Source organism: Amphiura filiformis, chromosome 1 (genome assembly GCF_039555335.1).
Source record: "Amphiura filiformis chromosome 1, Afil_fr2py, whole genome shotgun sequence".
In the NCBI taxonomy this organism is placed as follows: Eukaryota; Metazoa; Echinodermata; class Ophiuroidea; order Amphilepidida; family Amphiuridae; genus Amphiura; species Amphiura filiformis.
The window spans coordinates 45,060,643-45,348,149 of record NC_092628.1 but is presented as its reverse complement, the minus strand read 5'-3'; the positions used below and the strand labels follow the sequence as shown (position 1 = coordinate 45,348,149).

The 287,507-nt window shown below is 36.0% G+C and overlaps 9 protein-coding genes and 1 long non-coding RNA gene across 12 annotated transcripts; 4 read left to right on the top strand and 6 right to left on the bottom strand.

The window, feature by feature from the left end:
* Nucleotides 1–3,115: 3,115 nt before the first annotated feature.
* LOC140147591 (uncharacterized) lies at nucleotides 3,116–5,460 on the bottom strand. Its single transcript, XM_072169373.1, has one exon. It carries the CDS (start codon nucleotides 5,323–5,325, stop codon nucleotides 3,934–3,936), a length of 1,392 nt encoding a protein of 463 aa, XP_072025474.1. The 5' UTR covers nucleotides 5,326–5,460; the 3' UTR covers nucleotides 3,116–3,933.
* A 3,237-nt stretch (nucleotides 5,461–8,697) lies between these two features.
* Nucleotides 8,698–24,338, bottom strand: LOC140160902 (cholesterol 24-hydroxylase-like). The gene is made up of 13 exons (XM_072184239.1): nucleotides 23,966–24,338; nucleotides 23,127–23,204; nucleotides 22,316–22,397; nucleotides 21,199–21,362; nucleotides 20,723–20,861; nucleotides 15,996–16,109; nucleotides 15,521–15,758; nucleotides 13,465–13,537; nucleotides 12,793–12,877; nucleotides 12,136–12,246; nucleotides 11,096–11,184; nucleotides 10,874–10,940; nucleotides 8,698–8,838 (listed from the first exon to the last, which is right to left on the bottom strand). The coding sequence occupies exons 1-13, from the start codon at nucleotides 24,109–24,111 to the stop codon at nucleotides 8,698–8,700; spliced, it is 1,527 nt and encodes a 508-aa protein (XP_072040340.1). The 5' UTR covers nucleotides 24,112–24,338.
* A 3,831-nt stretch (nucleotides 24,339–28,169) lies between these two features.
* LOC140147574 (cholesterol 24-hydroxylase-like) lies at nucleotides 28,170–46,827 on the bottom strand. 2 transcript variants are annotated; one of them, XM_072169357.1, is made up of 13 exons: nucleotides 46,484–46,827; nucleotides 41,302–41,379; nucleotides 37,751–37,832; nucleotides 36,319–36,482; nucleotides 35,881–36,019; nucleotides 35,328–35,441; nucleotides 34,797–35,034; nucleotides 32,773–32,845; nucleotides 32,098–32,182; nucleotides 31,509–31,619; nucleotides 30,626–30,714; nucleotides 29,780–29,846; nucleotides 28,170–29,329 (listed from the first exon to the last, which is right to left on the bottom strand). In XM_072169357.1, exons 1-13 carry the CDS (start codon nucleotides 46,654–46,656, stop codon nucleotides 29,144–29,146), a joined length of 1,599 nt encoding a protein of 532 aa, XP_072025458.1. In that variant the 5' UTR covers nucleotides 46,657–46,827; the 3' UTR covers nucleotides 28,170–29,143. The 2 variants fall into 2 exon arrangements, with proteins under 2 accessions (XP_072025458.1, XP_072025463.1); XM_072169362.1 differs by lacking the exon at nucleotides 46,484–46,827 and adding an exon at nucleotides 42,577–42,926.
* Nucleotides 46,828–53,889: 7,062 nt separating this feature from the next.
* Nucleotides 53,890–58,757, top strand: LOC140166353 (interleukin 17-like protein). Its single transcript, XM_072189800.1, has 3 exons — nucleotides 53,890–54,264; nucleotides 57,801–57,962; nucleotides 58,458–58,757. Exons 1-3 carry the CDS (start codon nucleotides 53,942–53,944, stop codon nucleotides 58,522–58,524), a joined length of 552 nt encoding a protein of 183 aa, XP_072045901.1. The 5' UTR covers nucleotides 53,890–53,941; the 3' UTR covers nucleotides 58,525–58,757.
* Nucleotides 58,758–63,176: 4,419 nt separating this feature from the next.
* On the bottom strand, nucleotides 63,177–64,410 carry LOC140160882 (lengsin-like). Its single transcript, XM_072184218.1, has 2 exons — nucleotides 64,088–64,410; nucleotides 63,177–63,510 (listed from the first exon to the last, which is right to left on the bottom strand). The coding sequence occupies exons 1-2, from the start codon at nucleotides 64,408–64,410 to the stop codon at nucleotides 63,177–63,179; spliced, it is 657 nt and encodes a 218-aa protein (XP_072040319.1).
* Nucleotides 64,411–81,202: 16,792 nt separating this feature from the next.
* LOC140160867 (rab3 GTPase-activating protein non-catalytic subunit-like) lies at nucleotides 81,203–92,884 on the top strand. The gene is made up of 13 exons (XM_072184193.1): nucleotides 81,203–81,302; nucleotides 83,055–83,110; nucleotides 83,850–83,976; nucleotides 84,795–84,873; nucleotides 85,968–86,091; nucleotides 86,631–86,832; nucleotides 87,587–87,685; nucleotides 88,594–88,742; nucleotides 89,790–89,869; nucleotides 90,555–90,647; nucleotides 91,109–91,248; nucleotides 91,591–91,801; nucleotides 92,860–92,884. Exons 1-13 carry the CDS (start codon nucleotides 81,203–81,205, stop codon nucleotides 92,882–92,884), a joined length of 1,485 nt encoding a protein of 494 aa, XP_072040294.1.
* Nucleotides 92,884–107,765, top strand: LOC140160855 (rab3 GTPase-activating protein non-catalytic subunit-like). Its single transcript, XM_072184182.1, has 15 exons — nucleotides 92,884–93,088; nucleotides 93,741–93,805; nucleotides 94,998–95,237; nucleotides 96,569–96,881; nucleotides 97,403–97,500; nucleotides 97,674–97,952; nucleotides 98,559–98,795; nucleotides 99,452–99,575; nucleotides 101,182–101,288; nucleotides 102,983–103,049; nucleotides 103,855–103,961; nucleotides 104,544–104,924; nucleotides 105,658–105,921; nucleotides 106,582–106,740; nucleotides 107,610–107,765. The coding sequence occupies exons 1-15, from the start codon at nucleotides 92,884–92,886 to the stop codon at nucleotides 107,763–107,765; spliced, it is 2,802 nt and encodes a 933-aa protein (XP_072040283.1).
* Nucleotides 107,766–123,250: 15,485 nt separating this feature from the next.
* LOC140160847 (uncharacterized) lies at nucleotides 123,251–123,826 on the top strand. Its single transcript, XM_072184171.1, has one exon. The coding sequence runs from the start codon at nucleotides 123,251–123,253 to the stop codon at nucleotides 123,824–123,826; it is 576 nt and encodes a 191-aa protein (XP_072040272.1).
* A 4,958-nt stretch (nucleotides 123,827–128,784) lies between these two features.
* LOC140166338 (uncharacterized) lies at nucleotides 128,785–283,939 on the bottom strand. 2 transcript variants are annotated; one of them, XM_072189781.1, is made up of 7 exons: nucleotides 283,577–283,939; nucleotides 239,517–239,745; nucleotides 183,300–183,468; nucleotides 178,897–179,055; nucleotides 136,887–137,087; nucleotides 134,993–135,105; nucleotides 128,785–129,873 (listed from the first exon to the last, which is right to left on the bottom strand). In XM_072189781.1, the coding sequence occupies exons 1-7, from the start codon at nucleotides 283,596–283,598 to the stop codon at nucleotides 128,925–128,927; spliced, it is 1,842 nt and encodes a 613-aa protein (XP_072045882.1). In that variant the 5' UTR covers nucleotides 283,599–283,939; the 3' UTR covers nucleotides 128,785–128,924. The 2 variants fall into 2 exon arrangements, with proteins under 2 accessions (XP_072045882.1, XP_072045890.1); XM_072189789.1 differs by lacking the exon at nucleotides 178,897–179,055.
* Nucleotides 157,856–161,751, bottom strand: LOC140166332 (uncharacterized). Its single transcript, XR_011860849.1, has 3 exons — nucleotides 161,553–161,751; nucleotides 160,258–160,381; nucleotides 157,856–157,933 (listed from the first exon to the last, which is right to left on the bottom strand). It is a non-coding gene; the product is annotated as an uncharacterized lncRNA (long non-coding RNA).
* Nucleotides 283,940–287,507: the final 3,568 nt, after the last annotated feature.

Genomic DNA, 287,507 nt, shown 5'->3' with positions numbered 1-287,507 from the left:
AATAATATTAGTAATAACTGTCAGGAAAAGTTTGTCCAATTAAAGCTGAAATAACAAGGTAAAGTGAAAGAAACCCCATTGGATATGTTGAATATGACATTATGTCAAAATTGCTGTGTTGACCTGACAAACACAACGCATTTGGCTGATTCTATGTAGGTTTAAGTTGGGACATGTGTAAACATTACAAATATGCCAAAAAATCAGGTTTGACAAATTGACCAATTTTATGTTATAAGATCGTACATTTAATATGGGTTTAATTTTGGACTCTTCTTGTGGTGTATTTGTTGAGAACATCCCAAAGCAGGTGATCCCAAGCTATGTACAAGAAATACATTTACTGAAAAAAGCTTTTTACACAAAAGTAGCAAGAATAAAGTCACCAATACATGTACACACATAAAGACAATATGCCGTACATATGTTCCTACAATGTTCCTACCTCTGCAAAAGTTACTCTGTAGCTTATGATTTGTTTTAAGTCTGTACTTTTCTTCGGTCTGCAGCTACTAGGTAACAAAATAACATTTAATTTAATGAATTGACATTTTAAATGAAAACCTACTCTACTAAAGAAATCCGAACATTTTCTTTTGTGATTAACATTTCACAGGGATTGTAATTGCAGAGGTCGTATGCGTTTTTGCATTCTGATTAACATTTTAAAACAACACCGTTAACTTGATATTAGTGGTGTGTATTTTAATCGGTAATTGAAGCTGTAGCTAATTAAAAAAATGACAAGTCAATTAAATGGATATTTTAAATAAAAAACCCACCCTTCTAAATAACGCTGAACATTTTCCTTTCTGATTAACATTTTAAAGACATTGTAACTTTATGAAATTGTAGACACCTGTGTGCATTTGATGCAACTTTGCAGTTTTTTATGCAATTTTACATTCTGATTAACATTTGTGAACATAATACCGTTAAATTGATATTCGTGAACCAGGTGTGTACTTTCATTGACAATCGACTTGACATTAGTGAACCTGGTGTGTACTTTCATGAAGCTGTAGCTAGTTTTAAAAAAATGACAACATAGATCGAGTCATTACTATGCACTTTCGAAGTGTACACATTTTATTATAGATATTTATGGCAGCGAAAAAGTCACGTCACAAAATAATGACAATGTTGGCCTATTAACGAGTCTGGTTAACATGATTACTATTAATATTGACCATAGATAGTGAAGGCAGTATTGTCCAGACGATGATATTTAATACGCGAACATTTGGAGAAATTGTAAATTATGATAATTGTTTTACTTTTGAAGTTGTGGTGTACAACAAGGGTAAATTCTTGGGCCCCTGTTATTTATACTAAACACAACCCAGAAAGTATCGAAACGATTAAAGATGGTCAGATATATCGGGAACTGAAATATATAGGAAAAACCTATTTAATGTATATAAAGCGCAGCTTTCTCCTGCGCATTTTGATACCTCTTTTGTTGCTCTACGATATCATTTGAGCTCATTTGGTTGAGTTGTGGGCGCTTGAGTGTCTTCAAGTCGGATTTTGAAAGTTGCACTTGGCTGCTATTCAAGCCAAATGCGTTCGTCGTGTACACACACACACACACACACACAAATCAAGACAAAGGACACCGATGTGCTCTGTTTACTTAACCATGAACTTTACTTTATTTAACTCCTTCGACTTCCAACTTCGATACTTGCTACCCTTTACTTATCTCTGACTTATCTCATGCACTCTTTCTGCTGACATCTCAATACTTTATGTGCCCACCACGGGGCCCACCATCACTGTCTATCACTGCCTGGATTCGTCGTCGCATGCTCTGAACAAGATGTCTTACAACGCATTTGGCTTGAATAGGAGCTATTAAAGTGCAACTTTCAAAATCCGACTTGAAGCCACTCAAGCGCCCATAACTCGATCAAATGATATCGTAGAGCAACAAAAGAGGTATCAAAATGCGCAGAAGAAAGCTGCGCTTTATGTACATTAAATAAGTTCTTGCTATATATTTCAGTTCCCGATATATCTGACCATCTATAATCGTTTCGATACTTTCTGGGTTGAGTTTATATATAAATGATAATGCATACATGTATGAAGGATGTTCCAAAACCAGAGCAAGCAAACACATTTGAGGATCAATTAAATACAAGATGAAACTGAAGAAAAGGGATAGTTTTCCAGGGAAGGGCTTAGACCCATTGATAAATACTGTATGAGCCTCCCCCACCACTTGGTTGATGAATTGTATAAAACGACCATCCCCATATCCCAGGCCGACCGCCATGTCAAAATGAAATCTACGCCACTGAAATCAAAAATGTATCACCAAATATTGTGTGATTAAACAAAAATATCAGAAACTGCCGGAGGAGGAACGTGCCCTCGAGCCCCCACCCATCCCCAAGTGCCCACTCGCAGCCGGGCGTGAGGCAAAAGTAACTAAAACAATCTTAAGCTTGCAATTATAATGGCGGGTATAATGGTTTGTTCACCGTGCAATATCTTTAGCCCCTAAAATAGCCCTGGGGGTGATGCCAATCTGAATAACAGATCCGCCTTTTCTGTAAATACGTTGAAGTCAGCAAGGTACCGTTTCGTCTCTTTCAGGAGGGCATCGTAGAAGAGACTTTTAAGGGAAACATTGGACAAAAATGGCCTAAAACCCGGAGCCTAAAAACGTAAAATACCACAGCGGTCACTACACCTCTGCCCCTTCCTCTCCCCCTCCCTCTCCGTCAAATGGAGACATGGGAAAATCAAATATTCCCATGTCTTCTTTTAATAGGGGTAAACGTCTTTAGTGATTAGCACCAACATACTATACACACACCCTCCCCCTACGCTTTTGAACATGAGAGTCGAAGTCCGTGATCACTATTTTTTACATTGGTCTTCTTTAGGGGGAGGGCCAAAATTTTTCTAGAAGCGCCCATTGTAGGGGTTTCAAAGTAGATTGGGTTTCAGAAAGTATACGGCAAAATAAACTGCATTTCACAAGCACCTCCATTATCTACATAGCGACTGCGAAAATGAAAAGTCGAAGGTAGTTTCAAAAGAAAACTTGTGCGCTTACTTAAACTCCCATGATCAGATAAGCATGATATAAGGTGGGGTCGTTTATATCAGTCAAGAAGTTTGCAAGCGACGTTCAGCGAGTTTTGCGTCTTTAATTCGTCGTCGTCGTCGTCGTCTCCTTTTTTCGTAAATAGGTGGAGACTGACGGTACTTGTTACCCAGGATGATCTTGCAAGTCCACGTTTGTTCACGCTCAATAGCGGATTGTTGTTTGACGGTTATACTTGAACCTGTTGAATGGCAACCTCGTGTAATGTATTCTGTAAGCGGTCTGACATAGCCAACGTGTACGTATTGTGACAAGATCTTCAGTTGGCAAGTCAAACGTTTTTAGTGCAAGCACGTGGGGCCTGCCGTTGGCTTTCTTCAACAGTTGGTCAGTTGGTCGATGTGAGTTGACCATGTCACTGAATCTGCTGAAATTTAGATGCCAAGGATTTTGTTGACATCCACCCGGTTAAGATCGGTGTCACAGAGTTTGAGCATGTGATTAAGCGGTCGCTTTAAGAAAGAGATTGGCATATTTGCGCACCTCTCAGGATTGAGCTTCAAGTTGTTCTCATTTGACCAATTTGCGAAAGCGTCCAACTGATCATGGATGGTAGTAGGCTCCTTTTCCTTGACTGATTCTATGATGGTCATGTCGTCAACATATTTGATAGCAGAAATGGGTGATAGGGTGTCAACAAGGGCCGAGTTAATCATGACAAGAAATCCATTGGGACCGAATATGGTGTCTTGGGGTAAGCGTTATCCATGATGAAATAGCGACTTTGTACCGGACACATTGTGCTCTTTCCGTAAAGAAGTTACAAAGCCACGTGCACGCAACCACAGGGTGTGGACTCCAAGATTGACGTTTTATAGCGAGTTTTGCGTCTTTTCGTCGTCGTCGTCTCCTTTTTTCGTCGTTGTAGATTTCTTAGTTTTCTTCTCTTCTGTTTTGTCTCTGTTTTCTTCATTTCGTTTTTCATATGATGTGGAGATCCCATCTACTGTACATGCATCAGATAATGAAGTTGACGAGGAAGAAGGAATGGACACTACGGGTATTGCTATACTACTCTCAACGTGTTCCAAAGTATTCCTACGCACTATGCTCTCCAAAAGTCTACATTCTTCATGGTCTTCAAACATATCTTGAGTTTGGAATGATCTGCTACAACAGGGTATTGTTTCTGGATTTAGTGGTGATCTCTGGCTTGATTTTCTCTCCGAAATATCAGTTTTCTCAGCTTCGGAGTGAGGGATATGATCTTCACGATTATACGCAGCCATCATAGGATCTCCTAAATGCATTTCAAGATCAATTTGACCGAAACGTTCATTTTGAGGTGCCACATATTGTCGGTGTTGGAGTTCCTGGTACACGTTGAAATTACCGAAAGGTACTGTCATTGGAGCATTCCGCAGCGGCTTCTGCATCAAATATACGGTAACACTGCACCTTCGCATTGGTTTATAGTCAAATAGTTTACTGTACTTCTCCATGTTTAGCGTTGTGCATAATGATAGGGGGAATTCAGAAGTTATATCGTATAGAACGTCTAAGCCCCAGCTTTGTGCAAACTCCTTAAATAGGCTATTGTATTCTTCAGCTCGAGCGTTATCAATGAACAGGATAAATGCTCCCGGTTTTAAGACTTTCATGATGTCTGATAACACTTCCCATACACGTGAATCGGTATTAACTGTTGAAAAAGATTTGACAAATGTAATCAAATCAGCAGATTCGATATTGCGCGAATTTGTACCTGATGGCTTTTGAAGTAAATCGAAGTGGACGTACTTGACGTCAACGGAGTTTAATCTAGAGAATGGCAGATTTGGCGCTATACAATCCCAGCTAGACTCCCACTCTGGAAAGAGATCTAATACTACACAACGCAAGTCCGAACCAATATCCACTCCTGGGTCTTCGAGAAAAGCTACTACACCAGCAATATCTGTTCCAGGTCCACCTCCAATGGAACAGACATTGATTTCGCTATGATATTTCCAGGTCGAGTTAAAATGGTGCGAGTTAAGATACATTATTTCATACACTAAATTACTGTGTCTCACGAAGTATAGAAATACATAAGCGCATTGGTAGACTGGATCGCTCCAACTGATACGAACATGACTGTCATGCAGGTTGTATTTGTAGATTGCGGATGTTTGTTTCAAAGCATCTCGAACTTCTTCTTCTTGAGTAATAGTTGGTATTCGTTCTAGAAGCTGTGGCAGAGAGTTGCCAATTACTTGGAACATTTTAGAATACGATCAGTCCCATCTTTCCATTCCTTTGCCTTCCATGATGTCAAAGTTTCTCGTGTTGCACAGCTTTGGGATCTGCAATTAATGACAAAATAGCATGACACATGTACATCAATAACCACATGTCTCACGCATAAATCAACGTAACAATTATCACTATAAAACCGAATAGACTAAGCACAATTTTGTCTATTTTACTAAATGAATTCCGATAATGTTTCCGATGAGGTTGTTTTCCCTCTCCCTACTTCTCCTTTTTTCTCCTTCCTTATTATTTTTTCTACTTAATCCTTCTTTTGCTTCTTCGCGTTTGGTCTTTCTCATTTGAACTTACTTTACGAAGCTACGTTGCTGCTTGGCTTTGCTGTATCAATTTCCTGCCGTAGCTATTAAGAGTAAATTACATCGATCAGTATATAAGTGAGGCCCACTGACTTTGCTTATGTGGTCAACCAGATATATATAATTATATCACCGACAATATGTTTCGTTTTGTTTTAAGATCAATTTATAACCATCTATTTTTAAACATGGATAATTTATGTTTATTGTGCTACACATGCATGATGGGTAATGGGTATGTATTTACATTCAAGGCCACGCTTACCAGTTTGGACAATTCCTTTTTGATATTTAAAAATTTTAAATCACAAGAACCATAATTCGTACTAAAAATTTTTTAAACCAATATAAAGTTGTTAGAGTTCCATGAAATCTTTTCAGTGTCAGAACTTGCGAAATAAATGAATGAAAATGATTAATTTCTACAAAATTGAAAACGTTACAACGCTAAAAGACACCTCGATCAGCGTTACCCTCTGAGCGTTACCTGAAAACGGTCCAAAGGTTTCTTTGCTCGGTGCTTTGATCATACATTTGTATGACGACGTTCGAATGACGACAGACACCGTTTATATCCGGGTCTCAGGCAAAGTTTAGTTTGTATTTGCGATATGAAAATTTTCTAGTGATGATTTGTACAGCTATTTTTGAACTATTGATTATTATGATTCAGTTCATGTAACATTTCACCCAAGTATGTTTCGTATCCGAGTAATGCTGTATTTCCCCGGGTATTTTGCTTTTCATTTTCTTTCAATGTTTTAATTTTGCTTGAATTATAAAGTTTTTTCTACAAAATGATATTGGATTCGTTCACGAACCATGTGCGCTTGAAGAAACTGCAAAGGTTCGCTAGAAGTCTCAATGGGGTTCTCGCAGTGAAAATAAGGTTCTTCACAGCTTTATGGTTCCACAAGGAACCCATATTTTACTTGAATAGGGTTCCTAGTGCAGGACAAACGCTATTTAACACCACAGATTATATATTTTCAAACAAATACATAGAATTTTATGCCCGTTCACCTCTAAGACCATACTTTTAAGGATAATATCTAGAGTACGTATCACCATGCTTCAGAGAACAATAATTGCAAAGTTTAGACTTTGAAGGACCATATAGGATTCCATATTATGGGGACAAACTCGAAGAATGTTCAACTAGGAACCTTTAAGGTCCGTATCCACAAAAGAGTTAGACCGGGTCTAAAGTTAGACCTGGTCTAAGCAGAATTTAGTTCCACCAGGAATGGACCTTTACTCTTATTTGCTTCCTAAAGTAGCTAGCAAATTTTAAAGATTTAAATGCAAAGTTCAAAAATAATACAAAAGAACTTAAGAAAATGTAAAGGAAAATGTCCTTTCTCTAGCTCTTGGTATTAAATTCCACTTAGACCAGGTCTAACTTTAGACCAGTCTAACTCTTTTGTGCATACGGACCCAAAGGTTCAACTATGAACCTTTTTGATTGGGTTCTTCAAAGAACATTTATCATGAAGGTTTTTTGAAGAACCGTAGGGGACAAAATTGAAGAACCTTTAGTGAGAACCCTATCACAAAGGTTCTTTGGAGACCCTTTAGAGGTTCCTGGAAGCACCTTCTTGATAGGGTTCTTCAAAGAACCCCAATGTAAAGGTTCCTTGGAAGAACCCTTGAGGGTTCCATATACGGGACAAGGTCAAGAACCCTTAGGGGTTCCAACTTGCACCCTTTTTTCCAACTAAGAATGTACAACATTAGGCAGTAAAGCATCAGGACCAAAGATGGTAAAGATTTGGAAGAGGCGGGTGGAAGAGGTGAAGAACTTCAAGTACCTATATAATACATGTAAGTGCCTGGATGGAGAGTCCAGAAAAGGACGTCAAGATAAAAAAAAATGCAGTAGCTTGGAGGGCTTGCAGCAAGCCTATAAAAATCTGGAGGTCAACTCTACTGAATTGCAACAGTCGAGTCGGTCCTTCTCTACGGATGTGAAGCATGGACCATCACCATGGTCACACCAAAGAATAAAAACGAGTTAGATGGTTGCTACTTCCGTATGCTGAGAACTATAGAGTTTATCCGTGTTCTATAAGCTGCATTATCATATCAGCGACTGCTATATACCTTGTTTAGGACTTTCAAAAGAAATACCTGCATGTGCAACCACGACTGTTTCAAAATAGCCCGCCAAAGTCAAGCCGGCAACTCCGAGGTCGTGCATTGAATTGGTTTGAATGAGGAATACTACGGGAACCAGCGCCATTTGTTAAAAGTCACACCACACATGAGTAAAGTGGATAACCTCTATTCTAAATGTTCACTGAAAGCAGCCCATTACAAAAATCAGTGGTAAGATTAGGGAGAGAAGAACAAGATAATAAGCAAGACATTGCTCTACGAGCATCCAAACTAGTCCGCTGGATACCGAAGCATGGTAGAAAGAAACTGGGAGAACAGCTCTTACCTACGTCGATGTACTCAAGAAAGACACAGGTCTGGAGGTAGACAGCGATACAGGAACCTATATAGAGCCAGTGTGATCCACCTGCCTTAAGCAGAGAAGTGCAACATCTTTAAAGTTTTGAAATAAATGTTTCCAAAAAATGGATTCAGATTTTATTTTTCCAGATCAATATCCCAGCAAGTTTCCACCCTCGAAAATCGAATCCGGGTCCTCATGCACCGGGAATCGAGAATTCTAACCTCTGATCCATGCTCTCCCTCTTTGAGCTACGCTCTCCCTTTTTCAAGATAACTCACACAAAGGCATAGTACCACCACATAGGCCTAATACGACTTAGATTTGAAATTTGGGGTTGCATACGCAGAGGGGAAATACATTTTTGGCACATCGAAGAAAGGGGCAAGACATTTTTGGCATGTCAAAATGGAGACCAATCAATTTTTATGGATCATGTTGGCAATTTCCCCTTACATATAATTACTGTACAGTCCTTATATCATTTAGAAAGTTAGCATAGTTGCTCTGTTTACTGCTCTTTCAAATTATCACAAAAGGCGTCTCCCAATTCTGCATCTCTGTGGTTAATGCCGGGGGTTAACGTAGACCATGCATCCATCCATTAATCGTAAGGTTCCTCCCTGTACCACTTGATATGACTGGCCTGGTACTAGCTTAAAGTCAAAAGTCTTCAAGAGCTTGGCAATCAGTATTTTCGCTTCAATCTGCAAAAGGTAATTTGTTTGTAATTCGTAAATTGTATTTATTCACTATAATATGCGAACAGCGACAACACCAGGTAAATAATTATATTGTACAATTGGGCAACTAAATTATTATTACACGTGTATCTGCTATCACCTCGCTATATCACAATTTACTAAATAGAGTTGACATTTCTATTCGTCTAATGTTAGTACAGTAACGACCAAACAGAATAAAAATCCTATATTGTTGAGGGGACAATAAAACATAACAGTAAGTTGCAAAAGACCGAGTGACATAATCTAATGAGCTGTGACATCATCACGTGATTTAATTGTTTATTTACTATACAAATAACCAATTTCCTTGCTCTACAGTGTATCGGGGACTAACCCTTTATAATGATAAATAGCCTTCTCAATTTTACGTGTTGAAGGCCACACTCTCCATACCTCAGTAAACATCAAAAGAAAAGCAGAGCTGTCTTCCGTGTCCAAAAATGACACCGAATTTCTAGCGCACTTGTGTATAATATTTGTGTAATGGTTTGCCAAATAAGGGCATTATACTGGTATATTTATGGATATTGCATGGTACCTGAAGGCAAAATACCCGGATGGTGTCCAAATTTGGCTCGAATATACATTATGGTCGATACTATTGAGTGAGTTTGATATTTTTATGCATAAACTGTAGTATGAATGGTAGCACACCGCGGTCAATGTTGCAGGTCATTTTGACGGCACAGGTGAAGATGTACAAGACGAGCTTGACCATGTAGAAGTAGAGGGATATAGTGATGATGAAGCAGTAGGAGACACGTTTCCTGATGAAGACTACCCAACAGATGAGACTGTACGGAATTAAGGAAAGTGCCAATGATAGATTTGCGCAAAGAGCCTGTCACTGAGCCACCTCTGACAAAGCACCTAACTGATGAGCAGGTTAAAGATATAGTAAATGTCCCACTAAATGTACCCAAATATCCATGCCACGCACAATCAGTGGAAAGAGCGATAAAGTTGGTGTCTGAAGCCAGTGAGAAGGTATATGGGCAGAAGGCAAGGGATGGTTACATTCGTCAAATCCGCTGATAACGTGCCTTAACATGCTTAATGCCAGTATTTGAATCAAAGAAAGACTTTCAAGTGTAGTGTCAATTTGCATCACCAGTCACATTAAACGTGTTGAAAGGTAAATATACAAGGATGATTTATAAGGTCCAATATAATATATATACACAAAAATGGTTGAAAAGACTTTTGATTTCCTGAAAGGTAAACAGTAAACCGCTAATATGAGTGGAATATCATTTGTCATATTTGCTAAATTTTTTGTCCATGAAAATATAAAATTTTCCCGTCAAAATTCCTTTTTTTAATGTAATGTTTATTGAGATGTATCTTCAAAAGTGGCGACGTATGACGGGTTTTGTCATGATGGGTCACATATAAACAGCTACAGATTCATTTAATTCCTTTAAAAGCAAGTCCGGTAATAATACATCAACCTGATTTTGTCATGGCTATGTTATTAGAAGTTACCCAATTTTGTATGTGTAATATTTATGCGATATTGGTGAATAATGGACATCTTAGCATACAAAGTGTTATGAAATCCAGAGAAAAGTATTGTATATCGAACATTTTCTATAGTAGATGATTAATTTGTGTTTGAAAAGTGCTTCTGGATGGATAAAATGTACGTTTTGAAGCAACATGTCCTCTCATTATGTATCTGTTCTTTGAATATCTGACAAAATGTGCATATTTCAATATAGGGGAATAAGGGTGGTGGTGGGGTCTGAAGACCCACTTCAATTTTTTTTTTTTAATTGCATATTTGTTCAAGTGGGGTCAAGTGGAACACCTTTTGGCTATGGCCGATTTGAAATAAACACCTTCCCTATTTATGACCCGCCCTAATGTGTACGGAACAATGGTACCACTGGGGTTCGAATCCAAACCTTCCAGTCATGAGTCGACGTCCTCTCAAGCTGTTACTGAAAAACCGTTTATTCGTGCATTTCTCGAACTTCAAAATATGGCAACTCACCATTGCGAACTGTTTTCCAATGCAGGATCGTGGTCCAACAGAAAACGGAAAGTATGTATTTGGCGGTCTGCAAATAGATTACCAAGAGGTATAAAAATGGTAAATGGAAAAATCTGGTTTATTGGCTCTCAACTTCAGATTTGGCCGTATTAGTAACATTCGAGATTTGAGCAGCGCTTATAACACTTTTAATGTTGTTAACATAAAACGATAACGACTTACATTTCTTGTTGGTGAAGGAATCTGTCTGGTTCGAATACTAACGGGTCTTTGAAGTTACTCTCTAGACGTCCTGTTACATACGGAAACAGCTGTAATGAAATACCGTAAATCAAAGACATTGTATTACAGGAAAAAGACACCTTTGAATCTTTGGAAGATCGTACTTGGTTCTGTAATCCATTATCTCTCAGTCAAGTAATTTAGATATGACCAAACAAACTCCTTTGTATGTAGTAGAGTCGTGTGTGACTGATGTTTTAGTCCTTTCAATGATAGTTTTTGGCATGTAGAAGAATATAATACAGGGTGCCCGATTGACACCCTTGGATAATTCGAGATTCCCAAGGCCAAAGTCTCGATCAACTGTCAACATTTATATGATTGCTAAACTTCGTCATCACCTATTCCACAAATTCTTCTGGTCAAAAGAATTCAGAAAAAACATAGTTTGTCCGGAGTTTGTTATGAATGATATTTACTAACTATCAGTTTTCAGTTAAGGTTAACATTTTTGGTCCACACGGGTCAAACGCAGACAATTTCTGCGTTTTTGATCAAAAAAGCGAATAACTTTCGAATACTCTCCGTACTCTAACACTAACCTCAATCCCCGGGCCTCAATCCTAAAGCAGGTTTCATATTGTCAGGCCGCTTGCCCCTGAGTGCTTTGACGCATGTGCATTGCAGACAAACGGGCACAATCAAGGCTTGTCGTTGGCTGATATGTCATGCCACTTACCGCCATCAGAATGTCTGAGAGGGGCATAACCCTAACCCTAACCCCAACATCTAACCTAAAGCACAGGGTGCTCGGGGTATTCTGTAGTTATGCGGAAAGAATAGTTTCAATAATCTTGATATTTCTGTAGTTATACGAAAATAGTAGTATGAATAATGTTTTAAATTTTGTTATCTAGGAAACACGGTAAAGAAATTCGCCATCTATTATAGGATGCAATGTGTATTTTGGCTAAATTACTTCTGTACGAAACCATCCTCACAGGGGTTTCGAATGGCTCAAATGCTTTGGCATAACTTACGCTGACATTAGCTCCCTTTGGAATAGTGATGCCATGTAGAGTTGTATCAAAGGCACAATCACGTACCGTACAAATTGTAGGAGGGTAGATACGTAAGGTTTCCTTGATTATCTGAAAAATGTACCAGTTTCATTTAATAGCATTTTTTAATGAAACACACTTGCACTAAAAGTACCGTATATCACACAGGATAAGCATATGTTATAATTATTAGTTAAATATGTAAAGCATTCCGACGAAACCATTATTTAAACCCAGTGCCATTTATAATTGTAAAAAATCGTATATAATTTTGACGTCCTTTTGTGAAAAATTAAGAAATCACTGTAACAGTTTGATGTTTATAAGCATTGGTAAACGATACATTCACAAAGTTCACACAGGTAGTCACGTCATGAACAGAGACGAGGGGACCCACTACCTAATTCACGTCTATGATCCTCTCCTGGCTGTAAATACACCCTCTACAGTCGGGATACGTCCAACCGGAAATAAGGATCACCCATCATCATTCTGATGATGCCTGTCGACCATGATAGGCGAAACCGTCAATAGCATGATAGTGAGTAAATTATTTGGTTTTGTTTCAATGAAAATTTTCCTTAATACATGATGTATGTTGTTAACTTGATGTGTTCAAGTATGTTTTATACTTACAGCCGAAGTGTAGGACAATTTTGACAAATCCTCAAACGTTATATCTGTATGGTCACCAACTACTGCGTCTATTTCAGTTCTTAATCTGGAGGGAAATTCGATAAGGAAAGAATACTAATTTGAATGAGATGAATGTAAAATGATATCTTATAAAAACACGGTACTTCAATGTTGTAAAAACGTCAAGAACAATAGCAACAAATGTGATGCGATCAAGCAAAATCAGTCGGAACTCGGAAATATTGCTTTTGAGATATAGCCAAACAAAGGAACTATTTCCTTTTGTTTCCTTTTGTTTTGGAAACTCTTTACTTGGTCATATCTTTGGAACTACTTGTTCAATTTCAATGGGGTTTTCTGCAAAATCCAGCTTTGTAAATGCTTTTTACTATCCTATAAGAAACTGAAAATTTAATATTTCCGAGTTCCGACTGATTTTGCTTGATCGCATCACAAATGTTTCCCTTTGGCTCAAAATAAAACGATTATTAAAATAAGAATTCTTAGACCTTTACCTTTAACATACATCAAATTTGAGGACATATTTTATCCAAAAAAACTGGCAGCTTTGCAGTCGCTCGTGCTGGTAATCTGTGGGACATCGCGTTCCGATAGAACCACGCCGGATCTAGAACCGCAACAAGATGAACCATGATGAAGAATTAAGCTTACCTATGCAATATTTCTGGATGTTGGAGTAGTTGCACGAAGGCAAATGTAAGAGTGTTGGCAGTAGATTCTTGTCCTGAAAAATTTAACACGGCAAACTTTGGAAGTGTAACTAGTTTATTTAGGCTTTAACGATGCAAACGTCTTGGAAGTAAATAGATGTGTGTGGAATTAACTTTATTTAACAATGTTTAACAGTGTACTTCGGTTATATATATAAATGCGCTTTTATAAATGTGCACGTGACCCATGGGCACGACACACCAAGACCACCAAGCGTGACCAAATCCTCATGCATTGACCACTATTATATTATATACAGAAAGGGATAGGAACTCTGTAGATAAATATCATCAAATTTAAGTATTAATTGAATTGCAAAATTATTAAACATTTTGCAATTCCGAATTTGTAATATGTTTTGAAAGTATTTGACGACGAAAAAAATATTCAACGACGGAAACGTTTACAATCATAATCATAAAGTTGAAATAGACAATTTTGCTGCACATCAGTCTCTTGTTGTTCCGCCTTTGCATTCAAATGTATAGAAAGACCACTCGCTATGTAGAAGGTCACTTCGAGACTTACTGTCTATAAGCTGTTATGGCAGCGCGGAGGTGGTCCGTGCGCATTTATAAAAGCGCATTTATATATATATAACCTAAATACACTGTTTAAGAAGGCATTGCAATAAGGTACGTCCAAAATGTTTGCCAACAAATACGTGAACTTGTCAAAACATTTTCAAAACACCAAATTTGATTCTTTTGTATATGCTCGAGTAAAAGTTATCTTTTGCAGTCTGTGCAACTTCGAGACCATGTCATCAACTTTTCAGTTGAAAGAACAAATCATTATTGCCTTTTGCTTGTTATGAGTGGTATTCTTAAAGGTGGGTGACCTGATTTACAGCCTCATCCCCAACTTTACTCTATCAAAATACAGATTTTGGTATCAGGTGAATATTTTCTCATTAACATATTGAAATTAGGCATTCCAAATCGGTATATTTTCGAAGAAATCGTCAAAAAACTGTCGAATTAGTCTCAAATATGGTATACCACATTTTTGACTAATTCAGCCGTTTTTTGATGATATCTTCGGAAATATACCGACTTGGAACTCCTTATTTTAGTATGTTAATGAGCAAAATAGGATCTTTCATTTGATATCAATTTTTTACATGATCATGATGATTATCATTAATAAAAAACACCGTAGACTACCAGTTTTACGCTGTATTAAATGTCAGTAATTCCATAAAGAATTAGTCACATTTACAATGAACATTTACATGATCTTTTTGCATGAATGCTTGAAAGGGACAATAGTTTATGTTATACATAAGTTTTAAAGAATTTGATTTTCCAAATATATCAGGTCACCTTCCTTTAAACCACAACAACACGACATTATACATAGTATTATGTCGTCAGCAGAGTCTAAATCACTTTAGAACCGATTCATTAACACTTCTCCAATTGGAATTCAAGCTGCTCTTCTCTGCCTTGGACTGCTTTTCTCAAAACGTAATCCATATCCAATACCACTACAAAGAGGTATGGGGAAAAGGTGTCTCCTTGTTGTATACCAGCATCAAACAGCTCTGTTTATCCATCTGGTGAAATTATTTTTGCTTAGGTATCTTCTCGCTGTAGCAGTCTTATAGCTTCCACATGTAGATTCGGAATTTAATTTTCTTTTCCTCTATGGCATTCCTGAAGTCTATGAAAAATATTATTGCAGACATGTCTTCGCCTTCACTCCTTAGAACCAGTATGTGGCTTAATGTTGTTCTTGTTCGACCAGTCCTGGAAACCATTCTGTTTTTTCGTAAGGACTTTGTCGACTGCAAGTCTGATCCTGTTGAGAATCATTTTGTTAAATATCTTGGCTACATCTAGAGGTTTTAAGCTTAAAAGCTTATCCCTCTATATTTCCCTGCTTGACTAAGATCTCCTGACTTAGGAACAACTTAAAATTTGTTGAGGATAATTACTGCACTGATGGAATACCATCAATTACGAAAGCAAATATATAGTGTAAGAAAACAAACCTGCAATAAAAAACGTAGCGAACTCATCCATAATATGCGTCCAATCAGCGTCACCGTCCGAGTCTTCAAATCTTTCCTCTGCTTCCATCATCAATGTCATGACGTCATCGGGTAGCGTCTCTCCATTAGACTTTGCCTGGAGTCGTTTTTGTACACATTCACGACCTGCTTCGCGCAGCAACTTGCTGGCATCGCGTGCTTTTTGACGATATTCTCTCATGGCGGAAGAAGGGTTGTACTGCGTGAATGAAATAATGTAAATTTTGTCACAAATAGCAAGTTTTATATAATTAAATAGTAACACCTTTGAGCCAAAAAGGTAATCTTGAAAACAAACATATGCCTTTGTTCCGCAAATAATTAGTATGTCTCAAAGTAAACAACATTTTTCATAATTTAAGGAAAATTAACCTGATAAAAATGAACTGCTGCTCGACATTGTTTTGTAAGAAGCCCTGGATCACTTTGGCCTTACCTTATCCAATGGATTTTTAGAATTATAAGCAATTGCTTCTAGCACAGTCACAACGGCTTCGTTGAATTTAGACTTTTCTTGAAAAAGAACATTAAGATCCAGTCCAAACCCAATCTGAAAATGTGAAAATATATCAAACAGGGTCAGTCTTCAAACAGTTTGCACCCCATCATAATGACATTTACGCAGTGGCGTAACTAGACATTTTCATTTAGGGGAGGGGGCAAGCGGGGGAAAACATAATAAATGAGGGGGCAGACATCGTTCACGCTGTTTGTAAGCACGTCAACAACCTCGTCACACAGGGGGTGGGGGTCTATATGCAGCAATTGATCATTATTAATTGGTAATTAATTACCTATGCTGCATGCTATTAAAGGTATAATTGATTCTTATTATATATGTTTCTTACCAAGATATAGCCGTTTGAATGACCAAATGTAGAATTTTGTAAGTGAACAATTTCCTAAATATAAAGGCTTCCACTTCCATGGATCTACATGTAGACGCAGTCGGATTGAAACGTTTGGAAAAAAAACCTGACATGCTCAGCGCACGGAAACAAAATGTCTTTAGATTTGTGGTGTACTGAAGGTATGTTGCTCGATTCCATTTATTCTTTCAGGGTTTTTAAATAGAAATTAAATGAAGCATAGGGCCAGCACTTTGTCTCGTTTTTTGCAGGTTTACATGGTCCAATAATCACAAGATGACTGACATGTGGTAACAAAGGAAGCAGTCACTGCAATTTGATTATGTCCCATATGATTGGCCATTCAAGACACCCCTGTGAATATACTATAGCGGCCTTTTCAAAATATAATACCTGTTTGCTTGACTGCATTGACAATCCCGGGAACAATACACACAGTATATGCATTGGACAACAATAAGCATGATAAGTGATGATGTGACCTCTAGATTTATACATCGTTCGTCTCGCACACTGCCAACATTTGATTGAATGGACTGTTGGCTACTGCGCCGTGATTACGGTGAAGGACACCGGTTCAAATCCTTCGTTTGGAGCCAATCGATAAAAGCATGCAGGGCCTCTATACCCATGTACAGTTTATCCCTTACATAACCTATGTCTTGAATAAGCTGGCAAAGTTATGTAATAATCGGATTAATACTATATAGCAGTAGGTAAAAACAAGTTTTGAATAATCCGCGCTACAAAGTCCCATGCAGTGATCCCAGCGAAAGTGAAAAAAAAATCAAATTGTTACGTTTATAAATTTTTTTAATGAAAAACAAATGGCAAAAAAACAAAACAGGAAAACGACAGTATTGACGAAGTTGAAGCCCCATTCAAATACATGTAGCTAATTTATATACTGTCAGTACCGGTATATAAATTACAGACTCACGTAAATGCATTATTTTTTGTCTTAGACAAACGGCTTTCGGCTGAACCACTGCACTGGCAAGCTATGTTAGCACATCTATGACAGACAATGACGAAAGGTACAAAATCAGCCATACGCCTTTAGATAGCAGAAGACACCAAATTGGTGTTTTATGACCTTTGACATTCTTTTGTGGCGAGTGACATGGTCTTTCAATTCACGCCGAGTGTCCTTGACAGGTTTGACTATGCTTGTGTGGTCATGAAAGAATTCAAAAGATAACCTCTGTCCCAATAATCACAAGCAATTGTCTGAAACTGCTCCTCGGATCATAAGAACTCAGTCCTCAAATGATAGTCATAATAATGTCCAAAATATAAAAATTACTGACTATCATTGAAGACTGAGTTCCGCAGTCTAATATCCAAAATCTGAATTTTGATGATTTTTACGATCGTCGGGATGAAAAAAAAATCAAAAAAATCACTGAATGGGCCTTTAGTTCCCTCTTCTCCTTCCCCTGGCAATATAAATCAAAGAAAAATAAATAAAACAAGAAAAGGAAAAAAAAAGACAAAGAAAATTAACCAAATTAAGGGATCTGGAATGAGCGTTTTGAGCGTTTCGATAGTATTTTTTCTGGGACACGAGAGCACATCAGACATATCGAATTGCATTATAAATACGAAGAATGTCTTTCTGATATCAAATAATTTCATTGTTTGAAATTCACGATATAATACAAATTTTATGACAAATAATTAAAATTTGATATTTTTCACATTTTTGATATATAACAGTCCTCGAAGTAAATGATATATTCTTAAACAGTCCCTGGCATACCATACATGTATAGGCTTATGTATAGTAAATTTGTCTGCTTTATCTGTTTTGTGCTGTTTAAGCAAATAGTTAAACATAATTTCCATAAAAATGCTTTTACTGTCAGATATTTCCCCTTTTAATTTTGAGCAGAACAAGTGAGGTAAAGCAAAGAAAATTGGAATTTACTACTACTAGCGCCAATGAATGTTATATGATTGTAAAACGGTACGATCCTCTGGGTGTGTGGGGGTGTGTGCGTATGTGTGTCCTGCACGCGTATTTTTTCTGCAACTATAACTGGGGACGCAATACGATACCGGTATGTTATAAGAATCAAACTTACAAGAAAGATGGCTCTTGTCAAATCCTACAATTCTGTCAGAGAAAATATGTATATTTGCATTAAATTTTTAATTAATTGACATAATTGATTAATTAATAAATATTTTATTTAATGATTTACCATAATTCCAAACATGTCAAACAATATGTCAAATTAAAGCTAATGAAATGCTTTATATATTGGTCAGAGCACATTTTGCAGAATGCATTTTAATAGTATTTTAGTTACATGATTCCAAACATTCTATTCCAATTTTTTGCTATACACGCATAGGAGCTGTACTTTTAATCAATAATTTCACTCCATTGTCAAAGTACTGTGCTCTCTGTTGGATCATGGAGTGACCAGGTCCTAGAGTGTGATGGTTTTGTAGCAGATGACAGTGCTCATTCAAGCCTGTCAAGGTCAGTTAGTAGCCACTTGCTGAATGGATGGCCATTATCAGCTATCAAAGAGATGCCTTGTGCAGCTGCCAATCACAGTAGAGGTTTGATAACATTTTGTTAAAAACCCAAATGTGATATAAGGACAAAGCTGTGCATGTTGGTACTTAATTGTTTGGATTCTTATGTTGAAATTCCCTTGTATTAGTATTTTTATGTGTAGTGTATATTGTTCATAAATTATATAGCTTTTAAATTTTGGGCATTTTTGCTCTGTTGCACTGTACCATTATGGAATTAGAGCAAATCAATTACCGACACAAGCAGGTATACAGTGTATTATTTTATTTTTATTTTATATCTCAGGAGCACAGCTCACTTGGTAAGGCATCAGAATTTGGTACACGAGCGCTTCGAATTTTAAATCGGAAGGTGGTGAGTTCGAGCCTCATCACGGTCACATTAATTTTATAAACCAAATATTGTTCGAACTTTTCATATTTGTTTTTCTTTTATTGTTTCTTTTCTTTGACTTTTTTTCTTGTTTTATTTAATTTTTTCTTTATTTTTCTTTGATTCATATTGCCAGGGTAAGGAGAGGAGGGTACTAACGGCCCATTCAGTGATCGTAAAAATCATCAAAATTCAGATTTTGTACTCAGTCTTCAATGATATAGTCAGTAATAATCTTTTGGTCATTATATGACTATCATCATTTGACGACTGAGTTCTTATGATACATCATCCGAAGAGCAGTTTCAGACAATTGCTTGGGATTGGTGGGGCAGAGGTTATCTTTTGAATTCTTTCATGACCACTGAAGCAGAGTCAAACCTGTCAAGGACACTCGGCGTGAATTGAACTGACCATGTCACTCGCAACAAAAGAATTTCAAAGGTCATAAAACATCAATTTGGTATCTTCTGCTAGTGGTTCAGCCGAAAGCCGAGTAGGCCTATTTAAGACAAAAATAATGCATTTACGTGAATCTGTAATTTATATACTGACAATAGGCCTATATATAAATTAGCTACATGTATTTCAATGGGGCTTCAACTTCGTCGATACTGCCGTTTTCTTGGGTTTTTTGCCCATTTTTTTCATTAAAAAAATTGATAAAAGTAACAATTTGATTTTTTTTTCACTTTCGCTGGGATCACTGAATGGGGCTTTGCAACGCGATATATTCAAACCTTGTATTCATCTTCTGTTATAGCATTAATCCGATTATTACACAACTTCGCCAGCGTATTCAAGACATCCAATGCAAATAATCACCTAGATTATGACGTATCATACTGTAAATATGGCGGAGTACTCAAATTCATTCAACAAAACCATGATTACAAGCTATTGCAATCTACCGCGACAGCTCGTCACACACACATAACAAATGCACTATACGATCAAATAGGTTGACGACAACGTTTGATTAAATGCACTGCATTGCGCCATGATTACGGTGAAGGACACCGGTTCAAATCCTTTGTATGGAGCCAATCAATAATTTCACGCACATCCTCTATTATTGCCCAATTATTGCCCGGGATGATTGCACACTGTAAAAGAGCTATTGTTATAATGTTTGATGAAATCGTGTTTAACTATTTGCTTAAGAACGTCACAATACAGATAAAGCAGATAGATTTACTACATGTGGTACATGTATATACATATAGGGAATGTGTGTGAGGATTACCTAATTATAATAGGGCGTATCCAAAAATGAATTCACGCCCCTTTCAAATGTGAAGCCAAAGTGCAGGCCCTATGAGAACTGCATATTTATGGGTAACATTTTTTTAAGTACGTGTAAACAGATACCTTGGCAATGATGTCTAAAGTAACTCTGTAAAGCTGATCAAGAAGCACAACTTCTGTTTTACCATCAGCCATCGTAGACAACTTCTGCACCAAAAGATCACCGCTACTATTGAATTGGTTCATAGAACTGCGAAGAGACCTGCGAAGAAATTTTGTTGATAGACTAAATCATATACCCGAAAAAAGTGCTCGAGACTGACTTGGGAATCGAAGTCATCAGGTACTAGGTACCTAAGTACTACTAGGGTAACCGAAGATGAGATATCGGAATCTTAAATTCTAATAAACCAAATTTCGGAATACTTTTCTTCCGTACCGTTACAATCTGTGACATTGGTGCAATGATCCCTGATATTTATACCATGGACCTATGTGGGGAACCTTAAAATGTTGCCGGCAGCTAAACGAGTGCGTCATATCTTTCGCTTTCTCCAATTAGTTAGTCTTCTACCTGAAAAATGAAATCGACAACTCACTTTCTGTGGAATGCCGGATCACATATTGCTCTTTTCCTCATCCATACTTCATGATCAATTTCTGTTACTAAGCTTCTCCCCATCAGTCGCTGTCCGTATATATATCCAGCAATAACCTGATATGTGTCCTTGGATTTAGGGTGTGCGCTAGAAATAACGAACTCCTATAAAAAAATAATAAAACAATGTCGAACATATTACAGACGATAATCAATTAGAACTTCGTTATAAAAAAGGTTTGATGCAATGCCAATACTAAAGTATTACAAAGTACACAAATAGCTTTCATTCGTGTTTTCACTTCATGCACTGCATAATGCTTACAGAGTATCTTCATCAATACGTTGGAACCGTACGCGTACTTCTCGACTACTGATTCCGTCTTTTTTGGGCACAATTTGCCTGTTGGTTTGTTTTTACCGGCTCGGTGGACTTGGTCAACGTCGTCAAAACAAAATCAGTCGCTTTACAGTCTTAATCTTAAACTTGGCAATGACGAAATGTAAACAACGATATCAGTCAATCAAGGAGAAGAGATTCATTTAAATATCTAAGACCTAAGAAGTATCTAGTTTTTATAGATAACTTTTGCTTCATTTTATTTTATTTTCGTATTTTTCAGTTGTAATTTATTGATTTTTTAAGTACCAGAAATGCTATTTTCTGTGTTTACTCTTTTCCCGTAAATTTTGTCCGTTTTCCGTGATTGGAGAAGATGAAACATTCCTTACCATTTGTAAGTTATTGGGTATATGGCTTTCAATACCAAAATAATATTGACTTGCTCTGCACCATGCAACACCTTAGCTTTGGTAAGGGGGCACCCGATCTACTTTCACCCCTCCCCCCGAGTACCCTGGCCCAAAGTTACGCCACTGGGGTCTATTGATAGGCACATGACGCATACAAATATAGCGTAGGGGAGGGGTCATCTCTATTTTTCTCACTATTTTGGCCACTTGATTGAGTGCACATGCATTTGGGGCCTCCAAATTTTGGCCTGACCAAGGGCCCCCAAAAGGCAAATCCGGCCAGTCCTAATCCAGCTTAATGCATGGAATCTTATCTTCTATTTCAATGGTTACCGGTAGTCTCAAGTACCATATACTCTATATACCTTGATTGCTTCCGGTGAGTTGGCTGCTATCATAACTTGATTCATCAGGTAAACGACGATGATTGGGCCATATTCGGCAGTCCTGGAAAAAAAAACCCGACGAGCTTGATAGTTCAGATTAAAAGAAGAAATACTAGCGTGATATATTTCCATTTAAATTTCAAAGAACCTGGCGGCTCAATCTTATACCACCGGCTACTTTGTACTATAACTGGGTTCACCTCAAGCATGTCAAGTTGAGTAGTTCGGTACCAAACTTGAGGTGACCCAAATTATATACCTTGATTTCATGAGCAATTCATTTAAGTAGCCTCCACCAATCATCAACGATATTTAGAATACAGTGTGTGCCATCAACTGTTTTCGTTGGTATTGTTTGTTTTTATCTAAGATTGCCATCGCTAATTCATTCATTGGGCCATTTCAGCCGGGTATTCCAGTTGGCATCTGCACCCGTGAGATTAAGGTCATATCTTCATGTCATAGTGGTTGTATGGATTTCAACTGGAATAGCTCATGCTCATTCAGGGTGGGTCGGTGATATAAGGATCTTTCTGTCTGATCCAAGTTGCAATTCCAGTTTTTGAAACTTTTTTATGACTGTCAAACTCAATAGTAACATTGGGTAGAACAATGAAGTAATTCGCATTTGACAACCTTCAACAACTATCGAAACAAAGGTTGCGTCCAGCAATCTCGGTTGTTTGGTTTCTGTCATTCATTTGCATAATTATTGTTATCTTATTCATATAAATACTAATCTAGTTCAATCAATCGATCTTATTTTTGAACTGTTAAAAATAACACTCACCAGTCTGTGATTGCGTCTGCAAACATTTTGCCATTTTCATAATACTCAAATATAGCGGGAAGATTGCCCAGGAAGAAGCTACGATAATTAAAAGAAAATTTTGGGAGTAGTTAGATAACGTCAGGGCTGTTTGAAGATATAAAACAAAATACAAGCTTATGGCGATTTTCTTAACACTTGTTATTACGCCAAATTCAATTCAAATTCAAATTACTATCAACTTTCTAATGAACACATTGTACGCATGTAAATAAATTTGTTTGTTTTTTGGTTCAAATATTGTCTCAAAGAAGCTCATCCGGGTTTTTTTTTCATCCAGCACTAATAATGGCATCCCGGCAGCTGAGATTTCTGGCGATTGCCCCAGGGTTAAAATTCTTTGAATCTGCCTAATTATTGTATTGTATAAAAGAATTGTAAATTATTTACATGTGATTGTGTGTTTATTGGGATTTTTTAAACACTTGAGAAAGTTCCTGCAATCTTATTGGTTCGTAGCCGTGTGATATGACACGATATAACATGTTTCAGCGCGTGCGCGTCGACGAGATACTCGTTAGTGTTATTTGAACCAATCGGAGGCGCACAGCAACAACGGGACTGATCGATTATAAGCCCTAGGGAATTCCTTGTAAAATGTAGGATAGGATTTAATTTGATTACAATTTGGTATACTTTATATTTTTATTTGAATTGAAGTGTTTGCAAATTAGAATGATTATAAGTAATTATTTTTGGCGTAAAATAGTGTCGCACGTGTTTTATGAGACGTTACATGCACGACAGAAGCTAAAACCAATGCCTTTATTCTCTAAATATTATTAATGTTGAAGACTTACCTATCCCTTGGTGGACCAGGTATATGCCTGTATTTCCGATGTACAAAGAAATGAAGATATATTGCAAAACACGCAACGGCCAATATCGCAACTAACACCACACAGGCTATGGCAATATACACTATTCCTAAGGTGGAAACAGTCATTCTTATATTAATCAACTAGCTCTACAGGTGTATGACTGTAATGAATACAATAGTTTACGTCTTTTGAAAACCAATGTTGACTTTATTTTGTAGCGTCTACTAAATAGGCATTATACCCTCGCCATTGCATTTCCAAGCTTTTCAGTTGAGTCTTGCGAAACACACTATTATCAACTACAAGTGTATATGAGAAGTTGTTCTTCTAAATTGTTGAACAAAATAATGGTTGAAAAATCGTCAGAAAAAGTGCGTTCCCATTTCACCGTGTAGTAAACTGCTCGGTGTAGGTTTTCGGAGTCTAAAGTTCATAATCATAGCACTCCATTTTGTTGAGTTATCGGCGCGCAACTAAAATTAGTTAAGCTTCGGTAAGTCCATGAACTGTGACCCCTTACACACAACCCGACACACTAAGATTGTACTTGATTTTCATTCAATTAATACTTTAAAAATATAATGAAGTAAGTAAGTAAGTATGGCAAGAAAATGTACTATCCATTGGGGTTCTACCCACAACCACGTAGTACCACCTAATGATTCATACTCCAGTGTCTCAACCGCTACAATATACGAAGCGATCTGCCAGAATCTGAACAATTTATTGTTTGTGATATTTAAGCAATTATACATACATTTGAGGCAAGTTCGGAATATTTTTATTTTTTGCATAGCCCTGTTTTTAAGTGCTGATTTCTTACCAGCAATGACCCGTCAGCCATGCAAAATGGATCACGGGTGTCTGGCAAAGTTTTAGGTACCATTCCCGGGACCATTCCATATCACACATTACGTAATGTAGCACAATGGCATCTTATGCCTGACCACTGATCCATCGGGCATTCTTTTCGCAGTTAATTCAGCGATATGATTCATAAGGTTACATTGGCTTTTGCATTATTGTGTGAAGAAACCAGCTTTACTTTGTTGCATCTGTCTGTTGTATACGATATTTCTGATCATTGGGTGCGAGTTGAGCGCAGATTTATACGCCCGTGTCATTCACTTACGTATTCGCGGCTACAAACAGAAGGATATTGATACTGCTTTAGGAATTACACAAGGTGCAGTTTCTAAAATTGTGAAGAGACGTCGAGAGACCGGAACTACTACACCTAAACCAAGGTCAGGTCGACCTCGAAAGACAACCGTCAGGGAAGACCGATCTCTCCTGAGACTTTGCCGCAATGGCCGCACGAAGCCTGCATCTCGGCTGCGAACAGAATGGCTGAGGTCCATAAACGCGCCTGTTACCAGGAAACTTGTGAACAATAGACTGGTTAGTGAGGGTTTGTAAAACAAAATGTAAACATGTTTTCGGGCCAGATTATGTGCAAGATGTTTATATGCAAGAATATTGTCCAATCATACCATGATACGTTTCATTAAATTTTGTTAACTTATACAAGCAGTTTGTTGTTGTTGTCCATTCGTCATTCGTGTGAGAGCTGGGAAAAGGTGTTTTGGCCCTGAGTCTTTCCGACTCGTAACAATATTGGCTAATAAAATACTAGTAACACCTTAAAAGATTCATTTTATTTGGAAACCTCAAATCACATGTCACGAAGCTATGTCAAACTATTAGAATCAAATAATGTATTGGTTCAGAAGTGTCTATGCAAATTTATTAGAATCATTTATCCAACATTCTCTTGAATGTACTCTGTATTTTTTTTAATAATTTACCTGTTGTAACCAAAGTTGTTAGCGCCATTGCGCCCTCTATTGTTGACTAACTATCTAAGGTCATAAGCATAAGTGGTTGTCCCTGTCCTCTTGTATTTTAGCATACCATTTGTCAGACTTGTACTCGAGTCCAGCTTGTCCGAGTCCGAGCCGAGCCGAGTCCATTTGTATCCGAGTCCGAGCCAAGTCCGAGTCCTTTTGTGTCTGAGTCCGGACTCGAGTCCAAGTCCGGGGGTGCCGAGTCCGAGCCAAGTCCGAGTCCAACAAAAATAAGTCCGGACTCGGTCAGAGTCCATGACCGGAGGTGGGGGCAGGGGGGGTCATTCAACTTGAATGTGACATGTATCTGCCTACTGGCATTGCTTAGTAGGAATTTGTATAAAAATGGGTCATTGGGTATAACAAAATGAAAAAGCTAGGGTAATTGGGTATAAAATTTTGAAAGAAGGGGGTCAATTTGTATAAAATTTTGAAAAAATGGGTCATTATTCCAAATAATGGAGCAAAATTTTATATTTTGTTTCTAATTTGAAAATTTACGATACAAATTTGCTGGAAAAAAAAGACAATTTCAAAGTTTCCGCATAATTTTAAGGCATTTTGATGATAAAATTGCAGAAAGAGAAGGTCATTTTTCAAAGGTCACTCACTACACCACACCACACACCGCTCTCCCTATACACACCCACCCTACCAAACCCCACCCCACCCACCCACCCCACACAGTTGACATTCCAAAGACTCAACCCAGGTCAACCAACCAACCAACCAACCGTACATATGGTACACACAATACTTCAAAGACCCATACCCATGAGCAACTACATGTAAATCCTGAAGGTAAAAACTACATGTATCAGACCACCTGTATCAGACAGCAGTCATGTGGGGGTATTTGTGTGTGTGTGGCACACTACATGTAAACTCAGGACTAGAGAAATGTCACTAGGCTGTGTGAAGCATAAAGATATGTAAATGAATTGCAATGTATAGTTAGAGGGAGGCTCCCTATTATTGTAGACACCCAAATTTGGCAACCTCCCTATTTCTGGCAAATTTTGTGCCCTTGAAGTTGCATGTAATTTTGAAAGTCTCCCTATTTTTTGTTTGAATCCTCTCTATTTTCTGGATGTTAATGTTGGCATCTCTGCATCATCATCATCATCATCTTTATCATCATCATCATAATAATAATCGTACTAACAGAAATTCACCTTTAATTCTAAACATCTTTTCAAAATTGTCCCACGCAAATGTGCTGTGAGTAGTGAGCACACACAAACTACAGACACCGAAGCCCTGTCATGGACCTACCAATTTACTGAGTGGGAGCTGAGATGTAGGGTCCAGTGCATGTGCATGTTTCTCTCTTAAATGTTTATGGATTGGAAAGTTCCTTGAAAAAACTCTTAGATATTTTTTTTAGTCCAAATATTCAAATTATGCATTTAATATTTAATTAATTATCAATTATTTCATTACCAAATTAATGATAACAATAATAATTATGATTCTGCTAAGTGACAGATAAATCTAAATAATTTGCTGGATATGTAGGATATATGACAGATCACTGATTTGACAGCTCCAATTAATTTGGAAAATGTTCAAATAAGTAAAGTCAACAGATTTGAGATCTATTTTGACATTTTTAGATTTATCATTTCACATTTTACATGGATTTAATTGGACTGGACTCGGACCGGACTCGGCTTCGAGTCCGAGTCCTTTTGTGTCGAGTCCGAGCCGAGCCGAGTCTTTTCGTGTCCGAGTCGAGCCAAGTCCGAGTCCAACAAAAGTGGACTCGAGTCCGGACTCGAACGATACATCTCTGCCATTTGTGTATGATGACATATTCTTGGTGGCGCTATTTAATAATTTTTATATTTATTTTTATTTTTATTTTTATTTTTATTTTTATTTTTATTTTTATTTTTATTTTTATTTTTATTTTTATTTTTATTTTTAATTTAACTCAACTCCATCGTTCGGCCCTGATTTGGTAAAATGATCTAACTTGAAAATCGCTGTTTTGAGAAAAAGAGCTTTTAAGTTTGAACACTTGACGTTTTTCTTTTTGAATAAGATAAATTATTAAACACATCAATATCTTAGAAAATATAAAAATCTTATTATTTGCAGAATTTTGCCTAATTTTTAGGAGAGTTAGATTCTTTTACATTGTTTTTCCTCGTAACAAAAATAAACATAACGAGACTCATTAATTTGGTACAATGATCTATCTTGAGATAGGTTGTTTTGCTATATGTTATCATTAATGTGTGAGGGTTTGTCTGGTGCTCTCTAGAGGATCTTGGCCAATGCGGTCAAATGATCTAACTTTGAGATAGCTCATTTTACCACATTAAATACACGGAAAGTGACAAAAAAGTATCAAGATAGGTTCTGCTATTTTCAAAATGAAGCATGGTGGTGATTTGAGGATGTCGCCAATGGAAAGAGCACCCTCACATTACCCAAGATATGGATTTATCTCAAAATGTCCAAATTTCAAGTTAGATCGTTTTACCAAATCAGGGCCGCGTTGTTCATGCGTAATTCATTGAACTCCCGGGACTCCCCAAGTTACTGCAATTATTGCAAAATGGATAGAGATGATTGCATTGAACAACATACTAATTCATAACAGTTACGTAATTCCATATAATTCCAATAGTCGATCATTCCTTCACTCGCAAACCACCGGAATTCATAGGTTTGGTCTCATGATAATACTATCGACAAAGTAGGAATATATTACTTTCTGTAGTGTCAAGTCCTGGTTGTGGTATTTTTCAGATGCAGAATGAGAGAATTACAAATAACAAGTTGTGTTCTATTTTGATATTGCTAATACAGATTAACCAATAACAGGGATAGCCATATTTCAAATTACAACAGGACATTACAAAGTACCAGGTTATCAACATAAATAAAATTATGACTAAAATACATTATAAACACACACAAGTGTATGGCAAAATGCCCCTTTATTGTGTTTGATCAATTGTGTATGACGAGGGATTCATGGGCGGTAGACTTAGAGACAGTATCTCTCAGGAAGAGTCAGACAAACACCAATTTTAAAAGTCTACGACGTAATTTCAGTATATTTATGATCTTTCACTTGATTTTCAAAAAAATCTCGTTACGTTTGAGGTAATTTGGGGTTATGAAATATCGATCGAATTACCTAACATTATAGGTAATCTTTGTGGCTGGTAATTATTCATGCTGTATGTCGTAGCATCCCAAAAGTATTCAGCTCTTGTAGGATCCTTATGGAAAGCTCCCCTTAAGTTACTGCACAGCCCTTCCGATAGTAAGAGCTAGTAAGGTCCTCCATTTACTACTTTTCTTCCAAATGATAATCAAAAACCGCATCTCCAATTTCTGCATCTCTGTGGTTAATGTAGACCATGCATCCATCCATTGGTCGTATGGTTCCTCCTTGAACGACTTGATACGACTGGCCTGGTACTAGCCTAAAGTCAAAATTCTTCAAGAGCTTGGCAATCAGTACTTTCGCTTCAATCTGCAAAAAGGATCATTCGCTAATTTTATGTAGTACAGTATAATACGCAATTCAGTGAGATAAACACAATGACATCTTCGGGACTAACCATATACATGTATTTCAGCTCATACATCATATAAATGCCTGATGTCTAAAAAACTAGCTTTGATGAAGGTTTAAATTCTCTTTCAAGTCAAATAGGTTAACAGGCCAAAGTGCCCATTTCGTTTTCCTTGGCGTTATGGACAGATTCTTCTGTATATATATATACCCATTTTGCACCTGTGTTATGAGAGACATCTAAACGTCCTTGTCTATGTGCACAACACAATGGTACCTGCCGGGGTTCGATCATGAGTCGAAGCAGAACCGTATCTTCGCCACCGTCCCCTCAAGTCAAATAAAGCTGAAATACATATTTATTCATGCGTTTTTCGAACTTCAAAATGTTGTAAACTTGTAACTTACCATTGCGAACTGTTTTCCAATGCATGATCGCGGTCCAACAGAAAATGGAAAGTATGTATTTGGAGGTCTGCAAGTAGATTAACAAGAGGTATAAAAATGGTAAATGGAAAAGACTGATTTATTGACTCTATCTCAAGTTTTTTGTTACAGATTCGGCCGTATTAGAAAACATGTAGAGAATTGAGATATTGTTTCTAGCAATGTCGTACATCTCAAGTCTCATAGCTATAACGCGCAAAGCGCAGTGATTTATAGTGCGCTACGCACAGGCACAACGCCTAGACGTTGATCCACAAGCCTCAGCACACTTTACAGGTTGTCGCTGACCACTACGGCCCACATCATTTCATAAACCATTAAATAACAAAACAGGGACTTTGCTGCTTCAAGAGCGCACACCCTAGACAACCCACAAATAACCTTCGCAACCAGGATCAGCTCCCCGAGTTTCGTACGGGTTACAACGAAACAAATTAGCAGTAAGTTCCTTGTCCAGGGGAATTTCAAGCTAATTCAATTTTTCCACGAGAGCGTACTAGGCACCGCCAGGGTTCGAACCCGCAACCTCTCGTACCATAGTCGAACGCTTTATCGATTGAGATAACTTGACTGCTATTATTGTTTTACTCAAATAACGTTATCTGTTTGTATTGGGCCTATATGAGACGATATATGAAGGGAAAAGGCTAAAACAGTACTTTTTTCCTCTTTTGTAAACACATTTCTTAAAAATATCAATTAATGAGTACAAAAATACCGGTAGATAGAATAAACCAAAATTTTGATGGAGATTTGAGCAGCGCTTGTAAGACTTTTAATGTTGTTAAAATGCAAATGACGGCTTACGTTTCTTGTTGGTGAAGGAATCTGTCTGGTACGAATACTAACGGGTCTTTGAAGTTACTCTCTAGACGCCCCGTTACATACGGAAACAGCTGTGATAAAAAAGACATCGCATTACAGGAAAAACAAAAACAAACACCTCTGAATCTTTGGAAGATCGGGCGTACTGTTATCGATTATCTTTCAATCAAGTCCCCTTGTCGTAGAGACGTGTGTGACTGGGGTTTAGTCCTTTGACATGTATATACAAGATGAAAAAATGAGACAAGATATAAAATGATAAAGGGGTGCCCGATTGGCACCCTTGGGCAATCCGAGAATTCCAAGGTCCGAGTATCAACTGTCAAAATATAAGATTGCTAAACTTTGTAAACACCTATTCCACAAATTCCTCTCGGTCAAAGGAATTAAAAAATGACATATTTTGATATATCAATAAATATTTATGTTAATTTATAGCCTAAGGGATTAGCAAAAAAAAAAAAGCATTTTGGTGTCCCGGTTTTGGGGTACACACGAGCCAAACGCAGAAAATGTCTGCGTTTTTGATCAACAATCCAGAAAAGGGAATTACTTTCAAATACCCTCCGTACCCTAACACTAACCTCAACCCTAACTCTAACCCTAAAATCTAATCCTTTGCACGGGATGCGCAGGATATTCTGTAGTTATGCGAAAAGAATAGTTTGAATAATCTTGGAATTTCGGTATTATGCGAACAAAATAATCTTAGAAATTTCGTTAACTAGAAACACAGTAAAGAAGGTCACCATCTGTCATGTCTGTAGGACGCAATGGATATTGTGGCTGAAATACTTTTGTGATAAAATTACGAAACCATCCTCAAAGAAGTATCCAATGGTTATGATACTTTGACATAACTTACGGTGACAGTAGCTCCCTTTGGAATAGTGATGCCATGTAGTGTTGTATCAAAGGCACAATCACGTACCGTACAAATTGCAGGAGGGTAGATACGTAAGGTTTCCTTGATTATCTGAAAAATGTACCAGTTTATTTTTATCGCAATTTACCGAAACATACTTGCATTAAAAGTCTCGTATATTATACGGGGTAAGCTTAATTATAAGTCAAATACGTAAGACATTGTGACGAAACCATTTCAATTTTTAGTTGTGAAAACTTCATAATTAGGTGATTCAAGCATTGGTGTCCTTTTGTGCAAAATCAAGAATATCACTTTAACAGTTTGATGTTTATACGTTTTAGTACAGCGATACATTGGAAATTTTGACGAAACAATTTATTTAAAGCAATAAAGCTCCTGGCAGATCCGAACTAAAACTGACTTAAACAAACCTGACGTTTCATTTGTCAGTTTAAGTGTTTCCTGAATACATAAAGGCTCAGTGACAACAATATGCCTAAGGTTCTGTCAAAATCAGTTCATCCTATTTGACATGATCTATGTATGTCATTAACTTTAATGTGTTTAACAAGTGTTTTATACTTACAGCCGATGTATAGCATAATTTGGACAAATCCTCAAACTTTATATCTGTATTGTCACCAATAACTGCGTCTATTTCAGTTCTTAATCTGGAGGGAAATTCGATAATGAAAAGAATAATAATTTGAAATGAGATTGTACGTAAAAGGATATCTTATTATTTTATATTTCCATTTAATCGGGGATAATATTTCTTCTTCAATTTTATCTACAGTTTTATTTTATTGATTTACAAATTTTATTCAAATATGTAATTTATTCAAGAAATACCACAATATAAAAATATCCCTGCTAGTTCCATGAACTGAAAGTGTGAACTCAGTATGTCATTCTCATTACCAAGTCGTTGCTTTTATTGGCGACCCTACGCCGGGACCCTACGTTGGCAATTGGCAAGATTGCTTTCGAGTTTAAGTTTAAGTTGGTAATTGGGTTTTGGTTTCAAAGGTCATCTTAGAAAGCAAACTATTTTAAACTTTCTTTGAAACAAAAACTCGCAATCTGCTTATTTCGCGCTTACTGGTCGTTTCGCAGCCGCTTGTTCTGGCAATCTGATGGCAATAAATTGCACCTGTTCAAACATTTTAATACACTTTAGGGTAATATACATACCATTGCCTCATATGACGGCAACTGTTATTTTCACAAGTTGAAGATGAACCGTCATGAAGAAGCTTACCTATGCATAATTTCTGGATGTTGGAGTAGTTCCACGAAGGCGAATGCGAGAGTGTTGGCAGTAGTTTCTTGTCCTGAAAATATAACACGGGAAACGTGTTAAAGCTTAAGAATATTTAGCCCTTCGCGATACAAACATCTTTGTTGTCAATCGATGTATGTGGAATTACCTTAATAACAATGTTTAAAGTGGAAACACCACATGAAGTCTTACAAGAAGGTCATGATTTTATTGATTTTTATTGGAATAACATCATTGAGGTATGCTGTCAAAGGCATCTCAATCCAGACACCAAGGTCCAGAGATGTGTACAAACACAGTGGAACAAATGGGTATGAGGTAACCTTGACTTATCAATTGGCGCAAATCCCACAAGAACAAAAACAAGTGTTACCAAGAGCTCTGCCGAGAGTTGACCAGGTCAACTTTGTTTCTCCTTTAAGAAGGCGTCCACATTGGTCAATAAGTTATGTCTAAAAAGTTTGCCAACAAATACGTGAACGTCAAAGAAATTCAAAACACTTAATATTTATTCTTTTGTGTATGTTCGAGTGAAATTTACCTTTTGTTAAGACCATGTCATTATCACGGAAAAAAATCATTGTTGCACAGAGTAAAGATGAAATTATGCTTGCTTGCTTTTTCCTTGTTATGAGTGGTGTTCTCGGACAACAACAGCACGCCATGTCCTTCTGTCCTGCATGGCCGTGTCCATAACATCCAGTCCAGTATCCTGTTTCAATACATCCACGTATGTTAGAGGGAGTCTACCAAGTTTTCTGTTTCCATGCTTTGGTGTCCAATGGATCAACTTGGCCACATTCTCATTTTCGCTTTTGTATGCATGCAGAGCGAAGCTGGTCCTCCTCTCTTTGATCTTCTGTGAAGGTCACCATACAGCTCTTTGTTTGTGATGCGCTGCTTCCAATAATTGATGTTGTATACTACTCTAAGCATTCTTGTGTAACAACTATCAAGGTATTTACATAGTCTGGGAGACATGGTTCATGCTCCACATCCATAGTTTAGTACTGATACGATGGTAGCAGCAAATATACGAAACTTTGAGGTTGTTCCTTCCCCTCCATGCAGCTGCTCTGCGAGTTTTTACATCTTTTTACGTAATAGTCATCCATGCAACTATATACTTGAAGTCGCTCACCTCTTCTAGTTTGGAACCATTGTTTGTTTGGATAGATATAGAACTTTGTTATTGAAGCATTCATTTTGAGGCCAACTTTTCCAACACCTGTGCTTGCTGGATTTCCTCTGACAGTATGGCTATGTCGTCTGCAAAGTCCAAATCTAGTAGCACTTCAGATCTGATTCGCCTACTCCTTCTCTTCTCCTGTTGGAATCCAAGCTGTTGTCCTCTGCTTTCGATTGCCTTTCTCAAAGCGTAATCCAATACCACTACAAAGAGGTATGGGGCAAGGGTGTCTCCTTGCATTATACCAGAATGTATATACATCAAACAGCTCAGGTTATTCATCTGGTGAAATTACTTTTGCTTTGGCATCTTAATACATTCTTGCTATAGCTTTCACAAGTAGATTGGAAATTCCATAGGCCTTTAGATTTCTTTCCTCTCTGAATGGTATTAATGGCTTTGCTGAAGTCTATAAAAGTTACTATTCAATGCAGATATGTTTTTAGGCTTCACTCATTAGGACCAGTATGTAGCCGTGGCTTACTAATCTTCTTGTTCGGCTAGCCCAGGAACCATTCTGGTTGTTTCTAAGAACTTTGTTAATTTCAGGCCTGATCCTGTTGAGAATCATTTTGTTTAATATCTTGGTTACAACAGAGCTTAAGTTTATCCCTCGATAGTTCCATGCTTGACTAAGATCTCCTTACTTAGGAATTGGTACTATGTTGAGGATAGACCACTGCTCAGGCCTGTTTCCTTTAATTAATGCATTGTTACAAAACTCCAACACTTTGCCATCCAGATCACACCTTTATGTACCTCGGGTGGAATTCCATTAATTATCAAAGTAAAGACATAGTGTAAGAAAACAAACCTGCAATAAAAAACGTAGCAAACTCATCCATAATATGCGTCCAATCAGCGTCACCGTCCAAGTCTTCAAATCTTTCCTCTGCTTCCATCATCAATGTCATGACGTCATCGGGTAGTGTCTCTCCATTAGACTTCGACTGCAGTCGTTTTTGTACACATTCACGGCCTGCTTCGCGCAGCAACCGGCAGGCATCGCGTGCTTTTTGACGATATTCTCTCATGGCGGAAGAAGGATTGTACTGCGTGAAGGCAAATAATGTAAATATTTATCACAAATGGCAAGAGGTTTTTATATAACCCAAAGTAGCAACACCTTTGAGCAGAGAAAGGTAACCTTGACAACAAACACATACCGTTGTTTCGAAAAATAATTTAGTATGTTTCAATCATAATTTAAGGCAAAGTTACCAGATGAAAAGGCAATTTCCGGACGTCAATTGCTTCATTCTCAATAATCAGGCTCATGAACCGCTGATGTTTTTTGTGCTGCTCGAGATTGTTTTGTAAGAACCCTGGGTCACTTTAGTCTTACCTTATCCCATGGGTTTTTAGAATTATAATCCATTGCTTCTAGCACAGTCACAACCGCTTCGTTGAATTTAGACTTTTCTTGAAAAAGAACATTAAGATCCAGTCCAAACCCAATCTGAAAACGTGAAAAAATATCAAACAAGACATAATACGTACGGTACACGTGCAGCAATTTATATACTCATGTAACTTTCGACCCTGGTGACCTAAACCAGGGTAAATGGAGAAAATTAATTTGTTTTGAATTTAATACCTTACAATACATTACACAACGGAATTCATTTGATTCTAATATACATACACTGTATATCTTACTAAGATATAGCGTTCGAATGACATAAGGATTCGGATAGCGACGTTTTCAAGTATTTTTTGTGGGACCTGGGAGCACATCAGATATATCGAATTGCATTTTGAATCTGAGGCAACCCAAAATGGGGTCGAATATTTTAAGTTCTAGTTTTCATTTATTCTTTCAGGTTTTCAAACAGAAATAAAAAAAAACTCCAAATTTATGGGTAACAATTCCTTTTATGTGCAGTGTAAACAGATACCTTGGCAATTATGTCTAAAGCAACTCTGTTAAGCTGATCAAGAAGCACAACTTCCGTTTTACCATCAGCCATCGTAGACAACTTCTGCACTAAAAGATCACCACAACTATTGAATTGATTCATAGAACTACGAAGAGACCTGTGGAGAAATTTCGTTGATATATCAAATATCCGAAGGTGTTTGAGACTGACTTGGGAATCAAACTCATTAGGAAAATGGATTCCAAAGCGAAGCACTAGGCTAACCGAAGAATGAGATATCGAAATCTTAAGCCCGATAAACCAAATTTAGTCAGAATAAAATACATTTCTTCCGTGTCGTGATATTGGCGCACTGGTCCCTGAAATTTAACGAGTATGTAATATTCCGCTCGCTTTCTCCAATTGGGTAGTCTTCTTATTATACCTAAAATATGAAAAATGAAATATACAACTCACTTTCTGTGGAATGCCGGATCACATATTGCTCTTTTCCTCATCCAAACTTCATGATCAATTTCTGTCACTAAGCTTTTTCCCATGAGTGGTGATCCGTATATATATCCAACATTATCCTGATAGGTGTGCTTGGATTTAGGGTGTCCATTAGAAATAACGAACTCCTATAAAAAATAAACAATTACCCCTAATATCAAACATATTACCGACAATTAATTAGTACTTCGTTAAAAAGACAGATGCAATACCAATACTATGATACCTTAAAGTATAATATAGTATCAAGTATTACATAGTGAAAGTATTGCAGAGCTAAGCAGTTCCTGGAAAGCTGGCTAGGGATTACAAAACATGGTGCTAATACAGCCTTGCTGCACATGTCGCGAGAGCATCCAACGTATTTCGTATGCATATCTCCAAGCTCACTACGCTTCTTACAGTCGATCAAGATGATCAAATAAGACAAAAGCAACAAAATTAAAAAGAATGAATATGCATATGCAGGGAGAGTGTATCAGGTCAGGTCTCTCGCGTTTTACTGCATGAGGTCCCGGGTAAATTTTCTCCCAAAATGAATGACTAATTCTACATGGTCTCAGCCCAACACAGGGGGATGCTTACCCAGCAAACACAAAAACGTTTTTAAAACGTTTTATATAAGTTATATTTTGGGTTTTGGTTCAGGTAAAACGTTTTAATAACATTAAAATGTCGGGTTATATAAAGGTCATGAAAACGTTTTAAAACGTTTTGTATGAAAACACACTACAACAATATTTTAAAAATGTTTTCAAAACTGTTATTGTAAACTATTTTTGCAAACATTTTTGGCCAAATATTTTGTCAACACTTAAATAACATTATGTTAAAATATTTGCACCCAGCAAACACAGAAATGTTCTTAAAATGTTTTTTACAAAACGTTTTAATAACATTTAAATGTCGGGTTATATTAAGGTCGGGAAAACATTTTAAAACGTTATTGTAAATATTTTGGGCAAACATTTTTGCAAAATATTTTTCAACCCCAAAATAACATTCTGTTTAGAATGATTTGTACCAAGTTTTCAAAAATGTTTTTGGAATGTTATTAAAACGTTTTTATACCCTTTATATAACCCGACATTTAAATGTTTTCTGTCAAACATTTGTGTTTGCTGTGCAGTAAATTACCAACAAATGTTATTTAATGTTATGAAAACGTTTTATACCATTAATGTACCCTTTATATAACCCGACATTTAAACGTTTTCTGACAACCTTTTATCCCGGCCTTTTATAACCTTTTGCGAATTATGTCGAAAACGTTTTGTGTTTGCTGGGTACATTGTCACCCCATGACCTCCCCCCCCCCCCGGGCCTCCCCCTTGTCATGCTTCAGGTGCTTGTCAACCATGTTAGCATGGTTAGTCCAATGTACCACAGACCATACCTTGATTGCTTCCGGTGAGTTGGCTGCTATCATAACTTGATTCATTAAGTAAACGACGATGATTGGGCCATATTCGGCAGTCCTGAAAAAAAAACCGACGAGCTTGATAGTTCAGATTAAAAGAAGAGATACTCAGCGTGATATACTTCCATTTAAGGCCCGTTCAGTGATTTGCTCATCCGGACGATCGTAAAAGTCATCAAAATTCAGTTTTGGTACCTTTGTCATTGTCACAGATGTGCTAACATAGCCTGTGAGTGGTTCAGCCGAAAGCCGTGTATTTAAGTCAAAATAAGACATTTTACATGAATCTGTAATTTAGATACTGACAGTATCTAAATTAGCTACATGTACAGTATTTGAATGGGGCTTCAACTTCTTCAGTACTGCTGTTTTCTTCATTTTTTGCCAAATTTGTCATTTCAAAAATACCAAATAACAATTTGAATGACTTATCCTTAACTTTTAAGCAATTTATAAACAATTCTATTTTTTTCACACTTGTGCTCGGATGGGTCTTTAATTTTCAAATGGCGGCTCAATCTTTTACTACCGGCTACTTTGTACTATAATTTGGTTCACCTCAAGTTTGTTAGTTCGGAAGCGAACCTGAGGTGACCTAAATTATATAAACGCCTACGAAAAAGTAATTACCCCCTTTATTACCAGATAAAACTCAAAATCTATACATCAAATTTAAAAACTGAAACATCATCAACAAACCCAGGTTAATCCTGCGAATTTTGATACCCCATTTGTATGGATAGCTTAAAGTGTGTAGCCATGGTGACTCCTTGAAAGAATAAAAATTCCTTTAAAAAAGGAATGGGCGCCCAACTGTTTGGATACTTTTTTTCTCTCTTTAAAACAATAATGTAATATTAGCATAGAAAGCAAAGAAAGATTTGGAAATGTAAAGCTATTTATTGCAGTGGGAGAGGTGTAAAATCGTTTGCATGGGATGTAAGAGGATTGGTTTCAAATAAAAGGAATAAAGCTCAGGTTACCATTTCGGTTACTATTGTTAGGAAATGGTAGATCATGTGGGGGAGTGATTGTTGGAGCAAAATTATTTCATTCAGAATAGGCCTATAGGTTTACATATTTTATCCTTATGGATTGTTGTAAAACAGCTTTTATTTCTTATGATTGACTGCATCAGGTTGCCATTTGGTAGGAAATGGTTTATGATGGGGGGGGGGGTAATTGTTGGAGCAGAATTATTTTATTCAGAATATAGGTTTACATATTTTATCCTTATGGATTGTTTTCCAAACAGGGGTATTTATAAATTTCTTATGATTGACTGCATCGGTAAAGAAGACAAGGACAAACAATCTGAAGAAGTGTTATTTAGTGATTTAAAAAACAAATCAATACCAAAAGATATATGAATATTAACATTTAGATAACAATGCTTTAGGCCTATACATACTAGTCCTAGATTAGACCACTTTCCGTGTAATAGAAATAGATAATAAGAATTATAGGTAAGTTGTTACTAAGGTGATTTATAAACATTTAATTTATTTTTCACAAAATATTTAATAGGCCTACTGAATACAAAATAGCCCATGTTCAGGGCCTACGTGATAGTATACATGCATACATAATAATCATTGCTATTAAGCCAGAATTTATTATTGAATAAAGCCAATACATATCTCAATATGTGCTAAACAACACTGAGAACTAAATGCCAAAAAAAAAAAAACTAGGCATACAATATCGATTTTGTTCAAGTTTCTCCCTCTCTAGCTCTTCAGGGCTTCCATCACCTTTAGTCAGGCATGATGCAGTCATGTCTACAGTAGAATTCATCTCGACCTTTGCAGGACTTAACCCCATTAAAAGCTATTAAACCAAGATAACACTCATTGAAACAGCTCAACTGATTAAATCGGATCTTCTCTGGTTGTGCACAAGTGTCTGTTTTCATGTGCGATATCGCAATAAAGCTGGTATTCATAGCTTCAGTTGGGTAACCGAATATAAAGGAAACGAAAGGAAACAATGGTATGTGTGGTTTTGTTCACGAAATGAGACAATGGCGTGCTTTTGTAAACCAGCATTCTTGAAAATGAGCAACATAATGATTGTTGACTTAACACGGTTTGGAAATAATTTCTTCATATTTTTGGTGTTATCTGTCGTTTACATATCCTTCCTAAAACACAAAAGTGCGACCTCTCCAAACATCTAAATTAGCTAAAAATTTAGGACATGTTACAAAACTATATTTTCTAGAACCTATTTAGAATAGTTAAAATGTAGCTTGTACCGTTTTTTTGTGGCATCCTTCAGAAGTGAGCGGTCGGATACCAATATTTTCGGTCAAATCTCCATTCAATTAACACGGGGAGTTGGCTAGCTATGCCTTGCCCTCACTCATATTTTACAAAAGTGCAACTATTTCTGAACATCTAACGTAGCTGTAATTTTAGGTCATGTTAGAGAATAGCTAAAATATTTGCTGGTTATTTTTCACACAGTGATGTTAACTAGACAAGTGCCCATTCTTACAACGTACATCATTTGGAAAGGTCACGCGTCAATGGTGAGAGCACTGTGTATTGTGTATAGGAAAACGGACAGTAACTGCAGTATGGTAGTTTGACAAATTATCTTTTGTCTCATCACCGATAATATTGCATTTCTCCATGTGGAAATACACCTAAAAATATTTTTATTGGACAAAATACGTGTCATATACGAGTGAGCGGTTTTGCCGTATCGCACATCACCTGGAACATACTCTGTGTTAGTATAGCGCCATCTCTTGATTGCTAAGATCTTGGCAATCAAGAGATTTCAAGAGATGGCGCTATTAAAGAGACTGTAAACGGGTTCAAAGGTCTCGGTTTATTTGATGTTTTTATAAGTCCATTAATTTTGTATTTTAAACAAAGAATATACGCACAACATTTTATCCCGTACATATCAGAAAACAATAATAAAATAAAATCCAAGCAAATTGTGGTTTTATTTCTAAGCTGGGCATACTTTTAAGCAAAACAGTTGCGAAGTAAATCTAGCAAGACTGAAATTAGAAGCTGTTTGCAAAGTCAAGCCAAATAATAGGCGGCCGCCGTAGCGGGCGCCAATAATAGGCGGCCGCCGTAGCGGGCGCCAAAAAGATGTATTTTCAAAAGTTGCACTAAAACTTACTCAAGTCAGTGTACCATTGCATTCTCTACATGACTCCGTTTGAAATCTACACCCCCTATGTGTGAGATGTATGGATTTCAACTGGAATATTCCGAATAGCTTATTCAGGATGGGCCGGTGGGAATGATATAAGGATCTTTCTTTCTGAACCAAGTTACAATTTCCAGTTTTTGACACTTTTTATGAATGCCAAACTCAATAAGACAATGAAGTAATTCGCATTTAAGTTCAAAAAATATCGAAACAATGGTTGCGTCCATGATTCTCGGTTGTTTGATTTCTGTCATTTATTTCCATAATTATTATTGTTATCTTATTCATATAGATACTTATCTAGTTCAATCAATCGATCATATTTTTGAACTGTTACAAATAACACTCACCAGTCTGTGATTGCGTCTGCAAACATTTTGCCATTTTCATAATACTCAAATATAGCGGGAAGATTGCCCAGGAAGAAGCTACGAGAATTAAAAGAAAATGTTGAGAGTAGTTAGATAACGGCAGGGCTGTTTGAAGTTATAAAACAAAATACAAGCTTTTGGCGCTTTTGTTAACACTTGTTACTAGGTAAATACTAGAACACGTGTCCGTGTCTGGGTCCGTGTTCTAGTAGGGTCCTTATTATTACGCCAAATTCAATTCAAATTCAAATTGCTACTTCTTAATGAACACATTACACTGGACACTTTGTATGCATGTATGAGTGGGCTAAGAACAATAAACTGAAGTTGAACCCTTCAAAATGTCAGGACATGCAAGTTTATTTTGGTAAGAAGCTACCCCACATGTAGATCTTTCCATTGATGATCACAAATTAGACAGGTTGCTGAGAAGGTTAAACTTCTGGGTGTTATGATCCAAAACAATTTATGTTGGGATGAACAAGTTGATTCCATCATAGATTATCTAAGTATAATGATTTCATGTATGCGAAGGCCAATCTTAAACTCTTCATACAATAAAAATACAATATATACAATATATGTAAATAAGTTGTTTTTTGTTGGTAGTCTTTGAAATATCTTTAAACAAAAGGGTAATTACTTCCGAACTTTTCCGGCCTGAGTCCTACCTCACCATTAGTGCAACCATTGGTTCAAATATAATATTTGTCTCCAAGAAGCTCGCTCGGGTTTTTTTTCATGCGGCTCTAATAATGGCATCCCGGCAGCTGGTTGCCCGAGGGTTGAAATTCCATTTAATTTTGTTGTCTTTAAATCTGCCTAATTACTGTATTGTATAAAAGAATTGTATATATAGTGACTTTGTGTGTGGTTATTGTATTTTTATACATTTGAGAGAGTTCCTGCAATCTTATTGGTTCTTAGCCGTGTGATATGACACGATATAACATGGTTCAGCGCGTTCGCGTCGACGAGATACTCATTCGTGTTCTTTGAACCAATCGGAGGCGCATAGCAACAACGGGACTGATCGATTCTAAGCCCTAGGTAATTCCTTGTAAAATTTAGGATTTAATTTGATTAAAATTTGGTATAGGCCTACTTATGGTTAATATTTTTATTTGAATTGAAGTGTTTAAAAAATTAGAATTAATTAATGATGTCACCCGTGTTATATGAGACAATAGATGCACGACGGCAGCTGAAAACAATACCTTTATTCTCTAAATATTTTTAATGTTGAAGACTTACCTATCCCTTGGTGGACCAGGTATATGCCTGTATTTCCGATGTACAAAGAAATGAAGATATAATGCAAAACACGCAACGGCTAATATCGCAACTAACACCACACAGGCGATGGCAATATACACTACTCCTAAGGTGGAAACAGCCATTCTTGTATTGAATCAGCCACTGAGCTCTACAGGTTTATGACTGTAATGAACACAATAGTTTTTTCTTTTGAAAACCAATGTAGACTTTATTTTGTAGCGTCTACTAAATAGGCCTTATACCCTCGCCATTGCATTTCCAAGCTTTTCAGTTGAGTCTTGCGAAATACACTACTATCAACTGCAAGAGTATATGAAAAGTTGTTCTACTAAATAGTTGAACAAAATAATGGTTGAAAAAATAAATCACAAAAGTGCGTCAGATCGACCAAGTTCCCATTTCAAACTGCTCGGTGTAGGTTTTTGGAGTCTAAAGTTCATAGCACTCTATTTTGTTGATTTATCAGCGCGCAACTAACATTAATGATGCTTCGGTAAATCCATGACCTGTGACCTCTTACACACAACCCGACACACTAAGATTGTACTTGATTTTCATTCAATTAAAGCCATATTATAACATTTGCTGAGGAGAACGCCCTCAAAAAATTTTATTTCTGGTTTTTACACGATTGTAATGTATTATAAATTAATGATTTCATTTGTACAAAACCAAAATGTAACTCACTGTTGACGGTTTCGCCTATCATGGTCGGTAGGCATCATCAGAATGATGGTTGTAGATCCTTGCTTCCGGTTGGACGAATCCCGGCCGACGAGGGTATTTCATCAGCCAGGATCTACAACCATCATTCTGGTGATGCCTACTGAATGTTATTAATGAGTACTTATATCAAAGAGCAATTAACAATTAACATTATTATTATTTATTCTTTCTTTATTGAGGGTAATACTGCTTCAGTGACAAGCACTGCTTTTCAAGCAGGCCCTCATAAATTGTTGCTGAATATGCGATACCTACAATTATACATTTCTGGGGAATCTATATCTTGGACCATTGTATTGCATTATGTTAAATGGAAAATCCCTGTTGCTATACAGTTGATTTTTGATAATTAATAAGTGAGCTGTGGTGATCTATGCATTTAGAGCAGCAATGTGTTCACAAAGTTGAACACATTATAAGTCAGTACCTCATTTTAATTATAAGTTTTGGTTTCTCTTTTGTTCAGAAACCAAAAATCAAGGGATTAAAACATAGAGCAGATCTGATCTGCAATCATAACACTATTATGCTGGGAGGACACAATATAGGGTATATATCCATAAGTATATAATGGCATATTGTGTTCACATAATTATTATCACTGCGGGCGGTAGTTGATGATCTTTAAAATCTGATTTAGTCTTATTTCAGATAAGTCTGTCGTAGGTGGCATACTTTCATGTCACCGTATAATTACACCCAGAGTTCTAGGCCGAAAGAATCATGCGTGTATATTGAGGGGGGAGGCTTTGTTTGTTTGTATGAAACATAAACGATTAGATGCATGATGAAGGAGATTATGAATTAGTTTATTATCCCCGGTAAGCACAACCCATACCTCTTACCTCCCATCTCCCCACTATATAACTTCCTCTTCCCAAAGTGTCTCCTCCCCCTCCTCGCCTCTCTCTTTCTCCCTCTCCTTACACCCCCCCTGCACACACACACACACACACACCCTCTCCCTCTCTCTCTCTCCCTTTTCTCATTTGTATGATATCTCGAGTAATAAATAAATATTTTACATTTTTAAACCAGCCTAGATATTGGAAGTCATATAGCTTTCTATATAGGCCTATCGATCGTATGCATGCGATATACATATAAAATAGAGAAGTGTATAATAGTGTATATATCACTCAAGTATCTATTCTCAGTGTGTTCTTTTGTTATATCGGTGGAAATATTTTGATGGTCTATATTTTTTCACAGTGAAATAAGCCATGGGGATTTCCAAAACTAAATACATGCTTTAAAATGTAGATTGACTTGTGCGACTTCTCTGCTCGTGAATATTGCACTGCGAAATTTGATCAAGGTAACTTCAAACCTGATTTCCGATTACATAACAAACTGAATTAAAAACCGAAACGGCTTGCTACAAATTTTTAAGTTTCTAACAAAGGGTACAGACAAAGATATCGATAGCTAACGATAACGACGTCACTCAAGAGCTTAGGCAGGATAATAGGAAACCCCCGGGGGGGGGCACTCCCTATCTGAAATGGCAGGGATGTGCCTCGGCCATGTTAAAAGTAGGGGGCATTCAGGTCAAATGTACAATTACAAAAATATGGGGTCATTCAGTACACAACCTGAAAAAAATGGGGTCATTCGGTATGAAACTTTGAAAAAAGGATGGTCATTGGGGTAACAAAAAGTAAAATGGGAGTCATTGAGTACAGGATTGCCAAAAGAGTATCATTAAGTACACATAAATAAGTGCCAAACTGCGTAAAAACAACTTGGCCACCTTGGAAATGTGAAAATCTCATTATTTCTGGAGGAAAACACAAATACCACCTAAATTTGGGAATTAAAAGGGGGGTCATTGGGTATAGCAGGAAATAGAAAAAGGGGGTCATTGAGTACATGGATTTTTTTTAAAGGGGGTCATTGGGTAATAGGTAGGACCATAACACAAAAAAGGGGGTCATTGGGTACAAGCCGGTTTGGGGGTCATTCCCGAGGCACATGATGCGTATCCACTATGGAAGTGCCCCCCGGGAGGAAACCACGTGACCAAAACTAAAACCAAAAATAAAACTCAATATTTGAAATGACCGAATGTATTTTATTGATTTTAATTGATTGTAGCAATCATGTTTATATGCAAGAATATTGTCCAATCATACTTTTCATTTATGATTTAAATTTTGTTAACTTAAACAAACAGTTTGTTGTTGTTGTCCATTCGTGTGAGAACTGGGAAAAGTTGTTCCGACTTTCCGACTCATAACAATATTGGCTAATAAAAACAGCACCTTAAAATATTCCGTTTTTGGAAAACTCAAATCACATATCACTAAGCTATGTCAAACAATTAGAGTTAAAATATTCTGCTCTTTATCCCTTTTTGAAATTTCAGATGACACTGCGACGGCGGAGTTTATGGATTCTTAATTTCAAAAATTATAATCCATTATGAAATCTGTGAGATGAATTAACAATGTCTCACGATGTACGTGTTTTGCATCAAAACAAAGTAATCATAATAATTTCTTATGAGAAAATGAAGCTCACATTAATTTCAGTGTCAAAAAACCATTTGTGACAGGTTGTTGACAAGTTAATTAGCATTTCTCATTCATTTTGATGAGAAAGTTTTATAAAAATGAGACAATTTTCAATTCTCATCGTTTTGTCCAATTCTCATCGCTTTGAAAGAATTCTCGTCCTAAATTTACACAAGTGTAATGTGTTGGTTCAGAAACGTCTATGCAAATTTATTAGAATCATTTATTCCACATTCCTAGTGTTTTCTGTAGTTCTTATGTTATTTCCTATAAACACTTGTAAATAATTATGTTCAGTAAATTCATACGTTTATTGTTTGTAATTTACCTGTTGTAACTAACTAACTAACTAACTAACTAACTAACTAACTAAGTAAAGATTTTTTGGAGGGCCGAGAGGGGGGCAAGAGATTTTTTGGCGGTTCGTTCGGACATTTTACCCTACCCCTGCTCATAATTATTGCACAACCTCTAAGAACACGTACTCGTTATTCGTGGCTCCTGAACCGGTGGGCGGAAATAATTTCGGTGGTCATGGACAATTACCATTAGGTTCCCACAGGGGCCACAGTAACTTGGACCAGGCCCATATTTAAATCTTCCTGGGCCTATGTGTATGTATAATAAAATTGCAGACTTACCTATCCCTTGGTGGACCAGGTATATGCCTGTATTTCCGATGTACAAAGAAATGAAGATATATCGCAAAACATAAAACCACTGATATCGCAGCTAATACTATGCACGCAATGGCAATATACACTACACCTAATGCTGAAACCGCCATCATTCTTGTATTGAACCAGCCAGTCATACATGTATTAAAGGCAAGGCCCTGCCAATCTTTAATATCCACGGGTTTCTTTTAACAACGCAAACCTATGACGAATTCCGGTGGTGAGAGTGAAGAAAATGTCTGCACTACCAACTGATTTATCCCTTATAGCATGTATAGTATAAATTATTTGTTAGGTTTTTTCAATGTAGGGCCTAAGGGAGCGATCGTTATTTATGGCAGGGGGAATGGGTAAATTTAGGGGAACACGAAATTTTTTGTGGTCTTGAGGGGGGAACCTGAAATTTTAGTTGAACCAGGAGGGGGTTTGTTAAATTTTAAATGGAGAAAATTGGGAAAACAAGGGGAACGCGAACATTTTGAGCGGACGCGAGGGGGGAACGCGAAATTTTTTGTCGATATTTTTGCCAAAACACCCATTCCCCCCCTGCCGTAAATAACGATCGGTCCCTAATCGCCTCGATCCATTTTGCAATAATATGTGACCCGGCAGCACAAATGAGCCGTAAATTCCCTAAATTGTATTCTGAGTTACGGTGTAAAATGTGTACGAAGGTCATATTCATCGGTAACTTAAGCTGGCCCGACATCCGTCTCATTTCGATAGTCAAAAACTAATCAATAATCCTATTGTTGAAGTGGATAATAAGCTTCTACCTTAGATGGCTATAGAACTTTTAATAGCTCTGGTCTTTGTATGCTTATATTGCTAAATCCTGTTCAAGTGGTGGATTACCAGGCATTGTATTTTGTACAGGTATGCATAACCCACAATTAACAATGAGAGAACTTTCTTAAACCTCGTTGACTTGGGGATGATTTGAAATGACCGCCAATTATGACTGTTTGATATTTATTGCCAACAATGTGGAAAAAGAGACACATGTAAAAACGTAAAAAACAATAATTTTGTTGAAGGAGCAAAGTTTAACAAACCATAACCCCGCTTCTGGATATCGTTTGAAGTCAAATGATATACCATTTTTAAGTTTATGATGTTTATTTTTTAAACACGAAATAAAACAATATTGACCGGGGAGGAATTTACGGCTCATTCGCCGTGGACGGTCACATATGAAAGCATTTGCAATACCCAACCGTTGAGTTCAAGGGAGTCATTGAACTACATGCCCCGGGCTACATGCAGCACTATGCCCGTGTACATGATGAGCAGGCATTCTTGCCAGTGAACATTTGGTATTTTAAAACGAAATAATTATGTGTTGGCCAGGCCAACTCTAGACGAAGGCCGTGGTAAGTTGTAACATACCTACTACATAGCAAGAAATCTCAATCCCAGATGATATCCCACCATGCAGTAAGACTTTTAAGTCTTACTGCATGGTGGGAATGTAGTTCAATGTAGTTCATGTAGTTCAATGACATTATGCAGAATAAGTTAACACTTATTCTGCATATAAATGTAAACACCACCTGCACCTAAGGGTCACATGAATCAATTTGCATTGTGGGATATGGTGTAATAAAATCCCTGTCTATAATAGACTTTTTCCCTATACCCCATCATACAATATTCCAGGGGGGTACTTCCGCCTGTCGGGTGTCGCAAAACACATCATCTCTCCTGGGGTATACAGAGTTCTGTTCATTACATTTTGGAATACGGACGGCGGGACGGGACATTTCGGCTGGTGCCGTCATCGGAAAAATGAATCACGAATAATGGCGCATGTTAGCTAATATCTTTCGGGGGCAAAAAACAACATTTCTATGAGTTATTGACATGGGGTCGTCGGGAAAAAAAGTTTCCTCTTATTGAAACCTAACCTTCAACACGTTTTAAAGACCTAGAGGTGAAAAACTATCGACGGTATATGATATGATTTTTATTCGCACAAAATCGCGGCCGAATTACATTATACACAAAGGGTCTTTTTATCTTTTCAGTTTTCGTACGTCTATTGTTAAGATACGAAAACGCAAGGGATTAAGTAAGTTTACTGTAATCTGACCTCATTGTAAAGTGAGTTGATCTGTAACTTGAATTCATTGTTAACCTTGGAGTACCAATCAGCTTATTCCAATAGAGGTGGATGATGTGTCAATAAAGGCTGGAGAGACAAGATTATGGAACACCGGTGTTTTTAATGGTCTAGCGCCCTCTCGTCTTTGATGTTGTTAAATTAATATGACAAAATGCCAATCCGAATTAAAAAGTCCACTTTTTGTAAAACGTTGAAAATAAGCCCTTAAATCACAAAGGTCCGCTTATGAGCCGGTCGCACCCCCAATAAATCCTGGCTACGGGCCTGTGCATGGCCGCAGTGTCACCCTTCCCTCGTATCAATGTCTATCTCCCTATTTTGCTTCCTCCTCCTCCCCCCCCCCCCTCCTCCGAATGATCAGTCTCCCCGCTCCCTTACCGCGAATTTAGGACCGTAAAATTTATACTCTTCTTTTGTCTAGATTAGCACCAACCCTCTCATCTCAGGTTTTCATGTCAGAAATTAACATAACTTACGGAAACGAATACGAATATTGACTTGCTTCAAATTATATTAAGTAAGTGACAAAAGGCTAGAATTAAAGATTGGTCACACCTGGGCTACCAACGGATACGGAAACAGAAACTGAAAAGATAAAACGACGGTTTCCGTACAAGCAAAAAACAACAAGAGAATAGCAATATATATAACAACAAAATAAATTAATATAAACAACAGATGAGGTCAGAACCCAAGGCAGCCAAAAAGAAACAGGATCCACAGCAAGGCAATGCAGTGGAGGAGGCAGAATTAGGATGGGTTATTGTTTAGCAACCTAACAAAGTATTAAATTAACTGGACTCCTAGCAAATCTATCTATAATTAGATATTTGAAGGTTTCTGTGAACAAATCCAAACATTTGGGTTGATGTTACGTACCTCAATGACAGTTTCGTGCTAAGACTTAGCACTTTCTCAAATTGACTGACCAATTTCTGCACATCGTCGGCTGCTTCCGGATGGAGCTAGCGTAGATGGCGCTGTTAGGACTCACGGTCGTAAATATGCGGAAGAAAGTAGTTCCCCTCGTATCTGTTGAGTGTCTTGCCCCCCCCCCCCCTCTTTCTTATCCAGATGGCTTCTTTAATGTGTCTCATCTTCCTATTCTGTGCTCTGTCTTTGATTTGTGACTCCCCCAACCGATTACATGGATTTATTCTTCTCCCCTGTAATGGAGGTATGTCTTTACGCTCTGGTGTAAGCTTTCTTCAAGTCGTGTACCAAAGAGTCTCTATGTTCCTCCAATATATGATTTATCACAGTTGAGGCAGGGAATTTCGTAAACACAGTCAGATGTTTACTTCACATCCCTGGCCTCTTGTCTTTGGACCAGTATATTACGAAGAGTCTGATGTGGCTTAAACGCGGTATTGATATCATGTTTCTTAACAACTTGCCTCACGCGTTGTGAGAGACCTTGTACGGAAGGACTACCCATCCCCTGGATTTTGCCTCCAATCGTTCTTTGCGTTGTGACCTGCTTTTGCTTTCCAACTTAGAGAACACAGAAGAGAAGCTGACAAAGCTTCAAAGAAAGCTTACACCAGATTTGTGACGGCGTCGATGGCCTTTACGAAAATCCACATAATATGGAATCAGTATGCCCATATTAATTGACAATATAATTGCCAAGACTATTGAATGCACACGATCTATGAGCTTGATGGTCTACGTCATACCCCCTGGTATAGTGCATGATGGGAAGAAGGAAAAGGTCTATTGAAGACAGAGATAAAAAGACTAGTTTGCGTCTGACGTCATCTGTCAATCAAACTCGAGTACGGGTTGTTTTCAAGTGTCTTGATGATGAGTTGCTGAACGCGGCTCTAAAAACGGGCTCCTTATTGTTAATTTTGCACCTTCAAACATACAAACCATCTCAAAAGTTATGTCTTAGGAAACTTTCTTTCCCGAAGGCATCATGTTGAAGGCAATCTGCGACTACAAAATCCAACATGGCGTGACTCTCAACTTTAGACGAGACACGGTATAGCTAGTGAATACTCATGAGTAATGCTACTGGATCAAATAGACATAAACATTGTTACATTTCCAGATGTGTTGGTTCCTTTTTAAATGCATTATTATTACTTTACCAAGTTTAAACCCAATCGACAAGCAGCATGATAGCGATACTATGACCTTTGACCCTGGATGACTTCTGTTTCATGACCTTTGACATCTACCTTATTTTTGACATGTTCCCCTCATTACCGATTTCAAAATGTAGCTGTTTATTGACGCATTTCGGTGGCTTGTAAGTGAAGAAATGTCCGCACTATCGACTGATTATGTAACTGTTATGAATTAGGGGTTTCATTAATGCAATTACCTGTATCCATTTTACAATAATATTAAAGTACTTGCAATTATTAGCAGTCCGATGAGTTCAATGAACTACGCCATATGCAAATGAACAAATACAATAGGAGAAGGTCAACTTAGTAACATGTTTTTTGAGTTGTACAAAAAGCTGAATATCATAAAGGACTGCACATTGAAGATATTATAATTTATTATAAGTATGACATACATTAGACACGTGGTATATAAAACGACTAGTAAATCCTGCTATCATGGCGTCAGGTCAATGGCTCATTTATATCCGTATGTTTCTCTGAATTCATTAATATTTGAAACCAGTTTCTCTACCCATTTATATGTACACAAGTGAGTCTGTTTTCTTTTGTATTTTTCATTTATTTCTATTCTTTTGTATTTTCATTTATTTCTAAATAACTGGTTTTCCAGTACAGTGCAAGGGGTGATACTAATTCCGGGACTAATTCTTTTGAAAGCCGGGATCTCTGGGTTCAGATCTTACCTGTCCTGTTGGTTGCTATCCGTAGTGATTCTCAATCTGGTCCTGTGCTTTCTGGAGTTCCTTAAGGCTCTGTCCTGGTACCTCTGTTTATGTTAGTGACATGTGTCTTTCATCCTTTTCTTTTAAACAGTTCTCTTGTTCTTTATGCTGATGATACTATTCTCTTCAAACTTATCTCTGCTCCTGAAGACTTGCTTGACTTACAATCCGACATTAATGCCATCTGGTGAAGTACGAAATAGTGTAGAAAGTAAAAATTCATTATCAAGCAAAATGGCAAAATACATAATGTAATAAAAAAATCTATTAAACAAAGAAGGAAACCTTTTTACCGGGCTTTTTACCCAGCAAAAGCTTGCGAGAGCGAGTATGGACCGGAAACCAAATGCACACAAAGCCACAAGGGAAGAGCCAGGGTTTGAACTCAAGACCTTGTTGGTGCAACCAAGGACAATACTACTCCCGGAATCACCATACTATTACTAGCTTACACTAATCCGCTCCCGTACGCAAAGCGCAGCACAGTTTTTAAGTCACCGAAGGTCATTTCACATTATGTCACGGAAGAAATCCCTTAGGCTTTAATCATATGTGATGCGATCAAGCAAAATCAGTCGGAACTCAGCAATATTGAATTTTCAGTTTCTTATAGGATAGTAACAAACATTTGCAAAGCTACATTTTGCAGAAAACCCCACTGCAATTAAACCACCGGTTCCAAAGATATATATGAGCAATTAAAAAGTTTCCATAACAATAGAAAACAAAAGGAAACAGTTCCTTTGTTAAGCTATATCTCAAAATTAATATTTCCGAGTTCCGACTGATTTTGCTTGATCGCATCACATATATATCTGCAACTGTGACATTTCCGCCACAGTATTTGCAATATGACTCGACATTTTACAAGGATTTTTTGTTTGTTTGCATATCTAAGTACTTTTTTCTTTGAAATGTGTTAACCGGACAGGACCCTCCATGACCAAAATGTTCCCACGATGGGCAGATTCTGCCAGATTTTGCTTCTCAAAACCATAATTCATTCTTTAATGTATAAATATTTGTCATTACTGACAAATAGATTCCGCCAGATGTAGCGAAATTTTAAAATGTTACTTGGTATTGCTACGTTTTGTTTTAAATGATTAAAAATAATATTATTACATAAACAAGCTCCCAAAAGTACGGCACAACGCGGATCATGAGGGAGTATGCCAATAGACCCACTCAACAAGTTTTGACCACAAAAGTGCGATAAGACGGATGTTAGGACGCGTCAAACAGGATTGGTTCAAATGCTATTATGTCCATTATGTCTTGCTTAATGGTAATTCGATCTCGTAAGTAGAAGGGGCTTGAATACTAAGAAAAATCACCAAAGTTCATTGCTATGTGATTGCGTTATGCATGCTCAGGTATTCGTACTATGTTTTTGAGAATATTAAATCATTCTCAAGGTGGTTATTATGATTTCCTCTAAAATCCTATATTACCTCATACTATTCTAAAATTACGTGTATGAAAACACACCGGTACAAACGTGTATATAAGCCCATAATATATGCCTATGTGTTGATCAATACCAAACATTAATTGAGAGAATTGGAAAAACGTAGCATACTACTGAAGCTTACTAAGCAATAAGCAAAACAGTCACAGTCCTCCTCATCTACAGCTTTAAACAGAACGATTCAAAATAATTATGGTAAGTTTTACGGCAATTTTTATTTTACTTTCGACTTTTATCATTCTCAACAAACCATGACAGGTGATATGAAGTTTTGCTTTTAAAATTAATTCAGTCTTTCAACGATGAGAAGTTTCACATGAGATATAATCGTTGTCAAAGAGTTTATCTTAGGCATTTAAAGTTTTTCATGAATCGATGAGGGAGTTTTTCTTCTTCTTTTTCTTTTTCTTCTTCTTCTTCTTCTTCTTCTTCTTCTTCTTCGTCTTGTTGTTGTTCTTCTTCTTCGTCTTTAAAGGAAGCCTTATATGTCAGGAAAATTATTATCGAACACGAAACGCGTGGTTTTATTTAAAACAAACTCATATTGACCATAAAAACGAATAAAAACATCCGTGTCTCAAGACGCGATATTCAAAATTCCCGGGCGACGAAATTGCCTAGTGCAATGACGTCCTGGTAATACAATGGAAGCTGGCGACATTTGAGCACAAATAACGATGACGTCATTGCACTAGACAATTTCGGCGCGGGAATTTTGAATATCGCGTGTTGAGAGACGACTTAAATTTCTTTTTCTTTTACAAATGTGAGATTCTGAGGGATAAACCCCCTAGAGAATCACAAAAGACTTGGGGGAATGATCCTTGTTTTATAATAAACTTATTTGTATGTAAAGAGTTTTCCTGCAGCATTCCAAACATTAACAATTTCAATTTCTTTCCCCAGGGTAACCAAATCCAAATCAACCAATGCGTATTCATAGCCATTGTCGCTATTGTAACAATGTCAAATGCATTTGTTATTATCAAGTCCGGGTCATCAGAAATGAACACGACTACAGATAGAATTGAAAGAAACAAACGAAACGCTAATTGCATTGACCTATCACAAGCATCTAATTCCGTTATTGGTCTCCCAGTTGGCCAAGTACTGAACAGTAGTGATATACAGGATATAATAGACTTGCAACAACCACATAATTCAGGAAATCCACGCTACCGGAATTCCACGTGCCCTACACATCTATTGGATACTTCGCACCACCTGAGTTTGAACAGAATGAATATCTGCCCATGGGTATATATAACAGATACTGATGATGACAGGTAAGGGGTAATCCGCTAAATCTGTATTTTAATGGTATCCTACAATCCAGGAAAGAAATAGTTGGCACACTTGCACTAAACAATGGAAATACGTGCCTTATCAAAATTGGAGAGGCGAGTGAAACATGCATGCAATATATGTGAAGTACAGACTCTCCTTATATATCTCACCCTTCCCCACTCCCCATCTTTCAATGTTGGAGGGTCTCACGGACCTGTTGACAACATGGCTTGGTCCAACATTGAACATTGATGAGCGGAGGCAGAGATATATCAAAAGACAGGCAAAGTGTGCCAACCTTTTTTTCTGGATTGTAGATATTGTTGGTCGAAGCAGAGAAAATCGATTTTCATTATCTAAATCAATATATTATTGAAAAATAACACTTTTGCAAAAGTTTATTCTTCAAATCATAATTATACTTTGAAAACTTGCTTGATTTATTGTTGTTTATAATGAGTTTTGTACGTTTTACAAAAGTGTTGTTGTTTCAGCCCTCATTATAACATTACTCAAGAACCACAGAACCTACAAAAATATATCTATGATATTTGAATTCTTCTACACACTCGCTATGAAATGGTCAATGCAATTTTTGCCACAGCTCACTACTATTCGCAAGATGCTGTGAACTACCAAATTGCAACAGTTTAAAATAGTTGCTAACCTTAAGGGTAGACTGTTACGATGACTTTTACAGATTTCACTGCCATGTGTATTTTAAAACATACTTGGCAATTTGCATTCAATCCCGGTGGGTTCTTTTTTGCATTAAAGTAATGGCAATCATATCACGATGGATGCTATGCTTAGGTATGCACTCGTCCATTTAAAGGACATTATTGGCGTACCAACCAGGAAAAAACTTTTCCCTCGGCTCGAAATAAAATTCAAAAGCTGCGGCGTGCATCTTTCTTTAGGTTTGTTTTAAACTAAGCTTCATTACGACCAAATAAGTGTAAAAACGCACATTTCACGAGTAATTGTTCTGGTAAAGTCATCTTGCGAGCGAGATAGCAAAGTGTAACTAGACGACCAAAATTTAAGACGATATCATTGTGTACCAAAGTGGTTAGAGCTTGAATATTGGAAATAATAAAAACAATTCCAAAACAAATATTGCTAACCCTCTACTCCTGAAAGACTTGCTTGACTTCCGACAGAACTTGTTGAATATTTACTTTGAACTAGCAAACAAGGAAAAGAAATTGTAATTTGCAAAATTGTTACTGTCTCAGCACCCTCATGATGTCATCGGGTGCAAAGGTAACTCAAATGTTAGCCCTAAAGTAAGAGAATTGAGAAACATTCACAATTTTCCCTGTTCTTCCCAGTTTTATATCTATTTCCTCTTACATACTCTCAATCTCTACCACAAATACCGTAAGCGTGACGGGATGATCAACCTCTCCACTCTCGGGGTCCACTCCCGGGTCCACTCACCCACCACATTTGCCTTTAATACGCTATCACCTTACTGAAGGAAGTGAAGTGCAGTGGCACTTTCCTGAGCTTTCCTGGGACGAAGGTTCGCTCAGATCGAAATAATTTAGAGATTGTTTTGTATCGTCCTATATGAGTGAGTAATGGTCCCTGACGTTGACCACATTATTCATATATTAAGGACATTGCATCACCATTATTCAAAAGAATATATATTAACCAGAAAAATGTGTACTAATGTTTTAATGTCATTATTTTTTACAACGGACACATAATTTTTATTCTTTATTTCTTAAGGGGCAGGCAGGATCACTCAAAGTGGGAAATTTTAGACATAAGCAATGTATTTTGTATCTTTAAAAGTAATGATGATAAGCACATAAAAGTATATATTTTCAGAAAGGAAATGATGCAAGGAATCCAACCAGTAAAGTATGACAGATTTCTTCAAAAATTGGCGGTTTTTGAGAATGTTACTCAAATTATGTTACTGCCCAAACTGCATCAAAACTGATCAAGCGATTTTCCATGCCAATTTTTCGGTCCGCCACAACAACTTACCTTAAATATCCAAATTGACGAAAATTATAAAAAAAATTAGACAGGGGTTTCTCACATTTTTTTTCTTCGTTTTATAAATATACCTTAAAATATCCAGTTTTGTCCAAATTGGAAAAAAAAGGCAAATTTTGATCTTTTTTGATCCATTATTTTTAAAACGAAGAAAAAATTCAAAAATTTGAGAAAAACTTTAGAACACAAAGTATGCAATTTTCGTGCTTTTCTCAAAAACTGCTCTCCGTGCTAGTTGGATTCCTTGCATCATTTCCTTTCTGAAAATGTATACTTTTATGTATTTATCATCATTACTTTTAAAGATACAATACAAAGCAATACACTTTGAGTGATCCTGCCTGCCTTTTAAGAAATAGAGAATAATGTGCCCGTTGTAATAAATAATGACATTAAAACATTATACCCTGATCAGCTCGTAATCGACGGAAAATATAAGGCTTTTAGCACTACGCCGAAATATAAACCCACATGAAGAGTGCACTCATAGAAATGACTTGTTCGCCTTGTTGGCGCAATTCAAAAGGACGGTAAGTTTGGACAACTCAAAAATAGTATAAAAGTTGCCAAAACAAAATTCATTTTAGTTATCCGAACTTAAAAAATGCTGAAAAAGTTCAAAAAGTTCCGTCAACTAATCAACTTTGTTGGCATTACTTAAAAAGTTGATGTAAGTCGTTGCGTCAACTTTTTAAGTAATGCCAACTTCTGAATTCAAGTACAGGGAACTTAGAAAAATAAACAAGGTTCAAAGAACCAATTAGTTGAGTTATTGTAACTCAACATGTAAGTTGATGTAACTCGTTCATATTAAGTTACTGGTACTTATTGTTTTGAGTTATTCCAAGTTGGTACTTTGTTACTTAATTCACGTAATTGGATCATTTTCTGCACAATTAGCAGTATTCAAATATTTATTTTTGTAATCAGTGCAAAATTTTGTATACTATAGCACACCTCTAGAAAATTATGCTAACCTAGTTTCATTTTCTGAGTTGTAACAACTCAATAAAGTAAGTGCAAATGAGTGCGACCAACATAATGATATCGAGTCAGCGTTACTCAAAATTGTACGCGTTGGCATTACTCGGAAAGTTGACGCAACGACTTACATCAACTTACTGAGTAATGCCAACGAACAATTTCTATGAGTGTGATATAATTGACCTGTCTGGTCTATATTGTGTGTGTTAAATAAAGTAGGTAAAGTATAGGGCTTTAATTAATAATTCGGGATACTTCTGACGAGTTGTCACAAGATAAATCTCGAAAGAAAATAAAATTTATTGATATTAATCCGCGATGTTATAAGGCCCGCCGTATACGTTTTCTGGCCAATGTGTATTCTTTTAAATAATGGTGATGTAATGTCCTATATGAATAATGCATGTGGTCAACGTCATGGACCATTACCTTGACTTTCTACTCTTTCTACTCTTACCCCAAACGAAACTGACATCATCAAGTAAATGTTAGGCCTACTTTCATTTTTTTCTCTTTGATTGTTTTTCCAAACCAGATACCCTCGCGATTTATCGGTTGCTCAATGTTACTGCCCAAACTGCATCAAAACTGATAACACGGGCTTCGATATAACCAGCGACAGTGTCTGCCGACCAGTGTTTCACAAGGTACATGTTCTTCGGAAATGTGCTGACACATGTGTTAATGGTGTTTGCAAGTAAGTATACATAAGTACCTTCGTCTAATCAAAATGCTTGTAACTTTGCTTCTTGAAGTCACATTGGGGCCAAAATGTGCTGGATTAGATAGTGCATTTATTTTATTTTTAAAGTTACCCCAATATAGTTTAGTTTTGAAATTGTGATTATTTTTCCAAGTGTAAGGATACTTTTTTGGAGCAGTATATGATGATAACTGGTTAACAATGTTCTTTGTATCTGATCCAGAATGTTCACTTACTTTTGTACGTTTCAACACCACCTGTTGTCTTTATCAACACTTGATTGGTAACCGACGCTAGAAGTAGTTCCAGCGTTGATTTTGGAGTGCCAGTTGGTTTTCCTAAAGACGACAGGTGTAGTTGAAACGTACACACGCAAGTGAACATTCTGGATCAGATACAAAGAACATTGTTAACCAGTTTACTATACCGATCCTGATTAATCTGTTCAATTATGATGATAACGATTCTTTTTATTTTGCTATTAATTAGGTACCAACCTGACTACGAGTTAATACCTGTCGCTTGCACTTGCGTTAGACCAATAACGGAGGAGTAAATGGTATCCACACACGTGCTAGCCACAAGACCAAAGAAAACTGATCTTATCGTACATCTGTAGAACTATATTCATCATAAAGTGTATTAATTTTGCAAAGTGCTTGCGTCCGGATCATTTATTCGACGCTGATCACATTCTTGAATATTGTATTCTTACTTTCATCAAAATATTTATTGTTATTTATTTTATACAACAACCAGGGAGAATACAGCTCATGGTCAATTCATGTTTCAGTATTAGTGGCAATATTATTTATTATATAACTCGTACAAAGAATATTACCATTTAATAATTCAATACTATTGATTATTTTTGCTATTATTAGTATAAGCTGAAAAAAAATATATTGCAGTCCGTACGAGTGCAATAGTCAATTTTCCACTGCACTCACGCGGGGCTACCATCCATGGCAACGCTGAAAACGCGAGCTGAATGTTTTTCATTCGGTGAAATATGCCTCGTTGAGTGGAACAGTCCATTTATCTAGTTGAATGGAACAGTCCATTTACCTCGTTGAATGGAACAGTCCATATATCTCGTTGAATGGAACAGTCCATTTATCTCGTTGAATGGAGCAGTCCATTTATCTCGTTGAATGGACCATTTATCACCGAATGAAAATATTTTTACTACATTTAATATTTAGATAATAAATATATTGTTTTTAGCTGCTGTCGTGCATTTATATTGTTTTTAGCTGCTGTCGTGCATCTATCGTCTCATATTACACAACGAGGCGAAGCCGAGTTGTTTTACGCCAAAGTCATATTTATTAATCGGAATAATGTAATTGTGTTCTGCAATAGACTTATTAGTTTGCCCATTATTCATGTGTATGGGATTTGATGTGCAAATAGACTTTATATGTGATATTATTTGACTAAAGATAAATTAATAAGAAACAAATACCTTGTGTGGAATATACAGTATATATTTATTATGATAATCACGTCTGCTTAAAATGTAGTTATTTATTCAACAGAATACTGTTTAAAAACATTGTGAATTTGTACCTGATACATGATATAGATGTTATTAAATTATTAGGAGATATAGAGATATAATATAATTTAGATGTTTCGTGATGTTATTGCAAATGCAAGTATGATAGCACCGGCGTGTTGAGAATCATATAGCAGGTCGGGTAAGATTTCAGATGAGAGTTAAGTGGTGTCAGTCAGGGGAAATGATTTGTCAAATAACATTTTAGGATCGTCTGTAAAACTGTTCAATGGTACACTATGGACCACAATGGCCTCATATAAAATGGCATAGTTCAATAACCTCAATTAAACAATCAGAGTGCAAAATTTGACCTCAAGTTTCAGAGTATGAGTTTTTGTACCCAAATTTTCAAAGGTCATTCAATGAATATGCAAATGTATTGGGGTTAAAGAACCATGCCTTGATAGATGAGCATGTTGTGGATCCTAGTGATGTAAGTAAGCACACATTGTGTATACAGGGTGTATCAAAATGACGGGTTTACCTATCAGTTTCATGAACAAGACTGTCGCATTAAAATCTAACAAACGATTCATCTAATTTGTAGATTCATGATAAATAAAGGTCATACAAATATTAATTCTGGGGATTCAAGCAGGCTTGTCAATAAACATTCAAACTGACTAGACTGTCGGGTGCCCATCATTTGGATACAGTCTGTATTGTAATGCCATATATTTGTAACACATATTGTGTGTATATTGTGTGTATTGTATGCAAATTGCATACTTTATAAATTGTATAAAATACCCTTTAAGATTTTATCAGAAATTAAGTAGCAAGTGTATATATATTTATTTTTTAAAAGTATTACCAAGAGATAATATGCACCGTTGGTCACAGAGTTCATTTTTGACTTTCCCGTTGGTCACAGATATTGTATCCAGGATCTGTGCGTTGGGTACAGATATTTATAGCAGTGGCACACTGTACTGACAATATTGCATGTACCAGTAGTCCATCCTATCCGGATCCGGAGATCTGGATTTAATAATTATGTATATTCAGATGTTGACATCATTCTGCACTTTTTTATGGTCAGGGTCATTAGCTACGTAAAACCTGTTCTTAGTGTATTTCTACAGACCTGGTTTCCCATTCCTGTGTATTGTATTGAATCATTCAATGTCATGTTTTAAATGTATTTCTTTGTATTTTAATTCAAGGGGATCTCTTTAAGATAGCTGGTCTGTTTGTTTGAAATCCCTTTCTACACGTGAGTTTGTGATTTGTATTTTTCATCATTTTGTGTGGTGCAGAGAATGATAGTAAATAAATTATTTATTTATTAAAGTATTTGGTACCGTCGCATTTTCTATCGTTTATCACTGAGGCTACTGTTTTCTTAAGGTGGATCCAGCGTGAAAATTCGAACATTTGCGCTTCTAATTTCATAATAATTATTAAGTGTATGTAGCTGGGATGAAAAGCCGACGATCAAGTGAAAATTTTAACCTTTCATATTGTAGATAAAGACCCAATTTTTTTCAGGATTTTTTTGGGGGAAAATGTATATCTTCAATATGAACGGTCAAAATTTTCAATTGATCGTCGGCTTTTCATCCCAGCTAAATACACTTTTAAGTGTACTTTAAAAAGTACATATCATTTGATTTATGCAATTTAATTCGAGGACTATTCAATTTCAAAAATATAATTTTTAGTCAGTTGTCATAAAAAATGAGTATTATATCGCGAATTTCAAAAAATCAAAATTATTTGATATCAGAAGGACACTGATGTGCTCTCAGGTCCCACAAATACGTGAAAAAGGCGCAATCCGAGCCCTTAAAGAGGCACTCCAATAGTAAAGTGACATTTGCATGTATAGGCCTACCCCCGCAAATCCTAAAATTGGGTCTTTTGTGGGCAATGCTAAAATATGGGGTCTGCCGGGGCAGATGGAAGTTGAAAATCCAATCATAAAGTACTTGTTATTCTGTGGGTGTTTTGATATATTATTTTAATAGTACGAATGTTGAAAATTAAGGTGGTCTTCCAGTCAGTTATGTCTTCTTTTTTTTTTTTGGGGGGTAACAGAACAGAGGTCTTTGGGTGCACATAATGCATATCATAGTATATGTGATCCCTCCTGGTCTCAGACAGCTTCAAATTATAATACACTCTTTAATTGTATGCAAAATAGTCTATTTCAAACTGAGCTTTGGGTAAAAAGCAGAAAAGACAAAAAAATCAATTTGGAGTAATGAACTAAAGAGTTGACAGGAGATTAGGAGTTAATATTTTCTGCTGTTACAGTGAACATGTTCTCATCTTTGATGGTTTGGTGGACTGTCATGTAACATGGATGTAAGTGTGATCCTAAAATGCCTTTCATATTGACCAAAACTAATTACAAGACCTCTTCTACATTGAGGCTGGCTTTCCCTTTTAAAGCGAATTTTTATTATAACTTAAACGATATCATTCATTTGTGAGTTTGGTTGGTGTCAAAGATGTTAGAATAATAAAAACACATGAAAAAGCTTGAAAAAGAAATTCAATCATCAGAAATAGCTCATTTTTATACAAAATCATTGTTTTGATTTATTCAAATTACAAAAACCAATGAAAACAAAGATCATGCAATGTTTTGTATGTTCAAAACAATATGGAGCCTAAAACACTGGGAACCACCGCTGGAAACCATCTAAAAATCTCATTTTTGTTCAAAAATAATACAAATCTATAAATCACCAAAAAATGATAATGCCAACCCCTGCCAGATTGACACTTGCCAACCTGGTACAATTGGCAGATGCCAATGATTTCTGACACTCTGGATATTGATTGCAAATGCCAATTTGGCCCGTGACTGCAAATGCCTCACGGTTGTGCGTACCCCTTGCACATTCTTCTTGGCCGAACCTGGCAAATGCCACATTGGTATCAGTTGGCAAGTGCCAACCTGGCACTAGGTGGCATATTTTCCCTGTGTACCAAAGCGATTAGAGCGTAATGATTGGAAATTAATAAAAACCAATTAAAAAGTAAAAAAGCATAGGTAATCCTCTGTAGTAAATGACAGATCGGTCATTTTTTTAACAAATAACTTGAATATTTACTTTGAACTAGCAAACAAGGAAGCTGTTATTGAAATTTTTTTTATTGTCTCAGCACCATCATGATGTCATCGATTACAAAGGTAACCCAACCCAATTGTTAGCCCTAAAGTAAAAGAATTGAGAAACATCCACAATTTTATCCGTTCTTCCCAGTTTTACATTTATATCCTCTACATAATTACAAGTATACCTCTTCCTCTCCCAGTTTCTACCACACAAATATCAAGGGTGACGGGATGAACATCCTGTCCACTCACCCACCTTATTTGCCTTATGTTATCACCGTCAATCAAGGAAGTGAACTTTCCTGATTCAATTCAGAAATAAAGAACAATGTGCCCGTTGTAAAAAATAATGACATTAGAACATAGTATACTTTTTTTGGACAATGTTGTACTAGAGTAAATAGAGTATCCCGATCATCTTCATTCAAAAATATGAGATCGTATAATCTTCCACAAGGGGTGTGTGGATTTTAAATAGATTATCCCCATCACCATCATCACCATTCAAAGATATGAGATAGAAGTATAATCTTCCACAGGGGGTGTGTGGATAGAATAGCCTAATCACCAGCATTCAAAGGTATTCAAAGAAGAGATTCCTTTCCCAGTCAGAGTCTCCTTTGGCTTTAGCCTCAGTTTCCTTACACAGTTCATGCAACTTGTGAGCTACAAAACACTTAACAAACTCATCACCTAAAGCTTCACAGATGATGTTATCATTACTCAAGTTCTCCATGGCTGTCTTCATATTAGATGGAAGTCTTTCAGTCCCTGGTGGAATGTTATCAGGGACATATGCATGTCCATTGACCTGAGGAGGGGGTTCCATCTGATTCTTAATGCCATCAATGCCCGCTGCTACAGTTGCAGCAAGAATAATGTATGGATTGGCTCCACCAGAGCAGATTCTGTTTTCAATGTACCCCCCAGTGTCACCTACTTTAATGCTCTACGTGCTAGCCATGCGCTCCAATAGAAAAATTTCAAGCTTTGAAATATTTTCTCAAAATATCAAGAGCTATCTTAAGAACTACTGAAACAATACTAGGCTTGTTTGTACTCATTTTAATGCATTTTTCATGCTGATTCCAAATATGGTCATGAAAATTTACATTTTTGAAATTTTTGAATTTTGAATTTTTTTTTAAACTTGTCGTCTGCAGTCGACACCCGCGTGAAGAGAGTTAACACGAAGCGCAGTTGTACGGTTATCATATCCCCAAGTAGCATTACAAGGATTGATACTAGTAGAGCTTGGTTCAAATGCTTTCACACAGTTTATAGTAGGAGCCATAAGGAGCTAATAGCAGGTGCATGAGCTAGGATACCAGCTAGCCAATGTCGCGCAACGTCTGATAAACTGTCTGGATTCTTGTTATCCATCATCAGATTATTTTCACCATTGATGTCCCACAGGGATGATTGAAATGGCATCCATTTCGAGTGGAATGGGCCCATGGTTTGGTCATGAAGCTTGCTATATACCCATGTTGTGAAGCAATTTCCTTTACAGATGTACGGAAGGTGTGTGCAGTATCTGGCGACTTGATTCCAAACGATGGTGTGTAGGTGATTTCAAGTTGTCCAGGATCATACTCACTCTCATATGTCTCAACATCGACATCAACTCGAGAAAGATCCATTAAAAGCTGATGTACCAATTCTGGATCTTTATAGTTACGAATAGTGGATCGTATGTTTCGTCCCATGAAAGGCTCCAATGTGTTCTGGTCAGCAACATAAAACTCATGCTCATGAGCAGATAATAAATCGAGTAAACCAGTGTCCTTGAACAGTTTAAGATCCATTGTTACTTTGACATATCTGGATGACACTGTGCATACTCAATTATGAAAGCGCCTACTGGAACGAAAAGTACCTTTTGTTCCCATACAACCCAAGGGTGTAATTGAGTAGCCGTAAGCACAAAGGGCACACATTGGCCGTCGCGACGATGTACCGTTCGTTATCACCCACTGACTTTAGGTGCTTCATTTAAATCAATTGAATGTGCTTGCTGATCGATTACACATCAGAATGTATTAAGGCTGCCATGTCCACAGTACTGTCTATGGTACTGTCTATGGTACTGTCTACAAAATGGTAATAGCTACATATACATGTAACATATAATAAGTACCGGTATAGGCCTATATTAAAGTTGTTTCACAAAATTTAATTTTATTTTAAAAAGGAGATTGACATAAACAGTGGAGAATGAGCATGGGACTGGAGGAGAGAGAAAGGGGAAGAAATGAAGAGAAATAAATAAATAGAAGTAAATAAATAGAAAGGTAAGGAAACATTATAGGAATGAGAGGGGATAAAAAGTAAGAGGGGATGGAGGACGGAAGGGAGAAAATGAGAGGGCGTGATACTTTAGCAAGGAAAGAATAAGTACAGAGAAAGGAAAAGAAAGGAATGATAAATAAATGTAGGCCTTATAATAATTATTATAGAAACTAAACACAGCCTAACACTAACAGCACTATAGGCAGCCATTCGATGATGTCAATGCCTTTATGCGTTACGTAACTAACATCATGCACACAATACAGGGGCACTCACAATAAGGCAATTGAACCCTACTGGTAGCGCTGTGTTGTAGATATAGGAGATGAACTAGTTAGCGTCATATATCACAAAGTATAAAAGCTATGATTTTAGTACTCGCTCTATATTTCAATTACTTATTCTTTTCAAAATATCTGAATTTTCAACCCGGTACAAGCTTTAATAACGGGGGACCATACATTTTTATGAGAAAGAAATCCTACCATCTATCCAAGCTCCCGTGTTATTCCAATGCACATTTTGCTTCACCGGGCGGCCCTGGCTTGGTCGTATTTGGAAGATTGGTGTCACGAAACCGTAATAGATACAAATTTAGTACTTTCTGTCAATCAAGTATGGTTTGTTCTCTACATGTCAATCTTTAAATAATTAGCATACTCTCTAAATTCTAAAGAGGGAAAAAGTCAATCCTCCTCGGAGTGACTCTTCGGGTCAATCGAAAAGATTGACATTTCAATCTACCAAGAGTGAAAATCACATATTTTTCTCCATCCGAGTAAAATTTTCACTCTGCAAAGAGTGAAATTTCAATCTTTTTAGAGTGAAATTTTCAATCTTTTCACAGAGTGTTCCCTCAGCACAATCTCTCTCGATTGAAGTTAATTTATGTTTATTAAATTTAAAAACATTTTTCGATGCCCCCCTCCCCCCGGGTCTACACCGGGTGTTATGATAGACCCTGTCTCTCACGGGAGAGGGTCCAGGTTCTATCCTCGGGAACTCCTCCGGGGAACTCCTACTTTTGCCCTTCCATCCCCACGACTTTCTGCCCGAAAAGCCCACTAGCCGGTGTGTGTGTATGAGGGGGGGGGGGTACTCGAATATCAAAGTGACGTTCTTGTGCCATACTGGAGTACGACATCCAGTACGGTGAAAAAAGAGGGTCATTCAGTGGCGGCACCACGAAAATGGGGGGTCATTAGGCCTATGTGTGGAAACGCTAAAAATTAGGTGTCATTGACCGGTCGACCGTGCAAAATACCTTTCTTGACAAAAATGTGCAAGATGTTACACAAATGTGCCATTTTGAAGCGAAAATTGCTACAAAAATGTACAAATTGTAAAAAACGCACGCGAAAAGAATTGCAGATTTGGCGTAAATTTCTATTAAAAAAATAGACAAAATAAATTAAAAAGGGGAGTCATCGTGGTTATGGGGGTAAGCTGATGAAAAAAAGGATCATTGTGTGGCACACTTGTTGAACCTTCATTTCATTCGTAGCGACCTATAATGAACCTTGTACATACCACAAAATAGCTTTCCATAGACTTTACGTGCAAAATAAGGGTGACGTTTTAGGCTATAAGTCGAGTTACGTCTTACTTTGAAATATATATTTGATATCATCTTAATCAGAACAAAATTCTGCATAACATATCTGAAAATGACACCAAATTTTAGGTCTACTTTTTGAGAAAAATATCGCTATATAAAAAGGCCCGATTTTCCCGTGTTTACGTCCGACTGCTAACCGCGTTTTGACCTCGTGTGTGCATGCGCTCATCATCGTAAACATCACTCCAATATTCGCGTTTTCTGTTCGAATTAGTAGAGATCACATTCACAAGTTCTAGCAAAACACCCCGGGCAAAACACGATTTGCAACACTAAAATTGTTAATATTGTACCGATTTTGCACAATTTTTATGCAAAGTTGGGACTATAGGCGTGATAAACTTTTGCCGGAAACCGCTTCATATGCGGATTTAGTGGTATGAACCCTTAACCGGGTTTGAGTGTTTGAGCCTGCTCCCATCACGACCCAAGCGTGCCTCCACACGGACTGATCGTGTAGACCTAATGTAGGCCTACATGGTTTACAAACAAACACCCCAATACCCCCTTCATACACGCCCACCCACCCCACCCCCAGACAATCCCTGTATTCAATTCAGGCTTTCAAGTTATAGGCCTAATGGTATGTCCCAGCCATTTGGACCCGCGCGCGGTCGCAACCAACACAACGCGTTTTCTGTAACGTCATAGTAATCGCGCGGGTAAGCGACGCGCACACCAAGGATACAGCTGTTGCGATGCGCAAAAAACTTAAACTTCATTTGAGCATTGAGTCTCAATTCATGTAAACGTATTTATACGATTAGCTAAAATTTCAACGATTTGTTTTAAATTTAATCAAATTTTGAAACAATTTCAAGTTGGACGCATATGTGAAGGTAAGACTTTTTGTTTCAACTTTAATGATCTTCTGACGAGAGTATTATAGAAAGTCATGAATAATGTTGTTTTGTTCAACTCTGTCTTGAATTTATCACATTTAAGGAGTAAGAGGCGTTTGAACATTCGTTGACTACCAAATTACAAACCGCTGTTCTTAAAACTTTAGGACCTAAACATGCTAAATGTGGCGATGGTCATGCTGGTAAAATGTAGGCCCATACTTTACAACCATATTATAACCATATTATATTCCTGCCAAACGAGTAGGCCTATTATTACAGGCCTAAACAGTAAAAATACTCAACGAAATATATATTTTCTTCCTTTCTTTCTTAATTTCTTTCTATTTTTATTTTACTTATTTTTTACCGTCCTGATATAGATGGCGTTAGTAAAGAAGTACTTTTCATCATCGGGTCAATCAAAAAAGGCGCCGACACGTGAAAGTTTACCAGGCATTGAAGTTTCTAAAACTGAAAAGTAAGTACAATCTTATAAGGAAATGTGGTGTCTTTATTGACCATCAAAAGGCTTTTTCTATTTTGATCTAAACGTAGCGAAACATAAACGAGAAGAAATCTTGGGTGGAGTAACCTAACACATGACATACCGTATTGGTTGAAATCCGTCAAGAATTGGCTACAAAAATTGCAAAAAAACCCCAAATTTTCGGGGCAAATAATACTAATAGTGGTTGCTATGTACGGCCGATATGTGTACAGGACGGCGGGCGAGATACGCATGACGCGCCCGGTGAACACGTCAGACAAGACACGCTATGAGCGGATATAGGCTAGTAAAAGGGTAAACAACATGAAGCGGAAGGGCCTACAATATTTATTTTTAAAAAAAAGAAAAAGAAAAGAAGGACAAAAATGTACGGGCACTACTTTATTAAATATGGTTACAGTAACAAAATGAAAACGGGAACAAAAATATGGGGAAAAGTATTCAAATGTTTGTTAAGGGATCTAAAATGAGCGTTTATTGGGTTTCGATAGTATTTTTTGTGGCACATGAGAGCACCTCAGACCTATCGAATTGTATTCTGAATAGCCTACGAAGCATGTCTTTCTGATATCAAATAATTTTCATTTTTTGAAAATCACAATATAGGCCCTAATACAAATTTTATGACAAATTATAAAAATGTGATATTTTTCGAATTTTTGATATATAACAGTCCTCGAAGTAAATTAAATAAATCTAATGATATATTCTTAAAGTGTATGTAGCAGGGAGGAAAAGCCGACGGTCAATTGAAAATTTTGACCTTTCATATTGAAGATATGGATTTTTTCCCAAAAAGACCTAATTTTTTTTGGTGTTTTGGGAAAAAATCCATATCTTCAATACGAAAGGTCAACAATTTCGATTGAGCGTCGGCTTTTCAACCCACCTATACATGCACTTTAAGTATAAATCATCAAATTTATAAAGTTTACTTCAAGTACTGTTAAATATCAAAAATATCAATTTTTAATGATTTGCCATAAAATGTGTACTAAATTGCGAATTTCAAAAATTCAAAATTATTTGATATCAGAATGACATTATTCGTATTCAGAATGCAATTCGATATGTCTGATGTGCTCTAATGTCCCAAAATAAATACTGTCCAAACGTTCATACCCCAGCCCTTAAGGCCGTATAAAATTAATGTTTTGGTTCTCGTCCAGAGGATTTTCATGAATTGATGAGGGAGGGAGGTGTTTTTTTTGTTGTTTTTTTTCCAATGTAAAATTAGCATTGTCAGTAGTTTTCGGTTTTCTCCAACAGTGCTTGAGGAAACGATGAGGCCTTTTTTTTTTTCAAATGTGAGATTCTGAGGATAAACCCCTAGAGTACCACAAAAAGACTTGGAAGTGATGCTTGTTCTCTAATAAACTTATTTAGGCCTATATGTAGGAAGATTTCATAAATCATTCCAAAGTCTAAAAAATTGAAAAATCTAAAAAAAAAAAAAAAAAATCTGACAAATCCCAGAAATTGAGGAGGGAGGGACGAGAACCAAAATATTAATTTTACATGGCCTAACAAGTAAAAACAACCGGTACTAGAAATTAAAAAAAGAAAAGAAAAGGGGACAAAAAAGGTAGGCCTACGGGGTTAAATAAATACGGGAAATAACATGGAACGGGAAATCACAAGATAAGCAGCAAATATAAGAGCAAAGGGAACAAAATGCGATGATTAAGATAGCGGTCGAGTCCTGGTTCGCTGGCTTTAATTCTGTGGTTTTTTATCTTGTGTGTGGGGGTGGGGTGGGGGTGAGATGAACAATAAAATATTAATTCGGTATGGCATAACTCCCGGGCATAAATCGCCAAGTATTATATGTCATCTGTTCAGTGATTACTCAGCTAGTGGGACCGGGCCCGTGCGGTGCCGGGTATTTCGAATAATATTTAAAAGATATGATCTGCAAACACCCAAATCAATGACCCTTTTATTTATATTTTAAAAATGGTGAAATCAAATTGTCGAAACAATTATCGTGGAAAAATAATTATGCCTTGATCTCTCTTTTATTCAATTTGAAATAGGAAATCATCGTTCATGACATTTCTTATAAACATCTGTTGCGTATGCTGCACTGCAGAAGAAGAACCATACCAATCTTCACAGAATTCACCGCAACCGACAAGAACGGACTTGCAAGATCCAGAAAATCCGTCAACAGAATTACTCGCTCCGAGTCCTCCAACAGAAGAGGAAAATAAACAGCAGTCAACCGAGTCAGAAGACCAACACCAGCGTTCACCCGAAATCAAACCCGAGGAACAACAGATGGTCGTCTCATGGAGCAGCCATGACTCGTTTGATGCAATATCCAATTATGATTATGCACGACTATCATTCGGTCCTGCAAGTCTTTATTCTAACGGCGATCCAACTGGGTATCACCTCAGTCCATATCACCAGGATGATTCCCGTGACTACAGAGCTGAGTTGCAGAATAATGGAGATGACGAGTGCAGCATCTTCTCTCTTGGCCTAGGTGACGTTCAGCCGTACTCTTTCACCTTTAGAAAGACTCAAGTAAGCAAACAAGTTATTTCTTAATTAAATAGTTCAACTTCAACACCACACTTTTTTTCGCTCACCTGGAACGTTTTTGCTAGGTCGACTATCGTGTTCAGAAGATGGTGATGCTGTGGTGATAATATCTTGTCTACAATGGGAATATTCCCTTTTCCAGTTGAACGAAAAATAGTGTAGTGTTGAAGTTCAACTCTTCAATTGAGTTGTTCTCCCTGAGTTGTTATCATAGGCGTAGATCCCGGGGGGGATGGGGGGGATTTATCCCCCCCAATATTTTTGCCAGGGGGGGTGTTCCATACAATCATCCCCCCCAATGTTGACGCCTGATAATGGGTTTCTGACCAAATTAACCTCATATTTGCCCATTTTAGCCCCAAAAACTAATTCTGTCGCCTAAGGGTGCTGGATTGACTATACTTCAAGATTTTTTTTCCAACTTCATCCCCCCCAATGTCAAAAAGAAATCTACGCCAGTGGTTGTTATGCCAGCTGATGCCAGACATTCATGTCCATGACCCCAGGTTGCGACGGTCTGTGAGATCCCATGGCCTAGCAGTGGAAGTCCCAAGATCAAACCTTGTCAGCCATGAAAGATCATTTCTACCATCTACAGCCCAATTATGGAATTCTCTACCTGCCCAAATTCCAGCCATTAGATCGAGGGCCAGCTTTAGCAGGGAGGTTAATCGCTTTCTGGGTGCATCCTCGTCAGCAGCTTCTAAATGATTTATTTGTCTCTGCTGTTAATGCCCAGTTATGCCATGTCGTAAAAAAAAAAAAAAAAAAAATTAATTTATATATTCCACTGCGTATGAATATCCACTGGCATAACCCAGCAAACACAAAACGTTTACGACATCATTCGCAAAAGGTTATAAAAGGTTGTCAGAAAACGTTTAAATGTCGGGTTATATAAAGGGTATATTAAGAGTATAAAACGTTTTCATAACCTTAAAAACATTTTTGATAATCTACTGCTCAGCAAACAAAAATATTTTACAGAAAACGTTTAAATGTCGGGTTATATAAAGGGTATAAAAACGTTTTAATAACATTCCAAAAACATTCTTGAAAACTTGATACAAAACATTCTAAACAGAATGTTATTTTGGGGTTGAAAAAATATTTTGCGAAAAATGTTTGCCCAAAATATTTTCAATAACGTTTTAAAAACGTTTTCATGACCTTTATATAACCCGACATTTAAATGTTATTAAAAGGTTTTGAAAAAAACATTTTAAGAACATTTCTGTGTTTCCTGGGTTCAAATATTTTAACATAATGTTATTTAAGTATTGACACAATATTTGGCAAAAATGTTTGCAAAAATAGTTTACAATAACATTTTTGAAAACATTTAAAAATATTGTTGTAGTGTGCTTTCATACAAAACGTTTTAAAACCTTATCATGACCTTTATATAACCCGACATTTTAATGTTATTAAAACGTTTTTTACCTAAACCAAAAGCCAAAATATAACTTATTTAAAACATTTTTAAAACGTTTTTGTGTTTGCTGGGAAGTTACTTTTTTGAAAATGTTTAAATAAAATAACCTATAATTGCCAGAGTAACAAATTTCAACCGTCAAACATCTCAAATCAAATGATTTATGGGAGTTGCTAGATCATGAGATCCCATTAGAACACTTCTATTTTACCTCTCTCGTAAAAACTGTATAGACCTGAACTGATCAGTGTTTGTCACTAGTGGCGTCACGTAAATAGGGGCACGTGCCCCCAATCGATTTGAAATTTTAGCATGTTTAGAAATTCCCATAGGATAATTGCCAAAAACGGATGGCCCCTCCCCCCGTCAACCCCGATGGCCCCCAATCAGGGTCGGTGCCCCCCCGACCCAATATGGTGGATGACTCACACATATTTTCGTTTATCGGGGTTCACACCAAAGTTTCATATTACCTTCTTACAGGACCAAACCCCGGACCAAACTTATGGCATTGACTGTAGCCCGTCAGTTTCCGCATATAAACACCAGTATGCATCAGAATCTTCGTCCAAGCTCAATGAAAATCCATCTGAAGATCTGACACAACTTCCTGTTAAAATTCTTCACGCAAAAAAAGACCTAAAACTTCAGCAGCCTTCATCTGAAATCAAACCTGAGGAACAACAAATGATCAACTTCTCATGGGGCAGCTACCAGTCGCATGACTCGATTTCCAATTTTGCACGACTATCATTCGGTGCTGCAACTGTTTGTTCTAACGGGGATCCTACGGGATATCATCTTAGTCCATATTATCAGGATTCTCACCAGGATTACATAGCTGACTTTCAGATTGGTGGAGACGATAAGGACGACTGCAGCGTCTTCTCGCTTGGCCTCGGTGATGTTCAACCGGGCTGTTTCACCCTTATGAATGCCCATGTAAGCAAACAATTTATTTCTTGAAAATGTTTAAAATTAATACCCCAATTGTCATATAGTAACATTTCAAACATCATATATCCCAAATCAAATGACGGGAGTTGCTATACCCATAAAGAACACTTTTATTTTCGTTAAAACTATATAAACTGTTCTCAGATGAACAGTGTTTGTTACTCTACCAGTTCATTCACCACACGTTTGTTAGTTTATTACTGTTATAGTTCACTCACCGCACTTTTATCTTTTTAACTTTTATCTTCTTGCAGGACCAAACCCCTGACCAAACATATGACATTGGCTGTGGCCATTCAGTGTCCGCATCACAGATCACAGAACGGGAGATCAAGAATCACCAGGATAACCACAGGTAAATAGCATCCAAAGTGCAGTAACAACATTAATTATGATGAAAAAACGTAGACTCGGATTCACAGCTCCAATAATTAGTCGTGAGACGTAAGTTGCAAACGTTTCTTCTATATCTAATTATGATTTGTCATTATCTAAACTTTTACAGCATCCAAGTGCCACTTCGAATATCATTCGCCAGCATGGGAATCAATGATCACAACGTACAACGATACCTAGCATTTCGGCGTTTGAAACCGATACCTCGTTACCATCCAGACCGTCGGCAAATCGTGTCCAACACCAAGAAAACTTGGGGAAAGAAACGGCAAGCTGCATTCCAGCGCAGACGACTTCAACGTCAAGAGCGTCTAGAAAAGAAGACACGCCTGAGAGAGATTCAACTTGCTGGACCAAACGTAATCCCTAGCTGTGGCAAGCACGTTCTTGGTTGCAATTTGATCGACGGATGGTCACTTCGCCCTGTTATGAACCCACAAAATGGTGCACCGATTACATTAGGAAAAGGGTGTACTGGATCTGTGGACTTGGCTCGACATGAGGCATCTGGGTACTTGTTGGCGGCCAAAATGGTCTTTATGGATTCTCCAGAAAGGTAATGAACCTATGTACCAAACACTGTTTCGAAACTAACTGGTTTATTTGGTAAAGTTATACGCATTTTTTGCCATTTTATACCTAAAACTTAACTGCATTCATAATCCTATTTCTTATTTCTTATTTCTTTGATGTTCTGCAGTGGTTACCGGGCATTGAAAAAGGAGATTCGTGCACTGCAAGCGGTTGACGGGGAAGAAGAATTTCCCAAATTAATTGGAATCATTCAACAACAGCATTTACTGGCATTTGCCATGGAATTTGTCGGTTGCTGGGAAACGTACAAAACAACTACACTCTATCAACAAGTGTACTACGATAGCGGATCCATAAGTCGAAACAACTGGTTGATGATCATCAAGGACATCGGAAAGGGTGTGCAAACCCTCCATGGCAGAGGATATATCCATGCAGATCTTCACATGAACAATGTGCTCATATTCCATCCCCCAAACAGCGATCGGCCTAAAGCTAAGATCATTGATCTTGGCTTTGCTGTTACGAGGGATTGTGCTGTAGGTCTAGGATACATGGATTCATGTCAAAAGCAGGACACTTACAGGCGATGTCCACAATTTGCACCAGAACTTGTAGAAGGAGAAAGCTTCTTTTCCGTGCAGACAGATATCTTCTCCTATGGGCGGATGATCAAAAACATAGGAACTGCCTTGTCCATAGACGGACTTTCGTCTTTGTCTCACGAATGCACGTGTCGAAACCCAATGGTCAGGTGTACCATTGAGCACGTGCTTCGTGAGATCGACAAGCTGTTGTAAAAGGGAGGGAGGGATAGAGGGAGGGTTAAGGGGTCGGGGTAGAAGGGAGGGACAAAACGAGGGAGAAACTAGATCCATGCAGGGTTCTTTCTAATAAACGAAATGCATATATGTGTCTGCATTTTGAGGTAGCGATAAGCTACTATAAAGAAGGGGTGGGAGGGGAAGGAGGCGCTAGTATATAGAGGGGTGGGAGGGAAAGGAGCCGGGCAGATCGGGGAAGGAAACAGGGAGAGAAGGGTGGAAGGGAGGGCGGGCAGGTAGGAAAGAAAGCATTCATCAACAAATGGGTAGAGAGGGAGGGAAGAAGGAAGTAACGGAGGCTGTGATCAGAAAAATGCTTACTGATTGGTATTATAAGCAGGGTGGGAGGGAAGGAGGCGCTACTATTAAAAAAAAAAAAGGAGGGGGGGAAGGAAGCGGACAGGAATCGGGGAAGGAAACAGTGAGAGAAGAGTGGAAAGCTAGGAAGGCGGGCAGGTAGGAAAGCAAACAGTCATCAACAAAATGGGTAGAGAGGGAGGAAAGGAGTCACGGAGATCAGGCTGTGATCAGAAAAAAATGATTACTGATTGGTATTATAAACAGGGAGTGGGAAGGGAAGGAGGCGCTACTTACTATAAAGAAGGGGTGGGAGGAGGGAAGGAGGTCGACAGGAATCAGGGAAGGAAACAGGGAGAGAAGGCTGCTAGGGAGGGCAGGCAGGTAGGGAGGTAAACAGCCAGGCAATCAAACAAATGGGTAAAGAGGGAGGATGAGAATCCTTGGTATTACGTTGGTAATTTAATATTATTATTTGAATATTTAAAAGAACCGTATTATATTAATGCGGATTTCTATATTGCCCTGCACATTGCAGGTTAATTGTAAATAATTGTAAATAAAAGTTTAATGAAATTATGATTTATAGTGTATAGTAAATATATATATTATGGTTCTTTGTCCACTTCCCAAGCCCCACCACAAAGACACTTGGCATTTGGACAACAATCTGATAATGAAACAAAATCAAGCAACAATACCGTAAAACCTCGTCTACAAGCATATAGAGTGTTTTTGATGACAGCTTAATTAATCCAGGCACTCTTCAAAACCACATCAAAACATTATGGAGTTTGAGCAAATAAACTACCGAAACACTGAAGCGTATACAAACAAGTATTATTGTATTGTTGCATTGGCATAGTTACTGCCGTTTCGTATTAATTTAGCTTTCATCAAAAACACTCTATAATTATGCTTGTAGATGAGGTTTTACGGTATGTGACTACTTTCCACTAGCCTTACATAATTTTTCAAGAATGTGAGAACATGAACAGAAGGATATCTGATGAATATGGACCAGGGATAAAGAAGAAACGCACAAACGAAACGAGTTTGGTATGATGGTTGTGTCGATAGAATTCCAAGTTATCAAGCCGTCAGCGGTGATCGGATATCAATTTAAGGAAATGATGTATACTTGTAATGCTTACATTAATCGTAATTATAAGCATTCCAGCGTTTTGACATTATCTTCAAGCAGATGAAGAAATTAAGCCGATCGGGTGACAACTTTTTTAAATGCTGAGCTCGTGAAATGACAAGCCATTTTGGGATAGAACACCCTTCCCTTGTAAATGTCAGTATTCCCTAATCTTCTTGAACTCACCTCAACTTTCACGAGAGGTTGCATACGGTATGTGGTATGCTTTGTCCGACTTGTGAAGCCTTCTGATAGCTTCTGATCCCCAATCTTCTTCACTACGATCTTCAGATGAAATTTTCCCATTATTTACTGTTATTTTTAAATTTATTTTATTACATGGATCGCATATAAGGAGTCTGCGCGTCCAGAGACCACTTATTTTTTGATTTTGGCCATTTTGGACTCCTTAAATCACAAGATGAGAGTAACCAAAGGGTCAGGTAAAAACTGTATGGACTGCTTAATTTTACGATGCACAGAGGCATAAATCAGTATAAGAATCGTCGATTAAAAATTTAAAAAATAAAAAGATCAGTAAATCTTCCGAATCGCCATAGGCCAACGACACTAATAATTTCACTGGAATATTTGACAAGTTCCAAAGTTTAGAATTTCGGACAGATGGATTCCTTAAATTCTCATCACTGGACCCCTTAAATGTTGGTTTTGCAGGTACCAAAGGGTCCAGATAAATTAATTTGGACCCCTTGATTTGTTGTGCTCGCGCTACCCCCCAACATTGGATGAATCTGTTGGCAAGTGGTGATCTTCGTCTGTGTGCAGATCCTCATCTGTCATTGGTCAGGGACACCTGCAACTACGACAGAATACAACAGAATGATAACATTATGATTCGGTTTACAGGCTTTTGTACTCGCTTTTGTTTTGTCATATTGTTGGTTCTGACGTTTACAATGACATAATTACATAGATAGAAAACAAAATTAAACTTTTACAATAAGTTTACAGGGATGTAAGTTTGTAGGATTAATCCTGAAGTCAAGATTTTTTGTGTCTAAATTTCCGCACTTTTGTTTATTATCAGCCCGTTTTGGGGCTTTTTTGCCCAAATTCACACGCTTTTTCCATTTTTTTTTCCAGATTTTCAGGATTTTTTCTTCAGGCCTACTTATATCCCTGAAATTTAATTTGGTACATTATATAAATTTGACAAAACAAAGACGAGTTATTCGAGTTAAATTACCAAAATCAATGCCAGGAAACAAGACCATCACTCTTTATTTCATTCCTTTTCATTTACCTTCTTCGTGCTCGGGTCCCTGAAGTCTTCTACTAGACTAATAAGCTTACCCTAAAAGGGAGTTGCATGTCAATTATGCATCATTAGCCTCTCCCCGACACCCTTGATCTTCAGTCTCATTCTATATAATCTTGCTCGCACAATCGTATCTTCTGACACTACTGCTTCGTTCTGTTCCTCGCGAACTGAGTATAGTGAGTAATGTATTTTCTAAAATAGCAAGATAATCTGTCCAATCTTTATAATAAACTGAAATACAGCAATAGTATTAGTCTAGTATTAAACATCCCAAATAGCTGGGTAGAATGAGCAAAACGAACACAAAAGTGAACAGAATGCAGAATGAAACAACAAAATAAATGAGCACTAAATAAGCAACAAAATGAGCGAGATGAGCAACAAAATGAGCTGGATGAGCACTGAAATGAGCAAAAGGAGCACAAAGTAGAATGAGCGCAAAATGAGCATCAGAATGAGCACCAAAATGAGCACAAAATGAAAAGAAAAGGCACAAAATGAGCAGAATGGTCAGGGTGAGCAACAAAATGAGTAGCATGCAGGGGTCATAAAGAAGCTATAAATATCTGATTTTCTTGTGTTTCTAATCATTCAGTTTCGAGCCGCAAAGAGTTAACATGAATGTTTTATCTGCTGCAGGTATAAACCACTAGATTTCGCGGTTCTCGGGTTGGGCGGTTCTCGTGATAGGCCTATCTCTAATTACCCAACGCCCGTTACCTATAATACTTGTCCTGACCTATACGATATATGTCTCTCAATGATTAAGACACAACTATCAACTCTGTTTTGTAGCTGTGACGCTTACTTCGGAACCTATAATCTGAAAACCCATCGTTCGCCTCTTCCAAACCCTGTCCTGCAACCACATCGGAGGACCCAAAAAATACCCCGAAATTTTAGTAGTGTCTGGATGTAGGCCGTCAATTCAATCGGGAGAAATGTGAACGCAAACGGGTATGTTAATCATGTCTTTAAAATAGGCCTATTGGTCCGATGAGATGCACCTGTTAGTCACTGTAATACTTTCCGATGCTCGCACTGCGCCCGTCGGTACTCCGCAGCACTACGCGATAGCGCACCGCGCACACGCGATACGCACCGCGCGCTCGCGATACGCACCGCGCGCTCGCGTTATACGCACCGCGAGCACGCGTTAGCGAGCCACTCGCACGTGATAGCGCGCGGACAGAGGACAGACACGCCATAATTAGTATTAAGATATGTTTGTTCCTTATGCAGCAAAATGTTTGCTCGCCAGTTCAATCTGACGCGACACAAAGAAACTATACTGACGAAGATGAAGATTCCGGAGTAGATGATCTAGAAATTGATTATTCAGGAGGTTATCCTGAGTTGGGCCTTTCTGAACCAGAAATGGGCTATTCCATTTAAAATCCACATTACCCCTGTGGAAGATTTAGCTAAAGTCTTCGACTGAGGGAGTATGAGTTTTGAATAGAATAGACAATTGGGTAACTTCCATTTGAAATACTCACTCCAGGTGTGGAAGATATAGGTAACGCCATAATACAGGGGGATAATAGGTCTCAAAATGATTAACCCGGACCAATTACATTTGAAAACATACTCCCCCCCCCCCCTATGGAACATACTTCCAAAATCTTCCACAGGGGGAGTGTGGATTTTAACTGGAATATCCCAATATGGAGAATCATTGTCTCATTGCAGGAATCTAACGAGGATGTAGCTTCTGAATCAACTAAAAAGGTGTGGGAAAATATTAAGGAACAGCATGCAAAATATTGATTTTGAGATATATATGGGCCTAGACATACACAAGAGATTTGTTTCCTCCTGTTTTGGAAACTCAAGTTGCTCATATCTTCTTTTTTTTTTTAATTCCTTGTACTTGAGACTGGTGGGGGGAGACACATTACAAAGATATAAGCCACGAAAGACTCCTGTGAAAAGCATGAAAATGCCCGAGATATGAGATAGAACCAAGCCAAAACAAACCCAGGAGATTTCCCGAAAACTTATTACGTCTCTGGTACAAAGATAATAACCACCAGCCCCCTGCTCTTAATCAACTACTGTTCATACAATCAAATCACACATCATGGAAGTTATTTAAAAATTAAAATACATGGAGATGATCTGTGTCCAGTAGAAAGAAAATGCACAAGGCAAGAAGCACGGGCAGCCAAAGAGCTGTGAAATGACAGAGATCAGTCCAATAGTTGCAGTTGCTCATATCTTTGGAACTGGTTGTTCAATTTCAATGGTGGGTCTGCAAAATCCAGATTTGTATAAAATTAGGCTTAGGCCTATGCTTTTACTATATTAAACTGAAAATTTAATATTTCCGAGTTCCGACTGATTTTGCTTGATCGCATCACAATTAGGGCCTAAAGGTTTTAAATTTGGGTTCACCAAAATCTTGAATGTGTAAGGGGTTGGGGCCAGGGGGGCACTCAACACAAATGACCATACGGGTATGCTCCCCGGAAAGACCCCTTTTGGGGTTTCACAGCTCGAAAGACCCCTAGGCCCTATATTTGACCAAAATAAAGCTCTGAAAGACCCTTGATTTTGATAATTTCAGCTCTAAAAGACCCAAAAATTGCTCATTCCTCATATTTCTTGTTTTTTCAGGCGATTTTCAACCAAACAGCCAAGAAAGACCCCTGATTTTGACTTTTCGCAGCTCCAAAAGACCCCATTTTACTTGTTCACAGCCCGGTTCGCAGCTCCGAAAGACCCCCTTTTACCGGTACGCCGTCAGCTCCCAAAGTCCCACCACCTCAGAATTCTGGGAGAGGAAACCCACCAAAATTTTTTGATGTGACCCCCCCCCCCCCGGGGGGTTGGGGGCAAAGTTTTCATGTCCCTCATGGTACACCGTACGTTTTCTTGTCAAATAAATAAATTTTCACTCCAAAGAAATAACAAAAAATGATAAAAATCATGAAAAAACTGTTTTAACCCAAATTTCGCCTAATGATGGTATGATGTAATCATGTAATAATTAGGCCTAAGTTTGTTCACAGATATAAAATATCATCATAATTAGGGGGCTGGCATTTTCTTCGGAAGTGGGGGGGTCACAAAAATACTGGGGGGGGTCATAGAATTTTCAGACCAAAAATAGGGGGGGTTATAATTTTTTTAGCACCCAAAATAGGGGGGGTTATAGAATTATTAAGGGCTGGTGACTTAAAATTTTCGCGCGCTGCGCGCGCATTATGTAACTTCGAAGTCGAAATGTGCGTACAATCTATGCAAAATTTTTACACTCTCCACGCGCCTTCTTTACACTTACAATAAAAATTTTACCGCGCTCCACACACTTTCTTCACTTTTAAGTTTTGACGCGCTCCGCGCCTTAGTTCCGGCAATGAATCATTTTTCTTGAGTCTGTGTAGTTGGAAGGGGGGGGGGTCATAAAATTTTTCGACCCGCGATAGGGGGGGTCGTAAAAAAATTTTGCCCGCGATAGGGGGGTCATAAAAAATTGACTCGGTCACCGACATATTTGTGACCCCCTTCCGAAGAAAATGCCAGCCCCCTTAATATGCCCTCTATTTTCAGAGCAAAAATTCGGTTGCAGAAAATTTTCTTTGAACTTTGGCTCACTTTTTGACATTTTGAATAAAAATTGGGGAAAAAAGTCACAAAAACCCATGTTTGAACCCAAATATCTCAGTTCACGTCACTTTTCAGAAATGCCAGGTGGGTCTAAACAGATAAAGGAGAATCTAACGATTAGGCCTAATTCTAACCCGGCTGGCACTTGCCTCAAAGTGGCCTCTACTATAAACTAGAATAAAAAAATTAAGCAAAATTAAAATAGAAACACTATTTCTACCCAATCAAAATAAAATGGTGGATAATCTGACGTCCGAAGGAAAATTGACGCAAATTTAGTGGCAGGTTTTAGTGCTGATCGCAGCGATGTCCTGCGTATTAAGTAATATCGGGTGTTTTCAAGACATTTTAACTATAAAGAGATTCTTGTTTCCAGATCTCAAGGACGAAGAAAAGTCGGAGACAGGTTAGTTCTCCGCCCGAAAAAATCTATTGCCAGTGTAATGACTGCAGAATTCGGAAGCTTGTCCGTGTATTGTTATTGTTGCAGTTGGTGTCATGACCCCAGGGGCAGTTGTAGTAACTACAAATTTCGAACGTTTGAGGACTTGTTCTCAAGTTGTAGAAGGTGCCATAGGGTGTCTTCAGTGTTAGTTGTTTTCATTATAAATGTCGCAAAATATTAATATACCAACCTGTTGTTTGACCTCTCCCAGTTCCAATAATTGAAACTCCCGGCTCGGACCGGGACTTCCAACAGGTGCTGTGTATGTGTTGTATGTGTTTAATGTGCATTAACATACACACTTAGCTGTCAGTATGAAGAAATCGTTGCTCCAAAAATGACTGCAAATTACACATTTGTAATCATTTTTCACCACAAAATATGATATGAAAACACAGGTGAGCAATGTATGAATATAATATATGGAGAGGCCCAGTTGTAGTAACTACAAATTTCGAGCGTTTGAGGACTTGTTCTCATGTTGTAGAAGGTGCCATAGGGTGTCTTCAGTGTTAATTGTTTTCATTATAAATGTCGCAAAATATTAATATTGACAATAATTTACAACCTGTTTGACCTCTCCATATATTCATACATTGCTCACCTGCTGTCATTTTTGGAGCAACGATTTCTTCGTACCGACGGCTAAGTGTGTATGTGAATGCACATTAAACACATACACAGTACATGTTGGAACTCCCGGTCGGAGCCGGGAGTTTCAATTATTGGAACTGCCCCAGGGTGCTTGTGAGTGCACTCTTAACATCTACCCTTAGCTTAGGCTAACTTGAGAAATCTAGCTTTGAATTGACATAAATTGCTATTGACTAAAATGTTTTAAGGCCTCAACATGCCGCATGTTGTCATTTCAATGACATTTTTTGTAGCCATTGGTCATCGGATGTTTTGCTTAATTGTAAATGTTATTTATTCTGTTAATGTTTATATTTAGTTATTTTGATGAGTCAACTGTATTTTTTGAGTAAAGGTAGTTCCAGTAACTGTAACTCAGTATCCACTTCATTTATAATCAGGTCCGTAGATGTCATTTTACTCAAGAACTCTAGCTTCGAATTTGCACATGATCTATGCTAGTACTAGAGTGCGTTGCTGTGTTTTGGTCAGACAGTGGTGCAATTTTTTGCACCAGAGGTTATTTATTCTGTTCATGTTGAAATTTGGATGAGTCAACTGTATCTTTTGAGCAAGATTTGCCTATTTTGGACAGTCTAAAATTTTGCTGAAATGTAAGTTTAATAGCAATATTTTGGATGCGATTGCCTGTCATGATCGGCTGTGTTTACTTCTGAACTTCCATTGCTTTACACGTTGTCATGCTACAGCGAATCCAACTAGATTTTGAATGCAATGGTCTCTAGCCTAGAATGTGAAACTATCGGTGCTTGGCTAGACTTCTCGAGCAAATGTCATTATGACTATAAGTCAAACTGACAAGGAATGATGATGTGCTGGTCCATTAATTAACATAAAAACAATAATTCATGTATCATGATCTTTGCAAGGAGAAAAAACGGGGGAATCTGTTCAAATGAATTTTGTGTGAGGATCAACCATCATCAAAATTCTGTTTTTTTTATTTATTTATTCAATTAATAAAGACTTACTTTGTGATATTAATAAAGTCCAATGAGTCCAATTGAAAATGATGATAATTGAATTGATTGCCATGTTTGTGTTTACATTTGTGTTTAGATGGCTGGGAAGATGTTGATTGGGGTTGGGATCAAGAGGAGCAGAACGAAACCAAGGTATAGTAGTCAGGTGTTTTGCCATGAGTATGTACCCCAGTACATATCAAGGCTCTCACCAATTCCCGGGTATCCAAGTTCCCGTACTGTCCTTGGCCTACTCGGGTCAAAATTCATGGGACAAAGTACCCGAAAAAGGGAAAAAAATTCTTTTTTAAATTTGAAAGAAAAAAGAAGTTAAATAGGCCCTAAATTTCTTGTTATTCAAGAACAGCTAGCAATGCATCAATGTGTCCATGCCTGTTCAAAAGAAGCAAAAGTACCGTAATTAAAATGTACAACTTTATCCAACTTTGAAACTTTTTTTTCTAATTAGCAGTAGGGGGGGCCTACTTCTCCGGTTTTATAGGGCCTATAACTTTTTTCAATTTTTTTTTCATTTTATTAATTTTTTTGGGTATTTCGGGTACCCGGATTCACACCCGAAAATTCAATCAGGTACCCATAAGTACCCAGATAGGTGAGAGCCCTAGTACATTATATATCATGTATTGACATTCACTTCTATTAACTTGTGAATCTTCAAAGGTGCTATCAGTGATCCCGCAAAAAGGCAAAATATTATTTGAAATTTGTAAAAAAAAGGTGTTTTAACACCTTTTTTGAAAATATTAAAAAATTTACAGTGTCACTAGTGTTCACCCTGATGTGACCAGACAAAGATTATCTGCTAATCATCAGCTATGCACTACATTGAAATTATATGACGTTTATTATTATGAATTCTTTTGAATTTCAGAGTGATGGTAAAACTGAATCCAAAAATGAAGAACAACACATCTGGCTTCAGGAATGCTGTGTCTCTCTGTCACCCACAAGTGATCTTATGGTGATCGCCTTTGAAGAAAAGGCAGTATTCTTGCAACGTAGGTAGACCTCATTCAATTGTGAATTTGTTTGCTCTATATTAAAAAGAATATGATATAATTATTAAGTACCTACTCTACTTCTCTGAAGTTTATTTGCATGTAATACATTATGACTCTTCAAAATTGTCAAAAAGCAAATTATCTTTGTAACATAACCAAAATCAAAAGATGCCCTTTCACTATACTTTTATCTGGGCAAGAAATGTGTTTTCTTGTGTATTTGCATACTACTTACTGGATCATAGTGGTGATACAAACCCACCCTTTTTATTTCAAACCCACCCTTTTTATTTGACACCCTTTATACCAAAACTCCGTAACCCACCCTTTCTAAGCGTGGTTGAGTGGTTATGGTGGTCCAGGAGGTCCAAATTTGCATCCAAAGAGAATTGGATGACCAAAACAGAATATTTCAATATTTTTTTGTGTTTCATTTAGTGTCATTCAATTGGAAATTACAAAAAGCTTTGAGATTGCAATTGTCGACTTCTGAAGCTACCCTTTTTATCAGTGACCACGCTTTATATTTGGACACACATTTTAACCAGAAATTTTTCAAACCCACCCTTTTAGGCATTTTGTGGATCCTTCAAACCCATCCTTTCTAAAGCGTGGGTTACCAACTATGTGGATGCACCCTTCCCCCAAAAGGATGCTAAATTTGATCCATAACAAGGAATATGGGGTTCACACTACCCTTTCCCCCAGCTTTACAGCAGAGATTTGTACTAAATTTATCTACATACCACATCAAAACAAGTAAAAAAGGAATGATTCACTTTCTTTACATAGAAATGTTTGCTTTTGTTTTGCAGAAAAATGGGATCCACAGAAAGATGGGATAGACTACCGGTATCACATTGTCTACAAAGGAGAGCTCAACCAAGACGAAGGGTAAGGTTGTTGCTTTTTTTCGGGTTAAAAAAGACAATAAAGATTGGCATATAAATGAGTGTGTCCATTTTGTTATTGACCATTCAGGATGATTCATCTAACTGCCAGACAGAACCAGCCATTTCTGCCTGCATGTGTTTTCTAATCTGAGAGAATCTTCTATTTAGTAGTAGTACTGTATTGAGCTGCAAGTTCTATTCATCTGTTTCTTGTATAGTCCACCTAATCACACAGGGAATACAAGGACAAGGGGCTCCTGACAGTCATCAAAGTACTCCCCTCACTGCAGAATTAATGACAACAACAAAAATGAAATCTGTTATAATTTAAATGAATGGCTAATTGGCTATTCCAATGAGGGTTAGACTTTCAGCACAAATTTGTGAATTGATTTCAAAGATTTGCATACATCAAAGTTCAGAATCTAAACAGATATTTTGTAAGAATCAAATGATTCCTGCAAAATTCCTTTGCAAGGACCAAGATTACTTATTGTGCTTTACGGCAAAATTTTAGCACTGGCAGTTAACAACTGAGTAATAAGTTCATCAAATTTACAACATGTCCCTGTTAATTTGAACATTTTTATAAGAAGCTATTTTTCATTCTCATTGCTATTAACCCTGACCGGTAAAAATCTTACCAGGAAAACCACTGGGCATGCATGCATGCCATGTCATGCCATGACACAATCGCCCTAAGTCATATATATATACCCACCAAATTGATGGCCGGGCCAGCGAAACCCCTGTGGCATGAGTTCGATAAGAGTGTGCGTGGTACCCAAGGGATCCCAGGGTCAATTCCCGGGGGTACCAAGTGAAATCTTTGTTCATCTTCTCTCCTTTTTTATTACTTCTCTGCCTTCCGATAGCAAAAAACCATGGTCTGTGTCAAGGTTAAGTTATATAATCTTGCTACTCCTGGTCATGGTCAATATAATCTTTTTTCCCCTCAGTGATGGCTACTGTCAGTCACCACTCACCCTAAGAGATTGGGGTGAATAGCCCATAGCCATCCTACATGTACTGTTAGAAAACAATTGCCTGAATTCTTATTTTCTCTCTTATCTATTGTATAATGATGAAATACAGGGAATGTGTGACAAGTGCGATGTGTGTACCATTAGCATCACAGAAGCGCAGTTCCCAGGGGGCGCCAGATTGGACATGTGTAGTCATTGGATTCACGTCAGGATATATACGCATGTACACAGAGGTATGTCATCATTTGTTAATCGCTGAAATTATCACAAAGGGTTGTTAGCAAAAACACATGATGTATGTTCTGTTCAAGCTTTTGTTTGCTTATTTTAAATTACTTCCTGTACAAACTTTGCAAAATTCCCTTTCTTGTGCAAGCAAAAATAGATCGAGGGTCTGTGCACAAATTCTATGTTCTGCTCCTATGTCCATATGTGACCTGCCCGAACGAAATGAGTATAATGTCGCCACAACTTTATACTCACTTCGTTGAGTTGGTAGTTTTGAGACATCCAGTCTGACTGAGTTGAATGTTCTTTGTTTGCTGCGCACATGTACAAGCCAGTAGTATGTCCTTCGTGAATGGCCCATACAGACATACTAAGTGGCTTCAACAGGTGCGTGTGAAACAAAGAACACCAACACAGTAGCCAGGGGGGTTTTGAGTGACTAGCAACTTGGCGACTTTATGCTCTTTTCGTGGTAGCAGGTATGCATGAAAATAAACACCTGAATACAATGAAAACTTACACCATATTTCTTATTATATTATAGAATGGTGCCCTGCTGTTGTCACAGCTTCTTCATGAAGACCCAGTACTCAAGCTCAAGTGCCGTACTTATGAGGTACCAAGGTATCCTGGAATCGGCGAACAACAAGAGGAACTGACCATTCTGTACCCTACTGCCTTGGTTACAGTGGATGGTTTCAGTTTGTTTCAATCACTGAGGGCTTGTAGACATCAACTTGCTAGAGGTAAGTCAGGACACAGATCCTGGGTCAGGACACAGATCCTGGGTCAGGACACAGCTCCTGGGTCATGACACAGATCCTGGGTCAGGACACAGATCCTGGGTCAGGATTAAGCTAAAGCCAAAAAGTTTCTGCTTGATAAATGTCAAATTCTGCTTTCTTCTGCTTTGTAAATAGTGCAATTTTCCAAATTTTCACTTTTTTGCAAAAAGCTTAATTTTACGATTTTTATCTGATGTAGAGTCCACATTGTAAGGTAAAACATTGTTATAAATAAAATAAAGTAAATTTCGGATTTATATTTCGGATTTATATTGTTTATTTTGTAACATTTTGAAACAGATTTTAATAGTTATATCATTTGTTTGATAAGATTGTTCATCATTTTCATTTGTTGTGAGGTTTTTTTAATGTTTTTTTTTATTCTCTTTTTCTCAAAAATGTGTTTTCTACTTGACATCGTAATTCTGCTTTTTTTGCAGAAAATCTGCAACATGGAAGACTTTGGGGTTTAGATTAAGCCATATATATGCTCATATTATATTTATATATATCATGCTAGGTACCTTGCTTCATAATAAGAAGTACCACTTTGTGACAGAAGTTCTTGGCAAAGACTGTGCTGTAGTTGTGAAAAAGTTGAATAACTCAATCTCACACTACGTACTCACCCAAGTCCAGGAGTACTGCAGATTGCAGCTAATTTGGAATGTAATAATAATAATGATAATCTCCTTGAATCAATTTTTTATTTTAGCTGCCGCTAGCGGTTCTGATGTAATACAACCACCGCCTCTTGCCTACAAGAAATGGGGACTAGTTCGACAGGAAGCCATCACTGACCATGTTAGCTGTGGTAAGATAACAGTTATTGGACCAAATAATATACTCATAACCAGTGATAACTTGCAGAACAGATGAAAGCAAGAGAACATGTATGCAACATTTGTAACCATTCTATAAGAAATCAGTGAAGAATCACTGAGTGTTAGATTACACAAAAACTTTTATCATTTGGATCTTAATCGATTGACAGTTCTCATCAAGGGCCATGTCTTCAAATATTTACACTAAAACACATACTCTCAAGAAAACCACCAAATTCAGAAGTGAGGAAACAGTTTGCAAGAAGGAAATAGATTTCTGATATCAATTGATGTCAGTGTTGTTCACCTTCATTATGACAATATTATAAGTTTGAAACACAGAATTAAAACCAGAGAACCCAGACTCTACCGCCATCTTGATACACACATGAAGCAAAAATTGGGGGTATTCGTTTTCGATCGGAATACGCTTGAAGAAATTGTTGTGATGTGAGCGCAACACCACATACTGGACACATTTGAGAGATGCACTTGACGCGACCTGCACACGATACCTCAATGGCTTAGATCGATGCAGAATTGTTTTTGGTGTTTCCATACCTTGTTGGCAATTACCAGAATACTCACTATTTTCCTTCTGATGGTGCTATTGTATGTGGCGGTATAGACCACTTGACATGTGACGTCATTGCCCGGCACTATCGTAGTTTGCTCAGGGCATGTGTATTTTAAATTTCCCACCACATTTCATATAGTACAAGAAAGCCATTGAACAGTGAAGCGGTTCGTTCGACCATATCGAAAGACCAATCCCTCGCCTTTGTTGATAAACATTGATGTTAAGTGGTCTATAGGGAGTCTGGCTTCTCTGGTTATAATTCGGTGCTTTGAAATGAAACATACAAATTTTTGTGATTCTTTTTGTACACCTACGTAGGAGTGGTAACGCCATGTTCTTTTGACCAGCTGAACACTGAGTGTATGACTGGTGGGTATACAGCCAGTATCAGGGCCACACCACCTGCAGCAGCTAGATATCTTACCACTGGCACAGGGCCTTATGTTGGATTTTACTATGCCTTGGAGGTGAGTCACGTTAGAGACACCTGTTTTGGGCATGATCTGTGCCTGCATTCCACAGGTGTTTACCCTGGAATATCTTGTGTTTGGGCATAATTAAAGCCACAACTTGTAAATTCTCATTTCCCATGGATATAAAGTGGCAGCAACAGGTATTAGCATGGAGCTTCATAGCCAAATAATGGCATCTGAGACCATAATTTTCATATCTGGTGTTTCTAGTAGTGGCTTTAATGGTAAAAAAAATGCACCTAAGTATTATAGTGAGACTATAATAATGAGCTATTCAATTTGAATTCCATACACCCCCTACGGAAGACATGACAGGGAGTGTGAATTTCAAATAGTGTGAATTTCAAACATTTCTCCCTGTGTGGGAGATTAAGGTCATGTCTTAGCGGGTGTATGAACTTAACCTGGAATAACCCATTTAGCTTTCTGCTGGTTCTAAGCTTGTCTGTTGGTAACAAAACCAACATCACTTCTTTGAAATTAATACCAGACCTGCCAACTGTCCCTCATTTGGGGTTTACGAAAGTGAAAATGAGGGACAGTCCTGTTTTCTGAAAATTTCAGTGATGGCAAATTTAAATGTAAGAACAGCAGAAAATGATGAAAATGTCACTTTAAAATTTGCTAGAGCATTCTCTTTAGTCTATTGTGATAAATTCAGACCTGCAAACCTCTGAATTCTGAAAGTATTGCACACCTCAAGCCTTTGAATTTGTCGGTACCTGGTTTGTGTACATGTACAAGGTTTTGCTCTCAATGTCCCTCATTCTGACTTTGGTAGGTTGGCAGGTCTGTAATACAAGAGGCTGACATCAAAAGGGTATAAGATTGGTGTTGTATACTATTGTGAATTCCTTCAAATTTCAGAATGATTGTAAAACTGATTGGAAATTGAGTTGCCTCTATAAAGTACTGTAGATATGAATTAGTAATTATAAGTAATAGTGCTCCACTGTTTGGGTCACATTATCAGATCCTTTGCTGTACATGATTTATGATTATGTAGGAATATAATGTGGATCGTTAACTTTTGTCATACAGGGTAGCAGCCAGCCTCTTATCTCTGATGTAGCAATAGCAATGGCTAGTAAACTCAAGTCAGCACTCTTGAATGCAGCAAGGTAAGATTGGTTAGTCAGGGAATCATTTTGGAACATAGTAAGACAGTTATAGGACCCAGAATGTTGCAGAAAAATTAATCTTAAATCACTGTGTTAGAGAAAATGATATAGTTTTGGCCCTTGGGTTTTCTCCCTGTCCCTGTCTAGCTGTTTGCATGTTTGTTTATATATCCTTCTTTCTCTCGCTGTTTCTTCCTCTTTCTCAACGTAGCAAAGATATATCTGCTTAACGTGATTCATACCAACTAGGAAAGATTTTCCCATTTCTGTTCATATTATGACAAAAGGAAGAATTATATAAATGCTTAGTTACTATATTTGTTTAATTATATTTCTATTTATGCACATAATTTATTCTTTCCCTCAAGTAAGAAATTCATCCTTGACCAAGATTTGAACCTGGGACCCCTGGGAATCTAGACCATTGCTCTTACCACTGAGCTATCCAGGAAGCCAATGTCACCTAAGTATATACAAATACTATATAGGCCCATGATTTCAAATCATGTCTTTGCCGCTTCTCTATCGACAAGCATTGAAGGGAATTCAGGTTCAAATCCTGGTCAAGGATGATATTTTTACTTCCTTGGCCTCCTCTAGGGAAAGAATAGATTATGTTCATACTATTAACCTTGAATACTAAATAACTCTTAGTCACCATATTTTTTTCTCTCTCTCTCTACAGTGGTTGGTTTGGGTTTGCTGGGCAAGCACAACAGACCGAGCATACAACTAAGCAAAAACCAAAAGTAGAACCTGCCACTTCATTGCCTATAAGGTGAGTAGAAACCTACCTTTAGAAAATAGAAATACACTCTACACATGCACAACCAAGAATGCGTGCAGAGGGGTGTTTTAGCATAGTTATGCAAAATGATTGTCAATTGAGTTTTAAAAAAGATCCTTTTGGTGGCAAGAATGGGCTTTCGGGGCAATATTTTGATGTAAAATTTTGTTGCTTAGGGGCTATTCCTGTTAGTAGTGGTAAACTCATTAATTGTGAAAAAAAAAATGGCAATGCATAATAATTTTGTTGCAAGGTTTGTTTTATGTGTTAACCATCATGTATACGCGAGCAACGTCAAGCGTGTGCATATGACCTTGTGGAGATAATACATGCAGGACGGTTAGCAGTATGCTTAATTTGTAAAAGGAATTCTGCAAAATACTGTAGTACACTATCATATTTTTATGTACAATATTAATCATACTCTTAATGTGCTCTTTCATTTTTCCTAGATTTGGCATTCCAGATTTGCGTCGTCATGGTGATAGTATATGTGTTTCTCCCGGTCAGGGACTGGCGGTCAGTACTGATAGCTTTGGACGTGTAATACTCATTGATGTGGCAAGAGGGGTGGCTGTCAGAATGTGGAAAGGTAAAATATATCAAAGGCCTTTCAAGCCATAGTCTGACAAAGTTCACAAAATGGCTCATTGAATGTCTCTGTTCTATTAACACCTTTCCTAAGGTATTTTGTATATGTAGTCACTGCTAGCATGATATCTTAAAGATACATCAAACCAAAAGGTAGTTGTCCCAAACAATATCCCTATTTCTAATTTTACTATGCAATTCTGGTATAAATACCTTCATGTAAACCTAATCAGCGTTAGCCTAGTATCAACAGAGGGATTAAACAGCTTACAGAATAAAGCTGTCGAATCCTTCGAATAAGACTGATTCATTATGATTCATAATCAAATTTCTTTTATATCAGGATATCGAGATGCTCAGTGCGGATGGATTCAAGTCCCTGAAGATCTTCATCGAGAGATGGGTGAGGGGAAATCTCGTCATAGGCATCGACAGTATGGACCAAGGATGGCGCTTTACCTCGTCATCTATGCACCAAGGCGTGGCATCTTAGAGGTGTGGAATACACAACAAGGGCCAAGAGTAGCTGCTTTCAATGTACCCAAATCAGCAAGGTAAGGTATCATAAAAGAACATGACCTCGTCCTGTGGTCTTGTTCCACATTTATTGAGATATTTGTATTAAAGCATTTATCAAATGATGCTCGGTCATCATAATACTATTTAGGCAGACTTTGTCAGTCAGTATGTCAGTCTGTCCAAGTGTGTATGGGTCCATTTTATGTGCATGCAATTGCGTTTGTTACACACACGTCATCGTGTATTTATGTGTGTGCTGTCAAGTAATACGCATACGTGAAAACTTAGTAACTGCATTATTTGTAGTGTGTGGTGCCCGCCGTGGTGCCATGCAAATAATAGTTTCATTTTTGTTTGGTACAGCTTATATAACTGTAGTTTCGCTCTTGGAGGAAGAAAGAAAGAGAAACTCAAACAGACAGACATAAAAAAGAGAAAGAAAGATATTAAAAAAATGGGCATTTCCCAAACAGAGATAGAAAGAAAGACAAATTAATGAATATTGATCAAAATTGGGCCCAGAATTTGAATGTTAGTTAAGTTAAATCCTTCCCAAGCCTTTCGGCCCATTGGGCGGCGCCTAAACACATGGCTACCAGTGGACTAACCCCCTACTGTAGCTTTTCTGCTTGCAGACATGTGGCCTAGGGTTATGAAACGGAGATAGGAATTTGAATGTGCCAAATAAAAACTAAATTGTTTCTCATAGTTTCTCTCTTGGAGGAAGGAAGGGAGGAAGAAAGAAAGAGAAATGCAAACAATCAAACAGAAAGAAAAAAGAGAAAGATATTAAAAAGGGGCATTTGCCAAACAGACAGACAGAAAGAAAGGAAATTGAATGAATACTGATCAAAATTGTGCACAGAATTTGAATATGCCAGGGGTGTGAGTGACCACAGATAAAAAAGTCTGAAATTAGGAAAGCTCCTATACTTTTGTACAGAGGAAATAATGAAAACGAGATAAAAATCAAGATCAAAAAGTCTGAATTTAGATTTAGTCTGAACTCTCACACCCCTGATATGCCAAATAAAAACGAAATTGTTTACATGTAGAAGACCAACTCTACCTGTTCCTTTTCTTTATCTTGCAGACTCCTCTGCCTGGCTATAGCATGATGGGACTCCACAACATCTCTGTCCAAGATTCACGGTCACGCCCACAGACCTATCAGTGTTGTCTGATGGAGGTCAGCGGCATGGTGAGGACTATTCAGGTGCCATTCCATCTTGCATTGAGCAATAAGAACAGCAAGAGAGCTAGAGACTTGCATCTTGTTAAGAAGTTATCCAGTATGCTGCATCATAAGAACTCACTAAATGGTAAGTTTCAACCGGGACTGCCTCATAAGTAGTTGATGAACAGATTTAAAAACATTCAATTTGTATAGTATATAGGAACAGTCAGTGATGTCAGTGCAAATATCCTTGGGTGCACCTTTGAATGGCAAGCATTTGCTCATGGAACATTCACAAAGGACATACTGGCATGTACAGTACAGGTGTACTTAAAACAAAGAATATTGACTCGGCAGCCAAGTCACAAAACTATAAACTTGCAACTTTACGCTAATTTTGTGGTAGCAGGTCACATGTGATTGAGAGACTGACTGACATTTATTGGGCTATTCTAGTTGAAATCCATACACCCCCTTTGGAAGACATGACCTTAATTTTCCACACACAGAGTGTGAATTTCAAATGGGGTTACTTGAATGGGTGACTCCATTTGAAATCTACACCGGGTGGGAGATTAAGGTCATGTCTGTCACAGGGGTATATAAATTTCAACTGGAATAGCCCATTATCCAGTGTGCTGCATCATGTCAAGTGGCTATCTGGTGTACCTGGAGAATCTGGTGATTCAAGTAGAATTCTCAATGACAAGAAACATGGAGAAAGAATGGTAACTTGAAATGTAGATTTGGGATAAAAATTTAAATGACAATTTTAAATCTTTTTTTTTTGTCAATAGAACCTTTGGAAGATGTTGTAGTAGGAATTATATCAGACATCAAGATGACTTCATACAAACAGCAGGTGAGTGTGTCCATATGTGTTGCATCTGTGTTTACCTGCAAACAAGGACACACACAAGACTTTTTCACAATTATTCTGTGGACTTGTCTGCAAACGAGCACCGTCCTCTGTTCACAGAGGTCTACAGTTGCAATTGCATATGTTGGCTACTGTGCTATATAAACTGCAATTTGTATTATACACAGTTGTACATATAAAAATATGCCATTTTTGTCCTTGTTATGCTGATTAAACATTGTTCAGACATCCTCGTTTTGATAGCAATACACAAGGTCCTCGATTGCCGGCGCAGGATAGTAGGGTGGGTGTTGGGGTGCACGCACATGTATATTTATGTCTGCAGATGTAAGTGTGTTTGTATCCACATTCAAACCTTGGAGGTGTGGATATTAGGCAAAAAAAAAAAAAAAAATTGTTGTGTTGCCCTCAACCGTACGACCCTAAATCCTGAAAAATCAGGGTCACATTTTTTTTTTTTTTTTGAATGATGATTTTTACAGATTTGTTCAAAAAACTCAATGTTTTTCACTTAAAATTAATATTTTATTGAAAGACTAGTCTTTAATTGATGTCTAACAGGTATCCAGAAGTCAAAATTGACAAATTTCCCTAATTGAAGAAGCATTATTTAATATTTGAGGGGATTTTTTTAAAAACTGAAGGCTTAAAAAAAAAGAAAAGAAATCCGACCGTCCGACCCAAATTTTCCATTTTCCCACTTGAGGGCAACACAACAATATTTTTTTTGGCCTTATACACATACCAACTGTGGAGCCTTATCACAACTGTGAAGCTACACGTTTAGAGAAACAGTGTCTTTGAACCATAGAGGGCAGTATAACACCTCCAATTTTGTGATATGAAGACATCCGTAGTAAGTGGATAGTGTACAGATGTGTGTGAAAAACTCCATGTTTGGGGTGCGTATATGTTTGCCAACAAATGAGGACACACACACTTGACATGTCACATTTAAACCAGATTCAGATTCGTATTTGCATATTCCTAAACTGCGCCCAAGTTCGGGGTGTGTGTGTGTGTCTGAAACTCCATGGTTGAATCGTCACACAAACACCACACTTGGGGATTTCGTAGAAGAGGGATGTTTTTTTGTATATCTCACTATCTTGCCCAAACCATAAATACCAAGTTCCTCAATGATTTAAAAAATTTCTTACACTGTCTCTCTTAGGCGCTAGACAAAGTACTGTCTTCCAAAGGCATTCCATCGATGGTGCTGGTGAAGGTGGTGACTACCATATCACACCAGCTGAAGACTCAAGGACCAGCTGGACTAGACTATGAAGGCCAATGTCTACTACATTACTGCAGTGTGCAGAGTGAGCTGTTGCAGGCATATAATAACTTGCAGCAATTACAAGGCAAACCTTTAGCGGCAGGACAGGCAGATAGGGAGGAAATCTCAGAAGATGTAAGTATTATCATTGATTAATTCACTTGTAGAACCACCTAGCCAATTAGAAAAGATGATGGTCAATTGGGCTATTCCAGTTGAAATCCATACCCCCTCTGGAAGATGTGACCTTAATATAGGTGACCCCTGAACTACATCACTTCCGGTCAGAAGCCGTTGAAAACAAAGCACAGCGCAGCACCAAACCCAAACAACAACACAACATAGGCATTTACATTTTGTTTGTTGTCAACGGCATATAACCCGGATGTTAAAAACTTACCCGGATGACCGTGGTGACCTATATCCCATACAGTGGGTACAGACTTCAAATGGAGTCACCCAGTCAGGTAACCCCATTTGAAATTCACACTCCCTGTGTGAGAGATTAAGGTCATGTCTTCCATGGGGGTGTATGGATTTCAGCTGGAATTGCCCATTATGTGGATTGTGTTAAAAGCGTCTAATTGCACTCTGTATGTGCACAGTGCAGTGTTTTTGATAGTGCACAAGTCATGTAGGATTGATTCATGTACCTTGGAGGTGGACCCATTTATACTACTCATATTTTTCTTATATTTTTTTGTTACAATTTTCTTGTAAATGTAGCAATAATTCACCAATCCATTTTGTAATTCTGGGTATGTGATGGAGGTGAAAACTCTGCCCCTTCTTTGCGATCGATAACCAATTGGTCAACCGTCTTGCTGTTGTGATTGATGATCAGCCAATCAACATGATTGATTTTCATATGTGACACGATCAAGGGAAATGAGTCGGATGTCGCTAATATTGATTTTGAGATATTGGCAAAGAAAGTGTTAGAATTCTTTTGTTGTATATTGTTTTCAGCGATTGATAAATTGACGTAACTTCACAAAGAAAAGTCATGTCAACACAGGGTTTTCAGTTCATAAAGCTCTAAAAGTCCTCTTTAGAAACATGTGTAAAACTCATTTTCGACCAGGGCCGACATGCGACTCATTCCCCTTGATCATGTCACATATAATGTGTTCACGCTTGTATATGCTCGATGGTACGAAGCTCTGAAGAACTAGAAAATTTTGTTGAATACAGTTTATTTCCCTTGTGTTGGGGTATGTGTGTGTGTCATATACTTCTATTATTTTAAGGCTGTATTGTAATATCAAAGCCCTTGTTGTTGTATTTTGTAGCAGAAAATTGTCAGAATTGTTATAAATAAATATAGGTGAGTTCAAGCAATAATAATACCTCTTCAGACACCAAAGAATGCTACATGTGACGTGACATGGAGAGTAAACTTGGCTTCACACAACATGAATGGTTTGATAACAGTTTTGTGTCTTCCCATTTTTTTGTTAAACCAGGATGTAGCTACAGCAGTTGGTATAGAGGTAGACAACTTGAAGAACTGGTTGGAACAAATCAAGGTCTACCTGGACAATGTATGCCAAACCAAGGTCCATTTTGCTACTGATCACCACATGGACACATCAGCATTCCTGGGATGCTTTCAACATGTGGTATCCCACGATCATGTGGAGAGCAAGAAGAAATCAGGAGAGAAAACTAAAGGAGGAGAGGGTGAAGAGAGGAAGGGAGAACTAGAGAGTGGTGATGACATGAAGATGATGCTACAACTCAAAGATGGTTTATCAGAAGATTTATTGTTACAATTAGGTATGTTGATGTGCTATAGTAAGAATTGTGGAACTAAGTTTTCGTTGTAGTTTCTTTTCTTAAATATGTTTGTTTTTATTAGAATGGTTGTTTGCCTTTTACCTTTAATCAAAATTTTTATTACAACTGAAGTGATGACAAATATGGTTTTGTTATTTAAGGCTAAAAAATTGTTATCTCTCAATTCCCACGCGCACATTCGTTTTTCTTAGCGCGTCCATGTCAGCTGAAACAGCAAATTCATTTTATGCCGTAAAATCATGAAATTCTGTGACAAATTTGGAAGAAAACAATTGATATTTGTACTTCAATTGTGAGACATAGCATTATTTTTTTAGCCTATGAGTAATAGCCATGTATTAAAAATGTATTTAAAGTTTGTCTAATCATGGGTTTCAAAGGATTCGTCATCAGTTTATGACCATAAATGTAAAATGTGAATTCATTTAAATCCACCATTTACAAAGGTACAGCCAAATCATTGTATTGGTTAGTTTATGAATTTTACTGTGGTTTTTCAGGTACATTTTTATTTAGACCCTGTCTACAAGGACATTGCAGTGTAGAAGACTTGTGCAGTAAACTAGAAATACTGGGGATGAGTTCAGAACAACTTCAGGTAGTTATTGTTATTTTTAAATTGTTTAAAACGTTGCTATACATTTGATGATCATAAACCTTCCTAATGTTCAACACATTTTCCATCTCCAAGTCTTGGTCTGTCCGTGTGTATATGTTAAATTAAAACCAATTTCTTCCAGCTTATTGATGTTCCTGGTATCAATTTTTCAGATTCTTCTTCTTCGCATGTGGCTAGCAAACGAAAAGGACTTTCTGAAGCAACTCTTCTGCTTTCGTCACTTTTATCAACTCATGATGGCGCTCTCCCAAATGGCCACTTCTAGCAACCAGACCAAAGCTCCTGATGCAGACCCTATGTCTGTATGGCATGAAGTTCAAACACTAATCAAAAACTCTAGCAAAATTGGTGCAGCCTTAGTAGCGGCCATATTTGCTAAGTGCATCGCTATGGAGACAGTAACTCAACTGGCAAAGTCTAGGAGTAGTCAGGTGAGCATTGTTGCTTGAGAATGCAATCAAGCAAATTGACCTTTTTCAGTCAATCTTGTAATTCCTTGTTGTTAGACCCGAGATGTCGTCATTTGGCGTCACACCGATGCGCACATTGTTTAGCGTCCATTGTTACTGCACATTGCAAGTCAGTGTGACATCAAATGATGACATCTCAGGTATAACCGCAAGGAATTATGGGATTTACCGAAAAGGTCAATTTAGCAAAATTAAAGTTTATTATCTTGCCAGTTGTATAGAAACTGGATGCATGTAATAATTAAGTTTTTATATATTTTTTAAAAAAAAAAAAAAAAATTCACACATACTTTTTTTCAGGGTGGCTATTTAGGTTGTATGGGGTCATTGATAATGTAAGATGTCTAGAAAATTATAATTAACCATGCACTTTTCCATATTGCCTGTTGCCAAAGTTTATCGCATAACTAGGCAGTCATGAAAGCAGACGAGACTTGTGGTTCGAGAACCGCCTTTATTTGTGTGATTTAATGTTCTTGTATCGCATGTCGTGCAGATTTGTTTGATCAAATTCACAATTCATGTATCTCCATAGTTATAAAGTCATTTGTTCTCTCAATTCTACAGTCGTTGAAACGAGAAGAAACAACTCCATCCAGGCCATCGTCATCAGACCAGTCATTTGATGAGGAACCTCCTGCATCACCACTCTCCATGGATCTAGGCTCAGAACCTCCTAGCTCCATTGACCTTAATACTGATTGGGTGTCTGTGTCAATGGATGTGGAGCATTGGGATGGCTTAATACAACAACTAGAAGATTTATTGGCTTTGAGTTGTGTTATACATACCAAACCAAGTCAGGTAAAGTGGAATATAAATCTTGAGATAAGATTGTTGTAGTAACTTCAGCTGTTGTGTATGAATTCCAAAATTTTTAAAACTATATACCTTAAAGGTAAAAATAATACAAGTTTGTATCCTGTTGGTTATCATGCATGTTTAGTTTTCAGGACTATTTTATTTGAACTTATTTAAAAATTTCTTTTGAGAAATCAAGAAAACACGATATTTTCATAAACCATATGTATATTTTTCTCATAGAGTTTGTTTTAACTGGCTTAGGCCAAGTAAAAATATCAAGTATTTCGTCCCTGCCCTCACTGCTTTTTGGAGATTTTTTTTTTTTTTTTTCTTATTAAGCTCTTTTGTATTTAAAATTGTTGTAATGAAAAGACATGTTAAGTTATTGGTTATCATTTATAAATACATTACAAACAACTTCTTCAAGATAGAGGTAGGGCTTTGGGGAAATAACAAAAATATTAGGGGCATATCTGTTTTTATGATGTGTTGACAACGCCTTGGCAATTGCAGTTTTACACAGAAATGAATAGTAACTTTGTAACAAATTAACAAATAATAAAGACCTCCCTCACCAAATTTTGAGAAAGTCCAGACGATATACATGTTAATTATTTTACTTGGGCTTATAATTTGATGATTTCTTTGACATGCAGGAAGCATTTAGTCAATTAGATAAAGCAGTCTCCAAAGCGTGGACATCAAGTCAGAACTCCAGTGGTATATCTGAATCTCAATCCAATGATGTATCTGTCAAGAGGATACTAGAAGGAGGAAGAGGTAAATGGGAAATTATACAGGGATAGAAATTCATCACCCAATCAATCATTTTCCTTTTAAAGGAATTTGATAGAATCTTTCAATTGTTTGACAGCTATCAACTGTGTACACTTGGGAAATTAAAAAAGAATCAACAAGCAAAGGCTTTTGCGAGAATCTGTTGGTAAACCGATTTATTGAATTGCATTGAAATTGTAACTGACATGATTAAAATGTATACATTTTTATGCCAAAATACTTGCATTTTTACCTCATCAGGTGCTGTAGCAGAAATTGTAGCTAGCTGGGCAGCCCAGTATGCAGTGCCACCAAGGTTCCTTTCTGGCTGTAGTGCTAGTCGTCCCTAGTCTTACTACACAGCTGTCAACTACAGAAGTGCCGGAACCGCCGAAAAGTAGCCGGGATAATGTGCAACTAGAAATTAGTAACTTACAAGGTTTGTTGTTTATTATGTGCTTTCATAATATGGTTAGAGGGAAAATAGGGCACATTATTTTCCCAAGGTCACTGGCTACGGGCCTATCACCCCGAACTTGAAGGGTGAGGGGTTATAGTCCCATAGCCAGTACAGAAGGAAAATAGTGTGCCCTATTTCCCCGTTTATAAACCATGTAGTATTTGTTTTATTACACCTTACTGTGACTCTGGGGATGAGGTTGTAGGGATATAGGAATTGACCAATGAATTGGCATGATTAGTTCATGAATATTTATGAGGTGTAATAATTCTGTCTGTCCTACAACAGTACTCAGCAGGTGCCCCCTTATTTGGATTAACCCTAACCCAACTAGGTCTCACTAAAGCTCACTATTAAAACCACTCTGCGTGCATGCATTCCACGTGACTTGATGACGTAATCAGCCTAAGTCATAAATACCCAGGGAATTGCTGCCCGGAGCATCCAAACCTCGGCAGCTACATATCGGTGATCATGTGCGTGGCATGCGAGGGGTCCCGGTTCGAATCCCGGGGGTACCAAGTGACTTCTTTCTTCACCTTCTCTCCTTTTTTGTTTCTTCTTTCCCTTCCGATAGCAAAAAAACACCTGTAGGGTTAGGGTTAAGAGATGATGACTCTTCACCTCCTTGCTCTAATCATTTGGGCGCATCTTCAAATTGCGAGTGTTCTCTCAAAGCAACGGTGTACACACACACATTTAAAGATATTGCATAGATGCGCCTGCAAAAACAACTGCTTTATTGTGTTGACGTCACCGACTCGCCAAGACAAAAAATAGCATAATAATATTTTTTTAAAGGTTCATGTTCTCTTTATGTTCGCTCTCAACTAAAAGAAAGCACAGGGACACCCTACAAGTTTCCCAATCATGGTAAAGGAGAAGCTGAATTCCTTTTAGACAATGTAGATGCTTGACATCAGCATTTACAAACTGGGAGGGGCTTAATATTGTCAGTCTAGTACTGCATAATTATGCGCTGGTTGCTTAATACTCAAATTTTGTAAAAAGTATCCTGCTTCCCATTTTGGATTGCAATTCATTTCAAGTGTTCAAGTTGTAGTAGTTCAAAATTGTCAAATTTACAATATTTGGATTTAAAGACAAGTTGTGACTTTTACATATGTTTTTGTTTGCTCATATTTACAGAATTGGTCCATAGCTTATGTAGGCGATTTCCACACAGCATGGAGCACGATGTATTGCAGGCTCACTGTACATGGGAGTATATTGTACAATGGAATAAAAACCCAGAGGTATGTTGAAGACATTGTAATTAATTGGTCCATAGCTTATGTAGGCGATTTCCACACAGCATGGAGCATGATGTATTGCAGGCTCATTGTACATGGGAGTATATTGTACAATGGAATAAAAACCCAGAGGTATGTTGAAGACATTGTAATTAATTGGTCCATAGCTTATGTAGGCGATTTCCACACAGCATGGAGCATGATGTATTGCAGGCTCACTGTACATGGGAGTATATTGTACAATGGAATAAAAACCCAGAGGTATGTTGAAGACATTGTAATTAATTGGTCCATAGCTTATGTAGGCGATTTCCACACAGCATGGAGCATGATGTATTGCAGGCTCACTGTACATGGGAGTATATAGTACAATGGAATAAAAACCCAGAGGTATGTTGAAGACATTGTAATTAATTGGTCCATAGCTTATGTAGGCGATTTCCACACAGCATGGAGCACGATGTATTGCAGGCTCACTGTACATGGGAGTATATTGTACAATGGAATAAAAACCCAGAGGTATGTTGAAGACATTGTAATTAATTGGTCCATAGCTTATGTAGGCGATTTCCACACAGCATGGAGCATGATGTATTGCAGGCTCATTGTACATGGGAGTATATAGTACAATGGAATAAAAACCCAGAGGTATGTTGAAGACATTGTAATTAATTGGTCCATAGCTTATGTAGGCGATTTCCACACAGCATGGAGCATGATGTATTGCAGGCTCATTGTACATGGGAGTATATTGTACAATGGAATAAAAACCCAGAGGTATGTTGAAGACATTGTAATTAATTGGTCCATAGCTTATGTAGGCGATTTCCACACAGCATGGAGCATGATGTATTGCAGGCTCATTGTACATGGGAGTATATTGTACAATGGAATAAAAACCCAGAGGTATGTTGAAGACATTGTAATTAATTGGTCCATAGCTTATGTAGGCGATTTCCACACAGCATGGAGCACGATGTATTGCAGGCTCATTGTACATGGGAGTATATTGTACAATGGAATAAAAACCCAGAGGTATGTTGAAGACATTAATTATGGAACATTATGATAAACTTGTGTGCTCATCAATTACCATACCATATTGAATATTCTTGGATTGAGATTACAAATGTGCCCAATGATTCATACAACAGATGCGGTTATAGGAGCCTGGTTTCCACTCAAACCAATGTGATAATACAATAAATAATCAATTTAATGTTAACTGAATTCAGTTTTGTTGAAGTTGCCATTACGTCATGGAGTTATATCAAAAACTTTGTGCGCTATTATTTTCATGTATACAATTTTTGGCGATGTTGGGATATTTGGAAATTGTGCAAGTTGTTTATTTCGCAAAATTTATGTAAGTGTAAAGTATAATAAAAACAGTATTTTTGTATGTGTGTTATATTAGTGCCTGCATGTCTAATCGCAAAATTCGCAAAAATAAAACCCTCTCGAAAATATACGGTATGTGATTGGGGATATGGGTGCAGACATCGAAGTGGAACAACTTTTTAGGAAGTCCATATGCAATTCCATTGGTCTTCCATGTGAGTTAGTTTCAAAGTAACATCAATTGTTGACTTGCTTTAAAAGAAATGACTCATCGGTTCATCATAATACATGTCAGTTAATTCTTATTTTAAAAAGTATAAAGACCATATACTATATGGTTTGTTTCTTCTTGGCAGGTGACAGACTTCTTTGCTTGTGCTTTGCAACATCTTGATGGTATTAGGAATGCTGTACTAAGACACGGTAAGTGTAATGTAGAGTCCAAAGTTTTCCATTTTACGGAAAACTGAAAAAAATCACGGAATCGGAGGTTCAACACGGAAAATGACATTTTTGTATGATGTGACAAATTTTGTTAAAAGATAAGAGAAGTAAATGTTAAAAACAATCATGAGTTGTGTGTGTCAATTTTTATGATAAAAATACGGTTTAATAATACCGAAATTATGGTATATTACCTAGGCATGAACCTCCTATATCCCTCCAAACATCGCAATAGTCGGCCTATTACCGTGAAAATATTCCAATCAGAGCATATTGATCGCGATATTGAACACTTTATTGTGACATTAATATCATTGTTTATACATTTTTTAAAAGCTTTTTTCATGACACAAATTTACAAATTTTACAACACTGATTAAAACACAGAAAATGGATTTTAGAAAACGGTAAACTTCGGACTCTAGTGTAATATACTTCATCAGAAAATAAACAAGAAACTTCAGGACATGAGAGGGCACTCACAAACATACTCTGAGACCCTAGTACATATTTCAAGACCAATACAAGTTTGATTCTGACCCTAATGTATATTGACTTTGTAATCCTATTCCTAACCTTAACTTTTATCTTAACCGTAAATCCTTAACATAATCTTGAAGGTATGGAGTGTGACCTTTAAGGCTCTTCGGTGTTTATACATTGTTCTGTAAATTAGGTATACCATGTTTTCAAAACATGTCATCCTCTTTGGTGTTGACAATATTTGTCACTATTTTAAAGGACTGGCAGCAGTAACCTTTGTTGTAATCTTTTGTTATCATAGGTGTGGCTAGCATGGTATGGCACACATTCATCATCAAGCGAGTGTCATCAACTGCCTATCTTATGGAAAAGGTTGGCAAAGCACCAAAGGACAGGCTGTGTAGAAGGGTAAGCAGCAGTGGTCAAATCAATTCCATGAAAATATGTAATAATGTACATTCTATACTTGAGGAAGTTCCTGCAATCTTATTGGTTCTTAGCCGTGTTATATGACAAGATATAACATGTTCAGTGTCTGTGTTTCGCTGTTATTCGCATATATATGCAATTTCAACCAATCGAAAGCGCATAGGAACAACAGTGATTTGGTAATGAGACAATAGATGCATGACACCGTGCTAAAAACAATACCTTTATTCTCTAATTAAAATTTGATACTGTGTATTTGTTCTGGTTCACAATGTGTTATTGTAAAACATTTCAACAATTTAAATTTTTCATAATTTGACATAAAATTTGTATTATAGCCCAAATATGAAAAAAAAATCAAATTATTTGATATCAGAAGGACATTCCTCATATTCAGAATGCAATTTGGTTTGTCTGATGTGCTCTCAGGTCCCACAAAAATACTGTGCAATGGTGGGTGACCAAGCCCTTAAAATCAAAAAACCGTTTTGGCTTCTCATGACATACATATCAAATCTAATCAGACATAATTTCAAAGGATTTTTTGTTTTTAAATTTCAGGATGTTGGGCTGAGTGAAACAGCTTTATTGAAATTCCTGGAATTAACATGTGAACTCCTAGACAGAATATACCAAACAGAAGCGGAAACATCTCTAGCACCTGTGTTTGAGATTGAAGACCACTGGCAACTCATCCAGGGGCCTGCACCTCTGGTGGAACTAGCCGTCGGCCAGCCGCTACCAAACCATCAGCTGGTAGACCTTCACAAACAGCTGTCTACGGTCATGCATGCTGTCATGGTGTTTGGAATGAAATCGATCAAGGTGCTAGGAATCTTCGATTTCACCACAAGGAATGCTTTCTTTAGGGATCTACATTCAACTATCGTATTGCCTAGTAGTGCTGATATGGATATGGGATTGTTGGCGAGTAGACAACAGGTAACTAAATGTGTTTGTGCATGTTATTATGTATACACTGACAAAAAAAATGACAAAAAACTTCCTCGGTATGTCAATTGAATGAGGATTCAAACGTCCGCGTTTGGATAGTACTAAACTGTGTCCACGTTTGGAGGCGAACACACGTAATGGTGTATTTGCCTATGTTTGCATGTATGACAGTGGGTGAGCGCGGGGTGCTTGCATTTGTGTATCCATCCAAACGACGCTCAAAGAGAAAATGTAGGAAAACATGGACATACAACAACCGAGGACGTCCTGAGTGAAACGACTATTCAGAATATCACAAATAACATAAAAATACACATGCCAAAAGTCCACATGGTTAGGGGTATAGGTAGGGTCACAGTATGGAACGTTTGTGTTATGTCCACAGTAGGGTGATTAGGAACGGATGCGTGTGTCCTCATTTAGATAGGATAAAGTTGAGGTCCTCGTTATCCTGTCTGTTTGAGTAGGGGTGCTCGCATATGTGTACATGGTTTGTATTTAGACTGCTCAGTGCTGGAATTGGGTAAGTGCAATAGCTGCCCTGTGAACATTTGGTAATTTGCACACAATATATTGTACTCATCTACACATGGCAGGTATTGTACTTACCCACTACTGGCACTGAGCAGTCGATGTGCACACAGAAATATGTACTGAAAAAGTTTTTTAAAGTACAAGAAAGCAATGTTCTAATAAATTATCATGTTTGATTTTCCTGCAGTTTTTGACTCGAGTCATCACAGCAGCAGTGCAAACTCTTCTGCCAGCTCACACAGAAGAGGAAGATCCGCAGTCTAAGCATCCTACATCACCTTCTACTAGTGCACCCACTGATCTATATCGCCTATCTAAAACCCATGCAGCTAATGCATGGCCTGAGACTGTCATACAATTGGCCGTAGTGTTTGGCGTAGATGTTGATTTAGTCAAGCGCCATCATGTGTGCGAGTTGTACAAGAGCGGTTACGATTCGGTGGCTCAGGAGGTGAGTTCAATTTTTCAACAGCAGCCATTTAAATATTTTCTTGCACATTGCATGTTGGTTTTCTTTATTACTTTCTTTGCACCATCATGAAGGCAAGAGTCGTGCAGAAAAATCAAAAGCATAAAAACCAAAAGTAGAAAAACCAAAAGAAAAAAAACCAAAAGTAGAAAAAACAAAAATAGAAAAACCAAAAGTAGAAAACCAAAAGCGCAAGCTGCCATTACAACTACATTGAATGAATAAGATCACCATGGGCAGTCAGAATCATATAATTGGATATGATTTCAAACTAATCTGGTCCAGATCCAGTTCTATAACCCGTAACCTTTTGCATTGGTCAATCAGGAGTGTGTCAAAGAGAGAAGGAAGGGGAAACCATATAAGAGAAACTAAGTGTCAATCTTATTATAATTCATTTGGCTTCCTCAAGGCAATGATGTTGGTACTTTGTAGAAGTTTCTTCTTGCATGAACAGATGCACCGCCTTTGATCATGCTTGTAAACACACCAGAGTCAACACACAGGATTTTATATTGTGTGTATCGTGACACCACTGCTTTGAGGAAGTCAAACAGACTCTATTATATAGATGCTTGGTGGAAGAAAAAGATTTCTATTCTAATTCTTTTCTTGTACTTTCATTTCACTTTCTTCTGCCAGATACTAGTAACAATAACAGAGCACACAGAGATGGGATCTCAGCTACTACAAATAGCAGGCCTAAGACTAGCTCAAGCTTTCATTGTAGACACTGACTCTGTCACAGTAGAAAAGCAATCTCTGTTGCCTGCACCTGTACTCAAATGGCTTAAAACTAAGGTAAGTGGAATGGTTTAGTGCGTATACCTTCCTTGAGTCAATAAAGTGAAATCAAATTTTGAGATTTTCTCAAACACTGTTAAGTTTTGCTGGAATCTTGATTCCTCTCATCGTTTCCTTTCTGAAAATGTATACTTTTATCTACTTCTCATTACATTTAAAGATACAATCTAAATTACTGACTCGAGGAAGGTATTTGTTGTGTTATGTGAACCAACGTTCTAGGCTTTAACCTGTTGTAGCTGTGTGTTTGTTAACGCCAGCAAACAAGGACACATACAAGAAATCTGCATGTAACAGTGGATGGACAGGAACCGCTGATGTCCGCAGTTCCTGGACAGTGTTACTAGGTAAAACACATCATAAAATGCATTTTAAACAACAACCACCATTGGAGGTGAATGAAGCTCGGACCTTTCTGTTGGGGTGTGTTTGTATGTGCATGATGCTTATCAGTTAGAAGTTCTGTGATATGCAATTTAAGTGTTAACCAGAGACCTGGCAATCTCAAAAGAGTACGGGTGGAAAGACCCTCAACCTGTCTTATGGATGGGCACTTAATTTGGACAAGCAATTAAATGGGATCATTTTATAGTATAATTTCTTTTGCAATATCTAAATTTTGGTCATATCAACAACTAACTAAAAGCATCTAGATGTCTATAAGAAGGCCAATTCTGATGCATTGTCACAGTAAGAACGTAGTACAACAGTTTCCATAATGATATTGCAAAAATATAAATGGTCATAATTCACCATGTGATGGCGCTCACTGGCAGCTTGAATCCCGGTCAGAACAGCCGTCAGAACTAGCTAAAAGCCTAAATGCAATAAATATATTGTTTTCTTCTCTTTTTTCTTTACCATAGGCTGGTGAGCTGAAGTCATTCCCATTACGATGTCCACGTCCGCCCGTATCTGACACAGCCCAGTTGGTAGGCAATATAGTCGGTCTCTTGCCAGAGAGTCATTCCAGATACTCCTTAGCAGTGCAATTAGTGGAAGCAGTCGGCTCATTAACATGACACCAGCTGCCACAATGATATATTTTAATTACTTGTCTTAATTATAGTTTGATTCTTTAAACTGTCAATGACTATGGATATTAAACAAGCTGTGAAGAAGATGTGGATGCAAGGCAGTTTCATGCTTGCAGCTAAATGCATCTGCAAGTATGTTGGGTATTACACAACTTTATGATACAGGCATGAGAATTTCCAGTCAAAACACTAGAACCAGACTTTCTTGATGTCAAAATTCCCGCAATTTTATTAGCCCATATTCAGGTGTTTTTGTCAAATTTTACGTGTTTTTTCAGCTTTCCAGACTTTTTCATGAATGTGTATTCTCATGCCTGATGACAGTGTGTATATTCAAGAGGCTATCCCATGTTTGGTTCAAGTTCCTAAATTCATTCATTCATGTTTTATTATTTATAGTTAGTCAAGGTTGAAATTATGTGTCTTGTCTGTCATCAAAGTAAGCGGTATAAGACAGTACCCGTGTGGCAACCTGGCCAAGTGGGATGGCACCTTTCAGCAAGAAGAGCTGAGCTTTGACATGCAAAGGTGTCTTTGGGTCTGCAAAAGTTTGACTGCAAGGCAAAATGGGCTATTCCCCAGTTGAAATCCATACCCCCATATGGTTATGTAAAGGTCCTGAAAATGTTTTTAAAACATTTGAAAAAAGGGTTGGATGATGAAAAAAAAAACCAACATTTAAAAAAATGTTAACATAATGTCATTGTAAAATATTTTTGGCAAACATTTGTACTAAATATTTGTCAGTAAAACGTTTACTGGGTTGTGTCACAAGAGATTGATATTTATTCCTCAATTCCCTTCTCAAATTGATTCTACTAATTGGAGCAAGGGGTTTAATATTCACATTGTAGATCATTACTTGACAGCCTTTTGATACCAGTAAGTAATAGGATTGGTGAGGGGAAATCAATCTTTTAAACATAATTGTGTTCCAAATATTTTGTGAAAGTACAAACCTAAATGGTTTGAAGAATTATGTGAACAGCAACACCAATGATAACCTTAAAGATAATCAGGGGCAGATTTACCACAAGGTCAGATGGGTGATATCCAGGGCAGCCCAGGGCCCAGGTCCGGGGGGCCAGGGAGGGGCAAATTTAGGGGGATAAAATAAATACGATTTTCAAGAAAAGTAGAGAAAAGGAAAGTGGGAAATTAAGTGAAGCTTTGATTTGGAATGGTTTGGGTTGGGTGTAACATGTGGATGCGGATAGCCTAAGACCCTGTAAAAGGTAAATCTGGCCCTGAATATAGTGCCATTCTCTGTGCCTGTGTCCAGAAATCTCAAAAAATTGCTATATGGTGCTAAGATAAATAATATTTATTGACAATATATCAAAGACATTCGTAAACTGATGACTGCTATATTACACTTTGATTCACAGCATACAAAAATGTTTACCTATATCATTATGTGCTCTCAATACAGTGACACCTCTGGAATATGTGGCACAGTCTGGTCTATGGAGGCCAAAGGAGGAATTTTTAAAAATTGAGTTACTATAATTATTCCCATATACAAACATTAGATTATTGTATACTGAAAACACCCAAAGGTGTAGCATACTTTGCTCTAAGGTTATAAGTTTTTTATGTCTATTCTCTTATGTATTTTATTGTTTTTTCCTCCATATTTTTGCCTTTATCTCAATTTCAAATTTGCATCTTTTGGCCTCCATGGACCAGATTGCGTCGCATATTATCCTGAGTATGATATTGTCACCAGAAAGACTTGATTTCAATCCTAAATACCTATCACTATACAACCGAATTATATTGATGTCTAAAGTTAATCTTATACCTATTAAATACATCCAATGGTCAAAGGAAATGAATGAGGTGTCACTGTAGCTGAAACACATAATAATTGAAGCTCTACATACAATTTCTTATAAAAAATGTGTTTGATATCTTGATATTGAAGATGCATATGGCAATGAAATTGTTGAAGCAAAGTAATAAAAGGTCTACTATTTAATGTGGTTATTAATTATATAGATAAAGTATGTATTATTAGAAGTGTAATTCTCCCTAAAATAATTATCTTACTGTAAAGTTTGTTGAAAAGAACTTGGGACCAACTGAAGAGAAATATTTATCCTACAGAAATGCTTGAATGTAGATGTACCGCCATGTTATTACTTACCATGCTCACAAAGTGTGCTGAAAAAAAAGGGGCAAAAATTGGGCTATCCTTGTTGAAATCCATACACCCCCTATGGAAGACATCACCTTGATCTCCCACACATATCAGGGAGTTTGAATTCCAAATGGGGTTACTTGAATGGGTGACTTCATTTGAAATCTTCACCTCCTGTGTGGGAGATGAAGCTAGGTCATGTCTTCCATAGAGGTTGTATGGATTCAACTGCAATTACCCAATATATATTGAGGATAACTTGTAATGTGTTTTGAAATAAAGAAAAATATAATGTTCACATATTAGGAATTAATATAACTGTCATATTTGAAATCATCTGAGTCAATGGGGTCATACTTTGTAGAGGGTGAAATGTTCTTAAGATAGTGTTGATGAACCTGTATGATTTTACAAATATTGAAGAATGGTGTAAAAATTAGCAGTGAAGTTGGTTTGGACAACATCGGAGGTGCTGCATTCCAGTATCTATTATGTACAATAACTTACAATAATTTATTCTTCAGATGAAGCCAAGTCAAAAAAGTTACATTTTTGGATATTTCTTTTGCTAATAAGTCTGCTCCCACACCATTTAATCTATCTAGGAGAGTACACCTTTTATGTAAAATAGTTTTGGTAGTGTAGCGTCAAATTTGCTTTTTGTACAATACCCCCTTTCATTTTGTCAGAACTTATCTCCATATTTGCCTAAAGGTGCTTCTTTTTAACTTTGCCTTCCTAAATTTACGGTATCTTTAAAAAGATATCAAGTAATATTTGTACATTTTGTTCAGACTTCAAAATATAAATATTTGATATCAAATTATATACATCAAGATTATATTTATCATCATTTTTTCAAAAAAGAGTATCACATTTTGAAAAAATCATGAAATTTGTTTAAAACTGTTTATTATAAATTGTGAGATTAGTCAAGTTAGCTTAATAGGTTAAAAGCTGTTATCGTGCTTCTCTGCATCTGTGTTGCGTTATCGATATATTTATCATTTTCTGCCGCAACTCAATGCAACGCACTGCAATAAAACAAATTTAACTTTATTGCGATACTGCCAATGCAGTAATTTGGAAAGAGACTGCAATGCGGTTAATGCAACTCATCTCAACGCAGATGCAGTGAAGCAGGAACAGACCTTTATCGATCCATCACTCCCAAAGTATACTATGCCCCACACATGGCAATTTTTTCTGCACTGTAAGATTATTTACTAACGTAGCAACTAACCCTACAATGAATAAGCTAGGCACTGTATGTCAAGTTGGACAAATCTTTTAATTTTTTATTCTCGGGTATGATGAATTCCATGCAGATCCAATATAGGGCTATTCCAGTTGAAATCCACACTCCCCCTGTGGAAGATTTTGGAAATATCTTCCACAGAAGGAGTATGAATTTCAAATGGAATAAACACATTAGCAGAAACACGGTCACCCTCAGTGGAAGATTCAGGTTGAATCTTTCTCAAAGAGGGTGTATGAAATTCAAATGGAACTGCCTAATGTGCTCATTCCATTTAAAATTTATACTCCCTCTGTGGCAGATATTTCCAAAATCTTCCACAGGTGGAGTGTGGTCTTTAAATGGAGTAGTCCAATATAGGTGATGTGATCTTAAAACCGGGCATAACCTTTCATTTTTTGTATTTTGTCAATATTTCTGGGGAAAAAAAGGGTATTTTCCAGATTTATCAACCATTTTTATGTGGCTATTTGTTTCTGATTGAGCGCCTGCCACAGTTATTTAAAATTATTCCTGGGAGCTTAAAATTATCATAGACAAAACTTGCTATTGATTGTCAAATTTTACCTACATAGAAACAGGGGAGATTAGGGGTGTGATGGTTGTTCTATATGAAGGCTGAATAGGGTATTGCACTTGCTCAGAGTTGTATCCTTGAATGATGTCTAAATGATTACTCAAACCACTGCAATTCCTTTAAAGTTTGGTAAGACCAAGTGGGTAGTGCACTGTAATAATGCACCTTTACCTCTTTTCCTGTTATACTGGTTAATAATGAAGTACTAAAACTTTGTACTTCACATCATTTCGCATTATAAATGCATATGTAAACTTGCCATCATTTCACATTATGAATGCATAATATATATGTAAGCTTGTCACCTGTATGTTTTAAGGCATTTGGTGTTCATATTTTATCAACCTTGTTATGTCTTGTTACATAAATAAAACATGGATTTTATTGTTTAACACCCTGAGCACTACCTGTCGATCTAACATTGTCTCTGATTGGTCAATTACATGATATCTTCACTTTAATCACCAATCAGAATGGAGCTTTGCAAATAATTCACCCCAATTTTTTATGTGGTGAAATTATTCTAACAATGTTGCTGATTGGGCCAATTGATAATGATAACTTCTTTTTGGCCAATCGGCAGGTAGTTCTCATGGGGTTAAGTCATGTCTGGAAGCAAGGATTAAATCCCAAGTCGTCTACACACATTATACATGCAAGTGCAGGCTATATCAAAATGATGGTACCCCATAAGTTTTGATGGTTATTGAAAAGCCTACTTCTTCCAAATGACCATAATATATTGTTATATGACTGTTTATGACGTTAATCAACCAATTATGTGGATCCTACGCTGCATTTTGATGTGGCAGTCATGTCCATAATCCCTGGAAACTGAATGGGTACAAATGATTTTGGATAGAGCTTGTGTTGCAAATTATTTTCACAGAATTTTGTATTATTCCAATGCGTTTTTGTTCCTTTCTTTTTCTTAATTGATAATAGATTATATCTTCAAAGGATGCTCAAACAATACTACATATAATCTGTGTAATGTGTGATTTGTTGAAGAATCATGTAGCGTAATCTTTTTTTTTAATCCTCTCAATTTTGTAATAATCCCTCAATTGTATCATATTCTGGTTTAAATAATAGCAATATGTATCATTTAGTCGTAATTTATTTACTCTCTTACCCAGCAAACACAAAACTTTTGACAGAAAACGTTTTAATGTCACCTTATATAAAAGGTATAATGGTTTAATAACATTCAGATAACATTTTTGAAAATTCAATGCAAAATATTCTAACATAATAGTATTAGGTGTTTGACAAAATATTTTGTAAAACTGTTTACCAACAAATATTTAGCAGTAACATTTTGAAAACATGTTAAAAATGTTTTGGTAGTGTTTTTCCATATATGTTTGAAAAATATTTTCAAAATCTTTAAATAACCTGACATTTAAATGTTATGAAAACATTTTGACCGAATCCAAAACGCATTTATAACACATTTGAAAAACATTTTTGTACTTGCTGGGTACCAATTAATATTGATATAGCCTTGATTCAAGCTGTAGTGCATTTTAGGATATTTTTGGTATATCTTCATTTGACTTCTACTATAATACCACATGTTTAGAGATATCAAGCAAGTGTCAAATCCTGCTTCTTTCTAGTTTGCACAACTTTTGGACAACAGCAAGAACTCCCTGAAGGCATGTCACTATTAAACAGCCGACAGGGGGAGGGAGGACTTTTAAAATAACACACCAATTGGGATTAGATTAATTAGTAAAGATTATTTTGACAAGGGACTAGGTTATTTCTACAGTCTATAGTTCTTGGGTATTATAGGCCTACAGCATGAGACGGGGAAGTGGTATACCAGTGGCTAGAATACTTAGTACTTTGGTATAGGCCTATATTATTAGTATGCTAGTTCTTTTAGCATGTTTAAAGGGGAGGGAGAACATGTTTAAGAACCGGAGCTTGGTCATAGAGTGACAAGGGCCATAGCCGAAAAAAGAATAAGATATCATATCACAGCAACAACAGGTCCAAAAGGGCTTGAGCAAGTCTATATTGATATAGCAGGTCCTAATTTTGCGATGCATTGTGATTTTGCATCATTAGTCCAAGTATTACTAATCACATGTTTATTATTCAGTGTTACCTTATTTTGCAAATCATGTAATCAAACATATTGGAAGGGAATGTTTATGTTTTGTACAAGGGTACCTTGAACGTTCAATTTGCATTCAAACTACCACATTAAATTGACTTGATAATTAAGAATAAACTTTTAATTAACATGCTTAATTTAAGACTGCTGACTTGGAGTATTATGTGTAAGATAAGCCTTGCACATAAGCCCAGGCATGATATTTTCCTTATTTAAATAGAAATCCCTACATATTGGAAGGGAATGTTTATGTTTTGGACGTGGGTACCTTGAACGTTATATTTGCATTCGGACTACTGAATCAAATTGACTTCATTAAGATTACACTTTTTAATAACATGCTTAATTTGAGATTACTGACTGGAAGTATTGTGTTGATAAGCCTTACACATAAGCCATGCATGACAAAGTAATCTGTCATAGCCTAGCTTGAGTTACGAACACACAGCTGTTCCGTTTGAAATCCATTCACCCCTATGGAAGATGTAAACTTAATCTTCCACACAAGGGGTGTGACTTTCAAATGGGGTTACCTGAATGGGTGACTCCATTTGGTGACTCTGTGGAAGACATTAACTTAATCTTTCACACAGGGAGTGTGAATTTCAAATAGGGTTACCTAAGTGGGTGACTCCATTTGAAATCTATACCCCCTGTGTGGGAGATTAAGGTCATGTCTCACATAGGGGGTGTATGTTTGTCAACTGGAATAGCCTAATAACCTCAAATCAAGCACTGTGTACACTTTTTGTGATATAAGCTGCAAGTTTTAACTTGAGGTGAGCAAACCTATAGTCCACCCAATTTGTGTCCGAGGAGCAGAAATTAGATGATCACTCCTAATAATAAGTATTCCCATTTGACCAGAATAATATGTGTTATAAATTATAATATTTATTTAAGTAATGAAAAAAGATACACGTACTTGCATTTTAGATTGTGAATATCTAACCATAAAAAATATTGTGAAAGTCGGACTATGGTGCCCTACTCTTTTTGAACCTGGCCACAAGGAACAGTAACTCACTGTAGTTTCAACTTGTTTGTACTGGGTATTTTGCTAAATGGGCTATTCCATTTGAAATCCACACTACCCCTGTGGAAGATTTTGGAAATATCTGCCACAGGGGGAGTATGAATTTCAAATGGAATGAGCACATTAGGCAGCTCCATTCAAATTTCATACACCCTCTGAGAAAGATTCAACCTGAATCTTCCACAGAGGGAGGGAGGGTGAGTTTCAAATGGAGCTACTAAAGTGTCATTCTAGATGAAGTGAAATTAAACTATTACTCAAAGCGGAAAATGAGCTCACCTGAGAGCTTTCGAAACGTAACACTGTTTCTTGTTCACTCGGTATAGATGGACTGGTGAATGATGCTTGTTACTGGTCAGAGACCGTCGAACCGTGACGTGAGTCACGTGACATGCTCTGACGCAGTAAAGAGTTGTAAGCTCCGGAGAGTCTGTGGCGGCCCTGGTCTTTGTTCAAATCACTTTTGCTGGTCCTGATGTGAATGGATTCCTTAACGCCCCTCCGGAACCAATCCGTTTCTCTGTCAAGTATTTTGACGTCTTTCCACTCAATGCTGTGACCTGCCTTTTGATGGTCACCAACAGGAGAAGTGTCATTCTATTTAAAATTCATGCTCCCCCTGTGGAAGGTATTTCCAAAATCTTCCACAGGGGTAGTGTGGATTTTAGATGGAATAGCCCAATGTACCGGAAGTTGTGATAAAACTTTGTTATGATATGAATTAAATAAAGAAGTATACTTCAAATATGTATAACTTCAGATATGTATAATGTGCGACAAGAATATACTATTAAATATTGATGAAATGCAGTCTGAGCGATGAGTGTCATTATTAATGTGAATTGACTAGCGTAATATATAACCGGAAACAAATATAAATAATAAATGGGAAATAAAAAGCTTTCATCTATTAGCTTTCATCTATATGCTTTCATTAAATGCATTAAATATATACTAAAACGTTCAAATTCTGAAAAGAAACGCAATGGTACTGGGTGAGGCGAATTACGGCAAATGCAATGAGTCTTGCTCGTTTCATGCAAATTTTATTGGAGATAGGCTTCAGAAAATACGTGTTTTTACTTAGTAGAATATCAAATTGCTAGGATCAAAAACTCAGGTCACTAAAAACTTTGAAAAAAAAGAACGGTTGAAAAAAAAACTCCCTCAATTTAGTTTAAAAAAATTACCTGCATACACCATGATAATTTACTCATTAGACCGAAAAGTGCAAGAAATTGCCACTTTGTAACTCAAAGCATAGAACATTTTAGTTCCAGCAACAAGATATTAGTCATTGCCTCCTTTATCAAATATTTAAGGTGGTCACCCCTTGATAAATTTGTGACTATTTTTGCATTTTTCTCAAAAAACGATAACACACTAGTAACAAAAGTTATGTATATTATAGGGGCAAGGAATCCAGTTACTACACTGGAATTTCAGTGACCCAAGACAAGCGGTAAGTTATTTATGATAAGAAAAGAGGTACCGCTAGAATGTACCTCATTTCTTAACATGAACCACTTGTCTTGAATCACTGAAATTTCAGTGTGAAGTAATTGGATTCCTTGCCCCTATAATATACATAACTTTTATTACCAGTGTGTAGTTATTTTTTGAGAAAAATGCAAAATTAGTCACAAAATGTATCATTTTATTTAAAATGTACCACCTTAAAGTCAAATGTAATTTGCTTAGGATTGCGCCGAGAATGATTTAGAACACACTGTATATAAAAGACACACGTAGTCATGTTTTGTAGTTGATTTTATTTATGAAAATTAAGAATTACTACTGAATATTTACAACTTGAAGATTTTGAATATATTTCTTATTTCACATCACATATAATACCATATGATAATTATTTGTGAATATAACATTTTTTGTAATGATTTAAATATAAAAGCAATTTACAAAAACAATTGCATAAAAGTTGAGAAATTCACTACAATTATATTATATTATATTATACACTGTACTATGGACAATGATGGAAATTAATATTTCAAATAATGTGGTACAATTAAATACAGGCAGTTGTAAGTGCATAGACGAGTTATTAATAATGAATTGCACTATAAAACTATAATCTAAAACAGGTATAGTAATACCAACCGTATCCAGTGGCGTAAGGGGCAGCTTCCCCCCCCCTACCTCAGTGGGATGCTGGCTGCCCCGATATTTAACATTCTTAGGCCTTTTGTACTTTTTATCCCATTTTTTACCATATTCGTTAAATTTTGCCCCTCCCCTTGAAGGTTGCTTCCCCCCCCCCCCCTTTGCCACCCCACCCTCTAAAAAGTCTTTGCTACCCCATTTGCCGTATTGACGTCCGTTGGAGGCATGCACAAAGTTGAAGTTCCAAAGAACGTCTCTACAATACCGTAAAAACTTGATAGTTAGCATATGTGCTTACTATCGAGCGCTTTTGAAAACATGAAATTGTGCCAAAGTCCGGTTTTATCAACTGAGCTAATGGGGTTGAGACATACATTCGCAGGTTTACTTGTTCGTATATAACTATGTGTATCAATGATTTGCTCAAAACCCGTTAAACTTCTGTGGATTGGGCTCTTCATGTTTGCATGTTTTAAAAGCGCTTGATAGTAACCACATATGCTAACTATCGGGTTTTTACGGTACCGTAAAAATTCGATGATACGCATATGCGCCTATTAACGATTTGTTCGGACAAGAAAGAAACATATACTTTCATTTTTTTTCAATTTACAAATATCTGTAACACACATTTTGTAAATTAAAAGATAAAAATTGAAAAAGTTTAAAAAACTACCCTAAAAATTCATTCTTGTCCGAGCAACTCGTTAATATGCGCATATGCTTATTATCGAATATTTACGGTAGAACATTTGGCTTTCATTCCAATGCGAATTTGTACTTATATCCTTTGGAGTCAACAAGAGTCTACGATCCACTTCTGACATCACATATATAAGTCAGCAGCATGGAACATAGCTTTCAACAAAAACAAGAGTTTACAACGTGCATGTATAGATGAAAATGAATGGAAATTATATAGGTTGTCTAAACAATTATAGGCTATATTTCGTTCTAATAATATGGAATTATCTTTATTTTTCTATAGGTGTTGAAGTAATTGGCTCATTAACCCTATGAAAAAACAACCTTGAGTGTTGTTATACGGAATAGAAATATCTGTGTCTCGAGAAATGCTGAGATAACATACTATATTGCCATGTTCACTTTATACTAATCAAATGTGAAAAAAAAAACATTTAAAGAAATAATTGAAATCCACATAGTGGTAGAGGTGTGAAGGACCAATGGGCTATTCCATTTAAAATCCACACTACCTCTGTGGAAGATTTAGCTAAAGTCTTCCACAGATGGAGTATAAGTTTTGAATAGAATAGACACTTGGGTAACTTCCATTTTAAATATATACTCACTCCAGTTGTGGAAGATATAGGTAAAGCCATAATACAGGGGGAGTATGAGTTTCAAAATGATTAACCCTGAGCAGTTGCATTTGAAAAAACATAATCCCCCTGTGGAAGATATTTCCAAAATCTTCCACAGGGGTAGTGTGGATTTCAACTGGAACAGCCCAATCTAGATTTTACCCAATCTGACTGAATCTCAGCACGACTTTCGGTTGTTGAAATACGATTTCAGTGACACACCTATTTGAAGTCGGACCAGTGCAGTTTGTTTGACTGACAAATTGCCATGAATAGGCCTATTATGCCTAACCAGATTTTTGTATTTGTCTAAGTTTGTGCATGTTAAAACTCCTTGAGCACTACCTGCCGATCTAACATTGCCTCTGATTGGTCAGTTACATGATATCTTCACTTTAATCACCAATCAGAATGGAGCTTTGCAAATGATTCATTTAATTTTTTGCGTGGTGAAATTATTCTAACAATGTTGCTGATTGGGCCAATTGATAATGAAAACTTCTTTTGGCCAATCGGCATGGGGTTGAATAATATGATACACGCATTGTTTATAATCTACGAGAATATTTCAGATACAAAGGGAATATTACAGAGGCATGATGTGGTATAATCCCGAGAAATTGAAAAGTTACTATAATTACTCGTATACGTATTATTTGCAAGTAAACCCGTGAACGGGAAAGTCTACTCTACAGCTTGTGCGTAATTCTTGCATGTAACCCGGAAAGTAGAAAGTGTACTTTATTTGTTCGCTCTCAAAAGAAGGTTTAGGCCTGTACTTAATTTTCAGGAACAAAATTCTTGCATGTGAACCCACGAAATGGAAAGAAAGGCCCCCTTATTTGCTATGCGATTCTTGAATCTCAACTCGCCTGGGCACCTGAAAACATACACTTACAGAATGTCAACCTAATTTGCCGTTATGCGATTCTTGCATGTCAACATAGTCAACCCAAGAAATGTGGTTTATTCTTATAGTGTAAGAGAGCACGAAATACTAATAGGATTAGAGTTAGAGTTAGGGTTAGGAATTAGGGATAGGGTTAGGATTAGAGTTGGGATTTGTTTGGTATTCTCTTACACGAAGGATACACTAGAAATTGAAAGGCTGCCTTACTTGCTTCCAGGCCCGTACGCAGGGGGGGTGCGGTGGGTGCGACCGCACCTCCCCAAATTTGCAAAAGTATACAAAAAGTCCCAAAAGTTTGGGTCAAAAAAGGTCCAAATTTGGGGAGGAAAGTCCACTTTTCACAAAATCCCCCCCCCCTTTGGAAAAAAGTCCACTTTTTCAAAATCAGCACCTCTCCCAAAAAAAAATCCTGCGTACGGGCCTGCTTGCTTCAATTGGATTCTTGCATCTCAACCCACATGACCAGGGGAATAGAAAGTTTACCTATTTACAGGTATACAGTTGTTGTGTGTGAACACATGCAGAAAGTATGTTCTTGCGATTCTTGCATTTGAGTGCAGGAAAGTGAACAGCCGTCCTGTAGGCCTAATTCTTGCATGTGAACCCTGAAAATGGAAAGTCTACATTACTCATCTCTAGTCTTAAATGTGAACACAGGGTGCGTCTAGTTTATACCTCATTTGCAGGCACGTATATAATTCTCATACAAAATAAAGTGTAAGCCTATATGTTTTGCTATATAATTAAGGCGTGCTACGACTATTACCGTATTATATAATTGCTTACATTACATTACATGGCATGTTTCTTTCGGCTTATATAGAAATGATTGAGAATGATGTAATTGCAAAAGTAAAAGGATTTTACTGCTACAACTTTTCCCGCCGCTACTACTACTTCTGTTATTACTTTTCCAGGAAACATTGACAAATCAATTGCTTGCAGTTGAAATGTTTCAAATTGGCGATGAGAATGCAAGTTGCATGCAGTAAGCGTAAAGCAGGAAAGTCTGAATCACAAGCGTAAAGCAGGAAAGTCTGAATCACCGTCAAAGTAATTGACGATTCATTGGATAAATGGATATGAAAATGACTTGCACAAATTGCTTACCCAACTAAAAAGACTCTAAAAGCTGATAAATAGAAAATCATATTAATTTTTCATTCATTTGAAACCAAAATAATATGCTAACTTATAGATGGGCATTTTTTCTGCGCAATGAGGAAAGTCAGTCGACCTTTTTCCCTACCTCCCACCATACACTAGTTCATGTTCATTTGAGCTGATGTCCTCACCAGAATCACGAATATGGTGGACGATGACTAATACCTTTAATACGTTTCCGTCCTATTTCATTGTTTAGAATAATAGAAACCGGAAGGAACCGGACGGAACCAGCGGTTAACCGCCGGTCGAGTTTTGATTTCATCCCTAAGGAAAAGATAAAATAATCATTTGTTGGGGTACATGTTATTATAAAAGTGATGATGTGACAAAATGAATTAAAATCACGTTAACACGGCAAAATGTGCAAAGAAGTAAAGAACTGTATAAATATAAAGTTTATACTCATATTTTACACATTACAATAATAAAAAAAGAGACAGTTTGCGTCACATAGTTATAATAAACTATGACAAATATTCTATAATGTAGGCCTATAGTTGCCGGTGGGTTACAAATGTGCGATCGACCTATCTTTAATATACATAATTAATTTCAGTGTTTTCAAGCTTATTTGAACTTTCAATAAAATGCTGCACTTTCTTTCAACTCTATGTGACAACACAATATACATACTTTAATCCATGTCCCAAATTATATGCATATAAACAGAATATTACTTGAGTTCATTACTTGAGGCAATACCGTAAAATATCGTATATAAGCATAGACTTCTCCGTAGTCCACTTGCCAATTGTGCACTACTCTGGCTATTACATTTAAGCTTAAAACTCTGATTTAATTAATAAGTGCACAATTGATAGATTTTCACAACTGATCTTTTCAGTCACCGTACGCCCTCTGTTTGTTAGCTTCCCAAGTGGACTACTGACTTAGCCTTGAGAGTTAGGCCAATTTCTGGCCTAACTAAAATTGGTGATGATGTAATGCATCTTTAAAAATGAATCTGGCTTGTGATTGGTCGCCCAGATCTCGTTATTGTTTAAATCCTCCCGACGCGTACTGGTACCATTATAACTATACATGGTACACAACTATCTAGGGAATGCGGCGCTTTTGTGCTGGTGGATGAACGTATGCATCTAGCGCGTATTGTACCACCATGCTTAGTCTTGTGGTTAGATTTTATTGATAAACAAGTAAAAATAATAATACTGTATGATTGACAGTGTGTGAGTCCCGCGGTAAAGTTCTGCTTAAAAGTGAAAGTCCATAGTCGTTTTTTCGGATAATAAACTGGCAGATTCTAAAATTAGAATTGTTCAGTATTGAAGTGTCATTATAATTATGCCATTATGATATGTTGCATTCAATAATATAAGCCTACGTAGGGCCTATACTTTACTTTTACTGTCACAAATATAATTATATAGCCTAAACTTTTTCATAACCATTTTATACTAGTATTTTGATGTACTAAATATCAGTATAATTTCGAGTTCAACTGAATGCGTTCATCATGATTAATAACATTTTTATTTATCAAAAATCGACTATGGCATAGTCTAATATAAGCATAGATGCCTATAAACGGGTTGCTCAGACAAGAGCGCATTTTTACGGTATATTGTTAAACATAAAGAAATGTTAACACAGATATTTGTAAATTACCAGAAAAAAATGAAAACGTTTAACAAGCCACTGTAAAACTTCGTTCAGAGCAACCCGTTTATAAGCACGTATGCTTAATTACGAATTTTTACAGTATGCCAACTTAAATTTTTTCAAATTGTCTTCTTAATCTTGCAAATTGGAAGAAAAAGCTATGAAATTCTCACACTCAGTGAAGTAGGGCGTTTCTTTTCTAATATATTCCATTGTTGACATGTTCAATGACAATAACAACATATTTATTGACAAGCAATTAACATTGGCGGTTCAAACAATAGAAACACTTGAAAGAGAAATGAAGTGTAAACCTTTTCAATATATCTACAATACAAATTAAAAACACCTTTTAGACAGATGAAATCTATGAATATGAGATTTTTAATAAAACTACATTGTATAACGGTCTCCAATGGAATGCTGAGATGAATAATTTTTCAGGTGACACTACTTATCGTGAAGCGAAATTTATCTCGAAGTTTATTTATTTAAAAACCTGGGGATTATTATTATCAAAAATATATCAATTCAAGATCATTCTATGCTGTGACTGGTTTTTTAATGTCTATACCACAAGCATTAATAGGCCTGGGCGATGTATGGAAGTACGACAAGGAACTATTGGTTTGTGTGCCATCTAAAAAGACTACTTTTAAAATCACTGAAATTGACACGGTTATGAAGCAAAAAAGTACATTAAAAAGTACATTTTGGGAGTTGATGCTTCAAAATGATATATTTTCTCTCATTAGGCCTATGTGCCATTTGTGTTGAAACATTACCAAAATTCTACCTAATTGTAACTTTCAGCTTCGAGGGCGCACTGCAATTTTAAAGTATTTACGGTTCAGTGCGTTAAAACAAGAAAAATTCTCAGGTCAACCTATATCAAGATTTTGATCATTTTGGTATCTAAATCATCTAGTTTAATCTGAAATTGTTAGCGTTTGACTGTGAGAGTTGAAAACTGTGTTATAGACAATTAGTGATATTGGACCTAGAGCATTGGTGTATAAAAAATTGCAACCACTAAAATAAATTCGAGCGACGTAAGAGGTAGAAGTTTCGAAGGCAGATAATAATAAAAATATTATTGAGTCTTCATACACGCTCTCGGGTCATGTGCTTGAATCAGCGAAGAGCCACAAGTATCTTGGCGTCCACCTATCTACGGACATGAAATGGAATACTCATATTGATGCAACCACTGCTAAAGCCAACAGTATGCTTGGTTTTCTCAGGCGCAACCTAGGATCTGCACCAAAGAGAGTTAAGCTCCAGGCTTACCAGTGCTTGGTTCGACCCCACCTAGACTACTGTGGATCAGTTTGGGATCCTTTCACTGCCACCAATAAACACAAGATTGAAATGGTCCAGCGCCGAGCAGCACGCTTCATCACTAACAACTATAGCTGGGACAATACAACTTCTGTCACCGCCCTCCTTCAACAACTTGGCCTACCAACCCTGGAGGAAAGGAGATACATACAACGCCTCACCAACTTTCACAAGATCATCAACAGCCAGATGGATGTAAAATTACCTCCAGAAATAGTCACCAGGAAATCAGAAATCATAACTAGACGTTCAAAACCAAACTACCTTCAGGTACCCTTCACTAGCATCAAGTCCCACAAGCACTCTTTCTTCATCAAGACCAGTCATGATTGGAACGACCTTCCGCAGCACATCACTAACATTGCCGAGACTAAACAATTCACTGAAGCCCTTAGATCCTTCAAAGGTCAATAATCTGCTCATCCACCTCTTCCAAGCTGAGTGTTGTTCCAATAGGAGCTGATCAGCATTTTATATCAAGATCAAGATCAAGAATAAGCAAGTTATACTGTCCTTCTTTTCTTAATTCTCTCCACGCGGGTGTTGACTGCAGACGACAAGTTTAAAAAAAAAATTAAAAATAAAATGTCAGAATTGTAAATTTTCATGCCCATATTTGGAATCAGCATGAAAAATACATTAAAATGAGTACAAACAAGCCTAGTATTGGTTCAATGGTTCTTAAGACAGCTTGTGATATTTTGAGAAAATATCTCAAAACTTGGACTTTTTATGTTGAAACCTATGGCTAGCATGCAGAGTATTAATTGAATCAGTGACACCTTAATTTATCGTCAAGACGTGTTTTTAAAATGAGGATATTACAATGTTACCTTGACTGACATTGAGGAACAGCACATTTCCTCTGGCATTTGATGGCCTTTTGTAATGTTACAATGGTGTAGAAATCTCAGATAATTGGATTGATTAAACATTTCATATGGATGAAGGGATTGACAATATGCTATTCCAGTTGAAATCCATACACCCCCTGCGGAAAACATACTGTAATCGTTCACACAGGGAGTGTGAATTTCAAATGAGGTTATCAGAATGTGTGGGAGATGAAGGCCGTGCTCTTCCATAGAGGTGTATGGATTTCAATTGGAATAGCACAGTGGGGGAAACGACTGGTGATGTGTCGCAAAAATTTACCATTTTTGTATAATTCGTAGCACCAGTATCAAGCTTGCGTCAATCACTTTTCGTTTGAGGAATAAGGAAAGGACAATTGATGTAAAAAATGAATTAAAATCATGCTGTATAACGGTGGAAAAATTTATATATTGACTTTTGTAAATCACCTGAATATTTTCTCATACTGAAATTAAAGTTAGATGCTTGATTGATAAAAAAAAAGTTGATCAGGTTTACAGTAGAAAAGTTTTATCAGCCTACTTTTACAGTATGTTACATATTAGGATATTCTTAGTTGTTTATAATGTCTGGTATACGTATATAGTATGAAAATCAGATTGTCTCTTCACTTTTGTATGTGGATTATATATAGTTTTAGGGGCCGTTTAACAAGCAACAAAATAACTAATGTTTCATGCCCAGAAAAAGCCTTTGGTTGTGGGATTATGTTTTATCTACGTGAAATTGTTTAACATTCATAAACTTACTTTTCCCTACCCACATGCATATTCAATCTTTACATTTCTCCACAGAGTTAAAGCCATAATGTGTGATTTGCTCCACAGCGACGCCCTCAATTTTCTCGAATTTCTACTTTTTGCACGATTGTAATGCGCAATGGTATACTAAAATACCATGTGAAAGACTAAGCATGCAGTGGTTTAATTACAGTTAATTTTAGCATTTTTATAATAAACCGAGAATCCCTGCATGGTTTTATTCGCCAATTCCCCAATAGAGTTCCACAGTACTGTTAAGGGATCTAGAATGAGCGTTTATGGCGTTTCGACAGTATTTTTTGTGGGACATGAGAGCACCTCAGAAGTATCGAATTGCATTCTGAATACGAAGCATGTCTTTCTGATATCAAATAATTTTCATTTTTTGAAAATCACGATATAATACAAATTTTATGACAAATTATTAAAATTTGATATTTTTCAAAATTTTGATATATAACAGTCCTCGAAATAAATTTTATAAATCTAATGATTTCTTAAAGTGTATGTAGCTGGGAGGAAAAGCCGATGATCAATTGAAAATTTTGACCTTTTATATTGAAGATATGGATTTTTTCCCAAAAGACCTATTTTTTTTTTGGTGTTTTGGGGAAAAATCCATATCTTCAATACGAAAGGTCAAAATTTTCAATTGATCGTCCGCTTTTCATCCCACCTACATACACTTTAAGTATAAATCAGCAGATTTATAAAGTTTACTTCAAGTACTGTTAAATATCAAAAATATCAATTTTAATGATTTGCCATAAAATGTGTATTACATTGCGAATTTCAAAAATCAAAATTATTTGATATCAGAAGGACATTCTTCGTATTCAGAATGCAATTCGATATGTCTGATGTGCTCTAATGTCCCACAATAAATACTGTCCAAACGTTCATACCCCTTCCTTAAGCGGATGTCTTCTTTCATTTTTCATTTTACCTGATTATTTCTGCTTTAAATGATCAGAAAACCTCCTTGACAGTTGTTACTGATATTATGTAATAATTGTTTTGCAAAGAATAACAAAATTTGACCGAAATCATACAGTATGGCTTTAAGCAAGCTAATCCAAAATGTATTTACAAGTATTTCAATAAAAAACCTAATATTGCAATTGGCAAGAATGTTTATTTTTACATCGTGTTATTAAAATACAATGTTTGGTTGAGAAACGTGAAAAAACTGTTCTATTGATAGTAATATACGACAATTATAGGCATATAACCTTTTCAATTTGAAATTGAATTGTGTTTGAGACCTTTAAGTAAAAAAAAAACAACAACGCTGAAATAAACGACACTGATTTTCATTACTCTGAACGGAAATAGTAAACTTTAAGCTTACATAAAATCTATATTTAGTATGCATATGCGCGTAAACACGCCCTCTAACACTCCACACACGCACCCCACCCCACCCCACGCACGCCCCACCCCACACACATACACCTCATGCACACTCATCATAAAACAAAAATACACCACGCGCGTACCACCACCACACACACCCCACACTCTAACACACACCACACATATTCTTTTTCAAACGCACATCCATTCTCCACCCCTCCAACACACCCGAGTAACGCACATAAACTGCCTATGGTGGTATATTCATAGCAAAAAACCCGCGGCCCCCGCGCGGAGGCTGCGATTCAGAAACTATTATAAAACATTGGCGAGGAAGCGACGGCGATGAGCGCAAAAACTTCCATAGTCCAATGTAAAACCTTGCTTTTGATTTAGGTACACTTTTAGAAAAGCCCCGCAGGGCTACTAATGTCAAATGTCTACTTCGCGGCTTCAGCGCGGTTTCCCTACGAATATACTACCATCAATTATACCTGCTGCTGTGGTGTGAATAAACAAGGAGGTAAAGTGTATCCAGTTGCGGGAAAGATACCATTGTATTCACATACCTTCCGCACATTTGTTCATTTCGGTAATCTTGACCTTGATTGATTGTTGCTGTATGTATGCTCCATCGTCTAGAGAATTTTGTACAAAAACTACCAATAGTGCATAACAAACCGTTGTGCATTTAGATCTAAGTATCGAAGTTACACTGGCAAAAACTATTGAAAAAATAATGCTTGTAATTTACAATCAGTGGTATATCTGTTGGAAATAATCACAACTATAGTACAGATGCAGGAACAAAGTAAGGCCCATGTCACTATGGAAAAAGCGGAAAATGGCCAAAATCTTGTTTTTTTAATGAAAATTTGTTATTTTCTTGAAGAGGTTCATTAGGTTTGTAGAAACTCATAATATACATTTCATCTTGTCAAAACTTGACAAGATGAAATGTATATTATGAAAAAAAAAAATTTGTTATTATTTTTACAAATTTTAAATTTTTTTAATATATTGATTTTTAAATTTGATTTGTAATTTTTTGGCGAATTCTGAAAATTCAATGTTATTAAAAAGTTTTTGTTCACACTTCAAATGTTTGCTGTAAATGTTTTATTCAATCTTACTTAAACAACTGTGAGTTTTAAATACCTTCTGTGGTATTACACAATTTTTTGCCGATTTTAGATTGTTTGTACAATTCTACAAACCCGTTTGCGATTTTACAAAAATTTGACGATTTTAGAGGCTTTTTTAGCAATTTAGCAAAATGTGTGGCGATATTATACCACAATTTTGACGATATCATGCGAGTTTGTATTTGCAGGCGATTTCGTGTTTGTTCCTAGTGACATGTGGCACAAAGGCACAAGAAAAAAACATATACCTGAATATCAATACAGGGATTGCAGTTAAATGTCCGACTATACTCTATCCGGCCTGATCTGTGAAATTAAGAATCTTTGTCCCTTGTAAATTAACTATCAGTAAACCGTATGGCAGTGCTTAAACATACGCATCTTCTTGCGCATTCTTTGAATGTGATATTCCTAGTTACAAAGATTTGCAATGAGTCGTTTTATCTTTTTTTTTATATATAATCACATTGAGCATCTAAATTGTATAATGTATTCATTTTTAGTTTCTGTAGTTGATGACATCACATCTAACCAATTAAAAGAAAGAATTTCCCTTCAGGAATCGGAAACGAATACGCCTAGGCAGATCTCCACAAAAGACGGTTAATCGCGCTCCACACACATTCTCGAGCTTGTCAATGGGACTAGCCCACCGAACATAGGAAGAAACAATAGAGGTTATCCGTGTTCTATGAGCTGCATATCCTATCAGCGACTGCTATATACCTTGTTTAGGACTTTCAAAAGAAGTACCTGCATGTGCAACCAAGACTATTTCAAAATAGCCCGCCCAAGTCATGCTGGTATCTCCGAGGTCGTGCATTGAATTGGTCTGAATGAGGAATACTACGGGAACCAGCGCCTTTTGTTAGAAGTCACACATGAGTAAAGTGGATAACCTCTATTGAAGATCAGGAAACTGAAAATAAAAGTGTACTAATGCAAAAACGATAAAACGACCCACGTGTGCATTATCAGAACAGTTGTATTGATCGAGTACTAATAGGTCACATTTCAGGCCAAAATGAGTATCGTCAAAGTGTTTTGTACATTATAAACATGATAAAGTAAAAACTGAGCTAACATTTTGATCAATACCTGGCAGCCATTACATAGGCATTATTATCTCTCATGCATGGTAACCGTTGTATCACACTCCTCGACATCATGATGCGCCAGTATAAAAGCGCCAAAATACAAGTGTGAATATATTTAATAATACGTAAGGTAGAAATGGTGATTAATTGCCGATAAATTATGGCTGCTCTTTGCGTTAGCAGTTTGACATATCTTTATGTTGCCTCTAAGCATATATAAAGGATGATAATAATGATTAAGGCAAAAGATAAGATCGGTTACAAAGAGGTTGTTCAATTATATTTTCATGCCATTCAGCTTCCTAATAATATACCCCATTTTGGGGCGTCTTCTTGGCTTTCTATCCAGGCATTTGGCGCCCAATCTCTTCAAGTCTCGATTATCTTGACTCTGATCAGCAATATCAGAGAACAACAATCCTAAGGCATATATTTCAGTTTGAGTTGTGTACGTCGTTGTACCTTCAATTAGCTCAGGTGCAATATGTAACATGAACTGGAAACACTGCTCTTTTTCCGACGAACTAAGCTGCAGCGGGTCAGGTAAGTCATCCAAATTTCGCGCGCTATCTAAATCGATAATCTTCGCTTGCCATCGGGAATAACTATTCATTGGTTCCCGCCATAACAACACATTGTCCATTTTCACATCACAATGAAGGAATCCCTTTTTATGTAATGCATCAAGGCCATTGGCCATGTCACGACAGACCATAATCCAATCACCATCCGATAAAGGCGGGTCACCATCTTCTAAGGCACTCTGCACCGTAATCGGCGCTAATGTTGTATAATCCCCTACGAACTGTACCACAACCGTAGTTAAGGGATTATGATCCACGACACCATAGAGTTGAGAAAATGCGTCGTGGTTAGTCACTGCTTTTAGCGCCCTTACTTCACGCAGTATCCACTTTTCAGGTTCCACCTGATTTTCAGGAAGCACCGTTTTTACAGCCACCAAATCCCCAGTGGCTTTTAATCTCATTAAGTCCACTCGCCCACAATTTCCTTGGCCTAATACAACAGGCTCATCCTCTCCCTTTGTGACAACCTCTAATTCGGACGGACTGAGGACAGGACAGTGAGCTTTATGATGTAATTGTCTGTCATTGCTGTAGATATGCTTCCGTTTGGTTGAAGCTTTGGATTTTCCTTTACTTTGGTTGGATTTGCTGGAGCTGGCAGAAGATGTTCGTTCGATTATGTCATGTTCTTTTATTGACCTGTAACATACAAAAGAAACCAAAGTGGTATGAATGTTTAGCATTCTAAAATAAATATATGGCAATATAAGGGGATGAATTGCAATAATTATAAGCCCTGGGGTAGGAATTGTTGGCAAGCCAAAGGGGTGGCAAGCAGTTTCGACAGGTCCAAAAAGAGAAGCAAGCATTTTTGACATACATTGACGGAGCAACTTTCAAATAAAACGCTCTAAACAGGCTTAGGAAACCACTACACTGTTAAAATGAATATAGTTTTACAGAGCCCACTATTTGCTTAATCAGATGAGAATGTTTTATTTATATTTTAGCCAATCAAATTGTTTATAACGCTTGGAAAATGACTGTTTAGATGCTTATTAGCTCTTATTTTGATATAACAGAAAAGGGGTATAAGGTGTACGGAGCAAATCCAAATTCATCATTAAAATTTACGGCAGCCTTTTGTCGGCAATATATTACCGGTAACCTCCTTTAGATTTTTACGCAAGATTGGGTCACCATATTTTTTTGTGATCTTTGTGTGACCCTTTCTTATTAGATTGACTGCCAGTCAGCCAATTTGTCTCCCAACATAAATCAAAACAATTCGCAACTGAACACAATAAGCACATTGTAAATATTTCGTCAATGCACTATAAAGAATTGACCGTAAATCATTTACCCAGCTGCCAGTCTTATTACCCTAAAATGTACCCAGCTGCCAGTCATTTTACCGTAAATTTAACCCAGCTACCCGTCATTTTACCGTAAAATTTATGTGAATCTTCCGTTTTAAGACTTTAAACAGTATTGTGATATTTACGGCAAATTACTTATACCGTAAATTTTAATATTAAACCCGTGTTATTTTTACTGTAAAATGACTAACAGCTGCACTTTATGGTAATTTACTTTTTAACATTTTGGTGAAATCATCAAAATTGCAACTGTATATTAAACTCCATTAAAATTGATGTGGAATACAAAAATATTTTGTAATTTAGTTCTGTTGTTGTTGTTTTGTTGTTGTTGTTTTTTTGTTTTGTTTTTTGTATTTCATGCCCGAAAACGGGCTTTTATTCAAATCATTTCAATCGTTGCAAATAAAACAGTACAGTAATAATACAAGCACAAAAAAGAATATAAAATACAGACAAATGCCAGAGGGGTAAAGGGCTCAACAGACTACAGATTTGATGCAGAACACTTGGAGTCTGCAGCGAGCTTTAGTTGATAATTATTTAAAAACACAATATAATGCAATATTCACCACCGGGCCGGTTCCGTTGGTTTATTTTGGGTAAAATGCAAATACGATTTACTTGAAATACACGTCAAACTTAAGGGCAAGGACCATACAAAACTGATAACCTTTAACAGTGTGGGCGTGTGTTAAAATTTGATATTCACTATCGATAGCATCTGCACTATATATATATATTTATATATACTGTATTATCTTCTCATATTCGCTACCCAGGTGTGAACTACCTTCACATGAATATGTATTTTAATGGGGTTTTTAATCTTCTCAAGGTCATTTTGAATCGCGTATGAATATTCAAATCACTCCATGGTTAAACTTTCGGATGCATTAGTTTGGATATTTGAACATACTTTCGGTGCAATAGTTTGGGTATAACATTAGTTTCCAATCCAACTTCAGTCAAGGAGAGAGCAAAGTGAAGCTTACATTTTATATACGTAATATTTAACCCTTGCCTTATTGACGCATTTTTCTGGTTACATAAGTTGCTAAAGGGGGACTCATCAACTACTGTGGAATTCCATAATACCAAAATATGTTTGTCTACCAACATGTGCCAGATTATGTCAATATGACGTCATAATGTGAGTGCACTCTCGCAAAATTTGGAATTCTACAATTCTGGAAAAAAAATGTTGGCACACATTGCCCGTCTTTTGGTATTATCTCTGCCCCTCGCTCCCCAATTCAATGTTGGACAAAGCCATGTTGTCATCAGGTCCGTGAGACCCTCCAACATTGAATGATGGGGAGTGGGATGAGATTCAGGGAGGGGGAGTCTGTGCTTTACATATATTGCATGCATGTTTTACCGTCCGCCTCTCCAATTTTGATAGGGCACGCATTTCTATTGTTTAGTACAAGTGTGTCAACTATTTTTTTCCAGGATTGTTGCTAACACATAGGCAAAAAATCATGCGATTTTTGGTCGGACTTATAAATGAAAGAAACACACTAATCTAATCCAACTATCAAGTTTGCGTTCAATATCCCTTAGAATATTTGTAAGCGTTTTTGTTCAAAGGGATACAACCCCTACTTCGGCCTTAGTAAGACATGGGTTACCGTTAATGCCACACAGTGTTTTTGCACAGTGTTATCGCTTTCCATTTAAATAAAAACGAAAGCACTATTAATTGTATTATAGATGAGTTGACTTCTGACGTCAATGCCTGGCAGTATGCATACGCATCATCACAATTTCCATTGTTTTTTGCCTGGCAGTATGCGCGCGCATCGCATTTTGTTCAGGGCTCGTGTTTTTAAAACTCCCGCAACATTACAATAAGGCTATTGAACAGTGTATTGGTTGCATGGGGTTCACTCAAGCATACCCGTCCCTTGCCTTTGTTGATAAACATTGAGGTCAACTCATCTAGGCCTATAGAAAGAGCCACCGGTACTTATCGGGGCACCGGTAGCGCTGCAGGACAAAATTAGACGTTGTGCCTAAAATTATTTTTCTAAAATAAGCAAGATTGGCGTAAGTCATTTGGGCACTTATTCAAGCGTTTGTGTGCCCCGAAAAAAATCTGTTGGGGATACAATCCCATCCCCCCTCAGTGAGATATTGGTTAAAGTTTAATGACCGTTGTTATAGAACTCTCGCTTTACGTTCTGATTTCATTTGCGAGGTGAATAAATCTTGTACGTGATTTTCTAACTGATTATTATCTTTCCTTCTTGCGCGTGTGTCCCAGATATAATAAGAAATTGTCCAGGTCATGCACTGGTTTGATCAAGTAGAAAATTGTACTTTCAACGCACAAAAGTTTGGTTCCATTATTTACTTTTAAAAATATATATTACTAACCCTCAATGAAGCTCTTTGAAACTGGAAAGATATTAGAGAGATGAAAGTGATACTACTCGTATTATCTTGATTTGGACGTAGTGATAATATGATTTTTTGGATTGGTGGGCAATGCAGCTTAGGCAGACTATTTTCGAAAAAAACATTACCGATGTAGTTACCTTTATCACAGAATTTGATGGAGCCGGTTAGAGTTTTAAGACAGATTGTTCCCCAAAATGTTAAATTTTTTACCTAATGATACTTTAATTTTAATTTTCATTCTGCCTATAATGCAGTTTCATTATTAATGAATAGATTTAGCTAGATTATTATTTTATTTTATCCTTTCATCTATCAAATCCAGGTTCGCAGATATTTCAGTTGTACTCAGTCTCTATGCGTCTTTCTGTCCCTATATCAAAAGTACCATTCACGCGCTTAGTGCTTGGAGTGGCTGAACATGGAGTACCAGTTATTTTTACACCTGGAATCTTCATCGTTTGAGAACAAAAGCTATACAATAAGGTACAATATTGCCAACACCGTGGTTAAGAGGGCGCTTTAAATCGCCAAATTGGGCTAGATAAGTTTATAATATAAGATCGTTTGCTATGGCTTAATGGGTTTCGGGAAAATTTGGATATTTTGGAAGTATTTATCACTAGGTATTGCACGGTTTTTCACTGAAGTGTTCCTCAGTTGGCTTATTTTTAAACCCAAAGTCATTAGACATCGACTGGGAGGTCAACTGTGGGTTCGCCACGGCTTTGTGCTTTTACTGCTTATATAGAATTGAGAGCATTGACATCGCGATTCGCCGTAGAAGTAGTGATGTAACCAGTTATACCATTAGCGATAGGTGAAAACATCGCTATTCAATATTCGCCATACAAGTGATGATGTAACAGGATTAACTACCATAGCAATAGGTTAAAACAACTTTTTATTATATCGCCCGACACATTCAGGTTGCACTCAATACCTGTGTATGTCTGTAATCACAATACCGCTCTTCTTTAAAAAATAAAAAAAAGATTTACAGCGTACACGTCTAGTGCAGGACAATACATTCAACCATTGTTTTCAGCTATCGCTATGGTGAATAATCCTGTTACATCACTTCTTCTACAGCAAATGGGATGAGGTTTTACTACGAGGTCAAACAGACGTGCTCGTGACTATTGTCACTGATGGTCTCGAATCGTGAATATTAAGTTTTTACGTATTAAAAGCGTTGTTTGAAGCCCGTGGTTTGAAGTCGTGCTTGATGCCGTCGTGGGAAAGATTTTAGCCAAGTCAAAATGGGCTCGTGCGGTATAATGCATTTTAGTAGGGAGACTGGGTTGCATTGGAAGACTCAGGTGTGGAGTGAGGGCGGAGGGACTAATGTTTTGCTGTAAAATAAATTGTAATTTTATGGAGCCTTCAAGTTGGAAATGCCCAAATTGATTTATCTAGAAATGGCAAATTCACTCTTTGCTAATGGAGTATGGATTTATTCTGACAATCACGCAGTCTTGTAAATAACAAATGGTAAAATTGACTTCTTTGCAATGGAATGTGGATTAGTATACAAATTATTATATTTGACTATCTATTGCAATATTGTAAATACATTTTGAGCAATTGTAAACAATATTTCAAACAGTAAGATTATTCAACGCTTTTATTGTCTTACGAATATGAGCACAAAGCAGGCGAACCTTTAGACTATTTATAAAACGACCTTGTTTTAAAAGCTTGGAGTCAATATTCAGTGGGCAACTAACTGCAGATAAAGATCTTCCATGCATCTAGAATCTGTTAATGGATGCAGCGTCAAAGCCTATCCCATAAAAAAGTCAATCACTTATGCCGATAGTTGAATGAGATATACGTATATTGTCAATAAATCGTATAAAATAGAGTTCATTTTCAATAGATAAATTTTTTGAAAAAATACCAAAGGCATCCGGCAATTCAAAGTACATGAATAATTTAGTCCTTCCTAAATAAAGCAAAAGAGAACTGGTTAACAAATGCATATCAAACGTGGATATTTATTTGGAGATATACTATAGATATTCGTGACTTACCCCTTATCTTTAGAATCATGCCGTTTTCTGCCAGAATTATTCGTGGACTGTGTATCACTAGTAGTAAATTCTGATCCCTCACTTTCAACAGAATTGTTATTTCTACGAAGTCTCTGCAAAATAAATATATAAATTTTTTTTAAATGTAGATATTTATATAGCGGTTTATGCCGTAAACAGCCTCAAATCGCTTTACTTTTATTCCGCCGTCATTAGAATATGTCGGAACCACGTTTGCAGTCTACAAGTGGCGCAGGGTTCATCAGTACAACGACTGTGACTACCCCTAACAGCTTCCCATTGCACCTGGGTGGTGTGAGGCAAGCGAGGCAAAGCGCCTTGCCCAAGGTCGCAACACGGTGGTGGGACGGTGAATCGAACCGACGCACGTCGAGCAAGCTCTCAGATTATGAGTCCAAGGCCGTAACCACTGAGCCAAAGTGCCCTATATACAATCACCGTGGAAACAGAACTGGGGAAATACCCGACATGGTTTGATGCTTAATTACATAAAGTTATCTTTTGTGTATAATAATAAAGTAAAATCAATTTTTATTTTGAAATGCTTATTCAAAATATATCAAGTTATATCACTATATTTAGATCGCTGACTGAGTATAAATCGAGTCAATATAAAATGTATAATAGTTTAACATCGAAATGAAATTTCAATCAAGTTGGTATTTTGATAGCAACCAAATATTACCAAAATAGATTCCGTATAAATTTATGTAAGGGGATAAATAAAAGGTCCTTTTAAAAAGACATTACATTTATCACTAAACACAGAAAATGATGAAATAAAAATGATTGAAAATCAGTAATTGAATACTCAGGCAAATACGGAAGTCTATTATCAAATTATATTAGATTTATTTAAGTAAAATGAATGGAGCATATAAATTGTATCGCCGGTACTGGGTGGGTAAACTTCTTTTCATGGTCTGTACTTTTTTTATTCATCAGTTAATTGATATCGAATCAAAAATACATATGATGACTTAAAACAGCTTAACTTGACGAGATTTCTTTAAAATCAATATTTTTCTAATCATTAAAAAAAACAGTCAACATTGTTCACGCATCTACCCTTCCCGACCCCCCCCCCCCCCCCCACACCCACACCCACACACAAACACCACACCCCCACAGATATATTTGCTTTCTATAACTTCAGTCGAAGAGAGTATGGATCATGATACATAATAAGAATCTTCCTTTGTGGTCAGCTTGGCTGAACCAGGAAGTCCACAGGGTCAGCCAAGGTATGTACATGTATCTAATACACGAGCCCTATCCTTTACTGCAGGAGATAATTTTTTGGATGTTTTAATTCCAAATGGATACGATCAAAATTCTTTTGGCTTTATCCAAATCGAAGAGGAGAGCCAACTTTAGTCATTAACGTGCAACCAAATTATTTTGACCGTTGCAATTCTGATAGAAATGGTGGTTTCACCATAGGAATGGTGTACACTGTAAAAACAGTGTCTAGAAATTAAACACTTTTCTAAACACAATTTTGCCTTCACGTTTAGAAGCTAAATTTCATGTGTCAAATTTCTGAACATTGGTCAGTGATGGTATTCAATTTCTAAACATCTGACATCCATATTCTAAACATAGCGTTTCTTAACACATTCTTGCTTCGCTTTCTAAACACTGTTTTTGTAGTGTAGTCTACCACATCATACTGACTGGGATGCAGCAAAGTACGAACATCCTACTTTCCATATTTGGCATTGTTCTGGGACTAAACTTGTGGAAACAAACTCAAGATATTTGCCACAGTCTTTGATGATTCTATATCCACGATACGTCCCATTGTTTATAGAAACATTTAAAAATATTATGTCTCATCTCGTTACTTTTATGATTTCACAAATATACAAACCTGCACTCTGCTTTGAGCTTCATCTCTTTCTCTTCGTAATTCTTTCAATTCCGCCTCTGCTGCCTGCAATTGACACTTTTGTCGTTCTACCTTAAGAACGAGATACAGAAAGGTTTTCTCGATGGGTGCGTCCTTAAGGGTTGGTTCCTCTGAAGCAAGTTGGGTTAGAAGCTTATCAAAGTCAGGTTCCATGCCGTTCGGCTGAAAGATAAGATGATAATCATCACAAATTGTTAAAATGATGTAATGTGGATAGATTACATTATAAAGCTATTTTGAGATACATAAGAAAGGCATTTCAATTTGAAAACATTGTTATTACATGTATAATAACTCAATGTTTTAGCAGTTGAATAGAAAATAAAATGTTATTTACAAGCGTGCTTGCACAATGAACAAATCAACTATTCTGATGTCTATTGAAAACGCTTTTATTTTTCATGGCTACAAATATTTTAGAAGAATCAAAAAGTTCAATATGCCTTTAATTTAATACCTATTTTGATGCTATATCGTAAATTTCAGTGGCACTTTATTGTGTCTCTTTTCATAGTAATCATTGACAGAGTGGCCTTTGTATACTCGTGATTCTAAATAGGTCTTTTTCGCGCTTTCAAATCAATGTCATTTATAAGTCAAAACTAATAACGATCAATAGCAGATATTGAAGTTTATTCACAAACATGACCTTTCATAATGATTAAATAATGATTTGTGAAAAGTGGCGGCTACAAATATTATTGTATAACAAAATTTATGCAATTTTAAGAGCAATTTCACTTCATATATTTGTGCGTGCATACAATTATGTTTCTTGCATTTGCTGCTTGAGGTTTGACAAAACAAGTGTCACTCCTGACCACACCCATGTTGTTTTATGCATTAAGAGTATTGACGTTTTATTTATAGTGACATGTCGAAACAGCTCAGTGTACCATTAGTACTGTGTACTGTACACTGTGATGTTCCACAAGTCATCGTTTTGATTAATTACGGTAAGACATGAATCTAAATAAAGAAGTACTCAGACAATGTGTTGTTACATTAGTCATGTTAGTAATAAGGACAAGGTGAGCTAATGGTACTGTTGTCCCAGAACATTCCAAGTTGCAGTTTGTATGATTGGCATTACAAGTTCGAAAATACTGACATAACGACGTAAGCCATAGGCCACGTAACTCAAACAAAAATAGTTCTTACACAGGCTACACTTGTGAGTATTACCTTAGGAATTCTAGGCGTGTCGCATGATACACCAACGTAATTCTTACGTGTATTCATTTGTGAGTCAAATACAATTGGAGTACATGAATTGAATCCGTCAGCATAATGCTTGCTGTAGTTTCTTAAACAGAGGAGCTGTTTTGTTTTTAATCTCGGACAGCATACGTGATTTTAATGTTGCCATTGTTCCTCTCACATGAGTAGTAAGCACTAATGGTACAGTTTTCAGATAACATAGTTTTCAAAGGTATAGAACATTTCCGGTTGCAGTTCATATAATTGAGTTGCCAGTTTGAAAATACTGACATACGCGTATAACTCGAACGAAAATAGTTTTACATAGGTTACACTTATGTGCATTACCTTTAAGAATTCAAGGTGTTTCGCATAATATACCTACACAATTATTATTGTATGTATTTGTGAGTCAAAAGCAACTGGAGTACTTTGTTTTGACAACAAAGGCAGAACTGAATTGAATCCATCAGCATTGCATAATGCTTGCTTTAGTTTATTCAAAAAACAGCTGTTTGTTAAAGTCAGACGAACAGTAGCAGCCGACGTGATTTTGATGTTATTATTGTCCGGGTTATTTTTCCTTTCACAAGCAAATTGTACCGGTGATTATACTTTGAGCTTTAAAATCAATGTGATATAAGTCAAAACTACTTAAGACAAATAGCAGATATTTTGAAGTTTATTCACAATGGCCTTTCATAAATAATGATTTATAAAAGTATTGGTAGCTACAAATATTATCAAAACATTGTTCTAGTATATTTGATTGAATTATATACACATTTGAAAATACTGACATATACCACAAGCTACGTAGCTCGAACAAAATAGTTTTTATACGCAATTATTTAGCATTTGTATACCTAATATAATTGGTTTTTGTTTTTAGATTCGGATAGACAGCAAGAAAGACGTGATTTTAATGATGTCAGAGTCAGAGTCCAAAGAAGGTATTTTTGAAAATTGAGTTACTAAATTTATCATCTTACACAAACATTCGGCTATCATATACTTAAAACACAAAGGTCTAGCAGACTTGGTTCTAAAGTTATGAAGTTTTGTGATGTCTATTTTCTTATGTATTTTTTTACTTTGTATTATTTGCCTTTATCTCAATTCAAAACTCCATAGACCAGATTATGTCATATCACATATAATAATGTGTTTTGCACGAGCAGTAGGACAATGTGAACTAACGGTACAGTTTCCAGAGAACATAGTTTTCAAAGGCGTAGAACATTTCCAGTTGCAGTTCATATAATTGAGTTGCAAGTTTGAAAATACTGACATAGTTTTACATAGGTTACACTTGCAAGCAATTTTAGGTGTGTCGCATAATATACCTACGCAATTATTGTGTGTATTAATGAGTCAAATGCAACTGGAGTACTTTGTTTTTGGTAGTAAAGGTAGAATTGAATTGAATCCCATCAGCATTGCATAATGCTTCCTTCTTTAGTTTATTCAAGAAAGCAGCTAGTTTTTTTAAAAGTCAGACAGATAGCAGATTTTGATATTGTTATTGTACTTTCCATTTAAAATCCATATTCCCCCTGTGGAATATTTAGCTAAAGTCTTCCACAGAGGGAGCGTGGGTTTCAAATACTCACTCCAGTTGAAGATATAGGTAAAGCCACAATACGGGGGGAATATGGGTTTCAAAATAATTGACCCACATTCCACCTTGCTCGCACCCGTATAGATTCTGCATATCGCACAACTGCACATCTTTGAGCATCATCGTGAGTCTCCTTGGACAAGTATCACGCTTTGTTATGAGTGTATTTTGAAGAGCTTGTTTCCAAACCATGTTAAGTCCACAACCACATGTTGCTCATTTACTTGTGTAATACAATCACAATTACTTTGACAAGTTGCAACAATGAATTGTAACATCAGCAAGCTATTATTTACCCCAACAATGCTGCTTATTTGCAGATTATTGTTCTCATTTGGGAACCAAAGGCCTCACACAGTATTGTTACTGTGCATCCATCCACTGTTTGCTTTGTAATGGTGCATCCAACTGAAATTACTATACCTATAGCATCGCAACCCATATCGCACAGGTAAATCAGAAACATTTGTTTGTGGACTTAACATGGTTTGGAAACAAGCTCTTCATTTATTGAAGATCAGTGGAGATTAAAGATTGAATATTTCATTTCAAAAACACACTCCCTTTGTGGATGACTTTACTACAATCTTCCACAGGGTACGACAGATTCAAATGGAATAGCCAATCTTGTTTTTGGGTGGCATTATATGAGCTTATTTACACTCAATCGCTTTACGATAGGGATCGCTTTACGATAGGGACCGCTTTTGAACAAAAAATGTCGTTGTGTATTCGTAGAAGTGACGTAATAATCGGATTAACTACCATAGCAATAGATGAATGCAATTTTCGACTCTATCGCCCTGCACTACAACGTTCACGCGGTACCTATGCATTGAACCATATTATGCTGATCACTCGCACCTGTAGGATTAGTATCTTTGAAAATAGCGGTATTGTATTCAATCTATGATTTCAGACATACACAGGTGATGAGTGCAACATGCTTGTAGTGCAGGGCAATATAGTCAAAAATGTATTCATCTATTGCTATGGTAATTAATCCGATTTATTACGTTACTTCTACAGGGAATTGATCCATTGGCTCGACGCTTCTGCAGATTAAGGCATGATAATGTAACGAACATGCGCTATAATTAAAGACCGAATTAAAAAGACAAGTTTGCGTCTGACGTCAGGACAAAGGCGCGACATGATTGGTTGCTGACCTGCGCAGTACAGCATATTTGGTCTGGTTGACAGGACGGCATACGCAAACTAGTCTTTTTAATTCCGTCTTCAATTATAATATCACTATTGCAAAATGCGATCGAGTATACATTCAGCCTTACACGTATACTTTTCAATATGGAATCATCCCCATTACATTACGACTAATATGGACAATGTCCGTATTGATGATATCAAGCACATGTTATTAAATGTGACGGCGAAATCTCATTAGATGATTATCATTACACATGGTAATACGCCCACTTTGAGAACATGACTACTTAATGGCAATACATCAATATAATTTAAAAGCAATAAACACTTGATACGTGTTATATTTAACTATTCTTACCTATACCCTTTTAAGTCAGTAGATTTTTGTATTATTTCTAAAAGGACATCGAAATATAGCTAGTTAATAAATCAACATGTTACGTTGATCACGCTTTGTTAGGTAAAGTACGCTGACCGTATTTATAAAAGTACAATATGATGAGTCTGTGAGGTTTTGTTTTTGCATCTCTTGCACAAAGTATATGGTGAACCATTTAGTGCAATCTCCATTACGAGTAAGTTGCTCCAATTTATTTCCACTTTGTGATTTATTTGAGTTTTGTTAAAGCGTGTATTCGACAGACTGCCATTTGAAGAGAATTGCTGCATCGCGTATCAGATGCCTTGGGCGATAAAGAACAACTCGCTGTAAGAACAACTCGCTGTAAATAGGGTAAAACTAATTGATTAGCATTGTCTAGCATCAGCGACCATTTTGAAATTTAAAGGGCCACAATCATATTGTGAAAAACTGAAAATTTATAAAAGTACAAGTCTGTGAGGGTTTTGTTTTTGCATCTCTTGCACAAAGTATATGGTGAAACCATTTAGTGCAATCTGCATTGCGCGTAAGTTGCTCAAATTTATTTCCACTTTGTGATTTATTTGAGTTTTGTTAAAGCGTGTATTCGACGGACTGCCATTTGAAGAGAATTGCTGCATCTCGTATCAGATGCCTAGGGCGATAAAGAACAGCTCGCCGTAAGAACAACTCGCTGTAAATAGGGTAAAACTAATTGATTAGCATTGTCTAGCATCAGCGTACATTTTGAAATTTAAAGGACCACAATCCTATTGTGAAAAACTGAAAATGGTGAACTGAACACGAACACAATGAATGAATGAATGAATGAATGAATGAATGAATGAATGAATGAATGAATGAATGAATGAATGAATGAATGAATGAATGAATGAATGAAATATATCACAGCTTCACCATAATGCCCAAACCTAAGGCTTAAAAAATTGTTTGATTGGTGTAACCGATTTCTATCATTCCTTTTTACTTCTTCTTCTTCTACTTGAGTTTTGTTAAAGCGTGTGCGTATTCAACGGATGGCCATTTAAGAGAATTGCTGCATCGCGTATCAGATGCCTTGGGCGATAAAGAACAGCTCGCCGTAAGAACAACTCGCTGTAAATAGGGTAAAACTAATTGATTGGCATTGTCTACCATCAGCGTACATTTAAAATTTTAAAGGACCACAATCCCATTTAATTGTGAAAAACTGAAAATGGTAACTTGTGTACAAACGCCAAATCTATATTTAATACGGAATAAAATAAATATAAAGTTGGTATTTATAAAGCGCCTTTCACATGTGCACATGTACCAAAGCGCTTTGCATTTATTACGCTGTCATTAGAATATGTCAGCTGCCATACAATGCCCAAGGCATGCTTATACCTTTGGGCGGCGCTCAATGGACAAAATTCATAACAGCTCCCCATTTCACCCCTGGGTATTTGCCCAAGAGCACAACACGGTGGTACCGCCGGGTTTCGAACTCAGAGCTGCGTGGCCACTGTGCCCTTGAATGCAATAAATGAATGAATATATCAGAGCTTCACCATAATGCCCAAACTTAAGTCCTCGTCTTCCTCTCCTCCTCTTTGTTCTTCCTCTTGTTGGTCTTCAGCTTCACCACAATTATCGTAATCCTCTTTTTCATCTCATTCGTGTTCATCATCATCATCGTGGTTAAGATCTAACTACAAGAATCGCCATAAGTAAATCGTAGATTATTCGTACTGAAATCTAACAACTCGAGTACCACCCATACGAGCTTAACACGGCTTCTAGCAGCAACCCTTTTCAAATTGTGATACACTTTCTGGCTCTAGGGCCCCAAACCCTATAATTTTCCATTACAAACAATCGTGGAGATCGCCAAAATGATTTGATTAAATCAAACCGCCGCGCCGGTGACCCTAAAAGCATTGTCTGTATCATGGCTCTGAACATATTTGTGTCAAATAATACAATCATAATTGGCTGTGCAGACATTCATTTCCTACCTCTGGCGCAAAACTTGTGTCAGGGTCTTTTTATAATATAGATCATCGTTTACCAGAATATCAATCTTTGAACTAGGACAAATAATATCTTGCAGCAAATTCCACCTGTTCAGCATAAAAAGTAATACCAGCACGGTGATTTGGTTGTTATTCTCGGAAGATCAAACGTTTGACCTTTTTATCGAACAAGTGTTCTGATCTCCTTTAGTATAGATTCTTTTTCGTATCTCTTTGTTGTAGCAAAGTTATGACCCAACAACCCGGAGATATCCTTTAATAGCCAACAACTGGCACAAAACATAACTCTCCTGTTATTTCTGATTTCATCTGACATCAAATCTTCATGGTTGGAAAGTCACTGATCAAAGGTGTCTACACTTTGCGGCATAGTTTTGGTAGCGGTACAGCTGCGTACTGCTGAATTACTTCTGTATGTACATTAGGGCGGGTCATAAATAGGGAAGGTTTTTATTTCAAATCGGCCATGGCCAAAAGGTGTTCCACTTGACCCCACTTGAACAAATATGCACTTTAAAAAATAATTGAAGTGGGTCTTCAGACCCCACCACCACCCTTATTCCGCTATATACTGAAATATGCACATTTTGTCAGATATTCAAAGAACAGATACATAATGAGAGGACATGTTACTTCAAAACGTACATTTTATCCACCCAGAAGCACTTTTCAAACACAAATTAATCATCTACTATAGAAAATAGTCTATATACAAAATTTCGTAACACTTTGTATGCTAAGATGTCCAATATTCACCAATATCGCATAAATATTACACATACAAAACTGGGTAACTTCTAATAGCATAGCCATGACAAAATTAGGTTGATGTATTATTATCGGACTTGCTTAAAAAGGAATCAAATGAATCTGTAGCTGTTTATATGTGACCCATCATGACAAAACCCGTCATACGTCGCCACTTTTGAAGATACATCCCAATAAACATTACATTTTATATTTTCATGGAAAAAAAATGAGCAAATATGACAAATGATATTCCACTCATATTAGCGGTTTACTGTTTACCTTCAGGGAATCAAAAGTCTTTTCAACCATTTTTGTGTATATATACTGGACCTTATAAATTATCCTTGTATACTTACCTTTCAACACGTTTAATGTCACTGGTGATGCAAATTATTGTCACCTGACACTACACTTGAAAGTCTTTCTTTGATTCAAATACTGGCATTAAGGCACGTGATCGGCAGATTTGACGAATGTAACCATCCCTTGCCTTCTGCCCATATATATTGTGAACTACATAGGGCATAGAATTTGACAACAATATTTGCCAATCTTGCCAGTCCAACAATCTTGTCAGTCTCTGAATGGTAACTTATTGCCATGCAAAATAAAAAAAATGCCATTGGAGTGGTCTACCAAGGAACATTTGTTGGTTGGCGAGCAGGTGCAACCCACTACCTACAGATGTTCCTTGGTAGACCACTCCAATGGCAAATTTGTCTTTTGCATCCATCATGGCAATGAGTTACCATTCAGAGCTTTGTTTACTCACTATGATGGGCCTACCACAGGCCCAACCTCATTTGGTGGAAAATCGGTAGTCAACTCAAAGATCACCTATCTTCAAGAGACATTGTTGATTTCAAACCAATCCGCAATCCAGACTTCCCCATTCCCCAAGTTGGCATCAAAAACTCTTGTACAAATTTTGTATGGCAGTGATCTCAGGTAACTGGCCAGAAGATCTACTCAATGAACCAGGTGGGCTAAATCATTCATGTTGGCTACCAACTGCAGAACGAATTCTATGCTTGTATCAGAACACCTGAGCCTTCTGTTGGACTGACAAAATTGGCAAATATTGTTGTCAAATTCTACGCCCCTATGTGGTTCACAATCAAAAGCAATCCTTCTATCACAGATGCACCTAGAAACTTCTTATAGATGATAAAACTTTTGCGACACTTGACAACCACTGAGAAGAACATAGCCAAGAGGGCAATGCAAGAAATGCCTTTTCTGCTCACCCAGAAAACCTCCTCCTTGCAATGGCAGCTGACAGCACTCAAATCATTCGTGAAGAGGCTGTTAGATGGATACTTTCTGCACGGAAACACACGGTCAATGTTGCAGAGCATTTTGACGGCACAGGTGAAGATGTACAAGACGAGCTTGCCAATGTAGAAGTAGAGGGATATAGTGATGATGAAGCAGAAGGAGACACGTTTCCTGATGAAGACTACCCAACAGATGAGACTGTACGCTTTTTCAAAGTCCCTCAGATCAAGTTTGGAGCATCGGCTTACAGCAAAATGATAGATTGGCGCAAAGAGCCTGTCACTGAGCCACCTCTGATAAAGCACGTAACTGATGAGCAGGTTAAAGATATAGTAAATGTCCCACTAAATGTACCCAAATATCCATGCCACACACAATCAGTGGAAAGAGCGATAAAGTTGGTGTCTGAAGCCAGTGAGAAGGTATATGGGCAGAAGGCAAGGGATGGTTACATTCGTCAAATCTGCCGATCACGTGCCTTAACCCTAACCGCCTAAGGGCTTTTTGGCGACGGGAAGGGAAAGAAGGAAGGAATAAAGAGAGAAAACAAAGAAAGAAGTTGTTTGCTCTGGGTGGGATTCGAACCCGAGACCCCTCGCATGCCAAGCGCTGGGTCGGCGACACTTTGCCACGGGTGTTGGGCTTCGCTGGCCAGCGAAACCGTGCCTATATATCACTTAGGGCGATTGCGTCCACCACGTGGGATGCACGCACGAACAGCGCATATATCAAGTAGTATTTTGTAGTACCCGTTCTGTTAGGGTTAATGCCAGTATTTGAATCAAAGAAAGACTTTCAAGTGTAGTGTTAGGTGACAATAATTTGCATCACAAGTGACATTAAACGTGTTGAAAGGTAAATATACAAGGATGATTTATAAGGTCCAGTATATATACACAAAAATGGTTGAAAAGACTTTTGATTTCCTGAAGGTAAACAGTAAACCGCTAATATGAGTGGAATATCATTTGTCAAATTTCCCAAATTTTTTGTCCATGAAAATATAAAATTTTCCCGTCAAAATTCCTTATTTTTAATGTAATGTTTATTGGGATGTATCTTCAAAAGTGGCGACGTATGACGGGTTTTGTCATGATGGGTCACATATAAACAGCTACAGATTCATTTAATTCCTTTTTAAGCAAGTCCGGTAATAATACATCAATCTAATTTTGTCATGGCTATGTTATTAGAAGTTACCGAGTTTTGTATGTGTAATATTTATGCGATATTGGTGAATATTGGACATCTTAGCATACAAAGTGTTACGAAATTCAGAGAAAAGTATTGTATATAGACTATTTTCTATAGTAGATGATTAATTTGTGTTTGAAAAGTGCTTCTAGGTGGATAAAATGTACGTTTTGAGGCAACATGTCCTCTCATTATGTATCTGTTCTTTGAATATCTGACAAAATGTGCATATTTAAGTATATAGGGGAATAAGGGTGGTGGTGGGGTCTGAAGACCCACTTCAATTATTTTTTAAAGTGCATATTTGTTCAAGTGGGGTCAAGTGGAACACCTTTTGGCCATGGCCGATTTGAAATAAAAACCTTCCCTATTTATGACCCGCCCTAATGTACATACTAACTTCAGTCTATAATAGTCTGTGAAAAATGCAGAGCATATAACACACACATGTTCTTCCTTAGCTCTTTCAGCATTGACGGTTTCAGTTCATTTCTCAGTGTTGCTTTCTGTATAGTGGAATAAACTGTCGTTCAACGCTAAACTTGTTCCAAAGACTAAATTTAATATCAAAAGCATATTCGCGGCACAAGGTTTTAAGATAATGGGACAAAACTCTGTCCGGATAACGTTTCATGTTTTGGATAAGATAATTATATGCAAATATTCCACATGCATAAACATCAAGAACCGTTTCATCGATATTGGATAAGCATTATATAAATACCCGTGATAGAAATGATATCAAAGTTTGAATTAAGCAATTCTAATTATATTCAAGAACGTCAAGATTTTATAAATCAGTCCAAACAATCTACGTCACACAAGAATCGATCTTGGAGACCGACCCTTACACTTGAACAAGTCAGCGACTACTTTACATTCTTGATTCAACTTTGCTCTTATCCCTCTGGACCAAAATTACCTCTATTTTCAGTTCAAATGCCTCAATACTTAATTAAGCGTCATGAAAATTGAATAATGGCTCCCTGTTGCATTGCATGAGATGTTTAAAAATCAGCAGACTTGTTATTCGCTAATTTAAGTCGGTTTCTTGTTTATCATGTTTCTGTAATGTGTCTGTGTACGATATAATGAAAGAATGAAAGAGTGAATAATACATCGGGGAATAATCAAGGTGAGTTCAGTGAGACATATGAGAATACATCTTTAATTTCATTACAAAAGAGGAAGAGGAAACCGCGAAGACGCCGCCGTTATCAGTTGAGTTGTTTGAGGTGGGTAAGGTTATATTGAAATGTAAAAGGGTATAAACATCATCATATAAGTGTTACAGGACACGAGATTGGTAGGCACAACACATACTCTACGGTGTGTGTGTGTCAGTATCTCATAAACATATTATGCCAAATATGTACAAACAAGAGGTGTCATAATCAAGGAAAATTAATGCGGTAAATGATATTGATACAACAAAACATTAGCTATATCAGGTAGATAAAACAGAAAAGCTTACATCAAGGGTTGTCTGCGTTATTTCCGCTTAATTGTACGGAGGCTTCAGATTAGACAACAACTTTATAGCAAAAGTGATGGTATTGTTGTCTTTCCAGCTTACAGACAGATGCCCAATTCGATAGAATAACTTCTTTTGTAATGCTAGAATAGCTCAAGAGTTTGTGAGTAGGATAGTATAATGTCATGGTTGGGGATTTATATTGATTGTGCACCAATAATGGTGATGTATAAATTAAAGATTACACCGTTCCCCATATGTAAGACGGTGTTCTTTATTTACATACATGTAGGTTTATTATAAATGCACAATCCATATAAAGGTGATAACCTTATCCAATTCACAATTTTCATTATACACGTAATATTTGAGCGTATTCTAGCGTAAAAGAAGTTATTCTATCGAATTGGGCATCTGTCTGTAAGCTGGAAAGACAACAATACCATCACTTTTGCTATAAAGTTGTTGCTTAATCTGAAGCCTCCGTACAATTGAACGGAAAAGAGAAACAATAATAACGATAGGATTTTAGTCATAATCATCTTAACACAGGTACCTAATAGACCTGGGGTCTGCACTTCAGTCTCCGGCCGAAGAAGGTAGTCGAATTCGGCCGGCGATCATGCACGGAGACTTATAGGCTTGTGAACAGGTACTGTCATTGATTGGTTAGGGTTAGTTAAGAGTTGGGATTATAGGGTTAGATTTAGGGTTACGATTAAAGTTATGAATAGGCTTAGGGTTAGAGTGAGGATTAGCTTGCACAAAATAAATACATGAAGGTTGGACCCAAAGTAGCTGGACAAATCAAAAGCTAGAGAGGGCTCAAACAAGATCAAAACGCTCATCAGAAAAGTTTGTAAGTATTAAGAACCGAAATCCTATCGTGATCGACCAGTAATGAGCATAAGCCATGTTCGTATGAAGGACAATGTAAACTAATGGCGCAGTTTTCAATGAACATCTCAAGTTGCAATTTTTCTGATTGAATTAAACAGTTCAAAAATACTGATATATCATGTCACAAGCTGCACGTAATTCAAACAAAAATAGTTTTTACACAGGCTACGCTTGTAAGCATTACCTTGGGAATTTTAGGTGTGACACATAATATGCCTACCTAATTATTACGTATATGCATTTGTGAGTCAAATACAACTCATAAATCTTCCAATAGGGTATGACAGATTACAAGTAGAATGATAGCCTCACGAGCAATATTTTTCGGGTAGCAAATTTTCTATTTATGAAAAACAGTGTCGTTGGGTATTGATCCAATGGCTCGACGATCCTGGAGTCAAGACATGTAGCGAACATGGGTGAATATCGCCTTTGCAAAATGCGACCTAAAATTAAGAATTATACGTATGCTTTTCACGTGGGATCATCCCCATTACAACTAAATTGTACAATGTCAGTATTGATGATGCTTTTAGTGTATCAAGCACATTATTATCTCATTTAAAAATGAGATGGTGTTATTACATTAAATGATTACGCATTACACATGGAAATACGCCCACTTTGAGAACACGAGTACTTATTAATGGAAATACCTCAATATATTTAAAAGCAATAAACACTTGATATACGTGTTTAATATATTACTCTTACCTATACCCTTTAAAATCGGTAGATTTTTGTATTATTTCTGAAAGGACATCAAAATATAGCCAGGTAATAAATCAACATGTTACGTTGACCACACTACATTTTACGTTGAGTAAAGTACACTGACCGTGTTTAAAAAAAAGTACACTATTACAAGTCAGTGGGGTGTTTTCTGATAACAACTTTACAGCAAAAGCGACAGTATAATCATTTAGTGCAATCTCCATAACGCATCAGTTTCTCAAATTTATTTACACCATGTGATTTATTTGAGTTTAGTGTGCGCGTATCCGACGAACGGTCATTTAAAGCGAATTGCTGCATCGCGTATCAGATGCTTTAGGCGATAAACGAAACACGTTGCTCATGCAATGCTGACTATTAAGAACAACTCGCTGTAAATAATTATGTTAAAACCAATTGATTGGCATTGTCTAACATAAACCTTTTAAATCCCATTACCAATTCTATAAAAGGGCTTCACCACAATGCCCAACCTAAGTTACCAGATGCTATCACAGCGGACACCTATCAAATGGCAATGGTTACCACTTACCAGTATTATATAGACAATGGGCCCTAATTTATTTATGTTGAATAACAGTACATTCATAATCTGTTTGTCCCGTCACGGGGCCTAGTCCCGTTGATTAACCCGAGAAAGTGTGAAACCTCTTGTATGAGGGTAAGAAACAGATTGGATGCAAATTCTACGCAATAAAACGGACCACTAGTACGGTGATGTGGTTGTCAAGCTCGGCAGATCAAAAATTGGGCCTTTTTATCGAATGAATCAGTGTTCTTATATGTTTTAGTTTTCTTTGTGTTGTCATCAGACAGAACACTAAAGTTTTGTCAGACTATTGTTTGTGTACACTTGTGTTTGTGTAATGCGGGATGTAATGTAACCGAATGCAGAAACAAAAATGAATATATAGTGCAATTGCGATTAATACTCAAGCAGAATAATAGATTTTTATGAAGGTGACCCAAGTTACAGGAGATATATAAAACAACACAGTGTATGTGTATCTATCATTCCTTTGTACTGTAAATCTCATTTTCTTCTTGAGAGGCGCTATCTAACTTTCGGGCAGAAAATCTATAAACTTCCATTACAAAAAATCGTAGAGACCATCAAAATAATAAGATTGAATCAAACCTGTGACCGTAAAAGAATTGTCTGCATCATACCATGAACGTATTTGAATTAATCTTACTTAAGTGTCAAATAATAAAACCATAATTGACTGTGTAGACATTCATTTCCTACCTCTTGCGCAAAACTTGTTAATGTCAGGGTCTTTTTCAATATAGATCATCTGTTTCCAGAATAACAATCTTTAAACTAAACGCAAATAATATCTTGTCAACTGCTTCCGATTCCACCTGTTTCGCATAAAATGGAACACTAAAAAATGGATCAAACTCGGGAGATCAAACATTGGACCTTTTTATCGAGCCAGTGTTTGTATCTGTTTTAGTTTTCTTTTCCATACTCCGTATTTGTTATGTTGAAGCTATGACCCACCAACACAGAGATACCCTTTGGAAGACAACAATTGGTTGTTCCTGGGTGTTTTTTTCTAATCTATATCGGTAAGTTATGGTTTGAAAATCGCTGATCAAAATTAGACAAAAGTGTCTAAACTTTGCGGTCTCGTTTTGGTACAAGACAGCATTTTCTTCTCTGTGTGCATATTAACGTTAGTCTAAAGTTTGTTAAAAACGCAGTAATAAAACACACAAATGATCTTCCTATGCTCATTCAGCATTTATGATTTCAGTACTTTTGTCAGTGTTGCTCCTGTATAATGGAGTGAACTCTCTGTCAACACTTGTTCCAAAGATTATAAACATACTCAAACCCATGTTCGCGGCATAATGTCTTAAGATAATGAGACTCATGGTAACGTTTTGTGTTTTGGATAAGATGTATGCAAATATTCCATATGCATTAATAACATCAAGAACCGCCTCATCAATGATTGGATGCAAGTATTGTATACCTACTGTATATAGAAACCGCATAAGAAGTTTAAATTAAACAATGCTGATTATATTCAAGAACGTCGAGATTTTTTGAATCAGTCTGAACAATCTACGTCACACAAGAATCGATCTTGGAGACCGACCCTTACACTTAAACAAGTCAGCGACTACTTTACATTCTTGATTCAACTTTGCTCTTATCCCACTGGACCAAAATTACCTCTATTTTCAGTTCAAATACCTCTGAGAATAGAGAATTGAGGGAGAGCCTTAATTAAGCGTCAAGAAAATTGAATAATGGCTCCCTGTTGCATTGCATGAGATGTTTAAAAATCAGCTGACTTGTTATTCGCTAATTTAAGTCGGTTTGTTTACCATGTTTCTGTAATGTGTCTGTGTGCAATATAATGAAAGAGTGAATAACTAACATATCGGGGAAGAATCAAGGTGAGTTCAGTGAGACATATGAGAATACATCTTTAATTTCATTACAAAAGAGGAAGAAGAAAACGTGAAGACGCCGCCGTTATCAGTTGAGTTGTTTGAGGTGGGTAAGGTTATATTGAAAGTAAAAAGGATATAAACATCATCATATAAGTGTTACAGGACACGAGATTGGTAGGCACAACACATACTCTACGGTGTGTGTGTCAGTATCTCATAAATATATTATGTCAAATGTATACAAACAAGAGGTGTCATGATCAAGGAAAATTAATGCGGTAAATGATATTGATACAACAAAACATTAGCTATATTAGGTAGATAAAACAGAAAAGCTTACATCAAAGGTTTGTCTGCTTTATTATAAATTATGTCACTCTTTGTAATTGTACGGAGGCTTCAGATTAGACAACAACTTTATAGCAAAAGTGATAGTATTGTTGTCTTTCCAGCTTACGGATGCCCAATTCGATAGAATAACTTCTTTTTGTAATGCTAGAATAGCTCAAGAGATTATGTTGTTTTAAGGGGAGAGTAGGGGTGGGGTTTATGTTGGGGTGTTATATTTATATACATGTAGGTTTATTGGTGCACAATCCAAGGTGATAAAATTATCCAAAGTTTTCATTATATATATTGAGTAGACATATTTCGATTTTTACTTTTCACAACCTGATTCCGCCACGTTTGTTTCCTACAAACATTTTATAAAGGACATTTGCGTGCGAAAAAACAAACAAAAACACATATACTGCTCCAGAAAGTATCCTTACACTTGGAAAAATAATCACAATTTCAAAACTGAAACATATTTGAGTTTTTTTAATAGATGCACTATCTAATCCGGCACATTTTGACACCACACTGAATCCAATGAGACTTCAAGAAGCAAAGTTACAAGCATTTGATTTAAAAGTGACACACTAGCCTATTCAAAACTCCACGGACTAGACATCTGGTTTGAGAGTGGTAAGTGGCTAATTTGTGTGTGCCTTTAATTTAAAACAAAAGGAACAAAAGAAAACTGAAACAAAAGAGCTGACAAATAAAATGCAAGTTATGAAAAGTTCAGAGAAGTAAAATCTGAAATAAATACTGCTTTAAATAAGGCTTCATTGAAAAAACTGTGCAGTCTCTTTGTTGCGTTTGTTGGAATCTTGTTGCGCCTTGTAGGCCAATTTGTCACTTTTAAAACGGGACCTTCGTCTATTCAATTGCTTGTAATTGAGGTCACATTGGATTCAATGTGGTGTCATAATGTGCAGGATTAAATAGTGCATCTATTAAAAAAAAAATTTACCCCAATATGGTTCAGTTTTGATATTGTGATTATTTTTCCAAGTGTAAGGATACTTTCTTGGCGCAGTATAGTAAGTTTTTACATCGACCGTTACACAAACTAGAGGTCTGAGCTAGTCTGGACAACAGAAATTCGATTGTTTAAGTTGAAACAAACAAATCCTCAGATAACTGAAATGCCAAGGCTAATATTTGATTGCAGCCCTTTATGTCATACGATCAGCAGTAGAGGTTAATTGAGAAATATATCTTGTGTGTTCATTATTCTATCATCAAACCTACTAGCAGATATTGAAGTTTATTCACAAACATGACCTTTCATAATGATTAAATAATGATTAGTAGGAAATTGGTAGTCATAAGTATTGTTGTAGCAAAACTTATATTATTTCAAGACCAATTTCACTTTATACATTTGTGAGTACATATTATTGTGTTTATTTAACTTGCTGTTCTTATTGTTGTTCGTGTGTGTCGTGGTCACACCCATATTATTTCTATAAATAGTTTATTACGGAGCGTATTGACGTTCCATTAATAGTTACACGTCGAAATAATAGTACTCTATCTGGTATAATTTGACGCTGCACATATCATTTTTTATGGGTATTTTTTTTAAAGGTAAGATACGAATCTTTTAAGATTATATATATTCCTATATAGTAACAAATTATAGTGAAACCATCACTAGATACAGTGCTCAACTATAACATATAGGAGCGAAATATATTATTATTATACAAATGAAATTACCACATCGCATTGCGATGTGGTAATTTCATTTGTATAATAATAATATATTCCTATATATATAAGATTATATCTTAATACTAATTATGGCGTGTCCGTCCGTCCGTCCGTCCGTCCTCTGTCCGCGCGCTATCGCGTGCGCGCGGCTCACTAACGCGTGCTCGCGGTGCGAATCGCGAGCGTCCGCGCGGCATCGCGAGCGTCCGCGCGGTGCGCTATCACGTAGTTCGCAGAGTACCAACGGGCGCAGTGCGAGCATCAGAAAGGCGCAGTGCGAGCATCAGAAAGCATTACAGTGTGGCTAATCGTGCAGGTGCATCTGATCGGATCAATAGGCCTATTTTCAACACACACGTGCAGAGGCATATTACTCAGAACATGGCTATTTCCAGGGTATTCTTTAGGGGGGCTCATATGTGGTAGCAGGACAGGGCTTGGAAGAGGCGAACGATGGGTTTCCAGATTACGGCCAAGTAAACGTCACAGCTACAAAACTAATAAGTTGATTATTGTGTCAAATTGAGTCTTCATCATTGAGAGACGTATATCATAGTTAGTTTAAAAGGTCAGGGCAGGTAGGCCTATGGGTAACGGGTGTTGCGTAATTAGAGAAAGTCCTATCACGAGAACCACCCAACCCGAGAACCACCCAATCCGAGAACCGCGAAATCTAGTGATCATAATTAGCCTGAATCCTTCTGGCCTCTAATGGCGGCGCCTTTTTTTACCCACAATCCTTCACGTTGCCTTATTCGAGGCCTGAATTCTTTTGGTGTAAAAAGAAGAGCACTTTGACAATGGAATTACGATGTCATTAATAATTAATTAGGCTGTTCTGATCATGCGCAGTAGGTCAACACAGGCTTTAGTCTCCTCCTCCGCCAGTAATAATTGAGTGAGTAGGATCAAACCGGCAGCAGAGGAGACTATCATGACGAATTTGCTGTCTACCGTAGATAGCCGATAATTACAAGTAATTTTCATAGGCCTATGCATAAAATAAAAAAGAACCCAAAATGCCCGTATCGTGGGGATATTATATAATAAATATGCTCTTGAAATAAATATGGCATGATTTTCTAAATATTAGGCAATCATCATGAGAAATTAAAATATGCCCCTGGGCTGAATAGCTCTCATTTTCTTCGGAAGTGGGAGGGTCCCACATTTTCCAAAAGTCGGCGTCAATAAAATTGCGACCCCTTCCCTATTTCGGCAACAAAGATTTTATGACCCCCATAAACAGGCTCAAAATTGTATTAAAATCAGTCTTTTAAAATAAACACACTATCTGTGGTCAACTTGTGACTCCCTACATTTTGGGCATCAACAATTTTTATGACCCCCCCCCCCCCTCCCCTATTTTTCTCCCAAAAAAATTATGACCCCCCCCCCTATATTTGGGACCCCCACGTCCGAAGAAATTGATAGCCCCTGAATGACTGCACTAACCATTTTGATATGTCCAGTGGGGGCCAGGATTTTTTGGGGGAGGGGCATAAAAATGAGGGGGGGAATCAAAGATGAAAAACATTTGCCTAAAATTTTCTCAGTATAGTCAGTAGCCAAAATGTTTGAAATTCAGTCTCCAAATTTTTGTTCAAGAAAACAAATTAAGACAATTCAGTTGCGTTAAATTTGGCCAAAATATTTGGTAGGCCTATATCCAAATTTCTTTTTAAAAAAATGGTTTTGATTGGTCAAATTCTCTGCAGCACCCCCACAAATGGCCATTTTCCCCTCATCAGAACAAAACATTTTTCCCCTAGCAATTTTACAAATTTGTAGGTTTTTTCATGTTCCATAAAAAAAACCTCAACCATTAATTTATTGATCAGTCCTTACACCAGAAAACAAACACATAGATACATGTAAATTTGTATTATTATTCATTGTCATTTTATTTTTCTAAGACATAACTAACATAGTGCAAAAACACATCGAGTAGTCCAACATGCAGTCAGTGTATAATTCAAACAAAAATACATGATTAAACAAGTCTTACATTTTTATAATAAAAACATTATTTAAAATTAGAACATTTTACTGGCAGTGTCGAAACTGTATTATTTTGAATAGGCATACTTAACATTAAACATAATTTTTAAAGGAATATCAACATTGAATGAATAGGCCACTTTTTGGCAAGCCAAGAGGGGGGGGGGGGCAAGCGATTTTTGGCACACATTCATGGCGCGCCTTTTTAATAAAATGCTCTAAAAGGCTTAGGAAAACAGTACGAAAAACGCTTAAATATGCAAATTTTTAAAACCATTTAAAGTTTTCAAATTGGGATCCCAAAAAGCAGGCCGAGAGGGGGGGGGCAAGCGATTTTTGGCGAGCCGTTTGGAAATTTTACCCGGGGGGGGGGGGGCTCATAATTATTGCACAGCCCCTTACATGTACACTGATACCAAAATCTCCATTTTGATGAAGAAAAGTGGAGATGAGGCTGTTGAGTTTACCATTCTCCTTTATTTCTCAGGACTAGATGAGCAGATGAGAATTTTAAAACAATTTAAACCATTTTAATTTTACAAAGATGAAAAGCATTGGTTTGAACACCCTATAAGGCCTACTTTGATATAAAATTGGATCAATTGAGCCCATATTTATTGGTCGAGCTACGAGTTGAGTTTTCAAATATTGGACGAGGCGTAGTCGAGTCCAATATTTGAAAACTCATAGCGAGACCAATAAATATTGGGCGTAAAGCATACAATTTTATCATTATTATGTTTTAGATCAAATATTTTCACACACTTGGATTCATCAAAACATAATATTGACTGGCATTGATCCCCAATTTTATTTAGTTAAAACCCTATATTATTGAAAAGTGCATTCTTAATTTCCAAATTTTGATTTTAATTTCACTATCTACAATTACGCCAAAAAAATTGTTAGCTTGTCCATAGATCACTTTCAGAAGTTGGGTCAGTGGGACTCGGAAGTTTTTAAAAAAAAGTACATGTACCGTATTCGTCCGAGTATCAGTACCATGTTTGAGTAAACCCCCAATTGGGATTTTACTTTGGATTTGTAGTGTCCCTGGACCTAGAGCTGAATGCTAGGATCATTCATGGTTGACTTTGTAAAAAACAATAATAATAATAATAACATGATTTCAAAATGCATTGGATTTGTATCCATTTTGAAACCATTAATAGACCATGACATCATTGACATGAATACAAAATTAATTATAACTTTACTTCTTTACATATTTAAGACACAAAACGATATTTTTTAAAGTCAACCATGAATGATTCTAGCATTTGGCTCTAATTTTATTTTTATTTTGTAAAAATTAAAATTAAATTTTCAAAAAAAGAAAGAAAAAGTTCTACAGTCGGTCTGATGAGACAGTTGATCGGACGAGGACAAGCAAACAACTTTTTTTGCCTAATATGAACACTATTAATGAACACTGCTGATTTACCAATAAGATTGTCCAGTCCACAGGTACATACACATAGTACATGCATGACCAACAACACTTCCATCTCTGCTAGAGCTGTAACAGAGTTAATATAGTCTGAATAGGCACATACATATAGTTTATCAAGGTATGGGTGTGGAGTATTTTGTAAACTTGATCAGGGTAAGGGTGTGGGCGTGTGGCCCAGGGTGCGATTGTGGTCAGTACATGTATTTCAAAATTATATGAGTTCCACTGTGGTAAAGTCGGTGGTGGGGTTCTTCTTTGTTGAAGGTGTATGTGGATTTGCAATGGCCGACGGGTACCTTTTCAGCTTAATTTGGTACATATCTCATTCTCTTCTCTTGCTTTAGCTTCTTGCTGCAGGTGGTTCCTTTCAGTTCCAGCATTACAAGTTCAAATTTCATCTGTAAAAAAATCAATTAAAAATATTTTTAATTTAATACATTTTTCTTACCAAGATTAAATTGAAAAATTAATCTACCAAGCCCACAAAGTGGCATGGAAAGAAAACATATCTTGGGCCCGATTTAGTAGCTTGGGCCCCACGCCCAGGCCTCCAGAAAATTTTCTGCTGTCTGGGAACTTAATGACAAGTGCTGAAAATTTTCTGTGAAATAACTGAAATAGGCCTATGTGCGCGGAGCGGACATCACGAGCGCGTAGCGGATATCACGAGCGCGTAGCGCGAAGTCCTAACGGCCGGGGTCCAGGGCCCGCTTAAGGGCCCTTGAAGCTCTCAGGGTTTAGATGCTCTCTCGTGCAATCTGAGCCTTATTTTGGAACAGTTTTCTATAAAAATTTACATCATATTAAAAAAAAAAACACAACTTAAAATTTCAAAGTATTACTATCAAAACTCAAAACAATTTTTTATTTATTTTTAACATTTTTTAGAAGTATTTTGCAACTTTGAAGAACCACTGAACCTATAATGAAGGGTTAGGATTATTCACAGATAATTTGAAAAAAAATGGAAAAAATTACGAAAAAAAATTACAGTTTGTTATCCTTAATATGCAAACCATTAACTTGTGTTTACCTCTTCATCTATCACATATTATAAATGCATGGAAAACCAATGCATCTATAATATGTGATAGATGAAGAAATAAACATAGTTAATGGTTTGCATATACAGGATAACAAACTGTAATTTTTTTTTTTTTTCTGATTTTTTTTTTTTTTTTTTAAATTAACTGTGAATGATCCTTGAAGTTTCATAAAAGGTCCAGTGGTTCTCCAAGGTCGCCGAAAACTTTGGAAAAAAAAATTTAAAAAAAATTTTTTTTTTTTTTTTTTTTTTTTTGCAATTTTTTTTCTGTGACCTCTGTGACCTTTCTGGGAACGCCGTTCCCGCGTTCCCGCGGTTTTTGGAGGCCTGGCCGCCCCAGACTTAGTAGTTCAGGCCCCAACTTATTAACTTGGGCACAAGATAGTAACTTGGGCCCTGGCTTTAGTAGCTCGGACCCCGACTTACTAAGTTGGGGCCTTGAGAGTTACTACGTCGGGGCACAAATTACTAAGTTGGGCCCTAAATTACTATTTCAGGGCCCTAAGTTTCTATCTTCAGGCCCCAAATTACTAAGTCAGGGCCCTGTGTTACTAAGCTGGGCCTAAAGCTACTAAGTTAGGGCCCTGAATCTCCTGAGATTATTTTTTTTTCTTTCCTTGCCACTTCTGGAGCTCCATAACAACCTGGAATATTGCAATGCTAAAATGATTCCATGAAATTTAAATGCTCTCATTTGATTTTGATTTTGAATTATGCATACGGTACATATTAAGCCAGGGATTTTTGGGCGGGCTCATGGTACCACCGAAATTCGTTACCGGGCAGGAAATACCCTGCCCGGGTGCCCGAAATTTAAAAAAAAAAAAAATCTCGGTTTTGTAGTGTCCCAGGACCTAGACCTAAATGCTAGGATCATTCATGGTTGACCTAAAAAAAAATTGCATGATTGTTTGTTTTTAATATAAAAATTGATAATTTGTATTCATGTCATACTCGATTAATGATATCAAAATGCATTCAAATTCAATAAACATCATGCAATTTTATTTTAGGTCAACCATGAATGATCCTAGGCCTAGGTCCAGGGACACTACAAAACCAAAAAATTAAATAACATAAAAAAATAAATAAAAAATAGATTTTTTCTTTGTTGCAATTTGGTACCGGTTACCCGCCGAAAAATGCACTGGGAACCCGCCGCTATCCGGGCACAAAATTACCTGAAATGTTGAAATTCAGTAACCAATGTTCATTCTATGTGATCCAATTATGCATAATGCACTTACTTGTAAGCGTTTCAGCAAACACTGTTGCCTTTGTCAACACTTGACGAGGAATGACATTTGATTGAATTATAATAAGAATAATTTGGTATATAATTTTACAGAGAGTAAGTGCAATTCAGCTGCAAGTAGGGGCGACTTGGCCTAAATGATGACTAAGTATTCTGGTCCTTCGATACCAGGGTCAAAATTCATGGGGAAAAGGCAATTCTCCCCAATTCTCCCAAAATAGCTAGCCCCCTTAGAAAAAAAAATTGTCAATGGCAAAATACACATGAGGGCTATTTTGATTGGAATCGGAATCTGTCAAAAATAGCTATTCAAAAAAGTATTTTGAGGGCTGCCCGGAACATACATTCATTTGCCTTAGACCTTACGGCATAATCCTTCATATAAAAACAATAAAAATTTATTAAACTCATTGTATGCGTACCAGATTTTTGATGATTCACAGTTGAGTTCTCCATACACCATGATTTGAAGTCACAATGAACATCTCCAGAATGCAGTTGCTGTAACTGTCCAGTTCACTTCAAGTTGACATCACTGATTACAACCTAGTTGTGAAAATTCAAAAAATTAGATTTTAAAATTGAGCAACTTTTAATAAGAGAATTTGCAAAGAATTTCGCAAAGATTTGCGTGAATCAAAGTTGATTCTTGCAAACGTTTGTAGTTTACACAGAAGATGATTTGCTGGAATCAAATGATTCCCGCAAATTTATTCTGCAAGAATCAATATTGATTCGCGCACTATTCGGTTTTTATTTGGCGGAAATTATTCGGCTTTTGTTACTGCGCGCATCAAAGTCCTTCTCACGATTGCGTAAATTCAAGCGTGCACCAGGGCTGTCAACTCTCACGCACTGGCTGGGAGTCTCACGCATTTGGTCATTTTCTCACGGTCTCACGCCAAGGTTGTATAATCTCACACCTAGTAAATCTCACGCAAAGAGCTGTAAAATGAGTAACATCTGATGCATCGTAAAAATAATTTGATGTCCCTAACCCCCCACCCCCAATCACACACACAAGTTTTAGATACTCAAACGTGGCTTACATAGCCATGGGTCAAAATGAACAGTGTATTTGCAAAAAATAATTCTTCCCCGGTAATGGAAGTGTCTCAAGCCTACAGTCTGTCCACATGTACAAACCAAATTTGTGGCATCGGGGTCGATGCTTTGTGTCACACGCGAATGTGACGCGTAAGGAGCGTGGTGCGCTCCATAAATACAAATCAGCAAGCAGCAGTTAGCGCGCCAAAGAAACTGAAATAAGTATTCTCATACCTCCAGTTTCCGAGGTCTATTTCACGGGGACTATTTACTTTGTACTTAAAGTGGACAGACTGTAGCAATTCCAAAAGTTGACAGCCCTGGCATGCACCGATCATTACATAATGCATAACTAGCGTAAACATTGCCCAACCGCATACAAGCCATTCTATATCATTACACGGTGTTATTTTTTCCGCCTTATATAAACCAAACAAACTAAATATATTTATTTTATTGCACCCGTGGTAGGCCTATTTAGGAGTCTAGCCTAGCATGCCTAGCCTCCGAACATGCGAATACTATCAATCATGCTATCGTTTTGCTTTGAAATTCAGTCAATCATGAGTCTTGACACTGTTCTTACCCCGTAAAAGATATGGCCTGTACACAATGAAGTAATCATGCACATCCTATGTATGTTTCAATGACACTTGAATACCATGCTTACCGTATTAAAATCCGAGGCAGTCGGTACTGTAGTTTGTACGGTGTGAATGCATGTCATCACTGTGGTGAGTGGTGACGATCTTTCCTCCTCAAAATCAAGGCAACTATTATGACTTGACGGCTGCAAATGGTCTCAGTGTGTTGCAAATATAAAAGTGTTTCCCATGAATACTTTCAAAGACATATACATCATCGCAAAGTTCATTAAAGAGTGAAAATTTGAGAAATATGTAAGGGCGATAACAACGGTAACTCAAAATTGACAGCAAAGAAGGTTTAAAACGGGGGATCCGATACACTTAAAAAAAAATGAAGACGCGTACGCGACGAGTGGATTTTAGCTGATTTTGTAGCTAGTTGTTAATTTGTTTGTTCGCTACATACAGGAACTTAAAAATAAACTGCCGAGTACTGGTTAAGCGTCAGATCAGGGCTCTGAAGTGTTTATCAGGTTTATGATTTCGCGTCTACGCGCGCAATGACGTAATCAAAATCTACTAAATATTCATATTTCACTGCTCCTGTTTTAGAACGTTGTTTGCTCCAGTCCTCAATACAGCACAGTGGAGCGGCCGTGCGTGAGTATTCGAGGACTGGAGGATCGAGTCTAGATCATAATACTAATCATGGCGTGTCCGTCCGTCCGTCCGTCCGCGCGCTATCGCGTGCGAGTGGCTCGCTAACGCGTGCTCGCGGTGCGTATAACGCGTGCGAGCGGTGCGCTATCGCGTAGTGCGCGGAGTACCGACGGGCGCAGTGCGAGCATCGGAAAGCATTACACTTACAGTGACTAACAGGTGCATCTCATCGGACCAATAGGCCTATTTTAAAGACATGATTAACATAAAATCATCAGTTATGGTAAGGCCTATGTAACCCGTTTGCGTTCACATTTCTCCCGATTGAATTGACGACCTACATCCAGACACTACTAGAATTTCGGGGTATTTTTGGGTCCTCCGATGTGGTAGCAGGACAGGGCTTGGAAGAGGCGAACGATGGGTTTTCAGATTATGGGTCCCGAAGTAAGCGTCACAGCTACAAAACAGAGTTGATAGTTGTGTCTTAATCATTGAGAGACGTATATCGTAGTAGTTTGAAAGGTCAGGACAAGTATTATGGGTAACGGGTGTTGGGTAATTGGAGATAGGCCTATCACGAGAACCGCCCAACACGAGAACCGCGAAATCTAGTTATATATATTATTATATATTACTATATATTATTATATATTATTATTATTATATATTATTATATAGATTTTATATTTAGATTATTTATATTCCTCTTTCTTAAAAGAAAGAGGAATATACATGACAATGTGTTGTTGCATTACTGGTCGATCTCGATAGGATTTTAGTCATAATCATCTTAACACAGGTACCTAATAGACCTGGGGTCTGCACTTCAGTCTCCGGCCGAAGGCGGTAGTCGAATTCGGCAGGCGATCATGCACGGAGACTTATAGGCTTGTGAACAGGTACTTTTATTAGTGTTGCTTTTGTATAATAGAGTGAACTCTCTTTCAACACTTGTTCCAAAGATTATAAACATACTCAAACCCATGTTCGCGGCATAATGTCTTAAGATAATGAGACTCACGGTAACGTTTTGTGTTTTGGATAAGATGTATGCAAATATTCCCTATGCATTAATAACATCAAGAACCGTCTCATCAATGTTTGGATGCGGGTATTGTATAAATACCTACTGTATATAGAAACGGCATACGAAGTTTGAATTAAGCCATTCTGATTATATTCAAGAACGTTGAATTGAATCAGTCTAAACAATCTACGTCACACAAGAATCGATCTTGGAGACCGACCCTTTTCAGTTCAAATACCTCTGAGAATAGAGAATTGAGGAAGAGCCTTAATTAAGCGTCTAGAAAATTGAATAATAGCTCCCTGTTGCATTGCATGAGATGCCCGGATGAGATGTTTTAAAAATCAGTAGACTTGGTATTCGCTACTTTAAGTCGGTGTCTTGTTTTTCGTGTTTCTGTAATGTGTCTGTGTACGATATAATGAAAGAATGAAAGAGTGAATAATACATCGAGGAAGTATCAAGGTGAGTTCAGCGAGACATATGAGGACACATCTTTAATTTCATTACAAAAAGAGGAAGAAGAAACCGTGAAGACGCCGCCGTTGTCATAATTGACTGTGCAGACATTCATTTCCTACCTCTACCGCAAAACTTATGTCAGGGTCTTTTTATACCAGAATATCAATCTTTGAACTAGGACAAATAATATCTTGCAGCTAATTCCACCTGTTCAGCATTAAATTGAATATCAGCACGGTGATATGTGTTTTTAAGCTCGAAAGATCAAACGTTTGGCCTTTTTTTTTATCGAACCAGTGTTCTAATCTCCTTTAGATTCTTTTTCGTATCTCTTTGTTACGGCGAAGCTATGACCCAACAACCAAGAGATATCTTTTAATAGCCAACAACTGGCATAAACATCTTTTCTCCTGTTTTTTCTGATTTGTATCGGTAAGTTCCGTAATCATCTGACATCAAATCTTTCTCATGGTTGGAAAGTCACCCATCAAAGGTGTCTACACTTTGCGGCCTGGTTTTGGAAGCGGTAGCCTACAGCTGCGTACAACTGAATTACTTCTGTACGTACATTTTAACTTCAGTCTATAATAAGTTGTGAAAAATGCAGAGCATATAACACACAGATGTTCTTCCTTAGCTCTTTCAGCATTGAAGGTTTCAGTTCATTTCTAAGTGTTGCTTCTGTGTAGTGGAATAAACTGCCGTTCAACAGTAAACTGTTCCAAAGGTTGTAAACAAGACTAAATTATCAAAAGCATATTCACGGTACAAGGTTCCAAGATAATGGGACAAAACTCTGTCAGGGTAACGTTTCATGTTTTGGATAAGATATCTGCAAATATTCCACATGCACTTATAACATCAAGAACGTCTCATCGATATTGAGTAGGTATTGTATAAATACCTGTTGTCGAAATGATTTCAGAACGTCAAGATTTTACAAATCAGTCTAAACAATCTACGTCACACAAGAATCGATTTTGAAGAGCGACCCTTATACTTGATCAAGTCAGCGACTACTTTACATTCTTGATTCAACTTTGCTCTTATCCCACTGGACAAAAATTACCTCTATTTTCAGTTCAAATACCTCTGAGAATAGAGAATTGAGGGAGAGCCTAAATTAATAATGGCTCTCTGTTGCATTGCATGGGATGCTTTAAAAATGTATTTGTTATTCGCTAATTTAAGTCGCTTTCTTGTTTATCATGTTTCTGTAATGTGTCTGAGTGCGATACAATTAAGGAGTGAATAACACATCGGGGAATAATCAAGGTGAGTTCAGTGAGACATATGAGAATACATCTTTAATTTCATTACAAAAGAGGAAGAAGAAACCGTGAAGACGCCGCCGTTATCAGTTGAGTTGTTTGAGGTGGGTAAGGTTATATTGAAATGTAAAAGGGTATAAACATCATCATATAAGTATTACAGGACACGAGATTGGTAGGCACAACACATACTCTACGGTGTGTGTGTCAATATCTCATAAATATATTATGCCAAATATGTACAAACAAGAGGTGTCATAATCAAGGAAAATTAATGCGGTATTGATACAACAAAACATTAGCTATATCAGGTAGATAAAACAGAAAAGCTTACATCAAGGGTTGTCTGCGTTATCATCCTGTCACTCTTTTCCGCTTAATTGTACGGAGGCTTCAGATTAGACAACAACTTTATAGCAAAAGTGATAGTATTGATGTCTTTCCAGCTTATGGATGCCCAATTCGATAGAATAACTTCTTTTTGTAAAGCTAGAATAGCTCAAGAGTTTGTGAGTAGGGAGTGTGAGGGTATGTAAGGTTGGGGATGAGATTATGTTGTTTTAAGGGGTGAGTAGGGGTGGGTGTGCCGTTTATGTGGGGAGGTGTTCTTTATTTACATACATGTAGGTTTATTGGTGCACAATCCGAGGTGATAAAATTATCCGAATTCAGAAAGTTTTCATTATACCGTAAAACCCCGTCTACAAGCATATAGTGTGCTTCTGATGAAAGCTACATTAATCCAGTCGCCATTATGGAGTTTGAGCAAATAAATTACGGATCCAACCATATACAAACAAGTATTATTTTAAGACCGATCTATTGTATTGGTATATTAACGCTCGCTTCGAATTAATTAAGCTTTTATAAAAAAAACCACTATATATGCTTGTAGACGGGGTTTTACGGTATATATTGAGTAGACGTATTTCGATACGTAATAAATACATCTACTCAATATAAAGGGTTCACAAAAAATAACTCCCCCCTTAAAATTACAAGACATTTTTTTGCATAACTTGACATACATTTCGTTGATTTGAACAATCTAAAAACCTGTGAATAAAGGAATCATTTTCCTACCCTCCCAAAGTTCTTTCCTTAAAGAATCTTTTTGTTTTGGCCAAAAATAATCACATTTTCCAAAAATGATGCTTTCAGAAAAAGTTGCACTTTACCACATCCTATACATTTAATGTACAAAAACATTCTCGATATCAATGTTTTGATTTATTTAATGGTGTTTTTGTTTTCTTTTAATTTTATGTATACGATTACCCAGTCACACATGCAATCATCTTGCAGTATAAAACAATGACTAATTGACATGTACAGGGTTTTTCTAGAAGATTTTATTGAGCCGGTGTTTCAAAAATGGTAAAATCAATTTAAGAGTTACAAAACATTTCTTTTCATAATTTAACATTCATTTTGTTAATTTGAAAAATTTAAAAATATGTGAATAGAGGCATCTTTTTGCTACCCTACCAAAGTTATCCTTTCTTAATTTTGTTTTGTTTTGGTCAAAAATAATCACATTTTTCAAAATTTGCGCTTTTCAACATCCCATACATGTAATGTACAAAACTTTCTCGGTATCAATGTTGCGATTGATTTAATTGGGTTTTTTCCTTCACCTTTTTGTCTCTGAACTCTGAGTCACCCATGCAACCATCACGTAGTGCAAAATAATGATTTGTTGAAGCTAATTTTGACATAAATGAGGATGTTGAAAAGTGCAACTTTTTCTGAAAGCATCATTTTTAGAAAACGTGATTATTTTTGGCCAAAACAAAAAGATTTTCAGACGAAAGAACGTTGGGAGGATAGAAAAACAATTCCTTTGTTCACAGCTTTTTAAATTTTTCAAATCCACGAAATGTATGTCAAGTTATGCAAAAAAAATGTTCTGTAATTTTAGGGGGGAGTTATTTTTTGTGAACCCTTTATATAATGCAAACTCTCATGACTTTGGATACTTTTATCACCTTGGACTGTGCACCAATAAACATACATGTATGTAAATAAAGAACACCTCCCCACATAAACGGCACACCCACCCCTACTCACCCCTTAAAACAACATAATCTCATCCCCAACCTTACATACCCTCACACTCCCTACACACAAACTCTTGAGCTATTCTAGCATTACAAAAAGAAGTTATTCTATCGAATTGGGCATCTGTCTGTAAGCTGGAAAGACAACAATACCATCACTTTTGCTATAAAGTTGTTGTCTAATCTGAAGCCTCCGTACAATTAAACGGAAAAGAGAAACAATAATAACGATAGGATTGTAGTCATAATCATCTTAACACAGGTACCTAATAGACCTGGGGTCTGCACTTCAGTCTCCGGCCGAAGAAGGTAGTCGAATTCGGCAGGCGATCATGCACGAAGACTTATAGGCTTGTGAACAGGTACTGTCATTGATTGGTTAGGGTTAGTTTAGAGTTGGGATTATAGGGTTAGATTTAGGGTTACGATTAAAGTTATGAATAGGCTTAGGGTTAGAGTGAGGATTAGCTTGCACAAAATAAATACATGAAGGTTGGCCCCAAAGTAGCTGGACAAATCAAAAGCTAGAGAGGGCTCAAACAAGATCAAAACGCTCATCAGAAAAGTTTCTAAGTATTAAGAACCGAAATCCTATCGTGATCGACCAGTAATGAGCATAAGCCATGTTGGTATGAAGGACAATGTCAACTAATGGCGCAGTTTTCAATGAACATTTCAAGTTGTGATTTTTCTGATTGAATTAAAAAGTTCAAATATACTGATATATCATGTCACAAGCTGCACGTAATTCAAACAAAAATAGTTTTTACACAGGCTACGCTTGTAAGCATTACCTTGGGAATTTTAGGTGTGACACGTAATATGCCTACGTAATTATTACGTATATGCATTTGTGAGTCAAATACAACTCATAAATCTTACAATAGGGTATGACAGATTACAAGTAGAATGATAGCCCCAGGAGCAATATTTTTCGGGTAGCAAATTTTGGATTTATGGGTTTTGATCCAATGGCTCGACGATCCTGGAGTCAAAACATGTAGCGAACATGGGTGAATATCGCTTTTGCAAAATACGACCGACTATAAATTAAGAATTACACGTATTTTTTCACGTGGGATCATCCCCATTACAACTAAATTGTACAATGTCAGTATTGATGATGCTTTTAGTGTATCAAGCACATTATTATTAATTGTGATAGCGTAATCTCATCAGATGATTACTCATTACACATGGAAAGACGCCCACTTTGAGGACATGACTACTTAACAGCAATACGTCAATATATTTAAAAGCAATAAACACTTGATACGTGTTATATTTAACTATTCTTACCTATACCCTTTAAAATCGGTAGATTTTTGTATTATTTCTGAAAGGACATCAAAATATAGCCAGGTAATAAATCAACATGTTACGTTGACCACGCTACATTTTACGTTGAGTAAAGTACGCTGACCGTGTTTTAAAAAGTACACTATTACAAGTCAGACGGGTGTTTTCTGATAACAACTTTACAGCAAAAGCGATGGTATTAGACTATGAGACATAGGCATTTATCTTTCACTTCCGTAGTCCACTCTTGGGCAGAACATGAAAACATAACAAATCAAGAGTAAATATATGTCTGAATTAATATCCAAAAAGTTCCCACGTTTTACTTTACTCATTTAGGAGTTATTTGGGGTTAAAATGTGTTTTCGTGATTTTTTCCATTTTTGCCCAAAAATGTCAAATATTAAAATAGCTGTAACTTTAAAAATATATTGAGTAGAAATTTAATTTCTATTGTAGATGTTACATGTAATATGGATTTTCAACACTGGTGAATAAAAATGTCACAGCACAACTCTAAAATATAAAAAAAAAAATGGCAAAAACCATATTTTTGTGCTATTTTGGCCATTTTTTACCTAAAAATGTAATTTTTGCATGGGATAAAAATAAATATATATTTTCTTGATTTAAAAAATATGTCATTATATCAACCTAGTTATTCTGAACAAAAAAGTTAATGATGGTGAATGTCTGTGACCTATAGTTTTTGATCTATGGCCCTTTCAAATTCATATATGGACTAAAATAGCATGTTTTTGTCAATTTTTCCAATATTAGGCTGAAAATGGTCCTTTTTTGTAATTTTAACAAAATTTTCATTGTTTGGAAAGTGGGAACTTCACATATATTATATTACTAGTTGTAGATCCAATGGTAGCTCGGTTTCCATGGCAGCAGCAATTATATCGGTCAATTTTACTAATTTCAATGCAGCAAAATCATTTTAGTCATCATTTTACTGCATTGAAAGTAGATAAAATTGCTGCTACCCCGGTAGTGGGCATACTAGTGGATCTTGAAATAGCTTACCATTAAAGTACAATTACATGTTCATATTATTAAGTGAAGTTCCCACTTTCCAAAAACAAGTTGGTTAAAATGGCCATAAAGGACCATTTTTGGCGTAATATTGGAAATATTGAACAAAAACATGCTATTTTAGTCCATATATGAATTTGAAAGGGCCATAGATCAAAAACTATAGGTCACAGACATTCACCATCATTAACTTTTTTGTTCAGAATAACTAGGTTGACATAGTGACATATTTTTTAAATCAATAAAATTTATATTTATTTTTTCCCCATGCAAAAATTACATTTTTAGCTCAAAATGGCCGAAATAGCACAAAAAATATGGTTTTTGCCATTTTTTGCCAAGTTGTGCTGTGACATTTTTATTCACCAGTGTTAGACATCCATGTAATATGTAACATCTAAATGAAATTTCTACTCAATTTATTTTGAAAGTTACAGCTATTTTAATATTTGACATTTTTAGGAAAAAAAATGGAAAAAAAATCACGAAAAACACATTTTTAACCCCAAATAACTCCTAAATTACACAGTAACGTGCAACTTTTGAAAGTGGGAAATGTTCTATTATTGATCAGTGATATAATAGCTATATTTTCATGTATAAACCATCCTCTACCCAGAAAGGGAGAACGAAAACTACTTTCTGAAGCACTTAGCAAGCCTTGTCCCATGGTCTATATATTGTGAACCATTTAGTGCAATCTCCATGACGCATAAGTTTCCCAAATTTATTTACACCATGTGATTTATTTGAGCCTAGAATACTTTGGTTAAAGTGAGTGCGTATCCGACGGATGGTCATTTGAAGCGAATTGCTGCATCGCGTATCAGATGCCTTAAGCGATAAAGGAAACACGTTGCTCATGCATTGCCGACTTGGAACAACTCGTTGTAAATATGTTAAAACCAATTGATTGGCATTGTCTAATAGAAACCTTTTAAATCCCATTACCAAATCTATAAAAGGGCTTCATCACAATACCCAACCTAAGTCACCAGGTGTTATTACAGCGGACACCTATCAAATGGCAATGGTTACCACTTACCAGTATTATATAGACAATGGGCCCTAATTTATTTATGTTGAATAACAGTACATTCATAATCTGTTTTCTGATTTCCTCTTGTACTATGTACTTAGTGGCTGCCTAGTCCCGGGGCCTAGTCCCGTTGACTAACCCGTGAAAGTGTAAAACCTCCGAATAGGTCTTCCGTACAAGAAACGGATGGCATTTTAGTAAATCCGTTGTTGTTCGTCAATGATCGTTTTATGTTCTTTTTATGTCCTGCTATTATCCGCCAAATGCGTTTCGTGTTAGGTGATGTTCGTTAAGTCCGTCGGCAAGTTTGTGCATGCACAAAACTTGAAACGGAGTGTACCGAATACACATGTTCGGTATTTATCCGATGTGTGTTCGTATGGTGCTGCATATTGCCGGAGTTTGTTCGCTCTCCTTTCGTTCATGTTCGTTCTTTGTTCGTTGCACTCGGCCCGTGTTCGTTGCAAATACGTTCCTGTGAGGCCTTCACCACCGGATAGCATATTTTTGCATTCGGTGATGTACGTTGATCCAGACCGTCTTAGCGTCACACTACACCGGATCGGTCTTCCGTATAAGAAACGGATGGTATTTTAGCAAATCCGTTAGTGTTCGTCAATGTTCGTTTTATGTTCTTCATATGTCCTGTTATTATCCGCCAAATGCGTTTCGTGTTAGGTGATGTTTGTTTAGTCCGTTGACAATACGTTTCAAGTTTTGTGCATGCACAAAACTTGAAACGGAGTGTGCCGAATACACATGTTCGGAAGTTGTCCGATGTGTGTTCGTATACTGTTCTGTATATATACCCTGGGTTTGTTCGTTATTCTTTCGTTTATATACCGCGGGTGTTTCGCAGGCGCTTGTGCTGGATGTAGGCCTATGGCGAACATGTGCATCGATCATGGGGGGGGGAGGACTTTCTGAACGGTGTGTGACGCAATATCATATTTCCCCCAGTACTTTAGTGACTGACAAGTAGAAAAAAGGGGAAAAGGAGAGAAAAAAAGAAAAGAAAGTGAGAAAAATTGAAGAGAGAAGAGAAGAGAAAAAGTTAAATTGCACGTAATTTAGTAGTAGACCTATGCATGTAAGTAGTATTGAGGGAGGGGCACTTTCTGAAGGGTAGAGGACGCAATATCAAATTCCTACCAGTTTTAGTGATTGACAAGAAAGAAAAAAGAAGAGAAAACATGGAAAGGTTAAATTGTATACGTTATTGAGTAGGCCCAGGACAGTAGTACTAGTAAGCCTAAGTATAGGCCTGTGATTATTATAGACAGTGCTTAAATGTGGTTCCTTGGCCCAAAAAGCCTGTGAAAATTACTGCCGGCCAGTCCATATGCAGGGCCCGTGATATTTTGTCACCAAAGTCAGTATTTAAGACGGACTTATAGGTCTATTCCTGACTTTAACATATCAATCCATGCATGCTTTACCTGAAATTACGAGTCTGAAGTCTTATATCTAAGTGTCAGTGGATCAGTGTAACATTTTAAATTTTGCAAATTCAAATCGGGCCTTCTTTTTTTTTTTTGTTTAAGGCAATAATAGTGTAAAAATGATGCACTAAAAACAATTTTCCAAATTTTCCATTTTTAAAACTAAATTTATACACAATAGGCCAAGGCCTAATAATGTAAATATGCCCTACAGTCATTAATGCAAATGGCTTTAATTGGACCTTCATTTTCAAAAATGGACAAGTCTTCCTTTTTGCTTCTGCTATGGACATCCACGTGTTATTTTTAAAACAATTGTTTATATTATACAATAATGGTGAAAACTTTTTAATGGCTTCAATTAGGCTTTCGTTTCTTTCGGTACTAAAAGAGTACCCAATAATAGTGCTAAAATTGATCCAAAAATGACAAATGGCTTCAATTGGGCCTTCATTGTCCAAAGGTTTCTCACCTCTATTGCCCCCGGACGCTGGTTGCCCTGATATATCAGATTTGTAGCCCTTTTGTACTTATTAGCCAATATTTGACCATGTTCGTCAAAATTTACCCCCTTAAAAGTTGTCTTTCCCCACTTTGTTCACCCTCTGAAAAAGTGCTTGCTACGTCACTGCCTCTAAGGGGTCAAAAACCCTCTCAAACACCCTCTCCTCCCCCACGTTTCTGATAGGGTGGACGTCCCTGTTGGTGCCACATGCGACGGATTCGCCGGTCATTTGTCGGACGTTGAACGATTGAATATAAAACGCCTGCAGGATTATTAGCGGCCACAACGCATAGAGAGACGAACGGGAATCGGACCCCAAATCCGGACATTTGTCGGACGTTGACCCCCCAAATCCGGTCATTTGTCGGACGTTGAACGATCGAAAATAAGACGCCTTCAGGATTATTAGCGGCCACAACGCATAGAGAAACGAACGGGAATCGGACCCCCAAATCCGGTCATTTGTCGGACGTTGAACGATCGGATAAAAGACGCCTGCAGGATTATTAGCGGCCACAACGCATAGAGAGACGAACGGGAATCGGACCCAAAATCCCACCGAATCTTCTGCCGGACTGGTGATTTTTCCACCGAATAAAATATTTTTGTATTCGGTGATGTACGTTGATCCAGTCCGTCGTAGTGTGACAGACCTATTATGGGGGTATGGGGTGAGAAACAGATTGGATGTAAATTCTACGCAATAAAACGGACCACTGGTACGGTGATATGGTTTTCAAGCTCGGCAGATCAAAAGTTGGGTCTTATTATCGAACCAGTGTTCTTATCTGTTTTAGTTTTCTTTGTGTTGTCTTGAGACAGAACACTGTAGTTTTGTCAGTCTATTGATTGTGTACACTCTGCAGACGTTATTAGGATACACTGCTTGATGAAAATTGCAGGGAACATAGCATAATGTACTACCGATAAACCAATTTAGAATTGATTGCTTAGATGTAAATGCGGGATGTAATGTAACCGAATGCAGAAACAGAAATGAATATAATTATAGTGCAATTGCGATTAATACTCAAGCAGGATAATAGATGATTTTTGTGAGGGTGACCCAAGTTACAGGAGATATATAAAACAACACTGTGTATGTGTTTAATGTATCTACCATTCCTTTGTGCTGTAAATCTCATTTTCTTCTTGAGAGGCGCTATCTAACTTTCGGGCAGAAAATCTATAAACTTCCATTACAAAAAATCGTAGAGACCGTCAAAATAATAAGATTGAATCAAACCTGTGACCGTAAAAGAATTGTCTGCATCATACCATGAACGTATTTGAATTAATCTTACTTAAGTGTCAAATAATAAAACCATAATTGACTGTGTAGACATTCATTTCCTACCTCTTGCGCAAAACTTGGTAATGTCAGGGTCTTTTTCAATATAGATCATCAGTTACTAGAATAACAATCTTTAAACTAAAGGCAAATAATATCTTGCTGCTACAACCGTAAGTCAACTGCTTCCGATTCCACCTGTTTCGCATAAAATGGAACACTAACATACAGTTTTCAAACTCGGGAGATCAAACATTGGACCTTTTTATCGAGCCAGTGTTTGTATCTGTTTTAGTTGTCTTTTCCGTACTCCGTACTTCTTTGTTATGTTGAAGCTATGACCCGCAAACACAGAGATACCCTGTGGAAGACAACAACTGGTTGTTCCTGGGTTTTTTTTCTGATCTATATCGGTAAGTTATGGTTTGAAAGTCGCTGATCAAAATTAGACAAAAGTGTCTAAACTTTGCGGTCTCGTTTAGGTACACGACGGCATTACTACTTTATGTACATTATTAACGTTAGTTAAGTTTGTGAAAAACGCAGGGTTTCAGTTCTTTTATTAGTGTTGCTTCTGTATAATGAAGTAAACTCTCTGTCAACACTTGTTCCAAAGATTATAAACATACTCAAACCCATGTTCGCGGCATAATGCCTTAAGATAATGAGACTCATGGTAACGTTTTGTGTTTTGGATAAGATGTATGCAAATATTCCCTATGCATTTATAACATCAAGAACCGTCTCATCAATGTTTGAATGCAGGTATTGTATAAATACCTACTGTATATAGAAACGGCAAAAGAAGTTTGAATTAAGCAATTCTGATTATATTCAAGAACGTCAAGATTTTATAAATCAGTCTAAACAATCTACGTCACACAAGAATCGATCTTGGAGGCCGACCATTACACTTGAACAAGTCAGCGACTACTTTACATTCTTGATTCAACTTTCCTCTTATCCCACTGGACAAAAATTACCTCTATTTTCAGTTCAAATACCTCTGAGAATAGAGAATTGAGGGAGAGCCTTAATTAAGCGCCAAGAAAATTGAATAAAGGCTCCCTGTTGCATTGCATGAGATGTTTAAAAATCAGCAGACTTGTTATTCGCTAATTTAAGTCGGTTTCTTGTTTATCATGTTTCTGTAATGTGTCTGTGTGCGATACAATTAAGGGATGGGGTATGAACGTTTGGACAGTATTTATTGTGGGACATTAGAGCACATCAGACATATCGAATTGCATTCTGAATACGAAGAATGTCCTTCTGATATCAAATAATTTTGATTTTTTGAAATTCGCAATGTAATACACATTTTATGGCAAATGATTAAAAATTGATATTTTTGATATTTAACAGTACTGAAGTAAACTTTATAAATCTGATGATTTATACTTAAAGTGTATGTAGGTGGGATGAAAAGCCGACGATCAATTGAAAATTTTGACCTTTCGTATTGAAGATATGGATTTTTTCCCAAAACACCCAAAAAATTAGGTCTTTTTGGGAAAAAAATCCATATCTTCTGATATATATCAAAAATGTGAACAATATCAAATTTTAATAATTTGTCATAAAATTTGTATTATATCGTGAATTTCATAAAATGAAAATTATTTGATATCAGAAAGACATTCTTCGTATTCAGAATGCATTTCGATATATCTGATATGCTCTCATGTCCCACAAAAAATACTGTCGAAACGCTCAAAACGCTCATGCCAGATCCCTTAAGGAGTGAATAACACATCGGGGAAGAATCAAGGTGAGTTCAGTGAGACATATGAGAACACATCTTTAATTTCATTACAAAAGAGGAAGATGAAACCATGAAGGCGCCGTTATTGAACTGTTCAAGGTGGTAAGGTTTGTCACTGCTATATATTGAGATCTAAAAAGGGTAGGCATCATAATATTGGTAGACAGAACACGTATGTGTTGTGTCTGCCAAGCAAGTAAAAGTGGTATCATATAAATGAATAATCAATACGTGAATAAATATTTGATATTACAGGCCATCTGGCTATATAACCTTTATATATGGTCAAGGGTTTGACTGCGTTATTATTCTTCATAGCTTGCCTCCTCAGTCGGTCATAATGTTTAATTACAATTAGTGCAAGGTATTTCATATACACAATCCGTGCTGTTAATAGGATCTATTTTGTCCTTTGGGTGGACCAGAAGTTTCCTGAGACTATTGTCAGGCTTCATAGCCGTCGCTATACCATCTTTTCTGAAAATTCTATTGGCCTTCTCCGCAAGTCCTTCCACATATTGTCAGCCTGCTACGCTCCTAAGTCATTCTTACATGTTTCTCATTTGCAATTTTGATTTTCTGAGTAATAAACCCATAATTCATCAAATTGTCAGCCGCATTTTTCATTAACTTGTGGAATATACATCTCTTTTGATATTCCACAAGTTAATGCAGAATGCGGCTGGAAATTTGATGAATTATGGGTTTATTACTGAGAAAATCAAAATTGCAAATGAGAAACATGTAAAAATAACTTAGGCATTTAGTGTAGCAGGCTGACGATATGGAATAACCACAAGTCCTTTTGTTTGGATGTCATTGTCCTTTTTCTTATTAGGTTTCTTTGCCTGTTTCTTATCCATTTTTCCTGCACTTGTTTGAACGACCAATTTGGGTAATTTAGCCTGGACAACAGGAATTTGATTGTTTAAGCTAACAAAAAGAAAGTACCTAAAATGGTCAAGGCTAGTTTGATTATAATGCTTTATGTTTAATATCCGATCAGCAGTATATTGGCTAATTGAGGGACACATCTTGTGTGTCCAGATTTTCTCATGTAAAAATATTAAATTATCACAAAGTTTAATACAAGGTAATTACCAATAGACAATCACTGAAAAGCATACCAATTCATCTCCAGGTCAATCCTCGCATCCGCATTAAGGCGAGTGGGCGGCGAGAGCCACATATGGAAAGGTTTCTATACAAAAACGATTCTCTTACAAACGCAGAGTTTCTACCTCGTTACACCTGAGCACACATTTTCGTCCAAGAGCTTCCATGCAGAGAACAGCAAGCAGTCAATTGTCTCCACCACAGTCTTTGATTACACTACACGGTAGAGTGCATAGCATCGTATTAGCTGTGGAGCTTCTAGCTGGAAAATGGGCCTCTGTAATTGGTTTTTGTTGAAAAATTCTGATTGGATGAAGGGAACACTTGAAAGTGTTCCTTTCATCCAATCAGATTTTTTTTAAATATCAAACGAAAGCTGACACTTCCTCTAAAAACACCTTTCGTCACTAGGTCAACAGATAACGCAATTCAATGTTATAACAAGGCGAATGTGGTAAATCTGTTGAAAACTAGCACATTTTTTGACCAAAATGTAGGTTTTAAAAGTCAAAACCTCAGGTGTTCCTTACAATATTTGTCAAATTTTATGTCATTAAATGAAAAAGCACACTTATATTGTCCATACACTAGCGTCACTAGAATGAGCAATGGCTAATTCTCTTTAAATTACAAATCTTGTGCAAAAAGTTACTATTTTTGCCTGTTTTGCCATACGGTTGTAAATTCAATGAACTATGACTTTGCTTAAGAGCGCTTACAAATTGATATGTATTTTCCAGTTTTAGCCATATAACTAAATATATCCATTGTACTTCTTTTAAACTACTAGTACATTGATTTTATAGGAAATGAGTCATGACAGCCAATAATCGTATTTATATTTGCATAGGTCTTGCAGTTCTTGGGATACGGCTAATTATATATCAAAACGAAAGGTTTTTGGTGGTTTTTAGTCTCCCGAGAAAAATTATGCACATTGGGCGTAAAATGACACTCCTTACATCAAGCCTTGAGATCTCCCTACAGAACCCGTACTATATTTTGCTCTTGTATGTCAACTTTATTTGTCTCAATATTTGAGTGCAAACAGCGCTGTTATGCTCCGCACCGACCCCACCTTAAATTCAATCAGTTATTATAAGACGCTAACTATTCACGGCGTTTCAATTGAAACAAATTCCAAGAAAGCAAATAATGAGTTTTTATTATTTTCTGCCTGTAGCAGCATACAACCTTTACGGTAGATAAGGGTTTTTTGAATTTCTTTATTTCACCGTCCTAAAGTAAGGCTAATTTTCCTTATTGCTCCATTGTCTAGTCTTAAGATGTGATCAGGTATTCATAAAGCTTACAAAATCTTTGCAAAATAATTGTTAAATATTTTGTTCATATAGCTTCGAAGCACTGTACAATAGCAACGCACGAGGAATTAATTTAATCAAATCACACCGAGCTTACTGTACAATAGCAACGCACTTGTAGCTTAGCTTAGCTTAAGAAAGTCTATTATAATATTAGAAAACTTGCGATTTCGTACGCCAGTCGATCTATTCAAAATCCCTTTTCTGTCTGTATCGAAGAGAGGTCGCGTATTTAGCCAGTTTTAAAGATTTTGCACGTACAAAATTAACGTGGAGACTACGTTGAAAATGCACAAAATTTGTCTATTTAAAAATATATTAAAGAGTGTAAAAGATAATGAACATACGACGGAAAGTCTAACTATTGGTATGATCCTTTTTATTTGTAAGAAATCATTATAATAAAGCAACATTGAGGTGTGAAAATTTGACTTCATTCATACGCGCAGTTCATACGTAGTGACTGTCCATTGAAATGCGTGTGAGATTGGCTGTATGAAAAATTAGATTGCGATTTGCCTTTTTGATACAAACGCACGGTATATACGCGCGGTAAAAGTTGAAATCGACATTTTTACGGCATCACGACGGTTCATGCCTAATTTACGTCACGACAAGGTCTTATTTTGAAAGTAAAGTCATGATATATGGACGCAGTGGTCCTTAATCTACCAAAATATTTGTTTTTAGCAAGCATAATATTTGGAAAGCACTGAAATACAATTAATTTAAAGCAGAATGTTAACCTTGGTTTTTAGTCAAAATCATGACGTATTGAAGTAGACATAAAATTTCAAGCGCTTCGCCCTCTAGTGACCAGATCAGATGTTAGTCTTTGTTCCACCCGCCTTGTTCTCCTTCGTGACGAATGAGCACAATCCAGTTTGGAACCGAGACTAGCAATGTTGAACGCCGTTTTGAACGCCGTATAATTGCACGGTCCACGCAGCAGGTAACATCGCAATCTCTATATAAAGTAAAGCTGTATTTCTCGCACGAAAATTGGAGCTTATAATGGAGGAAGCTATTGTGTATTTAATATCAGTTTGGTGTTATATGTTAAGCTATATCTTATTGTATAACAGTTTTACTAAGTCTTGAAACAGAAATATTGTCCTACTCACCGTAAGGACGTGCGATTGGGCATCAATCTCATGTGCTGCCCTTGCCGCCCCCGCCGTCTCCGCCCCGTCTCCAAATCCCCTCTCCTGGCCGTTAGGTTTCTTTGAGAAAGCTTTAAAGGGTGGTATTACCCGCTCCACTGGTGGCGGTACCAAACAAGCCTGTAACAATATGATGACGTCATTATTAGTTACCGTAGTAACGAGTTAATGACGTCACCACTATTTACCATAACAATTGATTTAAATGACGTCATCACTAGCTATCATGGTAATATTCGCTATTTTAACGATGAAGGACATGCAGTGATGTTTGAGTGCTGAAGTAGCTTCGTGCGCACGTAGTGAATGGATGGAGAGGGGTAGGAGAAGGGGTGACTGAGACGACCTTTTGGAATGATGATGAAAGTTTATTTATGATATCAAAAGAGTGGAATTTTTATATAGAAAAATGACAGGATTAGTCTTTCGTACGTGGGCGCCGCACGTAAACACGTGACGTCATTATAATGTCAATCAATTTTATGTGACGCAACGGTATTCAAATACTGTGACTGTGAGCTTTCGTATCACAAAATACGCGGTACGTTCTTCAAACTGACCGACACTTATTAAATTCGAACATAACGCTTTAATGTTGCGGTTTACTTTGCAGTTGGAGCACCGTAATGACGTCACGTGCTTACTTACCGCGTCCACGAGCAATAAACTAATCCTGTAGACAGATACTGTACTTGAGATGGATGGAATGGGTCTTTTCGTTATTTTAATTCGCCGTAGAAGTTATGATGTAACAGGATTAACTACTATAGCAATAGGTGAAGAAAACAATTTTTGAATATATCGCCCTGCACTAGCACTAGTACGTTAACGCGGTACCTCTTCATTAAACCATAGATGTTAAAGGACAGTGATATTATTGATATTACATTGTATTAAACTTTGTGATAAGACCTGTATCGTAATTCTATGGAATATTCATATCATCATGCTGATCACTCGCACCTGTACGATTAGTATCTTTAAGAAGAGCGGTATTGTATTCAATCTATGTTTGCAGACATACACAGGTGATGAGTGCAGGGTGATATATTCATTTGTTTTCACCTATTGCTATGGTAGTTAATTCTGTTACATCATCACTTCTACGGTGAATACGGACAAATACATTCATGCAAATGAGACAACATACAAACACAATTACAAAATAAACAAAACCATATTCTAAGTGGCCATACAGACTCCGAATATTAGACGTAGAATATTCGACGCAACATGTCTTCGTTATTTTTATCTATTCCCATTCTACATTCTATAATGGCGAAAAATAACGTACTTTTACAAGGCAAAAAGCAGCTTTTCTAGGCATTGTTGACATGGTGCCTTCGCGAAAGAAAGTTTCCTACTATAAATACCTAACTTTTGAGATGGTATGTAAGTTTGAAGGTGCAAAATTAACAATAAGGCGCCCGGTTATACCGGTTATACCGCCGCGTTCAGCAAGTCATCATCACGACACTTGTAAACAAACTGTCCTCGAGTTTGATTGACAGATGACGTCAGACGCGATAAATTCTTTTTATCTCTGTCTTTCATTATATTTCCAGTGATGATGAACTTCTACCGAATGTTTGATGACGTAAAATCGATAATGTGTTACGTCGAATGTCTGGTAGAAATATATTATCGACTTTACGTCATCAAACGTTCGGTAGAAGTTAAACATAACTGGGAATATAATGACGAAGACGTGTTACATTGAATATTCTACATCCACTAAAAAGTCTTTAGCGGCCCTAAGATTCAAGAAAATCGTTTTCCTTTTATGTAATTATACTGCGTATGAAACCGGAAGGTCTTGCGAACTCTTACTTTAGCGTACAGCAACCTTTTAACAGTGTCTTGTCATATCCTTTTACTTTAGTACATGAATCTGCTCGATATACTAAGAGCTTCTGAACTTATTTCAGCGAAACATTATGCAACGTATGGCGTTACGTGTTAACCAAGATGAAATATGCATGTATTTTGATACGTTGCTGAAGTTCTTAAAGTTGCCTGCATTTATCCTGATGTCCATAATAACAATGATGCTTTTATATCTATTGTTTCAGTTTAAACAAGTGAACACATAAACGCGTAAAACACAACTTTCTGTGGATAAGGACTCTCAACTTTGGAAGAACTGGCCCAATGCATTTATTGTCTTGGTAAAGTCTAGTTTGTAACAATAACTAGTTTCAAGGTCATTACATTCGTAGCAAAAGTTTCTTTTTGAGGTAATACAGAGAAATACATTCATGCAAATGAGACAACATATAAACACAATTACAAAATAAACGAAACTATATTCTAAGTGGCCATACAGACTCCGAATATTAGACGTAGAATATTCGATGCAACATGTCTTCGTTAGTTTAATCTATTCCCATTCTATTTCAAGTAATGTTGAACTTCTAACGAATGGTTGATGACGTAAAATCGATAATACATTTCTACCAGTCATTCGACGTAACATATTATCGATTTAACGTCATCAAACATTCGGTAGAAGTTAAACATTACTAGAAATAGAATGTGCATAGATTAAATAACGAAGACATGTTGTATCGAATATTCTACATCCACTGACAGTATGTAGCGGCCTTAAGATTCAAGAAAATAATTTTTTCTTTTATATAATTTTACTGCGTATGAAACCGGAAGGTCTTGCGAACTCTTATTTTAGCGTACAGCAACCTTTTAGCAGTGTTTTGTCATACCCTTTTAGTTTAGTGCATCAATCAGTTCGATGTACTAAGAGCTTTTTAACTTATTTAAGGGAAACGTTATGCAACGTATGGCGATACGTGTTAATTACCAAGATGAAATATGCACGTATTTTGTTGATGATAAAGTTGCATGCATTTAATATCCTGATGTCTATCATAACAATGATGTTTTTATAGCTATTGTTTTCGTTTGAACACCGCATTAACTCTCTTCACGCGGGTGGCGACTGCAGACGACAAGTTTCAAAACTTTTTTAAAAATTCAAAAATTTCAGAAATGTACATTTTCATGACCATATTTGGAATCAGCATGAAAAATGCATTAAAATGAGTACAAACACGCCTAGTATTGATCCAGTAGTTCTTAAGATAGCTCTTGATATTTTGAGAAAATATTTCAAAACTTGAACTTTTTCCATTGAAGCGCATGGCTAGCACGCAAAGCATTAATGATGAAATAAAATTGAAGGTAGCAATTAAGGTTAGCAACTATTATAAACTGTTGCGATTTGGTATTTGACAGAATCTTGCGAATGGTAGTGAGCTTTGGCAAAAATTGCATTGATCATTTCATAGCGAGTGTGTAGAAGAATTCAAATATCACAGATATACTTTTGTAGTTCATGTGGTTCTTGAGTCATGTTGTAAAGAAGGCTGAAACAACAACACCTTTGTAAAACGTACATAACTCATTAACACCAATAAATCAAGCAAGTTTTCAAAGTATATGCTTTGTAGAATGAACTTTTTCAAAAAAAAAAAAAAAAAGTGTTATTTTTCAATAATTGATTTAGATAATGAAAATCGATTTTTCAGCTGCTTCGACCAACTATACCTTGTCTGCCCTTAAGTAAACACATAAAAGCGTAAAACACAACTTTCTTTGGATAAGGACTCTCAACTTTGAAGAACTGGCCCAATCCATTTCTTGTCTTGGTAAAGTCTACCTTGTAACAATAACTAATTGCAAGGTCATTCGTAGCAAAAGTTTCTTTTTGAGGTCTTGATTTTTTTTTGTTCTGATCTGTGAAACCTAACCATTATAGTCATGCAAGCCCATGCATACATGGAAGCAATATGTATTTGGTGCAAACACATTACCAAACAACCATCAAATTAACTATCACATAAAGTAACGAATTGATTATTTGTTCCTGTTAATTGTCAACATGAATAGTGATCACAATTTGACGGCAAAGTCAAAACATAAACACATCACAAAATTAAAAAAAAACCCATATTTTCTGTTTATATCGGTAATTCATTCGTTTCTATAGCAAGCAAAATTAACAGCAGAAATAATGCTACGTCACTTAATGCAATTTTACTTTGCATCTTTTCTCGGCATTTTGTTCGAATTGAAATAATCATCATGTCATTAATTTTAGAGCTATATACACAAAATAAGAACTATCAAACTGTGTAAGTCGTTTATGGGTCTCCTTGCTATTGCAATTTCAAATATTGATCTACACGATGTGGTATTCTACAAAACAAGGGAAAGTACTGTTTTTGTGATATGTTTATATATCAATATGGTTTATAATACAGGGAGATCACTGTAGACAAGTGTTAGAAAGAGTACAGTAAACTTCAGACAAACAAACAGACAGAAGAGCAAGCAAAATTCCGTACCTGCGAGTCAAATTTGGCCGCCAGCATGTGTGATTCGGTGGGTGTTATATTGCCGCTAATTGTGGCTGATCTCGAATGTAGACTTTGTTCGGACGAAGTGTTAATAGTCCTACATTGACAAGCCATGAAGAGACGCTGTAACTTGCTCAGCATTCCACCAGACCCAAATCTGAAATGAGTCGATAAGTAACATGGTAAAATATAAATAAAATTAGGTGTATGAAAAATAAACTTGGTTACCTACCCGTAATGCATTTCTATTAAAGAGATCGCATGCTTCGCAAAGTAGTGAAAACAACATCATACTTGATGACGCAGTTAAATGTGCGCTGGTAAGTGATGGAACGATGTACGCGGGTATGATACATTTGAAATCACGTGATATTTAATGGAATAATGGCGGATGGGAAAAATAGTAAAAGCGTCCATGACGATACCAATTAGACTTTAGTTTTGAACCAATTGATCGTATATCACAGCCTGGTGTTTATTAATTGATCTCCAGTATCTATTTTGGAGAGTACTAATGGCGTTTAAATAGATTAGTAGCATCACTAGATGGTATAACACTCTATTTGAGTGCAGGTAAAGCGATGTAAAGCAGATGGTGATACACCATTTTATGCATCGTGGTTTTACACACAATGCAATCAGCATAGTCTTCACTAAACTCAAGTTATATATTTTACGAAACACTGAACCATTACCAAATACGTTAGTACTTAACTGCGTGCATTTCTAGTTCTATAATACATTTCGCACATGCAGGTTTATGATGGAAATATTATGTATAATATTCATGCTTTTTGAAACTGTATTTAGTTAACTAATGTTTCCATGTTAACATTGCCACACAGAAATGGCAAATAAACTGATATCATTTGAACGGAGTTCATAAAGATAACTTAAAACGCCAACTTCCTCGAAAATTAAATCTTTGGTAGAAGTAAGTGATGTAATATAAGTCATCTATACGCAATTCTAGAAATTAAGGAGTGTAGCCTATACTATAAATGTCAAAGATTGAATAACTGTGGGCATATGACGTTAGTATAATTTTATAATCTAGTCGTAGGCGACGAGCGATAGATTTTGAACCAATGAAGATGATTGTTGATAAAAGCACCATTAGTAAATAGGACGATAATTGGTTGGAGTATGAATCCAGCCTCGTTCAAACTTATTTAATAGAATTGTAACTGGTCTTAATGTGTCAGGCACTAAAAGTTTTTAAGATAATTTCTTATTTAGTATTTTTATCAAAGTATCTTGCTTCGCTAGTCCAATATGCTATTCCAGTTGAAATCCATACACATGGAAGACATGATCTTAATCTCCCACACAGGGAGTGCGAATTTCAAATGGGGGTTACCTGAATGAGTGACTCCATTTGAAATCTACACCCCTTGTGTGGGAGATTAAGGATATATCTTCCATAGGGGTGGATGGGTTTCAACTTGAATACCCCAATTTAACATATTGATATGTGATGTGATCAAGCAAAATCAGTCGGAAGTCGGAAATATTGATTTTAATATAGGCAAACAAATGAAATATTTCCTTTTGTTTCCTATTGTTTTGGAAACTCTTTAACTGCTCATATCTTTTGAACTGGTTGTCCAATTCCAATGGGATTTTCTGCAAAATGTAACTTCGCAAATGCCTGTTACAATCCAATAAGAAACTGAAAATTGTTTATGACCGACGACTATATTTTGCTTGATCACGCCACATTTTACGTCATGCATATGAAAACTTTTTTAAATTTGCTATTTTCAAAAATTCGGATATCGAAACAGCAACATTTTTCACAATGATGTAAAAAGTCTTATAGACATTGGTATGGCCTTCAAGCGCACCGGATCATTCATCGTGATCAGTTTTTGGAAATATATATTTCCTACATTACGTGCAAACGAACGTCAAATATTGTCTTTTATCCTGCCTGAACACCTCCATCGTATTATGATTGATTTCAGTTTCTTGGTTGCATCACAACTTAGCTAACCAATCGAAATCTGAATCTAACCTCGACAAAAGACGATTTCACAATCTCTTATGCAACTGAAACACATGCCAGGTTTTGTCAATACAAAATATCCGAGTACAGACTGGTTCTATTTTTGAAATAAACTGAGCTCAAAAAGAAACTTATAATTTTTTACAACGCGTGAATCACAAGGTCATATCTTAAAATACTGTCAATCAAAATGAACCAAAATTACACACAGGATTACTTTAATACTCTACTCAAAACACATGTCAGTAACCAAGCAGTTGTCCAACTTACACAACAGCAAAATGCACTGTCATGGGACAGCTTCCTGGACTTCCTCCACTTTCACAGCCCAACATTTGGCACCCAGCACAAAACAATCTGTGAGAATGCACACAAGATCCTTGCACAGATGATAAAACGGTGCTGCTTTCTGCTTTTCACACACTTTTTTCATGAAACAGGGCTGGTTACTGAATGTTTTAAAGTAGAGTATTGAAGTAAACCTGTGTGTAATTTTGGTAGAATTTGATAGACAGGATTTCAAGATATGACCTTGTGAAAAATTTTAAGTTTCTTTTTGAGCTCAGTTTATATGCTTATTTAAGCTTTGTTCGACAAGTTTGTGTAAAAGCTGGCAATCTCCTTTTTTTCTGTTAATTCGGGTATGCTAAATTCAAGTATGTTGTCTGCTAGGCTGCATTTGAACCCAATCACCTTCAAAAGGTCTCTGAAGAGAATCGTACACATCGAGGATATAACATTTGTGCACGTAGAATAAGTACACACACACACCACAAAAGTATTGCAACATCGCTGAAAAAGACGAATTTGACCAACTGTAAGTTGAACACTCATTCAATATCCTGTTGATTTCACATTACGGACTAGATAGCAATGTTGTTTGCATGATACAATTATTGACCAAGCTAATTAACTGGATAGAAGGTGTCACCTATGGTGACATCATGCACGTTTTCCATTGCTTACAATTGCTCAAAGACGGAAATTCGTTTGAACGCAGAGAAGAAGAATCTTAAGTCCACAAAATGTCCAGATGTCTTTTAATGGTTGCCAAATGGTTTAATTGGTTTCTCCAAAGTATCAGGGAATTGGTTAAGGAAGAAGGTTGCACGGAAGTAGTGCTTGAAGAAAATGAACTCAAAGATGGCCGATGACTTTCAATTGCAATATTAAGGTCACGAGCTCACACCATATTGAACAATGACATTTAAACACGTAGTGAACACACAAAACAATGGTTTGGTGTGATTCAAGGTCATCAGGTAGCCACATCTTTGTCTTCTAAGGTCACGATTTCTTGCTCCGACATCCATGAATCATTTGCCAAACTGATACATGAAACAATTTAAACATTTTAGTGAACACACAAAACAATGTTATCCTTTGGATTGCCAGCATCAATGGAATCAATGATGTCACCAGGTGGACCCCTTCCATCCCATAGAGGTTATCCACGTTCTTTGACCTCCAACATAAGGCACTGGTTCCCGTAGTATTCCTCATTCAAACCAATTCAATGCACGACATCGGAGTTACTTCATGACTTTCTCTCCGTAGTCCACTTGCCCACATCTCTTAAAACTCTGATTTAATTAATTTGTGCACAATTGATAGATTTTCACATCTGATCTTTCTAGTCTCCGTACTCCCTGTTCATAGCTTCCCAAGTGATTTTTAACTGGCTTTCGCGATTCTAAATAGAACTGTTCAGTATTGAAGTGCCATTATGTTGCATTCAATAAGCCCATACAATGTTGCATTCAAAAAGCTAGATACTTTACTGTTACTGTCACTAATATAATTACATAAACTTTTTATAACCAGTATTACTAGTATTTTGATGTTATAAAATAATATCAGTATAATTTCGAGTTCAACTGAATGCGTTCATAATGATCAAATAACGTATTTTTATTTATCAAAATTCGACTATGGCCTAGTCTAGACTTTGGCGGGCTATTTTGAAAAGTATGGTTATAACATTACTTCTTTTGAAAATCCTAAACAAAATAAGAGTCGCCGGGGGTAGCAATTCTTTGCCATAAAATGTTAGCTTTTACTGTCAGATATATTGCAATTTTAGTTGTTTCATGCAAAGAACATTGTTATCTAGCACATAATGTGAATTCGACAGGATATTGATGCCGTTCAACTACAGTTTGTCACCTTCTTTTCAGTGATATTGCAATACTTTTGTGTAAAAAGTTATACGGTTCAAAAGGTCCAGGGCAACGTAAGTTGTTGTACAGGAGTAAGTTTACCTGTACGACCCTTCGGAGCTGGTTTAGGTGGATTTTTACGGGCCATATGGTGCCAATATACTGCTTGGCAGACAACATATTCGAATTCAGCGAAATTAACCAAACTAAGCTGGTTGCCGCGTTTACGCAAATTTGTTAAAATAAAACTTTGCAGATTATTTAGGAAATCAGAAAACTGAAACTGAATATATTGTTATGCAAAACGAAAAAGATATAAAGGACCTATTGTTCCACGTTTAATAGATCTTCCGTTGCGACATACGCCGCGATTTTCGGTTCAAATGATTTTGTTTGGGTTGCATGTATCGCAACGACAAAGGCACAAGAGGTCAGCCAATGCATGGATCACATAATTGAGATGGTTGTATCTATTTATACAACTGTCCTTAAGTAATAGTAAACTTAGCTTACTTATTCATTTTTTGTTACGAACGTAGAGATGGATTTTTTCTTTTTTTTAGTAGTTTGTGTAGCTAAGCATTCAGTTTCAAATAATGAAAGCTATGGAAACATAGTGTTTTATTTAGTGACTTTTGTAGTTTATAAACGGATAAAAACCACAATGCTGCGCCCTTCATACCTTACGAAACTGGTAAATGATACTGTAACCTCTGCTATGTTGGCAGATGATATACATGACCTGATATCAAGAAGAACTAGAGCAGTTTGGAGAGTTATTACTGGAGTCCGACTTTAAAAAGCGTCCCCTTAAGCAAGCAAGCAAGCAACAACTGTGACTGTCATAGGAGCAGTATTCATATGTTACAACTTAATTCTTTGAAATTTGAAGGGTTTTCATTATAAAGTATACCAATTTTATGATCAAATTGTCTTCTTTAATGTTTTCCCGCTTTTTCTAAAAAAGATCTCACATCGCTGACTTTTAATATTGTTTTGATTTCTACCAACATTGCCTCTTGGCATTTTGAAAAAGTATATGCATTTAAGTTTATTTTAAAAAATTCCCTTGCATTATCTCTAAGTACATCTCCAAGCTTTAAACCCCATACTGTCAATCGTCAGTTATTTTTAGTTAATTCAAGTGTAGTGAGTGGTAAAAAATCAAACAAATTCGCATTAGATTGCCTGTACGTAATATTGAGCAGAACGAAAATAACATCTTGCATGGTAATGTATGCTGCTTGTACTTCTTGTATACCAAGAAAAAGACTTGAAATTACATTGCATCGCGCGTTTTGCAAGCCACTACTGAATAGATCTTGAATATCGCATTTCCAGAGTCTCATACCAGAGTCTACGATTAGAATAAAGATGAAAGTTTTCAGTCAACGCGAGGCGAGTACCGTAAATCGTAACCTTTGCATGCAGGGGCGTACCAAGAAAAATACATGAAATGATATTGCATTGCGCGTTTTTGGCAGCCACAACTTAATAGAACTTGAAAATTGCTCTTCCAGTGTTCTTCCAGAGTCTATGATTGGAATAAAGATAAACATTTTTAATCGTCTAACCTTTCCCATAAGAATATTTGAGTCAACGCGATTACCGTAAGCGTAAATTGTAACTTTTTATTTATGAAGGGGTAACTTTGGTAATCTGTGGCAGGTCATTTTAAGCAATTCATCTGTATCATAAATAGATGTTCTTTTAATAAAAAAAAAAAAAAAAATCCCCTTTTTTTTCAAGGCAAAGCAGCAACACCTGCATGCCACATTTACCACACTTCACGGTATTTGAGGCGGATGTCAGAAATGTAAATGGATATGTCGGTATCGCAGCCATGTCTTAAACATAAGAAATAAAAAAAATTAACGATGCGTCAATTACATCTAAAGCCTCGACATAATTAGTTACTCCTGATATCTTGTAGATCGTAAAATAAAGGCCAAGTTATAAAATAAGCATTGTTTCTTCTAGTACACTTGACTGAAAATGTAATAACACGGTGTTGTATATTAATTCCGGAGACAGACTTCTTTACCCCTTTATATGTTTATCATTATCATATATACACATGAATCTAATTTTCTGCATAAAAGCTTGAAGTCAAAGTTTTATCAAATGAACTGAATTTGAGTCCAAACAGTAGATACAGTGATCAAAATATGAAGAAAAAATTACAAAAATTACCCACGTCTATGGGCCTATTTGCAATTCGCAATAATTCAAATCACTTTTTTTTTTCTTTAAATTTTTCTTTTACCGCGTTAATTTTATTTTTATTGTCTCCTGAGCTCGAGCAACAATCCAGCAAATGTTTGAAGTTCTATACTATTTTAAATTTTCTCCAATAATATGATTAATGATTTGTGGGATTGAATAGAACTTTTCGTGCACTTTTTCAAAATACATCGACTTGTATCGTCAGATATTGTCGTATTGTTGTTCTTTTTTAATTTCTTTCAAATTTCATACAAACTGAAACATGAAAAATCTATAAGGTGTTTCGTTGGTTAGAAGAGCACTACTGATGTACTGTAATTGATTGAGAATCACTGCGTTGTTGCTATCAGTTGCTTTGAGTGAGGTCAAGTTTTTACCTACAGACATGCATCGGCCTCAGAGAAATCAGATGATATTTTAAAAATCCACTGGCGTAACTCAGGCAAAAGAATAATTTTACCTACAAAATTAAGATGCCATGCTTTATTAAAATGTATTTTAAAATAAAAAGGTTGTGACAGTTTGTACTATTGTAATTAAGATCCATAAACCCATATGTTTCCTATGACGTTTCATAATTGCATGAGGAAGGGAAGGGTGACCTATAGCACTTAAAGGTCAGTTTCGTGAAATTAATCTAGAAAATGTCATATTTATCATATTGGTTAATTAATTTGCTGGATTAATCCTCGCAAAATATTTATTCCTAGAAATAGATACCCTTCCAACCTCCCTCCTACAATCCAGGAAAAGAATAGTTGGCACACTTGCACTGAAACAATGGTAAATGCGTCATAAACAAACTTTTAAGCTGAAATAAGCGAGTGAAACATGCATGCAATATATGTGAGGCACAGCCTCCCCCCTATATCTCACCCTTCCCCACTCCCCATCTTTCAATGTTGGAGGGTCTCATTTCAGACCTTTTGACAACATGGTATTCTATTATAATCACAAATAGTACTGTGAAGAAGAAAATGTTCATCAAAAGATGGTATTCTATACCAATTTTGTGATTAACTTGTTCCTTTAAATATTTTCCATTTTTCAAAGAAAAATATCTCATATCGCCGCCTTTTAATATTGTTTTGATTTCAATATAACATTACCTCTTGGCATTTTGAAAAAGTATATGCATGCATTTCAGTTTGTTTTTAAAAATCCCTCACATTGTCTCTAACTATGCATCAGCTTTAAACCCCGCACTGTCAATCGTCAGTTATTTTTAGTTATTTCAATTGTACTGAGTGGTAGAATTATCAAACAAGTTCCATAATATATCGCATTAGATTCCCTACATCTTGCTTTTAAAAAAAAAAAAAAAAGACTTGAAATGATATTGCATTGCGCTTTTAGGCAGCCACAACGTTAATAGACTTTGAATATTGGTCTCTTCCAGTGTCTCTTCCAGAGTCTGTGATTGAATAAAATAAACTATTTTTCAGTCGGCTAAACTTTCCCATAAGAATAGTTGAGTCAACGCGATTACTGTAAGTACCATAAATTGTAACGTTTTCAAGCAGGGGTAACTTTGGCAATTTTGGCAGGTAATTTTTAGCAATTCATCTCTATTATAAGTCTATCATAAATAGATATTGTTTTACTAAAAATGCCTTCTTTTCACAGCTAAGCAACACCTGCATACCAAATTTACCACACTTGGTATTTGAGGCGGATGTCAGAAATATAAATGGATATACCTGATAAAGTGTGTTTCTTGTGGATGTCTCCAGGCGTTTTTCTGTGTGAAAATAAATCATATGCGCTTTTCTTTTTTTTTCTTTTTTTTGATATGTCGGTATCGCAGCCATGTCTTAAACATAAGTTTGGAAATTAATGATGCGTCAATCACATCTAAATTGTTTGACAAAATACGTTACTCCTGATATCTTGTAGATCGTAAAATGAGGGTCAAATTATGCAATAAACGTTTCTTCTAGTGTACTGAGTGAAATGTAATAAACACGATGTTCCATATATTAGTTCGGAGACAGACTTTTTGTACCTCTTGACAATTTATCATTATCATATACACACATGACTCTGAAATTTTCTGCATAAAAGTTTGAAGTCAAAGTTTTATCAAATGTAGTACATTAATTACATAAGCTCAAATAACACTCCATAGATGCAGTGATCAAAATATGATTAAAAATTGACAAATATTTTCCTTTGTCTATAGGACTATTAGTAATTGAATATTTAAATTACTTTTTTTATTATTTTTTTTCTACGTCGTTAATTTCATTTTTATTATCTCCTGAGCTTTTACCAAACTCGAGCAACAATCCAGTTTGATGTTCTATACTCTTTTGAGCCTTTCTCCAATAATAGGATTATTTATTTGTGGTATTGAAAATAAATTTTCCAATTTCTTCAAACTTGCATTGTCAGATATTGTTGTATTGTTGTTATTTTTAATTTACTTCAAATTTCATAGAAACTGAAAGGTTCAGAAAAAACCTATTATAGGTGCTTTGTTGGCTAGGGAAAAATCACTTCAAAATAATATTTCATTGAAAGACTAGGCTTAAATTGATAATCTAACAAGTATTCATTAGTCAAAATTGACAAATGTCCCTAATGGAAGACGGAGATTCTTAAAAACTGGAGTAGGGGTGTGAGAGACCACATACCAAAAAAGAGGAAAATGTGTTAAAAAAGCGCTGAAAAACAGCGTACATTCGGGGTAAAAACGTCAAGTATGGGCTGACATAAAAGAAAACGTCGTAAATTTTGGCAACAAAAAAGAAATCAGCTGAAAAGAGGAACTCTTACATCCCTGCTGAAGGTATAAAAAGTTGAAGAAAACCCATTTCCTCACTTGAGAGCAACGCAACATTTTTTTTTGCCTAATTGAAATTGAGAATCACTGCGTTGTTGTTATGCCGATTGCTAACATCAGATTTGTTCAAGATTCGCTGTCCTGACAGTCTTTTACCAACAATATAAGGCAAACTATGCACAGTCCTCATATAAGAACAAATGATATTGACCTGACAGTCCTGGCGCAGATCAAGTTTTTACCAACAATATATTGCAAAATAAATGCTCGGTCCTCATAGAAGAACAAATGATATATTGTTGTTATTTTATTTTTAATTTAAAACATTTCATAGAAAAGTAACACGGTAAAAGAAGAAATAGTGCAAACCTAACAAACCAAATAATGATTTTATTGTTTTGTTACAGAGTATTATAATAAAGGCTGTGACAGATTTGTACTATTTTAATTATTAAGATCCATAAATCCATGTTTCCTATGACATTTCATAATTGCATGAGGAAGGGAAGGGTGACTTTCAGAGCTCTCAAAGGTCCGTTTCGTGAAATTAATCTAGAAAATGTCATATTTATCATATTGGTTAATTAATTTTTGATTAATCCATGCTTGTCGCAAAATATTTATTCCTAGAAATAGATACCCTTCCAACCTCCTGGCTCCATTTACTACTTCATTTAAAAAGAGTATGGTATTTAGCTTCGTTTCCCCTGGAGGAAAATAGCGTAATCATAATCATAATTTTAAGCTGAAATAAGCTGACAGAATTATGACGAGATGAAAATGGACTAATTCAAGGTATTCATCTGTTTGCGTCCATTTCAGATCCATATTTTGAAATAGAGAAAATATAATCAGCAAAATACGGATATTCTCAACAACAACAAAATAGGTCCAGTATTCCATAGGGGTGTAAGGATTCGATCTGATTCTAACCCATTTTACTATTTTCACAAGCCTAGGTAACAAAGACAAAACACTGAAGTTGTAAATGATTTGCCTGATATAAATATAACTGGAAACATTTGTATCCATTCATGTGTAGAATGTTTAAAAATATCACATTGAAATTAAGTTCATTTAGCAGAAAACATAAAGTTACGTCGGCTAGTTTGTATTGTAACATTCACGTAATTATCGTAATATTGCATTGAAGTAGAACGGAATATAAAATCAACATCCGCTGTAGAGAATACAATATCCTGAGGCGAGAGAATTCTTGATTTCATACTCTTTGACTCAATGCCTAGTTCTTGATGAAGTGACATTACTTTAAAAAGATGCAGTGCTCGAAAACAAGTTTTAGTTCCGTAGAAGCCTGAGCGGTAAGCCGGTTGCTAACTTTATTCCATCTACATTTTTGGGAGCGAACGGAATGCTCTTCCCACCTCACATAAAAAAGTGAAACGGATCAGCTTCAAAAGATTAACATCTTTCAGGCGCTAACCCATCAGCTTTCCGTACTGATAAAAGTTGTTAATGCCTTGATATATCTTGACATAAATAAATTTTTCATTGTATTTTGGCAATTTTAAGCAGGTAAGCAACGACCTGACTGTCATCTCAGTATTATTTGTGACAACATATACTGTGAAAGGTGTTCATCAAAAGTTGGTATTCTATACCAAGATCTCATATTGCCGCCTTTTAAAATTGTTTTGATTTCTACCAACATTGCCTCTTGTCAGTTAAATGCATGCATTTCAGTTTGTTTTTTTAAATCCCTTACATTATCTCTATGTATATCAGCGTTAAACCGCACACTGTCAATCTTCAGTTATTTTTAGTTATTTCAAGTGTACTGAGTGGTAGAATATCAAACAAGTTCCATAATATATCGCATTAGATTCCATTTACGTAATGTTGCGCAAAACGAAAAAAAACATCTTGTTTTTTGTATACCAAGAAAAAGACTTGAAATGATATTGCATTTTGCGCATTTTGGCAGCCACAACTTAATAGATTTTTTGAATATTGCTCTTTCATTGTCTCTTCCAGAGTCTATGATTGGAATAAAGATAAATATTTTCAGTCGTCTTAAACCTTTCCCATAAGAATACTTGAGTCAACGCGATTACCGTAAGTACCGTAAATTGTAATTATTTTTTCATGCACGGGTAACTTTGGCAATTTTGGCAGGTCATTTTAGCAATTCATCTCTATTATAAGTCTATCATAAATAGATGTTCTTTTGAAAAAAAGTCCTTTCTTTTCAAGGCAACGCAGCAACACCTGCATGCCACATTTACCACACTTCACGGTATTTGAGGCGGATGTCAGAAATGTAAATGGATATGTCGTTATCGCAGCCATTTTTTAAAACATAAGAAATACAATTAATGATGCGTCAATCACATCTAAAGCCTCGACATAATAAGTTACTCCTGATATCTTGTAGATCGTAAAATGAGGGTCAAATTATGCAATATTTTGTTTCTTTAGTACACTTGACTAAAATGTAATAACACGGTGTTACATATTAGTTCCGGAGACAGACTTCTTTGCACCTTTTACACACATTTTCTGCATAAAACTTGAAGTCAAAATTTTATCAAATGAAGTACAATACATAAACTTATACAACACTCCATTGATGCAGTGATCAAAATTCGAAGAAAAATTGACATTATTTCCTTCGTCTATTGTCCTATTTACAATTCGCAATAATGGAATTTCTTTTTTATTACTTTTTTCTACGTCGTTAATTTCATTGTTATTATCTCCTGAGCTTGTACAAACTCGAGCAACAATCCAGTTTGATGTTCTATAATATTTTAAGTTCAATATTTTGAGTCTTTCTCCAATAATAGGATGATCATTTGTTGTATTTGTTGTATTCAAAAGTTGTAATTCTCTTACAATTTTCCAATTTCTTTGACTTGCATTGTCAGATATTGTAAGTATTGTTGTTATTTTTTAATTTACTTCAAAATAGAAAAAATGTGAAAAACCTTTATAGGTTTAAATCAGTGAGGGGAAATTTTAAAATAATATTTAAATTGCAAGACTAGGCTTAAATTGATTATCTAACAAGTATCCATTAGTCAAAATTGAAAAATGTCCCTAATGGAAGATGGAGATTTTTAAATACTGGAGGTATAAAAAAATTGACCGACCGACCCAGCCTTCCTATATATTCTCACTTGAGGGCAACACAACATTTTTTTTGCCTAATTGAGATTGAGAATCACTGCGTTGTTGTTAATGCCGGTTGCTAACATCAGAATTGTTCAAGAATCGCAGTCCTGACAGTCCTGGCGCAGGTCAAGTTTTTACCAACAATATAAGGCAAACTATGCACGGTCCTCATAGAAGAACAAATGATATCTGACCTGACAGACCTGGCGCAGGTCAACTTTTTACCAACAATATATTGCAAAATATGCACGGTCCTCATAGAAGAACAAATGATATCTAAAACATTCATTGGATAAGTAACAATAAATAACTCTTTTAGGTAAAAAGAAGAAATTAGAGCAAAGCTAACAAACCAAATAATGATACCATTGCGCTAATTGTTTTGTTACAGTCTGTATATACTAAAGGTTGTGACAGATTTGTACTATTGTAATTAAAATCCATAAATCCATATGTTTCCTATGACATTTCATAATTGCATGAGGAAGGCAGGGTAACCTATAGCACTTAAAGGTCAGTTTCGTGAAATTAATCTAGAAAATGTCATATTTATCATATTGGTTAATTAATTTGCCTGGATTAATCCAGGCTTGTCGCAAAATATTTATTCCTAGAAATAGATACCCTTCAACCTCCTGGTTCCATTTCTACTTCATTTAAAAAGAGTATGGTATTTAGCTTCCTTTCCCTGGAGGAAAAAGCGTAATCATAATCATAATTTTAAGCTGAAATAAGCTGACAGAATTATGACGAGATGAAAATGGACTAATTCGCGGTATTCACCTGTCTGGACCCATTTCAAATTTTGAAATATAGAAAATATAATCAGCTCTATACGGATTATATCAGAAGAAAATACTACTTCTAAAAACATTTTTGTCTAAAATGGTAGCATTTTCGTCACTTTGACGTATCTACGGATCGCATTGTCTCTATTGGGCTTGAAATTCACCCCTCCCCCTACGGAAGACATTAGCTTAATCTTCCAGATTAGGAGTGTGAGTTTCTAATGGAATTACCTGAATGGGCAACTCCATTTAAATATACACCCCTGTGTGGGAGATTAAAGGATCATTCCCAGCGAAGCTGTAAAAAATTAATGTTTATAAATTGCCTCAAATTGAAAGATAAGTCAATATTGTCATAAGGTATTTTTAATTTGCAAAAAACGACGAAAACAGCAGTATTAACAAAGTTGAAGTCTCATTCAAATGTAGTTAATTTATCTACGTAAGTACAAATATTACAGATTCATGTAAAATGTCTCATTTTGTCTTAAGCGGCTTTCGGCTTTAACCACTTGCAGGCTATATTAGCACATTTGCGACAATGCTGGGAGATATTGATATACTTTTTCAAAATTTTAAGAGCTATCGCAAGAACCACTAAACTAATACAGGGCCATTTTAACACATTTTTCAAACTAATTCCAAATTTGATAATTCCAATGTACAATTGCAATTTTGAAATTCTTGAATTTTAAACTATATTTGTCGACTTGTCGTCTGCAGTCGACACCAGCGTGACAGGTCTAGGAAACAAGGACAAAACACTGAAGTGGCAAATTTTCTTGATATAAATCTTATCCATTCACATTCTGTTATAGAATGATCAGAAGAAAAATCATATTAAAATTAAGTTAATTTTAGCAACTCAAAATATGAAGTTACGTCGACTTGTTTGTATTGTATCACTCACGTAATTATCGTAATGGTTGCATTGAAGTAGAATGGAATATAAAATCAACATCCGCTGGCATAGAGAATACAATATCCTGAGGCGAGAGAATTCTTGACTTCAGACGCTTGAAAAAAAACCCCAGTATACTTTGGTGGTACGTAATACTCTTTACTTAGAAAGTAATTTTTGCATTGACATTACTCGAAAAATACTCGAAAACATGTTTTAGTCCAGTGGAAGCTTATTTTGTATTTTTCAAAATAAGTTGTTTGCCAGTTAAAGACATTATTAGTGATTCGCTACATCAGAAAATCTTTAATAAAACTCATCGAAAATCAAAATCGGCATTTTTGTAAAGAACATAGGTATTATAGGTGTGCTAACATAACTTGATAATGACAAAACAACATTGTCTAATAACAGTAAATGGTAACATTTTAGACAATATTGGAGGAGACACTGAACTACTTGAGCGGAGCTTCATATATCAACACTGTAATTTTCCCCTTTGCCAATTGTTTTCGTATAACAAAATATCTACTGACTATTTTATGGACTTACACACTTTTAAGTCATTCTTTAACAAAATAGTTTTACTCATTTGCGAGGGTCACCAATAGTGAATAGCTTAAAAACATTTTTTCTTCACTGGAAATTACTCCTCTGGTGGTGCTAAATTTCAAGCTAGATTTCAAGGTCAAAGTGTTTGCAGGGACAAAATTCAAAACTGCTTAAATTTTGTCTCACCTCAAACCAAATTGGGTTTAAACACGTGAAGAATGAACAATCTACAAGAAAAGGTATATCAACAGCACGAAACAATCTTGCTTTCCTCTTCTCCCTGACTATTTATATAGATCACATGTGCAGTTCAACATACTTCCAAATATATTGTTATTATAAGTATCCCATATATTTCTACACCCCTGACCAATTTTTATGTTATTTTGCATTTTTCAAAATTATAATTGGAAAAGTACACTGCAAAAATAATATGAAGTTCACACTCTCTTTAGAACACTATTGTACAAGTCTTACTTTGTTATTGCTTTATATAATGTAAAAAATCACTGTTTTGAACGTGAAGTGTTCTGAATTTTAAAATTTTCAAATCGAGATGTTTCATCTAATTTAGTACAAAACAAGATCCCAATGGAAACGAAACATTTCAAGACGGTCAAAAGACAGATAACATTAGCCTTTCTGTCATTTGAATAAGTCTCTTATTTTACATCCATTAGTTACGGCTCATCCCTAAGTGTAAATAACTCTATAGGTCTTGATACCACTCTCATTTTGGTCGACTGAATGCAAATATTTGTTTATTGCGTGAATGCGATTTTGAAAAGTTTAGTCAGGTTTATAGCTCTGTCATCCGATGAACACTACATGTGGAATTTACTCAATCCAGATGATAAATTGCCCGTGAAGATTAGAACATGTCTATTTAGTTTCTCATTAACATATGTTCTCTAAATAAGTTTGTCATGTGTTGTTACATTAATCGTTCCATGTGTTCTGCCAATTTACAGTGTAAGATATTATATTTAGGGCAAGGATTACAATACTGTACTGAAAATTGCAACTCTAAGCAAGTAGTTATTGATTTATTGTCTACTGACCAAGGTCATTTCCAGTTTTGCACCATATATTGTTATTATAAGTGTTCAGAAAAATGCAAAAATATCATTATAGTTATTTAACAAAAGAAAAGAAAAACAAAATAATATGAAAAATCCACATTCCACATTACTTTGTTATTGCTTTACGTGAATCACGGTTTTGAACGAAGGGCATTTTTAATTTTCAAACGGATGTTTCATCTAATTTAGTACAAACAGATCCCAATGCAGAAAAATTTCGGTCAAAAAGACAATAACATTAGCCTTTTCTGTCATTTGAATAAGTCTCTTAGTTTACTTCCATTAGTTACGGCTCATCTCTAAGTGTAAATAACTCTATAGGTAACCAAGAAAATTTTTTCAACGGAAAAAATAAATTTCAAATCGGATGTTTACCATCTCAATTTAGTACAAACTGATATCTTCCAATGCAGAAACATTTCCGTGTCTAAAGACAGATGGGAAACATTAGCCTTGTTTTTCTGTCATGGCTTGAATAAGTCTCGATTTATTTTACAATCATTAGTTATTTGTGACCTGGCTCATCCCAAGTGTAAATAACTCTATAGGTCTTGATACCACCTCGTTTTGGTCGACTGAAAGCAAATAGGCGTGAATGTGCGACTTACGTTTAGTCATTATAGCTGTCATCCGATGACCACTACGGGAATTTACTCAATCTCAGATGTAAATTGCCCGTGAAGATGTTGTCTATTTAGTTTAGTTTATATTATACGTTTCGTGTTGATCCTTCATTTGTCAAGTTAAATTCATTGCTTATATTTGTATTGATGGGGCATTGTCTATGACCAAGGTCATTTTCTACCATATATTGTTATTATAAGTGTTCATATAATCATTATATTTATTTAACAAAAGAAAAGAAAAACAAAATAATATGAAAAACCACAAGCCACATTACAAGTCTTACGTGAATCACGGTTTTGAACGAAGAGTACTTTTAACATTTTCAAACAGGATGTTTCATCTAATTTAGTACAAACAGATCCCAATGCAGAAATATTTTCGAATCACGGTTTTGAACGAAGAGCATTTTTAAAATTTTAAAATCGGATGTTTCATCTAATTTAGTACAAAAGATCCCAATGCAGAAACATTTCCGAAAGACGGTTTTGAACGAAGAGTATTTTTTTAAAATTTTCAAACAGGATGTTTCATCTAATTTAGTACAAACAGATCCTAATGCAGAAACATTTCCGGTCAAAAGACAGATAACATTAGCCTTTTCTGTCATTTGAATAAGTCTCTTAGTTTACATCCATTAGTTACGGCTCATCTCTAAGTGTAAATAACTCTATAGGTCTTGATATCACCTCGTTTTGGTCGACTGAAATCAAATAGGCGTGAATGTGCGACTTAAGTTTAGTCATTATAGCTGTCATCCGATGACCACTACGGGAATTTACTCAATCCCAGATGTAAATTGCCCGTGATGAAGTTGTCTATTAGTTTAGTTATATATTACGTTTTATGTTGATCCTTCATTTGTCAAGTTAAATTCCATTGCTTATACATTTATATTAATGGGCGCATTTTCTGCTGGCAAGTGTCCTTCGCTACGATTTCACAATAATTTGTTTCAGAATTTGTGGTATATTTTCTCAATGAGTCACATTCTTAAAGAAAAATACGATAAATTAAAAGTAAACCTATCAACCCTGATCAGCTGGCTCGGTTCAAATCTTTCATATTGCATAACAAAACAGTTTTTGTTATTGCTAGTATGTGTTCCAGACATGCTAGTCGTCAAACGTTTGGATGTTTGTGTGAAGAAACATCGCCTATTCACTTCTTGCATGGTCATCAAGTTTGAAGGTACTTAGAGCCTCGATCTGGCAGCATGCATGAATGGGAATTGAACAATGGGAAAATGGCTAATTTCGGGTGACATTTTCTCATATTCAGAACTCTCACAGTTAAATGCCACTAATATCAGGTGAAACTATATGATTTAGATGCCAAATGATCAAAAACTCACGTTATAGGTTGACCTGAGACTTTTCTTGTTTTAACGCAAACACCTTAAAATGGCAGTGCGCCCTCGAAGTTGAAAGTTACAATATGGTAGGGCGAATATTTACTAAAAACCGAAGCCGTGCGTATGAATTTTGGTACTATTACAACAAAAATGTCATAAAATGAGAGAAAATATACCATCTTGAAGCATCAAACCCGGGATCAAACCCTAAAAAGTACTTTTTTTGGCTATATAACTTGATCAATTTCAGCGATTTTAATGCAGTCTTTTCAGATGCCATACAAACAAATAGTTACTCGTCGTATTTCCATGTATCGCCCAGGCCTATTAGTGGTATGTAACACAGGTATGTAACCTGTAAAGTGACGTCATTCTTTCTTTCATGTCTATTACCAGTTTGAGGCTTAATTGCGACTTTGTTTAACATCTGGGGTATCTATTTTTGGTCTTGGATTTGCTTGATAATCTGTTTATGGAAAATGTAATACATTTACAGCTTTGTTATTAATGAGACAAGCAAACTACAAAGACCGGGTCAGAGACATAAATAAGCCATATGATAATGATTCAGTTCTGTATCTCAAGATTAAATATTTAGTGATCCCAGCGAAAGTGTAAAAACAATTCAAATGTGTTTAAATTGCTTAAACTTAAGTAACCTAATTTTCTTTGGTGTTTTGGGGGAAAATCAGTATCTTTAATACGAAATGCTTAATTTGCAGTATAACGTGGCTGTGCAGTGCAACAGATTATTTAAATAACATGCTTTTATGGTCGAAGAGGGGTGCACCATCAGCGAATACTGATACTCTGAATAATATTTTGGGGGAGGGCGGGCTCATGAAATCAAACTAAAGAACCAGAATAACCATTACCAATATAAAGGACATGTAATTTATTAATTATATCAGTAGCGATGCAGTGTAGATCATTAAAATTATTGTTGCGTATGGTTGATGCATTAATGCATTATTAGCAGCAAAACGTCATGGAAACTCAGGTCATGCGAAACGAGTCTACATCATACAGCCTGTCTCCAAAAAAATTGTGCAAGTGAAAAGCGCCCTCTTTGGCAATTAGTTGTGATATGATGCTTACATCAACGTCAAGGGCACAGTCTTGGCTCTCAAATGCCGTTTGTTCTGTTCAATTTGCTCTTTTTAATCTCAAGATATGTTTAATTAACAACGCAAGGGTAAAATCACAATTGTGCCACTTTTACTAGGGAATAGGGATGCGTCTAATATGCATTAGACGCATCAACACCAACGATGCATGCATTATTTTGTCTAATTTCATTAATTTGTCAAATTTCATGAACTTGTCAAAGTTCATTAACCTATAAGTGTGCAATATTTGTTTGTCTTTTAACATGTCTTGAATGACAAAGAGAACAATATTTACCATGGTAAAATCATTGACATGCACATGTATTTAATTTTACAGCAGAATGTGAACTATTTATTTATCGTTTAATTTGTCGTAAGTGGAAAAAGAGAATCATTATACCTTTATCATGATAAAACACTAAAAACAATTTTGTATTGTTGTGTAATTGATGCATTCTTTTGATTTCACGAAGAAACTCTTGATAAACTTGATGCTATCATTGATTTACATGTACAACCCCCTTTCCTAGTAAAAGTGGCACAATTGTGATTTTACCCTTTCGTTGTTAAGTAAGCATATCTCGAGATTAAAACAAGTAAATTGAACAGACTAAACGGTATTTGAGAGCTAAGATTATGCCCTTGACGTTGATGTAAGCAATATATCACAACGGTATTTTCTAATTGCCACAGAGGGCGCTTTTCACTTGCACAATTTTTTTTTTGAGACAGGCTGTATAATAAATGCATACTAAAATGCATTGCAACGAAAAAATTAAAAGGATGTATAAAGGTTTTTATCTGTTCACTGAAGATGAAAAGTTGGATTGATGGATGGTATTGCCATAGAGGCAGTGACCACGACGTCAAACCGTGTAAGCAATTGCTCAAGAAACGCTCCACCGACCCAATTAGGACCCTTTCCCTTATTAGCGCCCCACCAAGTGGATTATTCTTTCTCATTTAGGGGCCTACACATTTTAAGCGCCCCTTTCAGTGAACTCTTTGTATGAAATTGGGTTACGAATCTAAAACAGTCAGACATCAAGTTGTTATTGCTACAACATTTATTCTACATTTTCGATTTTTATGTTTCGCATTGTAATTGGTCTACATAAATTGCCTGGTTTGACTTAAATAGCAGAGCAAATCATAAGCGCCTTTTGCTTAAGCGCCTGCAGGGCGTTTTTATATACATTGTGGAACACGCCATACCAGGTACCAATAATATTAATATTATATAGCAATAAATAAACATGCATGGTAGTGTGACTTTCTAGCATGGTTTTACAATTTTTAAGTAAATTTTATTGTGACTATGGATACGTATATCATTATCAGCAATTAAAATTGAATTATACCTAATGTACGTACATTAAAGCTTTAAAAAATATGACAGAAAAAGACATTGGCCTTCAGCCCCCCCAATCTAAGGAACGGCATGTCTGTATTTCAATAACTATTGACATGAGAGTGGGATGAGAATGAGGTTGTTGATCGGGCCATCTTCTTTTTTATAAAAACGGGCACCCGTATTCTGCAAAGACAACTTTACTATAGAAATTGCTGAAAAGATTTGAAAGGGGTCATGGCGCACAGTGTCGACGTCCTATACGATAAATATAAATTTAATACTCCGTTGGTGAGCGACGGGCGAGTGGTAGTGAGCGACAGGCGAGTGGTATTTCACTGAACGCAAGAAAAGGAGTTCTATCTGATTGGCTAGCAATCGATCGCTTAGGTCGCTCAGTAGTCAACTACAAACTCATGTATTCAATTCGATTGAAATCGATTATTCTATTATTGACGAAGATAAAGAGAGTGATAGTGTGTCAATAATGTACATTGTATTGCACCTGGTTTTACCAGCATTCCTTTATAAAATAATTTTTCAAAGAGTTGAATATTATCAAAATTTTACAGCGGATTTCAAATGTTTTACATCAAAATTGCAGTTAAACATATCCACAGCAAAATACCGGTCCTCACTAATTAGTTAATTTAATTTCCAGGTAGTTAATTTAAACGAAACCTGTGATTTACGTGAAAAATAGAAATATCATATGGGATACTGATATGGTAGGCCGCAACCGCCACAACGTGGAGCTGCTACGCGTAGCTGACTTTTTGCTCCGTGGAGCCAAATTGACCAATCATGTTAGAGTTTTTCATTACTCGGAGGTAAAACTGACCAATCAAGTACGACTTACTCATTACGTGAAGCGAATTTAGTCATGCCAGAATTTGCCAGACGAGCTTCACGTAGTTGCAAGATATCCTCGGTCACGATAGTTATGAATCAAAAAGTAATTTATGAAAAGTACGAACCGACTTATTATTAAGATGGACATGCACTCACAAGAAACTCATGCAGTATTGTACACAACTATATAGCTAGGCAGAGTGGTGGTAAACCATGCACACAATTCTGCGATCTGCAGTGTATCGCCGGGAGCTGATTTGTACATCTTGCGCGGCGTGGCCTGCGGAATTCGACCTTCAGCAAACCAGTTCGGATTTACTTTATATACTAGTAGTAGGCCATACATACTGTAGTTACGATACTGCCCGTTTTCCTATACACAATACTCAGTGCGCTCACCATTGACGCGTGACCTAGTGTATGTTAGAAGTATTATGCCATTGCCTATATGACGTCACTGTGTAAAAAATAACCAGCCAATATTTAAAGTATTCTCTGAAATTCTAGAAAATATAGTTTTGTAACATTTCCTAAATTTTTAGCTAATTTAGGTGTTTGGAAATATTGGTACTTTTGTGTTTTAGGAAGGATATGTAAACGACAGATAACACCAAAAAATATGAACAAATTATTTCTAAAGCGTGTTAAGTCTGCAAACCATTATGCTTCTCATTTTCAAGAACGCTGGTTAACAATAAGCAGACTATTGTCTCATTTCGTAAACAAAAGCCCAGACAGTATTGTTACCTTGCGTTCGCTTTATAATCATTCACCCAACTGAAACTATAATACCAGCTCATTGTTCATTGCACAGGTAAAACAGACACAAGTGCAGTGTGTATTTAACCAGAGAAGATCTGATGTAACATAGTTGAGCTGTTTTCATTGAGTGTTATCTTGGTTTAATAGCTTTTAATGGGGTTTAAGTCCTTCAAAGGTCGTGGTGAATTCTACTGTAACATGACTGCATCATGATTATTTTAAAGTCAACAACATTCAACAATATGATCACCGTGATAGTATGACAGTATCAGTACCGTGGGTGTCAGTGATCCTGGCCTGACACAGTAGACAAACAAACAAACACGCACACACATGACACATGCATGCAAGGTAACATTGACTATACACTAATCAAACAATGGTATTGATCCTGTACAACTGTTTGTGGTTTATTTACATTCGATTCATTTAAAATCCACATAGTAAACATTAATTTTGGCAAGAGTTTTCTCTCTCTGGAACGATGATGCATCAACTGGCTCCGCGTAATGAAAAGATCTAACATGATTGGTCAATTTAGCTCCGCGAAGCGAAAAGTAAGCTACGCGTAGCAGCTCCACGTTGTGGCGGTTTCGGCCAGCCATATACTGATCATGCGAAAATCGTAAAACATAGAATAGAAACAGTGTGGCCGGCTCTCAAAATCTCAAATTGTATGCATAGCCTAAGTCGCACTACCTATCTCGAACAAAATCACCATGCGTAGTTGTTGAAAAACGTGAGGATTATCGTACTACCACGGCAATTTTAACACGAAGATATAGAGATGATGACGGTGTGTGGCGTAAATGTAATATGCAATTGAATCAGTAATATCTTGTTAACAGAAAATTTAACTTGGCTTTTTTTGTAAGTTGATAACTTTTTTCTGTTATTCTTTTTCAAACATATTTTACACTCTTTTAAAAAAGGTCTAGTCGAATTTGGCTATTTCACCAGATTTCAAGTACAATTATTGTTCAGATTTGACCCGAAGAATGTCAATCAGATTCAGTCCAATTTGGCATACTTTTTAGTTAAAATTTAGAATTCTAGTGACATCATATTTGACTAGGAATCTGTTCAAAACTAGACACTTTAAGAGTGTATGCTATAGTGGGACATTTATTTTAGATTTAGATGTCGTTTAATATGATTTTCAAGGTTATACAACGTACTTCAGGTCGGAAATAGGTATTGGTGAGAATAATCAGGTCTGTTCATTTTCTTGAAATATTTCCCATTAACATCAGGTATCTACACATTGGGCTATTCCATTTAAAATCCACACTACCCCTGTGGAAGATTTAGCTCAAGTCTTCCACAGAGGGAGTATGAATTTTGAATAGAATAGACAATTGGATAACTTCCATTAGAAATACTCACTCCAGCTGTGGAAGATATAGGTAAAGCTATGATACAGGGGAGTTTGAGTTTCAAAATGAATAACCCTGACCAATTACATTTGAAAAACATACTCCCCCTGTGGAAGATATTTCCAAAATCTTCCACAGGGGTAGTGTGGATTTTAAATGGAATAGCCCATTTCTGTTCCGATGCCTTGGTTACCTCATTTGTTTTCACACAATCTGACAACCCAATCATTACTACACGATGTGCTCATTAGAATTACATAACCACTTGGTATCTGTTAAATGATTTTTAATCAGCGACTATTACAGTTGTGGTATATTACAACATGATTGAGTACGATATGAGACAACCCAGGAAACATAAAACGTTTCACACAAATCGTTTAAATGTCGGGTTATATAAATGGTATATACGAGGGTCATTCAGTATGTATTAAGAGTTGACTCGTGACGTCATATGTGGATTGTTTTCATGGCATTTCTCAATGATTACATAAACAATGTACCTTTGTCTTTCAAACAACACATGTAAAAATTATATCACACACATGATTACGTAACAGCATTAGCATAAAATCAATGGTCTAGAGTCACCTGCTGAAATTGAGTCGTTTTTGTTAAGGGAAATAAGAGGCTGAAATGAAGTATTGTTGTATTTCTTAAATTTTCTCGGGAATTAAAGTATGGAAAATGCTGCTTTTTGGAACAGTAATAGAACACAAACTACCAGTTCATTAAACCATGTTTGTTGGGCTGTAAAGTTTTTAATAACATTCAAAAACATTTTTTGAAAACTTGTTACAAGACATTCTAACATAATGTTATTTACGGGCTCAGATAGAGACTTTTTCACGTATTTTTGTGGGACCTGAGAGCACATCAAACATATCGAACTGTATTTTGAATACGAGGAATGTCCACAAAAATACTGTGCAAACGTTCCTTAAATGTTAGCAAAATAGTTTGCATAAAATGTTTGTACATTTTGAAAATTTTGAAAATGTTCTTGTAATGTTTTTCTATTACTGTAAACGTTTTCACGGTCTATTTATAACCCGACATTTTCACGGTCTATTTATAACCCGACATTTAAATGTTATCAAAACGTTTTGACCAAAACAAAAAGCATATAACACGTTTTAAATACATTGTGTTTGCTGGAACCTACTTATTCGTGTTTTGCCTGGATGTAATATAATGTACCACCACGCTATCCACAAGATTGATCAATGCAAATATACTCAGGTTTGAAGGTCTATATTCACATCACGAAGCTCTTACACAAAACAAAATTGATATGTTATACATTAATGTTCAGTGGTTTCGTACTTAATGGACACTATTGAAATACGTTGTGTCTTTCTATTTGAATAGTGTAAGCAATGTGTGCCGTATTATATCAATGTTGTCTTATTAATAATATTTGGATTCCCGCGTAAATTCTCATCAAATTTGTTGTTTGGTTTGGTTTGGTTTGGTTTGATTTGTTTGTGTAGTGGTATTTTTGTTGGTTAATTCATGTTATCGAGTATATTTCTTTTGTTTTTGTGGAGTGTTGGGAGTGGATATTCCTGATTTATTATTTTATTTGCTATAGTTGAATAATCAGGCAAAGGGGTTATATCAATTGTTTGCACAACACTCACGCTATTTGATGCTCCTGTGATTAATGTACTTTTAGACCAACATGCGCAAGGTTAATGCTATGCATGCTAGCCATAGGCCTCAACATAAAAAGTCCAGTTTTGAAATATTTTGTCAAAATATCAAGAGCTATTTTAAGAACCACTGAACCAATACTAGGCTTTTTTGTACACATTTTAATGCATTTTTCATGCTGATTCCAAATATGGTCATGAAAATTTACAATTCTAAAATTTTTTGAATTTTTTTTTTAACTTGTCGTCTGCGTGGAGAGAGTTAAGATGGGTTTTTAAATAGAAGCTAGAGTGTCAACAATTGCTCAGAAATAAAAGCATTGTTTACGCAGCATTCGAGACTGTGTATACACAGGGATCATCATGCTTAAAGACCCATTCAGTGAAGGATAAGTCATTTGGTTGGTTTTTTTTTAATGAAAACTTTGGGCAAAAAATGCAGAAAACAGCATTATTGCTAATTTATATATATATACTGTCAGTATATATATTACAGATTCATGTTTTAAATACGCGGCTTTCGGCTGGACCACTAGCAGGCTATGTTAGCACATCTATGACAATCACACATTACCATCGCATTTATTGTGACACATTATTGAACATTAACATCTCTAAAATAAAGTACTTCCTCAGAAAAAAGATCACATGACTTTAATCTTCCACATAGGGAGTATGGATTATCTGAATGGGTGACTCCATTTGAAATCTACACCCCCTGTGTGGGAGATTAAGGTCATATCTTCCATAGGGGGTGTATGTATTTCAACAGGAATAATCACATTCTCAAGCCACTGTAGGCGTACTGCACTCCAGGGACTGCACTACTGCCAAATAATTTGTCAGAATATGTAGCCTACCTCTCTACATTCAATGCAAGCACAGATATTGGTTCAAGCAAGCGTAGCCTATTGATCACACTGATTAGCGACAAGATGCTGTATTGTTAACCAATAAAATATCAACAATGCTGGAAATCAGAGGTTAAGTAATAACCAAATAGTATAATAAAACACTGAATGCGCATTTCGGATTAAATACCAGTCTATCTTGACATTTATATCATAACCTTGAAACCTAATAACATAAAGAAAACAGTCCCTGCATATTTTCATCATTTCTGAAAATTTGCTTCAATTCTAATAGCCATGTATTTAAATTTTTCATCCCATTTTTTCAAATTGCAATAAATCTTTATTTTGTCCCAAAATATAAGCAAGAAGTATTTATATTGCCCATCGCCTCTGACCCGCCCAATCTCAATCTCTGACCAAATAACTTCCCACTAATAACTACTTATACGGTATTCACGTAGTGTAAATTTTAGCGGTAACAATGGTAACAACAAAAAGAAGAGAAGAACAGCAACAACATTAATCTTTATCTGCAAGGGACATTAGGATTCAACTCAGACTGCTTTGCAGTAAATTTGGTCACTGGGTTAAAAACCAATTCCAACCCAGGAGAAAGAAAATCCAAAATGACAAAAAGACTCTTGTGGCTTCTGCTGTTTCACAGACATCAGGTGTAATGTAGGTTAAACGTATTACATAATGTCATTTTTACTTGATACGGGGTTTCGCCACAAACCCAAGGGTCTGCGGTGGTATCACTTAACTGAAATTAGCACGTGTTAATTTGTCAACGCTATGAACGATAAGAGAAACTGTTCACTCCTTTCTGAAAAATGTTTTCCCCTCATTTAAAGGTGACTCTCTTTCAGTCTGCAATTATGTGACATCTACTTACCAATACCACCGAAGTACTATTAAGTATTATTAAAATTTACTGAATGTCCGGATTGAATGTGATTGTTAGATACATGAGAATATGAGAAACAAAACGATTAAGGCAGTCCATAAGGCCAACAATTAAGCTGCACATAAAATACCTATTACCGTAAAATAAAGCCCAACAAATTGAAATGAAAGTACTATTCTATATAAGCATAATAAAGCCTATCATATATGAAAGAATAATTCAGAAAAAAAATGAATGTGCATGACTTCAGAAGAACAGAAGTATGAAACAACGACACCATAGACCTGGTGTCAAAATGCCAAGCGCTACCAATTCAGTTTTTGTCTAATCGCTTTCGGTGTACATCGCGTAGCGCCAACCTTCTATATGTATAAAGTATGAGAAGATACTTATCTATTCAAAAGTAGAAAATATTATAATATATAAATTACAGATTCATGTCTTAAATACACTGCTTTCGGCTGAACCACTAGCAGTCTATGTTAGCACATCTATGACAATGACAAAGGTACCAAAATCTGAATTTTGATGATATTTTACGATTGTTCGGATGAGCAAATCACTTGATGTTTTTTGCAGTGTTAATGATTTTTCTGAAATATCAATTTATATAAATGCAAACATCAAAATATTGCTGACACTTGCTATCCACGTATTTATTGTGACGCATTCTTGAATGTTAACATAACTATAAAATAAATTACTTCCACAGAAAAAGAATTCAATCGAAATGACTTTAATCTTCCACACAGGGATGGATTTCAAATGGGATTACATGTATGGGTGACTCCATTCGAAATCTACACCCCTGTGTGGGCGATTTAAGGTCAAGTCTTCCATATGGGGGTGTATGGATTTCAACTGGAAAATCACATTCTAAAGACTGTTGATTTTGCATATCATTGTTACGCTACTTGTAGCCGCATTGCACTACTGCAGTAGTACTGCCGTGTTGAATAATTTGTCATATCTACCTCTTTACATTAAGGTTAGCCACTATTTTAAACTGTTGCGATTTGGTAGTTCACATCATCTTGCCAATGGTAGTGAGCTTTTGCAAAAATTGCATTGATCATTTTATAGCGAGTGTCTAGGAAAATTCAAATATCACAGATATACTTTTTTAGGTCCTGTGGTTCTTGAGTTATGTTGTAAAGAGGGCTGAAACAACAACAATTTTAAAAACGTACATAACTTATTAACAACAATAAATCAAGCAAGTTTTCAATATGATTTGTAGAATGAACCTTTGCAAAACATCAAAGTGTTATTTTTCAATAATATATTGATTAAAATAATGAAAAAGCGTACCCTACTGATCATACCAATTTGTGACATAAAATATCATAAGACCAATACTGGAAAACAAAGGTGAAGTAATAAACCAAGCGGTATAATAAAATACTGAAGTCTATCTTGACCTTTAGCCTATAACATAACCTTGAAACCTGATAACATAAAGAAAACAGTCAGAATATGCCAACATATAATTTCTAAATATTTGAATTTTAATAGCCATGTATTTTTAACCCATTCTTTCAAAATGCAATAAATCTTTATTTTGTCCAAAAATATAAGCAAGAAGTATTTATTTTGCCCATCGCCTCTGACCAGTCCAATCGGTGACCAAATAACTTCCCACTAATAACTACCTATAAGCTCCTATATTCCCGTAGTTTAAATTTCAGCGGTAACAATGGTTTACAACAAAAAGACGAGAAGAACAGTAACAACAATCTTTATCTTCAAGGGACATTAGGATTCAACTCAAACTGCTTCGCAGTAAGTTTGGTACCTGGGTTAAAAACCAACACCAACCCAGGAGAAAGAAAATCCAAAATGACAAAAAGACTCTTGTGGTTTCTGCTGTTTCACAGACATCAGGTGTATAAATGTAGGTTAACATGTTATATAATGTCATTTTCACTTGATACGTTGTATCACCACATACCCAAGGGTCTGTGGTATCACTAAACTGAAATTAGCACGTGTTAATTTGTCAACGCTGTGAAAGATACGAGAAACTATTCAGTCCTTTCTGAAAAATGTTGCGTCTAAGGTAAGCAATTCTTTTTATATGCAATACGTGATAGCCTACTAGGCTAATCATATTAACAAAATTACCCACCACTAATTGCAACAGATTCCATTTTGCACGCGTCCATCTCCCAATAGCTCAAACAAAAACATATCAAAATTCCCCCATAGAACAGTGCCTAATTTGCATAAATCTAAAATGGCCGCTTATGCAGGGCAGAAATTTCAAATTTGTTCAAATCTTGCTAAATACCAATGTATTGCTCTCGTCATATGGATTCAGAAAAAGTATAATTTGGCCCGATATACATAAGGGAAAAAGGTCAAATGTCAAAACATGGACTCCACAGGAGAGAGATAAAAAATGAACAATTCTCCGATTTTGATAAAAATGTTATTACCATGTAACAAAATAATACAACTTTTATCATGTCGATTTATTTTTACCAAAATGTGGGCCCTAAAATTTGACCTTTGACCTTTTTGCCTATAACTCAAGAACTATATGTTGGATACTGGTCAAACTATACTTTTTCTGAATCCATATGATGAGAGCAATGCATTTGATTAACTTTGAAATTTCACCTCTGCATAATCGGGCATTTTGGATTTATGCAAATTAGGCACTGTTCCACTAGTTGGAATTTTAGGGACTTTTGATGTAATATGCTTTTCTGATTAATGAATGATGATTAAGGGATCTAAAATGCGCGTTTATTGCGTTTCGACAGTATTTTTATGGGACATGAGAGCACCTCGGACCTATCGAATTGCATTCTGAATACGAAGCATGTCTTTCTGATATCAAATAATTTTCATTTTTTGAAAATCACAATATAATACAACTTTTATGACAAATTATAAAAATTTGATATTTTTCAATTTTTGATATATAACAGTCCTCGAAGTAAATTATATAAATCTAATGATATATTCTTAAAGTGTATGTAGCAGGAGGAAAAGCCGACGGTCAATTGAAAATTTTGACCTTTCATATTGAAGATATGGATTTTTTTCCCAAAAAGACCTAATTTTTTTGGTGTTTTTGGAAAAAAATCCATATCTTCAATACGAAAGGTCAAAATTTTCAATTGATCGTCGGCTTTTCATCCCACCTACATACACTTTAAGTATAAATCATCAGATGTATAAAGTTTACTTCAAGTACAGTTAAATATCAAAAATATCAATTTGTAATGATTTGCCATAAAATGTGTATTAAATTGCGAATTTCAAAAAATCAAAATTATTTGATATCAGAATGACATTCTTCGTATTCAGAATGCAATTCGATATGTCTGATGTGCTCTAATGTCCCAAAATAAATATTGTCCAAACGTTCATACCCCAGCCCTTAAGTGGATTCTGTTGCAATTAGTAGTGGATTAACCCCATATTTTCCTTAATTTAATTAGCCTTTACCTACACCATCAAGGTACTGTGAAAATATATTGAATGCCTCGATTGAATATGATCATTTAGATACATGAGAAAGAAAACGATTAAGGCAGTCCACAAGGCCAACAATAAAGCTGCACATAAAATATTTTTATTACCGTGCAATAAAGCCTAACAAAATGAAATGAAAGTACTATTTTATATACGCATAAAAAAGCCTAGCATATTATAAAAGAATCAGTAAAATAATGTCAGAAAAAATTAATGTACATAACTTCTGAAGAACAGAAGTATGAAACAACGATTCGAATGTTATTATCACAGCCAATATTACGGTATGATACCATTTACCAGGTGTTCCAAATTGTAGCCACTGAATTATTTTTGATAAGCCTTTGGGTAATTGGCACCACCCATAGCTCACATTCTTGGCCAAATGCCAACATTCCACACGCAGGTGTTACCTCAATAGAGATTATAAACTTCCTCAAGCGCGAAGCCTAACAAAGGGGCTCTTGTCCGTATTATTTATTCAAATCAATTCGGAGTTACTTGGCGGGGCTAGTTTGAAGCACATAGTCATTGCACGTGCAAGTTGTTCTTGTGAAAGTCTTGAACACAGGTGTAGTCGCAGCAAAGATATGCTACAGCAGGCAGGTAAACAGCACTTGAGATATTTTCAACTGCGTGGGTAACAACAATGGAGCTGCCCACCCAGATGAAAATAATTTCACTTGCTATTTCACTGTTATTAAATGACTTGCAGAACATGTATAACCTCTACACTCCTACAAGTTTGCTACAGTGTATGCATTTTAAATTGAGTGCAAGGTTTACAGAAATCAAGCAGCCGCGGAATATGTTCATTATGCTTTGATATAATTTAAATTCAATTGTTTAGCACTATTTTGAGCAACATGTTGCGTGATTGAAAATTGGGGATTTCAAGTGAAATTGTGAGAATCACTCACTTCATATATTTTTCCATCCTTCAAGCATTTTATTTTTTTAATATCCTTCAGATAACTGGTCGGCAGCAGATAGATGCGTGCCTGATGAGGATTAGGCTATAAAACGTTTTAAACAAGTTATATTTTGGGTCTGAGTCACAGGCAAAAACGTTATAATAAAGGTCATGAAAACGTTTTATGAAAACACACTGCAATAATATTTTCAAACGTTTTCAAAATATTATTGTAATTTGCAAACATTTTTTGCCAAATATTTTGTCAACACTTAAATAAAACTATGTTAAAATATTTGCAGTAGTTTATCAAAAACATGTTTTTTAATGTTATGAAAACGTTTTATACCTTTTATATATCCTTTATATAACCCGACATATAAACGTTTTCTGACAACCTTTTATAACCTTTTGCGAATTATGTCGAAAACGTTTTGTTTTTGCTGGGTTGGCCATTTCCTACAATTTCCATTTTTTGATAATTCTTTCAAATATTTTCAAAACTGATTAAAATATCAACCTTAGTGCCATATAGATACCAAATTGCTAAATCTAATAATATCGTTCTGTTTAGACATAGACTATATATGACGGAGATGGACACTGCTTGCATGGCTTGCATCCAAAATCCATGTCTAAAATGACCAGGCATTTTGCCCACGGAAATCGTGTCCCTAATGGCTAAATAATATGTTGGCTTGTAACAGAAATCGATGCTTTTTATGAACGTGCACGTTGATTTGCTAACACGACCCTTAACAAATCAATATCAATAATATAATGCATTCTGGCATCCCCGGAGTCCATTATTTGACCTAAAATTAATATAGTGTGTTGTCATTATGCAATAAGATGCACTAAACACGTAAAATGCTTATTTATTTATTTATTTTCGATAGTTAGTAAGATTTTTAGTTGTCAACATACAATGGCACAGAAACATTTTTTAAACGTTTTATCTTTTTAAAACGACTTTTATTTTTGAAATTTGCGACAACATCCCACGCTTGCTACAGGTTAATAAATCGATACAGCTACCATTATACACAGTTATGTGATTTCTGCACTATTTGCTTGGTAATTAATTCATACACATTTTGAAGTGAAAAAATCCGGAGGGAATTTAACTGCACATTTTAGATGAATGTATTTCAGGATATCAAATTCTGAAAAAGGAAATCTCACGTTCCCTAATCAAGCTGGTACTTCACAGTAGAATATAGTTTATTATGTACTGACATAAAACTACACTTTAATTATTAAAGATTCCTTTCTCAATTTTTTTCAGATACTTACTTGGAATGCACGATGGGAATAATATTATACATGGACATTGTTTTGACAAAATTGAAGAGCTTTGTTGCAAAACCCCTTACATCCACTTTTGACTTTTTGAGAAAAACAGCTTTTTTTAATTGTGCAAGTATTACTTGTTCGATTTGATTCAATTTGGGATTGGATAAAGTGTTGATGAATAGAAACTAAAAGAATAGGTTTGGGACAATTTTCAAGGCTTCCTATTTATTTTATTATTTCTTTTATATCGCACCTTTTGTGGATGTAAGGGGTTTTGCAACAAAATAAATTTACCCCTTTTCTAGAAACCACCTTTGCAATCAAATTTGAGCCCATTTGTTTGCACTACATTATATAAACTTGACTAATGCTTTGAAAATCAAAAAGAAAAATTGAAATATCTCATTTACTTTTTTAATTATGAATTTTTAATTAAATTGGGGAAAATGGCATTTTTTGGGTATTTCCGAAGCTACACCTTTTGTTAATTAAAATGATTTTTTCAAACATAGTGACCCAAAAACAGTTCCTTTTGGTTTTAATAGGTAAAGAACATTCCAGGCTACCATTAGACATCAAAAAATTTAAAACAAAACAATTTTATATTCATTTTAAGTTCAGATTTCCGGAAATTCCCTAAGATTTCCCAAACGGGAAATATGCGATAACTCCGGAAGGGAAGGTAGTATGAAGGTCAAACAACCACCAAAATGTGTATTTTTACCCACGCTATAATATTATGCCAATAACTCAATTTGGCCAAAAGTGGATGTAAGGGGTTTTGAAACAAAGCTCTTCATTAATAATGAACGAAACAAATCCTGGAATTTTATGAATCAAACTCTGTGTTTTGTGAGCATACCGGTACCTCATGGTATAGTATAAATCACAAGGGCTCATTTGTTGCAAAACCAAGCGTTTTGTTCATGAAGCTCAACTATTCCTGGAGCAGTTTGTTTGTTTGTTTGTTTTCATTTGTTTGTTTACTTGTTTACTTGTTATTTTTGTTAATAATGTTTATTTCTTTGTTTATTCGTTTATAAGTATGTTTACTTGTTTAATTTTTGCTTATTTGATTATAATTTTTTTCTTAATTTTTGTTAATTTTATTTATTTGTTTGTTTATTGTTTTGTTATTGTTTGTTAATTATTTTGCTTATTTGTTTATATTTGGTTTCTTTGTTTGTTTTTTGTTTGTCATTGTTTGTTAATTATTTTGTTTATTTGATTGTTCGTTTGTTTGTTTGTTTGTTTGTTTGTTTGTTTGTTTGTTTAACCAGTCATTCCGGGTGGACGCACGCTTGGGTTCCTGATGGGACCAGGCAGAAGCAAAATGCTCAAGCCAAGCTGAAAAGCTTATAAGTATGATTACCTGTATGATATGAAGAAAAGAAAAAATGCAAAAAGAGCAAGGAAAAAAAAGACTGTTCCCAACAAATCAATTGTACAATTTTGCTCTTAGCCGGCCCTATGGTCAAGAAATAAGAAATTGAGAATGTTTATTTCCATGCGCAAATACAAAGGCTTAGTGGATCGACTTTGGTCAACAATCCGAAGATACCTATTAGTTGCCCACGATTGACAGACAATGGCACGTTGGTTTCCGCTCGATGCACTAAAACGCTCAAATGAACCACCAAATGACTTCAATTAATCGTGGAGCAATCCCTTGTAATGGTTGGGCATTTAAGGGGAAACAAGTTTTACCCGGAATAAGGCAGACTAACAAGGCAGACTAACAAAGTTCAAGGGGTAATGGTGGAGAATGTGAAGTTTTGATTGTTAATTTTGGTCCTTACAATATGTTAGGAAATTACTTTGTATGTAGTCTATAGTCAACTGTTTTTCAAAATATTAGTATAGTTTTGTGCATATCTAATATCTCCCAACTTCGGTAGAATGTCGATACTTAAAGCCATATTATAACATTTGCTAAGGAGAACGCCCTCAAAAAAAAAATTTAAATTCTGTTTTTACACGATTGTAATGTACTTTAGTCAATAAAGATACTCTGCAAAAATCAAGACTTTAGGTGCTGTAGTTTTGTCAAAATCCGAGATTTTGAATAAAACGATGGAACCGGCGTTTTATTATTACGATGGAAATATTAATCGACTCACTTATGCACAGTACGTACACGGCGTGCGGGATACACATACACACACACCCTGAGGATCGTACCGTACTACAACCGCGGGAGTAACATGCATGGGCGCTAGTAGTAAATTCCAATTTTCTATGCTTTACCTCACTTGTTCGGCTCAAAATTAAAAGGGGACATATCTGACAGCAAAAGCTAACATTTTATGGAAAATAGATACTAATCTATTTTTACAGAAATGTTATAATATGGCTTTAATCATTTTGATATCACTGAATAGGACATACATAGACAAAGCTATACGGCCGGTATCCATCAAGAACAGCATTGTATAATTAAATTTTTCATCTACATCAAGATAGACAGTCCACAATTTTATTGAAATTAGCTAATACCTCTGTAGTCTAGAGCAATAGCATTAATACAATACCTTAATGGCTAAAATGCATTCAGGTAGCACTGATATTAAAACATTATCTCTATGTTCAATGTTTAGAGTCCTTGTCAACCACACACTGATGGGACTGATCAAGCCAATGGCAAGGATTTAGTACAGATAAATGTGTGCAAAAGGGTTTAAAGCGGTATATACAGTCTTCGTTGTGCATATTTTTATATGTTTATGGAAATTATGTTTATGTTTGTTGTTGTTGTTGTTGTTGTTGTTGTTGTTGTTGTTGTTGTTGTTGTTGTTGTTGTTGTTGCTTTTCATAGAGGGCATGGCTGGATGAAAAATGTTTGATAAACTCTGTTGTACATTAGCAACTACAGAATCCCCCGAGGAGAGTATCTACGCCATCTAAGTATTATACCAAGGAAGACTGGATCTAGCGCTACAATGTGGTACAAAATGCTAAAGTATCTCCCGGGGACAGTATCTACGTCATCTGAGTATTATACCAAGGCAGACTGAATAAAGTGCAACAATGTGGTACAAGGTACTACAGTATCTCCCGGGGACAGTATCCACATCATCTGGGTATTATATCTCACTCTATCTGGTCATTACACAAGGCAAACTATAGACAAAGTCATACAAATGTGCTACAAAGTACTACAGTATCTCCCGGGGAGAGTGTCAACATCATATGGGTGGGTATTATACCCCACACCATCTGGGTAGTGGGTATTACAGCAAGGCAGACTGGACAAAGTGGTACAATGTGCAACAAAGTGCTACATTATCTTTCGGGGACAGTATTCATCTGGGTAATATACCCCATACCATCTGGGAATTACACCAAGGCAGACTGCACACGTACTACAATGTGCTTCAAAGTATTACAGTATCATCCTTGGACAGTATCCACACCATCTGGGTATTATACCCCACACCGCCTAGGCATTACACCAAAGCAGACTAGACGAAGTGGTACGATGTGCTACAAAGTACTACAGACCAGACTCTCCCGGGGAGAGTATCCACATCATAGGGGTATTATACCTCACACCATCTGGGCCGATATTCATAAAGCCTTGCTAAATTAGCAACCAACTAGTGCTTAGCAAGATGCTAAATCCACTAGTTGATAGCTACGTAGCAATCAACTAATTTCTTATTCATAAAACCTTGCTAAACACTTTGCTAACTAGCTATCAACTAGAAATATTTAGCTGATAACTTATTTGGGTGTTTTGGGTGCTATGGCCTTCAACAGTTGTGTAACATCTAATACAATAGGCTTATATAATACATGTCTATTATACTTGAGCTCTGAACCACAGTCAAAATGATCAAAATGTAATGACTCATTGCTGATGGTCTTCATTGAGATTTCGTTAATAAAATTGCATGTGTATTTTGTAAGCTATATAGGCCTACAAGGTTGTTACGGCAAATTAAATTAAAAAAGATACTCTGAACAAGTAAAGTTCATAAACATGTTAAGTCCTTGGTTTGTTGTAAAAACATACTATACATACTATATTGCTTCATCAAATAGAAAACAACATGCATCCACTTAACGCTGCTCATTTAGCTTCATGAGCAACACTGTGTAAATAATATTAGATAATTTAATAGCATATGATATATCTTGCTTGTTGTCCTGACAAAAGCCAAGCATGATTTATCTTTATCAAATTGACATATAATTTGTTATTGAAAATAAGTCATGCATCTTTACCAAAGAGAACATTGGTAACATGTCTCCAAAATATATATTTTACGTATCAAACAATTGAACACAATTGCTTCGATTGAACATATCTGCTTAACTAAAGATTACTTGCTATATCATAATCATTTTTCTTGTGCAAATTTGGTTAAACAATACTGGCTTAGTTCAATGTTTATTCATTCACCCTAAATTTGTTGTGTGTTTTTAAGACAGTTTCTTATGTGTAAAACACACTGAAGACCTCAGAAACAGAATATTCTGAGAACATTATTTTTCATAATTGACAACAGTTAATATGAAATTAAAACAATAAATCATGTCAAACTTAGTTCAAAATCATTAAGACTAGTTGTCAACTAGTGACTTAGCGCTGCCCCAGATCAACTCTAAGTTTTGGCAAAATTTTAGAATGTTGCTAACTCTAACTGGGTTTTATGAATAAGAATTAGCAATCAGCTAGGCTTAGCAGCTTGCTAAAGTCAATTTTAGCTGTCAACTAGGCCTAGCGTGGTTTTATGAATATCAGCCATTACACCAAGGCAGACTAGACAAAGTGCTACCTTAATGTGCTATAAAGTACTAGTATCTCCCCGGGACAATATCCACAGTATCTGCCATTATACCCCCCTCCATCTGGATATGACACCAATGTAGACTGGACAAAGTGCAACAATGTGCTACAAAGTACAAGAGCATATCCCGGGGACATACTCCACACCATCGGGCATTACACCAAGGCAAACTAGAGAAAGTGCTACAATATGCTACAAAGTACTACAGTATCTCCCGGGGACAGTATCCACACCATCTGGGTATTATACCCTACACCATCTGGACATTACACCAAGCCAGACTAGACAAAGTCCTACAATATGCTATACAGTGCTACAATATCCTCCGGGGACAGTATTTATCTGGGTAATATACCCCACACCATCTGGGAATTACAGCAAGGCAGACTGAACAGGTGCTACAATGTGCTTCAGCTTCAAAGTATTACAGTATCTCCCGGGGACAGTTTCCACACCATCTGGGTATTATACTCCACACCGCCTAGATATGACACCAACCATGATGCCAACGCAGACTTGACAAAGTGCTGCAATGTGCTACAAAGAACTAGAGTATCTCCCGGGTACACTCACAGTATCCGCGCCATTTGGATATTATATTATATATTATGTATCTGTATCCGTATAATATTAATAGATTAATTGTTAAGATTTAATTTCATAAATATCTGTTATAAGAAATCACATGTGGCAAGAATCACATTGTCGTCCCTCAACGAAACTTTCTTCTCAAATCTTGCCTAATTCTATACATGTAGTACCAATTGGCGCATAAAAAAGGTTGTTCAACTTTCAATACAGAACAGAATGATTTTAGTAGTTGAGTATAAAACTCTTATAAAAGGCTATTTCATATGGTGTCAAATTTATTTAATATAAACCTTAATATTTATTTCAATAATGTTACTACAGTGACTCTGAAAGAGAAATGCTTTATTCAGTAAAAGCCAAAATAACGGAAATAAAGGCTATTGTTGCCATAAACAATATGAATGCGAGGTCAGTTTTGACTGCCATGATAGCAGTCAAATTTGTTTTGAAATTTCGCGTATAATTGAACAAGTCTCAATAGATATTCTTCAGGAATGTACATACATCCTTTCATGCTCACGTTCCGTATACATTTTATTATATTTACAGATTATTCAAAAATGATGCAGATTTATGTTTAAAATTACTTTTTTTACAGTCTTTAATTTTGATTTCAAGGTTTGTCACCAAAACACGACTTGATGTAATTTCCTTTCAGTGACTTGCAATTTTATTCTAGTCCATGATTGCACATTGAATTCTTGAGAGCGATTGTTTCGGATGAAGTATCAGGTAAACCATCCAAAAGACGTTGATACGAATATCTAACCGTAAAAAAGTAATCACTCGTATTTTCATCACCAAGATATTCTTCATAATATTGTGGTAGTAAAGCAAACAAAATATACAAAGCAATATTGGACTTATTATTATTATTATTATTATATATTAGGCCAACGCTTATGACATATTTATTATAGTCATGATATTGTGCCCACATACATGCAGTTATATATGGCATGGCATTTTATATTCCAGTTTTTCTATCATCAAAACTGACAAAACAATAAATTCGAATGTTCTACATTAAATGGGTGTGGCCCGATCGAGAGCCTCGTTTCCCATTTCTCTTCATCAAAACACAAGATTTTGGTATCAGAAGAAAGCTCACCTCTTAAATTACCTCGGTAAAGTTGAACGCCCGAGATATGTTTCATGTATGATGGGGTGATCCCGAGGGTGTGAACAAAAGCCTGGTGAATTGTGCTAACCACAATTGGAAAATTTTGAAACCTATTGTTTTAATGGTAGGCCTGAATGTATATAAGATAGAAAACAGAACATGGAACATCGGGACAAAAAAACTCTTATCGGGACACGCCCCTTAAATTCGTTGGATTCGAGTTCATCTGAGCTCGATTTGGATTAATAATAGGCCCTATATATTATATATCCACAGACTCTTATCTAGGGTCTGTGATATATCACATGTTACAGTTGCCGGAAACAGCATGATCAGTGTGGGGCGTTAACTTTTAAAGTACCCGCTTGTCTAGCCGGTAACATTTTTAGATTAATTAGAAATCCAAATTTCGAACGGGTAATATTTGTGGGTAGACATTATTTTGTTATATATACGTACTAACTGGTCCAACTATAGCTACTTAGAATCGGGAATAGTAAGTAGGCCATCAACCACGATGCTTAAAAGTACAGGGTAGAAGTAAGACAGTAGAAAGTTTGCGAAATGAAGTTTGAAAATTTACTTCCACGGTAACTTCAGAAATATCGATTGGATTTGTTGCTCAAATTTATTTCAACGCGAACGTCTGATTGGTTACTGCACCAACAGCATCTTATCCCTTAAACTAGGGACATGTGTATCAATGGGCGATCAAAAGAAGGGCATGTGTTAGAGCTTGTTAACGACTGCATCAAAATTTCCCCTTTTGTTTGGTCAAGTGGATTATTAGTCACACTCCGAGACAAAAGACTCTACCTTAAGCGCTTCGTTTGATTAAATATGAATGAACTCGCTATACTTCTCAACCAGGATTATGTGGGGAACCGGGGCTAATCTCCTTATCATATTACATGTATTTTGAAACTAGCCATACGTTTTAATTAATATTCCTACGATAGGCCTATATTATTTAACAAACAATCATGATAAAGGCTCAATTATTAAATTTAACGTTAATTTTGTGAATTTCATATTTCCATTTTACAACGCAAAGCGTAATGAAACACCAATTCTTTATTTCTTTCCCTTCTCAATCTCTCTCCCATTCCCCTCTTGTTCCCCCTTCTCCATATTCTCCCCCTTCCTCTCCCCCATCGATCCTCGCTCTCTCAAACTTTACCCCCTTCTCGCGCTCCAGTGTCCTTCTCCCCAGGCACCGACAGAATCCAATAATGCTGGAATTGCGCTAAATTAAGAGGGAAGCCCTATATTATTATTTTTGAATTGAAGGAAGCCCTAAAAATTATTCTTTAAAGTGATAAAAATCATTATGAAAACAAAACAAAACGTGATGTATGAGAATTAGCGATGAATGAGAGGGGTAATGTTTGGAAACTTTTACACAAGGCAAATATTGAATTTGTCCAGAGATAATTTATACAAGGCTTAATTTATTTACTCACAAAACTACAATGATTTTTCATAACGACCGTAGTTATACATTATCTAAGTACTGTAATGGATGACGTCATCAATGAAAACATGATAAAATATTAAAGGTGACACAGCGAGGATAAATAAGGTCATTGTCAACAAATCAACCATGAGATATTGCGTCATTTGTAAATATGTAATAAATCATTATTTTATTAATATGACATTGATTATTAAACCCTTAGTTCATCATAAGGAAAATGAATGAAAGATACGTGTGTGTTGTCATAAAATGAATAGAATTATTATCACAGAAGTATTTCCTAGATTCCTTCGTTTAAAAATACAGATACCGACCGTTATTGTGTACCAATAAAATGTCAATTTTCGACAAATTTGGCCTTGGACTACATGTACTATACATTATTATTTATATCAGGCTTTTGAGCGATACAATAAAACTGTATATTGTATAGTTTTTGCAAAATACCTGGACGCAATACAATATTGTTTTTAATATTGTACGCGTATCTCATACGCGTCGCGCGTTACCATGGTGACAGCACCTCGTGCTTTCATTGATTAGAACACAAAAGTGCAACTTTTGATTTCGTTTCTTCATTAGGTTTTTCGATCACCGTTTCTTTAATTTTCAACCAATTTCAACAAATAAGGTCTTAAATCAGAGCTAAAGAGTGCATGTATTGACTGCTTGTTTTAATTTTGACATGTTTGTCTTTATTTAGGATATACAGGGGTGAACATAACTGGTACCTTAATTCTTTGGCTTACTGTATAAAATATAGTTATCACACGTTTGCCTCCTTTTTGTTTCGGTTTTGTTGTTTAAAAACTAGTTCAGCAGCCTCGACCTTCCTAATCAGCATTCAGCTTCAGATATCGACGACGTAGGAAAACCCATAAATTAATGCGCAGTCTGGCTGCGGAACAATTTTATTTTATTAGCTCATAAAATCAGATGCATAATATGATTGCATATTCATATGTTCAACATCTTTGTATGATAAGCTTTAATGCATTTTTGAAACTTTTCGTCGATTTTGCCACAAATATTTACTCATACAATTCTATGAATATTTCAATGTTTGCCTGGCTACTACAAAATTTAAAAGTATTACTAACGGCTTCTCATAACAGCTCTTGATGATAATTACAATACATAATACGTACGTGACTTCATATAACGTAGCAAACATTTATGGAAACCATGTGACGACTAACTGAAGCAGTAAAACTACTAACACTAGGATCCACAACATTCTCATCTATCAGGGCACAGTTCTTTAACCCCAATACATTTGCACATTCATTGAAAATTTGGGTACAAAAACTCAAACTCTGCAGCTTAAGGTCAAATTTTGTACTATGATTGTTTAATTGAGGTTATTGAACTATGCCATTGGGATGATGCTAGTGTGGTCCACAGTGTAAAGTAATCGAAATCATATGATCTTAATAATAACAAATTCTAAATGTCTTGCAGCTTTCCCAATACTAATTGCAAAAGTTATTAATCTTCATCGAAATTATTATCACAGAAATGATACAATACATATGTGACCCCTCAGCACAACTGAGCCCGGATGTCGCCAGTGCCACTATTGAGATATGCTCAATTGAACTTAAGGCTACATGCTCTTTTTGGTTGAAATTTTTGGCGGGAAATAATCCCGCCAAAACATTAAAGTAATCTTTTCCCACAACTAAATATCATAGTCAGGAAATTAATGATGCATCTGGTAGCTTAGATCATAACTTTCATTATACTTAGTTGCAATTATCCCAGAAAATTCTTGATTTGTTTTTACAGAGTCTTGGATTGTCGATGTTTTTGGTCAAAAAACATCACTCAGTGTATTTTGAAACTCGAGGCATTAACTCTTCTCAAATTAGCCCCAAATCATAATTTATTATATGCACGTGTAGCAAACACCAATGGGAATAATTGGACGTTGTTTGCGGAGCCTAAATTTGGTTTGATTTTATTTCACAATAATTCTAAGGTGAGAATTTTGACCTGACATTTCCTTTTTGGATTTCCAATTTAAATTCATTGATATGTGATATTTTGAATAAATAAAGAGTACGCTTACCTTTCTGCAACACTTCCTGGTATCATTAAGCATCTGCTGATAACCAACATTTTAGCTGAAAACAGTCCCTTCCTATCATTTTTGAACAAAATATGGTTCAAAAGTGCGTACCGTGCGAGTATAAACGGGCACAGCGAGGCAATGACGAGAGCTATTTACGGTGGGGTATCTATTGTAAGCTATTAGGGGAGGCCTATAGTATATCTTCCCGCAAGTGACAGGATGTGTCAAGCAGGGCGGTATATTCAAACGCTATTGTCTGGATCATTGAGTATCGATTGCGCACGTATACATGCAACACGGATGTGTGTGGTCCTCCCCAGGTTTTGACATGAATTACAAATGTCGTCGTGAATGACCCAGCGTTTTCATTTTATTATTACTAAATTAATCGTTGTTTATCACGAGTGCTAAGAGTCGTACCAGTTCAATTCATCAAAATTAATTTGTATTAGATGAAAAACAAACAGACAAGTAGAGTCATATGTCTTTCTATGACCGTATTCCTACCAAAGTCTGATTTTCAATACACTAGAAACGTGTTGATATGTATATCTTTGAAAATCGCCGAATGTTAACCACAGTCACCGTGGCACAGTAGGTATGTTTAGTTTCATAGTGCATTTGGCAGTGGTTCGAACCCCGGTGAAAATTTTAGTATTTTTTCTTCTTTTTACTAATGCGCTGTGCCGTTTTTCAAACACGCCCCTGAATGAAACTGATGGGCAAGTACCCTTAACAATAAACAAAAGGAAACAAAGGATTTATTGACCGTTTTATTGATTTTTCACTACTTAAATGTCAAGTACTATAGACATGATATACATCATTTTAAAGCTAATTTCAAGAAGAATATTTTGGTTGAATATCTCAAAAATGATGATTGGCGACTTCAGGGCTCAGTTGTGCTGAGGGGTCACATATTACAAACCTATTAATTTGATTAAAACGTTGCTACTATAAGGTGGTCTGAAGTTGTTGACTACTTTACACAATATGAAAAGTATTGATCATTGCTGATAAACCACCTCTCAAAACATTGTTCAACGTCTAAAAGCGTGTTACTGAACAAGTAAGCTATTGAAAAATACAGATTTGAATATGAAAAATTACATTGTTTCCGAAAATAGAAATCAAATGGCAAATCTGATAACATACAAAGCTTTCAAAAATCATTATTCTGTCTAGCAATCATTGTGCACTTTGTTCTGAATGACGAAGTCAGCGTCATCATTTTCTCCCTAATTTCCTGTTCACCTGACTGGCACTGTAACGTGCACCACGGATATTCTGTTATATCCCATAAGTCACTGCGCGCGTCACTGAGGTATAACATAGACAACATCATATCATGCTCCAACGCCAAGAAAATCGTCAACAACATCTTTTAGCGACAGAATAAGTTTATGGTACAATTGCGTGCGAAAATGTGCACTTTTGGGGCTAAAATGTGCAAATATGAGGTTAATTTGCTCAGAAACCCATTATCAGGCGTCAACATTGAGGGGGATGATTGTTTGGACCACCCCCTGGCAAAATATTGGGTGTAACTCTTTGGTGTGACTCAGCTGTAACATGAAGGATTTGTGACGCATCAAAATATTCCCGGCGAATCGCGCAAGATCAGAAAGTGGAGATTTGTGCGGCACAGACCACCACTCCACGTTGTGGAAGTTTGTACCGCACATTCCTCCACTTTCCGATCTTGCGCGATTCGCTGGGAATATTTTGATACGTCACAAACCCTTCATGTCACCACAGCTATTGGAATACCTGTGATGTACATGTAACAGCTTAGGCAGTTAGAAAGCAATTATGAAATATAAAAAAAAGCATTATGGGCAGAGCGTGGGCATTAGCACAATGCATTTTGGTAGGACACTAATTCATCTATTTATTGTAACCATTTTCACGATTCGAATTGAATTTGGTATACGTGAATAGTGTGCTTATTTCTTGGATGGTCTCATCAATATTTCCGTACCTATAAAAGAATCATTTGTCACGGCAAAATTATGACAATTTCTTCCGCCTTTGTGATTGATCACACTGTTAACAAGAGACGAAAGTCATATTTTGTGCGCTCTCTGTTATAATGGGCGAAATAATTGCTGCTGGTAACTCCAACGCAAAGTGTCATTTTGTTCTTGCAGTAATGTCATGGATAGCTTCATTTCGAATGTGATCATAGACGGTATACGCATGTACACCTTGCACATAAAGTATCTCCTAAGTTTCATATGCCGTCATTCTTCGTAAAGTCGTAAAACAAAAACCGAAATATATATTTTTACGAAGATGTCTTCTTGCAGCCTTTGTATTGGGGCACGGAATAAGAATTTTTAATTTCTTATTTCTCCACCCAAGGGCTAAGAGCAAAATTGTACAATTGATTTGTTGGGCGTGGTCTTTCTTTTCCTTGTTCTTTTTCCTCAATCATGTTTCTTTCGTCTCTCTCTTTGCTGTTTTTACTACTAATTAGGCGCTTTGAACAGCACTTTTCCAAAATGCGCCCAATTGGGCGCATTGGTCTCCTCTGAAACCCCACATACGGGTGTCAATTAAAGATTGACCTCAACACCCATGTTTACCAATATTTGTTACCACGAGGTGTTAGGATCACTGCTAGGGGGTAGTGGACTCAAATTGTAGGTTCATTTTTTGCTAGAGGTTACAGTTTTACTGGTTCTTAAATAAGTCATATGTTGCAGATACAAGTGATCAAGATGGTAAGATCACAAAGGTTTCGTTATAAACTTTTGTCAGTACTATATAGTATGTCCCAAAAATGTCAATAAGGGTCATTTCCGGTATAAAATGAAATACCTTTAAAATGCATCTTCTCCCACAAATTACGTAGGACAGTGAAGCCGCTTACACACATGTATTGTTATTACCCAGTTTCTATGGGGTTTCATATATTTGGAGTTAAAGGTCATATAAGGGGTCACAACACGGCTGTGTTCGTGGTCTTAGACCACAGCTATGTCTAGTTTTAATTGTTTCTGATTGGATTCGGATGCAGTCATGCAGGTGCACTCCAATCCCCATGCATGTTCCAGACATTAGCCACTCTTTACTTCTATTACCAAACCTATTCCCCTTTCTCACTTTGATACAAGATGACATCCGAGATACTAGACACTCAAATATTCAAAAAATCTTTTTACAGTTTTCGAATGTTATGCAACCATTTTTATTTATCCTTCAATGTCTGCAACAGATAACGTAATCACAAGTGCACATCATATAATCACCAATTATGGTAAGCCGACTGACTTAAGGTGGTACTACACCCCTTGATAAATTTGTGACTATTTTTGCATTTTTCTCAACAAAAAAAATACTGGTAACAAAAGTTATGTATATTATAGGGGCAAGGAATCCAGTTACTACACTAGAATTTCAGTAACTTGAAACAAGCGGTATGTTATTTATGATAAGAAAAGAGGTACAGCTACAATGTACCTCATTTCTTAACATATATAATGAACCACTTGTCTTGAATCACTGAAATTTCAATGAAGTAATTGGATTCTTTGCCCCTATAATATACATAACTTTTGTTACCAGTGTGTAGTTATTTTTTGAGAAATATTAGCCACAAAATTTATCAGGGGGTGTAGTACCGCCTTAAAACGTCAAATCTGATTCACTACACACTGTCTCGTGTCTGCTTCCTGCATAAATGTATTACCCATTACAAATGCTTGTTTGGTTTTAAATCCTAATGCTTTATACGTATATACAGGTGCAATAAAAACTAACGAAATATTTCTAGGGCTAACAATACAATTCGATTAGAAAACCTACTTTCTCTATATATAGTTACATCGACTCATTTTAATACAATGTAAAACTGATTTTTTAATATGGCAAAATTATTTACAGAAGAATGCAGGCAACCAATAACAGAAATCAATTTTGACTGTACAGCTAAGGATACGTGTCTTGTACGGCATAATAATGTAGGTTAGGTCACTACAGATAGACGACATATCATTATGTGTAATTTATTCTACAGGTAACTCATACAATGTTGCTATAACAATGGCAATTATTTCGCCGTATTAAAGGAGTATTTCGTGATCCTAGCATCCTCTTTTTATGATATTTGTGAGTAGAAATCCATAAAAAAAGCTTATTCCAAAATGTCAGTTCATTCCGATTTTGCTTTTGCGAGTTATGCATGATTATGTATTACACTGCTCAATAGACAATGCATTGTAATTACGTTCTAGTGCATCAAGACGTAAGTTAATTTTCACGATATTTTTGCTAAACGAATTAATCTGCGCAAATTTTTTGTACATCAACATTATGTTGCCAGAGGTTTCCAGTGGTATAAAAAATCTCCACTCTTTTTGAGGAAAATATGGGGATGTTGTTGTGGATCACGAAATGCCCTTTTAAATTTCATTAACTAATTATATATGTTATGATCGATAATGATTGACAATATCTCATACAATTTGAACAGTTCGACTTTATATAGAAGAATTTTCACATTTTAATTTTACCTCTCCGTGTATTGTCAATCGCAGGAATGCAAAAAATGAACGTTGACCAAATAAGGGGGAGCATGGATGAGTTATTCCCACGCGATTGGGAATACCCAGAATTCAATTTTAAAAAGGGGGTCTTCTGCTTTCGCACGCATGGGACCCCACCGATTACCATCACATGGCCAAACCATCAATCAAGGCTCTGCGCAGTCTAATGAAGACCCGGTGAATTTGATTCATATTTTTATTTTTGTCTATTTTATACTACTAGATGACTCAAACATTCTTATAAAGATTCATTATTGTATTGGTTGCATTATAAAAGATACTCCCAATAAAAAGATAGAGAACTCTAAACAAAGTCCAAGTTTTTCGTGGAGATTATCTATTATGTTTACTTTAGCTATATTGTAAGAAGCTGAAAAAACTGAGAAATCTCTTTCATTTGTTACAAATGAAATGGCTACAATTATAAATCGAAAGATAATGCACTCAGTGCATTGACCTTGTGTTGAAGAATAGTTTGACCAATCCAAAGTCATGCAACAACGAAACGATAAAATGGCCTTTTATACATTTGGCTTATTTCTTGAATTATCTGTCAATGAACTTTCTCAGTGAACATTTCTTTCAAAACATATCCGGTATTCACGCAGTGAGATTTTCAGCAGGTATTATTACATTTTGCTGAGCTCTGGAATCAATTATATTTCTAGCCATACGCTTGTAGTCTACAATAATATTTTTCATTAAATTACACCTGAAAAGGTCACTATCTTTTTTCACGTTCAAGGGTTAATAAAACTACCATAGATAATGATCAATTGGAATCTATCACGGCTCTTTGCTTTTAATTCCAAACCTTGGACAATTTCTGTTGACATTACACACGAGATTTAATCATCTTCTGAAGCCAAGCCTTCAATCTAACCTTCGACTGTTCTTCATAATAACTTTTAGTAAGCAGAAATGAGGATGATGTGACATATATCAAAACACTTTAATATAGGAGTATGTAACAAAGCGTATAAAATCAGGCGTTTGGAGGTGTGTAGTCAATGTCTGTGTTCTTAATAATGCGAGATGATAACGGTATATTGTACGAAGCACGTGGGAGGAAACTAGATAAGAAGACAATTAGTCTACTAATCTGTGCGTTCAGTTTACTAATCTCTTGTTCATAGCTTACGTTCGTACATATCTTTTATATGTTCGCACATATTTAGTTAATCACAGCTTACTAATCTGTGCACACAGCTTTGCTAATCTTCTATCTGTTCGCACATAGTATGCTAATCTGTGCACATAGTTAACGAATCTATACACATAGTTTACTAATCTTTTTTCTGTATGAACAGATTGGTTAATCACAGAATTCTAATCTGTGCGCAGAGATAATTAATCTGTGTGCCTATAAATAATCTGTTCCAACAGTTCACCAATCTGTGCGCTCAGTTTACTAATCTGTTCGCACAGTTGACTGATCAGTGCGCACAGTATACTAATCTGTGCGATCAGTTCACCCATCTGTGCGCTCAGTTTACTAATCTGCGCGCACAGTTTACTACACAGTGCGCATAGTTTACAAATCTGTTCCCAATCTGTGCGCTCAGTTTACTAATCTGCGAGCACAGTTTACTAATCTGCGCGAATAGTTTACTAATCAGTCCGCACAGTTTACTAATCTGTGCCCACAGATTAGTAATCTGTGCATACGGTTTGCTTTTTCAAAAGTATTATGTATTATTAATCTCTTTCACTTTAATTGGTAGTCCAGATAAATATATCACGAACCAGAAGTCATATTCAATGGTAAGAATTATAAGCAACCTTTCTTATAAAATATTCATTTTTAAATGATTTAATCGGCGAAAATGAATTAGATTTCATTTCATTGAAATATCAAGGATATCTCTTAAATACGCACCTGTAAGATTGCAAACCATGACCGGGTGTGGCTGCTATTTACTCGTATTTAATTTACTCATATAACATAACGGACCTTTAGATTGGTATGTATTTATAGCAATGCCCAAGACATGGAATTGGAACATCTGCATTGCATGTAGTTAGTTGGTAAGCGATATGATGCTTAACACAATTTAGATGTTATAAAAAGAAAATGTAATTAAGTTATATGGTGATTTCTGGACAGGTAAGATATGTCTGGCAACTATCTTCGTGTGCCGTAAAGGACAAGGTCTTTTTTTTTGTCAGAATTGATCAAATTTTTAGTTTTAAGCTTAATGGAAATCACGAACGGGTATTTTATGTCAATACGTGTATCCAGTCAATCATAAATCTTAAACACGATTACCTAATTGCAAAATAACAGAAACGCAGAAGCATCAGCTCTCGAAGAATTAACAATGGAGGCATAAAATAAAATATAAGATTAAAGTGCCGCAATGACATGTTTTTGTTTAAAAATATTACCTTTGTGAGAATGTTAAGCCAAATTGTAAACATTTACAATACATGTAGAAGAATTTATTTAGTTAAATCAAAAAACAATTTGACGGAAAAACGAAAGACATTCACCATGTTCACTAAGATTGGGGAATGGAGCCAAGCTTTGCCAACTTTTTGGCTTTTATTAAAACCATCAGAGAAACTGAATATAGTATTGCTAACAAGAGAAACAAACTCCCCATTCATTTTCAAAAATGGAGATTTGACTTATGAATCTCATTCTTAATTGTGGTGTTCACTTGAAAAATAATTGTATCTGTACAATGTATGCACATGATTCATTTTGTATTTGCCTATGGTTCAGTTTCTTGAAAACTGAAAACTCAATTTGTTTGCTGCAACTGTATTTTGTGTGTGTATGTGTGTTTTTGTTTGTTTTTTGTTTGTTTGTTTCTTTGTGTTTCTTAAAATCTAAAAAAGCAGCCATGTTTATTTTTTGTTGTATAATGTATTTTCAATAAACCAGAGGCAGTAACACTATGGCTGTCAGAAAGAAAAAAAAAAGATTTAGGAATGGAAATAATCACTGCACTTCGATGGCAGCAATTTTTCTGGTGTCTATTGTTATAGAATTATTCGTGTTCCAATGCTTATAAGTGACAACAAATCGAAGAACCACCGTTTCAGAATACCTTTACAGCGGCGTGTGTTAATACAAATTCTGTCCGTTTCTGTTTATTTACGTGAAATGTGGGCGAGTCGTACCTTTGGTATTGCATAATGTTGTTGACATACATGCCTCTTCAGTCTGCTTCTATCACCAGCAAAATGTCAATTTTAGGATATCTACGCAACACATTAGTATACCAAATCATCTTCGATTTGGGGTACGTTCCTTCCCCGCGGTATCCCTATGACGATACGCTACTATCTTGAGCTGTACCAACCCCCTATAAGTTTATTCACCCGGCATACAAAATATGCTCATTTGCACCCAAATGACCTAAGCTAATCGTAGATCCACCTTTTGTGCTCATTTTAGTGGGGTGGGATGTCCACCATAGGTTTCTACAGTAAAATCCATCATTTTTATTTTCCTTTTGTAAAATTATTCCAAGAGATGTCAACTTTTTACTTAGTAGTTAGGCTGAAATAGTCATTTCCTTTCATATTGAGGATCCAGTAAAGAATTTTTTGGCCGAAAACCAATTTTGCCTATACTTTTGTACATGACCACTTTCTTGGCCAGAATTTCCCAAATTTGTGATGGAGCGCTTACATTATCATAGCGGTATTACGTGGGTGATGTTTGTACTTATTTTGAAATCACTGGATAGAAGAGACTCATAGCTACGACGTATACATTGGTACCAAATGTAACGGAATATAACGTTTAATTTCAAAATTTATGTGGGGGGGGGGCTGCAACAATCCCTTCTTCGTAGTCCGTGTTAAAAATATGGCTCAGAAGGACGATTAAAATAGCATAAATGTTAAAAACTGTTGAATATGTACAACAACATCCAAAATTAAGGGTTAAAAAACAACCGACGTTTCGGGAGCATAAAAAACATCCCTTTTACAAGGTAAAAACGTGTAGCATTAGTAACTAGCACTGCAAGAGATTAAATATCATAGCTCATATTGATACAAGACAATATGTCTTGCCGCCTCGTATCTGATACGTTTCGTGAGCATGTAATGACTGTGACATTCAGCTTTAACAGGTTATGTATTTCCTGGGCTATGGGTGGATATTTCTTAAATCCATCTAAACCAGTCACTAAGCTTACTTATTACATGTAGGATTTGTAATATAGAGTAGTATATAAAATTTATATGAAAAAAGTTATGGTAAACATGGTAAAAGTTATGAATTTTTCAGTCTACATAATCATCTGTCTACAAAAATATGGTTGTTTTTTTTGGTGGGAAGGGGTGGGGTGGCGGCAGGCTATTTTCAATATTACACACCTCTAACATGCACTAACACCCAATACTTTCAAATTTCTGCCCGCTCCTAGCCTGTTTATTTACGTGAAATGGAGGCGAGTTGTACCTTTGGTATTGTATAATGTTATTGTCATACACGTCTCTCTACAACTTTACCAACAAAAGGTCAATCTTAGGATATCTACGCAACATATTATTGTTATACCCATTATCTTTGGTTTGGGTACGTGCCTTCCCCACCATTTCCCCACGGTACCACTATGACAATACGCCACTTAGTATCTTGAGATTCAACAAACCCTTAGGTTTTTCACCCAGCTTACATAATGTGCGTATTTTCGCCCAAATGACCTTAGCTAATCGTAGATCTACCCTTTGCGGTCATATTAGTGATAGCACCTTATTCGGGGTATGGCCGACCATAAAAAATGAACAGTGTGATGTGGTGAGGCTCACTATAGGTTTCTACAGTAGAATCTATGATTTCCGTTTTGCTCTTGTAAAATGATTCCAAAAAATATCAACTTTTCACTTGATAGATAGGTTGAAATAGTCATTTCCGGTAAAAATTCCGGTAAAAATTGCATGGGTGTAGAATTTTTGCCCGGAAATCAATTTTGTCTATACTTTGTTCAAAGCCAGAATTTCCCAATCTATGTGCAGATTAATTTCCCATCTATGTGCAGATTAAGGGATGAAATCGAAACTCGACCGGCGGTTGACCGGCGGTTCCGTCCGGTTTCCATTGTTTAGAATAGAAACCGGGCGGAACCGGCTGTCATCCCTAGCATACTTTGTTGCAAAGTTATGAGCTTTTACAACGTCAATTATCTTATGTCTTTTATTGTTTTGGCTTCCTATTTTTGCTTACTAAAGAAACACTAGCTTCAAATGCTCGCCGATATCTTTGCATTCGATTTTAAAGCTAGAATGAAAGCTATTGTTTCTCGAGAGAATGTTTGCCTGTCACTGAATTTGACAATTGCCACCTTTGTTCCATACTCCACTAAACAATCGGATCTATAACATGTAAATGTACAGGTTCCATTAGAAAACCTCGTATTCTTGTAACTTGCAAAACACCTGATACTTTTCAATGCTTATAACACATTGAAGATTCCGCGTTTCAGGAATATCTTTACAGCGTGTGTTTATACAATTACGGACGCTTCTGTTTATTCACGTGAAATGGGGGCGAGTCGTTCCTTTGGTATTGTATAATGTTGTTGACATATACGCCTCACCTCTGCTTCTATTACCAACAAAGGGTCACTCTTAGAGTGTCTATAGTCAAATCAACATAATTATAAATACCAAATCATCTGGCCAGCCAAAACAAAATACGCACCTTTAGCAGTCTTAGAAATATTTTACTCAACTTGAGGCATATTGCATAACATCTCCTTTGTTATACAATATGATATTGTGGGAAGGAATTTGGTACAAATCGACATCCGGTAGAGAAACTCTTAAAGTTGTGTATTACAATTAATGCGTACTAATAGTCTGCTTTTCGTGTTGATTTTTGTGCTTGGTAATTATATCCATAAAAACACCATACTGCGCTATTAGTTTATTTTACGTTTGGCGCTTTAAATATCTGTTTTTAATCAGATCCAATCTTGTCCAAATTCGTCGCTCGTTTTGGAATATATCCATTTCAGCAGTATACATTGTCTCCTGTTTATTTACGTGAAATGGGGGCGATTCGTACCTTTGGTATTGTATAATGTTGTTGACATATACGCCTCACCTCTGCTTCTATTACCAACAAAAGGTCAATCTTAGAGTGTCTATAGTCAAATCAACATAATTATAAATACCAAATCATCTGGCCAGCCAAAACAAAATACGCACCTTTAGCAGTCTTAGAAATATTTTACTCAACTTGAGGCATTGATAACATCTCCTTTGTTATACAATATGATATTGTGGGAAGGAATTTGGTACAAATCGACATCCGGTAGAGAAACTCTTAAAGTTGTGTATTACAATTAATGCGTACTAATAGTCTGCTTTTCGTGTTGACTTTTGTGTTTGGTAATTATACCCATAATAACACCATACTGCGCTATTAGTTTATTTTACGTTTGGCGCTTTAAATATCTGTTTTTAATCAGATCCAATCTTGTCCAAATTCGTCGCTCGTTTTGTAAAATATCCATTTCAGCAGTATACATTGTCTCCTGTTTATTTACGTGAAATGGGGGCGATTCGTACCTTTGGTATTGTATAATGTTGTTGACATCTCTTCTGCTTCTATTACCAACAAAGGGTCACTCTTAGAGTGTCTATAGTCTACGCAACATAATTATAAATACTAAATCATCTGGGCAGCCAAAACAAAATACGCACCTTTAGCAGTCTAAAGTTATGTATTACAATTTAATAATGCGTAAATATTCAGCTTTTCGCGTTGATTTTTGTGCATGGTAATAACACCATACTGTCCAATCAGCGCTATTAGTTTATTTTACGTTTGGCGCTTTAAATCTCTGTTGTTAATCAGATCCAATCTGCTCCAAATTCGTCGCTCGTTTTGGAGCATATCCATTAGCAGTATTCATGTCTAGGAAAATTGCATATTGAAGCATGAAAATCATCCTATAAAAAAAATTGCACTAGAAAGTAGATTAATCGATAAGACTTGAATAAATCCTAGGGATTAAATACAAAAATAATGATCATTATCGTGTTGAAGTCGTAGGTGGGAGTATAATGGAGTTATTATTAAAATTATTTTAATCAGATTTTGGTATACCCGACTAAACCATTAATAATTTTGATTAATTCTGAATTATGTATCATTGTGATTCAAATTGTACTATATAGATTTTATAATTCTGGACCTCAAATCTAAAAGCATTTTGATTTGATTTTTTGTTTATTCAAATTTATTTTTATTTTAGTCGAATTTTCGGCTTTAGCACAGTTCCGATACAAAAAGCTAAACATGTATGGCAAAAGATCGCATGTGTGTTTTTAATGTTTTTAAGGGACGGGGTATGAGCGTTTGGACAGTATTTGTTGTGGGACATTAGAGCACATCAGACATATCGAATTGCATTCTGAATACGAAGAATGTCCTTCTGATATCGAATAATTTTAATCTTTTGAAATTCGCAATGTAATTCACATTTTATGGCAAATGATTAAAATTATTAGTATATGTAGGTGGGATGAAAAGCCGACGATCAATTGAAAATTTTGACCTTTCGTATTGAAGATATGGATTCCCCCAAAAAACACAAAAAATTAGCTACATACACTTTAAGAATATCATTAGATTTATTTACTTCGAGGATTGTTATATATCAAAAATGTGAAAAATATCAAATTTTAATAATTTATCATAACATTTGTATTATAACGTGAATTTAAAAAAATGAAAATTATTTGATATCAGAAAGATATTCTTCGTATTCAGAATGCAATTCGATATGTCTGATGTGCTCTCATGTCCCACAAAAAATACTGTCGAAACGCTCATTCCAGATCCCTTAATGAATTAATATATCTACTCCGACAGTCTCCGTTCATATCAATGTATTCTATATATGTTATGATAATTACTGTGCAATACAGAAGACATAAGGTCACCTGTCTGTGTTATTTTACCTAATATTGAACCAAATGATTTTATCGATAGCTACAAGTCAACGCTAATTGTATATAATTGGAAATCTATTCCTATAATAACGTGACCTTGTAATAAATATTTTATATCAGTTGATTCACGTGGTATACGTCACAATACATGGTAACGGTCTGGGTCTTGACTACAATACGTTGGTGCCTGAAATTCACCACCAAAAGCATTAACAAATTACAGTTTTTATTCACTCGCTTAGCTCGTGTTTTTTCAGTCACAATCACTCCACTTTTGAACGGCTGATTTTTCATGCATAGCAAAACAAAATTCCTAAAACACAAAATCTGGGTCGGTCGGGCCTGTCTTTTTGGTCGCCTTGCAAATACTTTCTTTTTTTAGATAGCAATGTTACAATTCGTCTCCTATTCCTTTGGAGTAACATGTATTTTCATACACTAGCGTTGATACTTTGATTTAATATTATTACATCAAATGAGAATCACTAGTTATGTTGCGCAGTTTAATGAAGAAACCCCCGAGGGCCATTAAAGTTTCATAGTGTGTACGAGTTTCCAGAAAAACGCGAAAAGGGGTCCTTTAGTTTAGTGGTCATTTTAATGATCTCGCTATTTCACAAAGCGTGTTTTTGTACCGATGTGTTTTATAAAGTTTGAACTTTGTAATTTGCACCAGGACCATCACCAAACATTATAAATATTAGGAAATGATAAAATAATCGTGTAATAAGGGGTGTACTTTATCAAAACCCTGGTGATACCTTTCAGATAAAATCCAGCTATGTGGTATTTTCCGATACAATCATGTGATAAATGTTGCTGCGAAACCGCGCTGAATTTCTATTTAGGTGTTATTTTCTCAAAAGGGCAAATTCTATTTCGGGTAAAAATATCTATGTACGTGCACGATAACTTTCAATCACCCCCCCCCCCCCCCTCACCTGACGAAATCAAAAATACTACTCTCTAAATGTTAATTTACATTTAGAGAGTAGTGTTGATGATGTTAGGATAATGATCGAGGTCCAGTGTTTTTTAATCTTATCCCAATCTTCCAAGATAATATCGAATCTATGACAGTGTCGACCCGTGTATTTTCTTCATCAACGGTGAAATAGAAATGGAAGACCGGTCTGATTGGGTTTTTTTAAATGTCGGCATTTTGATAGCGCCTTTCCATTGATAGCGCCTTTCCAACATGCTCAAAGCGCTTTACCATAATTTATTCCGCTGACACTGCGATACATATCATAATCATTTCACTTCTAAACAACTGCACAACCGTAACGCAGCTCCTCTCAGTATTTGGATTGTATATTATCTCCTTATTACACCTGACTGGGTGAAGCAAATGAGATAAAGTGCCTTCCCCAAGTACACAACACATTAGCACCACCGGGGCTCGAACCCGCAATCATCCGATTGTGAGTCAGAGCCCGTACCGCTGCGCCACTACCGTGTAACTTTTACAACAAGTTCAAATGACCTTCACTCACCTTTGTCTGTTATACATATCTCTTCGGTGACCCATCTCTAATGCCATGTCAAACGACGCTCGTCGTATGACTTTTGTACGTGGCCGTGGGTGTGGTGGTGGTAGTAGAAGAGGCGGTGGAGAGAGCCTCTGAGGAGGCATCCCCAATCTAGTGATATGGGGTGTTGTTGTATGATTAGTGTTAATGATAATGTCTTCTGTATCCGCCGCGACATTATCCATCGATGCATCTGCAGGAAAATAGGAAAAAGGACAAATGAAGTTTAAAGAACAGTTCTCGACCCAGGGACTAAGAGCACATAATATAGCTTGTTGAGAGTGGCCTTCTTTGCCTCTTTCTATTTATTGCTATTTCTCTTTCTTAATTAAGGGCCAGCATGCTTTTTAGGCTAGGCTAGTCTGGTTTGTTGTGCTTTGTGACCATGACTTTTCCATGTACAGACCAGGTACTCCATAGTAATGTATTTCGAAGCTGAACTACAGCTGGTTCAGCTTTCAGTACCAGGTAGTCCGCTTATTACCCGAGTCTTATTACCTGAAATTCGTTAATATTAACCCTTTTTCCAATTATAATATCAAAGCTAAAAGGTGCTTAGGTTTTAGAATACCTATAGTGATGTGGGAGACTTTGAACTTGGTACTTGTGAAATTATTCAAATGAATAATAATTGTTACGCATTTCCTCCTGCGTTAATAGATTGAAGCACGTGACCTTGAATTCAACACAGAAATGTCACATGCCATGAGTTTTCTTGGAAAATATGTTCTTTCAGTGTGTTGTAGCTATACATACAGGTAAATAAAGTATCTTTCACATCTTTACGCAAAACTATTGTTTAAGCCTAAGTTGCCCTATTTGCTGCAATTTTACCAGCTTTTACCCTTATTTTCTTTCTAATTTGCTAAACCTGGTAGGTAAAATAAAGTAGTAGAGTTACTTTTGAAAATAATGGAGTAATTTTAATTTTCCAAGATAGGGCAGTAATTTACAATCTTTTCCTATCTCTCTGAGTAATATAAATACATTACGTAACTGTCAACTTTTGGCCAGCGTTTTCCTTGGTCATTCTGTGGTCATAGCCACCTATTTCCATGTAAAGAACACTTTTCCCCTCATGATGCTCTTTACACGAAGCACCGGTTGCGGTATAGGATAGAATAGATTGCTTTCTATTTCTATCCAGCAACCTCAAACATTTTTATAAAAACCTTATTGATGGACAGGTTAATTCTCTTCACACGGGTGTCGACTGCAGACGACATGTTTCAAAATTGTTTTAAAAATTCAAAAATTTCAGAAATATAAATATTCATGACCATTTTGGAATCAGCATGAAAAATACATTAAAATGAGTACAAACAAGCCTGGTATTGGTTCAGTAATTCTTAAGATAGCTCTTGATATTTTGAGAAAAAAATTCAAAACTTGAACTTTTTCCGTTGAAGCGCATGGTTAGCACGTAGAGCATTAACAAATAGTTTGATGGTATGTCATCTTATCATTATTGATACAAACAAGTAAACCGAACTCTTCTACAGATTTGTATCTTTAAAAAGACATGTTTTAGTGGTGTCAGTTTGTCGTTTTTACTCATAATCTTATGCATCTTTTTGAAAGCAAAGTCATGCATTTTCCATTTCGGAGAAACCTTGATTTGGTGCTGATTATCACTACAAATATCTGAGACCAGCAAGGGTATTTCAAGATTAAGGTTACTTCGAGATATTGAACTTCTTTTTTTATAATTATATTGATTCATAGTGCAGCACTGGTGTCTTTTTTCAGATATTGACACATGGTACAGCAATTGCACAAATGGAAAGAAATTGATATTTTGATGCTAAAAACAAAAGATATTTTTCTATATAATTAAAAACACAAACTTTTCTTTCATCTTGGGATTAAAACACGTTTTCTTTCATAATTGACACATAAACTGTTTCTTAAATGAAATGATTCTTGCATATATATCAGCCAAATCGTTATTTAAAATATGCTCGTAAACAATACCAAGCGTCATTTTGTAATAAATGCTTTCTTTTTTATTTTTAGAAATCCCCATTGTTTGACAAAATCCGCTATTTCGTTGATTATTGCTTTATCATATTTCCGAATGAATTTTTTGATTTGATATACGTACAATCACTAGGATCCTTAACATGTTCATCCATCAGGGCACAGTTCTATAACCTCAATACATTTGCACATTCATTGGATGACCTTTGCAAAATTGGGTACAAAAACTCGTACTCTGCAACTTGAGGTCCAATTATGCACTGTGATTGTTTATTTGAGGTTATTGAACTATACCATTGGGATGAAGTCATTGTGGTCCATAGTGAATGGCCGTTTGTTGTCATTATCAGGAAACAAGAAATTAATAATGATCAATGTCACATTTTGAAAGCTCTCTGATGAGCAAATTTCCGCTCTGAGCATTGTTCAATGTCACTCAATATTATGACTATAATTTATAGTCTTTGAAGATTACACAAAATATTATGACTATAATTTATAGTCTATGAAGATTACACAAGAGGAGTATTCTTTACTATGGTCCACCAGTACCTGATAACAATCAAGAACGTTTTTGGGTAGACTGTAGACTAAGTATTGTTGGTCCCAACAGCCCTAAAATCGATTTTCATTATCTTTATCAATATATTATTAAAAAATAACACTTTGATGTTTTGCAAAAGTTCATTCTACAAATCATATACTTTGAAAACTTGCTTGATTTATTGTTGTTAATGAGTTATATACGTTTTACAAACGTGTTGTTGTTTCAGCCCTATTTGCAACATAACTAAAGAACCACAGGACCTACAAAAGTAAATATGTGGTATTTGAATTCTTCTACACACTCGCTATGAAATGCCCACTGCAAATTCTGCCAAAACTCACTACCATTCGCAAGATGCTATAACTATCAAATCGCAACAGTTTAAAATAGTTGGTAACTTTAACGCAAGCGAAAAGGTTCATAACGCAATGCGGAAACGCGTTTTGAAAATTTCATAATGCGTTGTGAAAATTCCGCAAGTCATTGTGGTATCATCCAATCAGAACACTCCATTCTAAAACATTCAAATTCACAACCCTCCACAACGCGTTATGAGCTGCCCATATCACAACGTGCTGTAGTGTCACCCAATAACAACACTGCATTTCTACTAATTCAAACTCACAAACTTTCCACAACGCGTTTATAATTGAAGACCGAATTAAAATGAATAGTTTGCGTAGCTGCGTATGACGTCCAGTCAACCAGATCAAAAATGCTGTACTGCGCAGGTCAGCAACCAATCACGTCGCGCGTTTGGCCTGACGTCAGACGCGAACTAGTCTTTTTAATTCGGTCTTCAATTATAGCTGCAGCAGAACCGATTCCGCCATGTTTGCATATTTTCATTATTATTATTACTCTGGAATCTCATTTTTTGTAAGCGTTATCATTTAAAATGGATATCTCGTTATCCAAAAATATGTTTGAAAGCTTGTGTTTTCTTTGACTCGGATGTTTGCAAGACAGAAATCAAGTTGAATGTTTTATGATGAAATACGTAGCACATTCCAGCTAAATCAGATACAATACATTCATTATCCATCTGAAAATCTGTAATTTTACACATTACATTAATTTGCCATTTAAAATATGTAATTTTGCGTAAGTAATGAAAAATTTCCTCTAAAATAACAAGCATTATGCATTCATTCTGTTTTCTAAATGGAATTGCTTTAACGGCTCTGTGTGAACAAACATGACAAATGACTTGAGTAATTTTCGGAATAAGTGACAATAACCTGATTTTAAGTGGCATTTTATAATAATCTATTGTATACGTGTGTAAATTAACCAAATAAAAGACTGACACAAAAGAATACTTTCTATAAAGGCATCTTTTTTGAATTATTAAGTAAAAAATTGCATTTTCCTGATTTTCTTGAAAAGCATAATTAAATGCATTTTGGCGCTTCGAGCAGGTCTCATGAGAAGTGTTATCACACGTACGTATCTTACCCTTCCCAGAATCCTTTGCAACATGATGTATCACCTCATTACATCAAATGGCACTCCTATTACTTTGTACAGGTTCCTTCTGTTTTCATGTTGAAAATTAAACATAGGTCGATAGTCAAAAGATAAATATATTTTGCAAGATCTGGATGTGCTCTGTTCATTGAGGTAATTATCGACCCATGTTGCGCTAGATAGCAAATCAGTACAGAAAATTTAAATGGAAGAAATGCATTATGGGAAGTGTAAAGTAGCTTCTCTGTGTACAGTTTATTCTATCAGAGAACCAATATGGATAGAACATGGAGATGAGCTCTGGATGTAGATTTTTTGTTTCAGGGTTTTTTTAATTTAGGATTGGGCCCAGATGGATGATGAGTGATAATCAGGACCCTGACAGTGAGTTAAGAAGTATGTTACTGCGTGGAAGCGGCCATTGACCCTGTCATCGCGTATATAACTACCGGTCGCGTACAGCGCACTTGAATGCGCCCTATACGCGTTATTGATCGATTAGGACGCTTGTGCTGGCGACGTGTTCGTTAGATTGTCTGGGTTCGTTAGCACCCCGGCGACCCGTTAGCACCCGTTAGCGGGATTTTATTTTCGCGGGATTCGCGGGATTTTATTTTCAGGCTCTGTAACGTGCAAATTTGGCTGGTCCATTTTTTACAGTGGGGGACCTGTGATAATGTGTATTTTATTATATTTCCTCTGCCGCTTCCTGAATCCTGAACATCACTTATACCCTGACCATATGCCATGAAAATTACCAGGGCCATACCCTGACGCAATCCCCGCTATCCATCCCTTTAAAAATACTCTGTGACGTACGTTTTAAGGTGACAATGAGAGGGTTCGCAATAAGACCATTTCCTCCTGTGGCTGTGACCTATATAATATTTCACAGTGTTCAAGATATATCAAATATTGGACCTGGACAAAATATAGAAAAATATTGCAATTTTATTGAAAAACTTTTAATCTTTATCAATCAAAATTGACAATTTGCTATCGGAAGATTTCTAGTATAGTTGTCCCATAATTCCATATTTTAAGCCGAAATATGTTTCTTATATTATGGTATGTGGTAACCTCAATTCCCATTGTGTTCCCTACAGTTTGTATAATGTTCCTTCTGAACTGTAGGTTGTGATACAATACCAACTACTTGAACGGTTAGGCTAATTTGAAACTTGAAATCAGATTGTTTGGTCAATAAGCCTCCGTGTAAGGCAGAAAACATCATATGAAAAAAATTGGATCACCAACCTGTTTCCAAGAGCTACTATTGCATCTAAGTATTAGATCAAAGTGACCTAATTCGAAAGTCTGACGTAGTTTTCATTTATCAAAAAACTGCACAGATTAAAGGCATATTATAACATTTGCTGAGGAGAACGCCCTCAAAATAAAAAATTAAATTCCGGTTTTTACATGGTTGTAATGTACTTAAAGCCATGTAAGTAAACAAAGATAAACAAAGAATGCGGGACACACATACACACACACACACCTCAGAGGGTCGTACCGTATTACAACCGCTGGAGTAACATGCATTGGCGCTAGTAGTAAATTCCAAAAACCTTTGCTTTACATCACTTGTTCGGCTCAAAATTAAACGGGGACATTATCTGACAGTAAAAGCTAACATTTTATGGAAAATAAATACTGATCTATTTGTACAGAAATGTTATAAATATGGCTTTAACTGGACTGGGCATCGTCACCTTAATTACCAGGTAATTCCGACAACAAGACCTGACCAGATATACCATCAACTTCTATAATACAAGACACTGTTTTCATACCAAATATGCCTTGAGGTAATTCAATTGAACTTTGAAGTAATATAAAGGCATATTATATAAGCAGCAGAGTCTATGACTTATACTATATATATTCGGATTGATAATTTGAATCTCATTTCAACCTGTGAAACTTGGCAGTTTCAAAATTCCATTTATGTATACTGAATAATATTTTTGCTTCGTAATGATCATAATTGTTTTCAAAAATAATACACTTTTGTTTTCCAGATAATTCTGGTAGACATGGGGTGGTTGTTTTTTTAATATTCGAGAGGGTTTAACTCTGATTTTCACCTTTAAAAGACAACACATTTCAAGAGCCTCCCAAAGAGCTACTTTGGAACCATTGACCCAGTACAAGTACATTTTTGTACTCGGGTTAATTTACTTCTCATGTATTATTCCAAATAAGGTCACGGCAATATGAAAATTAATTTGTGGATTTCTTTAATTGAAGTCGTCTATTGGGCTATTCCAGAAATTAAAGGCACACCCCCTAAAGAAGACATGGGATTCCCAAAAATTTTCACCATTTTTTGCTCTGGGAATTCCCAAAAAAAATGGCCATTATTCTCACAACCCTAAAGAAGACATGGGAATTCCCAAGAAAAAGACGCCTTTTTAGGCTTGGGAATTCCCAAAAATTTAGGCAAAAATTTGCATGTCTTCTTTAGGGACACTGGGAATTCCCATTTTTTTTAAGCATTTTTTTTTCAAAATGGGAATTCCCATTATTTCGGATATAATTTTAGTATGGGAATTCCCAAAACATTATGGTACAAATTTTCATGTCTTCTTTAGTCCCCTTTTGCCTTTTTTAGGAGTGCAAATTTTCCTCCAAAAGGTGTTGTCATTATTCTGGAAACCCTAAAGAAGACATGGGAATTCCCAAGAAAAGACACCTTTTAGGAGTGGAAAGTCCACCAAATCGGCCATTGTTTTATTATTTTCAAAACCCTAAAGAAGACATGGGAATTCCAAAGAAAAATGTCCCTTTTTAGGAGTGGGAATTACCCCCCCGGTTATTATTCATAAAGAAGACATAAGACAGCGTTCAAGCTTTGACTTACGTTTGGCGGACAAAGTGTGAAAAAAGTATTTAGGGGTGAAAACAGTCAAAATTCTTGATTACTTAAATGTTTTTAGGGGTAAAATGTCACATATTGTCAGATTTTGGCACTTAAAACCCCTTATTTTTCACTGATTTTGAGAAAAATTCATTCTTTGGTCCAATTTTAGCCGAAAATGGCAGTTTTGGGGTGACAAAAATTTGGACTTGCTAACTTCCTCTGAGTGTATAAACATTCAAATCTGAAATGGGGGGACCATGTTAAATCAGTCACTTCAAGAACCTCGCGTCTTTTGGGATTTATTAGGCGACTGGTCCGCTGCAATGATCCAGATATTTTGGTCAAATTATATACCTCCCTCTGCCGTCCAATTCTTGAATATGGTATCCCAGCCTGGCTTCCACATCAAAGTGGACACTTAAAATCCTTGGAAAAAATACAGGGACGTCTGGCACGTGCCTGTATTCCAGCACCCAGGGGAGAGCTTGAGTATGGTGTACGCCTTGAAAAACTAGGTCTGATGTCTGTGTGCAATAGATACAATTATCTTGCTATTTCTGTTATTGCCAAGTGTTTTTACTGCAAGCATGATATTGATCCTTTGGAGTATATTTCCATCAATACTCGTCATAGTAATTCTCTTAAGTTCTCCCATTCTTATGCTAGAACCGATAGTTTTAAATACACTATCTTCAATCGTTTTCCAGTTTATTTTGATCAACTTCCTCCATCTCTCAAAGACCAATTCTTGTTTAGTATATTTAATTTCCTGGACAATCTCAAAAAACATTTCAAAACAATTAGCTGGAATTCAAAATAGTTTTTAGTTGGGCTTAGGCTTATTTTTTATCTAAAGGTTGTGCTTACATTGTATTATCATGCCTCATCTTATGTTGGAGAATGTAGGTAGATTCATCCTTTGCCCTGTTCCCCTGTGCTGATTGTATGTGTTCTTGTGGGAATCAATTAGGTTTAGCCACTTTGAAAGTGACTTTGTCACTATCTGGCTATCCCTGCCAGGGGTTCTCTTGTCCTTTGTTTAAATTGTTCCTGGTTAAGGCATGCCATCTCTCTATTTTCTCCAACATGGGTCAATTCAATTTCAATTTCTTGCTTTATGACCTTCCATGGCTTACATTTTTATATCTTTGCATGTGTAATTTATATATTTATGTGTAATTTTGATATTGTGCAATATTTTATATGTATATGTGTCTTTTTGCTGGCAAATAAAATGATATGATATGATATGATATGATATGATATGAAAACTATCAAATAGTGCCTAATTTTCCTATGCTAATTGTGTAACAAGGGTACAATTGTGATATTAAAAGCATTGAATGGGATCCATATATTTCTTTATCTTCATAGCAGGGGTACAAAGTTGAGGGTTCGGGTGACAATTGATTTGGAAAAAAGTATAATATTCTCCTCATTTTCGATTTGAAAATGCCATATCTCCACAATGGTATGAGCTATAGGGATGTTTTAAGTGTCTTTTTGCTTAGTATTTCAATAGCTAAATGGTGATATAACAAATAAGTAAGCTAGATTTACAGAAAAAGAAAATAACTTGCAATATGCTACCCCCACCCCTAAGAATTTTGAGGGCGTGAAAAAGTCATGGATTTTGTTAAAAGATAAGTCCTTCAAAACTGGGAGGTGTAAGGCTAAACAAAGAACATGTTGCTCTAACCAATACCTTTCTCTAGAGCAACATGTTTTTGTTTAGCCCTAAGTATCTCCATTTTAAAGGACTTTTCGCTCAAATTTGAGGATTTTGGGCAGAAATATGCCTGTACAGTGCTATGGGGAAAATTTTTAAGTTGATAATTATGCATTTTTTATGTCAGATTCAGTTTCTACGCAAAATTTCGCCCGATAAAAAGTTCCTTTAAAGTAGGATATCTTTCACTTTAAGTTTTCTCCATTCTGTCCACCAAACGTAAGTCAAAGCTTGAATGCTGTCATAAGAATTCATAAGAAAAAGACCCCTTGTTTCTTTTTAGGAGTGGACATTCAGAATAGGGGATTCTCTAGAATAAAGAAACTATTCTTGCAAATATCATATAGGGTGGATAAGTTAAATTTTGGTTCAAAAAGTACACAATTTTGTTCTTCTCTTATTTACCCCCATCAAAACTTCTTGTGTTAAAACCAATGTGCTAAGAACATTATAGGCTTTCAAAAAAAATCAAACTTCAATAATGAGTTATGTTGCCTTGCTGAGATACAGCACATATCCTGGAAATCAGGATCTGTGGATACAGTGTGTTCAAAAACCATACGTAATTTTAATATATTTTATGACTTTCTCAATCAAAACTATCTAACCATCTTCATACAAATGTGCATGAAATGGTATGTAAGATTTGGAATCCCAACCAAATTTAACATTGTGTGAGCACATGATCAACTGGACAAATATCCACATTGACATCAAAATTGCTGATGGAGACATGGTTAGCCTATGTAAAATTATCTCATACTAGTATGGGCAGTATACATGTAGGTTTATAATGCAGCAAAAATTGAAATGTGTAGCATATGTCATCCCAGGACAAATCTATCATATCATGTATTATGTAAGCCTAATCTAAAAACGGCCTAATATCTCATGACTAGTTATATTAAATTGCTGGTGAAATCTTACAACTAAACCTCATTATGTAGTTGAGAATGAGGTTTTAATAGCTAGTCAGCAAGTTCTTTAATAACCAGTATCTCAGTACCAATGAACGCCTTTTGAGTTGTAACTGTCCTTTTTTAATAATATCGCCAAAATATTAACCCTAACAACGGCCCTAATCCTAAACATAATCCTAACCCTAACACTGATGCCTAAACAATAGACCTAATCCTAAAACCATACTAAATATAAACATTAAAAAAAGTATAGCATGTAGCACATGTAATTTTCAAGTGGGGGTAAAATAGTCCAAAAACAGGGTACTTGAAAGAAATCTTTAAACAACGTGGGACCATATTTCAAAACATTTTGCTGGTTCTTATAGTAAAAATTACCCTTAGAAATGGAGTAAAAATAACCCCTATGATATGTGGTAAATATTACACCTATAGAATCTTATAAAATGTTGTAGGGGTTTGAAGTTTCCCCATCCCCACTCTGGCCTCTGCCCTCCTGCCATGCAATGAATAAGTTTGATCATGTTGATAGTTGCGGAAGAGCAACCTAATTGGTATCATTTAGAGGCCTGCCACCAATGTCCACCATGACCACAGACAAATGTAAGCATTTGCTACTTTCATGTTAAAAGCAATGCAATTAAATAATATTTTAATATTATTTAAAAGAGGGAGCATGTTCATCTCTTATACTTCAACTTGCCTGATCCTGAGCCTGGGTCCCCTCGCCCCCGCCCTCGCCCTCTTTTCAGTCATTCTTCTCCATTCCGGCATGCCTAAATAACGACTGGACCTTTTGACCACCTATAGACATTCCTGAATAGTGCAACACATAGCCTTTCTGTCTTGTTGGTGGTCGTCCTAATTGTCTCAAGACATTGAAGTCATTCTGGTATAGACTTGGAATGGAATGGGAGTTGTTCTACAATGTGGGGGCAATTTAACAATATACCCAAACCATACCAATTGCCCAAAATTAAATCACAACAACAAAATGGGATGTTTTATTTCAGGCTGATATTTTTTATAATATAAGTGAAAAAAAAATCTTCACCGTCTCATCTTGACACATGTGCTGGGAAGTCAGTAGAAAGAAAGTTCCAGTGAATTGGCATTCATATTTCCCTTGCTAATTCTATAATCGTCCATATGACAAACAACATATCATTATCATATAGAGCCTCTGGAGCTTCGGAATCCACATTGTTCCTCTCTGAGGTTGTTGCCATTTATTATGGTTTACTGGTTCAGAACCATCTTGCAGAATACTCTCCATCTCTCTGGGATGGACAGGGTGATTGCTCATAGTTGGCTGAGTCTAGTTTCCACTGGGCCTCAAGGAAGAACAGATGATTAATTGTGTTTTCAACTGATTGAGTGTCCCAGGTTAAAGAAGAAATAAAGGAAACAAACAAAATCCCTCTTCTTGAATCCTGGGTGACAAGACCCTTGTTCCTTTCAAATGCCAGGGCTTTATTTCCCCCTTACTTTTTTGTAACCTACATGTAGTGACCTTTATTTCATGCATATCGATCAATATTGGAAAACTTATGCCTCCGCATCAGGCTGCATGTCAATTTAGGCGAGTCATATTTTCACATATTAATATTCTGAAGTTGAAAGATCTATAATGGTACATGGTGTCCCCCCCTCCCCCCAAAAAAAAACCAGAACCCTCATTGCGCCCTCTTTTTCTCCTATTTCTGAAAAGGTGATCAAATATATTTTGGTAGGTAAAGAAACCTTTAATCGTTAGCTTAAATAAACCAAAATAATTATAATTATGAAGATAATGTTCCCGTTTTTCACTCGGTACACGGATGAGGTTTGGCTTTGGAATGGTCTGCAAGATCACCAGACCTCACGCCGCTTGATTTCTTCCATTGGGGCAACATCCAAAGCGATGTCTATGAGCGAGGATCAGCTAGCCTCCAACTCAAATATCTTCGCAACCGTATTACTGCTGCATTCACAAGTATTGCTATGCCACGCGATTGATGCAATGAGGACCAGGGCTGAAACAGGTATTTGTCAAGAAGGCAACCAGGTAGAGGGCAGAGCAGCACAGTAAATTCACTTCAGAAGAACCAAAGACAACCCAAACAGCCTTTTTCAGGGCTACCTTTTATCCCAAAAAGAGAAATGACTTATGTTGTAAATAAAAAGAAAGCAAGAAACAACAAAGTAAGAAAGTAAGAAACATAATAAACAAAGGCATAAATAACCAAAAAAATAAGTAATTACCCCACATCCATTTTGCCCACAATTATGACACGTAACAAATTCCATAGCCCATAAGCCCATCGGTAAAGCCCGTTCCCTAAATAAAGTTGTTATTTTATAAAGTTATCATTGAGTAATGTTTGATATTCATGCATTATATTTGTGTTCATTTTTAATCTTTGAAGTAGCCAAACCTCCTAGATCCTCCGTGGACAGAGGGGAAAAGGTGTACATTTCTTAAAAACAGCATATCTTCAAAAGTTGTGAGCCGATTGAGGGGAAATATTTTTTTTTTCAATTTATTAAAGCTAACGATTAAAGGTTTCTTTTCTTGCCTCAAATCTACATTTCCTTAAAATGACTGAGATGTAGGTAGTCAAAGAATATGAGAAAAAGTGTGCATATACATGTATATGGACAAGGTTAACATTTTGTCATTAAATTGCCATTTGTTCAAAATCCGTAGAATTTATGTTAATATTATATTATTGACCATTTGGTATTTCTACAAAGCCTTATACCGGGTAATTGTTTTCAAAGTGATTTAAAGAAGGCATTTTCGCTCTAATAGTGTCCAATTAGTTACCCATGAATTGCCCTTATTTACAATATGATGAGAACAAAATATTTTAGAATTTTCAGGCAGTTATATTTTTTCAATTATTTTCTTTAATTTGAAGAACTGAGATAGGCCACTGCTGTCATCAAACAGGACTTGTGTCATCAACCATATTTCTCTATTTTAGGTGTGGTATGGCTCTAAGGGCTAAGACAAATATTGGAAACTTGAAAAACTAATTTTCCATGATCTGTGGGGCACTCTTGACATTTTGTGGAAAATTGTTTAAGCTTTAGCATCCATAGCACTAGCGTTGGGCTGGGACAGGCATCTGCTATCTACTGAAGATAGCAACATTCACATACTTAATTCTGATTGGTTTGTGTGCTTATGTGCACAGTGCACACAGTGATTTTCTTCACTTGTTCCATTGTACTTTTGTATTGTTTACCTGACACTGCTATGGGTTCTGGAATTGGTCATATTTGGCCATCAAACTTTTTATTTTGTTGTTCAGTTTAGCATGTCTGCATGCTTGCATGCTTAGTACACATTATGTTAGTATACCTTGCACTTTTTCTTTCCAATTCTGAAAACCTGAATGGCTACACATGGAATGCCCAATCTATTAACATGATTAAAAGTTGCCAATGTTTGTGATTTTATTATGAGTCAAAAGTCATGTACTGGAGGCATAGCTATTAAAGCAGACATAAGGGGTGTTTCGTGATCCACAGCCTCATCCCCACACTTTTCTCAAAAAAGTTGAGATTTTTATACCACTGGAAACCTCTGGCTACATAATGTTTATGTACATGTACAGAAAATTTCTTGCAGATTAATTCTTTTCAATAGCAAAAACATTCAGAGAGGAAATTTGTATTTTGTTCTGGTTTGAAACAGAACAAAATCAGGGATAAATTAGTGGCGTCGATTTGTGGATGAAGAGGAATGGGTTTTTGGCATTGAAGAAAATAAGGGGGGGGGGGGGTTGTTACAGGACTTTGGCATTTTTTCATAGGGCATTATGTAATTATTTATTGTTACATTATCCAGAGATGGAACCGAACCGAGACTGGGGGTCAGTCTAAAATTATATAGATATTCACTGGTAATAAATACTAGTCATAGTATATCGTGTGTATGCATTTTATTCCGTAATCATAAAAAGACGCGTAGCACAGTAGTCATGGTGGTATAGCATCTGACCCATAGGTTGTCGATTCCGAAACCGGGTGGATCCTTGGTAGAATTTTATATATTTCGTTTCTTTTTGTTAGGCAAGAGGAAATAATAATGGCATTATGTGGAATTTAACCTCATAATACTTATGTACATTATGTATATGATGCAAATGTTAAATACGGAAAAAAATATTGTGGATGGGGAGCATGACCTAGTGGTGTTTCCATTCAAATACTCAGCTCAGACAAATAAAGATTACACTCAAGCAAGAGAAATGAAGACCTATAGGTTCTATAAAAGATATCCCAAGACTTGTTATAAGGAAACTCCGTAAACTTTACAAGAATAAAGAAAAATGGATAAATTAAATTAAAATCCCAGCAAACACAAAAACATTTTAAAAACGTTTTAATAAGTTATATTTTGGCTTTTGGTTTAGGTAAAAACGTTTTAATAACATTAAAATGCCGTGTTATATAAAGGTCATAATAACGTTTAAAAACGTTTTGTATGAAAACCATGAAAACACACTACAACAATATTTTGAAATGTTTTCAAAAAATGTTATTGTAAACTATTTTTGCAAACATTTTTGCCAAATATTGTGTCAATACTTAAATAACATTATGTTGAAATATTTGAACCCAGCAAACACAGAAATGTTCTTAAAATGTTTTTGTCAAAACCTTTTAATAACATTTAAATGTCGGGTTATATAAAGGTCATGAAAACGTTTTTAAAACGTTATTGAACATATTTTGGGCTATTACATTTTTCGCAAAATATTTTTTCAACCCCAAAATAACATTGTTTAGAAAGTTTTGTATCAAGTTTTCAAGAATGTTTTTGGAATGTTATTAAAGTCATAATGTACGATCTTATAATATGAATTTGGTTAATTTTTTTCAAACCTGATTTTTTTTGCATATTTGTAATGTTTACACATGTCACAACTTGCACCTAAATGGAATCAGCCAAATTTGTTGTGTTTGTAGGTAAACAGAGCAAAGTTCGACATAAAGTCATAATTCAAGAAATTATGACTTTATGTCCGCCCATAGAACTGCGTGTTAAACGGCCAAAATAACAAGCAGTGTTTCTTTCACGTTACCTCGTTATTTCAGCTCAAAATGGGCAGAAACCATTCCCGATCATTATTACTAGTATAATGACAAATTTAAAATTTGAAGGAAATCGTACATTAAGCCTTTAAAACGTTTTTATACCATTTATATAACCCGACATTTAAATGTTTTCTGTAAAACATCTTTGTTTGCTGAGCAGTAGATTAGCAAAAAATGTTTTTTAAGGTTATGAAAACGTTTTATACTCTTAATATACCCTTTATATAACCCAACATTTAAACGTTTTCTGACAACCTTTTATAACCTTTTGCGAATGATGTCGAAAACGTTTTGTGTTTGCTGGGATACTAGTAGTCGCCCGAGTTAGTATTTACAAAAGGGGTGGGGAAAGTTCTTGATTTTGATTTGAGTAGGGGTATGCAGCTGGGATTTAAATTTTTTTTTTTTTTTAAATAAACCAAATTTGATGAGGAGACGAACATTCTTTTCGCCAGCCCATTCGGGGCTGGTACCTGTTTCAGGTTTGGGGTCAGTTTACTCAAGAGATTATATTTTAGTGGTATTGGAATGATTTTTTTTTTTTACTTTTTGTGGTTAAATTTTTTAAAAATATTTTAATTCGATTTGTTAGGAAAAGTAAGTATGTTTTGCCGTTTCAACGAACGAAAACGAGTGAGTATTACCAAAGTTATGTTTGAACTAATTAATTATGACTTTAAAAGTTTAAAGGCCTAAATGTAACAATAATAGTTAATATATATAGCATCATATGGTCAGCAGAAGAAAATCTGACATCACCTATGATGTCATATCAGTGTCCTTGACCGGGGGTCCTTACTCCTTGACCACTGAACAGCGTGATATCATGTTGATAACAGATCTATAGAATCAAAATCTTCATCATATCCCCGGATCATATCACAGATTCTCAACAATCTGTGATCATATGGACCATATTGATGTGAAAGTAGTTATCTATCATATCCTGTGTCGTTTTATGGATAAAATGACTCAAAATGTTATTGATGAAATGGTTGCTATCATAAACATCAGTTTTGTCTTTTCAACGGGAAAAATCCGATGCAAAATAAAGTTTTTAGGGCCTAGCTATAATATGGGCATAATTTATGCATATAGTATTGAACAATGTACCCCATTTGACATGCACTTATAGATAAATAAATTGTCTTACTTTATTAATTTAATAACTTCTTTATTATAAATAAAATGACACATAACTATTTGATTCATAAAATTACATTCAACAAAATGATTGAAGAGAAAACACACAAGGCACTAGGCAGACTGTTATAGAATGGAGTAGGCCTATGTAAGATGCCATGTCCATAGCTTCGCAGGAGTTTCCGACTAGCAATCAACATGATCAGCACATTCAGAAAAACACAGTTTAAGAGTGAAGATTGTAGTGAGTAACCAGTCCTTTATAAATGTGCTGGCCACTATCTATTATAATATAGTAGGCTTAAACTATACATTGCGAATTAATTAAGTTATTTTAAAATAAAATGTACATGTAAGTTAACTCAAACCGGCAGTGTATATATCGAAAGCAGTGAAATCGGACATTCCTAAGCGAAGATATTGAGTTCGTAAGTTCTGGTATTACAAAATTGGAAATTGAGATATCGTGGGTAGAAAGCTGAAAAGACAAAAAAAAACCAACGACAACAACAACAACAACAACAACAAAACAAACAGACCAGAACAATTTGGAGTACATGTAATGAATTAAAAGAGTTGACATGAGATTAGGAATTAATGTTTTCTGCTGTTTCAGTGTGCATGTTCTCATCGTTGATGGTTTGGTGGACTGTCATGTAGATGTAAGCGTGATCCTAAAAATGCCTTTCACATTGACCAAAACTAATTACAAGACCTCTTCTACATTGAGGCTGGCTTTCCCTTTTAAAGGGAATTTTATTATTATTTCTGTTTAAAATTATGGTAAATATGCCCAACTTTTTATAGAAGTATGGACAAAATTGTACAAAATTTGCTAAAACAATAAAGAATTTTTTAGATTTTAGGAAAAAATTGGAAACACCACATGCACCTCAAGACACAAATTAAATTATGGCCCAGAGTAATGCCAATAAACCTGAAATTCACCCTAAATCGAGGAGGGGGGCACTCGCTAAAATTGGGTGACGGGGATGTTTAAGTGTGGCCACATTGACCCTAGTTCCAGTAACTGTAACTCAGTATCTTCATTTATCATTAGGACGTTATTAGATACTGATACAGGTCCGTAGATGTCAGTATGTTTATGATAAAGACTGAAGTCTTGCTTGCAGGACTCTTTCTCATCCAATGACCCCCTTTTTGTTTGCCTGACACCAAAAGATTCCTTCTTTTCACTTTTGGACACATTTCTGATAATCTCTCACCGAATGCGGGACCCCTGACATCTTTCTCATGGAAAGACCCCCCCCCCCCTTTTTTTTGGTAAGATTTCCCCCAGTCTCATGGAATGACCCCCTTCTTTGGACCTTCAGTCTCTCCAAATTAAGACCCCTAGTGGAAAGGTGGGTACCGAGATGTGCAGCAGATTTGCATAATTTCAGCTATTAACTTTGGGTATGTTTCAGTAGATATCCATAAAATGCCTATTCCCCAAATTTGAGTTGATTCCAATTTTTTGTTAGTGAGTTATGCATGATTTATATGTATTATAGGCTCAGTAGGCTACTTGTTATTTTGTAAACAAATACAAATTTGACATGTCACATGGGGGAAATGGGAATTAAAACTACAAACTATTTTAAACTGTTGACACATTTTGACAAAATTTTGACATTTTTGTAAAGTATTTTTGGGAAAAAGTTGTACAATGAAATTCCGTGAAATGACTCAAAATCTCATAAAATATTTTTGAAATTTAACAGTCCTCGATGTAAATGGTATAAATTTAATGATATGTACTTAAAGTGTGTGTAGCTGGGATGAAAAGCCGTCCATCATATGAAAATTTTGTCCTTTCGTATAAATAGATTTTTTTCCCAAAAGCACCTAAAAATTTAGGTCTTTTAAAAAAAAATTACATACAAATAATAAATCACAAGAAAAATATGTAATCGCAGGAAATAATGTGAAATAACAGGAAAAATCATTACATTGTGATTTTTTTTGTGTAAATTATTGTAAAAATTAGCCAAAGTTGTTAGTTTCTAAATCACTGAAAAATATATAAAAATGAATGTAAAATTGCATGAAATAATGCAAAATATTTTTTAAACACCTGGCAAATAAGAACACATTTTACATGCTGTTGGTCATATAATGAAAGGCAGAAAAATAATGAATAATGAAAAAGTTACCTCACTTGTTTTCAGAAATTATGTGACGGGAAACTCAAAATTGACTGTTAGGGGCCTATTAAATGTCGTTCTCCTTTGGACAACGACATGCGATTAAAAAAAAAAGTCCCAAAATATAATTAATAGTCAAGATTATTTGGTCAATTTTATTTAAGCCTACCATTTTTAATATGTACATGTAAATCACCTGATTGTAATCACCCTATAAAAATAAATTTTCTTGAATTAAATTTGACTGGAAAAAAAATGATTAAATTTCATAGTCATTTTGAGAAAAAGCCCACAAATTATTTCACCATAATTATAGTGTGGAATTTGTAAGTGTTTTTTCATATGAGGCTTTTGCTTAGGTAGAACTCAATTCAAAAGTATATTTTAATATTCAGCCCTGATCTTCAATTTGTCCATCAAGGCCTGTTCTTGACATTTCACCTATAGCCAAACCATCTCCATAAAATACAGTTAAATTGGTTTACAAAGATCTACAGGTTTATATTGATTTGAACAAAGTTAACTAGTCAGACTAAAGCGGGCTTCAGACTCCGTATTGTACGTACAATATTGTATGCAACATATCTACGTTGTTTAATCTATTGCCATTCTATTTCCAGTAATGTTTAAGTTCTAACGAATGTTTGATGACGTAAAATCGATAATATATTTCTACTAGATATTACATGTAACATATTATCGATTTTTCGTCATCAAACATTCGTTAGAACTTAAACATTACTGGAAATAGAATGGCAATAGATAAAATAACGTAGATATGTTGCATACAATATTGTATGTACAATACTCGGAGTCTGTGGAGCGCTTAACACTTCAATTAATTCACATCAATATAAAGAGAAATGTACGATATATACGGCCTAAAACCCCAGTAACCCACTATAAAAAATTCAAAAAGTAGCATGCTCTAGAAGGTATATCCATGCAAAGCTGCAGCACTGAATGTTTTATCTTAGATAATCTATGGTTTTATCAAACTTTGAACATGTACACTGTATAGCATGTACACTAGTCATGATAGTAATGCTGCAGGCATCAGGCATATAGACCACAGATATTGGAACACATGGGTCAAGGTCATATTATGTAATAGTTTCTACCAAGGGTTTCTGGTTTCTACTGTCTAGCATGATCTGGTTTATCAGGGATCTACTTTCACATCCCTGGTTTAAATTTATGTAGCATTTATATTTTTGCAAAAGTCTGGTTTTGAAACTTCCACAATGCAGACAAATGTAATTTCATTGCGCCTTGAAGTCTTTTTAAATGTTGGGCACTGGCAGTGGACACAAAGTTAAAGTCATAATTGATTTATATAAGTTGATATTTTAATACCACAAAACGAATATGGTTAAATTGCATGACGTATTTATAAAAATGGTAAAATACCAAGTAATATTTCAAACTTCCCAAATAATTATACACTTGTAAGAAATTTACAAAAAATGCCAAAAAAGTTGTTAAAATCGCATGAAATATTTAAAAAAATTGCAAACAATTGTAAAATCACAGGCAATAATCTAGTAAAAACATCCTAACATTTGTAGAATTCCGGGATATATTTTTAAAATGTCCCCAAAATTGTAAAAACAGAGTGAATATTTCAAAATGGGCAAAAAATTAGTAAAATGGCAGGAAATTTTTCTAAAAAGAGTGAAATCGCAGAGAATATTCAAAAATTGCCTTAACAATATTTTTCAAAAAGTAAACTCACTGGAAAAAATCTAAAATCGCAACACATTTAGAAAAATAAAAGTGGAAATATGTCAAATACGTTAACAAAATGATTTCCCATTCCCCCCATGAAACACTCCCCGGCCCGCGCCCCGGTCGTTACACCTCTGAATAAGGGGCAGGGCAGAACAAATTTTGTGTCAAAGGGTGTGCAATAATTATGAGCCGGGGGGAAAATTTCCAAACGGCTTGCCAAAAATCCCTTGCCCCCCCCCCCCTCCTTTCGGCCCGCCAAAAATCACTTGCCTCCCCCTCAGCCCGCAAAAATCTTTTCCCCCCCCCTTTTTGTGATGCCAAGTTTCAAACCTTAATGGTCTATATACATGTTGCGAGCGCTGCGAGCAGGAAGATTTACATAATTATTTAAGCGTTTCCGTGCCAAAAATCACTTCCTTCTCCCCCCCCCTCTAGCTCTCTCGGCTTGCCAAAATTGCTTGCCGCCTCCTTTTGGCTCACCAAAATTTTTGCCCCCCATTTTAGGCCAAGAAAAAAAAAATGTTTGCTTGCCCTCAATTGAATTTTAACAATTGGGTCGGTCGGTAGAAAAAACAACTTTTTCTGATTTCCAAAATTAGGGTCGGTCGGTTGAGGGCAAGCAAACATCTTTTTTTTTTTTTTTTTTTGGCCTTACCCTCCTCCACCCATCCAGGGCTCATAATTATTGCACAGCCCCTAAATTTTTAGGCTTGGGAATTCCCAAAAATATTGGTAAAAATTTGCCTGTCTTCTTTAGGTACACTGGGAATTCCCAATATTTTTAAGCATTTTTTTCTGGCAGTGGGAATTCCCAAATAAAAAGGGCAGCATATTGAGGCAACCCTAAAGAAGACATGGGAATTCCCAAGAAAAGTACCCCATTTTAGGCTTGGGAATTCCCAAAAATTTTGTCAAAAATTTGCCTGTCTTCTTTAGGGTCACTGGGAATTCCCAAGTTTTTTAAGCATTTTTTAATCAAAATGGGAATTCCCAATTTTTTTGGATAAAATTTTGGTATGGGAATTCCCAAAAATTTTGGCAAAAATTTGCATGTCTTCTTTAGGGTCACTGGGAATTCCCAATTTTTTTAATCTTTTTTTTATCGAAATGGGAATTCCCAATTTTTTTTGATAAAATTTTAGTCTGGGAATTCCCAAAACTTTATGGTACAAATTCACATGTCTTCTTTAGGGGGGGTGCCATTAATTTCTGGAATAGCCCATTGCACTTGGTCTTGACGTAGTATGGTTTAGATGTCATAACTAATTCACTACACCAGTAGCTGACAATATCGCTATAACATGAGCGATTAATGTTTGTCCAATAAACAAGCTTTCTATTTAATGCAATAAGCTATTTACTGGTCACTTACAAATCGCTGCTAGGATAGCGATCGGTGTATGTATTGAGTAACATTGCCACTGGGTTGTTTGGTTAAATCTTAATAATGGTCAAATGCAATGCAGACAACGTCAAGCCATTTCAATTATTGCATAGGCAATAGGCGGCAAATGAAATGATCAGTGCAGAGTTGATGAATTTAACTATCTTAAGGCTGTATTATGTGGATATCTATCTTTTTTAATAATTGAAGTTGGATGTCTCAGTATAGCCTAAATGTCAATAATGGTGAGGGAAGAGCGACAAAGAGCAATACATCCAGGGCTTAATACTAGAAGGCGTATCTGCAATAGCTGCCCTATAGACACTCGACAACTTTTGCATTCTATATTATACACATCTAAATATATATGACACCTGGCAGCTATTGCAGATGGTGATTTCTTGCCCTAAACCCCCGAAATATTCAATAAAGGTTGTTTTCATCACTATTTCCAAACGATTGAAAACGCTTGTTTATAGCAACATTCAGCTGTTGTGATGTGTTTTCCTAAGAACAGTAATATACATTCCTGTTTTTCTGATCGTTTTAAGTTGGTTCAGGAGGTTTATAAAATCAATGTTTAGACATGCAAGTATCTTGTATAATTGCAATTTAGCAGGGAAATGTATGTCTTTATGGATCTCGTTTCCAGAGAATTATAACAATATTAAGTTATCGCTTTGGCGTGTGTGTGTTTGTTTGTTTATAAACTAAGAACAAAAGATAGTCGTACAATTACGTGAGGCTGTTTGGCGGTTTGTTTGAGCGTTTTAACGTTAGCAACTATTTTAAACTGTTGCTATTTGCTAGTTCACAGTATTTTGCGAATAGCTTTGGCAAAAATTGCATTGATCATTTCATAGCGAGCGGGTAAAAGAATTCAAATATCACAGATATACTTTGGTAGGTCCTGTGGTTCTTGAGTAACGTTGAAAAGAGGACTGAAACAACAACAGTTTTGTAAAACGTACATAACTCATTAACAACAATAAATCAAGCAAATTTTCGAAGTATATAAGTGGGGATTGAGCCGCAATCCTATCTTCCAAAATAAGAGTTTGAATGATATAAAACAGTATCATGTATACCATATCATATATCATATCATATCATATCATATCATTATCATATCATATATCATTATCATATCATATCATATTATATATCATATCATAAATCATATCATATCATATATCATATCAAATCATATCATATCATAAATCATATCATATCATAAATCATATCATATCACATATCATATCATATCATATCATATCATATCATATCATATCATATCATATCATATCATACATCAAATCATATCATATCATATCATATCATAATCATAATATCTTCATGACGTGAATAAAAATCCTTTTGTGGTAGTCGCGTGATCATATTATACTGATATGTGCTATATTGCTCTATATGAAACCCAACCAAATAATATTAAAGAAAAGTCATTTCCTTAACAGCCCCACTTCTTTTATTCTTGTTGCAACAAATATGACCACAAATCAATATTTTCAATAAAAATATGTATTCATTCGGGCAGCCTTGGCCTTCACATGAAATAAAGATGTTTATTGTTATTAAGAGCCCGATACAGTAGTCAGAGATCCTGATTGACCATGGATTGGTGCATTGCAATAACACAATTTCATGCTATAAGCTCAATATGAAAAATCTGTAACTTATATATGCCGATATTTCTGGATGATTAACTAAAACTGTTGGAATTGTTATGGACGGATTGAGATAGGTGAAGAATTGAGAATTTGTGACGAGATGTCCATTATTATATAGATGGATAAAGTTTCATGTGTGTACGTAGCGCTTATATGGGTGACGCAAATTTGACGACGTTCAAGTGTGCTGTTTGGTCAAACACAATTACGTTATGTTAGATTTTAGTAGTGCCGCGTGTACGATCGCAGAATTCCGCGCTGATAAGAAAACAATGTGCTTCTATTAATATGAAACTAGGGTTGTCGGTGTACAATAACTGTATCATTTTATTACTCCGTCATTTCTATGGCCTTTTCTATCACAAGTTCCAAAGACATGATCTAATTTTAAGCAACAGTTTCATCACATCTCTTGCACAAAGCAATAGCGCTTTTCGCCGTACCGATTTTGGATGCCTGGATGCAAATCGGCAGAACAAGGTTACAAGCAATAGACGTCACTCTTGACGGAGTCATCCTCATTTAAATAAAACTATGTTCTCCAGGGGGCCTCCAAGGGGAAATTCCAATGATAATACAATAAAACAGGTGGCAGGTATGACTGGTTGTGGAATCGATCTAGACACCTGTCACTCTGTCATCTTAAACTGTCCTCCAACTCTCCTCTGCCATTTAGTGTTTAGGTTATTAAATAGTGACTATCACTCAGAACAATATAGACGGTAAAAAGAAAGTTCACTTGTGTGAACATTATGAATGAATTATAAATAATTATTTATTATAAATATATATAGTATAACCACCTGATTATTTTCGAAAAACACTCTAACTGCATTCGAGCTACAGATATGATTATATGCAAGGCATTGTATGCCCCCTCCGAAGGACAAAACACCATTTCTTGGTCATTTTAAACGTTCCACATGGAGAGCGGAACTCTTAATTAGTAGACCTACCGTAGTTGGTACCGATCAAATTCAAATTTCCCCATTGCCAATAAATAGCCCAAAAAGAGATTAACCCGCATCTCATGTGATCGGGGCGAGTGATTTAAAACACTACGTCACACTTTCCTTATAATTGGAGCACAGTTGGATCTACATCAATTGACCAAAACTCAGGACAACATTATTTTACAGTCTCAGATTACTGACTTATAAAAGTCCAAAAACGATTTCAGTCAGAATTCTGGCAACGTTCTTTATCTACGTTTGAGACTTATGTAACTGTTTAATAAGCCTTTAAATCTGCCGTGTGTCTGCACCTCGTGTAATCAGGTTTCCTTCTTTTTATTCTTTTTATTCATTTCGTTTGATCTCCATTTATTTCTTCATTCCACCTGTCCTTGTCCTTATTTTGCCTTGGCCCTTTTTGTTTTTGTGTGTTTTGTTTTTGATGTAATGGGCATCCCTTTAATTTAGTGTTTTCAGTATTGGGCTTGTCCAGGCTTTATAGCCTATTGTTATAAATAAAATAAATCAAACGTTGTGATATTTAAAAATGCTGTCGTAATTTTTCAATAAAAAATTGTCAGTTATTTCAGTGACAGAAAATGCAATACAGGTATATAATATTTGTTGTCAATAAAGCACAATTTTGGAACGTTCTCTTATTGAACGTAAATTTAATTTATTATATAGGCTACAAAGTGAATTTGCTTTCAAAAAGTAATATCAAAATACTATTTTAAAATTGTGTCTATTGAAGTGATTGCAGGATATGTAAAGTGCGTTGGGTTGTACAACAGCTTCAATTTCCGAAATTTTGTTCCTAAGTGCAATCAGATTTGTAAGCTTTTTACCCATCCAGCTCTGTGACGAATATCCCGCAATATATCAAATCAAATATGTTACAACACAATAAAATCATGGATGTAGCTGAGTTTCAATCCCTTTGGTGTACTAGTCCCAGATGATAGTACACCAACTTCTGGTGTTAATGCAAAATGTCAGTCTTAAGGGGGTACTACACCCCTGGCCAATTTTGTGCCTATTTTTGCATTTTTCTCAAAAATTATAGCATATTGGTGACAAGTAAGATATGTATATTATAGGGGCAAGGACCACAACTACTGCACTGAAAATTCAGCAACTCAAGGCAAGTAGTTATTGATTTATTGATCAAATATTGGGTTTCCCTAATTTTTGACTGTAACTCCACAACTGTTGTCTGTGTTGAAATAAAAGTTCCAGTGCAGTAGTTGTAGTCCTTGCCCCTATAATATACATATCTTACTTGTCACCAATGCCGTATAATTTTTGAGAAAAATGCAAAAATAGGCACAAAATTTGGCAGGGGTGTAGTACCCCCTTAAGCAAAGCTATATTCTAAAATGTTTTATCATTTCATTCAATCTTATTATCATGTGTGTGTATTCATATTGTGGATTTCATTAATATGCTTATCAGTTCTTAGTATTTTACATGTGCATTTGTTTTTCTTTAAATATTCAACATAGGATATGTCATTGATGGACATGACATTCGGTTGGATGGATGGGTCATCTATTTTCGTCTACCAACCTGCTGCCATGTCAGGTAGATGCCATATACCTATATCAAGGGGTTACAGAACTACAGGCCTCTAGACCTTAACTGTGATTCCTTCACTCATAATTGATTATGCATTTTTATCGTTTATTATATATTACTCTTTGTATCTTTGTTTTATCTATGCTAACTAATATAATCTGGAAATGTCCATACCTGAGATATGATAATAACAATTGTCACTTGTACTGAAAGACTACAGAAGCAGTAAAGTAATCATTGAATACCTTAGTTTGTTGTATTGACTCATATACCTGATCACATCGCGTCGGTACCAAAATTATGTTATCATATTGAAAAAAGCATAACGTTTACGCTTATGCCCAAAGCCTATTAGCTAATTAAGAACGAACAATAAATAAATAAAAGATATTCTCGTAACGACAAAAATATCACATTTAAGGTGCATGAGACAATATGCGATACATTTAATGTCATATTTAGTTTAATATAGTTTACTTTACTTTAATCCTTATTAAAGTCACACTCTTTATACATTTGAATACCTGAATACAAAACCCACCCAAGTCCACACTTTGGCCAAATTGAGTTAAGCATGGAAAATTGTTGCTTATACATAAGTCTATCATATGTATAAAGAACAACAAAAATTCACCCTCTACGTGCGTCTATTAAGCATGTGAAATCCAAAAACCATCCAAGTCCAGGGCATGGGTGGTGTTTGCCCTCGCTAACAGGGCAAGATGGCTGACGTGAAAAATTGAGGTGATAGCAACAGTGATGACGAAATAAGGGGTAAAAAACTTTTAAAAAAATAATTAAGCTGAATGGGTACAGAACAAGAAAAAAGACTGAGAGCAAGGGGCCTTTGCTCTCAGTATTGCCAAAGGGTAAAGAATACATTAACTATGTGATTCATAAAACAAACCAAGTCCGACATACAAAATGACCCCTCACGTAGTCCCCGAAATGCTAATCGTCATACCTAATACAGTTTAACCCACTCATTTACATGTAGAACTTGACCCATTTACCAGGTAAATCTAACTGAAGGAATTAGAATGATACATAGTTTTTTTTAGTTTTTTTCAAAATCACTTTCCATGGACTTGGGTGGGTTTTGTATTCATGTATTCATTTACAAAAACCACCCAAAACTGATTCATTAGTGACATATGGTATTAAATATTAACATCAAAATTTAAAAATATAGCAGACACGGATCAATTGCAAGACACCAATACAAAAATAAAGAGTGATTTACAGAGATCCATGATAAGATTGACAAATTTGGCAACCCTATGACAGTGCTTGCCATCTGTCATTACAAAATAGAAATTGATCCATATCAGAGATATTTTAAAAGTTGAGTTAAATATAATTATGAGCATTATGCACATGACCAAAATTATTACATAGTTTTGATGAAAAAATATTTTGATGCTTAAAAATCAGAGCAAACAACATAGTGATATCCGCAAAGTTGGCAAAACGTCGGGAGAGGTAACCATGTACAAGAAATATGCACTTGTTTGAGCTGACATGTATCGGAAACCATTAGGCTCATAACGCACCACAATCTTTCACTCCTTAGCCTCGTACTACGAAGGGTTTTTTCCGGCATAATAAAACTTGTTACACACAAATGACTTAAGCTAATCGTACATCCATCCTTTGCACTTATTTTAGTGATACAAAGGTGTATGATGATAAGACACTGTCTAAACCACTTTACCGGTGTGTATTGTATAGGGCACACCGACACCGCCTGGCTAATAATTATTTGGTGCAGAAGGGACACTAAAATGAATACACGGGATCGATACACGTGAATTGCTATGCACGATTTTGATATCAGACGAAAATCTTCTGATACCGGGTTAGAAAATGATGAATATCTCCCGTCATGATTTTTTTCTCAAGAAACCAGATTTGGTCTCATAAACTTGGAAATACGTGTTGAACAGATATGATAGTCGCTAGAATGCGCTTTGAAAATTGGCCGTGCGCTTTGAACTCAAAATTTGACCATTTTATATTGCGTTGGTCCTGTTATGGACTACAGCGTGCAGCGTGTAGTACAGCTGCACTCACTGTAGGCAGTATAAAGTCGATGACCATTGACCTCAATGGGGTATACAAGCTTAATCACGCACAACCAAGATCGATTACCCGGCTATTGTGAGTAGCCTTAGTTATGTCCCTCGACTAATTATTAGTTTAAAAGAGCTTTAAAGGTTTGAACCAAATGGCTAATCGTGGCTGTGGATTTAACCTACCATGGCGATTCCTGCCATGAAGATATAGGGTCGAAGACACTGTGTAGGGTCGCCATCACAAGCGACCGTTGGGGGTACGCCCATCGCCATTGGTTTCTATAATAAAATACATGATTTTTATTTTGTTCTGGTGAAATTATTCCAAGAGATTATTATGACTTTAAACTCGGTAGTTAGGTTAAATAGTTATTTCCTTTTATGTTTAGCAGAAAATCCTGGGAGAATATCCCGTGAAAATGGCGTGTTCGTCCGAGAAATACATGCACAAATGCGTTCCATTTTCGCCAGCGCATAGGGCGCTGGTACCTAATTCTGAGATGGGGTTTGTGTACACTAAAGATTAGCTAAGATTATAGCCTTCTTCTATTGGTATGAATTTTTTTTTTACTTCTCGTGGTGGAAATGTTTTTGATGTCTGCTAATTCGATTTGCAAGGAAAAGAAAGTATGTTTTGCCGTTTCAACGAACGAAAACGATTGAGTATTGCCAAAGTTATGTTTGAATTAATTATGACTTAAAAAGGCCTACACATATAAACATAAACTTGTTCAGCAATCAGCATATCAAAAAAAATGACATGGTCAAAGCGGGGGAATGATCACGAGGTCATATCAGTGGACTACTGAACATAGCATGATGTTTGGTTGCCTGTGAGTGCATAATTGATATGTTGATAACAGATCTAATAATGTTGTGGAATCAAAATCTTCATTATATGGACCACATTGAAGTCAAAGTAATTATCTATCCTATCCTGTATCGTTTTATGGATAAAATTGACTCAAAATGTTATTGATGATGATATTATTGCTATCTTTAACATCAGTTTTGTCTTTTCAACGGGAAAAATCCGATTGAAAATAAAGTTTTTAGGGGCTAGCTATAATATTGAACAATATATCCCATATTTTGACATGCACTTATAGAAAATAAATAAATTATTGTCTTACTTTATAAATGATAAATACTGTAAAATGACACATAACTAAAGTGAGGCCAATTTCTATCTTTTTTATTTGATTCATAAAATTACATTCAACAAAATGATTGAAGACTGAGAAAACACACAATGCAGACTACAGAATGGAGTAGGTAAGATGCCATGTCCATAGCTTTGCAGGAGTTTCGGACTAACAATCAACACATTCAAAAAATAGTTTAAAAGTGAAGATTGTAGTGAATGATCAGTCCTTTATCATGTGCTTGCCACTATCTACGTATAGGATAATGGCCAAGGATTAGAACGTGAGTGGGTAAGAATGGCTGAGCCGCGGAGCGGCGAAGCCATTCTTACCCACTCACGTTCTAATCCGCGGCCATTAACCGACTTAATACACACCTATGACGTCGCGCTATTGTTTTACCGCTCCATTATTTTTCACGAATGGAGTGTTATTGAAATAAGTTGCTCTTTACAAATTGATCAATTACTCATTGATGCCGGACAATACACTAATATAATGATCGTACTAAATTTTAGGTGCGAGTGCAAAAATAGTCCGACTCAGCTTTATGTAAAATTTCTATAGAAATACCCATCATATCACGATCCAGGTGTTTAGTTCAAATCATCCGTAACCACCTTCTTGAATTATAAAGATTTAAAATGTTTGTTACACAAATTGAATAAACGTAGATTCGTAAAATCATTAAAGTGATTAGACCATCAATAGTTCTTTATGCCCACTTCTAATGTATTAACTGTTGAAGTAGTTGCGTCATGTTGCGTTTAGGTCTCTATTTTGCATAATAAGGAAAATTGGCAAAAGGTCATATAGCATGTATAGGCTCATATGAAATGGTCATTACAGTTGTCAACCTCAAGAAAACTACACCTATCGCTATACCTGAGCAATGATACTCTTCTCTGTGAATCGAGTTTACGATTTTGGAACAACCATGCAATTATGGACACTATTGTTTATCTTGGATAATTTTTTGATGGAATCATTCCGAGGATATATATCGTTGATTCGCAGCAGAAGGACCAAAATCAGGTACGAAAAGGTACGAAAATTTTAAATGTACTACAACACATTTTACCTAGGCCTATTATTGTCCTTGAACTTTGTCGGCAAAAACAAAACAAACTTCGCCGCCTTCGACGCGAAATAAAAGCCACCTCAACTTCCAGTCCCCTTCCGAAATCAAATGGAGCGTCCCTAACATTGTAATATTTAATTACCGTAAAATGGGGGTAACTTCGGTAAGCGGGGTAACTTTGGTCGTTCAAATATATTTTTAAATGGTCATATTTCCGTACAGCAATATTGTTTTTAGTCATATTTGGTCTCAATTTGTTAAGAAATATATTTGGAAGAAGTCGCTCATGTCCAATTTCTTTGAAAGTTACGAAAATATTGGCATTTTTGACCAAAAATGAGCATTTTTTTACATTTTTTTTTCAGACAAAATAAAAATCGATATTTGTGAGCAAGGATGCGTGCTTGCTTAATTTTGCATGGGGATAAATGTCACAAAAAACAAAACCTTGCCCATATACAGCGAAGATCAATTTTTTCATTTTCTTTTCTTCATGGAATGTAATACTCTGACCAAAGTTGCCCCAAATGCGGGGTAACTTTGGTCAGGCTATTTTCAACCCTAGGGCACCCTTTCAAAATTATTCAAAAATCTTTTTCAACTTCAAGGTGTAGAAGGAACCCTAACGTCATAAAAAAGAGATAATTAGAAATATATTTGGTTTTGTTTGGAAGCAGTGCTTTAAAAACTCTGAAAAGTGCCCAAAGTTACCCGTTTTACGGTATCGGATAGGCCTACTGATCGATGTAAGTAAATATTCAAGCATGCCAAAATACCATCAGATGAAACATCAAATATACTAATGACAAATAAAAATTATACAGAAAATAGACCTACTGTGGCTTTTATCATTATTAAACATGCCCGAAGAGAACGATTTTAAAATAAACAGATTCATAGGCCTAAATACATTGATACAGAATGTGTATTATGTATATGTAGCAATGTTGCCCAAAATATGACAAATTATATGTAGGGCCTAAGCCACTGAAAACGTATAAAAATATAAAGAAGGAAAAAAATGTTATAAAAAACAGTAAGCGTAGAAAGAAAGGTCCAAATAAATAAAAGTAAAGGCCTACGAAGTAAAGCCTAAGTGAGGGTAAAACACATCTTGCATAATAAGTACAACGTACTTAGCCAACAATTTAACCTGCCCGTTTTGATCTTGACTTGCTTTTCACAGATTGCATTGTAAGGGCTCGGATAGCGACGTTTTTACGTATTTTGTTTGTGGCACCTAAGAGCAAATCAGACACATCCTTCTGATATCAAATAATTTAGATTTTATTAAATTCGCGATACAATACACATTTTAAGGCAAATTATTAAAAATTGATATTTTTGAAATTTAACAGTCCTCAAAGTAAATTGTATAAATCTAACGATATGCAGTAAATAGTAGGAAGTTGGGTTGAACAGCCGTCAATCATATGAAAATTGTGACCTTCATTATTAAAGATATAGATTTTTTCCTCAAAACACTAAAAAATGTAGGTCTTTTTGGAAACAAATGTTTAAGTTCTATATGAAAGGTCAAATTTTCAATTGAGTCGGCTTTTCATCCCAGCTACATAGGCCTATAGTTTAATTACATATCATTAGATTTATAAAGTTTACTTCGAGGACTGTTACATTTGGAAAAATATAAAAATATGAAATTTTAATAATTTGTATTATATCGCGAATTTCACAAAATCAAAATTATTATTATTATTAGATATAGGGACAATCCTCGTATTCAGCATGCAATTCGATATGTCTGATGTGCTCTCAGGTCCCATGACAATACTGTGCAAATGTTGCTACCCGCTTCCTCAATTTATTGTATTAATGAAAATCATTTTCTTCTTGTTTTTCGTATCATTGTTTTGCATGAATGAAGTGATGATAACAATACCGCACTTTTCGCAAATACTTGCTTTTCAAAAGTGCAATTGATATTAACAATACATTCGTAAATGCCAGTACTTTTTCCCTGAAAAGTATTTGCTTTTCAGAGAAAAGAGAAAGGCATTTACGAATGGCGTGTTATTGTGATCATCGCTCCATTCGTGGAAAATAATGGAGCGGTAAAACAATAGCGCGACGTCATAGGTGTGTATTAATTTATAGTAAACTATACATTGCGAAATAATATAAAATTATTTTAAAATAAAATGTGCATGTAAGTTGAGTTAACATAGCGAATTAACTAACAACTGCAGTGTATTTCTTGATTTTTATAATAAGCATGGGTAAAAAGCAGTAAAGACAAAAATACAGAACAATTTGGAGTAATGAATTAAAGAGTTGACAGGAGTTATAGGAGTTAATGTGTTTTGCTGTTTCAGTGTGCATGTTCTCACCATTGATGGTTTGGTGAACTGTCATGTAAGGGGCGCACCATTAGATTTCCAGGGGGGCATGGGAGTTTTTGAAAAAAAACTTTGCCCACTAGTGAGAAAAAAACCAAAACTTTGCCCACTAGTGAGACGAAAAAAAATTTTGCCTCACTGATGAGTAAAAAAAAAAAAATTTCCCCCACCCAACTTTGTATAAAAATATACATTAAAATTGAAAAAAAATAACTTCGCCGCCAAAGGCGGCGAAAAAAAAACAAATGGTGCTCTTGGAGGCGAAAAAAAAATTCCGCCATCCATGTGCGTCCCTAACATGGATGTAAGCGTGATCCTAAAAAATGCCTTTCACGGTGACCCAAACTATTTACAAGACCTCTTCTGCATTGACGCTGGCCTTCCCTTTTAAAGGGAATTTTTATTCATACATGTATGCATGTTATTATGTTTCTTACATTTTTAAAGATATATTTTTAACAACATACTCACGTATCCAAGGCCGCATTAGTGTTTTGTTAGTTTTTTCATGTAAGCTCATGTAAACTGAAGTATGGGCTGACATACAGTAATAACAATTACATCCAGGTGTGTTTTAATGTTGGTTGTGTTTAATATGCTGGTAGTGGTGAATGGTAATTTTCAGCTATAATAATAATACATTATCATTAATTCTAAAAAGCGCATAATGTACGTCTTGTGTAATACAGCATAAATACTGTCGTCACTCTGAGTTCAATGCACACGTTTTTAATTAATGACACCCATTATTAGATAATCATCTTTTACAGTTAATGCAAGCGAATTTAGTGGAGCAACGTTAACGTAGGTTACTTGTTGGACACACGGAATATTCCTCCAAAGCACATACGATGTACCCCTGGTACATCTTGGGCAACTTTGGCGTTTCTTTGGAGTACCAGGTATTTACCAATGTTGCCAAAATATGTATTCAGGGACGGGTTTTTATTCCCTTTATCGTGGTGGTATACGGGAATAGGGTCAAGACCTTAAAAGGTAATAAGGGCCCTTAAATAAAAACTGAACATGACTCCGAATATGACATTACAAGGTATATAGGTCCACATAGATGATTAATATAAAGCAGTATGTCATATGTGTCCAACTCTTTATAACCTTTTTATTCAGGAATTAGGCAATTACGGGAGTATTAAGTATAGCCATATAATGTCACATATGGCTATACTTAATACTCCCGCATTGTGTAATCTATTAAGAGCAACCACGCGGTATACTTTTTCATTTTGATCATTAGTCATCTATGACCGTGTAATTTGCTTTTATAATAAACTACCATGTCATAATGGAAAACATGACCCAAGATACAACGTGATAAATATAGTTGCCCACTAAAGGAAACACAGTCAGACAGAGTGTGTTTTACGTTACATAAATACGATGAATATGACATTCATTAAACAAACAGAAAATATGAAAAGAAGACTTTTTGATAGAGCTGCTGTTTAAAGTGGACAGCATTACTACAATTTCATTTTCTCTATGTCCGCAAGCTTGGCGCGAGTATACTTAGACACCACGCGTATCAAAACTGACTGCGAACATGTTTCAGACATCAAGTGCTGGTGGCAGAATTAAAAAAAATATGATATATATAATTTATATTCATTAAAAAAATTACACATGAGTTTCAGATATTTGTGTACGTAGTTAATGCATCATTCAGCATTTCTGGGTTTTTTTCTGCCTAAATGTCAGTAAATACCACAAAGAATTTCAAAACCTCTATGACCTAGTTAAACCATCTCTGCTACATTGCAATGTTGTACCATGACTACTTTGGTGCAACTTTTCGGATAAAAGCGTGATGGTCACCACATAAACTTAAGGAAGGGTGTGACATAAGAAAAAATTAAAGATTTCTGAAACTGCAGATGATTAAGAATGTTAAATTCTCTCATTTATGTGACAAATAAACATTCTTACTGTCATAAAAATGACTAAAATAAATACTAATGAAAGTACTTTAAATCATCTTTTGTTCGACATTTGATAGCAACTCAAGATAATAAAGAATACCTTTATCACGCAACGGTAAAATATCTGTCTGCTACTAAGAAACTAAGAAAATATTTTCTAAATTTATGACTATAGAAATCACAGTTCCAGAATAACAGAATGATCCCTCTCGGGAGAGAGATAAGCTTGTTACCTAATAGGTTTACGTTAAAGCAAGGTTTAAGTCAAATAAGCGTGTGTAAGTTTTATTCCAAGAATTGGAGGCAGACAATCTTTGAGATACAACGTACTTCAATTGGTCCATGGACACTTTGACATTGATATTTGAAGGTACGTGCACGTGTAACTATTTTGTTCACTCGGTAGCGCCTTTTAAGGTCGTTTGCCAAGAAAAAAAGATCTAAAGGTTTCGTGTAAAAAAAATACGTAAACAGGCGTGAACTCGTGCAAATAAAAGGAGGATCTTACATATTCCAAAGCTTCTCATTGTCAATCATTTTCTTAATCAAAAGCTACATAAATTACACGTCTGCACGACTTTAAAGTACCAAACACGGTATGTAAGCAAGGTGAGGTATGCAAAACATCACCACTTCGAAAACCCGGGGGCACATAAAAAACATTTGGTGGGTATGCTCCCCGGAATTTTGAGGTGGTGGGTCTTTTGGAGCTGACGGCGTACCGGTAAAAGTGGGTCTTTTGGAGCTGCGAACCGGGCTGTGAACAAGTAAAATGGGGGGCTTTTTGAGCTGCGAACAGTCAAAATCAAGGGTCTTTATTTGTTTTTTGGTTGAAAATCGCCTGAAAAAACAGAAATATGAGAAATGAGCAATTTTTGGGTCTTTTAGAGCTGAAATTTTATCAAAATCAAGGGTCTTTCGGAGCTCTCTATTGGCCAAATATAGGGGGTCTTTTGGAGCTGCGAAATCCCAAAAGGGGGGTCTTTCCGGGGGAGCATACCCGTATGGTCATTTGTGTTGAGTGCCCCCCCCCCCGTTCGAAAAACTTGGTATATAAATAGCAAAGTAACGAGATGAAAGAATTAAAGGCAGAGAAGTTAATGATGAAGTGCATGATATGCTACATGCAACACAGCAGAGTATCAACGGCAAAAGTTGTTGATTTAATAATAATGTAAAAGAAGCCACATTTGCAAATAGAACCAAATTAGCAGTACAAATGTACCGTTAATTGGTCAACATCAAACAAATTAACCTTTTAAGTTTTCACCTGTCACACACCCTTTTACACTTTTGCTTTATGAATTGAACGTCAATTAAAACACAATATACAGCATTGTCAGTATTGTTTTACTTGTCCATACCATGCACCAGTGACAATTTTAACATACAACAAAAACAATAATGAAATTCTAATGAATATAACATGAACTTTAATCAGGAAGGGAACTCCTAACATCGATAAATCAATGTGTTGTCCATTGTATAGAACGTGAATGTTATACGATAACATCCATACTCGTGCTTTCATAATCCATGAATATTTTAGACAAAAATGATCATTGTGACATGGGTCGTCGTCTCCTTGAAAATTTAAACAACAGGAAATATAATGATAGAACAAAACAGAGAGTAAATGAGAAGAAAAGGGTATTTGAGTATGCGCAAAGAAACATAATAGAATAAATAATACTTATTTCTTATTGCTAGTAACTCAAGATAAAAAAGAATACCTTTATTCAAATGCGCATGTCACAATTTATCATCAATTTACGAACGCAACGGCAAAATATCTGTCTACTACTAAGAAAATATTTTCTGAATTTTAAGACTAGAAATCACAGTTCCACAAGAACAGAATGATCCCTCTTGGGCGAGAGATAAGCTTGTTACCTAATAGATTTACATTAAAGCAATGCCAAGCAAGGTTAAAGTCAAATAACCTGAATTAAAGTTTTATTCCAAGAATTGGAGGCAGACAATCTTTGAGATGCAACGTACTTCAATTGGTCCATTCCAATTTTAATTGTAAAGACACTTTGACATTGATACTTTAAGTTACGGGTGCACGATTGTTGTCACTTGGTAGCGCCTTTTAAGGTCATTTACCAACAAAAAAAAGATCTATATGTTTCGCGTAAAAATAATACGTAAACAGGCGTAAATTCCTGCAAATAAAAGGAGAATCTTACATATTCCAAAGCTTCTCATTGTCAATCATTTTCTTACTCAAAAGCTACATAAATTACACGTTTGCATTGACGACGTAGTTATTGGTACTTATATTTTGGTATCAATGGAAGAAATCCACGACTTTAAAGTACCAAACACGGCATGTAAGCCAGGTATTCAAAACATCACCACTTCGAAAACCCGGGGGCACATCAAAAATTTTGGTGGGTATGCTCCCCCGGAATTTTGAGGTGGTGGGTCTTTGGGAGCTGACGGTGTACCGGTAAAAGGGTGTCTTTTGGAGCTGCGAACCGGGCTGTGAACAAGTAAAATGGGGGCTTTTGGAGCTGCGAATAGTCAAAATCGAGAGTCTTTTTTGGCTTTTTGGTAGAAAATGGCCTGAGCATACCCGTATGGTCATTTGTGTTGAGTGCCCCCCGTTCGAAAAACTTGGTATATAAATAGCAAAGTAACGAGATGAAAGGATTAAAAGCAGAGAAGTTAATGATGAAGTGCTTGAGCCGCTGCATGCAGCACAGCAGAGTATCAACGGCAAAAGTTGTTGATTTAATAATAATGTCAAAGAAGCCACATTTGCAAATCGAATCAAATTAGAGACACAAATGTAATGTTAATTGGTTAACATTAAACAAACTAACCTTTTAGGTTTCCACCTGTCATACATTAACCTTTTACGCTTTTGCTTTATAAATTGAACGTCAATTAAAACACATTATGCAGCATTGTCAGTATCATTTTACTTGTCTAAATCATGCACCAGTGACAATTTTACTTTACCATACAACAAAAACAATAATGGAATTCTTATGAATATAACATGAACTTTAATCAGGAAGGGAAGCCCTAATATCGACATCAATGTGTTGTCCATTGTATATACAACGTAAATGTTATACAATAACATCCATACTCGTGTTTTCATAGTCCATGAATATTTTAAACAAAAAGGATTGTTATGACATGGGTCGTCGTCTCCTTGAAAATTTCAACAACAGGAAATATATGATAGAACAAAAGAGAGAATAATTGAGAAGAAGGTGGTATGCGAGTATGCGCTGGGAAACATAATAGAATAATTAATATTCATAACCTCATTAATAAACGCGATGCGTGCGATCCAATCATATTTTATTATTTGTGAAAACGCGAACGCAAATCGAGGTCATTAATATCTCACAATTGACCGCAAAATGCGTAATTGTTCCAATGTCGCACACAATTGACTTCTGCGTGCGCCGTATTGTGCGTCCAACGAATTGCGCGCGCGCTGGCTGCCGTATTTGGATTGCGCGCTACCATATTTGCACAGATTCTGATACGCACTTTTGTTATTGGTCGTTTTGTTTTAGCCTGATCGATTTTGGGAAAGGGAAAGGTTTATTTTACGAACTTTTGAGGAAAATTTTGTGTTATTTTGTAAAGTTAAAAGATCAAAGTGACGGTTATGAATGAGGTTAATAACTTTGCATCGGTTATATGTCGAGCATTGTGAAAAATCTAAACATTTTACTTTGGACCTCGGAATATCCCTCGGTTCCAAAGGCAAAATGTTTAGATTTTTCACAATGCCCTCCAAATATAACCGATGCGCAGTTATTAACCTCTAACTAATAACTGATTGCGTCGTTGAAAGGAAAGGCAACAAAATAATAATAATAAAAAGAATAACTCTTTTAACTTTAAAAACATAATGATATGTGTAAATGCTTCCACCCAGGTAAGCTTAATGATAATTTCGCATCACACTACTCCACCATTTTCCATTAATATTGCAGAAGTCATGTAATAATGATAATACATTTCATCAAAATTATCGTTGAACGACTTAAAACGCTTTAAATGCTGCGAGACTGAGTCGAAAACTTGGTCAAGCGATATTAATACATTAAAAGGCGTTTATATTGCTTGCAAAGCCGTGCTCTGCTATAATACAGGTATAATCCTATTCCACAAGTCCTGCTGCAGTGTCAGTAATTTCGAAAAATGTAATCAAGATTTTGCAATAACAAATTGTATATACCTGTATAGGGTCAGTATAAAAAGAACATTACAGCAATTTATACAAAGTAATTAGTCATATTAACAAGAAGAAATTTATCTTTCAAAGGTGCCGCGATTGCTACTGTCTTTTCAAGTGTAAATGAGTCAAAACAGGCGTGACTGAATTGATCGCGTTTGAGTTGTAGGACCAATATGGATGAAGACAATATAAAAAGTTTAATGTAATAAAGAAACAAAAACCAGGAAATCCATTGTTTGAAATGCAAAAGGTGGTTAAAACGTCTACACTGGCATTAAACAATAATTGTGAAAACAATTCTAAAAGGATTTTATGTAACCACAAGTATCTCTCTTTCTTTCTATGTTTTTCATGTTTCTTTTCCTTAAAGGGTAGTGGTCCGATTTTTTCATGTTCTGTGTCCTGTCTTACATATCTTGTGAATTATTCTAAGAAGTTATTATGACTTTAAACTCGGTAGTTGAGGTAATTCGTTATTTCCTTTTATATTTAGCAGAAAATCCCGAGAGAATATACGATGAAAATGGCATGTTCTTGAAAATTTTTATTTCCCAGAAACTTATGCACAATTGCATTAAATTTTTCATACATGCATGCATTTTATTCTTTTTCTTACATTTTAAAAGATATATTGGGCTATATCATTTAAAATCCACACTACCCCTGTGGAAGATTTAGCTGAAGCCTTCCGCAAAGGGAGTTTGAGTTTTGATTAGAATAGACAAATTGGGTAACTTTCATTTAAAATACTCACTCCAGTTGTGGAAGATATGGATAAAGCCATATGCAGGGGAAGTATGGGTTTCAAAATGATTGGCCATGACCAATTGCATTTGAAAAACATACTCCACCTGTGGAAGATATTTCCAAAATCTTCCACAGGGGTAGTGTGGATTTCAACTGGAATACTTACGCATCCAAGGTCACGTGAGTGTTTTTTGTTAGTTTTTTCATGTAAGCTCATGTAGCAGAAGTATGGGTTGACATACAGTAAATACATCCAGGTGTTGTTTAATGTTGGTTATATAATTTGTTAGAAATACTGGTAGTGGTAAATGGTATGTTTCAACTATAATAATACATTATCATTTAAACAATCCTAATAGCGTATAATGTAAGTCTGTCTTGTGTAATACAAATAAATATTCTCGTCACTCTGAGTTCAATGTACACGTTTCTAATTAATGATTAAATAATCATCCTTTACAGTTAATGCAACCGAATTTAGTGGAGGAACGTTAAGGTAGGTTACTTGTTGAACACATGGAGTATTCTTCCAAAGCACATAAGATGTACCTCTGAACTTCCTCGCAGGTACCTCTGGTGCAACAGTGTCATTTCTTTGAAGTACCTGGTATTTACCAATGTGACTAAAATAATTATGTATTCAGAGCGGATTTTAATTCTCTTTTTCATGGTCTTTTTCTACCTTAAAAGGAGCACAAATAAGGGCCCTAAAAATTTATCATAACTCCGAATATGACATCACAAGGTATTTCAGGTCCACATAGATGATTAATATAAAGCAGCAAATGTTCAATGTGTCCAACTCTTTATAACCTCTTTTATTCTAGAAACAACTAATTTGACAATTACGGGAGTATTAAGTATATAATAGCCATATGTGTATTGTGTAATGCATTAAGTGCAACCACGCGGTATACTTTTTCATTTTGATCATTAGCCGTCTATGACCGTATAATTTGCTTTTATAATAAACTACACGTCATAATGGAAAACATGACCCAACTTCTTGAGTAAAAACGTGACGTTTACCACATAAACTTAGGAAAGAGTGTGACATAGCCTATCTAAAATGACAGGTTTCGCAAGCTGCAGATGATAAAGAGTGCTATATTCTTCCATTTACGTGACAAATAAACCTTACGCGTTTGAGTTATAGTTACTGTTATAAAAATGAATAAAATAAATACAAATGAAAGTACTTAAAATAATTTTTTTGTTCGACATTTGATAGCAACTCAAGATAATAAAGAATATCTTTATTCAAAAGCGCATATCACAATTTATCATACGAACGCAACAGAAAAAATATTTTCTAAATTTAAGACTAGAAATAACAGTTCCACAATAACAGAATGATCCCTCTTGGGAGAGAGATAAGCTTGTTACCTATTAGATTTACATTAAAGCAAGGTTAGAGTCAAATAAGCGTGTGTTAAAGTTTTATTCCAAGAATTGGAGGTATAAACGTGTGTATGTCTTTGAGATACAACGTACTTCAATTGTAAAGACACTTTGACATTGATATTTGAAGGTACGTGCACATGTAACTATTTTGTTCACTCGCTAGCGCCTTTTAAGGTCGTTTGCCAAGAAAAAAGATCTAAATGTTTCGCGTAAAAATAATACGTAAACAGGCGTAAACTCGTGCAAATAAAAGGAGGATCTTACATATTGCAAAGCTTTTCATTGTCAATTATTTTCTTACTTAAAAGCTACATAAATTACACGTCTGCATTGACGTCGTGGTTATCGGTACTTATATTTTGGTATCAATGGAAGAAATCCACGTCTTTAAAGTAACAAACACAGTGCAGCAAGGTATTGAAAGCACCAACATTTCGACAGACTTGGTATATAAATAGCAAAGTAACGAGATGAAAGGATTAAAAGCAGAGAAGTTAACGATGAAGTGCATGAGCCGCTGCATGCAACACAGCAGAGTATCAACGGCAAAAGTTGTTGATTTAATAATAATGTAAAAGAAACCACTTTTGTAAAGCGAATCAAATTAAATATCCAAATGTACTGTTAATTGGTCAACAAATTCACCTTTTAGCTTTTTGCCTGTCATACATTAGCCTTTTACGCTATTTCTTTATGAATTGAACGTCAATTAAAACACATTATACAGAATTGTCAGTGATAATTTTAACATACAACAAAAATAATAATGAAATTCTAATGAATATAACATGAACTTTAATCAGGAAGGGAACTCCTAACATCGACAATCAATGTGTTGTTCATTGTATACAACGTGAATGTTATACAATGACATCCATACTCGTGCTTTCATAGTCCATGAATATTTTAGACAAAAATGATCATTGTGACATGGGTCGTCGTCTCCTTGAAAATTTAAACAACATGAAATATATGATAGAACAAAACAGAGAGTAATTGAGAAGACGAGGGTATGTGAGTATGCGCAGGTCAACATAATAGAATAAATATCAGACCCATCTGTCGTGAATGGCAGCTTGACAAGAATAGTGTACAGGACTCAATCCTGTCCATAAAAATGAACAAAAACTACACACAGGATTACTTCAATATTCCACTCTAAACACAAGTCAGTAACTAAGCAGTTGTCCAACTGACACAACAGTAGAATGCACTGACACGGAACATTTGCACTTTTCTTTCCGTTATTGTCATATTGTGAAGTACCAAGTAGCGAAAGTGTTAGTTAAATACCTTTGGAAAATATTTCTTGCGATGAAGTTGTATTTGCATTTAAAAGAGTACGTGATTCGTGACATTTTTCACATTTCTTGTCCGCCAATTTGACCTCCTAGCTTACTGAATAAATACCACAGTTTTCCAAACTTTTCCGATATTTGATTTGAAATGGTCTATAGAATATTTCTTGGTACTTGAAAACATAATGTTATTTGTAAATTCTTCCACCCAGGTAAGCTGATGATAATTTTGCATCACACTAATACGCCATTTTCCCATTAATATTGCAGAAGCCATGCAATAATGATAATACATTTCATCAAAATTCTCGTTGAGCGATTTCAAACGCTTTAAATGCTGCGAGTCTGAGTCGAAAACTTGGTCAAGCGATATTAATATATTAAAAGCCGTTTATATTGCTTGCAAAGCCGTGCTCTGCTATAATACAGGTATAATCTTATCCCACAAGTCATGCTACAGTGTCAGTAATTTCGAAATATTTGATCAATACTTTGCAATAACAACATTAAACTGTATAGTGTCGTGTGATAAAGTGAACATTACTGCCACTTATGCAAGGTAATTAGTCAAATTAACAAGAAGAAATATCTTTCATAAGATAACAATATGCAACAAGTGGTTAAAACCTATACACTGACATTAAACAATAATTTTAAAAATACTTTTTTAATTTTTTCTTAACGGGGAGTGGTTTGATTTGTTCATGTTTTGTTTTCTATCTCACATTGAAATGTTGAATTGTATTGTCATGTTGTTAAGGTTATTAATTATTTTAAACTGTTGTGATTTGGTAGTTCACAGCATCTTACGAATGGTAGTGAGCTTTGGCAAAAACTGCATTGCTCAATTCATAGCGAGTGTGTAGAAGAATTAAAATATTACAGATATACTTTTACAGGTGCTGCGGTTCTTGAGTTACGTTGTAAAGAGGGCTGAAACAACAACACTTTTGTAAAACGTACATAACTCATTAACAACAATAAATGAAGCAAGTTTGCAAAGTATACGATTTGTAGAATGAACTTTTGCAAAACATCAAGGTGTTATTTTTCAATAATATATTGATCTAGATAATGAAAATTGATTTTTAGGTTGCTTCGACCAACAATACCTCGTCTACCCTTAAAACTGAAGTTCAATACACGATTTTAAGATCTTACTGCCAGAGAATTGTTTTATATTGGTTGATGTTGAGTTACAAAGCCTTTGGAATTTAACATCAGAAATACAATGTATCATCGAAAAGGAACGGGTTAATGATTATATAAAGCGATAAAAAAAATATGCGCATATTATTAAGGAAGTAGATAGAAGATGACAAAACAGCAGACAAAAACTACTTCGACTACAGCAGAATATGCAGATGCCAGACAATTTCTTAAAGTTTACTCTCAAAAAGCTTTCAACGCGATGAAATGTAGTAGTCGGAGTAAGAAAAAAAGTTATTTATTTCTGAAAGTTAAGTAGCTGATGTAAGTAAAGAACAAAGAGTAAAAAGCTTCTTTAATCGTTCGGATGAAGAGTCAGCACAGTAGTTATGGCAGAGTAAGTTGATGATCGCACAATATAGAAATGTCCAAAATTGGCAAGAGATGAAGAGAAGGTCTTGGTAGGCAATGTCTAGTACTGCGTTGTATTTGTAAAATTACCTGTGTTCCATTTATGTACGTGTAAAAAGAATATTATTCTCTCGCTTCTCAGCTCCACTGCCATGCAACGGACACTAATGAGAAAAGGCAAATGCGGTCGATGTAAGTACCCAGCAAACACAAAAACGTTTTAAACATGTTGTATATTGGGTTTTAGTTTAGATAAAATCGTTTTATAACATTAAATATCGGGTTATATAAAGGTCATAGAAACGTTTTAAAACGTTTTGTATGAAAACACACTGCAACAATATTTTGAAAATGTTTTCAAAATGTTATTTTTTGCAAAAAAATTTGCCAAATATTTTGTCAACACTTAAAAATAAGATTATATTAGAATATTTGCAGTAGGTCTAAATGTTTTTAAATGTTATGAAATCGTATTATACCCTTTATATGCCCTTTATATAACCCGACATATAAAACGTTTTCTGGCAACCTTTTCTAACCTTTTGCGAATGATGTCGAAAACGTTTTGTGTTTGCTGGGGAACAGTAAAGACAGAAGCAAGCGTCGATTTAGAATTTGTTCTTCATATCGCACATATTGACGCTGGTAAAAGTTCTTTTCTTCAGTATCTTGCTTCTTTTCTTGTATATCTTGCTACTTATTCAATGCCTCCTGCATGGTAGGTAACATTTTAAATGACGTTTTCAATATGTTGTTTGTCTCCTTCTCGCTACCAGCTGGTTTCAATTCATTCTACATGTATAAGGTACTTTTTTATTTACCCAATAAGACCAAAGATACATCTGGTAGATATTCCATTCTGGCCAAACGTATGTGGATATATCCACGGTATATATACTATGCAATACCTGTCGCGCGTAAAATATTATATTAAAGCATAGTCAGAGCTGACACCAATTTATACCAGTACCAATACTTACCTAAGTTCGTTTTCGCAACCATTCAATGAGATTCCATGCTTGTTATACCAGTTGCAACGAAAAACATATCTCCAAAATAACTATGCTTATTCAAATGTAATGATAGTTTTTGGTATTCCAGCAGTGGCACACACAAAACAAAAGGCACAAACAGTTTCCAGTAAAATTCCAAAGAGTCATGCTTGGTGTTTGTAGTTGGTTAGTACAAATACAATTTTAGATAAAGTGACATATATATATTCCACGGGTTAGAGTATGGTATGGTTTGAAACATCGCTATTTGATGTTCGGGTTTGATTAAATGATCCTTACAGACATGCCGCCTTTATTACATATCCAGTTTCCAGTTGTGAATACAGATGCAATGTTAACCTTCACTCACAAACGAACTGGATGAAATGGTATTATTCAAATGCATACGTGTAGCACACTCAAGTTAAATACTTATTCCATCCGCGTGCTGCTTGCTACCGATAGCAAGGCATCGTTGCCATAGAAACACAATGATTTGGCGGGAACGGAGAGTACATCGTGATCATCTATTTGTTACGGTGTTGCAATCAAGCATGCAGTGCTATTGTCTCTGTCACTGGTACCCTGCAGATAATTTGTGAATTATCAATTGTAAATTCGCCGGCAAGCAGAGATGATGGAAAACTGTCAAATGAAAAAGTAATGTAATAAAACTAAAAGATCTACGTGACTAAGTAAGAAGTTAAAAGAATAACGCTTGAGAATAAAAAAAATGGTGTTGTTGTTAAGTTGCAGATTTTACACCATGTATCTCAAATAATGTCACAATCCAAAAAAGAAAAATATTTAAGGGCTCTCTTTATTTATCCGACTTATATGTCATTAGATAGCAGCATAACGCAACACAATACTGATATACTTGTACTCAACACAATGGCTTTTATTCCATCTCATTTATACATCTACCTCAAAAGATATGATGAATTTGATATAGTAGAGGGAATTTTAGTTGGTCATCTTTTCTTTTAATACTTGTCTTGATGTGGTTAAATTGAATTGCCTATGGCTCGATGCATATTGAAACAGGTGTATTTTGACATGACCCATCAGTAAATAATTGACTGTCACTTTAAAACACGGAAGACGAGCGGAACGGTCTCCGACTCATAATCGGAAGGTTGCTGGTTCGAGCCCCGGCGACGCCATCGTGTTGTGCCCTTGAGTGAGGTACTTTATCTCGATTACTCCTCTCCACCCAGGTGTATAAATGGGTACCGGCATTCTGTCATCATGTAGTTATTGTTAACCACATGTATGCACACAACACAGGAGCACTCACAATAGGCAATTGACCCGTACTGGTAGCGCTGTGTTGTAGATATGGGAGATGAACTAGTTAGCGTCATAAATCAAAAGGTATTAAAGCTATGATGTTAGTATTTGCTCTATGTTTCAATTACTTATTCTTTTCAAAATATCTGAATTTTTAACCCGGTACAAGCTTTAATAACCTGAGGAGTCTGGCCCAATCGTCAATGAAAGAGAGGTGGGCACTCCGTTCACTGTTTATATATACAGGTTCGCATCCTTTACCTTACCTTTAAAACAAAAGCTTGGCTAACATCATGCTACACACCACCTACAGCAGAAATAGTTTCGATATCCCTAAGGGATGAAATCAAAACTCGACCGGTGGTTGACAGCCGGTTCCGTCCAGTTTCCATTGTTCTAAACAATGGAAACTGGCGGTCAAATGTCGGTTGAGTTTTGATTTCATCCCTTACTAGTTGAAAAGAATTATATAACATTGTAACATATTTTGCGATGTTTGTATATTGTATAACAAATAACACTTGTAATATTTGTTATCCGTCTTTTTTACTGCAACCTAGTCATATAGTTGTCATTCTTGTTCTTGGTTTATCTGGTGTTTTCTACTCTGATTGTTTGCTTGGTGATTATACAGCCTGTCTCAAAAAAAATTGTGCAAGTGAAAAGCGCCCTCTTTGCCAGTTAGGAAATACCGTTGTGACATGATGCTTACATCGATATCAAGGGTGTAGTCTTATCTCTCAAATGCCGTTTGTTCTGTTCAATTTGTTTGTTTTAATCTCGAGATGTGCTTAGTTAACGACAAAAGGGTAAAATCACATTTGTGCCACTTTTACTAGGGAAGAAGGCTTTACATGTAAATCAGTGATAGCATCAAGTTTATCAAGGGTTCCTTCGTGAAATCAAAAGAATGCATCAATTACACAATACCGATTTTTTAAATTGTTTTTTACTATTTTATCATGATGCAGGAATATTGATTCTCTTTTTCTACAGATTAAAAGAATAAATATTTCACATTCTGCTGTAAATTTAAATACATGTGCACGTCAATGATTATCATGGTAAATACAGTTCTCAAGACATGTTAAAAGACAAACAAATATTGCACACTAAGGTCCGTATGCACAAAAGAGTTAGACAGGGTCTAAAGTTAGACCTGGTGTAACTGGAATTAAGTTCCATCAGGAATGCCCTTTACTCTTATTTACTTCCTGGAGTAGCTAGCACATTCTAAAGATTTTAATGCAACGTTCAAAAATAATATAAAATAACAAAGCAAATGTAAAGGAAAGTGTCCTTTCTCATGGTACTAAATTCCACTTAGAACAGGTCTAACTTTAGATCCGGTCTAAATCTTTTGTGCATACGGACCTTATAGGTTTATATTACTTGTTGGGAGATAAATTAGACAAAATAATGCAAGCGCGAATGATGCACGAGCCCCGAAGTGGGAGTGCATTAGACACATCATCTTCAGCTATCATTGATGTACAACTCTCTTCCCTAGTAAAAGTGGCACAATTGTGATTTTGCCCTTTCGTTGTTAAATAAACATATCTCGAGATAGAAACAAGCAAATTAAACAGAACAAACGGCATTTGAGAGCTAAGACTGCGCCCTTGACGTTGATGTAAGCATTATGTCACAACGGTATTTTCTAATTGCCAAAGAGGGCACTTTTCACTTGCACAATTTTTTTTTTGAGACAGGCTGTAGTTGGATAGGCCCTACCTACCCGTGCTAAATATAGAAATTTGTAATCAGTAATAATGTGATTCGTTCGTTTATAGTATTCCATTCTTGACATCTAAACCTTACACCTATTCTTTACCAAAAACTATCTACCCTTACCCAGACTGATTGCAAAGGATTAGCATTAACACGATGAATGCTTATTATGCTATTATGTTCAGGCAACGATTTAATTTAGGATAAGAATTAGGTCAGATTCCAATGTGACAAGTGCATTCTAGAATTACGTCTTATAAGGGTAGACTAGGTATTGTTGGTCGAAGCAACCAAAAACTCGATTTTCATTAAAAATCTAAATCAATATATTATTGAAAATTAACACTTTGATGTTTTGCAAATTCTACAGATCATATGCTTTGAAAACTTGCTAGATTTATTGTGGTTAATGAGTTATGTATGTTTTACAAAATTGTTGCTGTTTCAGTCTTCTTTACAGTATTACTCAAGAACCACAGAACCTACAAAAGTATATCTGTGATATTTGAATTCTTCTACACGCTCACTATGAAATGAGTAATGCAATTTTTGCAAAAGCTCACTACCATTCACAAGATGATGTGAACAGTTTAAAATAGTTGCTAACCTTAAATCTGACAACTTAGTTTTGTACATACTATGTAATTAATTGTAAATACCGCGTTTCCTTAAAGTGTTTTAGTCTAAGCTTAATTTCTCTCATTCATGTGGTTAAAGGTTCGATTTAATGAGAAAATGAAATATATTTGAAAGGAAGAGACTTGTAGAATTAAACCACTTCTACTAAAGTAAAAGATAAACGAATTGGTCTCAGTTTAACAAGCCATACCGTATTGGCCTTGGTAGAGTAGGTGATTTGCAGGACGCCAACGTGTTTGTATTAATCGCATTCCTC

Bases quoted from the DNA above. Each gene is read 5' to 3' on its own strand.
- LOC140147591 (XM_072169373.1), bottom strand. From the start codon at position 5,325: ATGTTCCAAGTAATTGGCAACTCTCTGCCACAGCTTCTAGAACGAATA.
- LOC140160902 (XM_072184239.1), bottom strand. From the start codon at position 24,111: ATGACTGTTTCCACCTTAGGAATAGTGTATATTGCCATAGCCTGTGTG. The intron at 16,110-20,722 runs GTATCTGTTTAC...TCACATTTTCAG, and splicing joins CTTTAGACATCATTGCCAAG to ATTGGGTTTGGACTGGATCT. The intron at 12,878-13,464 runs GTAAGCTTAATT...ATTTCCCTCCAG, and splicing joins CATCCAGAAATATTGCATAG to ATTAAGAACTGAAATAGACG.
- LOC140147574 (XM_072169357.1), bottom strand. From the start codon at position 46,656: ATGACTGGCTGGTTCAATACAAGAATGATGGCGGTTTCAGCATTAGGT. The intron at 41,380-46,483 runs GTAAGTCTGCAA...TAATTCTCGTAG, and splicing joins CCTGGTCCACCAAGGGATAG to CTTCTTCCTGGGCAATCTTC. The intron at 29,847-30,625 runs GTAAGCCGTCAT...ATCTACTTGCAG, and splicing joins TTCCTTCACCAACAAGAAAC to ACCTCCAAATACATACTTTC.
- LOC140166353 (XM_072189800.1), top strand. From the start codon at position 53,942: ATGTCAAATGCATTTGTTATTATCAAGTCCGGGTCATCAGAAATGAAC. The intron at 54,265-57,800 runs GTAAGGGGTAAT...TTTCCAAACCAG, and splicing joins ACAGATACTGATGATGACAG to ATACCCTCGCGATTTATCGG. The intron at 57,963-58,457 runs GTAAGTATACAT...GCTATTAATTAG, and splicing joins TGTGTTAATGGTGTTTGCAA to GTACCAACCTGACTACGAGT.
- LOC140160882 (XM_072184218.1), bottom strand. From the start codon at position 64,410: ATGGATCTTAAACTGTTCAAGGACACTGGTTTACTCGATTTATTATCT. The intron at 63,511-64,087 runs GTATATAGCAAG...CATTGAAAACAG, and splicing joins GAAATTGCTTCACAACATGG to AATCTGCTCTGGTGGAGCCA.
- LOC140160867 (XM_072184193.1), top strand. From the start codon at position 81,203: ATGTCCTGCGTATTAAGTAATATCGGGTGTTTTCAAGACATTTTAACT. The intron at 83,977-84,794 runs GTAGGTAGACCT...TTTGTTTTGCAG, and splicing joins AAAGGCAGTATTCTTGCAAC to AAAAATGGGATCCACAGAAA. The intron at 87,686-88,593 runs GTAAGATAACAG...ACACCTACGTAG, and splicing joins CACTGACCATGTTAGCTGTG to GAGTGGTAACGCCATGTTCT.
- LOC140160855 (XM_072184182.1), top strand. From the start codon at position 92,884: ATGGGACTCCACAACATCTCTGTCCAAGATTCACGGTCACGCCCACAG. The intron at 93,089-93,740 runs GTAAGTTTCAAC...TTTTGTCAATAG, and splicing joins TCATAAGAACTCACTAAATG to AACCTTTGGAAGATGTTGTA. The intron at 105,922-106,581 runs GTGAGTTCAATT...TTCTTCTGCCAG, and splicing joins ACGATTCGGTGGCTCAGGAG to ATACTAGTAACAATAACAGA.
- LOC140160847 (XM_072184171.1), top strand. From the start codon at position 123,251: ATGAAATGGAATACTCATATTGATGCAACCACTGCTAAAGCCAACAGT.
- LOC140166338 (XM_072189781.1), bottom strand. From the start codon at position 283,598: ATGGTTGCGAAAACGAACTTAG. The intron at 239,746-283,576 runs GTAAGTATTGGT...ATTTTCCTGCAG, and splicing joins GGTTGCGAAAACGAACTTAG to ATGCATCGATGGATAATGTC. The intron at 135,106-136,886 runs GTTTGTATATTT...TTTATTTTGCAG, and splicing joins AAGCTCAAAGCAGAGTGCAG to AGACTTCGTAGAAATAACAA.